The sequence below is a fragment of the Falco rusticolus genome, chromosome 7 (assembly GCF_015220075.1).
Source record: "Falco rusticolus isolate bFalRus1 chromosome 7, bFalRus1.pri, whole genome shotgun sequence".
In the NCBI taxonomy this organism is placed as follows: Eukaryota; Metazoa; Chordata; class Aves; order Falconiformes; family Falconidae; genus Falco; species Falco rusticolus.
Genome location: NC_051193.1, coordinates 28,940,360 through 29,209,494, shown reverse-complemented (window position 1 = coordinate 29,209,494; position 269,135 = coordinate 28,940,360). Strand labels below are relative to the sequence as shown.

The following is a 269,135-nucleotide window of genomic DNA, read 5'->3' as shown; positions in this document are numbered from 1 at the left end:
GAAGGAGGAAGGGTTGAGTGGCTGTTGTCCTATGCTCAGCCCTGGGTAGACATGTGGTTGCTCAAGCCAGGAGGAGAGCAGCCTGGGTGGCTTTCCACACTGTCGTCTGGTGGAGAGAGGCAGCTCCTGTCCATGGCTGGGCTGCCTGTTATTAAAAGCTCACCCATGTTTAAGAATTGCTGCAGACAGCTCGCTGTTTTAGGAGCTGAGGAAATACCCTGGCAGGGCTTTTCTAGGTTTTACTAATGCTGGGAAAAGCAGCAACGTAACTCCAGAAATGGCTCAGATTTGCAGTTCTATATATTTAGGAGCTATAGTTTTATATAAAGTTGTGTTACATAATTTTAAAATAACATATGATAGCTGTTGGGGAAAGGGGAGTTTTCCCTCCATTTATACCCTTGCTGGATGCAGTCCCAGGACCTGACCTCTACAGATTAGAAATACAGGGACAGTTATGTATCTGTTTCTCCTTTTGCCAGTTTATCTAGTTCTTCCCTCTTTGGTGGTCCCTTCATTGATGTATGCCTACATGACTAGGTGACACTCCAAAATCCTCCATGTGTTACTTACAAGGAGGTGTAAAGCGGAGTGAGAAAGGGCCATTGGGCACTGGAACCCCAAGTCAGCCTGCACAGGAGATGGGCAAGCCAGCCCTTGCTCCGGCCAAGATGACATCCCTGACCTGGCCTGCCTTCCACGGGACTGAAAGTCCCCTGGGCAGGGCTGTCCCTTCCACATGGCACCAAAAGTTCCACTGCTGCAGCATTTTCTAACCTCCACTTCCTAGAAGCAACTGGAAATGGCGAGTGCAGCAGCTTCTCAACAGGAGACAAAACAAGGCATTTGCTGGAGCTGGACATTTGGGCGAGTTAAAAGGTGAGTGCAGATCATCAAGCTCTCCTCTCTTAACTCCCTGCTCCCTCCTTTTCTTTTTTTTTTTTTTTTTTTTTTTAATAAAATCACAACCAAAAAAAATTAAAAAATGGGTAGCAAAGAGCTCTGCTGTCCTGTGACACTATTGACCGTGCTCGGGGAAGCACAAGGGCACTGCCTTGGTTGAGGGCTGCTCGGGGTGCCTGGATGCGAATCTCAGCCTGGAGAGGGTCCCCGGCATGGTGGCATGGGGACAACCCTTGCACACAGCCCCGAGGCGGCATGGATGTGATGGGTGGGCAGGGAGGTGTTCTGACAGCCCGCTGACATCACTTTCGGTACAGATAAACCGGTGAGGTTATCTCAAGTGCAGCAATATCCTCTAAAAAAGTGAGGAGGAGAACCTACTTTGCACTGTGTCACCATGGATAAAAGCCTGTTAATGAGCAGCGGTGGTGGGAGCAGAGACCCAGCACCTTCTACGGGCATCATGCAGCAGCAGCTTGGGTGCACGAGACCCACAGCAAAATGCAACGGAGGGACTACATGGCCGACATTTTCCAGCCCGGGTGTTTAAATTTTGCTCTATATTTAGTGCCCTAAATGAGTGCTTTGATTTGCAGTGTTTCCAAGCACCTGCTGCTTCCATTGACTCTGGTGGTCTATATGGGTCCCAGCAATCCTCAGGGTTAAGCTGCTCTATCGACATGCCTAAATTTGGGTACTTGGGTTGGGAGCTGCGGGTGCTATATTCTGCTGGGGTTTGTGTTTCTCCTGCTGTGGTGTATGGTGCTAAACTGGGGGTTGTGGGTAAAGTGTTTTCCAAACAAGGGTGGCTTTGATTTGCCAGTTTCTACTTCAGCTCATCTGGGTGATTAATCATTTCTTGGAGCAGAGAGCAATTAAAACTTCTGGAAATAAAATCTGAGTTAAGGCGGGCTACTTTTTCCTATCAGCAGATGCCCGACGCACACACAGCTTGGCCGCTGCAGCCCACCTCTCTTGCAACAGGAGTGTTTTTCATGGCCTGTCCCCTGCAGACCCAGTGGAAATGCTGAACTCTAACACTGAATGCAACCATTCGGCTGTCAAAACCTCCAGCTGACTGCGACAGCTCAGCAGGGCACCGCTGCCAGCACAGCCAGCGCTGGCCTTTTAAGGAGCCCCGGTCTGGAACCAGGCATAAACAGTTTTCCCTTTCATGCTCATTTCCAGGGCAGGTAATTTATATATCTAGGTAAGCACTGGCAACCATGTCCATGTTTCTGTCCCTTTGTAATATCCTGTTGTTGCTTTCCAGAGAAAAATACCAGCAGACATTCAAGGTTACTTCCTTGGCATGCTCAGTGTGTTTTCAGCCTGATTGTATCTGCACTGCTTAGACATTTCCTGACGTGCTGTATCTCCACTGCTCTTGCATCACAGGCTGAGCATTAACTTCACATGCTTTGCTGTAACAGACCTTTCTTCCCTGACCGCAGCCCCAGCTATCTTTCAGAGCTGCATTCCCTCCTTTCTGCTACTCCCATTTCCCCAGGTCGCTCCTCCAATACTTCTTCATGGTGCTCGATAGATGTTGGATGTCGAGGCAAGTCTTTACCCAGAGCAGGAGATGAAAAGTGAATGTGGCAAGGATCAGATGCCCACATGGGCACTGGAAAGGGCCCTCAACTCTCTTACTTCAAGACAAGTGACATCTCTTAAAGCTGGTTTAAAAAAGTGACTCTCGCTGCAGGTTGACTGCTCCAAGGCTGTCTCCAGATGTTGCTCTGGTTCTTTCCAGCACCTGGATGAGATGGAGCAGCCCTGGGATCCTTGTGTGTGCCTGGTTCACTGCCCTGACGCTGCTCCCTTTGCTCACCCAGACCCTGAGAAGGTGAGTCCAGGTTTGCTGTTCCTCATTGCTCCAGGATGCTCCTGCCCTGAAATCCATCAGGGAGATCAGAACCCATACCTGCCTCCACTCCCAGGCCTGGGCTTCACAGCACAGTCCAACCCCCAGCACAAAGCCTGTATTGCCTGTGATGCTGCAGATGAAAGCTGTTGTTTGTTTACAAGCTTTCCTCAATTAGAACTCATTTGCTGCTCACACACTATATTTAAAAGCTCATGTTTAAAACAGCGCTAGTGATTTAGGAGTGCCTGTTTTGTTTTCTTTCCTAGATACATACGATAATTCCTCCACCTGTTAAAAATCTATTGCTAATATTTGCTGTCAGGTTTCTTTTTCTTTTCTTTTTTCTTTTTCTTTTTTTTTTTGTTTCGTTTTCTTTTCCTTTTCCTTTTTTTCCTTTTCCCTTTTTTTTTTTAAATTTTTTAATTTATTACCAGGATAGCCAGAGGCCTGCAAGTGTTAATCTAACTGTAGTTGTTTATTTCTCATAAATTTCCCCATCTGCAAATCCATTTGGGATCAGGCAGGAGAAACCTTTGCAATCAAGCTGGATTTGATCAAAATAGAAAGTTTCAGTTTGGGCATTTTGGCATCCTGGGGTCTCTTCAGAGCCACTGTCCTGGTGAGGCTTTCCAACATTTGGCCCCAAAAGTACAGAGGGGATAATCTGGCATCCCAGTGCTGCTTTGCAGACCAGTGTCTCGGTCCTGGGTGGTGGGGCAGCAGCAGGAGCTCTGCCCATGGGGCTGCCCTGAGCCCCCTCCAGCCTCAGGGCACCGCTCAGAGCAGGGCCACTGGGCCCTCCCGCAGGGGCTGCGGTTACCTTTTAGCCTGAATTGTTGCAGGTCAGCCAAGTGGGGGAAAGGCTGATTGGATGTTTTTGTTGTTTCTCAAGGTTATTGTATTCACACCTTCCCTGACATTTTCTTTCTATTCTGTTTATGCTCCGTTATGCCTTTTGGTTAATTCATTACAAACTTACCACCTTAAGTCTATGTATACATTTTTCAGAAAATCAAAGAAAGCAGATCAGACTTACCCATGGGAGGATAACTTTGGTCTTTCAAGAAAAGTTTTGTTGAAATTACAAAGCTGTTACTATAAAAATTGTCCTGTCTTTGTGTGTATGTATTTCATTTTCACCTTTCCATGAATGAAATTTGTGGAAGCTTCTTAATCAACTTTCAATGTCAATTCAGGGAACTTGGGGTAAGCCCAGCATGAGAAGACAAATTTTCTTGCCGTACAGGTGAACTGATCCAACAGACTTCCAAGGAAAAGGACTACACCCAAGATTTGACACATATGGCTTTGAGTTTTATCAGTCATTCCTCCCAACTAAACCTGTCTTGCCACAGTCTTTATTTGTAGAATTTTCCATTGTAATATTTTTCTGTCCACCTACTGCATTTTTATGACACTGAATATTTGCAGAGACCAAGATGGGTTTTGCAGTGGGCGATGAATTGGGATGCTGACAGAAATGTTCCCATCTAGGTATCTGAATCGGGTATAGCATTTCTTTCTCCTGTGGCCCTGGACTTCCCTGTATTTCATGCTTTAGCCAAGGGCCAGGTTCCAAACCCCCTTTCCCACTCCCACACCATGGAAGTCAGCAGAATCACTCTGGATTTTCTATAATGTGCATGAAAATTATTTTTTGTTCCTTTCTTAATTTTTAGAACAACTCAAATGACTTTGGGGATGCAGTCAGGAAACATAATCTTGAATAAGATAGAAACAAGAAAGTCAAGTCCTTGTTGTATCTTCCATGCTATTTCCATCTCCAATGTATTTCCTCTCTCAAATTGCTTCTCTCCAGAGTCACACTCTGCCAGAGATAACTAGGTGGCGGTGAGTGAAGAAAGGAACAGTATTGTCTACAGCTTTGAACCATGAATAGCCCTTGGAAAAACAGCAGCAGAGAGAGATACAAGTTCATGTTAATAAAGCGGGTTGCCAAGTGACAGAAGGCTTGATCCTGTTTCACTGAAATTGGCAGTGAACTCCCACGGACGTTGCTTTTATCGCTGCTCCCAGCCCATCGTGGGTACCGTCTACTGCCAGCCTGGACAGAGCATGGCCATGAGGATTTCTGCAGGGATGGGATTGGCTTTGCTGGCTGAGCATCCTTCTGCTGCAGTTGCTGGGCCAGGGTAACATGCACCCACAAGAGGCAAGGTGGGATAGCTGAGGTTGAGCACCCTGCTGTGCACCAGCTTTGTGTTGTGTTTGGCTTTGTGTTGTTGAAGGGGTGAGCCCACGTGCATACACAGATATACAGGGCCTCATTAGCCACCAATTTGTAAGCAAAAACCCCAGCAGACAGCATCTGCTGCCATTAATGAAGACTGAAGCCCTCACTTTCCGTTGGTATTGCAACTCATCCTCAGTTCTGGCTCCATCAGCAAAAGCCACCCCAGACCACAGTATGCTCCTAGGATGGCACAACAGCCTGATCCCATGTGAAGAGGTCACCTCCCCAGCCCTCCACCAGACCCACTGCTGTGCCCTCACCAGGTGATGGAAGGGGATGAAGCAATTTAAGGCTGTTTCACTAGCTGCCTGCTTCCCTACGACCCTTTTCTGCCCGCTCAGCACATATGACACAAACCATCAGGCAGCCAGTTCCTTACCGCTGTCACCAAGACCGTTCGTCAAAGCCCTGCGTAATGTCAGCCGACAAAGGGAAACCATTTTATTTCGGTGCCTCTGAGGGGGCTAGATGAATAGCTGAACTGCAGCAGGCTAATGGATTTTGGAGGGGGGGGGAAGGTGGGACGGGACATGGCAACAATTTGCTGGGAGGCGTGTGGGGAAATGTTGTTGCAGCGATGAGGAGCGGGAGATGGAGTAACAATGGCTCCGGTTTACATTGTGCTGCGCCGGCGCTGTGATCTGCTGCCAAGATCAACCCAGGAGAGAGGAACTTGAAAATAACACGAATAGTGTGGCAAGAGAGATACCCTACAGCATATCCTGCTCCCTCGGACTTTGCCTTTGAGTCAGGAGTGAAATATTGGAGCTATTGTGGTGAAATGAGACTTAAAAATAGAAGGGAAAAATGCTGCTGCTTTTTTTTTTTTTTTTTTAATTTTCTCCAAGGGGACATTGATTGTTTTTAAGTTGTGCTACTTCTAGTCAAGAAGGAAAACACTTCAAGGCATTGAAAGGGCTAGAAAACATGTCACTCGTCAGCTGCAGTGTGAGGGCTGCCCCTTATCTCCATTGCCATAGCGATGCAGCTGCTCTGGTTACTCTCCCCGATGGGTTTCACGCCACTCCCTGTGTTACCCTCCATGCTCAAGATCCTTTCATAGGAGGCCTGGTTAATACCATGAGCCTTACAGCAGACTAGTGCCCAAGCTCAGCTTTGGGCTTGGGGCAGCGTTTCTGGTCACCCATGTGCGTGCCCCATGGGGGAGCAGGGGGCTGGTACCAGGGGGTTCTGCCCAGCAGGTGAAGCTGTCTTCCAGACAAAAGCTGGAAATTGGCCTCTGTCTTACAAGAGTATTGTCCTGGAACCAAAGTGGATTTGGAGAGTTACAAAACTTGTATTTCTTGTAGTGTTTTAACACGTTTGTGGTTTTTTTGTTATTGCAGGGATCAGTGGGATAGGGCTAGTGTGGTTGGCTGGGAAAGCTTAGGGGTCTCTGAGTGTTCAGATAATTGCATTTACATAAATGTGGGATGAAGCTGACTGTCATCAGATCTGCTTACAGCAATGCAGATGCCATTTATCTGCCATCTTCAGAAACAGCACACCTCTATGTGTTAGGCTCCTGTCCTGGCGCTGCAGGATGCTGCCAACATTGGACCTCTTGGAGGTGCCTTTCCGGGTACGCAAAACCCTCCCTCTCTGCCTGCAAGCTTCCTTGGGGGTGGAGAAGCTGGTCTGGGATGCCAGCAGCACCGCTACCCTGGGACAGCTGTGGATGGCTTCCAGACACCCTCCTGGGGGCAAAGGCCTGCTGCTACCTTTTGATGAGTCACTGCTGCCATGCAGTGAGAGGGCTGCTTCCCTACAGAGAATGCTGCACTCTTTTGTATAAATATAACACACGACATTTATGTCTGAGTTTACCAAATTCAGCCCTTTCCCGCCACTAAACTGTGAGAACCAGCAGGGTCATAGCTTTTATGACCAGAAGGAATTGCTAAATCTGGCTTTACCCAGATCACTGAGCTCAATCGCTTGAGTTTCACTAAAGCCCACATTGCTTGGAAGACGCTGGGAGATGGAGTGCCTCTTTCTCTTTGCCCCAGTAACTGGTCACCGTCATTGTTTAGTCATGTACGTTCCTTCTGGTTCAAATATGCTTGTCCTTAACTCTCAAACCACCCATGCCTTTGGTAATGTTAAAGATCCCTGTAACACTGAATGTTTTCACCCCTTCAAAGCATGTATAGCAGGCGGTCTCTCAGTCCCCTTTGCTAAAATGAAGGGGAGACTCAACTTCTTAACAGACTGACTCTAAGGTCTGCCTTCCTCCCCTGTCCCTGTATTGCTGCTGTGCCTCTTACATCCATGATGAATAACGTACATCCCTGGCATGCAGCATTAGAAGCCTGGTGTTCCACAGTTTCCAAAACTGAAGATGTTTCATTTTTCCTCAGGTTCTGGAAAGGGCCCGTGACCAAAACCAGGTGCTTTGGGATGAGTTTAACTGAAGACCCCCCTATGGCCAAGGTTGTCCCAGCAGCAGGTCCTGGGAAAGCATCTCCATGGAAGATGGCCACCACTGAACAAGGAGCTGATGATTTCTGTGGGAGGGCTGCACCTTGCCCAAGTGCACATCTCCTCCAGGAGCTCAGAGGAGCCTCCATGCAATGGCTCATTTCTGCAGCAGATTGAATCAACAGAAGTAAGTGAATAAAGAATAAACAATGGATTTTAAAAGATAGGAAAACATCCTTTAATCAATCTGAAGCCTGACAAAATACCCAAGGGCTGTTCAGAGGTGGCATGACTTGATAAACGTGATGAAAACACAACATGGGGACAGAGAAACCACTCAGGGCCCACGGGGTACTGCATTGGACATGGGTATTAGCATCCCGGAGGGGATCCCTGGCCAGCCAAGACAGGTCTGGTAATAGTGCTGTGGGGAGCAATCAGTGGTGCTTTGAGCCCATCATGTGCTAAAGGAAGGGTATTGACTCAAACACTGAAAGAGGAGCAGGCTCAAGTCATTAGCACAGGGGCTTTTCAAATGCCCTTGAAAAGGAAAAGGAGAAAAACCATCAACAGAACCCAAATGTTGGAGGAAAAATGAGTCACCATCTAAAATCTGAACTATTCATGCCAGGTTATGGCAATGCTTTCAGGCCCCAAAGCTCTGAGAGAAGGATGGGGTGAGGCAGTTCAGGATGTAGGACCTTGACTGCCACAGCTGCTCACTGCAGAAAGCTGTCTCCTTTCCACGGCATGTTTTTTACCCATAGGATGCTTCCTCTGCACCCTTCCCTCTGCACTCAACCTGTGGTGTACAGAGCAAACAGCCATCTTCCTCATTCCCTCCATCCCATGACAAAGCCCAAGAGCTGTGCTTACCTCACTGTGACTTTGGCTTTGCCCTGGGTGGAGAAGAGCCGGGAGTATCTGTGGTTTGCTCTAGAGACAGGGAGAAAAGCCCACTTGCTCCCTGACCAGCTAGTGCCTGGCCTGGTACCTGTTAGCACAGAAAAATTAGAGATCAAAGGGCTCCTTGGTCTTCAGTCTGGGCCCAGGTTTTGGCAACACATGGTCTCACCTCCAGTTTTGGAGGTAAGAAACCAGGCAAAGAGCACATTGGATTTGTACTGTGGGCCACACTTCTGGGATTGTCCTTCTGTCCATAGGAATCACTTCACAGCTGCAGCTGCTTCCTCAAGCTGGGTTTAGTTCATCACAGAACGGAAACATTCCCCAGAGCTTGAATACCCCATTAAGACTCACTTGACATTGGCCTGTTGGGCTTTGCTCACTTCGTGGAACAGTGACAAGTTAATGTCCTAGAGCAATGAAGTGTCAATGTCCCAGAGCAATGACATGCTAGTGTCTTGGCACAAGGACATGCTCAAGTCCTGGAGCTAGCTGTAACCAAATCCTCACTTGAGCCATTATTTTACCAAAGAAACATCAAACCTGTGGCTTGTCAGTTTTGACCCAGCATGACTTCATATAAATATGCAGGACTGCCTGAGAAACAAAGTTCATTGCATTATTAGTTCATTGTATTACTACTACTATTTTATCCTTTCTCTCTTTTTATTCTTTCTCTCTTTTTATTCTTCCTCTCTTTTAATTCTTCTGCATAGGCCCCAGGCAGCTCAGTTTATCCCCATTTTTATCCCTCAGGCACAATTATTGGTCCTCACTGAATTGTCCTTCCTGCTACAGAAAGTCCTCTCTCAATGCAAATCCTTTGCAGAGTTCATCAGGGGATAGAAACGTATGCCACAGCTTACATTTCCCACCAGAATGCACCTGAAATTCTGACAACGAGCAAAAAAACCCCAACAAAACTCCCCGCCTACAACCCGCAACCGCCCCCCCCAAGCCTTGTAGTCAATAATTCCAAGGAATTCACAGGGACCTCACTCACCTTCACCAAACAAATTCCTTGCTGAGAATTATTAGCTTGTTTGGAAGTAAGTGTTTTCTTGCCCTCCGTGCAGTGTTGCATCACAGATGACAATTTAAGAATCATTTGCCCACAGCTGGCTGACTCCAGAGATGTGCAATTTACCATTTCATCCACCAATCCCTGCAATAATGTCACTAAAAGGGGTCATAGCATGGGGTCTGTTTGGTTATCAAATAATTTCTCGTTTAAAATATAGTCTTCACACAGGAATACTCACACCTTTCTACTACCCTGCTGTAAATATACAATCAGAAGAAGGAACATTTAATATTTGTTGCTTTTAATCTGGACAGGAGACCAAGCAGCCTCCTGCTGCAAAGCTAATTGAATGCCACAGAGCAGCCCATGGCTTACAAACATGAGAAGCCTTTCTTCCTTATGACTAATGAATAATAAAAAAGACCCATCTGAGGCAGAGGAGTGCAGTGATTCAGCAAATGCTCCAGCAATCACCTCGGTGGCATTAATCAGCTCTCATGTTGGAGATGACGTGTGCGGTTGTCTCACAAACCAAGTTCATGGCAGCAGCTTCTGCCCACCTCTGAGTCAGCTACAATTTTGACACCTCGAGGTGCCAAATTTGCCAAGTGACCTCAAGGTGGTTTGCCAAATGGGGAGTCAAGTGCGGAGCGTTTGGAGCCCACACATCTGCAATGGGACTGGGACAACATCCAGCTGGGAATCTGCTGTCGAGTAAGGCAACCAAAAGGCTCTTTGTGCAGGAACTCACCCCAGAGGGAGAATGTCCTAGGACATAGGAGAGGAAGACGTGCAAAAAACTTACTGTATGAGGCCAGTTTTTAGTGCACCTTCTTTCTTCTGCCTTCCCCCATGTATCCAGAAGGTGAGTTACTTGATGGAGAGTCAATGGGACCTTCTGAGAGTACCTGCTTGGTTTCTGCCCATACACAGAGACGCTCCCAGGCTTGCTCCTTAGGTCTGGGCTCGTGTTTGGGTCTGGAGCCAACCATGAGGGAGGGTTGCCCAGCCTGCCTTTGACCACAGAGCATGCCCAGCAGCCCAGCTCAGTGCTGCTGGTGTAGGACCAGCCCTTGGCGTGGGCCGCAGCCATGCAGCATTGCTTTCCACAAACATTGTGGTGTGCAGCCACCATGTCCACAGAAGCCCTCAAATTTTGGTGGTGCAGGTGAAAGAACCTGTTTGGCAAGTGCTCCAGCCCAGGAATTTGGGTCACCTCTAATCTGGTCTCCACCGTGTGCCTGCACTGGTCCTGCAGCTGTTACTCCCTGCTTCCTTGCAGCTGTGTCACCGCGCTGGGCAGTCTGCAGTGGGGCTTCCTGATGGCCCTCTCCTATCTCTAGGAGTGGAGTCATGCCAAGAGCAGCTGAAGAAAAGCACCTCTGAATATTATGCTTTTCAGCATTTTTTTTCTCCCCACCACAGTGTGTCATGAAGCTGGGTGTCCCATGGGGTCTGTCTCCAGCCATCCCTGGTTTCCATTTCTGCCTGCAGCTCCCCAGGGACTGCAGCCAGGTTGTCTCCTTTCAAAGGTCAGCAAGCCACAGGGTTAATAAAGTCACAAATCTACAGCACAGCCCTCTTGAGCCAGAGCCCAGGCCACAAACAGCACCGGGTATCATTCGGACTGAACTTGGAAAAGGTCCTTGCTGCGCTGTCTGCAGCACCTCCCTCACCAGGGGATGCTAACAGGGTCACGACACCCCACTGCCTTTCAGGCTTCTCACAGATGTACCCCAAGAAATCTTCCCTGAAATCATTTTGGTGCTCAGTCAAATGAATATCAATATATTCGCACAGGGGCAAGATCCCCTGGGCTCTGTGTTTGGCTGCCTGTGGCTTTTTGATTTAAGAATGTCCACGTTTCGAAGTGGGTGATGTGGGGTTTTTTCTTGGAAGTTTTTCCCATTCCCCACAGCCAATAAGTGGCTTTCTGCCAGCTCTGCAGCTCCTCGCCCCTCAGCCTGGCAGTGGCACTGGTGATGACACATTTCACAGGTCTGCGAGGGAAATGAGTAAAGCTATGCAGCACGAGAATTTCCTTTGGTTTTTATGTGATTTTGAAACTTATCTGAGTTTGAAACATTGCTTCCAAACCAAAATGTAATAAAAAAAAAAAAAAATGTTTGAAATCTTCCAGAGGTACAAGTAGGACTTCAGAAGTCAGAAGAACCTTCTCCATAAATGCAATCAATGCTCCTCATTCCAGGCTCAGTCCTTTCTGAACTGCACTGCTATTTGTGCTGTTTGTAATAGAATATGCATTAAAAATTAATGAAAAGTTGTTTCAAAAAAAAGAGGCTCTTGGAAAAGGCCAAGAGAATATCTTGACCTTGGCAAGAAAGTGCCAGTATAGCTTCTTGCAAAGTCACTTTTGAAAGCTCTGTATTCCCACAAAAAGTTGCCATTTTTTTTTAAGAGATGGCACTTTCTTTTCCTTTCCTTTTCATTTCTTCTTTTTCTTCTGTTTTTTTCTTTCTTTTTTTTTTTTTCTCCCTGGCAGTAGAGAATTCAATCTGAATATTTGCAGGCAGCTGTCTGAATATACTATGTCAAAAATGTATTCTTGTGACACTGAAGAATGAGCAATAGTATTTTTGGTCACTGAAATGGATGTACTTAATATCACCAGTTTTCCTTCTACCCTTTTCCCAGAGTATTCCTCGAGATGCTGGGCAGCGCATGTCTCTGCTCGGGAATTTCATCCTGGGGGAACTGCTCCCCACCTTGTGCCCACCTGAACCTCCCTGCTGCCACTTCCTCCCATTCCCTCTTGTCTGATCCAACCTGAGTCGATTGCTTCTTCCCTCCTTTTTTTTTTTTTTTGGCAGCCTGATAACCTCTTCAGGGACACAGCTATTTGTTCACAAAGCATGTATCAGTGCTCACAGGCAAATTTCAGTCCCTAAATCCCCTCTTAGATGCCTCAGTGGTGCATTGAATCTGGTTCAATTCTTTTAAGCAACAGCCCCTCCATAAAGAGCTAGGGAACAGGCACAGCCCTTTCTTTCTGCTGCAGTTTGCCCTCCAGGATGAATAGGAGCATCCCAGCTTGCAGCTGATTTTTTTTTTAACACTTGGAGACATCTGCCTGGGAGAGTGGCCGCCTCCCCAGGATCCGCACACATTTGTGCATCAGATGTAAGTAAATGGAGGGCAATTTTCCAGAAAAGTTTCTCTGTGTGTGTGTGACAGCTAGAAATTGCAGGGAGGCCCTGATGGAGCAGGGAGAGAGGCTGCGTCCCATAAATGACCTTTCCCAGAGGAGGAGGAGGAGGAGGAGGGGAGGGCAGTGAGGAAGATGGGTGGGGGGAGCCAGTTGCAACCACAGTGCCCTTTCTCCTTCTGCAGAGAGGAAAGGCAAATGCCATTCTCAAACGAAGCCATGAGCACAGGGAAATCCTGCATTCATTTCCAAAGATATGGCAGATCCGGTGGCTGAGTGACCCAAGACCCACAATTTTCTCTGCATCCCTGTGCAAACAGCTTGTCCCTCACTTGCCACATCCCCCCGTGGCTCGGCCGTGATTGCAGGGCTCTGCGGTGGCTTTCCCTGCCTACACGACTTGCACTTGCACACAATGTGACAAAGGAACCTTGTAAAACTGGGAGCGAGAACGGTGTTTGGCCCTCCGACCCCTGACCCTCCAACAATTTAGTTAATGATTCTGGTTATCAGATATACTGGCTCAGCAGTGCATCAATCACCAGGCTGACAGGGATTCAATCCTGTAAGGGGAGGGAATGTGCAAACACATTCAATCCTGGCCCAGCCAGACCCCAGCGTGCCTCTCCCCGTAAATCCAAGAACAAACAGAGAGTTTCCATTGGCGGAAGATCTGCTGTGATATATTGTAAAATAATTTATAAGAATGGCTTGTAGATGATGGCAATGCCTCACATGCAGGACAAACCCATGAGATGCTGCTTAGCTGCTACTGCTCCTTGCAGTATATTGGGAAAAAAGCAAACAAGCAATGGCGCTTTAATTTCCACAACAGCCTTTGCCCATTCTTCTGCAATATTTTAACTGCACTGAGTTCAACCCTGGAGCCTGAAACTGAAGTCAGCAGCTTTCTCTGCTGAACCGAAGGCTTACATCTTGCTTCTGTACTGATTCAATGTCCCAACTCCGCTCTAAAGCCTCTTGTATCATTTGTTTTCAGCGCCTGCCCAGGACACCGTGACCCTCCTGTCTTGACCTGTTCCCCCATTGCCTTTTTGGTAGATTATTCTGCAATAAATCACAGCAGTATTCACATGATAGAAAAATTCTGTTTGTTTTTGGATTTAGAGGAGGTCAGTAAAGATGCTGTCAGCCACAGCAGCCCCAAGGGCAACAAAGTGAGGAAGAGAGAATTGGTGCTGCATCAGCCAACAGCCCAGGGTCAGTTTGTCCACACTTGGACCCAACCCAAAGATTGCAGCCACTGGCTCACCCCTATACTTTTGGGTATCACAGTATTTTCATGGTGAACAAGGTCTAAAACAAAAGGCTGAAATACAGCTGCTAAGCTCACCAGCTTCAGTGCAGAAATGATCCTGAACCCAGCTTCTAAAGACCGGTCCCTCCTTCTCTTCAAATGCTATCAGAAATCCTCACTCCTGTTTCTTTTTCTTGCTTCATCTTGTCATACATGTGTGGGGTGGGCAGCAGGGAGGCACAGGGCATCTCAGGATGTGAATTTTCACCCTCCCAGCTCCTCCTTATGGAAGAAACTCCTCCAGACAAGAGGTCCAGAGGAACTACCATCAAATCCCAGCTGTCCAGGAGCATGAGGAGATGATTGACCATGGAACAGGGGCATGCATTAACCAGTCCTGCATGCATCTGTTTTGCATAGCAATTATTTCAAATAAGGCCAGGGTTAATTAGCTGCTCCTGGTTGCTGCTGCCTGAAACAGGCCACCCTCTGTGCCAAGGGCTGCAGAGCACAGCAGATCTGGCACTCACCTTTGCTCCTGACCAGAAACCAGGCAGGCAGCACCAGCCAGGCTTTGGAGGGGTGGCAAACACCATGCTGAAGTTAATATCTTGTTTTGGATCTGTCAAGCTGTCCAAAACCTTGGCTTAGCCTTCTCAAACCTCACTCATAAGCAGATAACACGAGTGCAGGAAAGCTGGCCGTAGCAGGGATAAGGTGGCACAGGCACCTCCTGACTGATGGGTCCTCTCCCATCTCTGTCACCTGATGCCAAGGCACTCCTCCTGGAGGCCCGGCTGCCCCCTGTGCAGGCTCATGGGTAGCCAAGCCCCCCTTCACTGGGGTTCACCACATGGCCAGGTGCAGCACCAGTACACAGCGCTGCTGGCAAGGGAGAGGCTGGCCCCAGCCTCGTAGCAGTATCCGACTTGGGAGACAGCTGCAATGAATGCACAGGTTCCCCCCTGCCCTCTTTCCCATCCCTCCACGCTTTTACAGGATCCCCAAGGAAGCTGAATGTGGCCGTCAGCGCAAGGAGGACAGCCTGAGTGACTCCTGGGTGGCACTGCTGCCCTGGGGTCTCGGGCCCCGCTGGCCAGGTCTCAGATGGGCTGCTGCAGTAGGGAAGCCGCACTGCAGCCCTGCGTGATAAGAGCGGGTAAGAGAGTTCTGGCTGTGCTTACGGCATGACCAAACAAGTTTCCTGATCCCCTACCTATACCTGCCACTCCTTGAGACAATACTATTATCCCCGGTGGGAATGTGCGGGCAAGCAGGAGCAAACCAGAGCCCTGCTGCCCTGTGGCAAATGAACATCACTAGGTGCCCTCATCCCGTGCAGGGGGCTGGCTCAGGACTCAGGGCAGGGAGATTCCCCAAGGAAATGTGCTGGCAGGGCAGAGCATCCTCGCTGCATCAGGCTTGGAAGGGACAGGCAGAAGGGAGTTCAAAGGTACTGTGAAAAAAGAACAGGATGTGAACCAATGCCGAAAATATGACAAAAAGCCACTAAGAGTACAGGGAAATGGTCTCTCTTTGCCTCGCTGCAGTTTGCAGTTGGATGCTATAGGGGAGCTGGGGCTCACAGCAATGGAAATGTTCTTCACTCCACCAGCTCTTTCCTGCTCCACCATGGATGCCACGACTGCTCTGGTGTGGTGGTCCAGGCCACCCCAAACCAGCCCCAAACCACCATGGCCTGACCACCTTGTCCAGCAGAAATGTGCATGGAGAAGCTCTCTGCAGCTTTGCATGTGTGGTCAGGGCTTTGTTGGCTGGGCCGTAAGAGGAGAGCCTGGCTGGCAGGCTGGCTCAGGCCTCGTCGGTGTAGTCCCTGCTGCCCCAGGACAAGCAAGGCTGAGGAGCTCTCAGTGATATTTTCTTGTGGGACTGTTCACACACATGGGCACTGAGCTGGGAAAATGCTCACCATCAGCGTTAAGCACATCATTGCCAGACTGGTATTTTAGGTTATATATAGATTATTTAGGTTATATATATATATATATATGTAATGGTATTTTAGGGTAGACCATGTGCTGACCGATGGGGGAGACTTTTTTGACTTGAGACCTCAACCACAGCCTGCCTGACTTCCCCAGCCATTTAGGGATAATCGCTTTCCTTCAGAGTGAGCTAAGGGCTTCCTGGTGCTTGGTAGTTTGCTCAGCTGCTGTCTCAGCAGCAGACCGAAGCAGAGAGCTCTGGAGCCACTTGGGCCTGCACCTCTCCGATCTCTTCTATACAGTTGCTTGAAGGAAACACACGGGATTTTAGAAGCAGACGTATTGTACCACTGTTGTATATTCAAGTCCTACTGTAAGCACAGAGATATTTACCATGTGATTCTGACCCTGTTTATATGGCAGTGAAGTCATCAGGGCTATGCCAGTGGAAAACAAGGGCAAACGCGGCCCAAGTAAGGCCCTTAGCTGTGCGGCTTGGTGTACAGCTGAAAGTGGTTTCTGAACCTCTTGTTTTTGCAAGCTCAATGTGTCTGTGCTCATTAATTTTAGTGCCCAGCCTGCAGTCTGGACAAACAGCATAACGTCATGCCAGGGTGTGCATTCAGCATGTACTGTCAGTACAAAGGAGCAAATAACGGCCCGTTAGACCACATATTTAGCAAAGCCCACAAGAAAGAACTTTCCAGCTATCTCAGAGGGCTCATTTGCATCAAGAGAGCCAGTTTGCTTCTCTGAACGCTTCCTGGCCTGCCTGAACAGTGCCACCCCAACGGCTCTCAAGAAATATTTTAATAGGTACCACTGGATAAAACTTTGTAGCTGCAAATCAGAAAGGTGACCAGAAAAAAATCTGAAGTTCTTTTTTTCCCCATTAAGAGTTAATTTGCATAAATGCAGAGGGATCACCAGGAGGTTTTGCTGTTCTTCAAGCTAGTTTCTGCAAAGGCCCCATGAGGCAGAGATGATCTCTTCCCTTCATAAGCAAAGAAAGTTCTCTGGCAAATACCTCTGCGGTTGTCCTGAGGTACTTCAACACAGGCTCTTTCATGGATCTCCATGGGGTGCTCAGTCCTGTGAAGACCTGCTGGGTGAGCCACCTCCTTTCATCCTGAGAGTCAGGTCAATGGTTGTGGTAGACCATGTCCTGGTGTTTTGCCTCTTGGGAACTGCATCTTGGCAGAAGGCTGGGAGGTCAGAAGAAAAGAAAATTGTCTGTGTCATTTGGCCAGCTCAGACCCAGAAGATCAGAAGGTGTGTGGAAATAAAACACATTACACTCAGATGGCAGTAGTGATTTCTACTTTACTTAGGAACCACCTACTAAGTCTCCTTCCTGATCTCTACCATTGCTCAGCAGATAGGCAGCTCTAGTGTCAGAATAGCAACGATAATTTATCACGATTAAATGTGCAATAGGTCTCTGTAGATGTAATTAGGTGCTCTCTAAAAGGAAGAGATGATAGCTAAGCCCTGCAGGCATGTTTACTTGACCACAGAGGGCCCTCATTGGAACATCCAGTACTAATATATTAACATTAATGATGACAACCGACAGTTTCTTCTCCACATGAATTACAATTACACATTCTCACTTGGCTGGAGAGTCCAATTTTTCACAAGGAAATTTTTTTCTCATAAAGGACAAGAAATATTAGCAATACCTACAGGTTGTTCTTTCCTACTTCTTCTTTTTTTTTTTTTTTTGACCCTCTGGTTTCCACTGCTAATTTGTTTCAAATTATTTCCAACATTATTAGATTGGTATGAATGATCACCCACCACTTTTCTCTTTCACCAGCCCCCATGTGTCTTTAGATGCTCCACATTTTTACAGGTAGCCTGAAGGCAATATTTGATCTCTTAAACCAGCCATCACAAGGTTTGCCAATCTTTATTTCGCTACAACTTTTTCAGTATAGCATTTGACATCTGAGCTATGTGTTCTTCTCACCTCAAGTTCACCCTTGCAAATGTTCCTTCTCTAGCAAGCATATTTTAAGGACCACTGCCCTAATGTCTTATGCTACTTCCTACACTTAACATAACAAAGTGCTCCACAAAGATCATAGAAGGCTGAAGCAGCTTTGGAAGAGGGCTGCCTATCTCAATGCAAGCCAGTGGTCTGGAGGTGGCTATTACCCAAGTGTGGTAGCAATACTGTAACAAAGCCTCCAAAACCAGCGTACCTTAGGAGACTCTGTGAAGCAAAGGTAACAGCATCAGCTCTTCTCACAGCTGGAGGTGAAATGTGTTGAGGCACTAGTGTGAAGGGAGCCACAGAAGTATTTCAGCTAGACCCCAAAATAGGTGAAATGACCCAAGAAGCAGGCACTAGGAAAGCCTGAAACTGTCTGACGGAGAAAGTCATGGCAACCTCAGTGGCCTCTGACAGGCATCACCGGTGCCCTGAGCTGCTGTGAGAGGTGGGGAGGTATTGCATTATCTGGGCTGAAACCACTTCCCCAGCGCTGGGGAAGCCCAGTGCGCCTCTGTGAATCATATCCTGCAGTGCACAGACCAGAGCTCAGCAGTGTCTGCTGCCACAGCCCTCTGGCTGGCTGGCCAGAGTGCTTCTGCAGGAGGACAGAGGGCTGGTACCACCTTGGGAAAGCCCCTCAATACCCAGCATGGCAGCCAGCACCTACTCCAACCTCACTGGCCCCGCTAATGAAATTCCTTCTGAAAAAAATTTGTCTCCCTATATCTGCAAGACAGTGTACAGGTATAGCAGGCTTGTTTTGGAGCACTGCTCCATCACTTGTCTGTCCCCTGAGGGATGAAGACGCGAGTGTCTCTCCCTGTGTCAAAGTTGTCTTCTACTGTGAGGCAGAGCCTGCAGCCCAGGTTCACTCTCAGAAGTAAGCTTGCTCTCCAGTTGTGTGAACGCTATTTCTAAGCCTCTTCTAGGAAGCCTCCTCTGTTATTTCCTATTTTACCCACCATCCCCAAATTGTTACTTGGCCAAAAAGCTGCTTAATTAAAATACATTTTTTTTAAAAAAAGAAAGAAATGTGCCAGTGAGCTCAGGAAACACTTTTCTTTCTTTGGAATGTCCTGGCTAATGACAGCTCTCCGGACCCCAAGGTGCACACCAGAGACACCAGGAGGTGCTAGCAGCAGCCAAGGCACTCGGCAGTGGGGTCTGAGACCTTGTTCTGCCCATTGTGTAACGGGTTGGCTCCTGCCCAGGGTGCCCAGAAATGAGCTTCCCATTTGGGGCAGCCCTTTCTCCTCATGGGGCAGGAGGCGTTTGCATTCAGTTGCACTGTCTCGTCAGGCTGAGGGATTGTGCCTTGGGACTGCACACGTATATTCACAACTCAATCAAAGAACAAGTTGCTGCCTAGACTGAGGCCAGGGGTTGCGTCTTTCAGATTCAGGTGTCTGTCCTGCGGAAGAACTGGAGGGGAGCCAGCACTGGACCCACAGCTTGTTTCACCCCACACCTTATTTTGACGTATGGCAGAGAGCTCAGACTTGAGAGCAGAGTGAGGTTTCTGAGTCCCCAACATCCCCAGACACGGCTCCAGTCCTAGCTCCAACCACAACATAGTGTTACACCTCTCTGACGATTTTGCTGCACCCTGCTAAGTACTTGCTTTTCTAACACTTCCTTGGTTAACAAACCTCTGTAGCCACTTCCTACTGTCACTCATAGCCGCTTTACTCCACTGAAACCTGCTGGCAGCTTGCCATCGATTTCAGGCAGGCAGCTGGATCTGACCCTCAGAAACCAGGGCATTGCTATCAGTAGGTTTTGTTGCCTGTAAAATGGAGCTGAACGCCACCCACGTTTTCCTTAGAGTCAGCTTGGCTGGAAGATCCTACTCCAGCCCACCACGGAGCCTGCCCTGTGCAGCGGTCCCCTCCTTCCCGCCTGGATGGGACGCAGCACACTGGAATCTCATTCATGCATCTGCTGTTGCACCACTGCTGCCAATCCAGCCCAGGCTTTAGGAGAGGAGAACATGATCACTTCACAGGGCGCTGGTGGAGTCACTGCAGAAGCGGAGAAGACCATCTAATCCTCACATTCCTGCAGGAAAGAAAGCCCCCAGTGAGCTAAACATAAATGGTCAACGGTGTGTGTTATTTTTAAGTCCAAAAGCCTGAAGACAAAGTTTAAAAGTGAGTCTAATGGCATTTTTTTCATGAGCTGTCTTAAGTCCCCTTGTCTCTTGCCTGGATTGCGTCAGCCCGCAGCAACATATTTTGGTCCAGGAGCTGTCTCTGTCCCTGTTCTCAAGGCGCTTTAAGCCTCTGCATGCGGCTGGATCGGGCAAACTGAGACACAGAGCAAATGCTGGCTTCCATCTACATATCTTGTCATCCAGGATTGACAGTGGCCACAAAGTGGCCTCATGAAGGGATAAAGTCAAACGATACGCCTGCCTGATGTTTCGCATTACGCCCTGCCTCTCCTCTCCGGAGCCAAGGGGAGGCTCGCCATGCCCCGCGGTGATTTCCCAGCTGTCTGTCACTGACCACCAGTGAGAGGCCCAGGGCAGCCCCGCTGCACCCTACCACCTCCTCCCTGCCACCCCAAGCAGGAGCTGAGGATGCAAAAGCCCAGCACGTATCCTTCCCCTGCCTGCCCTGCTGGCCGTGAAGACCTAGGGCTGCACCAGCCCGCCTGCATGCCCGGGAGCATGGTGGCTCCTGCTCCTGCACGCTTTGCTCCTACAGCTGCCAGAGCACCCTGCGTGTCCTGCCTGAGACAAAAACCGATGGCTTCACACTATGGGTATACCTAAGTCCCATATTAGACCGATTTGTCGCTGCGTGGGGCAGCGTTAGGAGGTGAAATGAGGGGTGCAGATGCAGAAGGAGGAGCACAGCGTGCACCCTCTGAGGAGCACTGGGGAGGCAGCCTCTGGCTCAGCACCAGCTGTAGGCACGCACTCAGTGTGCCCAGGCACAGCAACCAGCTCCCATCACGCTTACTCTGCCATAACTGAGCATCCCAGGTACACACCGATACTGTATGGCACTGAATAACGGGTTCCTGTTACTTAATGCCACTGGAAGCAACTATAGAGGAGGTTGAATGATCCCCAAAACTTCACAATATCTGCCACACTGATGTTTTCACATTCCAGCAATCATTTCTGACAGCACTGCCGGTTTTGTGAGACTGCTCCAGCTGGCTCTGCCATAACTGCAAAATATAACCAACTTTGACTTTTGCAATGTTTCATACGCTAAAATTAAGATGAATATTTTTGTTACAGTACAGACGGCTCTTGCTGAAACAAGCAGCCATTCAATCTGGGATGAAATCCGGAAGGTAGGTGGGTGGGTTTTTTTGGAAGGAAAGATGACTCCTGGTGACAAGACCAGGTCTTTCCCCATATAGAAAGGATTGGGGCCAAAGTAAAAAACCATCATGCCACAATGCCAATGAATGTGAGAGGTGATGGGCGGCAGCTGCAGAGCTCAAAGCTGAGTGTAGGTTTCAGCCTGTCTTTCAGGATGTCCTCACCTGTGTACACACCAGCATGGGTGACACTTGATCCTGAAATCCTGAAATCCCTGGCCTGCACCTTGTTGCTTCTGTCCATGCTTCTCAGTGTAAAGAAGATACAGAGACACATGACACAGATCACCACCACTGGCTCTTTGTTTTCTGAACACAAACCTGTTCAAATGAGATGTCTTTTCTTGTTCTTTTTCAGCTTTGGCTGCAACATCTGCTTGGTCACATCTCTCTTCAGTGCACCCTGTGCATTTTGGCTCTTCCTAATCCAGGTTTTTCTGTCCCATCTTCTGTCACCTGAAAACCCTAGTTGTCATAGACAACAGAGATAAGGGAAATAAGATATATAACCTGCTGCCCACAAGACCAGCTTCCAAAATTCCCTGTTCTCCTCTGCTGTCCAAACTGGCACCTATGGGGCACTGGGCACAAATGGGACCAATCTGAAAGCAAAGTCCCCTGCATGAACAGGGATAGGGCTTGATCGTGTGAGCCAGTCCCCACATCTTTAGAAGCAGGTATCTGAAGCAGCAGTAGCCTCGGGACGGCAGTGCAATGTTCATGCAGAAGCACTCAAGCTTGCAACCACGGCCTCAGCCCTGCTGGGTGAGGGAGTCTAGGCAGACCCCAGTGTCTGGACATTTTCTTCAGGCTCATATGGAACAGAGGACATCTCCTGACTCAGTGCAAAGAAAACAAAGGACAGAAAACAGCAGCATCAGTTTGGGGATGGAGGTGAGGGGACCTTGGTTCTGACTTTTTTAATCAGGTGAGTCATGACAGTGAAAACAAAATCAGTTTAAAAATGCAAAACTGATTTTATTAGCAATATGATTATGAATGAACTGCTTTCCCAGGCAGAGGGAAGGGTCTTATCTTCAGCACTTTCATTAAAATAATAACTTCTACCACCTCTGCCTCCCCCCAGCCCTCACCATAGGTCCTCCCTCTCCCATGCCAGCGACTGTGCTGGGATATGCCCCTGATAATCTTCTGCTATCCTGGGGGCCTGGGAGGCAGGAGGGCCATGGAAAGAATCCCAGCGTTTCCATCTGTTGAATTCCCGAGCGGCAGAAACCTGACCCCGCACGGAGTGGGTACATGCTGCATTATTACTGCTGTGGCAGAGCAAGCAGCCTGTGATCCTTGTCATGCATTATTAAGCAAGCTCAGAGAGAGAGAGAAAGGCACCAACGAGAGGGTGAGTGAACCTGAAAAGTGGAAAAGTCAAATCTATCCCTATAATAAAAAAAAATATTAAAAAATAAACCCAACCCTGAGCAGCCTCAGTAGCCAATGCGGCAGCTGCTTTCACGGGCAGAGCTGACCATACGTGAGACAGAGACATGACAGCCATGCTGATGGTTTGCTGTAATAGCATGGGGTTTTTCCATGATTTTCGCAACTTCCTAGAAAGGGAAGGAGCCTGTGTGAAAAATGAGGCAGTAAATGTTAAAGCCTGCAGTGCACTTGTTTCTGTCCTAATTAGCTCAGGGCTGAGGGAGTGGGAATACTTTGCCATTGCATGAGCTGCCCCAGAGCCAAATGTCACAGAAGTGCTACAGTCCCAATCAGCTATGTACAGCCTGTGAGCCTGGCCAAGTGCTCCTGGGGTGGCATTGCTGGCACCTGAGGCTGGGGGACACCACGGCTGGTGCTAATCAGCTCAGCTTTGTCTCCCCAGAGAGTACGCCCCCTTGGTACCTGAGCACATTTGGGAGTGGTGGCAGGGCCATGGTGCCATGGGCACAACACTCCTAAGCCATCAGCCAGGACCTCCCTGGGACCCACATTTAGCTGTGCAGGTGTATCCCTGCAGCCGTGCTCCCAGCCGAACTGCTGTGCCATGAAATGCATGGCATGAGATACAGGGGCAGGGCATGGGTGCGGGTTTTGTCCTCTGAGACTCCACCACCCATAGTGATGGGATGGGAATTGATGTGGGGAGGATGGGAGACCCCAGAAGTCACCTGCCTCTGCCAAACTGATCACCGTCACAGCAACAGCAGGAGGGTTTCACCCAGCAAACAACAATGAGCTCACCTGAGGGGCAAGGCCACCCACCAGTGGAGGTCCTGGACCAGAGACATAAACTTGACCAGGTATGCGATCCCTTCCCAGTCTTTTCCCAAGCCTGTTTAGAGAAGCTTTTATAGATGCTTTTGCCAATTTTCCAGCCCAGTGGCAACTGTTCCTTATTTGGAGAAACAAGAACATAGGGGAACTTACTGTGTTTCTAGCTGCTTTTAATGAAATCTAATAACTTTGGCAAGGAAGAAAAATCAGCCCAACTAATTCTTATACACCCAGAGCCCATAACTTGAAAGTCTGTCTCAAGCAGAGCAAAGATGGCCACTCCTGTTATTTGCAGAAGAGGCAAAATTGCAAAGGGCCAAGTATTGCAAAACCTTGGGCTCTGCAGAAGGTGATTTATAGTTACCTGCAAAGACGTGACTAAGGAGCTCAGGAATCCCAAGCCGAACAACAGTCCATTGATAAGCCGAAAGACACTGTGGGCCAAACTCTTGGCTACCCCCCAGCTGACCCCAGGCAGTGTCCTGGGCTTGCCTGAAGGGTGAATGTGTGCAGGTGAGAGGCAGCTGGGAGCGCAGGAGGGCATGGCTGCGGGCCAGGGGCTCTGCACACCCGGGCTGGTTTGCTTTTGTCAGCAGAGGATGGACCAAATCCATTGCTGGAGGCAAGTGGCTTCAGTGCTATCAAGGGGCTAAGGGTCAGACCTCTGCTAATAGGTTGTTTTTTTTTTTTCAGGGATGTTTTCTTTCCACTTGTGCTCCTGGGAATGCAGAGGCACACAAATAGAAAAGGACAAATCAATAAGCATTTATGAGCCTTGAAAAAAGCTTTCTTCTTGTTCAGGTAGAATCTTAGTTGTGCTCTTTATGCGGCTAGGATGATTCATTATGCTGCCATCTCCCTCACAGGCAAGTAGAAATAAACAAGAATACTTTCCAAATTCAGGAAGGACACCCTCCCTCCTTCCCTCCCTCTTTCCCCCAGTATTATTATGATTTTCTCCGGACAGCTCGAATCTTTCTCTCTGAATATGTATAAACTCCTGATTATGCTTGGTTTGCTGCAGCATGACCTGGCATACAGGTGACCGGTCTTCCTGGCCATGGATACATCCCTGATCAACATCTCACTTCTCTGTGTGCCCACATGCTCCTCCAGTCCCCTGAGCTCCACTTTTGCTGTCACTGGAGTCAGAGGCGAAGCTTCCTCTGGCTCCAGTGGGAGCAGGAGCACGTTTTGTCCAGCAAATCCACATGTACTGCCATATGTTGCTTTCTCTCCTTGTTCTGTTTTACTTTTGGCCCTATCTGCTTCATCAGAGAAAGGGAGCTGATCGTGGCAGCCACGCGGGGTGTTTGCACAAAGGCGGTAATTCAAGCCCCGGCGCGAGCTGTTTTGGCAGTGTAGCCTAGGCACCACTTGTTGTTTCAGCTGACCTCTTCGGCGGCGCCTGCACCGGCATCCTTGCTGGATGCAGGTGGCTCTCATGCCAGCCTTCCCCGCAGTGCATTTTTTAAAAACCATTATCTTGTGACTCACCGGTGGATGAAGCAGCATGTCTGCTACTTAGCAGGACACCTGAAAGTCCTCCCACCAGACAGTTTTCACCCTGCATTATTTTAAGACCCTGTGGGGCCAAGAGGTTCTGGGCAAAGGCAGCAAACGGAAGCTACACTGAGAGCAGGTGCTGCCAGGGATTTGGCTAGTATGGGTCTTTGCTTGGGCAGGAGAGCCACACACTGCTCTCCATCCTGCTGCACATGAGCATGTATCCATCACACTCACTGGTCCTGGCTGTAAGTGCTTCCACCATCTCAGGCTGAGGACAGGCATTGCAATTCAGAGGAAACCATGACTTCCTTTCACGTAACCATCCCCTTTGTAGGTGAGTCCTCGCATAGAAGGAGGCACCAAAGTCCTTCTGCTCATCCTTTGCAAGGGCCAGGGACAGTGCTCTCTGGCCCTTCCTCTGTAGAGACTTTATTCCAAACCTGTTGCTACCATTCAGGGTCTCTGTCGTGAGTTTGCTGGCCCCTGATGGGTTTGGAGAAAGTGCAGGATGAAATTCCCTCTATATGCACACCCCAGTTTGGTTTCTCCCCACTGCAAGAAATTCCAGGATGGAGAACAGTCAGATCAAAGAGAGACAATCCCAGCTGAAACATGCACGATTTGCATATTCCATTAAAAAAAATCAAAGGGGAGGGTGTGTAAAATATTTGCGCCCTGGAGCATATACAATGTATGCCCCAACAAGATGCTCCATGTAAGGCTTATACTTATTTACTCTGATACCTAATAACAAAAAAAAAAAAAAGGAAAAAGAAAAAAGAAAAAAAAAAAAAAGAAAAAGAGGCTGTTGTAATTTTCACATCCCAGAAGATTCTGGCTCATCTGATACGCAGACCATCTCCTTGAAAGAAGCACAGATACCCCTAAAAAGCTTGGGCTGACTTCTGGCAAATTACTTACTTTTTTGAAGGTCAAACTAAATACATTCCTTGTGCAGTGGGAGGTCCCCCATTGATAGAAATCTTTATTGCTCTGGTTCTGCCATTTCATTTAACATTTGATAGGCCCCAAACACAGAGGAGGTGAGTGGAGGACACATGTGCCTTTCTCTGCCAAATATTAGAATGGCGCTGTGGAAAGTCAAAATGGCAAAGCTGAGTGTGTTTTAGGCTGAGAAAAGCATGGGTTGTGAATTCAGCTCTGCTGCTGGCTCTGCTGCCAGCCAGCTGGATGGCAGTGACAAGGTCACTGCTCTGTGCCACTGTTTCTCCATCTATAAAAACAAGTTATTGATCCTTTTTTTTTTGGAGTATTTTGAGATCGACTGGTGGAAAAAGCTGCCTAAACCGTATTGTTAGCATTAATGCTCTAATCGCCTTTTATTACCGCGGTGGTGGCTGTTAACACTGCTAAGCCCATGTTGCACCACCCTGGTGTTTGAGCACAAGCACACCCTTTTGCAAAAGCTGGGTGATGCTATTTGCATGTGGAGATGTTACCTGTGCTGCTTATCCTGAGTCTGATGACTGTGTTCTTCTCTCTACCTACCGTTCCCAGCTTCAAAGCCTGCACTAATCTGCACTGCCTTCCAGCAGAAGTCAAAAAATAAACGACCAGCTGGTCTGTGCCCCCTGTGGAGCGGCAGGTAGCAGGACTGCTCTGCCGACCTCACATCTCTGAAGCTTTTCTTCCAGCGGTGGGTCCGGTTCACACATCAGCAGGCCCCAAGGGATGCATGAAGGCTGCAGGGTGACACATGGAGAGGAGAGGCAGGGGAAGATGATGGGCACACACCCAAATGGGAAAACACCACCAGCAAAAGCAGAGCATCTCCTACCACCTGCCGCTGCCCCAGCCCTTCCCCAGGCAGGGGCACAGCCCGTGGCTGTCCCCTGTAATGCTATAGGCTGCAGGAGACACTCCGCTCCTCTGCCCCATCGGGGTTTTCTCGTGGGTAAAGCCCTTCTGTGCCAGCACCCCACGCTCGCCTGAAAACCAGACCTGCCATATACCTCATTGCACGGCCCCACGGCTGCCGTGCCTCACTCCAGCTGTCATCCCCCTCGAAGGGGCCAGGCGTGGCAGCTGTGCATGGTAATGCCCTAAGAAAGATGCCAGCTTCCTCCCATTGAGTCTTTCCGGCTGCTGGCACACCAAAGCAGTGCTGTATTGATTTGCTTGAAGGCGATGGTTGAGTCCCTCATAATTTATTGAAAACCAGCCGGGTGGTTTTTGCTGACTCCCACGCCTTATGTGGCTCACATTAACAGCAATTGGGTGCCAGCAACAAGCTGTTTTTGAGAATATAATCCCTCTCACAGAGCATCTTCCAAGAAAAAAATAATACGCAGGAAGAATGCACCTCGAGACTTCAAGCGTTTTAGCGTTGGTTTGTTTGCTTTTTCCCAACAGCTTGCCTTTAAGGTACATCATTTCTGGCATCAGGTTTCCTCACGTAGAGACCATTTAAGTACTTAAGGTGCTCTCTATGTACTCAGCCAAATGTTTTGCCAAGAAACCTAGAATTTCTTTGCTTTAAAGGCATAAAGTCTTCCATCTGAGTCTTAATTATAGGGTTGAATACACAATGAAACTACAGCTAAGCCCCTACATGTATGGAATGTAACACCACTTCGCTGCACCTCACCTGAAAGACAACTTGTAAAAAAGCCACAGATGAGTAATAAACTGGAAGGACACTAATAAAAAAAGAGAAAGATTAAAAAAAAAATCCCTCCAGTAAATAATTAGCTTTTTTTCTGATTATGCTCCTCCTGATAAAAGACAAAGAGCTCTGTCAGGAAGTGACTCCATCTAAGAACCTACTTCCAGAAAATGTGGGTTTAGTGGTCTAGACCATCTGCTCATGGTCGGGGGAAGGGTGGTCTGAACCCACCTGCATTCAAACTGCTCTGACATGGGTGCCGAAGATCTCTTGAATTGTGCTCCTGAGCTGTGTGTCCCAGGGGATGCAGCAGGAACCATGGAGTCTCAAACCTCCCCTGGGAGAACGAAGTCCAAAAGCCATCACTGCTGGGACATGTCCTTGGTGCTATTAAAGATCTGCAGTGCTGGAGTCAACAGGAAATTTGCCCGGGTTTCTGTGGGCTTGAGGTCAAGCCCATTTGCAAGGCTCATTTTGCACCTGGGCAGGGGCCGAGGTTGCTCTGGGTGTGTGGCAAACCCAGATGCTCCTTCAGGGCTGCCCTGGGGCTCTCCAGAGCACAGCAAAACTGTGGGCAGTGGTCTTACGGCCATGCCTGAGCCAGCCCGGACCCCAGCGGCACCATGCCCCCCTGACTCTGGCTTCCCACTGCACCATTTGGCATGTCAGGGCTGTGCCGTGGGGTTTCGATGCCGTAAACCAGTGTGGATAAAAGGGACCGCCCAGCTCCAGGGAAGAGGAAGGAACGTATGGGCTTTCCTTCCAAGGAAGGAGAGGGGACAGGACAGGCTGAGCTGGGACAGTGCACAGGGTGGAAAGCCCTGGGGAGGGAGGTTTGCTCTCCACCGCCACAGCAGCTGGCTTTGTCTTTCCCCTCCTTGTGGGTGATGTGCTGCACGGTGCAAAGAGCTGAAGAGTAGAGCGGAACTCCCCAGATAAATCCCTGGCATGGCCAGATCATCTGCTCAAGGACAGGGGCAGGAGGGTAACAAGCAAAGAGATGGAGTTAGTGCTGCCATTACTTCGAAAGAAACATGCACTGCATTTCTTAGCAGGGGAAGAAGCCTCATCAAAGCATACCTGAAAGGAGGGAGCATGCTTCACCCAGAGCACATAATCTTCATTTTTAACCTGTAATTTATTTTTTCCATTGAAAGATCAAATTAGCCGCTTTAACTCCATCCCTAATTAAATGTTTTCCTTTTTTCCTTTTTCCAAATGGCAAATTCCTGCAAATTCAAACAAGTTATATCACCTGGCAGAATTAATTTTTAGTCAGGACATGCCTGTCATTCCAAACAAATTAGATATCTGAAGGGGTTGGTTTAGCTGCATTTCTGCGCACTAACCAAACCAGGCGGTTATGATCCACATGGTGCCAAAAACGATGTTCTTCAGGCGACAGCAACCCCTATGCATACCTGCACCTCACTGAATCAAAGAGTAAACACCCATTGTACCCAGGCATATGCCGCTGTGGGTCTCTGAACCAATGTTTAATGACCTTGTCAGGGAATGTGTGTGCCGTACTCATACATTTTTAAGAAAGCATAATGGTGCTTTTGTCTTCTGTTTTTTCCTGTGTGGCAAGTTGCAGCTAGTCTTCAAACTTAGCTTAAAAACTTCACTTATTACTTCTGGACAGTTCTCTTGCCAGTTCTGTGATTTTTTTTTTTTTTTTTTTTTTTTTACCTCCCCTCTTCAGCTGGGTGTCTCAGCAGATATCGAACTTTCTTTTTTAGTGCTGTAATTGATAGTTTGCAAACCAGTTGTGTGTCTGTGCATGTGCGTATCTGCAGACTCACAGTCTCCAGTTCATTGAACAACCATACGGTAAGAGCATAACTTCTGCCCGAAGACCTAAAATAAATGCTAACGCTCTGTTCAAAGGGCCCTGGTGTTTAGTGCCTCCTTTATTCGGGAGGGAAGTTCACCAGGGAGCTGCCTTTGGCATGTGCCAAAGTCCCACTAAATTAAAGACTCCACAAGCTTTTACACACACTGAGAACAGCAAAAATACAGGATTCACAACCAAAGTGAAACATTCTCTCCTCCCCACCTGGAGGCTTTCAGGAGAACTTGGTGCTCTTTTTGCCTGTGTTTGTCTTGGTGTGGGCATGGGTGTGCAAAGCACATGTACAACTCATCAGCCTGCCCGAAATCCACAGCTACAGGACTGGAAAGTTGCTCTTTCTGGCATCTAAACCTGCAGTTCAACCACAGAAAGGGACACTTCATTACAGATAAAATCACAAATTGCGCGCATACACCCAGAAAGCTGATACAGAAGATTCGTATAAATTTCTTGGAGCCTGTCATTGGCATTGGGAGGTTCAAGAGGATGTTTGGGATTAGGAGGTTCAAGAGGATGTTTGGGATTAGGAGGCAATAGGAGCTATTCATCTGGAGTAATTGGAAAGAAGTCAGGGCTCTTGACAACTTTTTCAGTGCAGCTGTGGATTTTTCATAATTCCTTACATTCTTCTTTTTAACTGACTTTTAATTACCGGAGAGCAGTGTTCATGGCACAAAAGCAGGATTCATCTCACAGTGTTTTACACATTTACAACATTGCTGTTTTATCAGAGCTCCCTTCACAGTCATGCAGCTTCTAGAGAAGGATAGATGTAGTTGATTTTGGGCATCTCTTTTAGCATGAGATAAATCCCACTTGAAGCCACTCTAATGAGACAACAGCAGGCTACATGGAAACCAGCTAGATAGAAGCACCTGGGGCTAGGGAGATGAATTTCACCCTAGGTAAAATTGAAGTGTTGGACAGGTCTACCCACCAACTACTTTTGCTGCAAAATTTGTAGGAAAATTAGTCAGGGAGCTGGAGGAATCTGGCTCTAGGCAAGGAACATTATAATCTCCTGGCAGGAAGAAAAGGCATTGGGAAGTGAACAATTAGGGAAGTGTATGAATATTAAAATCCTAATGGCTCCTGAGATGCCTATTAACTCTGCTAATACCTGAATGGAGTGGAAGACACACAATGAACCTTCCTAAAGAAAATGAATATGAGGAATAAGGGAGCCTTTGATAAGCTCATTTTACTTACTACATGCCCTCTAATGCCTCTTGGGAGCCAGCATCCTTCTGGAGAGCAGCTGAAGCAGGGAGACCCAGAGCTCTTAGTCTCAGCATGGAGCATTGCTCTTCCAAAACCACCTGAGAGCATCCTCAAGCATGCTGAAATGTGGGGGAGCCCTGGGAAATCTCCTTAAGGGTTTTGAGATTTGGTGTAACGAAATCTCAAAGAGCCAAGCTCAGATGATTTGCCAGGAGACGGAATCACTTGCTTATCCTCCCATTGCCTGAAGGACAGCTGTGCTGTAGGCAGGGAGGAACCAGAAAGGTGGGCCAAAGGACCCCATTCTCTCCCCGTTGCTTCACCACATTCCATAAACGTAGGTATGAAACACAACCAGCTCTGCAGGGTAGGCACTGGAAAGAGGTGAGAACAAAGGATGGAAAGACACTACTGGGAGGGTGGGAGCAAGGCCCTGCAAGGGTGATTGAGACATGCTGGGAAGGGGACTGAATTTCATCACTCGTACCTCAGCCTAGTGTTTCACTCCCAAAGACCCTACTCTTCACCCTGGATCAGGAGCTGCTGACTTCATGCATTGCACCCCATACTGCAAACCTCCCAAGAGTCTGCCCAGAGTCACCATACCATGCTCCAGGGATGGATACACAGCTGAGCCCCAAGATAGTCAGGAGATGTTGCTGTGGGCAGGATGAGTCCCTTGCCCCAGTCATGTGGGTGGTTCAGCAGCCCCCATATCCAGCTCCATGCCTGCTGGTCCCACTCCAACACTTCCCATGTGCTCACACACCATCTTCCAGGGATCATGAAATGCCGCATCATGCAACCTGCACACACCTGTGAGCACACACTTTCACACATACCTACAGACAGAGCTTCATAGGTTTATGAATACAGAAAGCTCCTAAGTCTATCCATAGTGCTGTAGGAGACCATTATATACAATGTCAGAGCATTAAGGCCGGCAGTTTGAGCCCCATACACATGCCCCACATGAAGATAACGCTTCCTATCCCAAAGTGCTTAAAACCGAAACACAAGAGCAGGGGCAACAGGTGGACACAGACAGCCAGGCTGGAGGGAAGCACACGGCAAATAAGGAAACCAAGAAATGCATGGAGTGCTGGTGAAGCTGCACGTCCTTTTTATTGAGATTGGTGGCCAGTTCTTGCAAAGTATTGCACAAAAAAAATTCACATGCTCCGTTCTGTGTTGTGCAAGTAATGCTGGAGACAAAAATGTATCAGCCGTAACCATACGTTCTAGTATGGGCAAACATCAGCAACTCATACGGGCTTGTGTCCTGTACAGCAGATCCCAAATTAGGTATTTTTCTTCAAATGACACTTCTGCCCTTACAGCTTTTCTCGCCAGCTGTCCTATGGAGGACTATGTTCTATATCCGTTTGTTTACCTACTCTGCTGTAGGAACCGTTCCTATGACAGCTCTTATTAGAGAGAACACCTGCAAGTCTGAAACCCTGCTCTCCTTGGTTCAGAAATTAATTGTTCATTTCAATGGGCTGAAACCTGAATCATTTATAAAAGGGGGCAAGCAAGAGTTTCCGAAGTGCAGTTAGAACTGCATATGCAGAGCTGCATCTAGAAGATGGCAGCTTCAGATAACGATTTCCAAAATTCCCCTCTGCCAGCATGTTACATGATGGATTTGAAATGAAAGTCTGAAGTCACCTTCCTTTGTTAACTACCTGTGATGGTAAGTCTCCAGGACCCCTGGGCCTGCTGTAGCAGGCACTATGCAAACATATAGAAAAGGCATAGCTAGGAGTTTACAGTAACACCACAGGATGGGGTTTTTATTCTATTCTGCTCGTTACTCTTTTTTTTTTTTTTTTTTTTTTTTTAATTCTGCTTATGAATAAGAGCTGGGAAAAGATTACTTGCAGCTTCACAGAACTCAGAATCAATGGGCAAGGCCAAATCCAGAAAACACAAATCTTCCACTCGGATGCTCCTTCTGCATTGCTGAAATTAAACTGTCCAACACGAAGTTCAAATTCTGGCAATGTTAGATGCCAAGCATCCAGTAGTAGACATCATAAAAGCAATCAAAGATTGCTGCACCAGCAAAGACCCCATTAGTGGCATATCTTATTGGTGTAGCCTCCTCTGGCCAACAGACAAATGCCCGTTGACTGTATCAAGGAGGCCAACCCAGACTACAGCATCTAGACTGAAAACATGCTGTTTAACCCTTTTCGATTTGGCAGAGAACTGTTCTTGGGCAATGCTTGCTAGAAGATTGGGCTTAGTGTCTATTAAGGTTGTTCCTGTCACTTCCCCAAGAGACATTCCCATAATTTCCTAGAGTACAAAACCAGAAAAAGACATTGTAATGGGTTATTTTGCCTTCTCTGTGGGTCTTTCCACAGAGCATGTCTGCTGTGCATGTTAGCACACTGCTAGCGCATCTTTAGCAAGGATGCCATGACATGAGCTTTATCAAGCACAAATAGCAGGAGAACAAACCTGCTGGGGACCTGAGCAAGAGTCAGGTAAAAGCAGGGCTGTGATGTTTCCATCGCCCCATTCCTCCTGCTAGTTAGATGAAGAAAGACTGGGTGTATTACAGTGATGGCCTTGCTCTGAAGGCTTTCATCTCTTGGCTACCGACTCCTCCTTACCGGGGTCTTTCTGTGCTCCCCAATTCGAAAGCTCTCCTCCACCACCTTGCTTGTCGCTTCCCATGGCTCATGAGTCTCATGGTGGGATTAAGTGGCAGAGAAATACCATTCATTTAAAATTCTGATTTCTGCCCTTTGGCTCTACCCTGGTAAGATTCATGACACAGCTTAGGTTTGTTTCTGCAGCTGAGCAATCATGCCCAGGGCTGACCTTTATGCACTTCATGCTGTTGGGTGGGTAGCAGGCTGAAGATGAAGAGCAAATGAAACATCTGCAAACAAACTCTTCTGTCTTAGAAGCACAAATCTAGGCTTGTTATTTAACATTTGGGCTCTTAAAGTGATACAGCTGAGTCTCAAAAGCATGAAATACCTTGACATGGGCTTGTCCCAGGGGACAGATTTCACGAATGACCTGAGAGGTCCCTTCAACTCCTTCTACAAAAACCAACTTGGGAAAATGAGACTCAGGTATCAGAGTCAGAACCACATATCTGGATGCATACGGTGGCCCAGCAAGCTGCTAAAGCAAACACTGGCAGCACTACCTCTTGACTTACCCTGTAACACAATAGAGAGCAGCTCTTAGGGCTGATGCTTTGCAGTGCTGTCACCCAAGGAACCACTGGACTCTGCTGGTAAACTAAACCTTGAGGTGAGGTTGGAGGGCAAAGGGTGTACTGAGAAGGATAATCCCCATCTCCTTTAAAAATTAAAAGGAGTGTTCTGCCGCTCTGATACCAGGTAGCACTTGGCTCTGTGAAACACAAAATCCAGCAAATTATGGGTCTGCAAGCTGCCCAGCTCTCAGCTAGGTGCCACCTGAAGGGGTTGCCTGGATCCCTCTACAGAGGCAGAGAGCTGGCGCCATGGAGTACCATGCACTTTGTGGTGCCAAGTGTCTGGTCTCAATGGGGGCAACCCCCCTGCCAGAGAGCCTCAGAGGTGGAGAGACAGCCAAAATCATATCTCCTGCCCATGGACAGTAAAAGCCTGCTTTACTTAGATAGCTCTGTATTTTCAATTTCCAATATTTTACTGGCACCTGCCCCTTGAGAGACCTGCCCCCATCAGGTTTGGAGCTTTGAAGCCTGTGCAGCAAGCAGCGCTGGCGGTCTCACAGCCCAGGGATAACAGCCAGGGCTCAGATGGGACCAAAGTTGCATGTACAACCAGCGTAGCTGCCCCTTTCCAGCCTTTCACAGGCTGCCACCTCACCGGGGTTATATTTAGAGAGGCGTCTGAAGTGACAGTCATTTTTCCAGTATTTAGGAAATGCTAGTGCTGTCTTCTGGTTCGCTGCCAGGTGTTACTGGGAAACATGTGTTGGAATTATTTTTGGTGCTCCCACCACCAGAGTGCCCATCAATCATGCCTGTGGGGCTGCTTCAAGTCTGTCTGGACCATGGCAGCCTTGCAAAGTCCTCCTGCCTCCCTTGGGCGGGGGGAGCGCAAGCACGAGGAGGCTCAAGGGAGGCATGCAGATCATTTTTGTAAGGAATTCCTGCCATGCCAGGCTTGGCTGAGCCCACCCAAGCCTACTGCAAAGCCTGGGGAAAGGGGTGACGTTTAAAAGGAGTGGGCCTGGGCTGGGGGCATGCTCTGGCTTCGTGATGAAGGCTTCTTCTGCAGTGGTTCCTGGGAGGAGAAGCTGAGAAAAACCCTCTCCTTCCCCAACATGCTGGCTCACAGCAGGGGTTTCAGCAACTGAAGTGTTGCTTCACTTCATGTTGGTTTCTCCCAGGAAGCAGCTCAAAGTTTGCTTTCTGCAGGGGACTTCTTGCTATTTAGAAAACAAAATGCACTAAGTAATTGCTCGTAACTAAGTGAGGCACTGGAGGCCAGCAGAGCATGGAGGGTTTTATAAGTGTTTTTATTGCACAATAGATAAGCTCTGTTAAGTCTTTTATTTTCTTTTAAACTAGATTTTCCCCGCCCCCCCCCCCCCCCCCCAATTTACTTTGGCCACAGCAGCATCAAAGAAGAGTGGCTCAAACAAACACTTGCCAGGTCTTGATCGTCTTTCTCCTGGACTGGGACAGCCTTTCCCTGGTAGCATTTTCAGGATCCAAATATGCCTCTGTACCTCAGTTCAGGAAGGCTTTTCCTTGAGGTTCTTGGTGCTTCTGGATTTCCCTTCTCCGCCTCTCCCCTTCCTCACAGCTACACTTCCCTTCCCTTTCTGCTCCCCACCCACCCCCACCCCACCCCATCTCCTTACTGTGGGCTGACTGCATGCTGAGGTCAGCCCAGGAACGCACCTGGGGGTGGGGGGGCTTTGCTGCACCCTGAGCAAGGTCTGGCTTTCCCATGGGCTTGCTGCTGCCGGTGAGTCCCTGCAGGCTGGAGTGAGGGGTGAGCGCTGGGTCCCACACCGGGACATTAGCTGGGAACCACACCGGGACATTAGCTGGGAAAGGGCTGCAGTGGCGGTAGCTGCCTCACCAGCATCTCTCCATGGGTTCATGCCTTCGATGCAAACTCCTGGGGGAATGGATTGCAGTCATGAAGGCTTGTTTCAGGAAAATCCATGCCCAGTAAAAAGGAAAGGGTTTTCCAACTGACTGAAAACATCAAAGCCCATTCCCCAGTTCTGCATCCCCAGCAGAGACCACAGCCATGCTCCCAAGCCATTGCTTCAAAGCAGCCACCGAGGTTTCTCTCTTTCTCCCACCAAAACTTTCATCTTTCCCTGTTGTACTTCCATAGTCTTAAAACAACATTTTCATCTCCACACTTTGGCCTGCTGCTCCATTACTTTTTTTCACTGGAATACGTACATATATCAAGCTGCTGGTAACTGTAAAAATGTCTTGTAAATAATGTCATTAACAGTTACAAAGTGATGGCCGTGAATTAAAAATTATTTATAGAGGAAATCTGGACACTGTTTAGAACAACTGATAAGACACATAGCTTTGCAATAGGTGTGTGAGACAGAAAAAGGCATGAAATTTCCCAAACGCATTGCTACTGATGGATGGACTTGTCACTATGTTGTATCTCTGGTTTCAGCTCCTGCTGTATGTAAGCTTGGAGAAGCATCTTTTTATGAAATCACTTATAGAAGTATTGAAGTTTCCCTGATGGTGATGATTTGTTGATCTGTATTACATATTATGACAAAAACAGATAGGGGATGGCTGATTTAGTTGCTGGGTGTGGGGAGGTCTTGTTTGTGCCAAGAAAGACATTCGATGCTCATCCCCTGCAGCTGATGATTTTACTATTCAAGTGGGTTTGTGGAGGTCCCCTGTAGCTATGTATGGTGTCTGCCATCGTCACGAGCCAAACACTCCTGGCAGAAATCGCTGAACCACCCAGCTGCTCTCTTTAAAGTATTCATGCAGGTGTTGGAGTGGTGTCCATATCACCTTTCCACACCTAACACTGACTCCCACATCTCCCTTTTACTTTGTTCTTGTGCACCAATGCCACCAGCTACCAGTTCTCCATGAAATACTCCTTCTCTGGCTGGGCAAGCAGAGGCACATTGCACAATCAGGGATGAAAAGATCTGTAAAAGGGTGGATTTTCTGCCTGTCTGCTACATCAGAGCAACACAAATGTCCACCCCTTAGCTTGCAGGTCAAAGAAGGGTTCAAAGTAGAAGATACCACCCAGCACAGGATGGGAAGGCATTAGGGGCCATCCAGTCCAGCCCCCACAAGCATGTGAGCATCGCTCATCTCTCCAGTGCTGCCTCTCTATGCTCCGACCATGCGGTGCAGGATCAGGGCTGTTCTCAACACCCAAAACACGTTTCCAGTGGAAGGCCAGAAACCCCAACGTGCCAGAGGAAGGAAGCAAGAGAAAGCAAGTTGTCACTCCTGTCCTGGGCCCAGGCAATATGAGGGGCTTTAATAGGTGGAAATGTCCCTGCTGAGACATATCCCATTGCCCCACCCCAGACTGCCCAAGCCCCTCCCTAGTTATCATTCCCCCTGGGACTTCTGCTGAACTGGAAAGAAAACAGTTTCTTAACATTCTTTTGTTGCCCTTCCCAAAGTGCAGTTTTGGCAATAGCCAAGTTTCTTCTCAGGGTTTCCAGAAATAGGTAAGGAAGGCTGTGCAGTTTGTGTGCACTCACACACAGGGGCCCACAGCGTGCTGACAGCTCACTCAGGCTGGCCTTGGTCACCCTCAAGCTGTACATGCAGCACATGGTGAACAGAATCATAGAATCATTTAGGTTGGAAAAGACCTTTGAAGATCATCAAGTCCAACCATTAAACCAGGACTTCCAAGTCCATCAATACACCATGTCTCTAAGCACCTTGTCTACGTGTCTTTTAAACAATTCCAGGGATGGTGATTCCACCACCTCCCTGGGCAGCCTGTTCCAATGTTCAACCACCCTTTCACTGAAGAATTTTTTCCTAATATTCAATCTAAACCTCCCCTGGTGCAACTTGAGGTTGTTTCCTCTTGTCCTATTGCTTTTTATCTGGGAGCAGAGACCGACCCCCACCTGCCTACAGCCCCTGTCAGGCAGCTGTAGGGAGCGAGAAGGTCCCCCCTGAGCCTCCTTTTCTCCAGGCTAAACCATCCCAGTTCCCTCAGCTGTTCCCCATAAAACTTGTGCTCCAGACCCTTCCCCAGCCTTGTTTTCCATCTCCGGACATGCTCCAGCACCTCAATGTCCCTCTTGAGGTGAGGGGCCCAAAACTGAACACAGGGTTCCAGGTGCGGCCTCACCAGTGCCGAGCACAGGGGGATGATCAGAAGCCCTGCTCAGCTGAGTTTTCCTTTGCCTTTGGGGAACAGGAGGTTTCTCTGGTATGCCTCCATGGCCCTGGGCACTACCTCCCTGTTCCCACCCAGCCCCGTGCTGCAGTGGCAGCTGCATCTATGCCTGCCCCTAGCACCAGTTGCAGGAGATATCCAGGGAAAAGCAGCTACAAGCAAAAAAAACCCTGTATCTTGAGGATTACTAAAGGGTGACAACCTTTTCTCTTGGAGCAGGAGCTCTCAAGGTTGCATAGCTCACATAAGAGAGGGCTGCCTGCAGTTAGGGTGTATTGCTGGTGTGTAGCTGGTTCACTGGCAAATTCAGTACCTGGAAACACACACAATGTGTTGAGTTTAAGAATGGCATTGCTCCTTCCCAGAGTAGGAATTTTAGGTTTTGGAAATTTCTCCAAGAATTATTTGAAGTTGACATATCATTTAGGAAGTGAGCATGACTGACTTGTTATTGGAGTGATAGAAACTGAAAGATGAAAATTAAACCAAATATTTTGGCTTGGAGGGACTGCAATGTTGTATTTAAAGCAAAGTGTTTCAGAGTGTCTTCAGAAGTCATTTCTCAGCCAGGCATCCAGCTTTCTTGTGCAGTCCTGTGGGAGGAAGGAGGAACACAGGGACGTGGCAGCCCCCAAACCCCCTTCTCTCAGCTGTGGGGAGAGCATTGCCCTCTGCACCATCCCTGCATGACACATATATGGGGCTTGTTAGAGCTCAACTTGCAGCTGAGAAGTTGCATCACAGTTTTTCCCCTAAGCAGATTTTCAAGTCAATGACAAATCCCTCAACATAAAGTCTTTTGTCTAAAATATTCAGCAAAAATATAGAATATCAGGGAGGAATTTCTCTGTCTTCCTGCGTGTGATCTCTTTTGAATCATGGCTACTCAACAAAGGCAAAACTTGAGGAGCTGCAGAAGTTTCCCTACTCAGGGATATCTCCCCATAGACTTCAGTGGGATTTTCACATGGGTAAAAGTCCAGATTTCATCCATGATATGAGGTGATTCTTGTATTTAGTTGTCCAGGTTTCATAAGGAAAAGGAGGAATCAAAAGGTGTTTTTTATGTGAGATCTAATGAGCTAATTTCAAGAAAAACTCTATGTGTGTGTACGTTGTATGTTACCCTGCTGAGTGACTGCTCTGGTGCCTATACATACGAAGACTTCAATCAAGATTAGTTAAAACGTAATAAATCTAAGCAGGCAGACATTGTCTGCCCCAACTATTAATAGTAGGAGTGGGGAACTCAACAACTGCTGGTTGCTCAAAGGGCTTAAATGGATAAAATGAAACAGAAGGTATATGTTTTATTATAGGGTGTCACAGTGTTATCAGATGTGTGGAAATCATCCTTGCAATGCTACTGCACCACTAAATCTTGCATGCAGGCTGAATGAGGAGGATTATTTCCAATATCCTTTTGCTCATGCTGCTGTCACAGCTTTTCCATATTTGACTCTGGGAAAAGAAGAAAAGAGTTTGCAAAATGAAGAGTCACAGCAACACTGCGTGCTAGCACCAAATCAAATCAGTCACGCACTGCTCTCATTGGTACATCAGAAGAAGTTACCAAGCCAGCAGAAATGGCTCAAGATCCTTTGCAGGGGTCCATTGGCATTTGGGTTTATATCCATTTCAAAGGGAAGATGTGGATAAAAGCACTTTATGGCAGACTGGCGTGTAGCCCTTATAAGTGTAAGAGAGCAGGCAACCCAGACCAGTATGCCAGAGGAAAAGTGCATATAAACTTGGATTTTATTTTCATCTCTTTATACTGTCTGACTCCAGTTCAGACACAGCTTCTTAATCCTTGCCCACCTTTGGATTCTTTTGGGCACTGGGGCTGCCAGTTATGTGGCACATGCACTGCTTCTCAGCATATGCTTATACAAGGGCTACCCCAATGTGCCCAGTCTTAGGGTCTGTAGGAGGTATCATAATGCTAATATAACCTGTGGGTTGGTGTCCCACCCTGGAGGGATGGGGAGAAGAATCAGAAAGGAATGTAAAACTCAAGGGTTGAGACAAGAACAATTTAATAATTTAAACATAATTAAAAGGTAAGAACAACAATAACAATAATAGCTACAATGGAAAGGTCGGGAAAAGGATAAAATCCAAAGGAAAAAAAAATGATGCACAGTACAACTGCTCACCACCCACTGACCGATGCCCAGCCAGTCCCTGAGCAACGATCCCCCCTCCTGCCGCAGCTAACCCCCCAAGTTCATATACCAAGCATGATGTCCCATGGTATGGAATACCCCTTTGGCTGGTTCAGGTCAGCTGCCCTGGCTGTGTGTGTCCCCCCCCCAGTCTCTTGTGCCCCTCCAGCCCTCTCAATGTCAGGGCCCAAGAAAGTGAAAACTCCTTGACTTAGTATAAACATCACCCAGCAACAACTAAAAACATCAGTTTGTTATCAACATTGTTCTCACACCAGAGCCAAAATACAGCACTGTGCTAGCTACTGAGAAGAAAGTTAACTCCATTCCAGCTGAAACCAGGACAGCTGGCTTGAAATATTTTTAAATATACTTCCAATATGGCTCTCTGTAGCTGGCATTAGCAGGTTTTCTGCAGATATTACTAGAATTGCTAGAAAAGAACAATGGAAAATAAAACCTAATTTCCATTACTTCCTCTGTCTTCTTCCAGAAAAATAACAAAATATATTAGAACATTTGAAGTAGGACACATTTGACTGCAGCTATACTACTTCCAGTAATAGCTATTAGGGATTTCCAAAGTTCCCTATTTTTCTGTCAGTTTCCAAATTCATTATATTATGAAGGATGGCAACTTAAAATGTTGATGAGGGATTTTCCTTTTTGTTGGTATGATATCATGTCAATCCCGCTCACACTTTCCATATAGGCCTAGGAGTCTGCTTTCTACTTAGTCTTCCAGACTTGAATATAGATCTTCAAGTTGAACCTTTAGTCCAACGACCCTTCCAAATGGTGCAACTTCTTGAAAACCTACTGCAACCTTCAGAAAACCAAGCAATGGGAACCAATGGGACAGTGGAAAACCCATAAAGGTTACCTTGGAAAATGGAGATTGGTCTTGGAAGGCTATTTGTTCACTAGATGGGCTCTATTAGAAGTGTTCACTCACGTGACAGAGAACTCCCTGACTCCTAAGGGACTACTCAAAGGAGATGTAGGTAGGAAACTGAGGCCCAGATGGGCTGTGGAGTACCAACGGTACAGGTGCTTGTCTGCAGTACTATTGCTCATGTGGCACGTTGCAAAGCAGCCCTTACTAGGGCTGCTCCATCCCCATCTATCATGGTCCCTCACCTCTTGGGTCACAGGGCGTTTTCACCTAAAGCTTTTGCTGCCTTCCCTCCAGCTACAACCACTGTCCAGACCTGCCCATTATGCAAGGTCGTGCAAGGATTAGCGATTCTCCCTTGGGTCTCTCATCACACAGGAGGCTTTAAAAATAGTATACTGGGCTATAGATGCATGGGCAGAGACTGCCACGAGGTGCCTCTTCCCAAGGGGAAGCCTGCAGCTAGCCTGAATACACCAATATCTAAACCAAGACAGGGGATCTTCCTGGGACACCAAGTCACACAAACTGACTGTCTCCGTGCTCTACAGCACTTGGGACTGGATCTTCTTTGGGGTTCATGTGATGACCCTCCAATACTAGTAATTTTTCCTTTTTTTTTCAGCTCAAACTTGCCGCAGTAGCACTGGGTTCATGCTGTCATCAGTCAGAATGGTTGAAATGGATGTTATGCTTTGCATGCCCTGGCAAGAAGCTGTGGGAAGATGGAAGCATATGGGGCCATGCTCCATGCTGCAAGGATAGAGGATCACAGGAATAAGCAGTTGGATACATTTATCCATATAATCCCTTGTATAAGGGCTGGTACCAGCTACACAATGCCACTGTGTCCTGCATGGTCAGGAAAAGTAACAGGATGGTCCCAGAAAGGGAAAAATGGATTGTGTCTTCTATAGACTGATGGGGATGTCCTGTAGTGCCGGCACTGTGTTGGCTGGCTGTCTTCTCTCTGGCCATCTGGAACTAGGAAAAGCAGCACATAGCATGTGTGAAGGCAGATGATAACAGCTGAAGCTGGAAAAAAGAAGCAGAGAAAGATGGAGGAAGCTGTCTGTGCTGACAAAATCTGTTCTGCTAGATGCAGGGGTTTTATTTCTTTCGTGATAAATGTCAGAAACTGGAATGAACCAGAAATGAGCTCCCAAATGATAAAGACAGACCCATGAGAAATATCAAGTTTTGTACTAAAAAAAAAAATCAGCCATTTAAAATATTGATATTGATCTATTAAAATGCTTGAAATTACAATTTTCTTCCTTATTTTCCCCATTTTACTTTTCATTCCAAGTACCTTCGTTCCTCACCTGTCACTCAATGTCACATAGATTTTACGGTATTTGAGGCTTCATTTTCTTTTCAGCTTTCTTACAATCATCTGTTTGCCCGTGTCTCGTTTCTCTTCTACTCACTCTGGGTGCAAATCATCTGACACAATTTTAGCCGCTTGAGATTTAGCTACTTACTCGAGCTGGTCTTCTGGGCTCATTTTACATTGGGCAGAGAGAGACCCAGCTGGCAGTTTATCCCGTGCTCTCTAGGAAGGGGCAAAAGGCTTAGCTTAGCTTTCACTAGACAGTCGACTCTAAGACAGTGAAGAAAGAGAGTGATAAGTCCTGTCATCTGTGACTTTCCAATAACTGCATAGTACTGGACTTAACAGGACAAAAGGAAGAATAAAACAAAGACAAGCTAAAATTTGAAAGAAAAAAGAGCAAAATCAAAACTTTTCACTTGTCAGAACACAGATTTTTTTTGAGAAATATTATATCTAGGAAAATGCAAAACATTTCACATAAATTCCAAATTCAGGGAAGAAAAGGCATTCTAAGCAAAAAAAAAAAAAAACCCAAACGATCAGATTTAGTAAAATTATAGACAATGTTTCTCAGAATTCCCCGGTTGGGTATTTTATGGAAGGTAAGAGAATATTTCAAGCAAGAACAACCTCTAAGCAGTTAAGAGTGAATTTGTCGTGGGCCATGGAGCAGGTGTATTCTGTAATGTGGCAGATAACCATCACAGGCTGCACTGCTGCAATGACAGCAGGGGAACCTGCCACATGGATCGGAAACACATTTTAGCCGGAAGCCTAGTGCATTGACTATAAAAAACAGTAAAGCCAAACCAGGTATTAAATTAATCAGAAAATTATCTAAAACCTGAAGAAAATCCCAGTATTTTTAATTTTTGTTCAAAGAAAATTAAGTCTATATAACTTCATGTGGTATTTAAGTATCTCTATCTTCACTTCCCTGTCAGCCTCGCACCACCAGTTGACAGCTCTTCATTTCTCCCTGTTTGTCTCAATTAAAAGATCATATGCAATTTTCCATCTGATTTTCTTTCTTGAAAATTTTAATTTCCTTTTTCCAACATCCTATTAAATGTGTATATCTCCACACATGCATACATTACTTTCTAAAGTGGCAAGGGGAAAAAAAAAGAGCAACAAGGAAATGTTAGGAAAAAACCCAAATAATTCACAAATGATGGTTAATGAATAAATGCTACTAATGCCATGTGCATTTTGATACCATGGGGATGCTCTGCTACCTAAAATCTGTCACTTTTACCTTTCCAAAGGCCTGGATCCACCAACCCTTTGCAGACATATTTGCATATGCCATTGCAGAGAGGTGAAAACCCGACTGTACTTGGTGCATTCTGCTGCAGGGTGCTGCCATGGCCATGAGGTGTGGGCTGGAGGTGGCTTGATAAGGGTCTTCAAGCCTGGGTTTCAGGCAATGCACCTTTCTGCTTTGTCCTGAGCAGATCTGACCTGCAAGAATCCTCCAAATTTGGAGGAGGATCCCCTGGAGTGGTGCTCTATATAAGGCCACCTTGCAGATTCTGGCTCACCAGCTGAGCTCCAGTGCTAATGTGCAATAGCACTGAACTATTAATAGCAACCTTCTCTCTTCCCACTGCAGTAGTGATCTATTCAATTGGAAATTACCCCAGATGGAAAATCAGAATTTATATAGGCGTACAAATCTGCAGCCCATTCTGCAAACAGAGGTTTAATTGACTCCCTGGTTACTGTGAACTGCAGTGATATTAACTGCACCTACTGTCCTGCATAACCATGGCTGAGGTCAGGCTTTAATGTTTGCAAGCTCCTGTCTAACAAACGGGTCTTTTCTCGGTGAATTTGTTGATAAGACTGTCAAAAGGAAGCACTGGTTTCTTCTAAAAGCACTCTCCTTGTGATGCACCCAGGTCACCATTATTCCAGGCTCATCTGGCCTTGTGAGCCTTGACTGAGATGCTCAAAAAGAGCCTGTGAAAAGAGGAATTCTGCAGGTAGGGAAACAGAGGCACAGAGTGGCAGTGTGGCCCAAGCTGAAGCCAGTGGGGATTTTTTCCCCGGTCATGTTGCCCTGACATCAGGGTTTGCCAGAACCGGCAGTCAAATGGTAATTATGACTCTTGAGGTGATGCTTTCATGATCCTTTCTCCCGCAAAGAATTCCCCTCGGCTCTGACGCCAGAGTTCAGGATCACGTGGTGGTGACCAGCAGACCCAGGTGGCAGTTTGGTGAGGCATGTGGGATCCTCCATGATTTCTGTGGTATTTTCAGCTGCCTCCAGCCACTTTCTCCCTCCCTCAAAATCTACCCCCAGGTCTTTTTCCTCACCTCTAAGCTGGTAAATCAATGTCGTTCTGTCTCCAAGTGCCTTTGTGCTAAATTCATTGATGTTCATAAACACGCAAAGGCAGCTATAAAAGTGCAAAAAAATGAATATATGTTAATGTATTCTGTGATCATAAAACCAGAAAAAGGGAGAAAAGAAAAGAGAGATTTTATCTCTGTAGAAAGAATAATTTAAGAAACATTACCAAACATAGCTATAGGACACAGCCAGGGACTCCATTTCAGGTCATAACCTCCATATTGACCTGCTCATAAATGAGGTATTTTTTCAACTTTATGTATTTCCCAAGCTGCAAATAATCTGCAACATCAGTGATTCCAGCCTCATTTATTTGCACCAATGTGACTATTTTTCAAATAAAAAGCACACTGCCACACATTTTGCCTACAGCTGGAATAACATGCAAGTTGTTGGCTGTTAAATTCACCCAAGGGGAGCAGTTTAAGGTAAAGCAGCATTAGCCTGGAGCGCATGTCACAGCATGACAGAACCCCTTGAAAATGAAAATAAAAAATGCAAATCTGACCTCTGTGTCTTCTGTTACACCATGTCTCACCAGTTGAGCCTGGTCTCTAGGCTTTAAACATGAAAAGAACAGCCCTGCTTGAATTTTTACTCCCAGGTTGGTTCTTTAGCTCAGTGCACAGATATTACTCAGTCAAATAACTCCTGTGTAATTTGAACTACACTATGAGTTTAATCCCTTTTTTTTTCTTTTTTTTTTTTTAGAGGACAACCTGATGGAAAGAGCTGCAGTTAGCAGGTGGGCTTGTGGCAAAGAAAAGAGAGCAAGGATCAATTATAGCCTTGAACATGGCTGCTCAACTATGTATCAGATAACCACCAATTCCCTTAAAATCTGTCACTATCCAGCAGTTGCTATGCAAGGGTGAGCGTGAGGCTGCTTGGTTCATGTCCGTGGTCAGGCCAGGTGGGTGATGCTTTTTAAGGAGAAACAGCAGGAGGAACACAGCCAGACACAGGATGAACAGCCCTGTTGGTTTTGCCAGAATAAAATGGACCTCATTTTGTCTGCAAAGAGGTTTTACAGGGGGATCACAGGGAAGCAGGGCCCCATCTGTAAGGCTGTGACAGTGCTAAGTAACATGGGAATGGCCTCCAACAAGGAGTATTTTCTCTTTTAAATTTGGCTTTACACACTGGCCTGGGTCAAAGCTTTGATGACATGGATGTTCAGAGGACAAAAAATGGGTTGGGTCTAGGAAGAGCCTGCTTTCTCCTGGGCTCAGTCCCCTTCTGACTATCCCCAGGTTTTTCACTGTATCATGTTTCCATGCATTTCGAGAAGCAGAGGTGATTTTTCTCCCCCTGCCAGTGCAGCTGCACAGACATCCTATTTCAATGCAGCCCCTGGGGTAGGGCACAAAAGCTACTGGTTAGTTTAATTGGTCAGACAAGACTGTTGCAGGTAAATGCTGAAAATTGCTCCCTTATCTGTAGAGATACATGCAAAGCTCTTTGATGAGAGAAAGAACATGCCGGTTCCTCATCTCACTTCTTCAAATGATGCCCTGAACCTGGTTAAACATCAGGCTGATCCAGGTGCCACACTTATCTCACCAGACCTTCATGTTCACCAAGACAAACCAAACTCACTGCTTTATACCACCTCCTGCTATCTCACCTGACAGCAGCTTTACCTGCACAGCTGAAACAGCCAGTGCAAAAGAGACCTGAAAACATGAGCTAGAGACACACCAGCATCATCAGGTATGGAAATGGCTCTTGGGCACAAATAACTCACAGCTCAGCTGTGCATCCACATTCTTTCCAACACATGCAGGCCTCAACCAACTCCTTATGATGTGCCTTTTCCAAGATTGCCCAAGATTTTTCACCAGGCTATTACAAAGGTTGATCAGCAGTCAAAGCAGTGTAAGGATGGATGGGCTTGGAGGTGAGGAGACACATCCTCAGCAATATAACCTTTCCTCTGCATGGGTCAGGAGCACCAAATCTGGTGTGACTGTACAGCTGGACATCCTCTGTGGTACTGCAGAGCCAGATGATCCTGTAGAAAAATAAAAAGAAAGCAGCAGGTAGTCGAGTGAATAAAAGAATTTGAGCAACAGGTGAAGAAAGGAAGGGGCAATGGGACACAGCCCTTATGAGGTGATCACAGATGAAGCTGTCCCCATAGCCAGGTGCTTTCCAAGTGCACTGCAGACCAAAGCTGATTCATAGCTGTTCTTCAGCAAATCTTTTAAATCATGAAACAAGCCCATAAAGAAGAGAGAGTCCTGTTCAGAGCCTCAATCCTGCCAAGGGACCAGTAAATTCCTAAGTGTCAAAAAATAAAGCTATGTTTTCAGAAGTGACTTAAAAGACTCAGATAATAGGAGCAAAAGGACTTTCAATTGCCACTATATAATGGGACAGCTGAAGTCAGGGACTGCTCCCAGCTGTCCTCTTCATGTTCCCCATCTGAGAGGCTAAGCACGACGTCTGCCTGCTTCAGCCATTGTGTTTTTAACTCCACATGAGTCAAGACCCTTAGGTTCCTCCTTTTGAACATGGGGTGTAGGTCCTTACATCTCTTGGTTGTGTATAAAACTACTTAGAAGAACCAGACATGGAGTTACAGGGCAGTGACTCACAATTGCTTATTATTTACTAAATATTTTTATGGGATGCTAAGCACTTATTATGTTCTTCAGTGCCCTCCAAGGGAATTGTTGCAAACACGTTCTGAGATGGTGTCTGTCCCAAAGCACTGGTGGTCTGGACAGACAAGACAGACAAAGTATGGAAGGATAAATAGTGGGGCAGATAAGTAATTTGCCCAAGATCACAGCATTAAAACTGGGCCTGGCCTGGCTCTCCTGATGCCCTATTCCTTGTCTGATGCTTTGTCCACTCAGTTCTGATGCTCTGTTATTCCTGGCTATGGAAAAAGTTAACTGAAAAGTATGGCAGAACAGAACATTACTGATGAATGATATGGGCTTTTACCTGATGCCTGTTTACAAGAGTAGTTATTACAGAGGAAGTAATCCTCAGGGTTCCCTGTTCCATGAAATCAGGTTGGTTGTCTTTGATCCCATTTTTATTTTGTCTCTTCTGCCACTGAGAAATGCTAGTTCACCTGCATGGGATGGGACACTCATTGCAACAGTGCTTGATGTAGATCTTATTGCTGTCTCATAGGTAGGGGTGATATATCTACAGTATTCCATCTCATCTGCGGCAGAGCAGAGGCCAGTGATGCAAGGATGTCCTCTAACAGCTGAGCACAGGGTGAAGAACAAGTCTCCTGGCTGCTGCCCCCAGCCACCAGCTTTGCAATCCTTCCCTTAGTTCAGCCGGCAGCTGGGTTTGGGGCAACCACTCACGCCATCCTGTGAACAGGATGCTCCGCACACCTGTCGTGTCTCCATCTCTGCTCTCATGTGGCAGCGGTGTCATTCGGATGTTGCCCATTTTACCAAGAGGCAACAGCCGTGTGTGCTCAGAGCACTGTGAGACTCGCAGACAGAAAGGGAAGCGGCAGGGATTACATCTGCCACCTGGAGACCTCAAAAGAGGCACAGGAAAAGCTGAAGCTATAAGCTAAATGTTAACACCAGACTCAGAGCTCTCTGTTTTATCTGTAATTGGAATATTTGTCCTTGAAGCAGCTCAGCTATGTCCCTGAGGACGAAGAGCAGTGAGAATATCTGAGGGCACTGTAAGAGCCAACAAGCTCCAGGAAACAAAAATGTGTGTATCTTAGGCTTTTGTGGTTCCTGTGACATCTTACTAAATGTTGCAAAGGTAGTCCAATTTTAAGAACAGCAAAGGATGCAGATAGAAAATGAGTAAAAATTCAAACCCTTTGCAAACTGTCTGCATTTTAATAACATTTATTTCTATAGACAGGCAGCAAAGACAGGAGGCACTGATGGCTCACAGAGATATTCTAGCCACATGAACATGCTTCCTATGGCATTTACTCCTGATTTCCTAAACCCACAAATGAGTGTGGATGGGGGGAGGGGAATTCTTGTGGGAAAGGTGGAAGAGGAGCACCTTCGCCTGGTGGTGATGTGCAACCAGATCTGTGAAACTCTTCTCATCCTTGGGACTACTTTGTGTGTATTTTGTGTGTACCTAAGTATTTGTGCTTGCAGCAGGCCGTGAATTTAAGCCGGGATGTAGGAAAAACCATCAAAATTCAGAGGAGCTGCTCCTGGCTGTGGAGGCCATGGGCAGGGAAGGGGTCTCTCCTGGGGGACTGGGGACACAATGTGTAAGGGTAGGACTTCTGCATGGGTAGCTGGCAGGTTCGGTTGAAGGGAAGATATGGATCTTGAGGCTTTTCCAAACCAAGGGGAGATGAACTGAATCCCTCCAGTCAGTGCAGCAGTAGGGGTTGGATGGGCATAAAGGCAAATCCCTCAAATGCTTTGCCCTCCACAATGGCCTGAACTGGCAACATCAAAAGTTGGCCATCCCGAAGGTGAAGAGAAAAATGACAACAGTGTTCCTTGGTGCAGATCATGGTGGGTCTCCCAAATAGGTGTACAAGTGTCTGAGCAAAGACACATTTACAGAAACAGGGCTAAAACCATCACAGCTGCTCAGCCAAGCTCCAGGCATGGTTGGGACCTTAGCACCAGGTGAATCCCTCTCTGCTCTGCGTGATGAGCTCCTTCCCAAGACAGCAGAAGCAGGAGCAATGTGAGCAGTGGAGGAGCAGGCACAAGCGGACCTTCCCCACCTTGCACCCCTTGGCGGCAAGAAACCAGCCAAGCCGATCGCCCCACCGCTGTCGCCAGCCACGTGCCAGCAAGCCTGCCCAGCCTTGCAGCTGTTTTATCATTTTAATTAAGCTCTGCAAACCCAGAGCTGTTAGGACAGGATTCATGTCTCTGGTATTCGCTCTTGGCTCTGGTGCGGGCACGCTCTCCATGGCTTTTGGCTGCTGGGGAGAGGCCCTGCACGCTGCAGTGCTGGTGGGGCACTGGTGCATGCCCGGCAGCTCTGCTGACATCCTAGTGCCTGATTCCTGGGGGGTTACTCAGCCGGCTGGAGTGCATGGGGCAGGAGCAATGGGTTTCCTTGGGGCACAGGTTGGGCTGCTCTGAGTGAAGTCCAATCAATGCTGGTAGCAGTCCCACATGCTGGCCAAGGAATGGCCACAGAGTCCCTCAGCAAGGCAGGAATACAGGTTGCCTCTGCCTGGCTCATTGGAATGGCTGCGATGCCCAGACTCTGCCCCAGGTGCACAGTGAAGCAGGCAAAAAATTGGGCTTTTGGAAATGGGCGCAGCACCTCGTGAAGCTGTTAGATGTCCCCCTCCAAGGAGATGTGGGAGCTGAATGTGGCGTTGCTTTGGTCCAGCCTGGTGTGGTGTTGTAGCACTCCCCATGGGGTTTCCCAGCCAGCCCCCTGGCCCCCAGCGAGCCCCAGCCCAGCAGGGACGCGGCATGCCCAGGCCCAGCATGCTGGGGCACTTTTCCAGCCTCTTTCGCGAGGCCATACCTTCCCTCTTGTGCCAACCCATGCCGCCTGCCCACGCTGTCTCGAGTGCTTCCTGCACGCACCAGTGGTGGTGCCAAACAGAGGGTGCAATCCCCTGAGGGCTCCATAAAGGTACACGGTAGGTCCCCGAGGAGGCTCGGGGCTATGCGCTCAAGGGCAGCTTTTGGGGGGGACATCTTGGCTGGCTGCAGCTCAGAGCTGGCTCTCCTTCACCCCAAGTTAACATGGAGTTACCTCATTAGATCCAGAGCAGCCCCTTCAGCATTGCCCCTGGGTTGAAGTGGGAAGGGATCCCGCTCTGTGTTACACCCTCCAGCAGCTCCTCAGGAGCATATTTCTTTCTTACAGGTGAAAGATTTTGCTTTGTTTCTGTTTTCAAAAGCAAAAGATCTCAGTGCAAACATTTAAGATCTAAGAGCCTGACTATACTTTGAATTCATATGGTTACAAAAAGTGATGCCTTATGAACATCCATAAAAGCTTTAGGCATTAATCACATGTGCAATTTTCCCCTGGTTTCTTTAGAGAGGTATTGCAGCAATGCAGTATGTGCTCCTGCGAGGAAGAGCAAAGGCATGCCTGCGGGCTGGGCTGCAGGACAAAAGGACCAAACTCTCACCATCCACATGCACGAGAACATCTGGAGTAGCATTTCTAGCTGAAGTTAGTGGAGCTGCTCCAGCTCAGCACCACTGGAACTGAGATAATGCTTTAGCCTAACGCATTTCCAAGCAGCATCAATAGCAGTGCCACAGTGCACCTTGGCACTGGGAGGTGCAAGCATGCCTTCTTCCCTCCGGTGCCATCTTCATCCCCATCCAGCTGAGGGTCTGTTTAACCTCCCAGGGTTTTCAAGATATTTTGTCTGAGCTTTATTACCGGTGAAGGATTTATATGGTACTTAATGTGGTGATTTGGCTTTTAATTGTTTTCTCTTCTAGGAAATGACTTCAATCTTTTATTGTTGTTTTAAAAGTTAGAACAGTTTATTTCCCATTGTGTTTCCTCCCTTCCTCAAAAGAAATTTATAAGATACCGGTGTCTGCACCTGAAGTTTTAGTTGCTTGTGGAAACTTGTCTGTCTATGTGTGTGTCAGCTGTTTTGCACCAGAATCCGAAGAGTATTTAAATAAAAGAGAGGAAAAAAAAAAAGATAAAAGAAAATGGAGTGTAATAAAAAGTATAGCTGAAGGGTTTTGAGATCTATCTCCATATCAAGAAAAGTTACATCACCTGTGAAAACATCAGATATACTCTTACAGCTCTGCAGTCATTATCCTTATTAGCAGTGTTGTTATCACCATTGGAATAAGTGTGAGCTCAGGGCCATGGAAGCAGGAGGGCTCAGGGCCACATCCTGCAGCACACGCAGTGGGGGGGCCTGGCCTAGACATGCCACAGGAAACAAACTCATACAGAAGAGATGAAGGAGCGTTTTTGGTAGCTGCATTTTTGGAAGAAGTGGGTTTTGGGGAAGAAGCCTTTTAGAAAATCCTTTTGTCGTTTGTCACACTCTGTGCCTGGCCTCTTCTCGCTGCCACCAGTGTCGTGGTGCTGGGGCTCAGCCTGGCACTTCTCTGCCTCTGCCGACATGTGTCAGGAGGGCAAATCCTGCCCGTTCACCTCAGAAATGACCCCAGAGATGGTGGAGTAAGTGACATAAGAAATCAGGCAGGTTCCTAAAAAAGAGGGACATTTGTTCATAAAGCTGTCCCCTAGACCACCAGCTAGGTGCCCGCTAGCCCATGGAGGGCACACGCTGAGCCGACGGTCACCTCCAGCTACCAGCAACCCCTCAAAAGTGCTGCACCATCTTCCCGCATTCCCAGGGACCGTGAAAAACTTCAGTGCTGAGTTTAAAGAAGTTTCTTCGGTCCCATCTGTGGCAGATGAGAGAGACAGACACCTCCGGGAGGTTTTCTCACCCCGGGGGGAATACGGAGAGGAACGAGCTGCTTCTTTTCCTAGGCTGGTAGCTTGCCCCATCAGCAATAAACAAAGACCAGTCTGACTCAACATGTTCCCTTTAAAATGGACTACTCCAGGCAGGTTGGCAGAATTAAATCTGTCCAAAGGTGGATATTTTCATAAACAATTTGGATTTTTAAAAACAGCCAACCCCCTTTCCTAGGAAACCACCCACTTTTTGCATGCCAGCTGCTCTGCTGCCTGGAAGCAGTCCAGACAAAGTGTAAAAAAGTTTCTGGATGGGCTGCAAATTAATTCAGCAGCAGTTCATTTGTTTCCCTTAGCTGCATGTACCAATTGAAAATAAGGTTAACACATGATACTTGCTACTTAGAAGAGTTTATAAAACACTGCAGGAATTATTTATAGCATGCCTTTTCTGCATACATGGAGATTTGATTTGAGGTTCAAGAAATCAAGCTCTCTAGCACAAGCTAAACCCCCTCTTGTGAAAGTTTCATAAACTACCATCAAGGGAGAGTACTGTACAGACTTATATCATGACAGCTGGTATCCTGGAAGACAGGTTTGCCACTTCATCAGGGAGAGGAATACCACCAGTTTTTACAAGGAAACAAAAAATCAGAGGAATTGATGCTCATATTGTTCTGCATGGGTAGGATCCTCTGGTGACCTGTGCTGCTGGAGCTCCACTGCAATTAGTGGTACCACTAAAATCTGCCCCTAGCTGGGGATCCAGATAACAAAAAAAAAAAAAGAACATTTACTTTAAATGCCAGCATTTTACAAATAAACCTGCAGATAAGCTGTGCGCTCCTCAGTATGCACTATATCTCATTTTTAGGTCGTACCAGCATCACATTTACAGGCTAATTAGGAGATTAATATGCATTCATATCCATAAGTGTGTGTACGGATGTGGATACAGTTTTATGGCTAGCATGTTGACAGAAGAGAAGCATCATAGGCCTAGACTGCACTACTGGCTTCATCAACTCATTATTAGAAATGTCTTTTCTCCAGATCAGTCATCTCCTAAAGTATGCTTAACCTCTCAGGCTTTATGGTTATGGAATAGCGTTGGAATGGATCACTCTAACTTAGCAGCAGCTGGTTACATATGGGTCTGGAAAAGTCCTTCTGCACATACAGTTACCTATTTTGAATTTCAAAATGACATGGACCACTTATGTGTAAAAATGGTCTTGAGGTATACATACAGCACCATAAGTGATCAGAAAAATCAGCCTTTCTTCAGCCTCAGAAAGAGGACAGCTGAACAAGCTCTGTGCTGGAGAACCCCTCTGGAAAGAAAACAAAACAGAGGTGCCTGTGCTAGCAAGACTGTGATTTTTTCCATGGGGTCTACAAGCACTTGTGATACTGCTGCCAATTTAGCTCTGCTCATACAAGGAAAACTTGCAAAGGTCTGGAGCTGCTGAAGGTAAACCCAGTTCACCTTTCTCTTCCATCATGCCTGTGAACAATGATGACCCACCTCTCCAGGAAAAGCCTGCACATGACAGGTGAGGTGACCACGGGGCTTTCAGATAATAGCTTGGAGACGGCTGCAGACATTTCCAAAGGCATAAGCATCATCTAACAGTGAGTTCTGTGCAGTGAGCAGTGAGTACAAGGCATCCAGCACATGTAAGTGCCAGGAATCCCCTGGCATTGGAAGAATTTATGTAGTCATTGTTCACATGAACATCGAGTCCCAGGGAGCCTGGAGACCCAGAAACAAGTCAGGCACTGTGAGCATTTGCAGACCAGCCATATCACCACGCTGACTTTGTCAGAGTCAAATACCACTTGGTTTGAACTGAGGGTCTCTTAAACTTTCATGCAGAACCATAGCTTCTCTTTTCCTCAAGTCGTCTCTAGATTTGAACCAAATTGAGTACTTGGAACGATCAAGCAGAAGCTATACATGTGTCTTGACTTCTTTCAAAGTCAGATGAAACAGCGCTTACTTCCTTGCATTCCTTCAGAGAGTCCCTGTCCAACAGGAGGGATCTAATGACCTAGTCCATATGAAGCCCCTGGTTTTGCTTCAGAGACTTAATGCAAATTTTGGGCTTCAACCTTGTGTGGCTGAAGGGCTTGGCCTGAGCACAGAGGTGGGAGGTACAGAGGGTGCCACTGTCTGTCTGCCCGAGGGATCGATAGCAAGTAATGGCAGCAACTTGCCACAAAAAGGCTAGAAGATAAAGGTCTTGCTAGTTGCCATTCAGAATTTATTGTGATGATGCAGGGACTGCCTCAGTTTCTGCAGGTGTCTCAGTGTGGGCCAGAAGTGAGACCCCAAATGATTTTGAAAAATTTTGGTTTCCACCCCAAATTCAAAGACCATCAACTCCTTCCAAGGCATCTTCTGACATCCCAAGCCCTCTGCCTCTTCCAACACTCTGCCACTCAACCACCACCACCTTGGGTGCCGTCCTCACTCCTGGAGTGCACGAAGACTAAGCTCTGAGCCCTGCCCTCCCTGGGAGCAGCTGGCTGTGCCCCATGGCCATCCAGGCATGGGCTGCTACGGTTGCACCACTGAACACTGGCGTGGAGGCATGGAGGCAGAGACGTGACTGGGAGGGCAAAGAATTCCATGGGCTGCATCGTTTGCATTTGAAGTATCATCTCCCCCTTCCCTCTGTCTACTGGCCTGCAGAATGTGTTGAAGACTTGGTCTTAGTGATGGCAAAGATAAGCTAAGGTAAGCCAGGGCATCCAGCTTGTGTCAGCTTCCCCTTCTCAAGGCCATTTTCCTTCTGCTCTTTCTCCCCCATTTGTTGAGGTGTGGACACCTTTTCTCCTCTTTCATCGCATTCATTGGTGTCTGAGGTCACCACAGCTCTTGCAGAATTAAGCCCAGGCCATGGTGCTCAGCCCTGAAAAAGGAATGAAATCAAAGGAGGGCTCTGACGAGATATGGTGATATCTGGCAGTAGGCAGCAGCAGGTTTTGAAAGAAACCTTGCTGGGTGGGGACCAGTGCCAACACCTCCCCTTGAAAAGCCTCTTGGTCAGAGCGGGCAGATGTCACGCAGACTGGATGTGATTTCCAGACAAAGCCTGCACAACACCCAGATATTGCAGACTGTTGATGGCTTCTAGAAGGGGTTGAAAACATCATCAGCATAGCATAATTATTCGTAACATGGGCCAATTTCAACACTCAGCACAATAGTTTTAACAATACTTGATGAAAATCAATTTCCAAGTCTGTGGAGAGGCTGATAACATCCCTGGTTGCATTGCTAGTCCTACTGGTGTGCTCATTCTCAAGTAATATTAGAGACAGATGCCGCACAAGAATGTGACTCCACTAACCATTAAGAGACACTGAGCTCCTTTGTCTTCTGCAGCAAATTTCCAGAGGATCATACTGGGTAGAATAATTTAAGACTGAAAAAACAACAGCAATCCTTAAATCATTTAATGGGACATTTCTTTAATCTTCCTTGTATGGAAGAATCCAAACTAATCAGGGGTAAGGGGACATCTCTCCCCAGGGGTAAACGGCCATGAAGTGTTAGCTCACATCGAATTTCTGTGGTACTAGGACATTCAGTGGTTTTAGTATCTTTGCAAATCTCCCTCCTAGGTGAAATTGCACTCCCGTTCTGCCAAAAAGCAGTAGTCATTTTCGGGTTTGGGGGGGCTTTCTTTTTCTAGATGAGAATATACAGATATTCTCATCACTTTAGAGAGGCTTTCAAAAGCCAGGTGCAGAGCTTTGGCATCAGCAACCTCCCCAGAGCACTTCACAGCACATAAATCTTGCTCCCAGTTAATCAAACAGTGCTGGAGCGAGCCAAGGAACCATGAGAACTCAAAACACTCCCTGCCTTCCCACTTATCAGAGATTGTTGCTGCTTCTTCAGAGGCAAAGTGAGGTTTTTTATTGCTTTAACCATGACTTTAACACTGGTAAGGATGCTGACTTTATTGGACACAGGCATTTTCTGTGCAAAGTTTTTATTTCTTTTGTTTTTTTCCAGAAGTGCCCTTGGTGGGCCAGCTGCTCTTCTGCTTTCACCCTACTCTGGAACAGGTCCTTCGACCCTCAACTTACCTTTAACCCCAGTCCGAGTCCTCAGCAACGCTGGAACTGTTCTGTAGTTGTGGTCAGGATCAATCACACCATTTCTCCCAGCCAAAGACTTAGCTGGGCATGTGGCTGCCTTCCTAACACTGAAGCAGAGCAAAATGTAAAGCGTAAATGGGGTAATGTGATAACCCTTCTGTTGCGCGTGTTTTGGTCCTCTGTGCTCCCAGGGTTGTGTGCTACAGGACGACTCCGGGTGCATTGCCTTTCATTGATGAAGAGCTTTGCAAGGGTGGGAGAGGAGGTAAGACCACCAAGACCATTCCTTTCCCACCAAAGGCATCCTGGGACAACACCCCCTTTTTGCCCAAAGTTAACGCTGCAGGTGCCAGACTGGTTTATAACCAGTGATACACAGACTCAACCTGAGCCATGCAGAGTCGGAGGAAAAGACTGCACCTCTGACCTGTTAGGAAATCAGGATTAGCACAAGGAGCAGGAACTGCATTTAAGGTTTGTTCAACCTCCTGCTTAACTGAAGTCCTTACTCTAATCTATAATGGCATCTTGTTTTGTCTCAATGGAGTTATGCAGAAAGTTCTTCACTGAAAAGGCCAACCCAGGATTTTCTTTCTTCCCTTCAAGCTGAGATGAAAAGGACTCCCTGCAGCCTGAAAATGTGTTTCCTTAAGGAAATGGAGAGCAAAGAACTTATGTTAATGCTTTGCATCAAGCATCTTTGGATTTCAGGGGGTAAAATTAGCCTCAACCTGGCTGCTGTGTCTAGGTTTTCACAACGTTTTTCCCACTCTGCTGGCTCCAAGGTCAGTTTGTTACACTTCTGCTTCGGCCTGTTTTAATTCTGGTCTCTTAGCACTGGTTTCTGTGTGCAAGACATGGAGGCCACACCCCAGTGTATGCTACTCCCAGGCATTAACAACCTTGTGCTAAGTAAACACACAAAGATACTTCTGCATCTGGCTTTATTGGCAGCAGAAAAAGACATTATATGTCTCTGGAAATCTGATAAAGCAATGACATATAAATCCTGGATTGCAAAAATCGCCAGTTTAACTCCATGGACCAAGTTTGCTACAATGCTTAAGGCTGAGAACAAGATTTCTCACTTTTTCTAAGCACTGTAAAGCAGACAATTTAAAAAGTAGTATTTGGCAATATCTACAACTTTCTACCAGCAGATAATAACCTCTCAAATTCAGTTGCTGCAGTCTGACATGCTACAATAGGGTAATGACTTTTCATTTGTTCTGCATTATTTGTGGATCGTTGCATCAGCCTGCCTTTCTGCCATGAATATTTAAAAAAGCTGGATAGTTACTTTGGAAAGGCCTGGGCTGGTGCCTGAGTGTTGTGCAGTCTCTACCATACTCTGCCACAGACTACCTGCGTGACCATGATACGTGCGTGCATTTCTCCCATTTCTCAGTTTCCCATCATTGCAGTGTCATTCCTTTCCTCTATACTTTGTCTCTAAGTTCCTTGAACAAGGAAATATCCCTTTATATACGCATCTTTATACAGGGTTTACCGCAGATCTTGTTTAAGTTTTCATATGTTGGAAGCAATATGATTAAATTAAGAAAAAAAACCCATCAAAAAACTACTGTTAACTTGGTTGCTACAATATTTGAGATTATTTGAGCATGAGATATATTCGTTTAGCCCGTGTTTGCAACAGCCATTCACCTAGCATCAGATACGGAGAAAATAGTTACTGCTGTGAACTAGTGTTTGGATGCAGGCAGAAGACGCAGCCGAGATGAGAGAAGAGCAACACCCTTGAATCACTTGCAAGTGAGATTTAATACTTGGAACGGGAGAACCTTGCTACAGAAAAGGACTGCCAGTCCTTGTCTCTGCTACGAGCTGTGTACCCTTTCCCAGCGGTGGATTGAAATGTCTCCAGTGCTGTATTCAGGAGCCCTGAATCCTGCTGATCTCCCCTGCTCTCTGGCAGCAGGGCAAGCCCACCCCATCTCACTGCCATCAAATCCTGTGGGTGATGTTCTCCTCCTCCCTCATTCCTTCTTAACCCACTGGCTGTCACCCTGTGAAAGAAGGTGGCCAGAAGGGGTGTTAGGGAGGTGGTTCTGGCAGCATTTTTCACTGTAGATGAGGAAAGCAAGCATGGTTTGGGGAAACCTGGAACAGGGATGAGGTTGTAGGATGGATGAGTTTACGGAAAAGCAAGTGGCAGAGATAGGATTGTGTGGCAAAAGTGAAAAGAGGCATGGTCAGTAGACCACTAACAACAGGGCAAATGGAGAGTTTGTCAGGACTGGTGGAAGAAGATGGAAAAAGAGTGGACTGAGGGTGAAAACAGGAGTTTAACTTTGGCCATTGCTGGTAGTGAGTCCTCATAAATAAAAACATGAGCAACCAGGACACGAGAATTTCCCTCAGAACCCAGGACCTTCCTGACCTGGAGAACCCAGAAGGATCTGGCTGTTTTTACAGGGAAACAAAGCCCGCATCTGTTTAAAATTCACTCTCTCCTCCTGTAGTCCCCATCCCTGCCCTTTTTAAGAATTGCAAGTGTGACACTTCCGGCAAGGAGCTCCCCTCCCTGCTACCAAAACAGACCTGCAACCTTCCTCAGCAGACAAGGCCTCCTAGTGCAGCAGTGATGGAGAAAGCCATTGCTGAAGTACTCAGTTCAGCGCTTTCAAAGAAGCTTCATCAAACAAAATCAGAATGAAGAATTCTGCATGGGATATGCTTCTCTTTAAATAACAAAATTGACATTATTAGTGTTATAGCCCTTCACAGTGCATGTATATGGGCTACATTTAAGGAATGTATTATCTATACGTTAAAAAGTCACTCGGAGTGTTATGGAAAAAGACTATCTACAGATAACATTGACAAAAGCAAAGCTGTGAGTACTTAACCGCTTATCTTTGCTTGAGTGTCCTCTTAGAAATACACATTTTCATATGCTACTTAATTTACAGAGCTTAGAAATGAATGAAATCTGCCCCTCAGATCTTCCATTTGATTATTTCAGATACTGGACTAGATTATTTCCTTAGCTCCTTGTTTGAACGCGTCTGTCTGTGAAATCTGGACATCTTCTGAATAAATGTTGCTAGTGCTGTTGCCCATGTTTTGCTATAATTAAGTAGTTTCTATGTTTTGCCTCCATGAAAGTGTAGGATTTGTTCTTTGGGGTCTATGTTGCATTTATAGTTTCTAAATGGGCCTTTGTAGTTAAATCCTAGGGATGTAATTTATTGTGGAGCAACGGTATACAGTTAAGCTTTGTTAAGTAAGAAAATACCTAATATATGGGTGCATAAAAAGCATTTGAGGGCAAAATTCTTCTGTCTGAGCCACACAATGGGCGCAGAATATGTCCTGGAGATGTGCTGTGGCCAGCTGCTTGGGTGCAATTACATGATATGTTCACTTTGATGGTAAAGCTAGTTTCAGATGTTGCAGTGAAATATTCCAAACACTGTGTTTAATAATTTAATTTTCCACTAAAACATGTGTGTCCTTCAAAAATGCATTCTTGTTGAAACAACTTAATCAGTGACAGATATTATGAGAAGGTATAATATACATCTTCTGTGTGCTCTGAGGCTCAGAGGAGAGTTTTGCCAAGCTGGATCATCTGAGGGGCACAGCGTGTTCACAAGAGAAAGATGAAAATAGCTGCAGTGTGTAATTGTCATCCCAGAGTTTGGTGGATTTGACACTTTACACCAGCACCACTTGAGAATCAGGGAGGGTTACTGGAGCTGAGTGTTAAGTACATGAGCCTGAGCAGTGTAAATGTCACAGGAATAAGGCCGTTTTGGGAACCGGTGTTATTTCATAAACAAGCCTCCTGCTTTTGTTTATAGACACGATTAAAGTCCATGTACCGGTATGTTCAAGTGTTATCTTTTTCCCCTCTCTCTTTCCCTTTTCTTCAGATAAGAGCATAGCACAGGTTATTCTAAGCTTACAGGAAATGACAGCGATATTAAATCACTGATTAATCAAGATCTCTAACAAAGGCCCTTCTATTTTGAATATTCATATTGCCATGACATTAGGAATGTCAGAACTGCCATTGTTCTGCTCTCAGTGACACATCCCTGCTCTTCCCGCCCAGCATCTCCGAGATGCAGTTCTGACGAGCGTGAACAGTGCTGCTTCTTCTGAACTGCTGCCCCTGTTCTCCAGATGGGAGGCAGAGGCACAGAGACATGAAATGACTTGGCTGGATCACATGGGATCCCACGGAGAGCCAGGAAAGGAACTCAGGTCTTCTTAACCCTGGCACAGGGAGGGAACTTTGTTTCTCATAAACAAAATAGTTTGCATACCTGACATGAAAGGATGTATCAAGGTGATGAACGTGTGTGTGAGTACCTGTGCACAGAGATAACTCATATAGAATGTGTGTGAGATATGTAATATTAGATGTGTAACTCATTCAGACTTGGCCAGAAAGAGCTATTGTAGTGCTCGCTGAACACATTTATGCAAATCAGTCACTGATGAAATTAATAAGCTTTACAATATTCTTCAGGCAAAGCAAATGCTTGTGGAACTGTTAGTCCCAGAGCCCCAGTCCAGAAAATAGGTTATGGTAGAAAAATGAGTCTTAACAGAGGGTGAAGGTGTATGAAGAGGGAATTATCTGTCATCCATCTTCCTGCCACCACCCCAAGGCCATTCGTGTCTTAGACCACCAGGATTAACCTTTGAGACAGGACTTTTCTTGCACAGCTGGTAGTCAGCTTGGGGAGTTTGTTGCTTTAGGAGGCTGTGGAGGCAAGGAGTGCCAGCAGGGCCAAGGGGGATTAGACAAATTCATAAACAAAAGGAGCAAGCAGGGATGTGCCCTCTAATGTCACAAGTTGGAACATGGAAAATTCCAGTTAGACAGAAGGCCAACAAATTTTTTTACCACGACAATGGTCAAATATAGCCCAAGTCACCCAGAGAAGCTGTGGGATTTCCCATCCTCGGAGGTGTTTGAGGCTGGACTGGACAAGTCCCTGAGCAAGCTGATCTGATTAGCCCTGTTTTGAGTCGGACCGAGTGGTTTCCAGAGGTGTCTCCCAGCCTAAATTATTCCTTGGTTCTCTAAGTTCCCAGATCTTCCTCTTACTCGTCTCTCTCTTTCCTCTCCATCCAGCTTGCTTTCTCCCTAACACAGCTGGTCATGCAGGAGGATGGGCTTGCCCTCCCCTCTTGCCCAGCCACCCTCAGGCTTTGACCTTCAGGATTCCTATAATACTCCCAGGTCTCATGTCTTTTAAGGCTAATTCCTGTGCTCTCCTCCCGAGAAATTTTCCAGTCCCAGCTCCTTGAAATAGAAATGCTGGTTTCCTCGGGCAGCAGGTCCATGGCGCTCTCACTCTGGCAGGAACCCCTGGGATTTAACTGGCCAGGGAAAGAGCTGGCCCAGCCCTGCTGCCGAACGGTGGTTTCCATGGTCATGGTACACCAGTTTCCTAACATTCATCATGCTCTTGCATTTTACCTGGCCTGCGTCCCCACATTGCCAGCCCTAGTATGGGAAGCCTGCAAAGATCTGGTAGGAATTTTGGCTGGGCATCAAGTAAGCATTCACTCAAAAAACCATCAGTCTTGGCCCATCTGGCCCATGGTCTAACACTTTAAAAAGTGGAGGACGTACCCAGCTTAAATTTGTTTTGGTCTCTGTACAGCAAACACCTTGCTCTAGCTCATTTATGTCGATATGAAGAGGCAATGACAACATGAGATGCATTAACGGGAAGGAAGACCCTGAATTTCAAGTGTCCATACCAGAACTGGGAGACTGTTCTAATGTTTTGTGCGTCTTCCTGCCCTGAAGTGTTTCAAACACTCACATCTTGTTTGCTGAACGCTGTGAACAATACACGTGTAGTTACAGACTGATGTCATAAATCACCTGAAGAACAAGGCGATCTTTCAGAACGGAGAGGACAATTTTGAGGAAGTTTATTTTTTAAATGGCAATATTTATCCGCTCAGTACTTTAGAAAGAAAAAAAAAAAAAAAAAAAAAAAGCTGTTGAGCTTGAAAACCACCTGGAAAACATTAGAGAAGGCCTATATTCAGTCTTTGACATTGTATGTTTCTGTGTATGTGTGAATGCACATGTATATATGGATACGTATATATGTATATAAAAATCAAACAAAATAAAAGTGGATAGGACCGAATTTCACAAGCCAAGTGAACTCCAAAGCTCGTATTTTATTTCAGATAAATGCACATTTTTGAGCCAGTGTAGAGAGATGAAGCTAAACAGAAACAGCCTGGATAAGCAACGGCAGAGGGCAAATTTCTCCTTCACAGGCTGTGCTGGAATGGCTGCATTGGCAGAGACCCCAGATGTAGACGTGTATACACTAACGACAGGAGCTCCATGTCTGATACAGCTATGCTGTGTGTCCTGGTAATACAAGCTGGATCAGCAAAAGAAATCTTGGAAGGTCCTACTGAATGTTCATGTTCTGCCTCAGGAAGATTCCAGAGTTTGTCTTCGATCTGAGCAGGGTTGAAAACCTGAAATTTCAAAATTACTGTAAGGAAAAACTTTGGGGAAAAAAAAAAGAACACATGAGTTATAGTCGCTTGATTTTAATTCAATCTATTGATCTGTTTAATTTTGATTTTTCAGTGTTTTCATTTTGCGGTATATTGTATGAAGATTTTCCTGCAGTATGATCCATGCTATAACAGAATACTAAAAGCAGCAGCTGTTCTATGATGAAAAATGCAAATTATTCTCAGAAAGGTGGAGTGGGTTATTTCAACAACTTTTCTGCTTGATTTTACAGATCTTCCAGATTTTAATAGAACCAATTAGTCTTACTTCCATTGGCATTTCTCTGTCTGGCTCAATTTTTAAATATTAAATAATTAGAGAGTAAAAGGCACACCTGATGGCCAGCAGTTCCACGTAGACAAATCCTGCTTGTAAGTTAGGTACAGTTTTTCGCTTCACCAGAGAGGGCAGTTACCATTGTAGGAGGTTGCCAAGGGATGCAAAAGACTCCCTAACACTTGAATTCTGTAAATTAAGATCAGATAATTTTTGAAAGGCATACTTCACATCAGTTAGAAATTATGGGGGCAGCAGCAGGAACTGTGAAGTGAAATTCCATAACCTGCATAAATGGTTAGAAAGATCTTTTTGGCCCTGATCATGGCCATGTCAAGCCGTGATTTTCTGATTCAGTTCTGAGTTCAGTAAAAGGGCAGCAATGTGCCATACCCATCACACTATCTGACAAACAGCTTTCTGTGTTAGAAGTCTCCCAAACAGACAGAGCACAGCGTGCCTGCATGCTGTATTTCTCATTTACTCAGGTGTGTTATTTATATACATTTCTATGGGATCAACTTAATTACCAAAGGAGTGATAACAACAAGTTTTGCAAGTGGAGCTACTAAACACAGCAAGGGTTCAACAGCTGGAATATGAAGTGGCAGCAACTTAAAGAGGTGTGTGACAGCTCATTCTGTTCCCACAGGCCATCCAGGGAAAGGTGGTGTCCTCTCAATTCACATTGACCTCTGCCGCTGTGCAAGTGATAAACTGATGCCGTACATTTGCTCTCTGTCATGAACTGAACAGAAGAAGCAATTATCATCTCCCCTCTCTTCCTAAGAAAAATGAAAGCATCCCTTTCATTTTCATGGACTCTTTAGCATTTGATCACTTGCCCCTCTTGGGTAAAGTATCCTCTTCCCAGGGGCACATCATGGGATCTGCCATCCCTGCCAAGGGTTTGGTTTGGCTCCAGCTCTTCTGTGCACATGAACGAGTCTCTCCTTGGTATGAAGAGGTCGTGACTTGTGATGTCTCTGCTCTAAAAAGGTTTGTTGCAGTTTTTCAGCAATCCTTCAGATACAGAGGAGAAATTATGATGCTCAGTATCCCCCACGCTCCACGGTGGATCACCACAATTCAGATCAAGAGCAAAAAAAAAAACCAAAAAGAAAGAAATAAAACTTCCTGAAGCTGCTTTCTTTCCTAAGAAAGAGGATGAAAGAAGTCAGATAGAAGTCAGATTTCTCTGATTTTAGGCAATCCATCCATCTTCACCTCTTCTCAGCCATTGTTAGTGGTCAACGATGTTCTGAGCTTTTAAACTGGATCCAGCTGTGGTCCTCCTTCAGGCTGCTGGAGTTCAGTACACAAAAACATGCATGGTTTGAACAGGATTTCTGTGCTGATTCTTTATAAGGGTGTCAACTGACGCACTTGGTGTTTTCCTCAGTGCTTTCCATACACATCTTCATGATGCTGATCACAGCAGGGAAAAAAAGCCAGAAACTGAGGATGGGGGACCACAGAGGCGAGTCCACACTCATTCCTCCAAAATAACAGTCACCTGAAAATCAGTCTCCTTCCCATTTTTGTACAGAGGATATACAGCACTCACTTCTGTGAAGAGTTAAAGAAGTTTTGTGTTTGTCTTTGCTGCTAAAAATTAAAAATAAAAAAGACATTGTTTTGTCCTGCCTTTTAGACCTTTTCCAGGCACAGTATGCCATGACCCAGGTGCAGCAATACCCTACCTCACCATGCACTTTGGATGAAGAAATTTCAGGACACTTTGGGAGAAGATGTTTTCCAGCACAAAACCTGTGCTGGTGCTCTGACCTCCATGGCAGGCAGAGCCTGGGCTCCTCAGCTCACCTCACTGCCTGCCACTGGTTCACATCAGGACTGCATCTCCAGTAATCCCCCTGCTTCCCTCCTTGCTCCTTTCACAGTTTACTAGGGACCGATGCCAGGAGCAAATTGCCATCTGTCACCAGCTCAGCCACGCTGCTGAGTGGGTGTTGGATGGGAGAGGAGTGCAGCCCTGCCACCCACTCCCTGCCCTGCTGCATGGGGAGGAGGGTCTCTGCCCTCCCCAAAAGGCCATTTTCTGCTTCTGGGGGTTTCTCCAGCCTTTCCAGGGAGGAAGGGGGTCCCATTACAATCTGGGCCCTGGAAAAAATGAGAGGAGGCAAAGAGCAACTGGGAAGGAGGAGAATGCTCAGAGCCACTGAACAAACAGACTTGTGGCATCCAGGCGTGCTGCCCCTGTGTCATTTCAACCCCATGGCCAAACAGCCTTGGGTCTCCCAGGCCTTGGCCATGGTGGGGTTGGGGGAGAGAGGGAGGGGACAGAGGTAATAGTTTCACAAGGACATACGGTTCTTGAGCAATTTCTGTGCAGGTATAAACATGATTCCCTGCGGCACTGATTGGTACGTAGGTCTCCTCACTCAAACAGGGCTGAATGCATTTGTTTGCTGTGTCTGATGCAAGGAAAACTTCTGACATATGCTTTAATTTATGAGGTGTCCTAATGTAGTGATACTTTTTGTGTTCATGAGGTAGGGAGGGAGTTGGTTACCTCTCCATGGCTCCTAATTTGAATGGCTGAGGACTGGGTTTATAGATGTGTGGAGGCATGACTTAAAAGCTATACAGGTCTTGCTGTGTAAGATGATCAGTAAAAGTGAAGTGTCTACAACTGGGTACATTCACAGACCCTGCAGCTTTCCCCATGGTTTAGCTGCTTCTTTAGAGATGCCTAAAAGAGAGAAAATGTGGTCCCAAAACCAGGAAGAGCGAGTCCAAATGATCTCAATCTTTCTGAGCTGCTGCTGTGGGAAATTGATACAGATGTAAAGACAAGCAGGAGAGAAAATGCCAGAGAACCTCCAAAACCAGGAATGCACAAGGACAGGAACAGCAGCGTGAACAGAACAAGCCCCATGCTCACACTGGTGCTCAGGACAGCACAGCAAGCTCACCAAGGGGCAACTTGGTGTCCAGACCTATGGCAGATCCAACTTTTCCAAGCGGCTGAACTTGCTCAGCCTGTCCCCTCTCTTACCAGTTGGACATGGGTGGCATGAAGAAGGCAGCCAAATGACTTGAGTGCTGGGGCTGGAAAGCTTGCTCTGGAAGGAGAGATGTGGAGGAAAAGTTCATCAAAACATAAGAAAGGATTGTACTAATTCAGTCATCAGATCCATCTTGCCCAGAAACCTCTCTCTGGCAGAAGTGCATGTTGCTGGAATATTCCTAGCCCCTAGGACTATATGGCATTCTTACTTCCTGGGCCAGGACTTGTACCCATGTAGTCCTCAATAATTTCTTCTATTGTGATCTGGCATTGACTTCATGAAAATGTCTGAACTGTCCACTACCCTGCTGCAAGGATTTCCAAGGACTGCCTGAGAAGAGGACTGATGTTGCACTGGCAGAGAGGCAGGGAGCTCTTGGCAGAGGGGGCTGGAGGATCTTTGTCCTGGCTGAGCAAAGATGCTCTTTTCAGAGGCTGAGGAGATGGCAGTTGCTTGGTCAAGGAGGCTGGGACAGGCAGCGATGTGGCAGCAGGAGCTGAAGAGGCAAAGCAGGTCTGAGGAAGAACCCTGGTACAAGGTAGAAGTCAGCAAGACTGACTGTGACCACAAGGTAAGCAAAATATAGAGCTTGGGTGAAGACGCCAACAAGAATGAAACTGAGATTCATTGTGGTCAGGAAATAATGGAAAAGACAAGGAAGAGAGAAACTATTCAGATGGGGAACTGGGAGAAGAGCAGTTGGGACCATTCGGGCCGGAGCGCAGGCAAGAACTGGAGACAGTGGGATGAGCTTTGAAAAAGAGTATGCGCTGAGCAATGTGCTGCTCAAACGTGAGTCATTTAAAGGCAGTTTGGGTGCATCTACCCTGTAGTTACTTCTGTGAATGCGGTGAATGATGACATTTGCTGGCATGGGCCTTTCTGCACAGGGCAGGTTACTATAGCAGTGTTTACTTTAATGGCAAACAAACCTACCCGGTGCGAGTTACCTTGGGTACAAGCCTCCTCACTGAGCAACAGCGATGTTACAGCTCAGCCCGTATCTGAGCCTGCCCTTAGGCTCTACTCCCAGGAGGATTTGATGGAAAGGGGCTTTAATAATCACTTCAGGAAAGAAAAATGTACCTATAGCTTCTGCTGACTTAAGCATTAGAGCTGGATGGGGTTTCTGTGCAAACCAGTCCATTCAACAAACCTACAAACAGGGTTTTGGATGAATGGATGCTGTTCATGAAGGCAGGTGGAATTTGCCAAGAGTTTTGGCCAAGCCAGATACAAACACATGCTATGTAGTGGAAGGATGTAAGGGGTTAAAGATGATGATAACAAGGTCAAATAAGATTTCAAAATTTTGAATTTTCTTTGTTTTAGTGTTTTCTTTGGAAATACCATCTTTTCATTCGATTCTCATCCTCTTTTCATAGTCCCCTCCTTCCAAGTTTTTCTGAAGGGTTTAGGTATCTTGCAAAGAAATTAAAGTCTTTCTTTTCAGAAGGTCTGAGTGGTCTGGGATTTCCAAAGTTATTTTTTCTTCCATCTCAAAAAAAAAAAAAAAAAAAAAAAAAAAAAGTAGTTACAAGAAATATTCTATATAAGGTAAACGCTGGAAATTAAGCCTGGTGCATGGCAGCCAGCCTGGCGCTGTGCCCTTGGGGGTGCTGCCTGGAGTCAGACATGGGCGTCCTCTTTAGGAAGGAGAAGCAGCAATATAAGTCCATGCCAGGACTGAGGCAGGGTGGAAAAGGAAGCGTTTGAGGATCTGCTCCCTCCCTCAGTCACTCACAAGTCCGTTGTATTACAACTTTTGCGTGCTTGACTTTAATATACCCACCCTGACCTGGCCACACACATTAAGCACGAGGCACCAGCTGGTCTATATATATTTGCCTGCAGGAAACACCAAAGTCACTTCCCCTGCCGTGTTTCTTCACCAGCTTAACTGGAGAAATGTCTGCAGTGACGTGATGAGGAGGAGAAGTGTCTGGCTGCCACCGCAGCCTGGTGCAGGCTCCCCAGGCTCCCTAACGGCGAGGGCTAATTGCATCAGCTTCCTTTTTGCAAAGACCTCCTCTCTCCCAGCAAGCACACAGCCTGCTTTCTTTTCCCCCTGAAATATCCCAGTCTCTGAGTCACCCTACCCACAGAAATCAGGGCAAAATTCAGTCTGTCATATCCTGCTTTTTATTTGAAGAAAACAATGAACGACAGGTCTGCCAGCAGGGTCCTAACACACTGGGGACGGCTCTGGGCCCCGAATGAAGTCCAAGGGGATGGGGCCGACATCTGTCCAGAAATCAAGATGGCTTCTTTGGTCCACATATCTGGATGTATCAGAGGACACAGAGGTGCACTTGAGTTTCCAGATAGGCCTCATGCTTGTAACAGGTCTGCTGGTGGGGATGGAGTTTGCAAGGCCATTGAGTCAGCTTAGGGTATGGTGATTCCTCTGGACTGGCTTTTGGCTGTCACCTCTTTTGGCAGGATGCTTTTGCCAGCCACCTCATGCACTTCGGCTTCCAAGCCACTTCTAACTGCAGGGTTCAGTTTATTTGGAAGATGCTCTTTGTTCCCCAGGTTTTGTGCCACAGTTTTTAGGTAGCTCACTGACTTTGATCCCCATGCCTTTCATTATTTTTAGGCTAGTGCTAGTAGGAAGAGTATGGCAGGTGATAGGTACCATGAAGCTGACAGGAGAAAAACTGCTGTGCAAAGTGCTTCTGTCCCTGAATTCATTTGAAGGTTTGGAGACCTTTTAGCATCCAGGTACAAATGTGACATGATCTGTGTTGGATGCAGCACTGTTTGTCCACTTTCGTCCAGCCACAGGGATAAAAAAGAAATTTGCTTTTCATCAGTACCAAAATGTTCTGCAAATTCTATCAACAGCCTATGTCATTCCAAAATAAAAACCGTCTCCTCTAAAGGAACAAGCCACAAGAAAATGTGCTTTCGTGTTATAGTCCAAAGCAATTCTCCTTTGGCAGGCTGACTACTCAAATCACATACAGGAAGTCCAAGGTAAGGCTGGTTTTCTGTGAGTTTGGTTTGGGTTTTTTTTTTTTCCAAAGCCTAGTTTGACTCTCTAGAGGTCATGTAAACCATAGCTAAAATCTCTTTGAGTTGGATAGTGGAGACTGCAGCTCCAGTAGCTGCTCGGGGATTTTGCAGCTGTTCTTCAGCAGAGATGTGCAATAACTGTGTGCAGTAACGTACACGTATTTTCTTTCATGGTGGATGTTAATTTATGAGCTCGCTTAGAACTTTAAACACTCGGTTGGTTTACGCTGCACCTTTTTTTGTTACACATAGACAGCATTTCCTGAACCAGGACAGCAACTGGATACAGGGTTGCCTCAAATTCTCGGTGAGGTCTGCTGCTCAGAAATTCCACCCTAAACCCAGCCAGGTCTTTTGTCACAGAACATTATTAGTTAGCTCTAAAAGGCCCTGAGAGTAGCAAAGTACTTCTGTTTTTTTTAAAACTTACGTCAGGTGGGAGGGAGAAAAGGTGATGGGAGGCTTATTTGTGGTGAGAAGATGCAGGCTGAGTATAGGACACTTTTCTCTGTTGTTCTTGTAATATGTAATACATCTGCAGGTCTAAAAAGAAGCCCTCCTCCCATTACATCTGGCTTCAGCATTACTAACATAAGAAATCACTTATTTACTTCAGGGTGGAGGTCGCATGGCATGGATTTCTGACAACCCCCCTGCAAGCTACAACCTTCTGAGAGGCATCCTAAAATACAGGTTTTGTGCAACCAGCACTCTGCAAAAGAGGTGCTTGGCACACTCACCAAGTGGGAAGGAAGGAAGAGCCGAGGTTTATGTGGCTCTCCCAGTGCAGCGAAAGGGGATTCCCATGCAGTAGGTGGGCATCCTACTCACTGGGCTGTGGCATACAGGCACCATTGAGTCCCTGCTTCCCTATCTTACACACATTTCCAAAAACCTCTGCAACTCTGGTCACTTTCCCTTCAAATTATCCTTTTGCTTTCCTGTAAAAGAAGTCTTCGAGCAGACCCAAGTGAAAAAGATTATTAGGGCTGGGAAAAAAATAATGTTTTATTTGATCTGCTTTTTTAAAGCTTTGTTGGTTTTCTGAAACTCCCAGCAAACCAAAAATATCAGGTTGTTTCAAGCGTGATTTAAGCATGTGGTTAACTTCTGGATTCTAAGATGTGTTCTACAATACCTGGAGGTAAACACAAGCCTGAGTGCTTTATGGAATGAATTCCCTGTTCTTCCAGTGCAGGGAACAGACAGCCATGATAGCACAGTATCGCAGAGACATGCAAAAGGACCTCTTCTTGGGCTTCAGTTTAGAGCAGTCTTTCAGAGCTTCATTTCTAAACCCAGACAAATCTCTGGAAGTTGTTCTGACATGTATTATAACAATAAATAAATAATCACATGGCATTTTATTACACCATCAGAACTCTCTTTGCATGGGATACCAGTGGATCTGGATGAAGCCAGTTCTAATTACAGATAAAAGGTTTGATGCATGAAAAGAAGCTGGTATTTACACCCAATTATCTGAGGGAGGAGAGATAGGGATGCGCTTCCTTTTATCATTTTCATTAAATTTCTTTTGAAATTAAAAGACTCCTTGACTTTCTGAAGATGCAACAGTCTTTTCAACTTGCCGTCAGTGAGATACAGGTTGTTTTCCATGACGTGTTTCATAAGTTCAGACACTGGGATCTCTCCCCCCTCCCCCAGCTCCAGTAGAGCGCTGCATGGTGCTTGTTCGCCCAGTTGATTCCTTTACATCCCTTTGCTGAAGTTTAACCTCCTGGATTTGCATTTCATGTATTTCAGGTCTGAGGCTGGGCACCCTGTCTTTGTGAATTGTCTCTGCCTTCACATCACCTGAAGTAAATCACTTTGAAGGAATGAAACCTCCATGCCTTTGGGGCTCAGTCACAAGGGGTCCAGCAGCCTGGGGTTGTCAGGGAGGCGTAACCCTGGCCCATTGCTAACAGAGGGCAGCTGGACCTACAAATATCATTTTACTCCGGGGAACCCTCTGAGAGAACAGAGAGAAGGGATGGGAAGCAGTCAGGTGCATGTGTCATCCCAAAGAAAGCAGCTCCCAGGGGTGGGGGGAGAGCAGGACCAGATCAGCTCCATGTGCTGCTCGCAGTCCAGATGATCTGGTCTTTGTGACTCTTCTCCTCCCTCCCTCCTTGGTGCTCTGAGCCCAGCATCTCTTCTTGATCTCAGAATAGGTCGTTTACTTCTCTTTTTTCCTCCATCTGCAAATTGGGGATGATGTGTGTAAAGCTCCCTGAAATCCTCTGCAGGGAGGTGCCACAGAAGTGGAAAGTATTAGCTATCAGTATCCTTGTTAATATTCTGCTCGACTCTGAGTGAAGTCACATAATCCTGTGTTTGGGTCATCACTGTTTGTTGCTATGGAAATGTGTGTTATCAGATATTACAAATTCAGTATCTGAGGACATCTGAGGAGGGGAAAATCCTTTGTTTAAAGAGACACTTGTGTCAGTGACAGGAAACTTCTCCAGAAAGAATTCACCTATTTGTTTTTTTCATTCTCTGAAATTTGCTGGAATGAGTCAATACAAGCTTCCCCACTCTCACCCCCTGAAAGCCAGTATCTCTTACTCAATGTGCTATTCCAAAATGACTGCACATGCTGGGTGAATTTCCTGCAGTCATATGTGAATGCATCTGGTAGGATCATTAACACTAGAGCAGAAGACAAATGCAAAGTATGTGCTTGACCATATGGGTGAACGTGAGCTGCTTAAGAGTGTGCACCGTAATGGAGATGGAAAGTCTTACGAGAGAAGATCAGTATCCCTCCATCTCTTTGGTAAGGGATTAAGGCAGTTGGTCTTGCAGGAGTATTCATAGAGCATAAGGCCAAAGGGGACAGTTAGGTCACCTAGACTGACCTCCTGCATGTTACAGGTCACAGTATTTCATCCAGTGACCCCTGAGCTGAGCCCTACAAGTGTGCAGAGGCTACAGCAAAGCTTTCAGCCAGACCAAAGAGGCAGATGCTAACAACTCCCAGGCCAGTTCGTTCCAGTGAATAAGCACTCTCACTGGTGAGGCACAGCTGGTTGGGGTGGATGCAGATTGCACCAAGCTTGCTGCAGTGGGGTCAGTCCCAGAAAGGGATGTGCTGGCCCAGTGCAGCTTCTAGGTCTGAGCTGGTGATGTTACATCATCCTGCACCTCGGTCCCTCCTGGCTCCAGACCTCTGTATGAATGTGTCTTTTCCCTGGGAATATGCTTGCTCACCAAGTGACCACAGTCTTCCTCAAGTGAAACAGAACAGGTTTTTTGGGCAGACTGCTGCTCATTTCTACAATTCTCTATTGCACCTGGGCAAAATCTGATAGTATTTTTTAAATCTGATGATGCCAACAAATGCAGGTGCTCACTGTTGGGTCCTGTGCATTGAGTCTATAGATATGAAAATCGCCTTGTGGTATATATTCAGCATCACTCTGATTTCTAGATCTTACTTTCAGGTTCCCTGAACAAAGACTGCTGTAAGAGAAAACCTCGTTCAGGTTTTGATAATGTCACTGCTTGAGGTATTTCACAACTGCACTCTTATCTCATGCTTAAAGATGAAACACAAGCCACACCTCTATTTCCCTTTGGATCTGTGTATTGAGTGCATTCCTCCTCATTTACCAGTTTCTCATTTAGATTTTCCTCCCTGCTTTATGGAAAACTGTTTTCAGACCAAAAGAAGGAAGAAAGGTGCCTAAGACCAAGATGGCCAGCTCGAGTAGTTTTCTTGATTAAGGTCTCTATTTTCAGCTGTTCAGGCAGGTTGTAAAGCCTGGTAATACTTGGGGGGGATGCAGCCGCTGGCAGGCAGGGCTGATAAGAACTGTTGCCTGAACATCATGCATATACTATTTTTAGCAGGCAAACACCTGCACCCAGCATTAACAGAAGACTGTTGCAGTGAGAAATGGCCAGCTCATGGAAATATGTATGTGTGATTTTATGTATGTATGTATGTATGTGTGCATGTATATATATATACACACACACGCATGTGTACATATACAAATATGCATATATATTTGCCAAGATTTTTGTCTATGACAAATATTTAATCCATTTAAGCCAGATTTTCCATATTTAATGGAAAGTTATAGTGGAAGACTTTACTCTTCCTAAAGGAAGGAATATATGTTGTAGGGTAATTGTATATTATGATCTATAAATTCCCTGTCTGCTAAGAAAGATGGTACAGTTTTTATTTTGTACAAGTTTCAGGTTTACAACTCAGATAGTAACGATCAGGCTGGGAATCTGAACGCAACTTACTATTTCTGCATCTTTACTACCATGCTGATTTTTCCCATCAGAACCAAAACCGCCAATTACGAGGCTGAATCATGACACAAGACAAGATATACTTTGCTTTTCCACCCAAATCAGCAGAACCTGCAAAACTCCTGGTGCTTGTAATTAATCCTAACACTCTCCAAGTCACATTTAAAAATCAAGAAGTCATCCAGAACTGCCCAAGGTGTTGCTCATCAGGAGCAGAAATGGTGAATTTAGATCTTGTTTGTAGGAAGCTATTTATTGGACCCTCCCTGTTGCCAGCTCCGTGCTATTACAAATTACACCAGTGCCTGCGACATTGTCACCGCCTCCCACAGACTGTCGGTGTTCAGAACAGGTATTGCAGACACTCTTAGGAAAAATGCTGGTGTGAAAAACCAGTATCTGTTCTCCTGTGTTTGATGGGAGAATGCAGGTGCTACATGTTTTCCAGCTTGACGAGTTGTTCTTCGCAGACCTCAGCTCTTCTCTCTGCTGAAGCACAGACCGCAGTTCTGACCTTGCAGGATGGTTTAGCAAAAATTATACAGACTTAATTGTTAGGGCCGTTGCAGGTAAAAACCCCAAATAGACACATAATAACACACAACAGAGGGCCATATAATTTTGGAAATATTTAATACATCAAATTCTGTACATGATAGCCACAATACATTCCACTCCTTAGTAAAACTCTACTTAATTAAAAAAAAAAAAAAAGTTACAATTTTGTAGCTTCTTTTCATGCAGTTTCTATAGTCAGGATTTGCGGGCATGTTTGTATCATTGTTTTACCCTCCAGGTCAACTTTTGATCATTTTGGCCACTTGCAACAAACATTTGGCAGAAGGGGAGAGCTCTCAGATCTGCTACACTCCTAATATTTCTGTCAATACTTGTCTCGTCTTTAAGGGGAGAGAAACCTCATTAGCTTGCAGGGAAAAGCTGAAAATGACCTCAACCACAGCAGGCACAAAGGGTGTCTACAAAAGATGTTGTAACGGCCCATCCACAGCCACATCTTATGTTTTATCAGACACCAGCGTCTCCAGTCACAAGACGTGCAGCCCTGGGCAGCTCAGCTCTGCCTCTTTGGCTGTTCTTGGAGTTACTTGTTTTAAAACCTCGCTGGATACGCAGCAGATGCCAACATGAGAACCTCAGCCCACAGTGCACGATTTATGAACCACATCAGCAGGACATGCTTCTTCACTTACACATCTCTTTGCTGAACTCCAACAAGAGCCAAACGCAGCGTTTCTGCAGATCGGTCCTGACGCTTCTCAAGGCTGAGCTTTAGCACCAGTAATATCCCAGCTCGATTTCTGCAAACCCCTTGATGGCAGCAAGTGCTAGGGACCGAGCAGAATAAGCCAAGGGATTGCTATGCACTGGAAAGCAAAGACCTTGAGTGCTGCCAGCTGCACTGTAGGCTGTTGCTAAATGCTCCACTGCCCTTGGGTAAGCAGTTTACTCAATCAGTAGTTGATTAGGACACCCCTGGAGTACGTTCAAAAGGACATAGGTGTTAGGACACAACAACAGACACAGTTATTAGTCCTGGGCTGGGCTGAGCAGTAAACACTTGAATCAGGTTTAGCAGAACTGACTGGTAAAACCCATACCTAGAAAGCACCATTATCCAGCCCCTCTTTGGGGAGCTGTCCTGTGTGGCTGCAACGTACCAGACCTCCGGCCCCCGCTTCCTAGAAATTCTGCCCTAAATTTGCCCCATGGCTAGTTGCCATTGCCCCTGGGGCTGCATACCGCAATATTGGCTGGCTTGACTTCTCTGTGTAGTGGAGATGCCTACAGCACGTGCTGGTGACATGCCCCATGGTACTGCTGGATGTTTCTAGCCTGCTCCTGACTGCATGACTTTGGTCTTTTCTCTGCTTGTGTACAGGCACATGGGGATTTTCCAGCAAAAAGTGTATCCCCCTTCCCTGCTTTTGTGCTCCCTTTCATTGGATTTAAATGGTGCCAGGTAAAGCTTAAGGGTTTTAACTGAGCAAAACAAAAATGATGGTGAAATGAAGCCATGGGTATACAAGGCAAGACCAATTGCGTGCTTTCTACAGATACCTGAGGGTAAAGATTTGTTTTTTATTCACCTTAGCTGCTCCAGTATGCCTCTCAGCTCACACACGTTTCAACCTGGGCCTTTATGGCAGCACTGAATGATGACTCTTGGTCACTAGTGAGATTTTCCTTCTCTCCTAGTGCACTTGGGCTTAACCCTTCAGTTCCAGCCATGATTTCCTGGTTTATTTTCTACTTGGAAGCAGTTCTCCACCTCTCCTAGCTGTGTCTGCCCGACATGTCCCTGCTCTTTCCATTCCCTCCAGCCCGAAACCTCAGCCCTTTCTCTCACATCTCGCAATAGCTACATCCTTCTCTCTGTAAAGACAAGCTGTAGGGACAGGCTCCCTTCCTAGCCCTCTCCTCCAGATCTGCATCAGCAGTGCACTTTCCAAGCCTCTTCCTTCCGTGCTCTTTTCTTAGGCTGGGCTCCCCTCTCCAGCTCCCCACCACCACCTCCCCTCCTCTCCGGGAAAAACCCGTGCTCGCCCTGCCTCCAGCCTCAGGACACCAACTTCCTCCTCCACAAGCAGCCACAGCAGCTTCCTCTGACCGGCTGTCCCAGACACTCTGGCTCCATGGCACACCCTCCATGTGCACAAAAACACTACACCCGGGCTTTGCTTTCTTCTTCAAAAATTCAGCTCAACTTGAGCAGCTGCACTTTGAGGAAACACCTGTAACATGTGTCAACCACTGTACCAACACCAGCACAGACACCCCGACTGGCTCCACTAGCCATCATGACCCACTGCTGTGGGTGCCACTGGGGACCATGGCATTTGCTGATGTCCTTATGCATCCATGTGTCCTGTAGGACCATGCTGATAGAAGATGGTATTTTTGCAAACCAGATATGTTGTTCTGTTACAATGCAGATGCCCTGTAGTCTGCGGAGGGTACCAAAATTTTAAGCGGATCCACAGAAAAACACCCTTCTTGGGTGGGAGTTTGCAGAGAGAGGAAGTATTCAGCTGGAGTTAGTGCCCGCGGACTACCTGGGCCGAAGGAGCCACAGGGAACGGGCAGGGAGAGCCATCTGTCCCAGGGGAGCCCTGTTTGCTCAGCTGCCCTCCCAGGTGCCATGACTCACCCTCCTGCACCATCAGCTTGTGTAAGAGGGCGAATCCCTCCCCGCGAGCGGCTCCTGTTGGAGCTTGCTTGAAGGTAGGCTGCTCTGCGTGCGAGCCACCCTGGGCAAAGCTGTCAGGGATGGAGGCAGGACCTGGCTGTCCCCGTGCAACCCTGCTATGGCCACGCAGCGGCGGGGCTGCTAATGCCAATGAAGTCCGGACCATGCCCAGTGGCCTGTGCCTGGTCTCTGCAGATGCCCATGTGATTTCTGGCAGATGGATAACCAGGCTTTTAGCACAGTTCTTGTTTTTGATGCTGCCAGCTCTCAGACAGCTGTCTGTTTTCAGGTTGTATGAATTCAGCAAGCTTGGAACAAGCTGCAACTTGGCAGAGAGATCCAAAGAAAATCCAGATGTTGCAGGAAGTGCTGTCAGACTGGGTCAACATAGGACTAATTTGGTGCTGGTAGGGGCCATGACGCTGCTGACCTCCAGCCTCCCAAATAGAAAGCTACTTTTAATTTCCTGGTGACTTGTGGCCACTAGAACCACCGTGATCTCCCATTCCCAGGTGCTGGAGTATAAGCGTCATTGGCCAAGCCCAGTTTTAACTTACTTAATTTCCTGCTGAGATTTAAACCAGAGAAGTTTTGTTGATTTCCTCCTTTCTAGGCAATGGTTGTGTAACACTTCTGGCTTGGGATAGCTGCTGTGTTCCAGTCCCAAGCAGCTGTGCTGCAGCGGCAGATTTTGGTGATCCATATTCTTTAGATATAGTGTTTGTCATCTGTCTGGATACCCTTCAATCTGGGGGGAACTCTATGATGATAATGAGTTAAATGCCTTGACCTCGTTTGGGAATATTACTGGGGAACATGTGCAGAACTTGGCTAGCAAGGAGTAGGAATACTCAGCCTGTTCTTTACGTTTATGCTCACTTAAACTGCATATGCTCTGACAAATGCTATCTGGAAAGCCTGGCACAACTGCAGGCTCTCCATCTCAAGCAAACCCCAGGTCTACCTACAGGATGGGAGACTGCTTTGGGAAGTGGTACCAACACTTCAAAAGACACTCTCTGTGCAGTGGGGTGACAAGAAAATTCTAGTTCTTCCACAGAGGGATGGAAGGTGGAGTGACATGCAATCAGGAAAGCAATCTCGTATCTGTGACAAGAATGGTTTAGGCTAGGGCAGCAAGAGGACATAAAGACACTGGAGGGTGTAAAGGACGATCAATGAAGTGAGGCTACAGCTGGAAGTGGAGCTTTGTGGACTGAGGACCAGGATGCTTGCTTGGACCAGAAGCTTGTCAGACATCAGGTTGAGAAGCAAATTAATCACTGCTGTGGGTGGGTGATTCTACCTGGAAGAGATCTGACAGAAGGGAACTAGAGAGGCTTTTTAGTCTTGCTAGTGAAGGGGCAGCACAATCAAACAACAGAAAGCCTGACAAACCCAGCCTTGCAGTAAGGAGTTCACTGACATCTCACCTTCCCATGTGGTAGCAAGAAAGAACACTTTTTTGCATGATGTGTTTGTTCCAGCTACCAGAAATACTTTTCAGTGAAGTGAGTATGTACAATAGTGTGATATTGCATAATGTGGGAGGTACTTTTCCCTCTGAATCCATCTCCTGATCGCCCTCTTCCTGGACAGAGGATGGAGAAGGCAGCCAGCTGGAATTGTCCTCAGTGGTTATCACATGCACGGCTTTGTCTTCAGAGTATCAGTGACACAAGTTCGTGGCTCCTACAGGAGTAGATGCATTCAAGAAGTGTATTTTTTTGTTCATTTACCACCTCCCTCTGAAGAGTCATGATGCTTCCAGTTACCAACATGACAGCAAAATGGAAAGACATGCAAATTGAAGTGTTTCTGAAAACACTCTTCTGTCTGGCTGACATCTGGCTGATTGGCCTTGCTAGCACATGCACTAAAGGGGTGCACACAGTTTGGTTTCTCCAGAGGCAGAAAGAAACAGCAGGAAATGCGCGTATGTCTACAGAGGGTTGGGTGATTCAGCTGGAAGTTCCCAGAAGCAGTCAGTGAAAGGATGCAGTTCTTACTGGAAATGCTCAGGTGTCATTTCCCCACAACAGATCGTTAGCGTAGGTGGGTGAGCTGGCAGGTTGCACTCAGTCACACTCATCAAACCAGGGTGCAGAGAGAGAGGATTGTGTTCTAACAGTTCTCTCTTGTGGACTTGGTTTGGGCAATCTGCCCCCCAAGGGAGCTGGACTTTGTGGTGTGTGTGGAAGGCAAGCAGGGTCCTTCGCTGGCAGCTGAGTGCTAAGGGGAAAGATGTCTAGCAAAGGAACAAATAGAAGAGAAGAGAAGAGAACAGAATAGAACAGAATAGAATAGAACAGAATAGAATAGAACAGAATAGAATAGAATAGAATAGAATAGAATAGAACAGAACAGAACAGAACAGAACAGAACAGAACAGAATAGAATAGAATAGAATAGAATAGAATAGAATAGAATAGGATAGAATAGAATAGAATAGAATAGAATAGAATAGAATAGAATAGAATAGAATAGAATAGAATAGAATAGAATAGAATAGAATAGAATAGAATAGAATAGAATAGAATAGAATAGAGTAGAATAGGAGCAGAGCAGGACAGAATATATCAGTTGGAAGGGACCTACAACGATCATCTAGTCCAACTGCCTGACCAATTCAGGGCTGACCAAACGTCAAAGCATGTTATTAAAGGCATTGTTTAAATGCCTTTTAAACACTGATAGGCTTGGGGCATCTACCACCTCTCAAGGAAGCCTGTTTCAGTGTTTGACCACCCTGTTGGTAAGGAAATGTTTCCTAATGTTAAGTCTGAACCTCCCATGATGCAGCTTTGAACCATTCCCACACATGCTGTCACTGGATACTAGGAAGAGGAGATCAGCACCTCCCTCTCCCTCAGGAAGCTGCAGAGAGCAATGAGTTCACCTGTCAGCCTCCCATTCTCCAAACTGGACTAGCCCAAAGTCCTTAGCCACTCCTCATAGGACATTCCTTCCAGATGCTTCACCAACTTTGTTGCCCTCCTCTGGACACATTCAAGGACCTTCACATCCTTCTTAAATTGTGGGGCCCAGAACTGCACACAGTACTTAAAGTAAGGCTGCACCAATGCTAAATACAGTGAGATAATCACCTCGATTGATTGATGAATTGCTTTGGGAAAGAGGCCAAGGTGCTGCCATTCCCTCACTCTTGTAAGATGGGCACACTACTGAAGGGCATCTCTGAAAGATCTGGTGGGAATGTGTGTTTACAAACATACAAGGCAGCAAATCCCCTCAGAGACTTCAAAGTATGTAACAACAAGAAAAGGACTTACAAATCAGGACCACAAAAGAATTGATTATTGAAGACTGCTAGGTTTACTGGCTGATAACTGATTTTCTAATAAGCTATTTATAGTATTCAAATGGCACGCACAAGCTTTTGTGTGCATCAAGTCTTTCATTAAGAAATTACTTACATTCATTTTGCACATTGTTTGGGACCTATGGACAGTTCCTAATGAGGATGTTATACGCTATCGCTCTGAACTGTTGTTTGGTATAACACTGGAGATTTCTGCCCAGAAGATTGTGGACTGTGCTTGAGCAAGAAGTGGAAGTGCAACAAAAAAAGTGGTGCAACAGTTGTACATGGAAGTTGCCACATCCCCTTTTGACTCCTGACTCTAACTTACTGAGGGTCATAAGTGATTACTGTGTTTGAGCTTCAAAACTGTTTTTAACTCAGATCAGAGAGCAAGGACCTGGATTCTTTTTGCCTTCATCTGCAGTAGTGGGTTGCTAGTTGCCTGCTGGTATCATGGAGGCACAGCTCACCCAAGCCCTCCTCTGCCACTGACATGGCACCAGACACCAGCAGGATCAGTCTATCCTGTTCCCAGACTTTTGGCTGAGATCCTGTAGCCTTGAGACGATCAAGATGTTCTGCCTAATCAAGTCACCAGACCCAGTACTTGGGTGAAATCTGATGGTCTGTGATTGCCAAGCCAGGTAAGACAAACTAATGGCCCCTTCTGACTTCCACCTGCATCATGCATTGGGTTCGTGTTGCTGTGTGTGTGGTGCCCTGCGGGACATGGAGCATGGTCAGTTTTGGGGTGCACAGAGGGGGACCAAGGGCTGGGCCACTCGCAGGTGGCTCACCCAAGGGGACAGGTCCCCACCAGGGAGCCTGTGGGAAGGCTCCTCACGAGGGGAAGGTGCTTGGTGCAGTTGGAGCAAGTGCCCTGATACCTCCAGGAGGGCTTCTGAGAGCCTGGGGATGCTGTGCTTTGAAATTTCACCTGAGGTTTCCCCTGGGTGAGCGTGACTGGCTTGCAGAGCTGTTCTCAAACTGCTCAAGCACTCACACATCTGCAGGGTGTGCAGTGTACTCTTCCCATGTCTAACTCCCATTGACATCTGCGGCATTTTTTACACATTCTTTTCCCTATGCTGCCTCTCCTTTCTGCCTCCCCTCCCCTGATACAGCCACTGACCTGTCCCTACTGCCCAGCTCCTGCAACAGGCTCCAGCTGAGCTGCTCTGGGAGGGGAAGCAACCCCCAAGGGCAGCTCTGGATGTTCAATAGCTCCCACCTCAGACATTATCCTCAGTGCTGATGTGTGTTGCTCACAGAGCACCACTCACAATGGAAACTTCTCACGTGTTCTCCTTGGCTCCTCTTTATTCCCAGTCACAGCAATCATGAGGCTGCTTTTTGGCCTTTGTTTGTCCTGAACTGCTGTGCCTCAAGTGAGCGTTTATTAGCACTTCCTTCTCTGAAAAGGAGTGACTGCAAAATAAGCCAAGGGTCATTTCCCTTCCCTTGAGACCAGGAGATGTCCTGGCTTTTAAATCAGGCTCCATAAATTTTAAGCCATAGCATCTCATGTGTTTCGCCTAGAGAGGGGTGGAGGTTCCCCCAGAGAGAGTGAGGAAAAGAAACTCCTTCTGATGTGACAGCATGTTGCTTGGGCAAGTGTTTTCAAGGTATCTGAGACAAATGACAGCACAGACCAGTGAAAAAAAGCAATCATTAATATACCAACTGTGTGAAATCTATCAGAAGAAGAAGTGGAAGAAGGAAGTGACTGTTTTCTGTTTCTTGCACCATCTTTACTTGCATATCATCCTGCAGGGTTGGGCATCAGCAAGTGGAGTTGTTGAACATCAGCCAGCAAAAAATAATGCCAGTAAATAAAATGCTGTTGTTGAAAATTGACACAAATAGACTGTGCTATGTGTGATGAATGTAAATTTTTGGACTGAAAACACTCCTGATATCTGCAATGCTCACTTGAAGCTCGGAAACAAGGATTCAGTCTAATGTCAGAAGCTTGAATCTTCTATAGGTCCATAAAAATCTCAAATTTCCCAGCACATAAACTGCCTTCTCCACACTACCCATGGGTTTCTCTAATCCATGCTGATTCTTTCTGAAAGAGATTCCAGTGGGAAAAGCCATCGGAGAACAAGGTGGCTCCTAACAAGTGGTGTCAGGAGTACATGTTAGTGGGGCAATGTGGCAGGGAGATCAAGAGCCGCAATGGCTGGCCAGTTCCAGTGGTGAGCATGATATTTGTACCTCAGCATGTTCTGGTCCTTTGATGGAGTATCCCTCTAATGCCTGTTTACATCCTGAAAGCAGACACAAGGGCTGCATCAAGGAGTTCCTCTCTGCCCCTTCCTTTTCAGGGTGAGAGTCAGTTCTGGTAGCTGGGGGGATGTGCCCCCAGGGCAAACACCCTCACTGAAGCAGCACACCTGACCCAGAAACAACGGGAGGTCTGGTCCCAGGCTCAGCACTGTTCCTTGGTTAAAGTCAATAGGTTCCCCATGTCCCCTCACTAACAAGTCCCACAGATCCTAGTACTAGCATTGCTTTTTCCCATCAAGCCCATACCTTCTCTTCGACCTCAGTTTTAATTTCTTTTCTACAGACACAATAGTGAAGTTGCATACTCAGGAGGGCTCACGGCCCCAAAGAAGTCCAGCTTTTCTAAGTCTGTGAGCTGCTTAGTGACATTTTCCCACAGCGCAGAGCTGCAATACAACCCACATTCCCCCAGAGAAGCAGCTCACGGGTAGGAGACAAATGTGTGCCTAGCGCTCTTTCCCTCCATCCCAGGAGTGGCTGTCCTACATGACCATGGCAGGACAGTCGCCTGACAGCTTCGTCCTCAGGTAGGGATTAAACCACCAACACCCAATTCACCAGTGTAACCCACAATATGAGTACGTGGGATGGTTCTAGCATAGGAGCCACACCTGAACACAAGCTGTGTGTGGCATACAAGCCCACTTCTGCCTGAAAATCTAAGCATTGCTCAGGGTATGGAGCAACCTACGTATGGAAGAAACTTGTTGTCATCTTCTCTGGCAACTGACAGGACTATGGATGAGGGTGTGCCATAAAGAGAGGGAGAAGTCAGGGAATCAGAAGAATATTTTTTCTTGACTTCTGTGCTGCAATTAAGAAAAGGTTTTTGTTTTTCGTTTTCACGTGCCTCAACTCCCACCAGCTGCATGCACCCACCCACAGCATGTGTGCCATGTTTTTATTACGGCTGTAGCCCCAGGTAGCATGGAACTGAGGCCAAGCATACATTAGTAAAATTAGAAGAAATATCATCTGACGGGTCTGGACAGTGCTGTGGGCAGAGCATATTTGGCAAGACTGCTTCCTTCGCAATCCAGCCCAGAGACATTCCCTGATCCTATCTGAACAGGGACTGAACTTGCAAAACAAGCCCCAGCTTGCGAGCTGTAAGTCAGGGATGTCTTAAACACTGCCTCAGCATCCAACACTAACAAGCTCCTTTTATCTTGTTCGTCCTGCTTAAATAAATGCAGCAAGCCCCCATGATAATACAGCAGCCTTGAGGGCTGCAAGGGATAGGTCTGTGTTTTTCACACCCTCCAGCGTTTGCCCTTTTGTATTTGGCCATTTTTGACCCATTACCCTCCTTTTCTCAGGCCCAGCTAAGGAGGATCAACTGTAGTGCTCACAGGCAGTGGTTTGAAACCTGCATCTGCTCCATATGTTCCTGTTCATGTTCCTCACTGATGAGCCATAAGGATCTACTCACTTCAGTGGGTTTCTCTATGTAGCAGCCTTTGAAGGATATGTGTGCTTAAAATCAAGTATACGTTCCAACTTCTTTTGAGTACCATCCTGTTAAACAAAGCCTCCTTCACAACCCAAGAGATTTCGTAAATGGTCTGTCAAGATGGGCAGGAGCTTGCGGAATACCCTGTGCCCCCCGCCATTGTATCTGAGAAAGACTAATTAGAAATGTTGTGTTTAGGAACCATTTGCTGAAAAATGGTGATGAAAAACATCAGATCAGAGGAAGACAGGATTTACACTGATCTCTTCCAGAAAATCCCACGTGGTAATGTTATTGCAGTAGCTTGAGCTATCCTTGCCCAGGCTTCAGTGGGAAAGTGCAGATGTAAAGGCATGATGACTGCAAAGTGCATTTACCTTGCTACTAGAAGATGGAAAGAGAAAACTTTACTTGTGAAGCAAAAGAATTTCAGGCAGAAGTTTGTAGTGACAGAGAGTAGAAAGCACAGTGTTTTGTTCAAATGCAGAGCAATGAAGACAAAAGGCTGATACAAAGGGACTACATGGGATGTGGCTGATGCTTTTATAGCCTTGATTTATCTACTTTAGAAATAGGCAAGCCACAGAGAATAAATGAGTCCTGTATGGTAATAAACAAATAGCATTACTATATGGGAGAGAAAGGGTCATGCTCCTGTGTACCACGGATGTACCAATGTTTACTGTACTCTTGTGCACCAAGAGAGACATGTTCAAACCTAAATTTCTAAGGAGGGAAGAGAAGGATCAGATTGGAAGAGAAAATAAAGGCAGCTCAGAACCGGCTTTTATCTTAAATATATTTTGCTCCTCATCCACAATACAGTGCAATGCAGTCTTCATGCCCCTTTTCTCACCTTCCTTTCATTTTGCAGTATCACTCATTGCTCTTCACATGTCAGTACTGCCCACTATCAGCACAACGCACATTCCTTTAACAAACAACATCATTCCCCTCTCATGGGCTTAGGATGAATTATTACAGAGATATCATTCAAGGGCCTTAAATATATTGGCTTTAGAGCTATTTTTACTTGCAAATGCTTGAGCCAGACCTTTGAAGTTTCATTTGGGTTCAGGGCAAAATAGAGAACACATTAAAATAAGCAAGAGCTGGTGGTTTTGTTCTAAGTGTTACCAGAAGCCAGGGTGAGACTCAGAAGAGGAAGGGAAGGGGATTGCCAAAGATTTCCATTGGATGCTTACTTTCTCCAGGGTTTGTAAATCTGTCCTGTAACACCCTTAATCCCTCTTCCTGCAGGGCAGTATGGTATCACTGAAATCTTCACAATCTCCTGCAAACAGAGGTTTTAATGCAGCCCTTTGTTTATTGTCTCTGAAATTCTTTCATTTTTCAGGAGAAAAAAGGGGTCATTTTTTCTCTGGAGCCTGAAGGCTCAGGGAAGTTATCCAGTGTCTTATCCTGCTCTGCCTCCCATCCAGCATTTTGACAGGCATGGACTAGTCCATACCTAGATACCACCTCACTGGACGTGCCAAAGAAATGGAGTGCTGGAGACCATGGCATGACAATTTTCCAGATTCAGGGTGAAGGTAAGGCAACCACAACTACCAGGCTTGAAGCTGATGTATGTATTGCACTGAAAGCAGCCTCTGGAAAGGCCTGAAGGCCATTCAGGCTGTCTGCTACCCAAAAGTCTTCTCCCTAATGTTGTGCACAGGGCCCGGGGGCTCCCCACATCTCTACCAGGGCGCTGTGTGTGGGGGCTGAAGAGGTGCGCAGGGCTCGTGTGCCCCTCCATGGCACTCCATGGCTGTGCTCAGGGTGTGTGCCATGCAGGAGGCAGGCAAGCCTGGTCCTGACAGCAGCCTTGGGAATGCCCTCAGCCAACAGTATCAATGTCATCAAAGGTGGCAGGGATCAGGAGGCTGAACTGATTTGCTCCTGTCTCCCCACCCACGCAGGAGCTGAGGAAAGTCAGAAGTGCAGAGCAGCTCCGGTGTAGTCCGTTTGGTGAGCATGACCTGAGATAAGACAGGAGCTTTCCCATCTGGCACCACCCGAAAGCAAGAGATAAGGAGACTGTCCCCCTCCATCCTTGGCGAATTGTACAGGCAATTATTCACATCCAAATCATCCTGGGAGCACGCCACTTAAGGAAAGGCTAGAAGAGTTACAGGAGGACAATCTACATGTAGCTTTTGGCAGCCAGCTTGCATTGCGAAAGACCCATGCCATTCTCAGTGGGCATCATAATAATTGGCCTGGCTTACATACAGCTGGAACATTGCTGTTGATTTCTTGCATCTCAATGCCAAACACTGTAAAATCAGAGGCCTCAAAGAAGAGTAGAGACATGATCAGATCATTTGGTGTGGGTTTGATTTATGAAGATTAAGTGATGCTTAGATATAAGCTGGTGAAGAGATAAGAAAATAGCATGCATGAGTCTACAAGTATCAGATGGATCTAGGCAGGGTCACATATATGTGCTTGGTGAGAAAGAAAATGGGAAGAAGGGAAAATTCCTTACCAGTATGGAATAGACAAGACTTGGATAGGGTCTTAGACTAAGAGAAAATTCTCTTGCATAATATCATAGAATCATTTAGATTGGAAAAGACCTTTACAATCATCAAGTCCAACCTTTAAACCAGGACTGCCAAGTCTACCACTAAACCATTTCCCTAAGCACCACATCTACATGTTTTTAAACAGCTCCAGGGTTGGTGATTCCACCACCTCCCTGGGCAGCCTGTTATAATGTTTGACCACCCTTCTACTGAAATCTTTTTTCCTAATATCTAATCTAAACCTCCCCTGGCCCAACTCGAGGCCATTTCCTCTTGTCCTGTTGCTTGTTATCTGGGAGAAGAGATGGACCCCCACCTGCCTACAGCCTCCTTTCAGGCAGCTGTAGAGAGTGAGAAGGTCCCTCCTGAGCCTCCTTTTCTCCAGGCTAAACCACCCCACTCCCCTCAGCCACTCCTCATAAGGTTTATGTTCCAGACCCTTCACCAGCTTTGTTGCCCGTCTCTGGACATGTTCCAGCACCTCAATGTCTTTCTTGTAGTGAGGGGCCCAAAACTGAACCCAGTATTTGAGGTGTGGCCCCACCAGTGCCAAGAATAGCAGGACAATCACCACAGTCCTGCTGCTCACACTGTTGTGAATACAAGCCAGGATGCTACTGGCCTCCTTGGCCACCTGGGCAGACCACTGGCTCATATTCAGCCAACTGTCAATCAGAACCCCCAGGTCCTTTTCCACCAGGCAGCTTTCCAGCCACTATTCCCCAAGCCTGTAGCATTGCATGGGGTGGTTGTGACCCAAGCACGGGGCCAGGCACTGAGCTTTGTTGAACCTAGTACAATTGGCCTTGGCCCATCGGGCCAGCCTGCCCAGATCCCCCTGCAGAGCCCCCTGCCCTCAAGCAGATCAACACTGCCTTCCAACTTGCTGTCCTCTCCAAACTTACTGAGGGTGCACTTGATGGCCTTATCCAGATGATCGATAAGACATTAAACAGGACTGGCCCCAGCACTGAGCCCTGGGGAACACCACTTGTGACCGGCCACCAGCTGGATGTAACTCCATTCACCACCACTCCTGGGGCTTGGCCATCCAACAGCTTCTACCCACTGAAGACTACACCTGTCCAAGCCATGACAGTCAGTTTCTCCAGGAGAATGCTGTGGGAGACAGTGTCAAAGGCTTTACTAAGGTCCAGGGAGACAAAATCCACATCCTTTCCCTCATCCACTAGTTGGGTCATCATATCATAGAAGGAGATCAGGTTCATCAAGCAGGACCTGCCTTCCATAAAACCGTGCTGTCAGGGGACCTTTTAAATAGCAGAAAATGTTCTGTAGATGCAGCCTTGCTTGGATGGGGTAAAAGATAACAGTTGCAGCTCAGACTTGTAAGACCCAATGCTTCTTGATGAAAGGTGAATTTTAAAAGTGAGTTCATTTCTGCTATGGATACAGTTAACTGAAAAAATCATCATTTATTTCAGTTTTCTAGATTTCCTTTAAAAACATTATGTGCAATGAGCAATCAAAGGAAAGCCAAGAAGCTGAGAGCTAAAAGTTAGCAAAATCATTAAAGAAACAGCAAAGAAATATTAAGAGCACAATGCATTCAAATCGGCACAGAAGGCCAGATGGTACATACCCAAGGGTATTAAAGGAATTAGCTGAAAAACTCTTAGGCCCATTATCCATTATATTCAAGTGCTCCTGAAGAGCTGAGGAAGCCCTGATGACTGGCAGAGGGAAAATATCATGCTTCTTTTCCAAAAGGGGAATTACAGTTCAATTAACTTCACATCCTTTCCAGGTGAAACTTGGTCTCTAATAATCAGAAACTACTAGTAGTTGTTCTGCAGGAAGAACAAAACAAATACGTGTTACACACAAAGACAAGTCACATTAAGAGAAGCAGTTGCATCCAAGTGGTAGACTCTACAGCCACATTATGTTCACAATGTTTATGGGAGGAGAAAAACACCGGGGGGGGGGGGGGGGGGGGGGGGGGGCGTGTTGGGTGGGGAGAATGAAAAATAAGCAGCTGCTTATCCGTCATGTGGGATGGAGTATACACCATAGTGGGACGTGCTGGCAGGAGGAGGAAGGGGATACAGTCCCTTGAGTTGCTCAGTAAATTTGCCCTGAAGGGTTTCACTCATTGACAAGACAACTGGTTGTACAGAGAGCTTTCCTGCAGAGAGCTCCTTGATTTCAGTAATTCTATTCAGTTTCTTCAGACAGAATATTCCCGTAGATCCTGATGCATCCCTAAAGGATTCCATGCAGATGCACTCGACTTTAACAGTGGTTGGACTGGGCCCAAAGCAGAATAAGAAAGATGTAGGGTGGATACAATGTAGGGGGAATAACAATGAAAGAAATTAAAATCAGCCCCTACAACAGAAAGTGGATAATGCTTGTAAATATTGTCGTGGTGGGATCCTCAGGGACTCCTGCTGTGTTGGACATTATACTCATCTGCAGTAGCATCAAGGAAGGAGAAGAAAAATACATCAATCAAATTCAAAGATAACACCCAGCTGGAGCGTGAATTGCAAATAATTTATTAGAAGCATCATCCTAAAGGGATTTCAATAAATGAAGAGTGGGACATAGTGGGAACAGCAAGAAATTGAACAAATCTAAGTGCAGAAACATCCACAGGGTAACAACACTCACTGAGGAGAGGTCAAAACAGTAAGTCAGAGCCTGTGGAGAGAAGTAATCCAGAAAAGACCCTTGGATGCAAATGTTGATAGAAAACTACAACTGATAATTCATTAAAAAAACCCAGATCAATCCACTTTTGAAATGCTAATAGGAATACCACATGGGGCAGAGCCTACTGAAAAGAGTGCAGGCAAACAGGTGATGTTATAGATTAACTGGTATAGACAAGAGGGTGGAAGGAATGACCTATTTACTAGGAAGATCAAAGGAAATAAACACATACATAGCCTGGAAAAAAATGGGAGGCAGCAAGTATAGTCTGATACAGAGACAAACCCTACCATGAAAGAATGCTGCTGAGTGGGAGGGAGACCCAGGGCTCATCAGTTAGCAGTGGTGGGGCTGCACGCACAGGGCCACACTCAGACTGGGAAAGGGGGTAATCTGATGACTTGACAAGATCTCCAACAGGATTGTCTTGGAAAGGGCTCCACTGTCCAGAAGATTAGGATTTAAAACCACCATACACGCTAGTCCTGTGTTTGGTCCTCCACCTACATGAAGTCACCAGTTGGCTGCCTCTGGGTTCATGCCATGTTGATAGACAAATTTGCAGCAGAGTTCCTTGGGCCAGTAGATGTGAAAATGGAAGCAAAATCATCAGAGCTTGAATACGGGGGGAAAAGTGTTATGGCAGGTGGAAGGAAAGTCACTGCAGAAGAGGTGGAAAATCCCAGGTGCATGGGGTTAGATCCCTCCAGGTGTGTACAGCCAGGGGTGGGCAAAGCAAACGTATGGATGGTAGGTAAAGGAAAGGACATGAATTATCATGTGGAGTAGCCCCGTCCCAGCATGAGGACTGCAATGTCGTTTGCCAACGGGCTATTTGTTCTCCTTTCTTGGAGACTAATCGATGTGGGCCAGAGTAGAGAGAAATCTCACCTCTTTCTCAATATCCCTGTGGTAGATACCATGGTTCTTCCATGTGGGAACTGGGAGAAAGCTATGCTATACCTCAGGGACTTAACTCCTGTTAGCTCACAACCTCAACTAGACTGTCACCATAGACATATTAATGCCACACTTGAATCCAAGTTTTGTCCATCATCCCTTAGTGTCTCTGCTTCCTCTGTGGACAGCACTGGCCAATATGGGAAAAGATGAGAGGACCTACTGGGAATTTCATGGTCAGCCTTACAAAACTGCTGGATCACTCGTTCTACCAGTGCCCCCATTTCTCTGTGTTGGCTGCCCACTGACCCCTGGCTGGGATTCACAGTGCAAGTTATGATCCAGAAACCTCAAAGAGTGCATGGCCAGTTAGAAAATTCATTTTCACACGTCATCTCCAAGCCTTTATTAACACGAGGCTTTCGGGAGCCTGCAGCAGGGTGTATCTGCAGCAGGCCCTCTGCTCTTGAATCTGCACCCAGTAGAGACACTCCTCATTTTTATCGGATCTTCCATCAGAAGTGGCAGCTCTTCACCTCTCCGCTGAGGCAGTGCTGCTCACAGTAGGCTAAGGAATTCCTGGCAGTTCTTCTCAGTGGAAAGGCTTTTGCTATATGTAAGCAATATGAAATCCGCCTACATGTTTGGGAGGGTGACAGCACATTATAATCATACGGCATCACTCGAGTGCCCGTAACAGCGACTGCAGCCACACTAACGGAAGCTCTGAAGGAAGGGAATGAGAAATTCACTCCCACCACTTGACTCATGTGGGTTGCTGCTTAGATACAGGTAGAAGCAGCCGCTGAAGTCATGGGTGTCTGTGGGCTGCTGAGTTTCTAACTTGATGTTTTATGGGGTTCTGCCTATCAAAATATTTGGGATCTGCTCATCTCTGGTTACCGTGCTGGTTTGAGAAGTGTGTTTTGGCTGCATATAAGCCGTAGTAAGGCACCATCTTGCTCAATGCTGGCTGAGTTTGCTGCATTTTGAGCATGGTTATCAGGGAAAAGCCATGCATGTACAGTAACTCTGAGCTGTCAACAATAGTTTGTCAGGGGCATCCCAAGGCTCCAGGGCTGCCATTCTGAGTGGGCAACGTGGCATTTACATAAGTATTGTTTCAGAGAAACAATCACAAAAGGAATACACAGATATGTGAACAATTGATGGATTTGGGACTAGTAATCAAGGACCCAAAATTAATATTATACTTTCAAAGGAAATGTTATATTGTCTAATCTTTAAATTGCACACCACTTCAGTGTTACTAAACGAGAGGAAGTGCAGACTCATCGCTGAGATGGTGAGACAAGTTAGTCTGAGGTCAGTTTCTAGTTCCAGCCCAGACTTCCTGAACCCAAGTCACTAATTACTCCTACCCTTGTGTCCAGCAGTTCCCTATCAGGAGATAACGATAATACTACCTTTCTCCACACTTTTTCTATCTTATCTATTAAATAATGGAGGGAGATGGAGAAAGATTTCCTATAAAGATGTACAACCCCCTGCATAGTGGAACACCTCATCTTGATTGAGGACACATACAGTATTGTTATTTATATTAATATCAGCTGTCCCACCATATTCTTTTATACAAAGGAAGACTATTACAGAAAACAACTGTTGTAGAGCACCGCTAACTAGATATTACATGGGTCTGTCTCTCTGGTTTAAAGAAACATATACATCTGTCTAGACGTGGGCAATGTGTTAGAGGCTGGGTGGTTTATGAAGGCACATATCTTGTAATGGAGAGTGTATCGTGACTGAAAGGCTGACGACTAACTCTTCATTTTCATAGAATGGCTCCCAGAACTAGCTATTATTTACTATGAATCTATGCCGTGAAAGGATAATATATGTAATTAAAACTAACATAGGTATTTGATTGGTTTGGGTACAGATTACCACGCAAGCCTGTTTTAATTCGTAGTATAATACCTATTTTATGTTTTACAAGCAAGAGTAAAAGCTTAAGGGATACTGTTTTCCAGATCATGGTGAGTCAATGAAAGACTATTTAAAGCTTCCTATTTAGGTGAGTGGTTATCCCCTTGTCTTCTTTCAAATTTATGATCTTCCTTCCTGCCTTTAATTGTCTTAGTTTTCCTGAGGAAATCAAAACATAATGGTATAAACCAGTCATTTTGTTGTACATAATACATATGATTTACCTTTTAACTTTAATGGTTTTTACCAGTCTAAGGCTAAGAGTGCAGCATTTGTATGCTGTGGGACTGAGTCAGTGCTGTGATGGTGGTGAACAGGTTCTGCTTCCAGGCTGGGTTTGTTTGGCTTGTTCTCCAAATCGTCTGAGGATGCTCCAGGCCCCAGGTCATCTCATACAATCTCAGATGCTTGAAAGTCAGGAGCTTAATCTGTGATAGGCATCCTAGTCATTGGAGAAATAACTCTGCAGACCAATTCTTCATGTGGTTCTTCTGTGTGGTCATTATAAGAGCATGAAGAATCACCAGTGTTGCCAACCAGGCAGAGTAATTAAACCTTCTTGTCAGAGATCTTATCACAGTGTGACAATCTGGTAAGAAAAAAAAGCTGTGCCAGGGTGCAAAGGGGTTCACACATAACTGCCCCTGCACCCATTTGCTTCAGGGTGATCAACTGCCCTGGAATTTATGCAGTTACAAGGAGACAGCCTGATAGTGATCAAGGTCCTTCCACCCAAACCATCCCCACAAGGTCATAGATAGCTTTCGAGTCCATAAACAGAAGCCTAAAGTACCTGCTTAGGTATCTGCTGTGTTCCCTTGTATCCAACCGTCTGCAGGGGTTGAGTTGTAGATGTCTCTGAGATTGATTCTCCCCTGTCCCCTCTTGCCAGCTAACAGGGAAGGAAAGTTTAAAATTTCAGGTTCCATGTTTCCTACCCATGCCTGTATGAATTTATTTTAATAAATGGGATGGAAGGCGAGCTGTCAGTGTTTGCAAACCAGGAGTTCGTGGCAGTATTGATATGCCACTTTCAATCTGTGTTCAATACATGTCACTTTGCGTTTCTGTTCTTAACAGTCGTAAGTGACCTGGCACAAAGCACACTGTGATCTGTGGGGTTTGGAGCAGCTCCGTGATGGGCTCAGTGTGTAGAAGTGCTGAGTATATTGGTAAAGCATGAGATTTTCAGTCAAGCTGGGGAAGGTGTGCTGAATTTTGGACTGCCTCAGTGTTACTTCTCTTGATGAAACACCCTTTAACATTATGCCCCATCTGAATTTTTCAGAGTCTAAGTTAGGACTCCTTCATAAACTCTGTCGCAAGAGCAGGCTCATGTTTTATAACAAAAATCACAGTTTTACTTTGCATTTATAGGTGAGATTGATCTTTACAATAAGGCTTTCCTCACTGCAGCTTCTTTAAAGAAGTAAAAGGATGTAAGGGAAAGAGAGTTGGAAATATTGATTTATGGGTTTTTAGGTAGTCAAATGCTGAATCAATACAAAATATGCACTGTGCTCTTAAATCTGCTGCCAAGGAAGAGTGAGAAAACAGACGCTTTTCCCATGTTTGTCTGTGTCATCCTCTCATAGTGTCTGTTCCGCAAACAGCACTGTGTGCGTTTGAGCACCGGCAAGCCTGCAGATTGAACACTCACGTAAACCGAAGGCGAGACAGACCCTGGCTGAGTGAAGTTGTCCAGGTTATTTTGAAGTCCTTTTGAGGATACTTTGCTGAATAGGAGTGTGCTGAGCATGTTCATTACTTCATTCCCACAGACAGATGGGACAACTCACAGGGAACAGTCTATTTGCCAAGTGTAACCTCTGTGGCCACTGAATACTAGTTTCTTCAGATTTGGTAGCCATTTGAATCTCTACATCTTATTCACACATATTCTTTATGACCAGTAGCATGAGTTGCAAAAGCAAGTCCTACCAGGGTGAGCATTTCTGTTAGTTCATTTAAAATTTGTTTTCCTTAAACACACATCTGGCAATGCAACATTCACTTGCTACTCATTTGCCCCAAAAGGCCATGACAGCGAGTGTTGAGTAAGATGGGAAGTGATACTAATAAAATTGAAATTATGATTACTGCCCATAGGAAAAAGATACAAGTTAATACACCTCCTTCCACACTACAGTAGGATATATTTTGTTTTCAAAATATCCTAAACGGAGTGTCTTCCTGGAGTCTCTGCTGCTCCCATATGTTGCTTTTAAATATCAGATGAGTTTTTCCAATTGGTTTCAACATCTTATGCTGTGGCCAGCTGATGTAAATTGGCATAGGTCCATTATACCATTGGAAATACGTCAGTCTATACCAGCTGAGATTATAGCACACTTCTAGTTTAAAAATATGCTTAACATCTTTTTAATGCTTTCTTGAACAATGTTAGTAAAGTCACCTGTTTTATCAGTAAGTCACACTGGTAGAAGTTAACATCTTGGGGAAGAGGAAAGAGAACAGGACCTGTCTCCACTCAATTTTTAGGGCAAATATCCTTTCCAAAGTCACGATAGGAGGGACTATGTTTCTGTAAGACCGGTGGGATAGAACATAATTTACCATTTTAAGTGGTTCTGAAAACCGAGCTAAATTGAAAGCATTAAAGCAAATCTTTTTGGCTTCAACCCTGGCGCTGCTTAAATTATTCACTGTAAATATACGACCATACTGATTTAATACTTCTGCTGTTCTTTGTGATTTTGTTGAATGAGATTACCTTGATTTGCTGCCTGCTCAAAGCACAGTTTTGCCTATTAAATGACTTTCAAATGGCCACCTTGGGCTGCATAAAAATATTACTGATACACTCAAATAATTTCTCCCCTTGAAGTGCCCATCTAGTTATATCAAAAAGAAGTACACACACATTACCCTCGTGCCCCCAGGTAAAGTGGTGCTTTGGCAGGGCTTTGTACTTGCCTGGAGTCACCACGTGCTGGTGGTCCCTTGTGCAGTCTCTTATCTCCGCACCCTGATGTTCCCCATGGGATGTTGGGGGTGGGGGTGTTCCTGTCCAAGACTAACGGAGTTTTGGGATGGAGCAGCTAACTCCTATGTGTTCTCCCCCACCCTCGGTTCATTTTGCCCAGTTGTCTTTGGGATGGCTGCTGGTACCATGAGTACTGAGCATTGTGAGCAGAGCTCTTGATGGGGGCTGTAAGCTGATCTAAGCAGAGACCATGTGCCAGCTGCAGAAGTGGTGTTCCAGTACGGCAAAAGCCACTTTCCCAGCTGAGCTCACCCCAGCACCAGGCAATGCAGTACAAACCCGCGCTGGGGTATAGCTGGAGATGCCACAGAGCTTGGCGATGTTTCTCATCGCTTTGTGGGGGGAGCCCAGCTCAGCTGTACAGGAGCTGTTCCCATGTGCTCTGGGAGCCCACAGATACCCCTCAGTGCTCTTTGGCCCCACAGCCAGCCACAGCCTGTACTACAAGGAATATGCTCAGCCGAGCTGTTCCTTGATGGATTTATTGAGTTAACTAGAAACACGGATAGTATCTGGCTACCCCAATAAAACCAGAAGGACTGAACAAGAACATAAAGTGAACGTCAGGTGATGAAGCTGAAGCATGGATAAAGATGGGTGCTGTCAAAGTGGAAGGTGAATTAGTTGACTAAATGTACCTCCTCCTGAAAGTTCGGTTGTTGTGGGAAGACTGTCATTTAGGTTGACAGTAATGGATGTTCCTGGGTGGTGAGGTCCCTGAGGTATAGAGCTTCAGGTGTCCAAAAAAGGGGGTTTATCACAGCTGTTGCCCTCCCAGGGTCAACACTGGCTCCTTGCCTGAGGAACAAGTGCCCCTTTTGGATGCTTTCAGAGACCTTCAGGAAACTGTGTCTGTGATAGACCCCTCCTCACACACCCAGGCATCACCCCAGCCTTTCCTGGAGCATCTTACCTCTTCCTTCTCCCATCTGGAGAAGTGTCTGCAACTCTGAGGCTTTCCCTGCCTTCAAAAGGGAAAATCTGGAAAAAATTTTTAAAGCATTTTTCTCAAGTCAGAAACAATTAAATCTCTGTCCCATTCTTGATACCTTTAAAAGCCTGGTTTGGACCATTCAACTCAAGTTTGGGGTTTGTGAGAGGTAGGTGTATGAGTGAAACAGAGCTGATACACAATTCTGTCTCCATCTTTCTACACCCTCAGCTTGTCTGCCAGGCAGTGCACTTGCTGCTTTTCAGATTGGTGATATCTGAAATCCACTGAAGTGGGAAAGCAGAAAGGATGCCATTTGGGAACTAGTGATTTCAACATAAGCATGTTACTGTGCTGCTTTTTTGCAGCAACAAAATAAAGCTTAAAGGTCTCCTCTGCGTATGCCATTATCGGTATGTTGGGGAAAATACATTTTTACATATATAAAGCAAAATAAGCTCTGGGAGGCTGGCAGCTCCCTCCAGATGACATAAAAATGGTAGTACCTGGAAAGAATAAGTTAAAACCCTAGGGCTGTGTGAAATAGTAAAATGCAGGGCACAGACATCAGTAGTAAAACTCTTCTCCAAAGCAGTTTGAGGATGCCTAAGTGCAAGGTCATGCTGCTTTTAGTTGTACCATTAAAAGTTCCTCTTGTCAGAGTCTACAACATAAAAAGCTTTTGGTAAGTTTGGGGCTGATTGTCATGTCCAGAGGGTATTTAAATATGCTTGTTTTGACCTGAAGGAAGCATTGCTTGCCAAAGGAAGGTAAATGTCAATCTAAACCCAAATGTGAGTGGTAGCATTGGTATTCATAACCTTGAACACCCATGAAACTTCCAGTACTCACTGCACAAAATGCTCCTCCTCAAGGTCCAAGTCAAGTCCATGAGAGGTTTGAACTTGATCTTGTTTCTGGTTTAAGACAGTTTGGTTGTGTTGCAGCCCTAGGCAATTCTGCCAGTCTGTGCCAGCTGGACACATCTCCCTGGCCATCGATCTTCACAGTGTGTTGCACCCAGCAACTGGCAAATATTCAGTGGTTTTTCTGTTGCTTGTGTTTCTCCTAATGGAACTCCTAAGTAACCTAATTGGTAATTCACATTTTAATGAGCTTCTTATTATGGGGTTAACAACCTGCATTATTTTGTGTGGCTCTAACCATTAGCAGCTTGATCTTAAATGGTTTTAATTTGTTTTGATGCATGTCTGTTGACTTAGTGCCTCAAAAAGTAAATAGTTCAGTGCAGATTTGATCAGGAACAAATTTGGGATATGCCCTTGAGGTCCTAAATGCAGGCAGCAACTCTCCCACTATCTGCTCTCTTTCAATTTGCCTTATTAAGACTTTCCCAAGACCCAGCAGGATGCGTTTTTCCAATATGATGCTCCACAAAGTTGTCCCGCTACTGCAGTAATTGGTGGCATGCTATTGTAACCCAAAGGGCTGCTTTCAAAGCATCTCCCTAGGTGTTCAGCTCAAGGAACAAATTTATACCGGCACCTTGGTGAAAAAAAAAAAAAAAAAAAAAAAAAGAGAAATCTGAAAAGGGACCTGAATGGGTGGGGGAGGAGGAGAAGGACTGGTTCCCAGGGATTTCACACATAACTTTTGTTGCTATGGCAATCACTCTGTCTGTCTGTACTTGCTCAGAGCAACAGCTTCATCCGGAGCCACACAGTCAGGCAATTTCAATACTTCTCATTTGGGAGTGTGGGGAGCAAGCAATGGGGACGTTGTCTCCACAAAAAGTGGTGTGTAGGGGAGGTGATAGAGAGAGAAGAACAGTTTGCAAATATGCCTTAGCCTGGTCCCTGCTCTCGACAGGGTGTCATCTGGGGCACGTTTGTGTACGGCACCCAGCACAACCACCACCTGAATTTCAGCTGGAGCTTTGAGGCAGAGCCACGGTACAGACAAGCAAAAAAGTTTCGGTCAGGGAAGTGAGAATTCAGCAATTACACCCTCCAGCATGTGGAGGAACTACGAAATGTGTCTTGTATCCAAACGTCTCATTTGCGTGCTCTCAAACTAGCAGGATGGGAGAAAGTGTTGAATCACAGATATTGTCCTTGGTAAAACACCGTCTGGCCCACAAATTGCTTATAACACTAATAGAAACATGGCACAGACAAGAATCTGTGGGAAGAGTGAATCACTGGAAATGACATATTTATATAGCACCTCTCGGCATCGTATTATGGCAGCTCTGCTTCTGTGGGATCTGATCCTAGAGGTCCTGCTGTGCTCTAGACCTTGAGAATGTACTCAGCCTTCAAGCTCTGCTTAATCATCACCTTTCCAAACATAGGAACTGGTCAAAGCGTTCCCTCCATCAGAATACCAGGTGGCTCACTTGCACTGACCTTAAGACAGGCCAGATTTCAGCTGAACTTCATGATGCTCTGTGCCCACAGAACAAGAGGGGTGCAGCATAAGTCTACCTGCAAACAAGGTAATCATGCTTCTGAAGAAGGTATTTTCACCAGGCTAGAATCGAAGAAAAATCTGTAACTTCCCACACCCTTTTCACCGTGTGATTTCAGGAAACTGCTCCCTCGTGATAAAAAGTTCCTGCAATAATGCACCCTGAGGTGTTGGTTTTTAAGCTTTTCCAGAGAACAAGACGTGTCCTGCTTAAAGAATTGTACTCGCCAGGGCACAGCTTGCCAAGCACTAGGATTCAGGCTCAGAGAATTGAATTTTTTTTTCTCTCTCTAAATTGAGCTGGATCAAGTCTTAGTAAGAAAAGAGTACCTTGGCACAGCCTGGATAGAAAACAGAAATAATGCCAGTTGCGTGTTAACTTTTCAACTGGCATGTATTTTGTTGTTTAGAGCTGGTATTAGCGGGATGTGATCTTCTCTCCAGTGCCAGAGAGGTTAATGTAACTGTCACTACAATAATTTGGGTTAGTCAACACATATCTCAGTTTAAATCATGCTTCACATGTGGACTTAGCCTATTGAAAACATTTAGGATTTCAGTCCACACTTCCTCTTTCAAGTCAAGGCTTCTTTCAGCTTCTCTGAATGCTTTTAATTGACTTTTTAAAGAAACTGAAGTAAGTGGATAGAGTCCTTGATACAATTTCCAGCATGCAGAGGAGTGCAAACTCTGTGCCATGAGCATCATGCCCAGCGAGACTTGCTCTGAGCATGGACCACTTGGCAACACCTGCCATCCTCCCCTGAATGCTCATTGCCACCAGCGATAGTCCAGGGGAGTTTCTGTGCCATTTTCCTGCATCTTCTAGGAATGTTTCCTGGACCCATGTGCCCTGGAGTCTACTTTTATCTGGAAAAAATGAGAGGTGTCCTCTGTTGGTTTTGGTGTATGTAGCACCATCAGGAAGGGAGCATCTGATCAGGGAAAGCTGCTATCAGAAAGCCCTGCTCAGAATAAACATTGGGCAACGTAGAGAAGGGTCCGTTTTGTCCCGCCACATGGCTTCCCTGGTTTCTGCTGTCTGGAGTTATGTGAATCTCCCACACTTCGAGCAGCAGGAAGGGTTATTTTTTTTTTTTCCCAGCTGTTGAAGTGTTCCACTTAAATAAATGGGCTCCGGATGGGGTCGCCTCCCCATTACAAGAGTGAAAAGTAGTAGGGCCTGTCTGAAGTGAACTGCCTGCAATCATGTTTCTCTTTGAGAAAAATCTCACTTTTTCCAGAGGGCTCCCTCAGCCTGGAAGCCTGGAGATAAGGAGGCAAAGATAAAGGCTGCACTGTGGAGCTGTTTGCATTGGAAGAGACAATAAAGTTGATGATAGTAAATGCTGAGTGTATGAGACTGAATGGTTGGATGGAAAATTACTGAGATATTATATGCTGCTTTATCTTGGGAACTCAGCAAGCAATGTGATTTCTAGCCCAGGGTGATACGATACTAGCTGAGCTGCATCCTAAGATACATGGGAGGACGACTGGCCTCTCCCTCATGCCAACCCACTGCTCTTCTCAGGGGTCTTTTCTGAGCGCTTCACGCCATGGACAGCCCGTGGCCTGGGGACTGGCCCATCCACTAGTGACCACCTGCCTGTCGGGAACCGTGTCCTGCCTGTGCCACTCCTGGGAAAGTCACACAGCTATGTTCCTCACCTCCACTTGATTTTTATCTCAGTCCTTTTGGGGTTCTGAGCCTTCACCTGCCTGTCAGTCACTCTATGTTAATTTATTTCTTTAACGGCCACCAGCACTTCCCTCGCCACAGCCGTATTGTGCAGATAAATAGGTGGTGCCTGAGGGTGTACGCTCCAAACCTTTCTGACGGAGCAAACCCGAGGCCAGCACTGGGGCAGCAGAGCAATGGACTGCACTGCTCTTAAAACAACATCCAAACCAACGAGCGAGGGAGACATCTCCCTGCCATCTGAAGCCTTCCTGTCCTCCTGGCTGCCAGAGAAAGCCTTCATGGAGCATTAAGCAGATTGAATGGAGGCACAAGGCAACTTCCTTTCCTCCAGCCCATGTGTTGCTGTGTTACACCAGAAACCTCCATTACAGTGAGAGGAATTCTTAAATCCAAGATCCATAAAAGCTGATGTAGGTAAGCTGGAATTAGGGTGGAGCCTTTGTCATTCCTTTATATTTTTCCCTTCTTCCTCCTCCTCTTCCCCCCTATCGTTTCAGTGAGCCCAAGCAGGGACTGGAGGGCAGGAGTGGGACCAGGCTGCATGTGGGGAAGCACATGCAAAGTCCAAATGACATACCTGGGACCTTTCCAGGGCACTGACTGCAGCCTGCGTGTCAACTCTATCCAACAGCCAGGTCTGCTCCTGGTTAGGCCCCATGCAGGGTTCAGCGTCCGGATCCAAAGTGGAGGAATGGTCTGTGACCAGCTCAACAGCAACTTGCACTCTTCTCCTTTCCAAAGTTCCTACAGAAACACACCAGGGACTACAGATTTGTTTTGCTTTACACATGATGTTTCCAAAGGAAAGATATTAGCCCTTGAAGCACAGGGAGAATGGGAAGGGTGGAAATAAACACACAGGCTACATTACTCTTAGGTACAAAGTGACTGGGGCCACCAGGAATTAACTTGCCCTGTTGCCTTCAAGTTTGAATCACAATCTTTTTTTTGGTATTATTTTCACAGAAAGGCACATCCTTTCTAGAGCCAGGCACAGGGTTTTTCAGATGCAATCTTCAGAGCTTCAGATGGGGTTCCCTGTTTAACCTCTGGGGTCTAAGAAAAGAGCCCATTTCCAGTCTGCACTGAAAAATTGAGACAATTTAGCATCTCCCAGCAGCATGCTGATCTCTCTTTGCTTTGGTCAATGGTGCAGTTTTCCTGCCCAGCATGCTGTTTCTTCACAAGCCTGGAATCTGACAGGGCTTAAAAGAGGACAAAAATTATACAGGTGTGTATCACAGACATCATTCCCCCATGAACCGACAGAGCCCAAATTAGCCTGGATTTACACCAGCTCAGTAGGTCAGCCCAGATGTGAGAGTGGAGCTCAGCGTACACCCGGGAGCCCAGCCCCACTGCCCACAGTGTCTCTGCATCTCTTGGACCAACTCAGCATGAAAGGGATGGGGAAGGGTCTTTGGCAGACTGTGTTGCCACAGTCTTCTCTGCAGCTGCTGCCTCAGTTTCCCTATTCCTGGGGCAGTCTTGGAAGGAGGCTTTGGCAGGGGTTGGTTAGTCCTGTGGTGTGTCATGGGGAGGATGTTACTCTGTGTTTCCACATCTCACAGGTAACTGGAAGGCTAGGAGAGGGTCCCAAAGCCTCAGCTAGTATCCAAGGGGCAGCACTTGTACTCTAACATCTCACACCGCAGTTCCATAACCCACACAAGGGTGCTTCTCCCTACAGGGTGCCCTTTATACTGTCCCTGCAAACTGGAGATCTTCCTAGAAGCTTTGTGATTGATAATCGTATATACATACACACACACACATATATACCTTACAGAGATCACTGGGCCAGAGCCTTAGCTGGCAGAAATATGTGCAGATTTAATAGAGCCAGATGGTATATGCCAGAAAATACGGCCGAGGCTGAAAATTTTACTGGGAGGGAATTGTTTGTGACATTTTGTCTCATGTCATGTTGTTAGCAAAGCTGAGCAAATAACTCACTCTAAATCATCCAGTCAATGGATGCGGCCGCATCGTTGCTCACAAAGTCAGCATGGAACTGACCAGCGCTCTCTTCCTCAGCCCCAAATCTCTGGCCGGACAAGGGCTGGCCATGCATGATTCCTCCTCCATCTCCCCAGTTCACTGGGGAAGGACCCCCTCCACTGGGCAAGAGAAGACACAAGCTCTGCCTTGGAGTTCACGTGCCCCCTAGTCTGGGCATGGCCACATTACCCTGGAGCAATGTCCAGTACTCACAGATTAATTTCCCGTGACTCACAATATAATAATTCCTGCTGTAATTCATGGTATGACTCCTTGCATTGTGCTTCTAGGATTCACCATCTGAAATTTGAGGAGAAGTGCAAGGGCTTGATTGGATGTGCGAATTACAGGGCGTCTCCCAGGGATCTCACTGCCCGAGCGTAGAAAGCACCCAGTTCTCAGCTACAAATGCTTCCAGCCTCAAAGTGTGGTGGATATCCTGTTTGCAGAAATCCCAGATGTTTGCTTTAAAATTCACTCCAGCCCGAATGTTCATGCTGGTGAACTTGTTCATTGAACTGCTTCCAGAAAATGAATGCAAAAATGGGGCTGGGACACAGGGAGGGAGTGACAGGCGATGGTTTACTAGTTTGCCATGGGTGAATCAAATGCACACAGACACTATCTGGGATTTGACCAGCCATGATTGGAAAAATTGTAGGAATCAAGTAATGGAGATGGTAGAGGAAATCCTGTCATTCATTGTTTTAGTCTTACTGATGTCACTTTTATGTCCCTTTTATCCCTTCTCTCATCCGAGGCTTCCAGAGGGAATGTTGTGACTGACAGTTTTGGTCAGACAACCAGACATGACGTGCAAGAGGTCAATTCATTCTCTGTTTGTCAGAGAGGAAGAGATTTATTTGCTGTAGGTACATCCGGCTTTGGCTTCTTTGCGATGCTCTTTTGTTTATGCAAACCAGTCAGCTGAGGGCACGGAGGTCAAGATCTACATCCCAAGTAGGAAATCAGTGCTCAGAAATAGCAGCCCTGGGAGTTCACCAGATGAAGGTCCCTCCAGGCTCTCTCTCAAAGGAGTCCCATGGAAGAGAAAACAAAAGTCCTGTATTTCTACAGGAGGGCACATTTATGGTTTTAAATTGCAAAGCCCCGCTTTATCACAATGCAACCAAATGATTTCAGGGTGGATACACAGAGGAGGTGATGGGGAACTACTAGCTACTCACATTTTTCACATGGAAATTCCAAGTGCTTTAGAACATGTGTTTTGATAAATTTTGCCATACCAGCCCCTTTTGCGAAAACATTTGGGGATCAAGACAATGAGTCCTTATTTGCTACATAAACACAGAATAAAGGTCAGGTTTGTGCCCAAAAGAACACAAACTCTTAATAAGCCTATTCAGGTGGCTTTCTACTCTTGATCTGCAGTTATGTGGTAATCATTGGAGGCTTTTATGAACTGAAGGCTATCTCTACATGACATTGGGCCTCTCTCCTTGCAAGTTGCTTTTACTGCTTGTTTGCAGCTGTGGCTTCTGTCTTGTTTTCCTAACCCATTGCTGTTAAAAATTGAAAGTGGTTCAAGTCTCAGGTGAAATAACTCTCTCCGCTGACCCTGTTAATGACAGACCTATGTACTTGCCTTGCACTGAGATCACGAAGTTGGTTGGTTTCCTTGTGCTGCCATCTACAGAGCAAGCAACAGGTAGTGCCTGGGGATTATTTAACAGCCAGTAAATTCCAAATCCTCCTCTCTAAATCTTCATGATCAGTACCTTCTCTAGCTCTGATAAGCACGGGTGGCAGCTGAGACTGCTGGTTTTCTCTCCCAAGACTGTCCTTGAAGTCATCACCATATGACTGTCAATCCAGATCACTTTGCTGCATCACGGGCTGCTTCAATACCAGGGAGAATTCAAGTCTTCCACCCTCTGACCAGAGATCAAGAGCCAGGTCTCAGCTCCCAGAGTTTCTGGGCTATCCAACAAGTGATCTCTTCCTGCCTCATTCTCACTTCATGCTTTGATTCTTCATCCTCATCTCCACAAGACCTCTGTCTCTCCTTCAGACACCTGAAGCTCTGAAATACCCTTGTGGCATCAGCAATGACCTGTCCGGGGACATTTTTCTGCACATCAGTTCTCCCCGTGTGGTGCAAGGGAACTGGAGCCTCTGCCACTGAGTTGCTGCATGCCCTTAGTCTCATCACCCCAGTGGCTCTCTGAGACAGGACAGCGCTGTGATGTTCTCCTGTAATGGAGGAAAACGCCTGGGGTGATCCTAAATCTTTCTGTTTATTTCAGTAAGTTCAGGGTCAGATGTCAGGGTCAGAGCTGAGTATTGTTCATGCCAGCGCCCAAGAAATGGACAAGAAACCCCTTAAGACAATCAGGCTGGTGGGAATCAGTTTAATCCTGGTGATTTAGACATTGAAAAAACAGCCCTTTAACAAATCCTGATAGTGTTTAACCTGCATCTGGAACCAAAAGGTGCTGGATGGACCCTCTATTTCAACAGAAATGAAGAAAGCAGACAGTGAATGTGTTGAAATATAATGTGCTAACGTTTAAAAATCAGATCCAGTCTGAATGCTCTAAGGGTCTCTGTATGAAACCCTACCCTGGGTGACTCCCTTTAGGTTAAAAATAAGTGTTGCTTTCTGTATGTGGTGCAAGTGACTGCAGTCGGAAAGACTCGGATGCAAAGCACATGGACCGGCCTGCAGAGGGGATTGCAGTGCAAGGATGTTTGTCGCTGGGATGGGGCTGATGCCGGGTGTTCCCGGAGAAGGAAGCACTCCAGCATGATGGCCTTCTCCTTCCTGTTGTATTTGCTCCCCGGGATGGCAGCAGGCAGGAAAGGTCTGGTGCAAGGTTATAGGTTCAGCCTGCAGATCAGTGGCAGGGCATGCGGTAAAGACATTTGCAGACATGGAAAAGCCAGGCTCCTGGGAGGCTACAGCAAGTATGGCCCGTGGGTTTTCCAGCCCCATGGGAAACCGGGGTGGTTAACAAGTGCCAGCCTTCTGGGGGTCTGCCTGGCTCTGGAGAGCAACCAGACACCACAGAGGCAAGGGAAACATGCTGCTCCTGCCGACTTGCTCCATGCTGGAGGTTCTTATCCTCCTTCACGACTCTTTCTCCTGCACAAAGCGGCAGCCCACAGCTTCCCTGCGCTGTGGCCTTGCAGGAACCAAGGAGGGGTAGGGGCGAGCTGCGGCTGGTGGAGCTCCATGGGGAAAGCAGCCTACGCGCCGGCACAGGCAGAGCAGGCGCTAGCGAGGCCCGCTGAGCTCCTGGGACCCGCTGTCAAGCAGAGCTTGCGCTCAGTTAATGGCTGAGCTGAGCTTGCCAAAGCAAGTAAAGATATAACCTGCAGCTCCCTCAACGTGTTTGTGCAGCTCTTTGACTGTGTCTCGGAGAGGAAGGAGGGCACTAGGCAATAACTCACATACTTGCGCTGGATTGTGTAAAATGTGGCGGTGAGCACCCGCCTGCCATGTTGCTGCATGTGCATTGGGTTTATTAGTCTCTGCCCCAACAGCATATACACTGGTATTTTCAGGGTGGGGTTCATCACAGGTTTCCACGATTTATTTCCCTTCTCTTTGCTGGGGTTTCTGAAGCCTCTGAAGAGGCTTTTGAGGCTGTTGGAGGGAATCATATTTTTGTGCCTGTGTGCTAAATGTCTTTGGCTTCAGGGTCACTCTGTAGTATCCACAAGGAAGAGGACTGCAAATAAGGGGCTAGGGGGGTGGGGGTGGGGTGCGGGGACAGGTATGCTACTGAGGCAAGGTCTGGGTGCTCTGTGCTAGATCAGAAACCACTCTTGAATAGATTAGGGAAGACTGACATCCAGGACTCTGCAGAAGCCAGCACTGGCCAAGGACTTACAGCCACCAAGTAGGTTTTGCTGCCAGACTTACTTGCACTGTACAGGCAGCCTGCTGGCCTCTTGTGCAGGATCCAAATCCGTTGCAGAGGAGAGCCTAATAAGCAACAACAGCCAGTCTGGCTCTTCCATCTCAGTTCCCAGGATGCTTGCTCCACCCTACGCATCCCACGCGGTGCCTTAATTCCCCCGTGCCACCTCCACCTCCCTGGCTGATGGCGAGGCACCAAGTCACCTGTGGCAGTGAGTCAGCTGCAGGCACTCATCGCTGCCTGCCGGTGCCTTGCAAGAGGCTGGGGGTACAGTCAAGCACTCCTCCTTTCCCGAAGAGGACATTCAGATTTATTTAAAAAGGCATGATTGACTTTAATAGCATGCACATCTACCTGGAGGCTGCAAACTCCTGTAGGAAAAGATGCGTGAGATGAAAAGAAGTCTCCTGCAGTGGAGGAAGCATCACGTTGAGCTACTGCCCTCTGCTGCTGCACACCCCGACCCAGGCAGAGAGTCAGGGGGGGTGTGCATCCATTTCCAGCAAAACTTCTCACTGGAGGCTCCCAGGGGCTCCAGTCTGCCATCCTGCCTTCTCTGTAAGGACTGGGAAGCTTCTCCGAAGTTTTTATTCAGGACGAAAGTAAACAGATTTGTTCAGCTTATCCTGAGCACTCATTGTCAACGTAGGTAGCCTACAAGGAAGTAACTGTCATTTACCAAGATAAAAGGTTGCTATTTAATCACCAATTATCTCTTATCATGCTTTGCTGACCTGACACGAGCCAAACTGAATGCAGCGCTGCCAGTAGGTGCTGTGTCGGTGCCCAGGGAGAGGGAGCCTCCGGGCTCCTCTGCAGAGCGTGGACAGACAGGATCTGGGGTTTCAGTGTCTCCAGAGCCTTGTCATACGTCTTGTACCCCCTGCTCACTACACAGCATCCCCATCAGTAACACTACTTTTTAAACAAATTTTTGATCTATTCTGATGTACTGCTCAGTGTCTAAATGCTGCTTAAAAGCCAGAAGCAGGAGGTAGCTGGGAGAGGTAATAGCACAAATAATGAACTGCTTGGTGGACACCCAGAGCAGGCACATGAGCTCCCACTGGTGTGCCTTCAGGTCAAATTATGGACAAATGCACAGGGACAGACGACACAGGGACGCCATTTCAGGGAGGGCTGTAGGCAGTCCTGAATAACAGCAGGGTCAAGAAAGCAGTATTAAAAGCAAAAATCTGGGAGGTACCTGAAGCACAACCTGGCTCCTGATTTTGTCCCCAGTGATGGTAGGAAGTTGCATTTGCTGAATCTGGATGCAGGTTATACCCAATTCCAGCTGAGCTGATGGGCACACAGAAAGCAACATCATAAAGTAGGTGGCAACTGATGTCCCTTCCCTGCTGCCACAGCTTGCCTCTACTGCTGCCCATACCAAAAGGTGTGATGACACTTGACATCCCTCCCTCCCCGAGTAAGCAAACAACATAGGCCATGAGACCAGCTCAAGAAAATAAAGTTAATGCAATCTCTCATATTTGCCAATGTGCGCTGAGAAATGGTCTCTGCTCTATCCTGTTGTAACCCCACATCCACCTCTATACACAAAAATATTTTTCACTAAGGCTTTCAGCACACTATAACCCTAGATTCACCTTTTCTTCTCTTTCTTGAAAGAAATACTTAGGAATTTTAAAAGCCATCTTGAAAAATATTCTATGAGAATAACCCATAGAATTAGCAAATCGTTGTAGAATAGAATAGTTCTGCTGGAAGCAACCCACAATGACCATCTAGTCCAACTGCACGTTAGATAGACAAACAAGTATTTTTAGAGAGTTGTGTACAAATTCTTAAAATTAGACAAAGACTTATACAATGGCATGGCTCTCTAGCAATGCTGGGTGAAATGTCTGTCACTTCATCTTAAGCAGAGTGTACGATTATGATCAGCACCCAAAACAAAGATCACAGACTACATCCCTGATGCTGGTTTTTTCACTCCAGAAACACTATGTCCTAGAGATAACATAATATTTTTTCAGCAAATTAGCGGAAAAAAAAGTCTGGTTTAGTTAGCATATGAAATGCACTCTGTGCACTGCTACTGTCAAAAGTGTAACTGACTGCATAATGAAATATAATTTGGGATGTAAAAATGGCATTTTAATATGCTTTACTCAGGGAGCAGAATTTGATATGTCATACTGGCTTACTGGTAATATACATTTCCCACTGGGTAAACTAAGAGACAAGTAGTCATGCTATCCAGGAAGGTGTCAAGTCATACCCAGCCAAGAATATGCTTTTCTAGGCCATACAGAAAAATGTTAATTTGCAATACATGTCTTAATTCAAAGAAGATAACTGGAGTCACATGCTTTAGACCAAAATTACAGTAGTCAGGTGACTGCTAGGGAAGGCAGTCACAATCAGCAAACTGGAAGCAAGCAGAAATGAGCTAGCATTACACAGCCTAAATCTTGCTCTGCTCTGCTGCTTGGGATGCTGCAATTCAGGGGTTAAGGCTTGACCAAGCACTGATGTTGGGGCTGGGTATGATAACTGGAGTTGCCCAGGGAGCAAGGCATTTGGAGCTGCAGTTCTTGATGGATAGCTTCAATCAGCGTTCCTTCTTGGTTAAAGCTGGGGAAATGGTTCCTCAGATACGTGACTTAAAATCAGAATTTCTGTTGACCACCACACAGAGGAACCCACCAGTTACATCTCAGAGTAACTGCCAGAAAAGACCAAGAGAGCTGAACTGGTGACTAAACACCCATTTCCACTAAAAAAAGCCTAGTTTCTGAATCAGGATGCTACTGCTTTAGAAAAGAGATGCTGTGCGTGGTGGACATGCAGAGGAGGCTACAGACCCAGGCACTGCCACCACCATCTACAACAGCCTGCAGGGAAGGGACAGCAGAAATCTCTGAAATGCGGGCTATTCGCAACCAAAAGTGCCCCTCCACCTCCTGCAGTGACCTGAAGCCCAGCAGCACCCCTGAGCCACACATCCAACACCCGGGAAAGTCGAGGTGTGTGTCAGAACTCATCCACCCCAACAGCAGATGCTACAGACCCCGCGCCCTGGGCAGGGGAGATGCCCCTCACTCGCATTGGCAGCCACCTTCACTGATGGCATTCCCAATGCCAAAATCAACTCACAGTGCTTCATCCTGATCGATCCTCAACCAATTAGTGAGCTTCCTAACAGGATGTCCTGTCGTGTCACTGTTATCTTTATTTGCACAGTGCTTCAAATGCCAGAGAGCTGGCTGGGCAGCTGGGCAAAGCCAGACATTGACTTAAAGGAACATTGGCCAGTTTAGCATCTGCTGCCTTAATTCCCAATTGCTTCTCAGGGAATCCTCTGACCTCCCTCCTCGGACTCAGAGCCTGAACTCACCAGCAACCCCTCCACACCTCCATTTTTTTTTTTTTTTGTTTTGCCTTATTTCTATTTTATTTTTGGGTGAGGAGCAAGAAAAGTCTGGTCCCTCCTACAGCTCTAACTGTATCAGGCCAGGCTCATCCTGAGGGTCTGAGCAGAAGCGCATCCCAGGCTCTGGGACCTACCCTTCTGGGAGCTGCAGTCGTGGAGGAGACTGCCTGGGCAAAGGAGTTTTCAAATCCCACCAGAACATCTTGCCTGCGAAAAGGGAGTCTCTGAGTCACCACAGCTCCTGCTTCCCTTTTCCACAAAATCATACTGAAAACGCTGGTTCTTGCTGCTGGCACCAGGCAGGGTTGGAGCAGGGGGTGGTGAAGGTGTAGGAGAACAAGTGCTGCAGGGACTGGCTCCTACCACCCACCAGTATAAAGCTCCTGTCTAGCAGGTGGTGTTTCTCCACTGACTGCTCACAGAGCCCAGTACCCGGTGCTGTACAGCCAGCAGACCAGGACACCTGCCCCCGGACGAGCCCACCTTGCCTCTGACTTACCCCAGCCACAAACAGATGCTCACAACAGCTTGTGCAGTGGTGTACAACCCCCCTTTCGGAAATGGCGTGTTAACAGTCAACCGCTTATTATCCTGATTGGTTTAGCATTGCGTTTTGGCTGATGCACAAAAGCCTTGCAGTCACACAAAGGAGCCAGTGTCACACTAGCTGCAGCTGAGCAGTAACATTATATAAGGCTAATGAAGGTAGAAGAGAGTGTGGATCCCCGTGAAGGCTGGAGCTGTCACGCCAGGGAGTCTGTTAATGCTGCAGCTTCACTTCAGCATTGTGAAGGATTTGGAATCACTTTTTTGGCCAATCAGTCTCCGCAGACTAGAGGGTCTGCTGCAGGATGGTCCATGTAACTGACAGGCAGGGGGTGACAAGCATGGGGAAGTGGCACGCACACGAAATATGTAATGAAATGTGTGTGCGCACACTCGTTGAACATGCAGAAATGGAGGCTAGCCCCAGAAGGGAGACCAAAATGAAGGAGAGACTCTTGGAACCAGTGACCCTTGGCCACCTATGTCTGCGCTGCAGTAGGGTAAAAATACTGCAACAGCCGCCACCAGCCCCATGAGCATCTGAATTACCTGGGATCCCCTGGTGTACCACCTCCACCGAAGCCTTTCCTGATCTTTCCTCTTCCAACTGGCTGTACCTTTCCAAGTCTAATTTAACTGACCATTTGTTGAACTTTATCTTCTCTGACTGGACCAAAAACATTGTGTGTAAGTGCAGGAAACATGGAGAAGCAGTTTAAATCATGTTCTTTAACTTTGCTGGAGAAAGGGACCTGGCTGCTGATTACATGGGGCCAAACCACGCAGCTGAGGCTTTCTAATATTGCCTCAAGGAGTGTAATTTCAGGGAAACTAAGCCTGGCCTTGAGTTGGTGCCCAGAGGTAGGGGAAGCAGAGAAGCAGCGTGCAGGCAGCCTGCACTGCTCTTCCAGGCTCTCTGCAGAGCAGGAGGCTCAGGGTTTCTGTGCCGTCTTCCTTGGGACCAGGTCTGAGCCAACACATCGGTGCTCAGTGGAATGGTCCCTTCATGAGCATGTGTCTTTGTCCACACTGCAGTTCCTGGGACCTGACAGCAAATTGCAAAATGACTGCATATAAAACAGGTCACCTCTGGGAAGAGGAGGGGAAATGAATTGTCACAAAATACATGTGAGAAAAAGAAATGTTTGCTCTTAGAAAATAGGGTAAGTTGTCCCTCTGCAAGCCTAAATGCGCCCTTCCCAGTTAAGGCACTTTAATAGCAATGGGGAATTGTCCTGTCCCATCTGCAGAGCAGCACCTTTGGACTTCTCCTTTGTTAATGGAGCTGAGATTTCCCCATCCCCCAGTGATGACTGGAGTAGGTGGCCTGAGGAAAAATTCTTTATTCATGTGAAGACAACCCATCAGGTTCATTAAGCTGCAGATTACATAGGTTGATGACAGAAAGAAATTAAATAAGGTTTTGTCTCTTTACTTCCTTATTTTTAATTGAATAATAGACAATTAATTTGATTGAAGCTAGTAATGTTAAACAGTTTTCTAGGACATCACATTGAGAAATGTCTCATCCTGCAGGTTGACCTGTTACTTCTTTGGCAGTGATTTTGTAGCAGTGATTTTAAGATGCCCACTGAGATGTAGCTCCTAGATTGTTATGCCTTTTCTTTTTTTGGAGAGGTTGGTGGAAAGTAGGGTTGATATCATTATTCCATATTTAAGCCTGACCCAGGGGTGATGGAAAAGCAAGCTAGTGTGAAAATAGGACAACTCCAGTGAGAGCTAGGAAGGAAGAGGGCACAAGACCCAGGCTGCTGAAATGGAGAAGGTCCAGAATGAATGTCGGGTGGACAGATGCTGCTCTCCTGTTCCTTGCGCTCATGCCCATGTCAATACTGGTGCATCCAGTGGGAAGTTTGCCTGGACACATGAAAGACTGCTTGAAGGAAAACAGGCTGAGTGCTTTCCAGCCCGCATCTGCAAAGCCCACGGGGGTGGGCAGATGCTCAAGGAGGGCTGCCTGATAAGTTATGGACGGGCAAGCCACTTCCTCACCTCAGTGCCTCTGCCAGCAGCCATGCCAATGCCCAGGCTGATCAAATCTGGTGTGGAAAACAAGCACGAGCTCAGTGGAGCAGGAGTGTGGTGAGGTAGCTGCCCCTCAACAAGGCTGGCTCTCTCCCTGCCACAGAATGTGGAATACTGTTTGCTCCGAGCACACATAGTTTGTGTGGGTGTAGATTTACATTTCGTTAAGGAAAATGAAATAAGGGGGCTGGTTTCAACTAGCCTGCAGTTTTATTATTTGCAAGAGCCCTTGCCTTCATGTGATGCTTTACGTAACAGCCTTACACATCTGCAAAGTATGTAAAGCATTTCCACTGTTGGGAAAAAGAAAAAAGGGAAGGAGATTTCTGAAAGGTACTGTATCCCCTGGGAGGACTTCACAAGGAAGTTTTAGCTCCCACCAGACAAGAAAACAGCAAGGATCAAGAGTCTGTTCTCTAGGGCCAACTTTCCCTAGGTTTATGAGATAGTAGACCACACTTCCAGGCATGACCACAAACCATGCTTGAGAACATACCTGATTATGTCTTCAGTTCAGAAATAAAATGCTAAAATGGGATGGGCTGAGTGGGAAAAGTGGCAAGAAACTGGGACATGCATCCTGATCTCAGGGAGAAACAATGGTACCAGGAAAAACATGAAATTAAGAAATGGATAGAGCTCAGGAAGCAGGAGAGATGTTACTGGGGGCAATCTATGAGCGGCTGCAGAGCTGCAGAGAGCTGAGCTGAGGGCTATGTTTCTGTCTTACATCACCTAGAAGACGTGAACAAGCACACTCCTTCTTTAATGCTTATTATTACCCTATCTGATAGTGCAATGTATATACATGTAAGGCTGCAGAAAAAAATAGCAAAAATGTTATGAATGCCTCCAAGGAGGATTGGAATGAATGAGAAATGTCTGAAGCTGTTCAAGTGCAAAGTCTAGTGAATCAGCCCATCCACTTTTCTTTGGCTTCTGAGTCTGGGTGGACCCAAACCACAAAGAAAAGAGGAAACAAAGGTGGAGTAGACATCGAGAAAGATCTTTCTGAAACTTGGCAGTAAAATGTAACAGCTCCCAATCACTGCTCAGCCCACGCAATGTGAAGCAATTGGAAAGGACTGGAAAATCACTGCATGGTGCCCTGAGGTGCAGGGGGTGTTAAGTGTGTTTCTTTGCCCCAAGAGCCACTTAAGAGCTATATGACTTCTGAGGAATTGTCACCAAGTTCCTCTCCCACTGGGGTTTCCCTTAAAATGACCTGTAAAACCACAGGAAATGTGAATGTTCAGTTCAATTCAGTAGTTCTGCTTCGCACTCAGTTGTCCTCATTTGGAGGTTTGTCACCAATTCTAACAGTCTTCCCCATTTTTATAGTCAGGAATAAGTCTCAGGCTGCGAGACTCCTTCAAAACAGAAATTTGTAACTTGTCATAGTTTCTAAGTGCCCATCTTTTGGACATAATCCTGCAGGTACCTCCTATAAGCAGCATGGCTTACCCCTGGAAGAAGATCTCCAGCAGAACGTACCACACAGTCAGAATTGGTTCATCAGGGTCTCAGGAGCATAAGACTGTCCAGCTCTTTTCTGCCAGTTCCCATCCTAAAATTGTAATATAAATACTAAAAAAACAGTGTTTCTCCTTCCATGTATCACCTGCACCCACAATCCCACATGGAACTTGGCCTAGAAAAGTTAGATTAATATGAAGTCCTAGAGTAGCTTAGACAGATTTGTGCCTTCAGGAAAGGGTTGGATCCAGTATTGTCCTAGCTCCTTTACCAAATCAGCAGAAAGGTAAGAAAAATTAGTACACTGTTTCGTGCGGGCCCTTTGCCATGGCTCTGCTCCTGTCCCACCAGCCTGCTGGGCACAAGCCAACAGAGGGGCTGAGGAACCCTGCTCCAGGAGAGAGGGGACAGCCACCAGCCTCCAAAACCCCTGCTGGGGTGTCCATGAACCTCTCACACATGGTGCAGATAGGAGAGTTAATTCCCCTGCCAGGGCTGTAGCCATCTGAGGAAGACAGACGTTGCATTTTCCAGCAAATGAAGAGGGTGATATTTCCTCTGTGGATTTATTTAGATCCCCAATTCTGCCATATAAAATGCACGTCGAAACACCTTGCACTGCTGCCCCCGTGACTGGACATCACTCCCTTTCTTTGCCTGAACATCTTGGCTGGGAGCCATTTAGCAGGAGCCGTTCCTTCTCTCAGTTGTTTGCTTGATGCGCTCTCCTGTTTGATCCTCTCCTCCTTCCTCCTGAAAGGTTCACCACTCGGCAGATATATTTGCATTACTAATCTGTCTCAGGTCTTTTTACTGCTGCCCAACTCAACATCTGATCTGCATCTGATCCTCTTCCTTATCACTTTTCTTTACTTATTCATATTTCTATACAATATAGGACTGAGAGATCACAACCAGAAACGTTGCCCTGATTGTGCCAGGCCCACAGGGAGAAATGGTTCATCATCTGACGACTTTAAAATTGAAATGGCCAAGACAGATGGACACGTGGGGTGCAGAGGAACTGATCACCATGCTTGCACCCTTCATCTGGACCACACGCGTGTCCTCCTTGCCCCTGAATGTGGTTTCCCCCTGCCTGCAGTTTCCCCTGCCTGCCACATCATACTCTTGCTTCACAAGCAAGCATCAGGAAGCTGGAGGAGTCCTCTCCCTCCCCTGACCCACCCTGCAGGACTGTCCTCCTGGACTGGAGTTGGGTTAGGTCCTTCTCCATGGGAGCTCCATCCCAGCATGAGCATGGTGCAACTTATTCAGCTTTCAAAAATTATTTGCAGGGCAGAGTTTTACTGTTTGACCCCTGAGTCGCAGCCTTTCCCCATTGTGCACATATACTATTCTTTTGCCAAGAAAATAGTACCTTTTCTTCACTGAAGGGATAAAGGTAAAAATTTGCTCCCAGAGAGGAAGGGAAACTTTTCTTGTCTGGTTTTTGCCCTTTTTGTAATGCTGGCACCAAGCCAGCTTGCTGTGTTTTACTTTCTTTCCTCTGTATGTGTGAATTTTTTTCTTTTTTTTCTTTCTTTTTTCTTTTTTTTTTTTTTTGCACAGTTCCAGAGGAAAAGGCTTTCTCAGTCTTAACATCCTGTTCACTTCTGCATACTTTTGAATGCTCGTTATTAAAAGCTAGCTATTTATACACAGGAACAAAGTACATTCCACTAACCCCTTGTGGCATAACTCTGCATGCTGACTGCTAAGCTCTAGAAAGGTGAATCGAATGTATGACAGAAATCTTTTTATAGGGATTGAATATCCACTGTACATCAACACAGTAATACCCTTTTAAAATTCTCTTTGCTATCATGTCTTTGGAAATATGAAAGGAAAACCTTTCAACAACCTCATTCTCTCTGACTCTAATCTTGATTGTGTTGAGAGGGATAGGTGCCAGATAACTGTATCGGTGGAAACAAAGATAAGACGGCTGTGCATACTATAAACTGTTACATTGCTGGAATTATGTTCTTGGACAGATGCAGTGACAATAACAGGACAGCATTAATAGGGTGAGTGGTTAATTTATCAATGTATCTTTCAAAGAGATCACGTTGCATTTCATTGCTGGAAAACTCCTAAGAACTTAAAATGAATCAAGAACAAGTTCATTATCTCAAAATCACCCGTCTGACAATACAGCACAGTGACATCTCACAAGGAGAGGTTCATTTAAAAGATGCCTCTGTGCAGCTCACAAAAGGGACTGGGGTTGAAAACAAGATGTCAAAGCAACCTCTGGGCTGAGGAACAGAAGGATCCTTCAGAGAGGATTTGGATGTTTTGGGTCTATCTACTCTTGGAATATCTTTAAGACAAAAGATTGGTGCCCAAGGTGCAATTTAGCATTTTTGCTTTGATTTTCACCTTTTTTATACTCCCATCAAAGGATACCTGATGCCCCCTCCAATTCACAGCTGGTACATTGGTTTCAAAACCCACTGAATTACACTTTTCATCTTGATGGAAGCTTCTTCCACCTGCCTGCCCCAAAAGTGCTTTACTGTATGCACAGCTGTGACTGCAGTTCCACCTGGCATTCACCCACCTGAGTGTTTGCTCTGGGCCTTCAGGAAAAAAAAATAATCTACCCACACAACTGTGTCTCCACAGAGCATCATGCCCCAGGTCTCCAGGAGGGAATTCTGGTGAGACCACATCATGACTTCCACCAGTATATCACAGGAACGGCGCAGGTACAGAACTTCAAAGTCCCAGCCTCTCAAGAGGACAGAGGCTGTAATGCCGTCCCACCTCATTTGTAGAGACTCTCTGATTGATGCATCACCCAGGTTTTGTAGGTCCTCCTTGTACTGTGCTGGTACAAACTGTTTCAGAAAGCCTTGGCAAAAGAGAGCAGAAAAAGTAGCCCTCCTTAACCCAGTTTACTTGACGGTTTCCATAACAACTTGACACAGCTATTTATATAGTGAGAGAATACCATTTGTGCTTCATCATTTTTAGAACCTTTGTTGCCATATCAACCCCAGCACCATGTAGCACAGCCCCATCCAGTTCTCTCTTGTTTGCTCAGAAAGAAATTTCCCTCTCAATGAATTGAAATTCAGTTGGTCTTAGAAGGACCCTTGAGAGGCCTACATGTCACTTAAAATATCGTTTGAGCCCTATTTTAAATGGGCTTGTGCCTATGTGGCCTACCTGCGCCAGACAGGTGGGATCATCTGGAGTGGGAAGCAAAGATGACAACAGGGTGGACAAGCAGACCAGCAGTGCCAGCAGATTGTTTATCTTTCTTGGGAAGCAAGCAATCAGAGGAAGGGAAAACTAATTTTGAAATGCCAGCGTTTCAAAGGCTTGGTGTTAGCGTTCCTGAGTCTGCATTTTGGGAGGGAGGTTGAGAGTCAAGGAGTTCCGGCAAAGAACAAGGTTAGGGTGCAGTGAAAATCAGGATGGGTAGAAACGTGGCAGAAGACAAGTGTCAGAGGAGAGAAACCATGTTCCCAGAGGAGGAGAGGAACCTTCCTCGTGAGGTCTTAGGTGCTACTCAGTCCTGGATTCCTTCCCTACAATGCCAGGCACCAAAAGACAACCCAGAAGGTGAAAGACTTCCCCAAAGCACAGCTCAGGTGGGGCTTAGCTGTCTCCCAGTACCTCTCACTGGAGGAAGCCGTGGTGTTTGGGCACTTAGTTATGTCCTTACAGCCAGTGAAATTAATCTGGGCCTCAGATTCTCACAAAGGCCTTTTTTCTGGTTCCTCCTGACTGCTCCAGCAAGCGCACATCACTTGCACAGGTATGGTCTGTCTGGGGAAGTTCAGCCTTAAAGACCCATGGCACCAACTCTTCCCTCCCAGGCCAGAATATAATTAATTTTAAAATACTCATACAATGTGCAATCACAGGTACCTATAATCCACCTAACACATTCGGCCGACTAAACAGCATTCAAATGACCCTTTGACTGCGCTGCATTTTGTCACTCACACATCCTCCTCCTGTTGGGAGATGCCAGGTCTGTTGTCCGTGCCCTGACACCCCACTGTCACAACCTGCTGTGGCTGCTACTTTCCCAAGACGCTCCTGTTCAAAATAGGTGTCCCTCATCTCCCTTCCTTCCGGGATCTGAAGGTGTCTATGTATTCCCTGGAGCAAGCATCCATTTTGGCATAGCAAATTTCATACAAATAAGGCAACCAGTTGACACGGTGCCAGTGATTTAGCCTGCCTTCCACCAGCAGAAATGCATACAACAGCGTTTCCAAGCAGTGTCAGTTCCTGGTTTGCATTAGTCGTATTGTTCTGTCTTGTCTTAATCATCTCAGTATTTCTACAGGGTCTCCAGTGAGACTGAGGAGCATGTTAGCAGCTCCGGCATGGCTGTGTTTGGCTGCCTGTGTCAGCAGATGAGAACCTCTGCCTCACGGATGTGTTTTGTCATGTAGCAGTGCTGAATACAGACTCTGCCGGCTTTATTAATAGCAGCCGTATTATTTTAACAAGATGTTCCACCAAGCCCTTGGACTGGGGACAATAGGAAATGGCACTTACATGTTTAAATCTGCGGCACACTGAACTGTTTGAATCGGTATGATTCATTGTCAGACAGGACTATGTCAGGCACTGCAGGCAAAATAAAACAGGCTGCATATGCACGACCTATATGTGTCCTACACGTAAGCTGTATGAAATGCATCCTGCCCAGCTTCTGCTTGCAGAAGCTGTAAATGAACTCCATATATCCTTTAAAGCATTCTTAGTAGGATCTTAGTAGGAACTTGGGAAGTGCCAACCTGGTGCCTTTAACCGTAATCTCAGACGGTGCTAGGAGCTCTCTCTTGTCTTTTCTGCAGGCGCTTGGAGGATATCTGGCTGGCTACTGGAAGGAAATAGATTTAGATATGTTCTGGAAAAGGTCATTTGATTCTTAAACCCGGTAGTTACCACCCACACTTCATCAAAACCCAGAAAGTTTCAGAGTTTTGTCATGGTTGTTCTTTTCATACTGACAGGTATTAGTTTAGCCCTGAGAAATCTAGGAAGCCCTGTAAGTCTGAAACTTACACTGCTCACATTCCCTCAGCACCTGCCTTGACTGATTGGTATGCCTGGATTTCTTTCCTCTCCCCTCTCCCCCAACCCCTGCTAGATTTGCAACATAATTGGTACTATTTAAAGTCACTGATTTCAAGGGGAAATTTCACATTGGAAAAACTGTTTCCTGAAAATACTAGTCCTCCCATCAAAATCGTAATTCTGAAAGCTGTGATATACCCTGAAAGCTTGTGTCTTACCATACAAATGGACCAGTGAGAGACTTTTCTAGAATTATTTGCTTTAATTGCACTGCATCTCCAGTCCTGGAACAGAAATGGTCATAAGCAACATGTATGTGATTCTTCTTCAGGATCCTCAGCCGAAAACACAAATGCCTTTCTTGAGAGCAACCTGTCCTGGGAGACTGAGGCAGAGACAAACTATGCCACTGCCAACACCCCTTTGAAAGGCTGAAATTCTCATATCCAAATTAGGATTTCTTCAAAAACTGAAAAATGCCTGCAAGCTGAACAAAACAGATCTGATAAAATCTGTAAGAGTGTTCCCTGGTAATTCCCAGCCCAGCAACATGGTCCATCTCTATTGCTATTAAAATAGTGTCTTGTTCTCTGCTAGTTGCTTTCAGTATGAAATCAGGCCTTACACATCGTACTTCTCTTTGTAATTGTCTGCAGAAAATAGTTCTGAGTTTACATTCATATGACAGTGATAGTCACCATTTTAGAGAGAAGTCCATTTGTCTGAAAGCTGCTGCAAAATCACTGCCTTTCCTCACAGACGGAAAGGTTGCTGACAGACAGATGCTCTGAGCATCTCACATGGTCACCATTTAATCCAACTTTTCCCTTCTCCTAGCCCTGCTCCTGAAATTTTGTCCAACCTAGCCTGCCTGGCCCTGCTAGGAACTAAAAGCCATCCCATAGATGCTTTTCTTTGGAAAGCAGCAGGGAAATCTGGCAGGACTGTAGCCCCTGTAGCACCACAGCCATACACAGCATGTGGTGTGCCTTCCCTGCTATGCCAGGCCGCCACACAGGACCTTCCAGAGACGTCAAACCCTCCATCTGTTGCTGATCAAAAATCTTGTGCATAAACCTCCCAGATTTTGGGACAACCAAGACAATTTCCTCACTGTCCCACTTGGCCCTTGGGTGTCTGCCCTCCAGCTGCAGCAACGATTTCAGATACGGGCAGAGGTCTGTGGGCATCATCTCCCAGCGAGAGCTGCACAGCTTCCACCTGCCAAAAGCACAACCTGCTCCTTGCCCTTCGGACGTCAGGTGGACTCTGTACCTTTGGTTTTTCTATACCTAAAACAAAGAAAGGGAAAAAAATATCCACGCTCCAAATGCCAAGCCAGGATCTGGTACACTATAATGTGATCCATCCCATTTATTTTATAGCACTTTAGTGCCTCTCTCAGTTGTCTCACTACACAGACTTCAGGCAGAGCGGAGCCATGTTACTTAGCAACTCGCAGTACACATGACAAAATTAACCCAAACAGTTTTGTTTATTAACTCTTAATAAGGAGCAAACAAAACCGCAACCTGAGCGTTTGACAAGAAGAATGTTTTCCATTTTGGGTGCGTTACTAATATTGCAGATGACAATGTTATCTTGGGTTTCTGTGGGATTTTTTTTAGCTCTTTTGTGAAGACCTATTTGAAGCACAAAAGTCTTCCCCACCCTCCCCAGTGCCTGCCATTTCTATAATGGAAAAAGTATATGTAATAATAGAAAAATTAAAAGACTACTGGAGCTAACGAGCTGTAGCTGATGCATGCTTGGCCCTGTGAAATCCAGGTTTGGAGGCTGGAGATGTGAATGCTACCCCCAGAGTCTGGACAAATTGCAGGGGTGGGGTTTTCAAACTGCTGTGATTTACTCCAGGCTCTTCAGAAAACATGACCATATGTTACTCTGTCCCTGTACCCCAACCCTTGAAATACAGCTCTGCTTCACAGAGATTTTATGAGGATGCATGTATTAACACATGCAAGGTACCACAGGCTTGATTTGAAAAGGTATTTAAGTGGCTAACTAAATCACTGATTTCAGAGGCAATTAGGTGTCTAAAGATCTGGTCTTCAGACGCTGTGGAGATACGAGACAGAGCTGTTCCTGAGACGAATATCGAGGGTGTCACTTGTGGAATATGTTGGGTTATGTCCATCATAAAAAGGGACTAGATGCATTTTTTTTTATGGTTTCTGCCATATGGACTTTAAAAAAGAATATTGTAGTTGCTCTTTGAAAATATATAAAACTTGCCAGGCTTTACCAAAGGACAAGAGCCCGTTGCCTTGCTGTCCCAAGGGATTCGGATGAAAGGCTCCTGCCAAGAATTTCAGCCCTAGGAGAGACTTCTGCAAGATTATTTCCAGATATGAAACCCTTTTCCTGCTGTGCTGCTGAGCCCTCCCCGTCCAACGCTTCGTGGCGACTGCTGATAATGAAAGCGCAGAGTGCTCCCTCCCAGGCATTAACCACAACAGCTGATCCAGGCGGCCTTTTCCGGCTTTTATGGAGACAAATGAGTGACTTGCGCATTCTTCTGAGAAACTACTTGGACACCAGATACAGCATCTATAGGTTTTTATGGAAGCAGAATGCAGATTCTTATCAGACTCTATTTATTTAGCAAGTAATGACAAATGAATGCCTTGGAAACTTACTCCCTGTAATCCCAGAGCACAGAGAGCTCAGCACTGGAACAGCTTGGAGGCAGGGTGGTCAGAGGCACGTAGTCCAAGGGTCACGCTCTGCCTGGTGCCAGCTGATGGAAGGGGTGGCAGGGAGGTGACAGAAGGAAAGGGGATGGAAAGGGAGCAGTAGATGAGGGAGAAAATCCACTTGCACTCTGAGCTCTGCAGCTAGACTCAGTATCTTTGAAGGGTTTCTGCCCAGATGCAAGTGAGGAGGTACAGGCTGGAAGGATGCCAACACATCCTCGCTCGACGCAGCGTCGTGTAAGCAAATGGACAGGTTCTGAGAGTCTGACAAGATCGCTTATCTTATCAAGGCCATCCTCTGTCCTACACACAAATTTTTCCTTTTTGTACATTTTCCAGTAGGCTAAACCTCAGTGGATGTAAGCATTTCCCTTAGGAAGTCTTTCACAAGTGACTTGCTTTCCCTGCCAGGAGGTCTTGCACAGACTGCAGCTAGAGCCCCATCGCCAGGTGTTCTCAACATAAAAAGGAGTAGGTTCAAATATATAGGGTATTCTTGCTAAAACTAGCCTGCAGCCTTGCTCACCTCCCCACCCAAGATTTTGGCTAGCATCTTCCAAGGCTCCCTGAGCATAAAGCATTTTCCCTTTCATGAGCACTCAGTGCAGAGGGGAAGCGGTCAGCCTGGGAAGGCACAGAGGCAGCAGGTCAGCCTGTCTGTGCACACCCAGGGGTAAGGCAAACTCCCCTCCTACAGTGCTTGCTCAGCTTCATTTGCTACACAGCCCATGGGCTTTTCACCCTCTGCCCCAGCCTTTTCTGTGCATCCCCTTAAAATCTTATTACTGGTAGCTGTGAGGTCCCAGAGTACATCAGGAAAAAGTGATCCTATCCTGCCGCATGGAGTAGGCAAGGGCCTCCCTGTTTCCCCCCCAAAAATTTCCATCTCTGTACCATTATGGCCTTCGCACAGTCTGGTGCTGTGTTTTTTCCTCCATGGAAAGACAGGCCAGCTTTGTTCCTACATCTCAGGTAAGAACCAAACCCTCCTTTCCCATTGTCTTCTCCTACCTGATTTCCACAACCCCTGTGGTCTTTGACGTTTGAATGAAGACATTAAGGTAAGGCCAGCATCCTTTCAGTAATAAAAAGCTGACAAAATTGAGTGAACCTCAAAACTGAAGAGACTTTCAGCTTCTTTAGGGCTGACATGACTATGTTGGTACCATGTAGCACTGGCCAGAGCTGAAGGGTACACATTGACTTGGCACATCAATAAGTGCAGTGTCAAGAAGGTTGAGGTTTTCACTCTTTGCTGAGGACAGCAAGAAATATGATTGGCCATCCCTGACCCAAGCTGGGCTGCAGCTTTCTCAGCTCAACTGGATGTTTATCTCAACTGGTAGCTACTTGATGTTGAGTGTTGATGCTATACGACATAGCAGGAGCATCAAATCCTAGAACACATGAAACAAACTTTGGATTGATTTTCAGCAGCTCCTGGCCTCCAAAAATGTAAATGAGACCAACTAAGCCTTGTGGACCCTGCTGTTAAGTGTGGCTCTGGGAACAAGGAAGGGGTAGGCATGTGGTTCAGGACCTCAGCCCTGAGATCTGCTTCTGCTAGCTAAAGTGTGGACCGGCTCCAAGAAGAAAGAGCTGAGCTGATGATTCATACCTGGTCCCCCTTAAGATGCCTGGTCTGTTTTCTTGCTCAGCTCCCTCACCAGCCCCAACAGAGAGGAGGAGGAGCGAAATACCCAGCTGCTGCTCTGCTCCCAAATCAACATCTCTGAAATGCAGAGGCAAGTTTTACCTAAAGCGTTGCAGAAGAAAAGGACAGTATACTTTGGGGAAAGGAAAGCACCTTGTCCCCGACCACTCACCAAGGTTTCTTTTCCTTCTGTTTTTAATCTTTTCCCCTTTCTCTGTGCACTTTCTCCAAGAGGAAATCTGAAAGCTGGCATTGCCTAAAAACCTCTTTTTAAGCCTTCCTGATTCCTCACATCTACATTTTTTTTACCCACAGCTCCCTCAGTCACACCCATCTAACTCGATGCCTTACAGCAAGAAGACTTGGATACACATGAAGGTAGATTTGAACTACTGCCTCTGGTAGTCACAGGGTATGCTTGTGCAAACTAGGCTGAATACAAAGGTTTCTAATGAAAGTTTACACCATTCAGGTCCCTCCTGGCAGCTACAGATGTCCCTCTCAGCCCAGCTCAGAGGGACATTTGTAAGTTTGGTTCACATTCTCCTGTCAAACCCATCTTGTAGAGTTTGGGGGTGCCCAGATGTTCAAGCCACCCTGGGCCCCGTTATGCTCCGTTCATCACAAGAATTGTTCTGGTGCAAATGCCCTAGACCAGTGAAAAATGTTCCCTGGGAGACTGGGTAGATTATTCTCCTCCACCCCTTTCCCTTCTTTTCCTTTCTTTGTTCCAGGGCACTGGTCAGCCCCTGGCTCACCACCCACAGACACGTGCGCACACAGCCGGGCCAAGAGGGGAAATGAATCATTTGCAGTGGGAGATCATGACTGCAGGTTTCTTATCTTGAAAATGAACGTGCACATCTTCAGGAGCCTGGTGGAGCAAAAAAATCTTGGCCAACTCAAGAACTTCCAAACAAGATTTGCTGGGGGTCAGGAACAAGTCTATTTTCTTATTCATCAAGATCTTCTTCACCAAAAAAAAACCCAACCCAAACAAGCTATACACCAACATTTTCAACTGTAAAATATGCACACTGGGAATAGGGAGATGGGAAAATCCCTACAAGATCAGTAGCTCCAGGCAGGATATCCTCTGTGTTGTGAGTTTCAAGGGTCTTTCAGATTCCTGAAAGCTGGCAGGCTGCAGCCATTGTATCAAATTGGATTACATGGGTAAGAATTCCTGATCTGAATGTCATTTGGCTGCAGCTGCTGCGTACAAGCCAACGCTATGTAGACAATGCTCTGAAAATCCAGCAGGTCCTCTGAGAACTTAGAGCTTCTCAAGGCAAAATTAATTAAGGAGTAATGAACTGAGCTTTTGATACCACAGTGGAAGCGTTGCTGCAGGCACAAACACTAAGAGAAGGGTGCTTTTGACTGATTTTTAATTAGAATTTAATAGTGCCCTGAAGTTACATCTCTCATTTAAAAAAAAAAAAAGCTTACCTAGTTCTATGTGATGAACAACTCAAATTAGATTTTAACATATGCAAATAACTGATCTGGAAGATCTGTGTGGGAGTAATAGAGATAGGACAGGTTAGATCCTTGACCCTTTACGGTTAATTTTTCTTTAACTGATCCATCAGTCAGTTTGTTTGCAATTAAACGTTAGAATTAATAGAGTTTAAAGAAGCACTGAAAAGCCATGTGAAATGCAGACACTGAGGGCTTCAGCTGAGATAAATTAGCACAGCCCATTGATTTTAACCACATTAACTGTATTAACTATCTCACTGGAGTGTACAGATCTTAACTATATGCAGTATTTCCAAGTCACGGTCAGTCCTGAGTCCCTACTTACACCAAATAGCCTCTTACTCTCCAAGATGTTCCATTAGTTAAATACAGCTCAGCATGTATAAGCCTGAGGAAATCTGCCCGTGGAGTCATCCAGATTGCTCAAAAAGCTCTAGCTGGAAAACAGTGTGTGTTAGGTACTCCAAGAGCTCCTGGGGTGGCTTAGCCAAGGAGGTTTGTATCTCTAAGACCTTTGCAGGTATGTTGTTACTGATAGCATCAAGAAACCCTGCTGAGCAAGAGCCCACAGAGTCTGGACGGAGATGAGTTACCATGACAGGAGGCCAGCAAAATGCATTAGTTCATCCTGAGCAAATAGCTCCTTTCGCTGCCACTGTATGCAAGAGAATATTTGTATCACATAAATATAACTGGCCCTCTCTGGAATACTGTGTTTTTGCTGCACTTCTCTCAATAAATGTCCACCTCAAGATGAACAATATCATGCAATGTTAAACAGTAAAATTAAATAATAAATGTGATTGCCCTCAAGTGATCCTGCCTAGCAGAGATTACCACTTAGCTGCTTTTCAGATGCATCTTAAACTCATCTCATTCAGAGACATGATACAGCTGCTTAGCTATCTGAAAACAAAACTCCATCGTCATCTTACAACATCTGGAGGGATGGAGCTTTTACACAGTTAAGCAGATCAGAGAGGAGCTGACAAGACACATAAAATCACACCTCCTGCTCAAGACAAAGGGCATTTGGGTACCTAACGTAAGTGCCACAGTTCTTTTCCTCCATTCACTGTACTAAAGCCTTGCAGTCCTGGATAATAAGTGACCTGAATTGCTTACAGATCTCTCACAGTCATGCGCTGTAGCAGTTGGCTGTGTGAAGTGTCAGCAGCAGGCTGGACACAGCCCATAAGTTCTGGTCTGCAGTGCTCAGGAGTCTTGTCTGTACAGTTCCCTATTTTTTAGGACTTCATTAAGCATAAGGGGAGCAATAAAAAGTGGTGCTTGTTGTGGTTTGGAGTTTTTTCCTTGCTTCTTTTTAATTACACAAGAATTTAAAAGAAGTGTAGAAAGGTCATGCCAAGAAACTGTATCTTTCCTCACTAGTTCCATGTCAGTTAAGCACTGATTCTACAACTACTGAAAAGCAAGTCTATACCTTCTCTTTGACAGGTCCATGATCTACTGGCAGGGTTTCTGTTTAGACATGGGGCGAAACATCCTATCGTTGTTCTACCTGTCTATCAGACACAGCACAGGGACAGTTGATGTAGCTTAAACATCTAGGCTACAATAATCTTTTCATGTGACCCATAGCAGGTCACATTCCCGAAGACAGAAGCTATCAGGGGGTGATGGAATGGGCAGGGTGAGAGTTTCAGATGATGGGCAGGTTATCCATGCAGCACCGGGCAAGGGTCTGAAGGTTCGCTATGTTTGATAAGATGTTGTGTATTTGGTTTGCTTCTGTAGCAGTGTGGCGACAGGGGATCATGCTTCAGCTGGCCATGTGATATATGGAGCCTTTCCCCACTTTGAATCCTGTTATATTAGTATCAGTCACCATCTGTGGTGATAGATCCCTACAAATGCACTTCTAGACGCGTTTTGCTTTCGCAGCCGTGGGTCTTTCCCACTCTGCAATCAGATTTGGTGCCGAAATAGAGGCGCTGACGTTCCTTCAGACTGCCTCTGTCATCTCAGCACTTAAATCAACTCAGACATCACAAAACTTTGTTTTGTTGGCTGTTTCTTTAAATCTTCAAGATCCCAGATCACTCCTCTGACACTTGTCCCAGCAGTCCTCGACTGTTTTGTTCCTTATTTATGCCAGCCTCACAAACCCCGCTATTTACCAAGGAAATATAGGGCATCACAGCAATAAGTGTTGAAAGCAGCAGCATCTAAATGCCCAGAGTAGTTGAACTATCAAGGTGAGTCCTTTGGGCATGAAGAAGGACACAGGTATAAATTTGGGCTTGGGATGCTTTGGTGCGGCAAGAACAGCTGGGAAAGCTCATGGGTAAATTGTTCTCTCTTGGTGTTTATGGGACCTCTCATCACTGGTTTGTACTTTCTTAGCTCAGACATGAGCCTGGGGAGGATGTATGGGGGCTTGACAGGTAGCGAATGATAACGGCTCCTTGGCAGTTCCTCTGCATCACCCCCAGTGTGATGTGCTTAAAGAGCGTCTAAAGTGGGTGTTGTTTCAAGGGGATAAAGCAGCTCTTCAAGCAGTTTTATGGCTTTGTAATTTATTTACCAAGGCAAGCTCAGGTCAGTCACACTATCTGTTTCTTTTTTAATGAGGTGCTGTTTATTTTTCACTCTCATGTTCTGGATGGATTGAGACACAAGGAGGTCAAACGACTTCTCCCTGAATTCTCCAGGGCTTCCAAAGTTAAGTTACACCACCTTTTAATGTCAGAAGAACTGCAACTTTCAAAGGTGTTCAGAAACTTCTCCTAATGAGAGGCCTGCACAAGAGCCTTGGTCTTCTGTGTACTGTTGAGCCTTAACAGCCACACAGCTCCACTCACTTCAGCTGAGCCTCACCGACAGCTGAGGTGATCCAAGGATACCCTTTGGGAAAGGTCTGCAAAGAAGGATTTTTCATTAGCTTAACTACTGATCTGGACAAATTCAGATACCCCCACTGTTTTTCAGGTCTGAAATAGAAGCTTCTAAACTTAGCCTGGAGTTTTCTGTTTCAGACCAGTCAAGGACTGCACACTTGCCTTTCTGTTCAAATATACCAGAGGGACTTATAAAAGATACTGACCCTCTTTCCACACCTTGCCTCCACTTTAAAACTGGTGGAACAGACAGGGGAATTGAGAGATCCTTTGATGGTGCATGGAAGTTAACTATTAAACATTCAGAGACTTTTTTTCAAAAAGAATCCCTTTTTCCCCTTTCCTTTCGCAAAATAAGCAACCAAATCTGAGACTAAATAAAATCATCCCAGATGTTCTTGCACAACCAGGTCATTAAAGAAAAGCATCAGGTGAAACACAATAGAGGCTGGTGTCACTTTTGGTGGTAAAACACAGAACCAGCGCTCAGGTCTGAGCTACGGTGGTGCCTGTGGGTTTCAGACACACACGATGTTTGGTGCTGCACAACAGTAAACCTGCAGACAAGCTGCTGAGCTCACCTCTGAGGCATACCACCACCCCAGGGACCTCCCAGCTCAGATCTGGGGGTCCAGCCCTCTGCCACAGGGTATAAGAATAATGAGGTCACAAGAAACGAGCTACCTGGGTAAGGCACAAGGATAACCCATGGGGAACTCAGGAGAGCTGAGCAGGTGTTTACATCCACTTGGGAAAGTCATCATTTCTGGTGGCTCAGGGTGTGTCCTGGAGAGGCATCATTAAGGATTTACACTGTGATTTTGCTTTTTCACCAGCACCTGCCTTCAGCCAAGGCTAGAGACAGCCATGGAGCTGGATGGACCCTTCTGACCCAGCTCATGCTTCAGACTTTATGTGGAGTAGCTCAGGTTCTTCCCACAGAGACGTCTCGGTTCCTGTACCAGCAGTTAAGGTGCTTGCAAATTCCTTTCTCTTCTGTTTCAGGGAAATGCCCAAATAAGCAGGCCCTGGATGGTCTTGGGAAGGGGGGTCTCATCCTCTCCCATTGGAGCTGGTCCAGTTTGCGCTGCTGGTTAGCTGCTCACTGGAGCAGGAACCCCCTAACTTGACTTTCTCACATCACACACGAGTGTCCTTACTGTGGGGCTGGAGAGTCCATCTTCCACTTCTGTCTGGTTCAGTGAATGGTTAATTATTTATACACCATGGAACAGCTTCAGCAGGAGACTTTGAGACCAAACCCCAGAGGATCTATCAGCTGGATGCTCACAGCACTTTTTCAGGACGTGGGAGACTCTGCATGGGCCGTAGGAAATAGAGGTTCAGTGTGGGCTTCCAACAGCCCAGAAGGGGGCTTAAATCAGCGGCATCTGTTTCCAGTGCAGATTACTGGTGCACTGAGAAAGCTTATGGGATACAGCCATTTACAGAGCTTCTCGTGCCTTGTAAATTTAGAGGATGAACTCTTAAGTCAAATCGGGAGAGAGGATAGACTTCCCATTTGTTTCTGTGGGCTAGGAAGTCATCCGGTAGGATTTAGGCACGATCGTTTCAGCCAAGCCAAGATTTAGGCAGGTCTGCATATATCACTGTGTCAGAAATGTAAACACTAGAGCTAAGTGGGGCAGATGCCCCTGCGCTAAGGTTAGGCTCAAAGCGGCAATTAGACACCTAGCTACCTACCTTTATGGGGTTAATCTGCAATAACTCCACAGCAAAAAGCTGAGGAAAAGCTATTAAGTGATTATATAAGAATATATAGCTAAAACAGAGAGGAGAGAAAGCTATAAAGGCATACACGAGTGCAAGCTTCCTGCAGCATAGCCTTTGCTTCGGTTGTATATCATAGGGAGAGATTTTATTAGAGCTCATTAAATTTTAGAGCTTTAATGGTACCTTCCGCGATTGGTACAAAAAAAGGAGAGCTTGACAAAGCATTAGTGCAGCAGGACGAGAGGCACCCTCCACTGCAGTGCTGGTGGCTGGGGGACCAGCTCCCGGCTGGAGAGCATCCGCGGGGTTAGTGTGACATCGTCTGGCGAGAGGCGGTACGGGTCCTCAGCTCCGGGCTGGAGCATCCCTGGGCTGGCAGGAGCCCATCAGGGGAGCAGAAAAGATTTGGGAGGTGAAGGAACTGGTCCTGATGCCTTTCAGAGCGTGGGAGCGCAAGCAGGACTGCAGCAAATCAAGCAGCACAGTACAGCAGGCTCGGTGCAACAACGCTGTAAGCAACTCAGAAGTCCAGATTCTCACTTTGTATGAATTGGTTCTGCTGTAGCTAAACCTGCTTACTGGGGCTGTCAGGTTTTAGTTTCTGTTCCCTCATTTTCCCCACTCTTGGCTTTTCTTAAGCTTCAAAACTGTAGCAACTAGTTGACACATTTCCTCTTTCCACTCGTCTGCCACCTCCAGCCACACTTTGCGGATCAGGTGAGACACAGAGTCGTGGGACAGTGCTGCGGCCTCGTAGCAGGAATGTCTGGGAGCAGGAGTGAGTCCCTGCAGAGCAATAAGGTTACTCGCAGGTGGATGCTCTGTGCATGGTTTGAACCTTTGTATTTAGAAACTAAAAATCCATCTGCAAGACTGCTGTACTTCAGGGGCAGCAGGGCTGAAATTTTCAAAAAAATCCCTAAGGGTGTTACAGATGCGAAAGTCAGTCTCCTCGGGTGTTGAAGGCCCACACGCACTTGGGTCTCTCCCTCCCCGAGCTGTACACCCACAGCAGTAACCTGAAACTCTCTCCATTTGGATCCAGGTCAGGGAGACACCATAAGACCTCATTTGCCTGACTCACCAACCTCCTTGCCAAGTGAGCATGAAATTTTCATGACACTGCAAACGAGCTGATCTACAGCCTCCTAAATGTCACCGCTCCGGAGATTTTATACCCAGGAAGCACCCTGAATAACTGATTTGCTTTTGGGATGCAGGATTATTTATGTATTTATTCCTTCATTTGAGGTGATAGTAGTGCTGGTGGTTTAGGACAAATGTATCGACTGATCTGGGGAAAACAAAGTGTCTATAAAATCTTGGGTGGGACAAGACCACCTACCAGCTCTGTATAGGAAAACCTAGGAAAATGGGAAGATGATGCAGGGTTGTGACACTGGGCCAGGGAAACAGTCTCCAGTCTTGGAGGTGGAGTCCCCATCAGTTCACATTTTTAATACAACCAGCGTCAATCACTCAGACGAAGCTACTGTTGTTCTCCATGGATGCTGAACATCCATCCAAATACCTTTTAAAGGGCAGCTGAAAGTGGCCTCCTAGAATCATTCACAGCTTTGTGCGTGTTTTTTTTTAAGTTTGTGTCTAGTATGTTTTGGTCTTCTCCAAAATGCTAATGAAAAAAAGTGAGTGGCCCAAGCAGTGAATCTGAATGTTATCCATCGTTTTCAAAGCACCTGGGTAGAACAACAAATGTCCTCAAAGCCTAAATGCTGGCACAGCTCTCCCCAACATTTTCTCATCGTTGGCTCAAGTGACAGCCACAGAGGCACGTGAAACTTTTCTCTGTATCCCATTTTTGCAGTCTCATGCTCACAAGGGCTTCCCTGGCTTTGCCCATTGTACCCACAGTGCCTCAGATATTTTCCCTGCCAAGACTGAGCTGTTTCCAAGACCAGGGTCATACAGCCAGGCACAGCCAAGAGGAGCTACAGCTGCGGGGACTGGAGCAGGGGGACAGACTGATGGCTCAGTGAGAACAGAGCGTCGTACCCCATGCCCCGAGGATGTCATCCATTCTGCAGAACCAGCGCTTGTAGAGTCAGCCTGGGCCATTCCTGAATTCCTCTGGTTTGAGAGGTTCAGACAAAACTTACCTGTCAGTTAGAGGTACAAGATCCTTCGAAGCCACATCTTACAAGCTGAGTCTTGCTTTAACACTCAGTGGGGCCCAGGCTGCGTTGCTTTATTATTCAAACACACTACATCTTAGTCATGTTATTTTTTCAACATGGAAACAGCTACATTCCTTCTTCAGGCAAAGAGGTTGGATGTGCAGCCTGCACAGCCGAGGCATGTCTGAATTTGCCTCTTTTAAACCCTTTGATAATTTTCTCTATCCCTGAGTAACTCAAATAGTTTTACAATGAGTGACCCGGGGGGGGTGGGGGGTGGGGGGAACCACAACCAAAAAACAACTTATACCTGACTGCATAAGCTTTGAGAAGTTCCCTTCAGATCCCTAAATTGTGATGACTTTTCCGTGCCACCTCTGAGTCCTCTGCATAAAAGTGTGTGAGCTCCCTTCAGTCACGCAAGAGCAAGATCTCTGCACAGGCAACAGGCACGTGAGGGTATTTATTGAGGCAGCCAGCCTACCCAACGCAGTGTAAATGTGCTCACACACCAAGAGCATGCAGGAGCTCCTCACTGCCGCTGCAGGGTCTCTGATAAATGGCCAAGCTGAAAACGAAAAGCAGCTTGCGATCAGCAGCAGGTAGCTCTGTCGAGCTGCTCTTGGCCCAGCGTGAGGTTTCCTTCCCTGTGGCTCCCCGGGAAGAGCTGTGCCTCTCGCCTGTGGAGGTCCAGGCTCTGTCCTTCAGACACATGGAACCAGATACACATCCATGAGGAAAGAATGCACCTACATCTGAGAGGGATGCAGTGGTTATCCACAAGCAGCCAAGTAGCAAAGCAGTAAAGAAGTAACTTTTTTTACTTTTAAGAAGTAAATCTCTAAATTTTTACTTTGAAGAATTAAAAGTTATCTTTCCTGTCAAAAAAAGGGCTGCCTTCAGACCATCTCTCATGTAGCCTTTCTGACCTGGCGCTGTGACCCTGGCGAGGTGGTGATGGTCCTGGCTGCAGCAGTTACAACTCTGCACCCCCAGCCAGCGGTCCAGCCCTCCCGCAGGTCCTGCCTGGGGACAGACAGACAGACGGACAACCCAGTTCCCCTCTGACATGTACTTTCCCAGTAACTTCCTCTATTTCCTAGTCAGAGGAGCTAGAAAGCTTCACGTGCATTTTGACACTCCCCAAAATCCAACCACAGAACAGCTTTGATGCATGCAGCAGAGGACTGTCATTTTTTGAGTCGGGGGAAGGCACACGGTGCCACCAGCCCCAGGGACGGAGGGGACACCCCGCAATGCTCCCGTCCATCACTAGATGCCCTCCTCGCTTGCTCCGGGGACAGCTCCTGGGTTCTCTTCCTTAAAGCCCTGGAGCAGCTCTCCAGTCCCTTTGCCCATCCTGAGTGGTTGTTCTCTGCTCCTCCTGCAGAAAACTGGTGGCTTTGTGCTTCACCTCTCAGGACAACTGAGACTGCCTGCTCAGCTGCTCGTGAGCCCCTCCTCACCACTTCCATCCCTGAGGAGAAACTGCCAACCTGGTGGTGAGTGCAACTGACCCCATCCAGACCCTCCCTGATGAACCTTCAGTGCCATCTCCTCCTGGAGCTGGACTCTCACCCCTTGGTGCCTGTCCCACAAGTCACCTCTGCAGGCCTTGCCAGTGAGGGCTTCAGTACCATTTGCCAGTCCCTCCCCTGGCAAACTTGTCCCTATTCCTTATCACAGTAACCATTTTTTCTGAGAAGGATATTTCCATCTATATTGTTAGTCTGACCTCTCTGTAACTGTGAACTCTTACATGTCCCACCACCAGCTCAGAGACCACTCTTCCTACAATAACCTTTATTTTAGACCCACTCCCGTTCCTGCTGACTCCCTCCTCCACCTCCATGCTAGGTTCACTCTCCTTTTCTTCTCCCGTCTTCTTATTCTCTCCCTGCAGTCAGATTCGGTAACTTCTGTCTTTGCTTACAGCATCACCAAACTCTGGGGCTTTTCTCACCTTGCTTACAGTAAAATCTTCTGCCTACACCTTCTTCACTGTCCCCACTTTCAGTAGCACAATATCTTCCCCCCTGACTTCTCACCCAAAATGCCACCACTATAGAAACCCCCTTGCACTCCCTGCATCAGACCACTCTTCCTGTCTTGGTTTTGTGTGTGACTGCTCTGACTGTAATGCCTTCAAGTCCTGTCCTGGCTTTCCTGACTTGACAAAATGACAACTCTTTTCCATCCTTGCGTCCCTTACTTCTCTCAGGAGGCTCCCTCTGACCCTCTCCGTACTACCTGGTGCAGCATCCATGCTGTGAGCCATGGGATCATAGCATCCGTCTGCCCTGGTAGCTCTCTGCCTTTATGCAGAAGATGCCTTCATCTGGCTTCAGATTTCACTTTGGTCCCTCCAGCCCATTCTAGGCTCTGTTACCAGGAGTGAGGCCATCCCCTCCACCTGGGCAAGCCCTGGGTGGACTTGGCCACCCTGCTATGGGGTGGGAGCTGGGAGACAGGAGCTGGAGCTCTGCTGCTAGGCGCTGTGCTGCCCTGCCACGTACCGCAGCAGGTCCCACAGTGGGAGGCTGGCTGGCTCATGATGTTTCTCACTTTCTCAAATACATACACACTCACTTGCTGTTACTGTCTCACACTCTTTTTCCTTCCTCCTTCTGGAAATACACTCCCACCACAACAGCCTGTCTCTGTCTCAAAAGCACCTTTCCATGACCCAGATATTATAGCGACATTTGTTTTTTATTACTGTAACAGTGATGCAACCCGCAAGCAGTTCAGAGTCAACCTCACTTCTCAATCTTCATGTGCATATCAACAGATCAGCAAAACCGTTCTTGAAGCCTCCTAAACCTAAATATTTTCTCACTAAGTATTCAGGTCTTTCTTGTTTTCGTGCAGCTAGAGCTGACATGAAATATCAGCCTGAACTCAAAAAAAGAAGACTTGTATTTGACTGATATTCTGAAATACCAAGGCAAAGCAGAAGAAATTGGGAATAAGCTGTGCATGGCCAGCACAATGGGCATGAGGCAGCCAGGCTTACTTTCACTTGTCTCCTGCTCTTGAGAAAGACAGGTAACATCAGAAACAAAAATTGCTGCCACATGTAGGCTCCACATATTTTTAGAGGGGGCCATACAGGGCTGGTTAGACCAGCAACACTAAAGATAGTGCTGAGGAAGTGTGCACCACAACTCAGCATGCAGCCAGCAACCTGGCAAGCCTGAATGAGAAATAATGAGAACTTGTAGTCATCTATATCAGTGCTAGAAAGATTAGTAACACACGAGCAGGACGTAATGTTAGTTGTGAAGGAATTTGGTGTAACTAATGCCACAGAAGCCTGGTGAGATGACTTTCCCGATCACTGTAATAAAACTGTTGATGAGGAAGGGCAGACTGGGGACAGTGCTCTCTATCACCACTACAAGCTTGCGAATTGTTAAGTCAGATTTACAAGATGCTGAGCAGAAGAGGAAAAATATCTGCAGAACGATCTGCTACAGACCATCAAAGAAAGTCAGAAAGTAAAAAAGCAGGATGAGTTGTTCCTTAAACCCATTATTCATTCAACCCTCATCCAATTAGACTTCAAAGTGGGAGACATGCTAGAGATGTGAGAGTCAATAGAAAAATAGCATTTAGTGATAGAGGTGAATTCTCTCACCCATCAGGTACTGCATCTAAGGTGAGATCATTCACTATGACATACCATGATGAACTAATTGCTGAGTAGAAAGTTTGTTGCTCTCTAAAGACCAGCTGTCATGACTGTGACCTGAGTATTTGTAGCTGCCCCAAAAACAAAAGACTGCCCCAAACACTCAACATTAAAAAGGTAAGTTCTCTAACTTGACAAAAGTTACTATCTAGATACATTGGCAGAAAAACTGTGGGTAGAAAAATCTGAACAAAAGTTCAGTCCTTTGATGAATTGTTTATCAGATGGTCAAAAAATTGGGATTTCCAAGTCAAGAGTGCAAACAGATAAAAATCTCATCCTAGTTCGGTGACAAAGTAAAGGAATCAATGTAAAGTAGAAACGCAATCTATTACAGATGTGAAAGGGGGAAATGGCTGCTAACTAATACAAAATAGAAGTAATTAAGTGTGAAAAATGAGTAAGTCAAATTTGAACCATCTGGAAACACCTCAGAACAGAGCAGAGAAAGTATTTTAACATCTACTAAGAACAGAAGTAGCTTAACAATAGTGCAGGAACATCACTAAAGAGAGGCAGCAAAATTAACAGTAATATATAAAAAAAGAGTACTTAATAAATATTTGTCTGTATTCAGAAAGAAGTCAGATCATGTACATGTACAGCATGGAGCTGTCGAGGGACTTTTTTGCTCAGTAATATCAAGAGGATGATAAACAAGGTCTACCAGGAAAAAATATTTAAAATGAGCACTCTAGCTAATTAGTATTCCTGAAAGAGATGACATGGTCTCTCTCCTGCTTTCATTTGAAGAAGTGCTCATAGCGTATCAATATTCCAGAAGGCTAAAGAGGATGAATTGGGTAAGTACAGTAAAACAGAAGCGACAGATGCAAACAACTGTGAGCTAAGGGTGGGAGTGTAGCAAATGCTAATAAGCATCTTTCAAAGAGAAACAAGATTTATTTGCCAAACTGAGTTCCAGCTTTTATGAGTCTGGCTCAGACATGATAGATTCGGAGTTTTCTAAAGCATTGGATACTGTACCAGGGAACAAAACCATGTCCTGCAGAACACTAAAAGTTATCCCATAACTAATCTGAGAGCTGGAGAAGTGAAAGATTTCAAATACAAATGAATGACCACAACATGGGCTCCCAGTACAGCACTATAACATAATAAAATAAAGCAACTGTGACTGTGTATGTGGTGTTACCTGTAGGCAGAGATGTAGGGGAGTAATTTTACCTTAGCACATTCATGCATAGCAGTAGAAAGACCAGTGCTGAAATAGCCCCTGACCTGCAGAGTCATGGAGAGGCTTTGGGGAGAGGATACCAGGTGCTGCCTTCATTACACTGCTTTTCCCCAAGGACTGCTTTTAGCCACCACTGAAGACCAGATCTTGAGCTAGACAGACATTTGGTCCCCCAGTAAAGCCACTCTTACTGTCTTGTGTCATTCCCACACATCCATTCTTCAAAGCAATCTAGAAAATAAATAAATAAAAAACCACACAAACACCCCCCCCAAAAAACAACAACAAAAAATATTAACTAACAGCAACCAGCAAAGACAAGAGTAAACACTATCTTGTGTGAGGTTCAGGACTCACCCTGCTCCCTGGTCTTTTATTGGCTTTAGCCAATTCATCACATTAAATCACTTCTCAGTCTCTTGTGACCATGTGCAGTTAATTACACAAATACTTGCATAAAAAACACCTGTTTCTTGAGTTCCTAGCTATCACCAAAACCTTTCAGCCTTGCCAGCACAGGTCTGGCCTTGAGCATGACCTTTGGCAGGGTACATGGGCAGCAGTTGTGTTTTGGGCCCAGCTGTCAGGACTATTTCTCCATTTGATCCACTACAGCTGTCTGCTAAAAGACAAAAATAACCCTGGCACCAGAGGCTGGGACTTCTGAGAGCAGAGTTCCCCAGACTCCAGGCCACTTCCCCAATCACTTTCCTTCTGAAACATACATGTGTTTTCCATATATTTGGCCTGCTTTCGGTGGGAGAGGTATAGACCTCACCCTCTTCCACCCCTACACTCCTTATCACATCTTTTCTCCAGAGCAACCAAGATTCTCATAGGAATGGATAGACATAGACTGGTACCTGCCACTAGCTGGGGAATAAGGACTACAGCTGCTGGATTGCTGTGTACTAAAGCGAAAGATAACAACAGGATTAAAAAAGTAAATCCTGGGTGTGGCAGCGTTTCCTAGAAGGACCTGTTGATGTGAGGTGGTCATCTCTAGTGCAGATCTGCTACACTGAGACTCTTGGGGAGAGGGACTGTGATTTCAGCATGCTTTTGAATCCACACCAGGATTACGTGTTTTGCTGCTCAGCACTGGCCACATGGGAGGACTCAGCCACAGGTATCTAGGGACCGCAGATGATCAAGAGTGTGATTTCTAAGGAGAGGAAACAGACTGTGGGTTAGATGTGGGATAAACTGAAAGGAGGGCTTGTTAAGTGTCTGTTGTTCTACCAAGAATGGTTTCCGGCAGTTATGCCTCTTTTTGTACCTTGAATTTACATGGAAAAAAATTCCAGGAACTAAAGACAGCTTTACTTTAGGTGAGAAAGTTGCAATAGGTGTGCTCCTTATGTATTAAACAGGTGCATTCCTTGTATATAAACGATGCGCTGGCTTCTGCTGAGTCCAGACACACTGAGCCTGGAAGAAAGGAGACGGTTTTCAGCAGCGCTCTTTGATAACTGGACAAAATACCATGGGAAGGAGCCAAACACAGTGGGGGACTGGTGGGCTCTCCATTCTCTGCATCTCCAGAGCAAGGCTGTGCATCTCTCCAGGAGATGCTTTAACCCAACAGGACCTCTTCAGGCTGGGTGCAAAGCAACAGGGTGCAACGGGGGTGAGGTGCAGAGCCCAGACGCAGTGACCGTACAGCAATGCTGGCAGAAACCTCCCCAGCCAGGGACACGGCCCACTTTTAGGCATACTGGAAATCTAGGGGAGGTTCTGGGAGGAGATTGTTTGGCCTGGTTTTTCTTTTGAACCCTGTAATACCGCTACTCACGTCTATTTGCGCATGCCCTTTAAAGAGCTGGGATTCCCCCTTCTGACAGAAGTTACATAGCAGTCACACTGCCTTTAATCTCCATCAAACTACTACTTCAGCGTACCACCTACACAGCCAGATGAAAAAGCACCAGTAAAAAGGAACTGTTGTTGTTTTGTTTTCCCCTTCTCAGAAAAAAACCAAAGCTTAGGAGAAAAGCTCAGAGTCCGGCTTTGTATGTACTAACTCCTCCTTTCCATCTGGAAATTCCCCTCAGTTATACCATAAACAACTCCCCTCAAATTTTCTAAAATAAAGTGAACCGAAATTCAGTAGCAGACATGGAAGTAGGGAATATTTGTAATCTGGTGATTTCCAAAAAAAGACCAAGAGCAGACAGAAACTGATTTATCATTTCAGACTATTTTGAATTTCTTATTCAACGAAGTAATAATTAATCTTATAAAGTATGTTGCATTTGAATGTGGCTTTTCTTTTGATTTTGTGATTGAGCTTGACAAGGTTTTTAACTACTAGATGTTGCTTCTCTTCATACCCAAATAATGGATTAGACTTTGAACAGTAAATACCACCAAGCTGCTAGCATCTTTCACAAGGATTTTGGCTTCATAAGATAATTATTTATGGTTTTGTTGTCCTACCACTGATGCTTCTAGTAAGACCCCTCTAACAGGGAGGTAAAAGGTGGTGTCCTAGCAGAAAACATTGCTGCTAGGAATAGGTGCACAAATTTTAGATTACTATCACAGACTCATAATTTGTTACAACAAACCATTATATGGGCATGACAGAACAACCACAGAGGACACCAGAAGATGTCCTTTCTATAAATAATATGCCAGCCTCCATTCTCTCCTCCTGTCTTTTAGCCTTTGGAATACTAAGAAGCTTTCTAGGGGAATAGTCCTGGTATACACTGTGTCCATTTTATTAAATATTTTTTTAAAATCATACTTCAAAGCAAAAAAAAAATAAAAATAGCTGACACATCCCTGGCTGTCATTCTGCCCAGTCAGCACGAAGAAGCAAAGCATTTTTCAAATTGTGCTGCCATGTGCTAATAGGAGCAGCCACTGGGAGCCTGACACTGTTCCGAGATCCACTAAAGCTGCCCAGATCTAACTCCATTGCTCCAGCCCAGTAATCAGACCTCAACTCATAAAGCATTTTAAGCGCATGCTTCAGACTGATGCAAGCTGCAGTCCCACAGGCAGCTGAGCCAACACAACAATTTGCTGCCAACCACCTTTGTACCATATCTGGTGTTTGTCGGAGCCTTGGTTGAGCCAATTCTCCTCCCTAAAACGGCAGAAAACTATCATATCGTTTATTTTCCAAAGGGCACTGGACCTTCCCTTTTGGACAGAAGCAGCCTATGATGTTGGCTAGCCCTGCCTCCTGAAGCTGTGCCCTCGAGCAGTTATTTAGATGCTATGTTAAACTGCAGCTTACAGAACTCTGCTTTCCCTTCACGTTGCTTTTGCATGGTGCCTGTGAGAAACAGGGTCTGCCCCATACGGCAGGGTGTCCACTGCAACAGAACAAATAAAAAGTATTGCAAAGTGGGCCCAACCGCAGCTGCAGGCCTAGGTGGCTGTTTCAGGGGGTCTGCTGGCGAGCAGACAGACACAAGTGGCTGGTTTTGTACAAAGCAAAATGTATGAAACATGAACTGCCTGAGATGGGTAACAGGAGGATGATGACCAACGCTTCTGCTGTGGCTGCTGCCTTCCTGGTCTTTAAAGAAGTCCTGAGCAAAGGGACTGCCTGGCTCAGTAATACAATGTCAGTTTCTCCAGGGTGCCCAAAAACATACGTAGGATATCCAGGGCTGCTCCTACAGCTGCCTGCAGATACTCATGTTCTTCTGCCTACAGAAGAAATTAACTCGTTTACCACTGCCCAGAGCCCTCACCAGTATCTAGGCATCTCAAACACCTTGAAATCAAGCAGAGCAAAGACACTACATCCTTTCTGGACCAACTTCTTTCTTCTTTTGTCCTCAAAGCACTTTACTCCTGTTCCCAAAAGTGCTGGGATGTCACCCCAGGTGATGAGACAAGGGCCTTTGCAGAGAAATGGAAGTCGGATTTTATGGCTGTGCTTGCATTACTGTTTTCTTGGGTATCTGGTACTTACTTGGAAGCCTAACAAGACACGCTTTATTTTCACCCACGTATCTGCTGTATGTATTTGATAAACCGCAGCTCCAGGATGCAGCTGGACTGCAGCCTGCCTTTCTCCTGCCAGAGGTTCTGCTTGCCTGAGACCCGAGCAGTGATGTGGGCACAGCACACCATGACACTCACCCAGTCAAGTCAGCAGGAGTCTTGGCATTTAGTTCTGTAGAATTCTGAGAATTTCATGCATGTTCATTACATATAGTAATCTATACATTTTTTTTAAAATTTGTAGTAATACCTGGGTCTCATACAGCATCTTTTTGCCACTTCATCACAAAGTATCTTCAAAGGAAGTAGATGTGACAGCTGTCTTTTTAAATAGAGAAAAAGAAGAAGACTCAGAGATGCGATTAATGAAAAGAGCCCACAAGATCAGTCCAGAACTGAGTAGTATCTGTTTCCCTCCCATTATTTGGCCACATACTCTAGCAAAGCCGGTGGAGAATTACCAAATGTTTGCATTTCTTAAAATGGTGAAGCCTGCAGATTTGCCTGCACTGAAGTTTCATGCAAAAACACCCCACATCTGGGTAACCCAGAGTACACAGAGCTTTATGGTGTTAAGGTCCACCTGCTTCCACTCTAGAAAAGCTAACTCAGGTATCACTCCCATGCACCAGAGACTGCAGGGCAGACAGAGTTCACATGTCCAGTCTCATGTGTTCAAATACACCTGTACTACACCAGCACCAGGTGAAGCTACATCATTTATCTCTCTGTGGGTAGCTCTGTTTACAAAATGATTCAAGCTGCTAGTGTCAGGAGAAAAGACAATGGAAGGGACATCTTTTAATCTTGAAGAGTCTTTCCAATTAGTATTGTTGCTTCACAAATGCATCTTCAAAAAATACATTCCTGGCACCAAGTAGGGCATGGAAATAGTGTTTGGAAAATGAGGCTGTAAATCTGTTGTTTAAGTGAATGGAAACTGCTGAACACAAGCCAAAATCCCAGGTGTCTATAGGAAGACCAATTTATAGGGATATCTATTTATATGGAGAGAAATGTGCCAGAGCTCAAAAGTCAGCATTTTCAAGGGTGATTTCCAGTAGATTTTTCTGTTGTCTTTTTCATCTTTATGACGGAGTAAGAGGATATGAAAAACTGGTGGGAAAGGAGGGGAAAAAACTTGGATTTTTCCCCTCAGTGTGTACGCATACCTAGAAATCTCAAGGAAGACCATACTTACTTTTTCAGACTGTATCAGGGTATTTATTTGAGAAACGGAGAAGCACACGTCTCAAGACATGTGCCCCACTAAATCTTTCGCTGCAATTGAAGGCTGAATGTCCTACCTTCATCAGGCACTTTCTTTTCTCCAGAAGATTAAATTGCTTGTGACAATACAACAGCAGAGACTGGAAGGGGCCTTTCACACCTACCAGCATCCCTGAAGACTCTGAGAAGATGCCTTAAGAAAGTCATCTGAGGTAACCGTCTAACTCTGCAGGAGGTGGCTCCATGGCCTGGCCACTGCAGAGTGGGATCATCACCCACATGTGAGACTCAGTTTCCCCAGTGGAGGCCGGTGACACAAAGCAAGTGGAGATAAATGAAGCAACAAGTAATTGTAAAATAGGGCCTGTGCAGCCCTGTGAGTTCCCCCACTGAGGTGCAGTCAGGTAGATCACAAAATGTCTGGCAAAGCTCGAAAAAATCAGTTGTGCAGAGAGGCTCTCCCTGATGCTCTTATGGAGACACATGCTGCTGGCAGGAGGTGTCTCCCATTGCTTGCTGAAGTTCATAGTGGGGGGGGCGGGGGGGTGTTCACCTCACATGGAGTCACACAGACCTCTGAGGTCATCTTGCAAAAGGGGATTTTGAGAAAAGCTGAGAAATGGAGCATAGAGGTGACAACTCTACCATCACATGCCTGCTCTGCAACAACTCCATCACACAGAGGTGTAGAAGTTCAGATCAGTGGCTCAGAGACCTGTTTGCTCTAGGTAAGGGCTAGCATGCCCGGGGGATTCCAGCTGTATACAAGAGGCAATTTCCAGTAGAGAATCCCAAGGTGATGCAAGTTGCCCATCTGTTTTCAATAAATACAGACCTTTCCTTTTGAATCAAAGGACTGACATCCTCAGTGTCCATGTGTGATTGCAGATCACAACACATCGTGCTCAGAAGAAAAACCAGGACATGACGTCCTGTCCCCAGTGAAATCTGCCAGCCTGTTTTGTTGTCCTGCTACCTTTTTCCTCGCACTCCTCCTCCATCCCATTTCCTTTTCCTGTGATGCTTACATGGCAGCTACTGTACATGCGAATCAGTAAATCAAACCATTTATGGAGTATTTTTTTCAATGTTATCTCTGCTCTGCAAAACGTTTCCTGCTTTCCTGTCTGCGGTATTTCTCTAAGGTGCCCCTCGGCAGCGAAGTCCCCGTGCAGACATGCCGGAGGTAACCCATGGGCGCCTGCCCCTTCAGTGGCAGTTTCCCCTGACAGGGTACAAGCTCCCTAAAGCCACTCACCGTCCAAAGGCTGTGTGCAGCCCTCCAAAGGGCACTGCCCAAGGCTTTGCCCGAAGAGCTGGCAGTGAGGCTCCCTGAGGATGGGAGGAGGAGCTGATGCAGTGTAAACACCAAAGCCCTTTGAATCTCTGCTGCATCAGCTTGGTCTAGCCTAGCAGAGCAAACTCTTGGAGGCTAAAAGGGAAACAACAGGAGCAAAAAACCACATTTGAATATATGGCAGAGGTGTTTGAGTGGGATTTGGTGGATCCGAAGCCCATGTTTGGCCAAGGCACTTGCTCTGTCTATGCTAATTCCCTGTCCTTCAGCCATTCACTTCACCAGGGATTTCAAATGAGAGGACAAATCTTACTTGTTTCCATGGTTGACATATTTTTTATATTAATATGAGATACAACCAAAACCAAACGAGCCATGCAGTGGCACGGAGCTCTGGGTAGCCACATTAAAAAGTCATACCTGCTCACTAAATCATCCCCTGAATATATACTGAAATACTGCAATTTCAACAGCTTTTGCCTCTTTCTTGGAAGCCTTCCAAGTTTAAAACAAAGTGAGGCTTGAAATTACAGCACTATCTGTAGAAGGTGCAAAACCAGCTTGAATTTCTGTCTTTGCACCACAGAATAAATGTGGTTGCTCAGGGGTGCAGGCCATGCTATAGATGTGCAATTGATTCTTCCCTCTGAAGTTTGCTAAGATTAAGCTAACTTCAGGTGTTGGCTCACCACTTCTGTTACTTCGATTCTGTAAAAAAAGTCAGAAACACGTTTTCTTTGAACCGCACCCTTTTCCTTCCCATGCACTAACAACTGTAACCTTTTTAACCCTGTGGGTGTTATAGTTTCCTAGTATAAGGAGGGGGTTTCATAAAAAAAAAAAAAAACCAACCAAAAAAACCAACAGACATATGGGTCGAAAGGCTGTGACCCAGGCTGCAAGAGCTGAGCCGGCAGCGCAGGGCGGCACTTGGCACAGCCAGGCAGTGGTCGGTGTTTGCCATCTGATTCTATAGGTTTGGGGTTTGGTTGCCTTTTATTCCAGCAGTTTGAGCTGAACCAAAGCACAATGTGGATGGGCTGGTTGTCTGGGGACGTGCATGTTCAGAGCTGGAGTTCGAAGCGTGGAGCCAAATCCGTTGCTGCTGCAGCACACCCACTCACCTCAGCTCCCGCAGCACGCTCTCCCAAAGAGGCTGTTAGACAAACACAGCCGTGTACCCCACCTCATCCCAAGGACCCCAGCATATGGACCAGCACCTCTTTACTCTTACCATACAGAAGACAAATCTGTTGTTGCCCCAGAGGAGTCAGAAGACCCAAAGGTCTCTGAGATGCACTGTGTGACAACCAGCTGCACTCTGCCAGGGGGCTCTTGCCTGGGTACAAACTAACCCCAGTGGATCTGTACACCTATAGAGGCAGGGCTGTCAACCATGGTAGGGCTTTTCTCTTCGGGGTGAGAGACCTTGCCTTGACAAGGGCATGATCAGTGACATTTTTGACATAATGGATTTCCATTCCTGAGGCACACGGTACATCACTGCGTCAATGAAAACCGGGCATGATCAAATTTCTACAAGCCGCTCACAAAAACAGGCAAATCAAAAGCAGGAGGACTTTCAAGCGCAGATGCGAGACGCGGGCATTTATGCAGCCTGACAACCCGGTAGGAATCTGTGTCACCCCTCCCTCCAAAAGCACAGCATACATCATGTGTAGAAAAGCCAGGGCATCAAAAATCTCAGCAACTGACACATCTGTGTTTCATTTCCAGCAGCAGCATGGGAAGGTCTCTGCATTCTCTGCATTCTGCCTGCTAGGAACCGGGCGTCCATGGGAAGCCAGGAAGGCAGGTGAGCTCTGTGCTGGGCTCAGCACAATGCTTCTGCCACTCAGCCGGCCTGATTGCCAGGGCAGAGCAGAGCTACACCCCGTGTGAGGGGAAGACTCCGCAGGTAGGCAGTTGCTGGGAGGAAACTGAGCTTTGGTTTAAGCGCAGAGCTCATCCCATGCTATCTGGCTTCAGCAATCCAATCTGTGGTTGATCCTGCTATAAACTGCAAAAAAAACACCACCGAGGCTGATTTTTGTCCCTGTCCCAGATCAACAGCATCACAGCCACTGTCACAGATGATAAACCAAGTTTGATCCATAAGCTATGGAGACTATTAGTCATGGTTGTATATCATAACAGTGCAGGGGGACTTGTATAGTGCTTGGCCAGAGGAGCACGGAGCTGAGCAGACTTCAGTCCTCAATGCTTCTTAGCCTCTGGCCACTGCTGTCCTAAAGAGACTCCCGAGCACTTTTCTGCTTTGCTTTTATCATCAATAGTCCTTTTTGCAATCCTGCACATGCTGCATTCCCCAGACAGGTCTGCTGTCTGGGAACAAGAAAAGAGCCAGACACTTAGCTTTTTCCTACCAAGACCCATGCTTCAAGGAGCTATTTTCATTTCCTTGTTTTCCACACTGTGAAATCTAAAGCCAACAACTTTTTCCAAGAAAAATGAGCCTCAGTTGCTTACAAAAAAGATGCACAAGTGTACAAATATTGTCTTCTTGGGTAATCTTTTGTAGAGCTGTTACGTGCATGTGACTCCGTGTTCATTTCTGTGTTGAGGCAGGAGAGGCAGGTGATCGGAGGTTTCTTTCCTCCATTCATAGGTTCTTGTTGGACTGGAGCAGGGGAAGATAATGATAACACAGACCATTTTCATGTGTGGTGGAACAAAGAAATGCCAAATATCCAACCAGCTTTTCTCCTGATAGTTCCTAAACAAGAAAGGGGAGTGAAAAACTCAGTCTGAAAGTCTTTCAAAGACATTGGACACCATCAGTCTTCCACAGTTATTTCTGTTTACTGGTCCATGGTGCACATGCATTTTCTCTATCATAGTGCTGTGAAAACCCCCCAAAAAAGTCTGGGTTATGCAGCAGTGAGCTAAAACAAAGCTGGACTCTTTTATCCCTTACCCTTTGGACAGTCACTATACTGCAGTAGGAAAATTATGAAGAGTGCAGAGAAGACATCTCATATGCATCTTAACTTCCTTAAACATGCTATCTTAAAGGCAAGTGTCTAAATAGCCAGCAATTAGAAGGTAGAAAGAAATAGGCTCAAAATGCCCAATCTAAACTCATTGAGGCTCAAAGAAACATTTCCATTTACTTCAGCTGGCTTTAGACAGAGGCCAGAGGGTTTCTGCCTTCTGCTATAAATGGTTCTTTATCTGATCTTTTTTCTGCCTGGATATGACATCAGTACAATACAACTCAGGCCAAAATTTATATTGCTGTACTGCTTGTATTATCTCTACTGAATACAGACTAAACTTACTTGAAATGTTTGGTTTGATTTTGCCACCCATGGAAGCACCAGCTCTGTTTTCATTTCCAGTCACAGAAGATCATGTCGAAAGTCTTTTAAAGCACCTTCCAATGTGAAATCTTGGCTTCAGTCTTGAGCTTGCTAGGGCAATGACTGCGACGGGGTGATGCTGATTGGGGCCATATTACTGAGAGAAGCGTGAAGGAGCCGTGACTCTAAATAGTAATGTTTTTCAGGCCGGTCTGGAAGGTCCAAGGCCATGTGTTGTCTTCCATTTCTCTACAGAGGACCACACAATTTTCAATGTTTCACCATAAAATCTGGTCGGCAAATGCCTGTGTGTCTCTGAATATCCTAAACCCTGTGTCAGTGTGTGTAAGCATCACAGAAAGCATAATCAGGCAGGGAGCTGGCTGCACAGTTGACTGCACCCAAACGGGAACTGTGATCTGGTAAATGAAAAATGCCACGGAGACCCCACTGGTGCCTACGAAAACTCCAGTTCTTCAGGACAGAGAGCACTCTCCTCTTTTCTGTCCCACATCTCTGAATGAAGAATGGTCACCTACACAGATAAATCAGTTCTAGCTATCTCAGAAACATTATTCCCATCCTTATTCATGGTTTCCTTTGGGTTTGATATCTATGCAGAGGACAAAGATGAAATCATGGGTTTGCAGCAGTGCACAGACTGGGTCCAGCACTATGTCCAGCCAGGATGAGCTGGTTCAGACAGAAATTTCAACTGCTTTTCTCCACCGATGGAGGCTACTGAGCTGGCTTCAGCCTCTTCTTCCCCAGTTCCTTCTGGCCACTGAGAATGAATTGCTCTTCACAGAAAGACCCTTCCCCAGGAACCAGTTCAGCAGAACTGAACCGAAGTAACTTTTTCACCCCAGAATGAAAGTACATGCCAAGCATTTCTTTAATTTTCCAGAAGAAACATTTAACTTCCAACACAGCTACCAAAAAGAAAATTAGTTATCTGCTTGCCTTAGGTTGACACCCAGTTCCTCCCCATTCTACCTTAGCCCCAAGCAGTCTGCAAGCACTGACAGACCCTCATGGGGTGCTGTAAGCACCTCATCAGAGGTGGAATGGGTAGGAGTTGATCAGGAAGTTGCCTGAAAACTTAATCAATCTGGTCATAACTGGCTTTTGCAAAGTCATACACAGCATCTGCAATGACACATGGAACAGTTCTCACAAGGAAGGTCTAGCCTGGCAACGTAGCATTAGGATCTTCTTCCTCCTTCCTTTAAAGCCTGAGTGAGGGCACTTGGTAAAGCTCATACGCTCCTTTGTATCAGGGCTCTTTGCCATTAAGGAACTCCTGTAAATGAACTCTTCTTAAAGCTGCTCAAACCACCATTTCATCTTCTTTAGCATTCTCAGCCCTTTCTAGCACAACTGGCACCAGGATGGTCTTTCTCTTATATCACCACCCCCTTCCCCATTGGGCTCTAATACTGTTTCTCATTCATTTAAATACCCAGCAATTTCATACGTATTTGAGTGACTATGTGGGTATTACCTCCACTGTACAAACAAGGATTAGGCATCCTGCTCCTGACAGAACCTGGCAGCCCAGGCCAGCAGGGTCTGGGGTGGTTCATCGGTCTCTTCTCCTTCCAGGGCATGTCAGCACAATGCCTAAGGTGCACACTCAGAACAGGAGTCCAAGAGCTGAAACTTGGCGTCACAAATGGAGTCTGGAGGTTACAGAAGCTGCACCGCCGTCTTCTCAACCCTGTGCAAGTGACAGGATTTGAAAGCAATCACTTCCCTTGTTAAGGCTTTCTTTTGTCTTAGCTGCTTTCCTAACTGCATCGTTTTCTCTGCTCCCTCCACCAGCCAGCTGCAGCGGTTCATCCTGCCACAGCTGCACGTGCTGAGCAAAGAGCCCAGGCATATCTGTGGATGTCCTACCACCCCGCTGGCACAGCAAGGATAGATTACATGGAGGCTGAAGTCAAACAGCAACAGCCAAAACTCCTGCAGACCAGGCCGTGCGGTCTGGTTTGGCACAGGGGAGGCAGAAAGCACAGCCCTTCTCATAGGGCCCCTCCTGAAATGCAGCCATGGCTGCAGAGCCACTGACTTGTGAAAGGCAGCAGCCATGCAGGGCTGATCTCAAGCCCACCGTGCAAGAGCGTGGGCACTGCTTCATATCTGAAAACAACACAGGGGACAGCGATGAGAACAGGCTGTTTCAGAAGGCTTTGCAACGACTCAGCAGAAATGCTGATATCCTGCGTGCTCTGCTCAGTAGAAACATCACAGCCCTCAGTCCCCAGCCAGCACTTACACACAGACCCACCAGCACAATGCTCTTTATTCCTTCTATCATCCTGTTAATTCCACATTTTCCTATACTGACCATTTGGGTTTTTCACCTTTCTGATTATCCCCTACTTACAGTAGCTAGTAAATTGTTTCTTCTGCTTCTTCTCACTCTTTCAGTGTATTTTCAGAGGTGGATCTTCCCCAAAGGTTGTCCTTGCCATAGATGTCTTTTCACAATGACTTTCTCAAGTGATGACATGACTAAGATTTTCAAGGTTGAGGTATTCCAGTCACCCCTCTATATATAAGTGTACACCTAACTACAAGTGACACACTTTGGGAGCTTGATGAAGTCTCATAAGCAAAACTCTTTTAGCTCACACCACTTATGACTGTTGTCGTTAGCAACTTCCTGAAGTTTTTACAGAGCAGCCTGTGAGCACAGAAGTAGTGTGAGCGCTTCACCGTCTCCTCTGCAAAAGCCAGAGAAAAAAGAAGTAAGTGATTTCTGTCCCTGAGGCAAGGTATTACTTCCACTTAGCAGTATTTTGCTTTGTTCTGCTTGGATTACTGCTTCTCCATGCTGTGCATTTGTATTTCAGAAATGCAGACTCTGTTGATGTTTCACTGTAGTCTAAATCTCCTTGTGACTGATACACCAGACATAAAGTGTTGTTGGGTCTGTATTAGAGTTCATTGCAGTCGATGGAGTCTTTGCTACCTGTCTTCCTTATGAATACCCTTTCCTGTTAAAAACCTATTTCTCTCTTACAAAATAATTTTGTTTCCAGTTGAAGGATTGTGGCAGGATACAGGTTGCTGTGAAGTTAGATTTAACTATCACTGCAGACCACGAGGCATGAATATAGAATTGTATTAGAAACACGAATGCTGGGCTTCCTTTCGTAGACTGTAAGGAGAATCCACATCCAGCCTTTCCTCTCATATTTACTCTGCTGGAAAAGCAAAACAACAGGCATTTGACTGTGTAGTTTACCTGCTGGTCTGTAGTCACTAATTGGATTGGATACACTACATTTCTTCTTTTTTTACATCTTTTATTCACACAGTACTGCTGATCTCTGGTGCTCAGAAATGTGAAGACTGAGTTAAGATTTTTTTATATTATTATTTTTATTTTTTGGTCAAATATTTTGGGAGTTGACTTGTTTCTTTGAGACTTCAAAAATACTGGGACCATGCTTAATGCTCTTCCCAGCAAACGACCTCGCTTTTACATGAAAGCTGATACTCCTTTGCATTTAGCTTAGCCGTTATTTTCATAGCTGGAGATTTAAGAAGACCACAAGTCTTGTGATAAAGTCACAGACCGGCAAGAGCGATCGCACCACACTGGTAGGTGGGCAGAACAGATCTCTTTGGGTTTCTTTCTTAGAGACTTTAAAGGATTCTGCCTTTGCTTTGACAGATTCTGAGATCGGAGAGGATCTTTCCTACGCCAAGTAAGATTTAGCAAAGAGTAAACAAAAAATCCTACCACAGCTGGGCTGACCTGCTGATTTCATTGAACTGAATTGTTTTCCTGAATTCAGCATCTCATAGGGTGTTCTTGGTTGGTTTTTTCTCTGTGTTACCTCCCCCGTACAGTTGTGTTTATGTTGCAACAGAAATCACTACAGATTATAGCTACTGGCTTCTCTTTAAATGTTAACATGAAGTTTGGTACTCTGCCAAAGACCAAGAAGCATGTGGGCTTAGCTTTAACCTGCCCTTCCTGTAATCCCATTTAGATCTGCTACTGCCTCTAAACCAGCAGTTCTTTAACTTCCAGTAACACCTTTTGAGGGGCTGGGGGGAGAAGGCAAAAAAACCCATGTATTCTGCTCTTTAGCACTCCATGGGCAAGGATGATTTTCTTCTGAGAACTTTTCCTCAGTTCTGTACACAGGACACTACATTGAAACAAGTACTCACAGTTTGAATTCAGCACCCTCTCTGTACAGATTGCTGCTTGAGACTGCAGACGGCTCTGTCAGATTCAGCATTTCCCATCCCTCTCGGGAGACACTGATCTTACAGCCCCATCACGGCCACACAAACAGCATTGTTGTCAAAATAGAAGTGCCTGAAGGCAGCATTTCAACTATCTCAGGCTGCCCTGACAAAGCTCAGTCCCACTTCAGAGCTGAAATGGAAATCTGCACAGCTTTGTGCAGAACGATTTTGCCCTCTCAGCCAGGTTCCTTTATTTTTGTATACAAGAGGCTGCAAAAAGTGCATGTAAGCCAGTGGTTCCCAAACCAGAAAGGGCTGGGAGAGGGGAAGTGGAAAGTGGTATCGCTGCAGTCACAGAGGGTCATGCCACTGCTAACATTAGCAGTCACAGTCCCAGTACAACAGGAACGTGGCTGGAGGGGCAGCTGCAGTAACTGCTGTGCCAGATGACAAGAACAGGTTTCTGTGGTTGCTCTCCGTGACTGTACCTCTGGCCTGAGCTCAGCACAAGCTCAGTTTTTGCTTGCCTTTTCTTGATACTCAGTTCAAACCTATTGTGTTCTCAGTGTGCCATGGGGTGTAATTAGCAACAAGCAGTTCAGTGCAGTTCCACCTGGAGCTGGCTTTATCTCCTTTGACCCCTTTTCCCTCCCTGCACAGACCCAGCTGCCCGTCCAAAAGCATCTGGATATCTCCCCACTGCTCCAGGCTCCAGAGTTGCTGTGCATGTCTCATGCACGGAACCAGGACAGGTCTGGTAGGGTTTAGCAGACCTATATAGGTATCCTAACACCTTCTCACATCCCTCTGCCACACATTATTGCCTCCTGAGTGGGGTGTATCTCGCTGAGTGAAAATCACTGCTTTAAACTGAACCCTTTGGTAGCCAGCATGTAGGGGAGAATACTACTTTCACTTAGCATGGCCTCCTATGCTGGAGCTATAACAGAGCAGTGGAGGAGGAGGTAGTCAAGGATCCCACCATACTGGCAGAAGTACGATCATCTTTACAGCTGCTTTCTGTAGAGCACATCAGACTTGACAGAATCTGTCTCTTAGACCACTGTTGCTACTTCGATCTTACCTGCCTTCATGAATCAAGGCTATTTTTAAAGCAGGGTATTTCATGCAGACAGATACTACCAAACACAGCTAAGGTTCAGACCTGGCTGCTGCTGTTGGTGGAGCAGAGCATGGACAAAAAATATCTCCAAGAACAGCCTGTTGTGGACTTAAAGTCCATAAACACCAAAGGTTCCGTATAGAAATTGAAGTGGAAGGTGAAGTGGGTTGTATCACTGCACAAGTGAGCAGGGCCTGACTGGGGCAGAAAAGTCTGAGAAAATTAGGAAATTCAGAACAGGGTCTAACAGAAACAATGTATGCTTTTGATATCCCTAAAGAAGGACACTTCAGGGAATATCTGGTAGCTGGGATTTTTACATTAATATCTTTCAGGATAGATCTAAGAGTCCTACTGAAGAATAAGATGCTCATTGTGGTAGATGTACAAACAGCTAGAAGAGATCGCAGCCTGAGTATTTGGACAAGACACTACAGGAGATTTAGCAGACATTAGTGGGGTTGCAGAGATGACAGAGACGTGTTAGGTGCAAAGAGGAATCTTTGAGTGTCACAGTTTCTGCTGGTATAACTAAGGTCTTAAGGGGAAAACCCTGCCACTGGTATGGGAGCTAGCTAGCTGCAGGAGGTGACCCACATGGCAAAAAAGGAAAACGGTAGTTCTCCAATTAGTTGAGAGTGAATCATACAACAATAAGGAACAAAGAAATTTATTTCAATAGTAAATGGAAAATGAGGAAATACTAGTGCCTGAGGTCAGAGCACTTGTAAATACCATCTTTAACTGTTAAAAATAGGGTTGTTTCAAGTACAGAAGGCACTGTGGTTTTCATGAGGCTTTGCAGATTGCACATGTATTCCCAACCCTACATTCATTTTACACAAAAGTAAAATGATTTTGAGGGGAAACTAGTTGGACTTCTCAGTGACAAGCAATATGTCAGTGAGCCCAAGCTTGGCAGGTCACAAAATTATTTTGGGCACCTTTTTGCTCTGTTTTTCCCCAGCAACCTCTTTAGCATTGATGATGCTGCCAACAGCAGTGCAGTTCCCACATCTCAGTGGCTCCCACACAGACACACAAGCAGTGCCAAGACCAGTAGGTCCCCCATGGTAAAGAGTTAATCTACTGTCACAAGGTCAAAGCTCGATGCTGTCTTTGCATTCTCCTACTGCTGGGAGGGAGCGGCCATCCTGTCTGCGCTCCCTCTTTTCAGGACAGCTAAGCTACACCCTGGCCAGGGGATTTCAGAGGGATGAAAGGGACAACCATATTTTAGGGATGTAGGAAAAGCCTGTGATCCCAGAGGTGTCAGTGCAGGAAGAGAGGAAGCTTGTGACTTTGGGAATCTGATCAGATGTGTTTGGTTATGAATAAACATTCTCTGCAAGTGTCATTGCCTGTGGCACTGGACACTTGTCCCCTGAGACAGCATCCTCTGGCTCCCATGGGAACTTGAGCGACAGAAGAGGTATGAGTTGTAATTTGTGGGTCTCCTGGGAAAACAGTGGTTTGAACGCCACAGGCTGACTTGGGCCAGAGGGAGGGAAAGCAGCAACAGGATGGTGAAAGGCAGGAACAAGCCATGGCAATGCAGAGACCACGTATTGGGAACGATAGACCCAGGCGATGACAGGCTGGTAGAATGTGACCAGATCAGAGATGGAGGACAGAGCCTGAGCAGAGAACAGCAGCGACAGGCCAACAGCATGCAGGGCCAAGCTTCAGTCAGATACAACTCTTGGCCATTAATAAAATCAAACCAATAGAGGGAAGCAAATAGAGCCATTGCCCAGCCACAATCCACAGCCAGCACACAAAGAGCAAAGAAGCTTACCACAAGGTAGGAGAGCTGCATGGTCACTAAAAAACCTCTACCTGGACCTGCTACAACATGGCTCTCTTCACGTGCAGCAGCAATAGAGCCTAAGGGTCCCGTAGCCTCTGCAAGTCCAGGAGCACGGAGGTGCTGGGTGCCAGCTGAGGGCTACCACAAGCCATAGGCATGGCTACGCCACGGCCATCCATAGCTGATCGCCTTGCCTGCCTGACAGGCAATGCAGCTGAGCGTTCACACCTCTGGACATGACGCTCCTAGCAGGGACAAGCTTCTCTCTTGGCCACAGGGTGGCTGTGGGTGTCCCTTGCATGCGCATGCACAGACTTGAATGTCTTTACTCAGGCTGTGCGTGTGCCCAGGTGTCACACATGTTCTCCTGCTGGCATTCCCTGAAGGGTGAGAAGATGTATGGCCTCAGTCTGCAATCTCCCGCAACTCCAGGTGAACAGTTGCTGCCACAGAGGTGATTTTGAGTGGTGATATTTTGGGGTGAAGATGGCTCTAGTACAGGCCTTCTGTGGCTCTTGGTCTGTTTCTAACTGCAGGTGCCAGAGGTTTGGCAGGAGCATCCCATTTGGAGGCCTGGATGACTGAGGCCAAGAAGGAGGAACATGTCCATAAGTAGCTGCTGGTGAGATCCTAAAGCCTAAAGGATGACAGAGCACCCCTTTTTAAGGGGTACCCTTGTGGGTTTGAACAGAGATCTTGGTCCTTCTTTATTAAGCTGCTTGAAGCTGGATTTTCCTTAAATCTGGCAATTAGACACACTCAGCTCTAGCAGTGTGCCAGCATGGCCAGATATCCTTGCCTTGTTAAAACAGCCTGCTCCCCACCACCCCAGCCTGCTCGTTCGGGAGTCCAGAGACGTACTCATCCACGTGTAAGCCCTCAGCTTACAAATCTGCTAGCACTCGGCTGTGCTTTGACATCCAGGAGCACCCCTGGGGTGGGTCAGACATTCTTCCAAGACCATAGTTCCTACACCAGCCAGCAAGAAAGCCTGGCCAGTTAGGTTTCCAAGTGAGCCACCTGAGTAACAGAAACCTTATTCAAATAGCCCCGCTGCCAAGGCCATCAGTCAAGCTGCGATAGCTTTAGGGAGGCATTGAGCACAAGCGCCTGCTGGTTTTGTGTGTGAAAGTGTGTGAAGAAGAGGGTGTCAATCAGCAGCACAAGTCGCCAGCCTTGGGGCTGCTCTTAGCTGGTCCCTTTCACTGCTGCTGCTCCAAAACCTATGTTTTCCTCAGCCTTTTGACTTGATGGGCTTTATAGTTTAGCCTCAAATTTATGATGGCATTTCTGGGGCTCCTGATGGCTCTCCTCACCATAAAGTCAGTCCTCTGGCTCCAGGACCTTTCTAGACAAGCTGCTAGGTAAATCTGCCCTGTAACAGCCGCTCTCTGATGCTCTCAGGGAGCACTGAGAAACTTTGCTATGTCCAAAAGTCCCAAAATCATAAATCATGGCCTCCAAATCATGAGACTGAGGAAAAAAGTCCACTGATACAGGGGGATTTTGCATTCTATTTTTCACACGTGAACTTCCCCTATCTACTCTGTATGACACTTGCATTGTTTTACCTACTTTTAGACGTGTTGAATAAGATGGTTTTAAACTTTGTAGCAGGAGCTTCCATTTACACATTTCTTTCTTACTCACCCAGCATTCTTCTTGCCCATGCAGTCCCTCACTGGGTAGTGTAACATGGCACTAGGACACCCAGTTCATGGAAGGATCACTATTTTAAGCCAGGTTCTTTGTCAACCCTGAATTATGATAGTTCACCTCGATGATACCACAGCTTCTCATTTTACCAAAATAGTATATTTAGTTGTAGATTGTGGGAAGGGGGATGTGGATGTGTGAATCTACATAAACACCCACAAACAGGTATCTAAAATCTCTAGGTGCTGAGAGTTCACATCTACAAATGTTGTATCATAAGGTATATCAAACACCTCGGAAATGATTGCTGAGTTCCCCTCCTGAAAGGCAGATGGTTAGTATCTTCTTTCTTCTAACAGGTATCTTCCTTTTTTTTTTAGTAAGACTGTTTATATCTGCAGTATAGAGTTAAATATTAAGGCTGTATAACTAATCCCAAGGTCTTGCTGCTTCCTTACAGCAGCTCTTTTCAGCCTACAATTGCTTCATAGCTTGTTTTAACAGGCACTAGTCAACAGAGGGATTACTTTCTTCACCGCAGTGCTCTCTCTTAGGTGCCTTGCAATTGGCAATCAGCGTAACCACTGACACCGAAGCAGTTGTTTCTAGCAAAAACTTACCTGACCTTCAGATGGCTACACTCGGTAACCAAAACAAAGCGTATGTCATGCCTTGGTTCAACCCAAGTCTGCTTAGAGGTCTGTCTTGTTTCTTAAGAGTCTTCTCCATGGCTGCAGCAGCCAAGGAGCCTTCCAAAGAGGGTAAAACTCAAATAGAAACCTAGCAAACACAAGAAACTTAACACTTTCATCTTTCAGGAATCAAACGGAGACCTTTTTTCCTGACAAGGCATTAAAGCTGCTTTGCACAGTGTTTATTTGTCTCTGCATTCAAAACCTATCAGTGGTTTCCTTCTGACCAAGCTAGGGTGGAGGCAGATATTTTAAGACGGAGTTGTGCTCAGACTGGATTCCCAGTACAGTCCTGTAGCTTTAAAAAACCTTTTTTTCTCTACAGAGTTTTGAAACTAAATAGTTTCAAAATTATATATTCATATATTTGAAACCACATAGTTTCAAATTCCACTATCTTGTGTATATCAGTAAAAATGATTGGTCTGCTGAGTAACTAACTGGAGCCATTGCTGCTTTTCCTTTGTACAAGGAGACTTGCTTATAGGAGTGACTTCATCTACTCATTTGTTTATTACTAACGGAAAAAAAATAAACTTCACTGACTTGCTGGGGTAATGGGACATAATCTACTTTTACCCACAAAGATACCACAAACAGTTTTTTCCTACTTTCAAGAAAAGCAGAGCAAATAATCCATGGCAATGTCTTACTTTCTATTAAAGTGAACAGACACAAAAGCTAGTGGTCGGAAAAAATTAACAGCTCATAAAGTTTACGGGCACATAATGTAAGTTCTGCATGAGAAAGAGAAGCCCAGGTTCAGAAAAGGAGTGATTTTGCTGGCAATGAGTATTGTAGGTGACCTATCTGCTGTATCTGGGAATTGATGTCTTACGATACTAGGTCACGTTAGTACTCTTGTGTCAAACACTTGCAGTACCACATGCTGCTGAGGAAAGTATACAAAACCTGTCAGAAGAAACTCAGGTCCTGTTTCATTGAGAGTTGATCTATGCTTTGAAGCATGCAGGTTGCTATCCTCTCAAAATATTGGGGGCAGGAAGGAAGGTGGTAAGGGATGGCTTGTTTTTATCTTAACTATTATAAGCAAAGTGCTTTTTAAAAGATATTCTTAATATCCACGTAAACCCCTCAAATTTTCATCTCTCACAATAATCCTTGGCCTTGAAGGATGATCATAAAATTATTTTAAAAGGAAAAAATATATGAAATAATCCACTCTGCTGATCTAATTGTACTAATGTTATGGATTTCACTGTGTCTTTTTTCTCTTCTGTCCCTCTGTATCTCAGGTGAGTTAATCCAGACACATTCAAGGAGTGCTCTGTTCAGATACCATGCTGGGTTTGACTCCTCCCTCTCTCCCCTGTATCTGCAATCTTCTTTTTTAACCTTTCCTAACAGGTGTTATTTGTATCACTCCAACTTCTCTGTTGCAAATTAAAAGTTTTACATGAGTAGCTCATAGCAAAAGAAAGAAAGAAAGAAAAAAAAAGAGGCAAAATAAAGCCTTTTGCTTTCCCCCTTGTTTTCACTTCCCTCTTTACGCCTCAGTGTTTGCAAAAACACCTCAGTCTCTTGAGGGAAGATCAGATATTCATGCAACTGGCCTGAATGAGCAGCAGGAGTCACCAGTCAAGTTTCTGCATCTCCTAGAACATTTTCCTGCTTCGTTCAGGGACCAGTTTCCAGTGAAAATCTTTACATTCCCCCGAAAGTGAGAAGCTCTAGGCTAACAGGCTCACTAAAGCCCACATGCTTTTCAGGGCTTAGCAGTGGCATTTTCAAGGCAAAAGAACTGCAGAGAGTGATGCGGTTAGAGCAGCCGTCCACCTGCACGTGACCCAGATGGCCAGGTGCACTGCCTACCCAAAGCTCAGGGCTTGCAGCATCCACAGAGAAGGTGCCTGGTTGGGTAACTCCGTTGCAAACACCCCTAAATAGTCAGCAGTGATCCGCAGTGCCTCTGGAGACTGATGAAGCTCACACTACGGTCAAGCTGTTCTCAGTACAACCCCTCCCTCCACCTGCCCCTGGCTACTCCACTCTTGGCCATGGGCTACTTACTCCTAATCACCTTGTGCCAGCCCTACTGATGCTTTGAGCCTGGTGAGCCACTTCAGAAAGGTCAGCTGGTGGGCAGCTCACCCAGATAGGAAAAGGGGACAAGTTTCTGCTAGTTTACCAATCTGTGTGTGTTCACAGTGTTCAGGTGACCCACCAGTCACGGACAAGGCAGAGAGGAAAAAGGATGACAGGCTGTTATTCTGGCGTGGCTGTGATGTGAAACCACATCCTCATAGCACCTCAGGTTCATGATTTCATCTCCCATGAAATGAGGAGGGCACCTCTGTAGGACAGTTCAATGCTCTCTGGTACTGGGTAGGGGATGACAGATGACCATCACACAGGCTCTTGGCACAACAAAGCAGTACTTTGGCCCCTGTCCACATGATGGGAGATCTGTTTCTGGACCAAACACCAGTTTGGTGTTTGAAATCTGCCACTTTCTAGGAAAGCCTGAGAAAGAGCACTTTTTCATTCCCCTTGGTAAACCCAGGCCACCTGCCACGAGGAATGCGCTGGATCAAAGAGAAGGTGAGGAAAGGGCCATTAATCTCAGGCTGGTTTCACAGCCCTGCTTGGTGGCTCTGCAGAAGGACACTTCTGCTGCTTTCTCACCACCCCCCAAGAAAATGGGCTTTCATGTCTGTCATGCTTCTTCCATCCACAACCCCTTTTACTTGGGCATCTCCAGGTGCCCTGCCCTCTTCCAGAGTTTTCTCTCCAAAAGGTCTCAACACATTAAAGCATGTAGGCGCTCCATTTTAGGAGTAAGAGATGTAATTATCTGTTCATCGAACAATGTGAACGTAACACAACAACATTCGAAATTCTAGGCCTACCTACCCCAATACTGTGGCTACAACCTAGGCCAAGAGCAGATGTCTGGGGAAGAGTGTAGATACAGAGCAGGCACACAGTAGATCTTCCTTAGCGGATTACTCCATCTTCCAGTGCTTAGTGCTTCCTGAGCCGGGAGTGGTGGCTCTGTCCTGGAAGATGAGATGTTTTGCACATCTTGATTGTGAGAAATATGCACGTGTTGACTGCGGTTTGCTGTGCGCAGTGAGTCTCACAGAGCAAGAAGCCTCAGAGAGCTGCTAAATATACTTGGAGCAGTTGATGCAAAACACAGCCAGGACCTCGTTTAACACCTGGTTATCTTGTCAATGTTTGGTGAGCCCTAGCAGAACAGAACAGGTCATAGAAAGGTGAGAACAGCTACTTTGGACAGGCTTTGCTCAACTGAAAGCTACAGAGCAGCTAAGACACCTAATTCATTGAAAGAGCTTGTCTCTCTCAAAGGTGTTCTCAGATATCACTTGTACTTGGCATCATGGCTTCGTTTGACCCTTTATAAATGCTTTAAAATTGCTCGATGTGATCAGTCTCTTAAGTTCTGCTGTTCCAACCAATGCTTCTAGCACTAAAATTGCTCATCACAAATATTAGCAGAAAATGAACCCTGAAATGGTGTATGTTTCTGTCAGCTGTGTAATTATTATTATTATTGATTTGAATGAACATCTGAGATGCAGGTTAGCCTGCTCCAGTCCTGCACCAGTGTGGGACAATAACAAAGTGCTGACAGGTAACCAGCTGCCTCTTTAAATAAAGCAGTACAGTTATGAATGCTATATTTCAGAGATGTGGGGATACATCCGTCACAGCCCAGCCACCACAGAGGAAGGCAGAACTGGGAATCTTCTGGGCTGAGCCAAGTGTCAAACCAGCAAACTCCAAAGGCCTGAGAAGACAAAAGTGTACATTCAGTTGCAGAAGGGCAATGTCATAAATTGTCTTCAGAGTGCTGCTTTCTGATCTTCAGTTAGAGGAGGAAACCCCGCTGCAGGCCTGGAGAGCTCAGCAGAGGCACGTGATGCTCAGAACTGGGGCTGGATGCAGTGGCCAGGGCCAGAAGACTCTTCCTTGGACAGGGCAGAAAGGCAGGAGAAGGTGAGGGGGGGAAGCAAATGGATTCCCTCCCCTCCTCCTTCCTGATACAGGGCTGAGACATAAAGCATTACTGCTGGGAAGGATCCAAGCTCCTGAGCTGACAGGCCAGACCTTCAGGAGAGTCATTCAGCCTACGTGTTTTCTCTGCAAGTGCAAATTCATGCCTCTGGCTGCGTTTTGTTGTTGAAGCTTTGCGCTTGGCAGCTGACAGTCATTTAAGAGTGAAGATCTTTTCAGCCCAGCCTCAGCCCTGTAGAAAAAAACCCCATGCACCATGCAAGCAGCCTAAAAAAGTCACAGGCATCTCCTTCCTGAGGCTCACTCACAGGCGCAGAGCATGGGAAGGAGATTTGGAGCAAAGCAGGAAGGGAGGAGGCGAAGGAAGGAGGTGGGAGAAAGAAACGCTGGGAACCATGTGTCTGCAGAATAATGCCGCTACTGCTTCCCCCCTGCCCTGCACCATCACTGCCTGCTCGCAGGCGAGACAGGTACCTCCAGGGGAAGCATGCCTTTGTGCAACAAGTGGTGAACAGCAACAGCCGGTGGAGGCATTGCAGAAAGGAGAACATCCAGACAGGGTCAAGAGAAGTATGCAAAGCCCAGGAGGATGGGAGGAGAGCACACCTCCAACCACTCTTGAAGATTTTTTTGTTAAGGCACACAGGGTAGACAGCCGCTGAATCACCGAGATGGCGTGCGACTGCGCTGCATCCCCACCCTGGCTGTCACCATCTGTGCTTTACCTTAGAGGGGGAAGTCTCCAAGACCACTCTGTGGTGTGGAGGTGTACAGCAGCTCTTACACCAGTCAGACATGTCTGAATGGAGGACAAACTCTTGTATGCCATGTCCCAGGTGAGGTCTGGGCAGAGAACCACTGCTGACCCTGAAATCAAGCACCCTTTTTAGCCTCTCTACACAGCAGTTCAGTAGGTGGCCCAGAGCAGACCCCACTTCATTCACCAAGGGTGAAAGATACCCAGAAGCAGCAAAAAACCTCAAGTCGACACCAGCCCTTATCACAACCATTGTTTTTCTAAGTTGACACCAGCTATCAGTACTTTCACTGCTAGGAAGGAAGGGAAGTAATTTTACTTCCTTTCATGCAGAAACCCTGCGGCAGCCCTGCCGAGTACCATGCTGTCTTCCCCACACAACGGTGAGGATCCTCTTCTCCAGTCATTCTTAAGATGGGACGTTTGAAGCTAAAGGAAACTTCAGATCCCCCTTTAGAGGGCTTCAACATACTCAGCAGACTCCAGCCCAATTCTTAGACATGGGAGGATGTGGTCCTCTAGCAAGACACTTCAATTGAACCAGCACATCAACCACTACCTGCTAACCCTCATCAACGTGTCGGTACATGAGCACCGTTTGCCGCAGGGGGAAGTGGAAGGCAGTCACAGAGCACGTTCTCAGTTCCTCTGTCGGAAGAGGCCCCTTCCAACTGTCCTCACCCCAGGAAACAGCTTACTCCACTCCTGGGGCTGGGGACAGCAGGTACCACTTGCTTCTGCCCTATCTGCTCACTTGGCAGGACATCTTCATTCAGAAGCAGCTGTCATTGAGCAGGCTCCGATTGCATTGGGGTATTTGATGGAAGTGAACACCTCTAAACGTGAACCAGGAGATCCTCTCTTGGTGTTTACAGCTATGGCTAGCACTGTGGTGCTGTGGGGGTCTTGCAGCCTAGGGCAACCTGCATCCTTTTTCTCATACCATTCTCATCATCATGTAACTAAACTAAGCCAGGGGACCTGATGGGCCTTCAGGCTTTAGGGATCTTGCATGGCAGGTGCTCTGTTAAGCATTCAGGGTGGAGTTGCTTGTGCTACCCCAGGGACCGCTCTTGCCCACACGAAAGGGAAGGAATGGCCCCACCAGCTTGTCCAACCCTCCCAGAGATGCAGGAGACAATCCCACTGTGCTGGCCGCAGACTGCTTCCCCTTGGTCTGCTTGAGATGGGCCCAAACAAATAACAAATAAATGTTCCGAGGCTGCTAAAAGCTACCTTCTCCCCTGCATGAACTCAGGGTTAAAGAACTTGCTTTTGCATAGTGTGAACCAGGAAAGCTTATGTCCCTCATCTGTCTGAAGAGACTCGATCTCTTGTCAACACATCTGCTTGTGGAGTTAGCTGGCTGTTCCCTGGAGCAGGCATCGACCCCATAAGAGAATTCCCAAAAGATTAGGCCAGATGAGACCTCTTTTCATCAAGGATGTTATACAATGGACACCTTCAACTCATAAACATGGCGAAGTACAACTTTTAAGGGCACACAACACGATTCTGGCACACTCACCTCCATATTCCTCTGTTCACTTGGAGAAGACATCTGCATGGAAATCATCACGTGGCTTTGCAAGAAAGGCTTCTCCAGGCACTACTTAATGTTAACCAAATGCCAGAACTGCTTTTGTGTGTCATCTTGGAAAGGTGGAGTTTTTTATAACCACTCTTGTTCAAAGAGCATTAGATTTCTTTGCCTCCATTTCTTAAACGTGTATATTGTTCTCTTTGATCTTGTTTACTTCATCTTGCTGCCCTTATTTCCTGTTGTTTCACAGAGGCATCAAACAGATGCAGTAGGCAGCTTCACCGCCTTACTATGGTGGGTGTTACATCACACTACAAGTTTATGTTCTTCAGCTGCAGTTCTTCATTAAGAGGAGAGAGAAGTATGAATTAACTAGATCTGAACCAGTATGTTGTAATACAGTGTGGAAGTACACGCTAGTGGCTGGATTATGGTTCCTGTATGCTGGGTAGTCTCTGACACAACTACCACCGGCCACTTCACATGGTTCCTCCATCTGACTGATGATAAATGATAGCTTCTTTTGGAAGTCTGCCTCTGAAATCTCTACAGTTTACATTTTGTGTTACTCAGTTTCAAAAAAAATTAATTGAAAACTAATGCCTTCAATTTCCTTGTGGAAGTGACTTTAGTAATTGATCAGCGTCTCACTCTTATTTAGGAGGCAGCCTGCTTTAGACACAGTCCCCAATACCCTGTTTTAGCGAATAGGCATGCTGTAGTCAAGAAATTCCTTATGAAGAAAGGCACTTTTTACTGGAAGTAAATCCAACCTGACTCCCAGGGGACACTACAGGAGACCAGCAGGTCTTGGGAAATTTGCCTGTCTTAGCTGCTTCCCCAAGACAAGTATCCCCTTTATTCCGCCGACACATGCTGTTGGCACCTGTGGTACCATAACCTTTACTGACACATTTTTAAGTGATATAAATGCTAACTTTCCACCTTGTCTTCTGATTCTCAGGGAACACCAGCTGGAAAAAGAATAATGGAAAATTGTACAGACGCAAATAATAACTCTGCTTGCGAAGGAATTCCCTACAAAGACAGCAAGACACTTCTGGTTGCAGTTTACAGCATCGTTTTTGCCATAGGCCTTCCAGCAAATTGCTTAACTTCCCTGCTTACATTTGTACAAATCCAAAGGAATAAAGTAATTGCCATCTACATTTTCAGTTTATCATTGTGTGAGCTGATGTATTTAAGTACCTTGCCTCTCTGGATTATCTACGTGCAAGATGAGCACCAGTGGAATATGGGTGTAAAGGCTTGCAGAATAACAGGATTCATCTTCTTCTGCAACATATACATCAGCATTCTGCTTTTGTGCTGCATTTCTGTGGATCGTTACGTGGCACTGGTGTATGCTCTGGAATCAAGGGGGAGAAGAGGACAGAAGAAGGCAACCATAATAGTGTGTATTCTCTTCGCTGTGGTTGCAATAATCCACACTCCAGTATTTTACATGGAAGATTACTCACAATACAGTAATAAGAAAACCTGCTTTGAGACTTTGCCCCTTGACATAAAATTGGCTTCTTTCAGCTTTGCTAGATTCCTATTTGGATTTGCCATACCTTTCACAATCCTCATTTTCACAAACTACAAAATTTTCCAAAGTACAAAAACGAGCAGCAGCTTGACTTGTCGCCAAAAAGCCAAAGTGAAGTACCTGGCTATCGCCATTATTGTCATTTTCCTGATCTGTTTTGCTCCCTACCATGTGGTACTCTTAATAAGATCCATATACTTTATGTTTCATCAAAATTGCTCATGTCCATTTGAAAAAGATGTATATTCAATTTTTACAGTGTTTCTGTGTTTAGCCACTGCAAACAGCATTGCCGATCCAATCATCTATGTGCTGGTTAGTGAAAATGTCAGAAAAGATTTTTATAGGAGTCTGAGAAGATGGAGACTGAACTCATCCAGGCTGAATTCATCCATTAATTACAAGAGTGACAGTATAAAATGTAGAATGTCAAAAGAATCACCAGAAGGAGGGTTAAGAGAAGAAAATAAAGAAAGGCCAGCTTCATCTGACATTCAAAAGACCTGTAATAGTGGCAAAGACCAAGAAGATGGCAGGTAGCAATTGGCTGCTGACACAAGTAAGGAGTTCCCAACATCAGCTGTGGGCTGCAGACTGCAACACACAAGTACTTACATGCTGACGTCCATGGGGGGGTGGGTGCATGGGCCAGCAACTCCCTGAGGATGCTACAGGAGCGATACTTCTTATTTCTGTTTGTCTCCTACGATAAAGTTTGCCCACCAGTATCATTGGTGAAAATATTGCTTTGCTAAGGACATGTGGAATAAACTAAGTTATTTATATTGATTCAAATTGAAATCTTAAAAGCTTATTTTTTGGACTGGCTCTTTTCCTCATATGAATTCAGAATCAGCTTTATAATCAGTGTTATCTTCTGAGCTGGACCAAAAAAATCCCTGCTGAAGAGAACAATGCACATTCTTATGGTTGAAAATTTTTGTTCTTGAGGAGGTACGTGTTCAGATTCTCATACACGTACCCTGTTGTTAACATTTGTGGTTAACCAGTGGAAAATATTAAAAATTAGTGACTCTTTCAACAAGAACCTTGAAAATGTTCCAAATACTTCAATATGCAGCTTTGTCTACCTTGCACATTATGGGGAGAATTAGAAGGCAAAAGAGTGACCTGGTAACAGAACAACAGTATTTCTACCATATTACTCAAGATCCTGCACTGCCCTGAAATTCTTCAAATGTACAATTCTAATGCTTGACATTTTACAGCTAGTAAATTTTATTTGTTTTGCAGTTAAACCTAGAATGCACTAAAGCATATAGAAAACTTACACATTTCCAGGTGGAGTCAGGAGATCTTTTCATGCCGTCTCCAAATGTTTGTTGCTTGTGTTTCAGATCTGACTAAACTAACAGTTTCCTTGTGGTATTGATACAACTTTTACTGTGTAGGAGTCTGCACAAGAGCGAGGTGCCTTTCTGGCAAGGAAGGGCTGGTGGCACGGAGAACACAGCCCTTTCTCCCCATAGATGGGAACTCCCTCCGACACGCTGGTGGTGCACACAGGAGACGATGCTGGGGCAGATTTCCTTGTTGCCGCTGCTGAATAAACTATTGATAGTAGTTTCCTGTGCCTTCAAACCAGAATTTAAAAAATAAGAATGATAGAAATCTGGCAAGATTTAGCCAAACAGCTTCTTCATTTCTTTTTATGCGATCAAAGTAAAATGGACGAAGACCATGAATCAATTGGATGTTTATTTGAATACAAATGTGTAAAGTGCTTCACAGCATCATGCTCCTTAATCTGTAATGTTGGATTTCTGTAATATTTTTAAATTGTTATTAATGCTCACATTTCTGAATTGAAGTAACATTAACTAATGTTAATGTCAACACAGTACTAGTATCAAAATGGCATTTCATCAAGTTATTATATCTATGACATATTTAATTTTTGCATTATTTAATGACTCGTCTGGCATCTACCTATGAAATGCTTGTGTCCTCCAAAGTAGTTCATATTAATACTGAACTGAATAGGAGATTGTTTCTTGGTGGAAAAATGTGAAATTCTGTTGTGATGCTAGTTAACAAATTGTGGTTTTCTATTTCCATACGCATCCTAGAGATCAAACTCTCTGAGGTATTTGTGGCGCACTGAAGCACGGACTCCGAGAGTGGATCGAAGACACTTTGAAGACACTATATTAAAATCAAGAAAGCCTTTTATACCTTTACAGCATGCTGACCTATCAGCCTGCAACTATGCTCAGTAATTTTCCACTCTTAACTCTTTTTTCTATTGCAGACACAGCAACTTAGCAACTCCTTTATCTACAAGGCCACAAGCTCTGCAGACTACTCCGTATCTTAAAGTTTCTTTTCTTGCTCCCATGGCTTCCTTCCAACAAGTGTAACTGTGTCTCTCTCCCAAGGTCGGTTTTCACTTACTGACACTGTCAAGCTAGCTCAAGAAATACCCACATCTCCCCCTTCTTTATATATAAAAAAGGCTTCTTTCAATGCTCTATTAGAGTTTGCACACATTTTAACATACACGGAATACAGATCAGAATACATATAAAAATGAGTAAGCATCCTACACCTATTTGTAATAAGCTTTTTACCCATGCAGTTAAACCTAATCTACTAAAAAGATTTCCAAAAATGTTAAAATCATCTCTTCGTTGTAGTTTCTGTACTCCTTCTTGCAAGTTTCCAAGACTTTTGTGAATATATTCAAAATGATCAGAGAGATCCATACAACAAAGTCCATTAAAATTCTGACAACCATGACCTTGCGCTAACTATTGCAGCTCTATTTTGTAGCGTAGCATGTCTTATTGAATCCACATCTAGCAATAGTCCACTCAGGGCTAACAGCATTGCATTAGTTTGTTTTGCAAGCCAACAGCCAAGCTTATTCAAGGTGGTTAACACTTGTGCTGTTCCTACTCCTGGAGCAAACATAGATGCTGCTATAACGTCACCAGGGCTCCAAAATTCCATATTATCTTTACAATCAGTTTTAAAGGCAGGTGTAGCACATTTGTGGCGGCATAACTTATGAGTTATAATCATGGATGTATTGGGTGTTAACAAAGTTAACCTTCCAATGCTACATGGTCCTCCTTTCACATGGGAGGGAATGCCAGGCCACGCACGATCTCCACAAATTAGAAATAATCCTGTGGGCAGTTTAAGTGGACGTTTGCTAGACATTGATATATTAGGAGAAGTATAATTACACCAAGCGCTAGCATTTCTATATGCAGGTATGGTAGCATTTAACCATTGAATTGTTTTTATATCATCTTTGCCGGTGTAGTAGAAGTATATACCATAATCCATTTTTACAGATCCTAATAAATCCAGGTCCTGTGGTTCAATCCCACCATATGCTAAATATGGAACCGAACCATCCCAATTGTTAACCACATCACCAAATCCCTGAATTATGATCCGTTTATCTGAGGGGATGGGCCAATCATCAACAGGTCGTCCAACCAGACAGGTTGTAAAAGAATTTTCTGGAGAAGCAGTTGATAGACATAATGTGTCCTGTCCCGTGCAATTGACCAAGGTTACCTAGATGTTGGTTTTGGGTTGAGGTGGGATCCATATTGATGCAGCTGACATCATGGCACAGACGATGGCAATGACTGAGATAACGATGGCTTGATCCATCGAGCTGGTACCCATCTTGGGCCAGAACCTGTGGAAACACAAGCATACCCTCTACCCCAAGGTATTAACGGAAAAGGACCTTCCCATTTATTTCTCTGTAAATTTTTTACTATAAGTTGTGCTTTCTCATTAGATTTTGAAGCACTGTATAAGCCAAAATGGTGTTGTTTAGGAGGTCCATTCTCCATCCAATGGTTTTAAAAATTCAAAGCATAAGAAGCTTTGGCTATATGCTCTTGTGGGGTTAACCCTAGACTCTCCCTTTTTTGTTTTTGCAACGTAGTTTTAAGAGTGCTACGTGTGCGTTCGATAACGGCTTGGCCTGTGGAGAATGTGGAATGGCTGTAATATGCTGAATTCCCCATTGCTGAAAAAGTGCCTGTGTCTTAGGCGCTTTATAGCCAGGGCTATTCCCTGTTTTTATAGTTTTTGAACTCCCAGGGTGGCAAAGGCCATAGTAAAGTGTCTGCAAACATCTTTTGCTTTTTCACCTGAGTGTACTGATGCATAAATACAAGATGAAAAAGTGTCAATAGAGACATGTACATATTTGTACTTGCCAAACTCTGGTATATGAGTAACGTCTGTCTGCCAAATTTCAAGCGACAGAAGACCTCAAGGATTAGTTCCGATCGACAGTGCAGGCAAAACTTGTGGACAATTGGGACACAATTGTGTAATTTGCCTCGCTTGGTCCTGAGTCAGTTGAAACGTGTGTTGCAGTGCTTTTGCGTTTTGATGATAAAATTCTCGAGATAAACGAGCCTGTGCAAAACTGTCAGGTAAGAGCTCCCTGGCACCTACCAGCCTGTCTGCTTGTGCGTTCCCCTCACTTATGGGACCGGGTAGGGAGGTATGTGAGCGTATGTGTTACATAAAATATGGATATGCCCATCGATCCAGGAGCCACTTGAGCTCCCAGAGAAGAGCAAATAAGGCTTCATGTGAGACTTCCTTCAACAAGGAGCATTCTAGCCTAGAAACAAGGCCGGCCACGTAGGCAGAATTTGTGATAACACTTATTGGGGTAGTCCATAATTTGAAAACACAGACTACTGCAGAGAGTTCTACTACCTGAGGCAATCCTGTGACAATATGTATGTTGCTTTTCCAGTTTCCTTCATCATCTCTCCAAATTATCACTGCTCGGCCTGTTTTGCCAGACCCATCAGTGAATACTGTAGGGGCATCAACTATTGGTGTGATAGCTAATTGTGAAGTAGGTAAAAGAGGAAGAGAGTGCAGGGATTGTATAATTTTGTGTCCTGGGAAATTAATACTTACCTGTCCTGTAAAATCCACTAGAGCACAATGAAAAACAAAAGAATGGTGACTTTAAAAAGTGAGCTGTTTTGAATCAAGAGGCAAATAGATATTAGGTTCAACACCATCTAAAGTTAATAAATGCTCTCCTCCTTTCTTAATTACCATAGCTATCATTTCAAAAGCTGTGGTAACTGTTTTTCCAAAATTATGTGGTAAAAATATCCATTCCAGAATAATCAAAGGATATATGTCTTGTGGAACCCACTGTGCTAAGAGACCATAGGGTTGAAAAGCTGAATAAAAAAATGAAAAGGCTAATAGAGTGGTCTGTTTTTCACCTATGAGTGACTTGACCTGCTAATTTTACAACCACTTTATCAAGAACAGTTTTTGCAGAGAGGGTAAGTGTTTGAGGAGACATCAAGTCTGGATGTCCTTCCAATAGTTTAAAGAGGGGATGGAGTTCTTCAGTAGATATCCCTGAGAGAGGATGAACCCAATTTATGGTTCCTAACAGTTTTTGTAAGTCTTATTGCAAGGCGATACATTGAGGTTGGATGTTTTGTTCTGATATTTTCCATCCTAAATATCACCAAGGTGGTATTTCTTGTATTTTTAATTCTGCAGTTTTGAGCCCTGCTGTCGAGACTGCTTGGACTACTTGCAGTTTCACTTCTTGGGCTGTCTGTTTTGATTCTGCAGCGATTAAGATGTCATCCATCTACCAGTGCTGCCACTTGTGCTGGCGCACAGACTGCTGCAGCTCGGGGGGGTGGGGCATTCGGAGGGGTAATTTGTCATCACAGCACCACCCCTCATGGCGCTCTGCTTGGGGGTTCCTGGTAAGGCCAAAGACTGGCCGTCCTGGTCAAATTTTGTTTGACATTATTGGCATAATGATGTCCTTTATGACATCATCTTCCAGGTGGACCCCCTTTATTATTTACTTTTGCTTTCGGACAGTTCTTTCGTAGACGGCCATACTGACCACAGCACTGCTGTGACTTAACTGACAGCACTGCAAATGCTTCTGCAATCCGAGACAAATCATGCTGTCTAGACCCAATACTCATACAAGCATTCAACATACCATCAATCCCAGGATTCTTTAAAGGTTATAATACTTTCTGACAGTCAGGGTTGGAATTTTCAATAGCAAGTTGTTTAAAGATATATTCAAGTGCTTTCTCATTATCAATCTGCTTTTCCAAAGCCTCATGAAGTCTGTCCAAAAATTTCATAAATGGTTCATTTGCTTCTTGCTTAATTCTGACAAAAGGCTGCCTCTGTTTACCTGCTTCAGGAACAGTTTTCAAAGCATGGAGTGCCAATTGTTTTACTTGCTGCAAACCCGCCTGGCAAATCCTAGCTTGCGCAGCGTTGGTGCTATGATCGGCTTGCCCTAGTAATACATCTACGTTAACTGTTCGCAATGGAGCACGCGCCCCCAACACTGAGTTCTCAGTAGCTTGGACACCTGCAAGCTGCCTCATTTTTGACTCCCCTACAGTGCATTGCATGTCCGCCATTATCAAGCGAAACAACGTTTTAAAATCATTAAGGGTAAACACATGAGTATCACAGAGAGACTCTTATTAAATGAGTTGTAAGGAGCCCCAGTTCCATGGTCCATCACTGTTCTCCTGATATCTTTCATAAGAGCATACAAGGGAGCTTCCCATCAAGGATCTTGATCTGGCCCATACACCACAGGGAAGGCACGCAGCACATCTCTATCCCCTGCTTGCCTTGCTTCCCCTTTTACAGCTGCCTATTTATCATGAGGGTCTGGAGGGTATACATCAGCCTCTTTTTCCAGATCAGTAAACTCTGGGTCAAAAGGATTATCTGTGTCATCATCAAGCATATCAGGTGGCAGAGCCACAAGAGCAGTAGCAGCAGGTTTAGTTTTTGGTCTTACAGCAGGGTCTGCTAAAGAGGTGGCGGTGAAGGAGCTGAAGAAGCTGTTTCTGCTTCCTTTCATTGTCAGCCAACATGAGCTTTTAGTTTCAAAAATAATTCGCCAAGGGCTCAACATAATACCCACCGGCATCTGCAAAGTGCTGAATATCTGTAACTGTGCTGAAAATCAAACTTTCCATTGCTAAAAATTCAGCGGCAGGCGTTGCTCAGAACAGCCCCAGTCAGCCAGAGCGCTGGTGATTAATCTCTGAAGACGTGTATGTAAACTGTCCCAACCTCAGGATTTTCATAGTCTAAATGTAAATTCTGATTAATAATAGCAGTGAATTTAGAAGAAAACAAAGGTACAGACTTCTGAACTGATTGAAATGGATGCAAATTGGATATTCACCCCAATGAATTCAGAAATCTCCCTGATGTTTTTCCTCTGATAAAAGTGAGTGTTTTTAGAGCAACCACTACTGGAGCCCCGTGCCAGAGCTGCAGGAGCCAGGGATTAGCAGGGTCTGATGCAATGTAAATTTTTTGCCTTGCCTAATTTACATGCTGTTCTAAATTACTACATCATTATGCATCTTCTCTTAATGAAAATCCTTGGAGCTTCACTGTTCTGAAAGACTCTGAAAAAAAAGCCTTAGAAGCGACAAAGCCCTGTGCAGCCTGCTCTAACTTGGAAGATGACCTAGATGGTCTCCAGACATGCTTTCCAAATTCAAATATTCTGTGGCAGATTACTGAAGGGATTAGGGGCTGGGTACCAAGCAATGTATCCACATGGGAAAACTGCACATCCTGACTTCTTTGGATAAACAGAAAAGCAGCTTTACACCTGAGGGAGGACATTGAGAAATGCTATTTCCACATTGTTAAAATATCGCATCAGATAAGCTGTTTCTCATCTGACAAACTGAAGCACCCGATCTCTTTTGCAACACGGTATTTGACTGTGCCATACAGGCAAAGGAAGCGTCTCAGCACTGGGACACTTGCTAGAGACACAGCAAAGGACATTACTCAGGTCAGAGCAGATCTGAAAGGTGGGTTGGTTGTGTGGGCCTTTCCATCCTTTCCAGCTGCAGGGACACTACCAGCGAGCCCTCAGGGACTGCTTCATGCTGTGAAAAAAGATTCACCTGCTACGTAAGATCTGCTGTTCTCAACCCAGCAATATGGATCTGTCCCCCTACCTCCTCAACTGAGCTTAAGCTATAAGATGACCAGGAAAGAACCAAACCTAGGCCATGCTTCCCAGTTTGCTCTTTAGATGGCCAGGTCTCCAGACATAAGGCTCAGAGCAGGTAATTTGCTCACCAGTGTAAGTGGGTGAGATTCGAAAATTTCACTCTCTTTTACATTCAGCATTTACTCAGGTCTAACTTCCATAATTTGATTTAAAGAAGAGTGGGCTACTGAATAAATAAAACATGATTTTATTTTTACATGTGTCTCAGACATTCATAATGTACCCGGGAGATAAGTGGATTGCTGATTATTTTAAATATGATTGTAAAGCATGAAGTGAATAATTTCTGGCGATGAACTAGAGCTGGCCAAACTAGTTTTTGCAGACAACATATCTGATTTGTTTTTTTATTCATCAATTTTAAGTTATTTCTAAAGACTGCACTTTTCAAGTAATCATTTGGGGTAACTCACTTATAAAACTCTACTGCTGTTTAAGAAATGCTTTCATGTTCAGTATTAAATTTTGCTTCAAGAGAATAGTTATACAAAACAGGCAAAACCAGATACGAATGAACTGACTTTCTATGCATGACAAAGTTTCATCTGCAGTTGGTGACCCTGCAGCTGGTCTGATTTAGTCCCTGCTACCATGTACAACCCAATGTCGAATTTCTGTTGTAGTGAGTGATGAAACCTAACTCAGAACCAGGCTTTCAAAAATGTCCACAATGTAATAGCTTTTCTTCACAAGCATATTGTCATACGACAGGTCACGTTGCGGGATAGGTCTTTTAGGAAGCATCTACATAGTGAAACGACACCAGAGCTGCCTCACAGGTCTTATACCTGTCTTATTTTCAAACTAATGGTAGCAAACAAGGGCAGGGGTGGGGTGGGGGGTTGCATCAGCAAGATGCAATCCTTTTTTTAACCTCTTTGGTGTGCAGGGAAGCATACAGGTAGCAGCATCCCCAAAGCTGGATCTCCCAAGCATGTCTTCTGCAACTAGTGTCTAGAGGATGTGATACCTACCAGCCTTCTCCATCTCTTTCAGTACCTCTTGGGGTGGTTTGCATCCCACTGCACTCCCTCCTTCTCCTGCACAATTAACCCTTGCACAGGAGAGGATGCTTCTCATACTCTACTTGCACCAGGGATGCAGCATGGCCTCATGATGCAATCTTCAAGTGACAGGAATGTGAACCATAAAAAGCCAAATCTATCGTCCAAAATTAGACTAATACTGATATCCTGGTAATAGATGTTAGTTGCTGTTATCATGAGCTATTGGTAAGAAAGAGTAGGATTCTCAACTCATTACGTCTCATCACTGTAATTCAGATCACTGATAACTTCTAGGGTTTTACTTTCTTACTCCATCCTTCAAAAAATGCTTAGAGATAACAAAGCAAAAACCGGCCTTGGAGACAAATAGAAAATCTGCTGAGGAGACATGATAAGCTATGTGATAAGAATTTCACAGAACACCACACGAACGTATATCATCTATGCAAGCAACCTCAAAATAAGCCTTTCTCAGTACACCATAGAATCATAGAAACATGCCATGAAATGATCCATCCTGTTTGGCAGCCTCAGTCTGCAACAGGACCCATACACTGCAGCCCACGATCACAGAACATCCCTGTATGTTCAAAGGTCTGTCTTGAAATATTTTCTTGAGGGTGGTAAAGAATCAAAGAGAAGAGAGTTACTGTGGGAAAAGGGTGTTGTACGATATACAAAGTCCTGGAAAGCCATGTAAGCCTAAAGTTGCAGATGTTCTGAACAAGTATGCAAATACTCAAGTGTTCAGAAAGCTACTTCAGAAACGCATCAGCCTGTATCATAGTTCCCCATCTGTAAAATGGGACACTTCCCTTGAGCATTGCCTGCCTTCTTCGTTTAAAATACAAGCCCTTGCAAGAGATACTAGAAAGAGTAAGCAGGTGTGTCGTATGCATGTTCAGAACGTACTCCAATGGAGTAGTGAATGGCATGGAGGCAAATAGAAGCACAAATTCTAATGAGTCAGCACTTTTAGGGTCAGATTCAAAGCACTTTATTTGCTTCTAATTATGCTGGGGCATCAGAAAAAAAAATAGGCAGACTTTCATTTTAACTTCACTTGGATTTTTCCTCACTGGGATATTTTGGTGCTCAGAGGTGTTTTGCTACTTCCAAAAGGTAGGAGTAATACCGATCCACAGAGTTGACTTCCAGATTGGAAATACGCAGACCCAAGCACTCAAAAGGCTCACAAGACTCAAAACAATCAGCAATGCTAATAGCATTTGTTGTTGCAACTTCCTTACACAGTAGGCCACCAAAAATAATCTCTAAAATCCTTAATGCTTTGAGATCTATCCATGTGGACTGCCTCTCAAGCTCTTCCCTCCCTGCTACTATATTCGTGAGTTGGGAATCACTTTCTTAGCACCAGCTTTCTGGAATGGGTCTCTGACAGTGTGAGCCTAATATGTTTGAGGCAACAGCACTATTGCTTACCTATCTGATTAATTTGGGGGGTGGGGGTGGGAGGTGTTACCTTTCTTAAATATAGTCAAGAAGACTAGGCTCACACTACCCACTACGGGTAATTTTTATTATTGTATGTTTTACATTTATAGGTGACTTTACATTATGTTCAATAATGGGCATTTGATAAGGTATTAAAATAAACCTTGTGTTTTCCATTTAGCTGTAGGTATGGCTCCTGTCTAATTCTTTTGTCTAAATCTTTCCTAAGATAAGGTTTATAAAAATGGACAGTCCACAGCTCTCAATGGAATGGTGCACTGAACTGCACCACTTCCAGTAATAGCTGTGTCCCAAAAATAAAAAATGCACAAGCCTCAAACTAAATTCAGGGCTGGAGGCAGCAATATGCAGAAGGGAAGAAAAAATGTACGTTAAATAACAAGGGAACTCAGGAGCATGCCTTCTTGATTGTTACTGTGGGAATGGCCCATCAACAAAAGGCAGGAGATTCCAGCCAGACCAAGTACAAATCATAAGTTTCTATCACAAACAAAAAAAAAAGGGGTGAATGGGGACCTTTCTTCATACAGAGGGGTGTGAAGCAGATATAGACAGACTGTAACGTCATAACAGAAAAGATTTGATGGGAAACAAAAAGTCAGCGGGCAACTTCAGTATCCACAAAAGCAGAATTCGAAGGCGTGTGTGATTTTGTAACTCAGCAAGGGGCTTTCCCTAATAAGAAGCTGAGTGGACCCTGCTTGCCTTATTCAAGGATGAGTCACTCCCTTTTCTGACCAGAAATGTTCCCCTCTCATGAGAGGGAAGAAGCTGGAAATTATACTAAATATTTGTCTTTTTGTTTTCTTAGCATTCGGTTTCAGATACTAGAACCATTTCTTAATCAAATTCCAAGATGAGAAATAACACTGCATAAGGAAAAATCCCTGGAAAAAAATCTTCTTTTCTCTGGAGATACTGAAAACCATTACAAATAAATCAACATAAAGTTAAACCAAAGCTGTGAAACCAGCCTTCTTCCCTGAAGGCTGTGGAAAGTTAAAATGTGAATCTGAAGTTTTTTTGCTGGCCCATAGTTTCAGATCACAATGACTTCAAACATTCAGAATTTGGGGAAAAATACCTTTTTTTCATTTATGTAGAAATGTAGCTTGGACATATTCTTCCATGATGTAAAGCAATAATGTATAATCCAGGCTTGTCTATGCTTCAGTATCATGCCTGATTGACTAGCATGAAGAAAAGCTTTTATGAAAGCAGCAAACATTTGAAATATTGAACACATCAGTCAACTATGAGTTGTGAGTCTACTGCCTCTATTCTGAATGACGAGCAGAAGCTTCATTTCAGAAATGCCACTGAGAGGTTAATTCCCCTTTTTATACTTCCAGCTTTTGTTCAAGCCCTGATGGCTTTTAAATCAGAGGATGATGTTTTTTCACGAGTTTAAGGCAGTCACAAGAGGGCACCAGACTCTAGCCTATTTCTCCTGCTGGCTAGGGTGGACTTCACAGTGGAAAAAAAATACATTTGTCTCTCTTACACCTGTTAAGTTTGCAGGCAGTAATCATCAATTTGTAAGAATTCGTGCTGCCAGGTAAAACAGCCCGTACAGATGACAGGGTGTGTGTAGGGATGCTCGTGCTTACCAAACAGGTAGCTGTTGGGGCAGACACGAGATCGGCTTATAAGGTTTATCCAACTACGCCAGAAACATGCAACCTTTTTCAAATGGTGGCTACAAACAGGCAGAAAAACAAGAAGAAAACAAAAACAAACCCAAAACAAAACAAAACTGAAAACAATCAAGAAAAATCATGGGGAGAAAAAGAGAGAGACAATTCCCTTGCATCACACACTAAAATATGGAGGATTATGGAACTTGCCAGGATCTGTCCACGATTCCCTGGAGAGAATGTAAGTGGCAGGAGGCAAACACACCATCTAAGGCATTCAGCTCAGCCAGCCCTCGCAGTATCTAAACACACATCAAAATCTAAAAACTCTTTCAGGAGCCCCACTTTGCCTCCCTGTCTCAACAAACCACTCCCCACATCATTCTGCACCACTGCTCACTGCAGCTCCAGTGACTTTATCCCATTCTGTTGGCATTTGGTGCTGTTTGTTACTCAGCTTATATAAGGAAAATTAAAGGTTTATTATTCCGTTAACATTAGACATGTTGAAATCATTGCAGGGAAACCACTGGCTACTGACAGAACAGCAGGAGACGTGAGTTAACACTCCTTTATTGCTACAAAAGTCAAAGCTGTCATTCCCATCAAGGTGCAGGACTGGAGCAGAGAACAAGACCAGCAGACAGCCTGTTATCTGTGTTCATCCTCATGCTTCTAACCAGGTTAACCCTTTAACCAGATAAGGCAGAGTCTCATTAGCAATCATTCTCTTAGAACAAAGTAGGGCAAAAAAAAAATCACATTTTTAACATGCCTTTTCACACCTTAGTTTACCTACTTCTTATGTTCATTTCTGGATACCCTCATTAAGCTATAATTGCTATGTTACTACTATAATTTATGATATATTTTTTTCTTATAGACTGTAATTCAGATAGGTCAGCATCAAATCAAAATCAGCAGTAATGTGTGGATACAGTAGGTTTTCCAGTTTAACCTATCAATTCACCAGACTCTAAAACAAAATTTGGAAACAATCTAAACACTCCAACAAGCCATCAGCACCTTCGTCTGTGCTTCCAAGGAGCACAGAGGGTCATTTTAACTTGCAGATAAAGCGTTAACTTCTATAACCAGCATATTTCTTTTATTGATGCTCTTATTGATAACTAATTTTATTCTCCTCATTACTTATGATGGGTCTAAGGAAAATCACATTTCTGTTTTGGAAAATGTAAAACAACTAATGCCATCAACAGCTTGTTACTGACATCTCAACCACCAGAATTAAGCTACTGCATAAGAAACTCAATGTTCTTATTTTTCTACTTTCCCCCCCTAGTTTTTGTGGTCCAAATGCTTAAGAACTTCAAGACAAGCTTGAAAATAAACAAATGACCTACATATTTTCAAGTTTTGTTAGCATTAACCGTGCTTTTGAATTATAATTCTCCTGTTTGCCACTACTGCAGAAATTATTTTCCCACTGGTGGTGCAATTTTCAGGGACACAGCTTCTAGAAACAGCACAGTGCCTTCCAAAAGGCTGGTTTCAAAAGCAAAACACTGTAATATCAAAAGATGCAGAACCGCAAAGGTGTAGAGCCTCAAATCTGGCCTAAAAGATCTGAAAGCCACATTCTAATGTATGTTCAAGGATATATAAAAAAGGAATTATTCATTAACTTCTTCAGCTTGCAACTGCTTCAGGCTATTTTGTTCTTACAGTGTCTGCAGTTTTCAAAGGAAGGTAGAGCTGGTGGGGGGAAAAAAGGATCTTCACATGCACAGCACAAACACATTCATCAGAAACAGACTAACTCCTGAGATGAAAATATGGTGCTTAGCTTGCTGCAAAGAAAGGAATACCTTGTGTAGTGACAGGCTGCACACGTTTTTTGAGCTTGTGGGTGCTATTTAATAGTAGATACTTAGTTGCTATAGCAACTGTCATACCCTATGGTATTTATGCTTAGATATGGAACACATATTTTAAGCAGCACCAGACAACATGGCATTCAAGTGTCCAAAATGTATGTTTAAAAGAAAATCCCTGTTATGAAGGAAGTAGGTGTGTTCCTCTAGTTATTAGAAAACCTTTATAAAGCAATACTTTTGCAACAACAAAACAATTTTGTCCCTCACAAACATAAAACAAAACTACCATGTTGATCCAGAAGAGGGCTTAGAAACCTTAAAACCCCAAACAACATTCAGCACTTTAAAATCCATCTTTGACTGCCTCCGCATGATCTAGAGACTTCTGCTGTTCAGTACAGTGAGAGCACAGTGTTTTGCCACTAGAGGTTTCTATTGTAGTTTTAGTATCTCACTAGGCACTACTTTGATAGTCTTAACTTGGTATCATCCGGGCTTTGCTCCTACCACAGATATCCACTATCAACACAAAGCCACATATACTTGCTGCTGGCCCCTGCCTGCCAGTGCACATACACAGTACTCGCGGCTTCGTGGCTGGAATTTCTCAAGCGTGCTTTGTAGCCCCTTTGGTGTTTGTAGTTTTGCATATCACCTGCCATGGAGAACACTTCCTCTGAATTGGCTGGCAACAGTAAATTTTGCTGCAAACACTCCTTTATTTTTATTTTGTCACATCCTGGTGTCTGAGGAGCATAAACAAATAATGTAGTATGAGGGCACTCTTTCTTTCAGGTCCTTTCTACCCTATGAGGAAACCACTGGTCAGTAACTTCTACAGCTGCCTGTGAAGCATACTTAACCCCAACATGACCACTTTAGCCAGGCAGGCTAAAACTTTGAGGGCTGGAACAAGCCTAGTAGCTTTCCTGTGTCCTGTTCCCACTGTATTTCCTGCAGTCAAAACATATCAATACCTCTTCTTAGCAATTTATTATCAGTTCCATAAAGTTACTAGCTAACTAGGATAAACACGGTTTTAGCTCACAGTTTCTTAGTCTGTACAAGTTCTTAAAAAGAACTCATTTCTTAGCTCATGTCATCCCTAACACCCCTGGCCTCCTAGTAGATAGATCAGTTACCCACAGCCGTAAAACCTAAGGCCTGAGGCAGACATATTTCTGCCGAAGAACAGATTTGCTTTGCCACTGTTGTACTGACAGCCACATACCCTCCCTCCCGTCACTTCTCTACTACTGCTCTTCAGTATTTTGCCAGCACAAACACCCAGCTGAGCCAATCCAGCCAGCCAACTGTTGCCATATTCAGACATGTATTAGGTGGTGCATGGAGTAGTTGATGACTGCTCTGACTACACCATTCTTGTTTTGTAAGCCACTAGCATTTGATGCCAGCATCATTATCATCCAACATCAACTACAGTTAGCCCACAAATGCTCACTCACTTACTATGAATTCTTTGGTAAACCAAATTACAGGCACCAGATGCCTGCCGTTCTTTGTCCAGCCCCCTCCTACAGGTAGAGCAACAGCCTCACCAGGCTCAGAGCAGGGAAGGAGAAGCTCACCCTCACTGAAGGCTGAACAGAACTCTCAGCCACCTTCGGTGTGGTCCACACATTAAGGCGTTGTAACAACACAAAAACACTTCATCTTAAATTCAGTGCCCTGTGACTGCAGAATACATGCAATAAAGTTGTATCCTGTACCTGGCTTACGGGGCCCAGCTGAGCTGCTACAACAGGCTTACTTCTTGGGGAACAGCCACATTTAATTACTCTCCTTAGCCTTTCTCCCATCTGCTCTTGGATTTTTTAGGCTAGCTCTGCTGCAGGAATGTGCTTGTCTGCAGAAGCACTCCGAACTGTTTCATAATGCTGCCTATCTCAAAGGTAATCAGAATTTGGCAGGTTGGGCTTAAAGAAAAATGGTACAAGTGGGCCTCCTGCCCTACTCTGGAGCCAAATTAAAAAGACAAACATATCTTAAACACTTTAATCAAACAGTAATTATGAGCGAAACAATACAGACTCAGAGCAAGTCCACGTTGTCTTTAGCAGGCAGAGGCAGGCAAGATCTGTCCCCATTCTGAACCAGCAGGATCACAGCCAAAACTCTTCCAAACCTCACACATTCGTGCTGGTACAACACAGAGCCTGAGCTAACACACCTTGTCTCTCAGTAAGACTCACTAGCCAGAGCACAGCACCGCGCTGACGACAGCTTGCGGCTTCCAGTTCAAGGCTGAGTCATGTCTGGTTGGCTCCAAGCACCGGCAGTGCAAGCACACGTTTTCCTGCCTCCCGACTGCACAGCCGTACTCTGAACCATGCGCCCAGCTACGTTAACCCAGGGCCCTCAGACCAGTGACAGAAAACACTGCAGCCATGCAGTGGTGCAGAGTGGAAAACACTTCACTGTCAGCACACGATTGGTATTGAGACAGGACTCAGTCCTATCTCACCGCAACCATTTGTTTCAAAGCTTAAGCAACTTCCTGACTAATTTTCCTACCCTCTATCTGAGGGCTTGTAAGCCACTGGTTACGAAACGCTGTGCTAAGCCTCATACAAACACTGAGTAAGAGACAGTGGCTGTCACAGCCCAAGAAACACTCCCTTGGAGAGACTTTTCCACAAGCTAGAAATAACATCCATGCAGGGATCCAGTGGAAAGCGACAAACTTAAATCTGCATGTATTTCTGTCTCTTATTCACCTACATAAAGATTATCTGCATTAGCCCTTTAAAACTATTAAAACCCACTATTATTGTAATAATTTGTTATGTGGAAATCTCATGGACTAAGATCCTTTGTGCAGCTTGAAATTGCACAAATAAATCACAAATTCCGTCAGGTTTTTTTTTTTTTTCCTTTTAAAAGCACAGTTTCAGCCCTGCTCCCTGCCATTGAGCTTCTATTAATTTCTGTGGTTTTACAAACAGTGTCCAACTCTAAACCAGCCTTCCCATCACCACCGATGTGTGAAAGTCTGGCCAGCTCAGCAGGGGCTGAGCAGCTCTGAAAAAGAAGCAGCAAAGCTCCTGAGGCATCAAGCACAGCCCAGCACAGGCTCGCTCCAGAAGGGAAGGAAGGGGGCTGGGAGGGAGGGAGTTAGTGGCTGCTTTCCAACGAGCATGGCACACAGGTCACACCACCCGGTACCAGCCACCGCCAGAGGAAGAAGCAGGCCAGGGCTCCCGGGAGAGCAGGCAGGCTGTGGGATGGGGAGAGTGGAGTTGGCTGCCAACACAGCTCCCACAGCCGCTGCTGCTCAGTCACAGGGGAGGCAGTGTGCACATGCCGCCCTCGCAGACTAAAGCTGGGCCTGTCCTTCATCCACGCTGAGCACAAGCTAACCACTGCCAGCCAAGAGAAGGGGCTCTGGGTAGCAGCTCCCCTTGTCTCAGCCCTCCTGCTGAGGCAGGAGCTCCGGCTCAAATAAGCCCCACTGTGTGCTGTGGGATGTGATGGATCTGCACCTTGGACCCACTCAGAGAGGTCAAGGATGCCTGCTTCTGTTAAACCAGCCCTGTACCTCCTGTTTTCAGCCAAAAAAGATCATCCCACTCAACCCTCTTTGGCAATCACACTTTCATAAAGGCTGCCAGTGCTTTTAAATCCCCTCAGGACTGCCACTCGCTCTGAAGATTTTGCTGGATAGCAGTGGTGACCCATCTTCCTAGGAGAGGTCTGCTGAGCTGGTTTGCATCATTTTCTTTCCTGTCACCTGTATTATTCATTTCATCAGCAAGCAGGCTGTCCTGCAGTCTCTCACTAGGTGCCATGCCTCTCAATTGTCAGGAAGCTTTGAGTACATATACTGAATCACCTTTCAATTCAAAAGTCTCCTGCCATTTCTGACCTGGAATTCCCCCCCCCCCCCTCTTTTTTTCTTTTTTTAATAGACTTATTGTCTTAATTTCAGTTACCCCTATCAGGTTGCTTTGCAGACCTTTCTTTCCAGTTCTGCTCTATGCTTTGTCTCTAGAACTCCAAATTTGGCATCATTCCCACTTTCGCTTGCAGATTATCTTAGCTGTGAAAGTTTCATGGGCTGAGATAGCTTTCTCAATATATAAAAATCTGTTTAGGAAATTACCAGGCTTTCACCTATTCTGTTGAACTCTGGCGCTAAAATGTCATTTACTGAAACCAGTAGGAGGATGAAAAACTTTAGCACGCAGCTAAAATGCAACTGTTCTTTTTATCACATCATCATTACGATTCAGTTAAATTCTTTATAACACTATTTTAGTCCCATCACAGATTGTTTACTTTCTAATAAATACTTTGGGCTGTATTGTTTTGCATAGGTCTGTCCAGATTTTTCCATTTTGACTTTTAAAGTTTTCTCACATACGCGAGATGTGAGAGTTGCTTTCTCCTGAGAATAATCAAATCTTGTCATACCTCGATGAGACATAGTTTCTCAGCTTTTCAAAGATGATGGAGCGCTGAGAACCTTTCACAATTTTTCTTTCAGTGGCTTAATCAGAAATGTATATGATGTAGTTTTTAAGACATCAGACATCCTCTCGTTTCACTGGAGGATGTATCGGGAAAAAAAACTCATAAACAAAAATGTCAAGACCCTCTCATTGTTTTTAAAAGGAGAAAAAAAAAAAATAAGGGGACTTCTGTCCCTTACTATATAGATGATGCTGTCACTAGAAAGAGCAATACCAACGAACTCTTCTAGCAGCAATCCTCCAGGGAAGAGCACCTACACTGCCTCAAAAAGGAAGTCCAGAGAGGCTCAAAGGTTCTTGCAGGATTTGTTATGGGATTACCTATTTGAATTCTTTGCAGCAAAACTAGAAGCCAACGTCAAGCTGAACAGAACATAAGAACACATCTCTTTGTGGTACCATTCTTTCAAAGTTTTGACTCATATTTTTTGCACCATTGATGCCACTGAGTGGTGCAAAAACCTGTAAAAAACCCAAGGGGAAATACTATACTTTGTAACCAGTCTTGTCCCCAAACCAGATCTTGCTTTGCTATGTAAATATTACGTCCTCCTGCTTTCTCGCACCGAGCCACAACTCCGCTGTTCCACAGCCCTTCCTACCAACCCCCAGCCCCCCCGCTGCCCAGCCCCCCCCTTTCTCCATTCTCTCTCCCCGCCCCCGCGGGCCGGCAGCCCCCCACCCGCCCGCGCTGGCCGCAGCAGCTGCCGTGCCCCCCAGGGTCCCTGTCGGCAGCCGCCGCCAGGCCGAGCGCGCTGCCTGCCGCGGAGCCAGGCGGCACGTAGCTGCCAGACCGGGAAGGCGACCGAGAAACGCCCGGTCGGCTTAAGCACTTGCAGATGTGCGGCAGCACCAAGCTAGAAGGCACGGCGGCGTTAAAAGCTTTCGGGATTTCCCCGCTCGCCAGGGCGGCTGGAGCTTTGGGGACAGCGCAGTCTCAGCCCGGCCCCGCGCCCCCCGGGAGCGGCTTCCCCGTCCCCTGCCGCCGCGGCCGGCGCTGGAGGCCCGGCCCAAACAGGAAATGCCACAGGCCTTGCTAATGGAGTCATGAGGCCTGGCACCCCCGCGGGGCGGCAGCGCCGGGCGGGAAGGAGCGGCTGCGAGGGCGGGCGGGCGGGACGGCCCCGGTGGGCGCAGAGGTTCCCTAGCCCGGCGGGACGCGGCGCCTGACGGCGGAGAGCGGCCGGGCCCGGCGGGGAAGGCGGCGCGGCCTCGCGGGGGGTGGCCGGCCGCTCCCCCGTCCTTGCGGCTCCCTGGGCGCCCCGCGGGCTACAGCGGGGGGCTGCAGAGGGGCCAGGTCGGAACCTGTTCCCGCCGGAGCCCGTGGCCGGGAGCCCAGACACGCCGCAGGGCCTTGGCTGCCGTTTGAAATCGGGGCGGCTCCGCCTCGCCTCCCGCCAGCCTCTCGCGGCCGAGGGGAAGGGCCGGGGCGCCATGGCAACGCCACAGCCTCCCGTGGGCGGTACCTGGAGGCGGGAGAGGCCGGGCGCCATGGCAACAGAGCCACCAATCGCAGTGGCGAGCGGCGCCCGCGTGGTTTGGCGGCAGCCAATAGTAGCTGCCGCCCGCTCGTAGGCGTGGCTGCCGAGGAAGGCCCAGCCCTCAGCGGGAAGACGTGGGCGGGGGTAGGAAGCGAGCTCCTTTGTGGGCCTTGACAATAAGATGGCGGGCGGGGGGGCGGGGTTAACCGTAGGGACCGGCCCCGCCCCCTCCCTCAAGCGCGGAGCGGTCGGTGAGGCGGGAGAGGGGGCTCCTGAGCTGGCAGGCGGCGGCGACAGCAGCGGCGAGGCGGTGAGTAGGGAAGGCCGGCTCGGTCGGGCGCGGCGCGGGGACCCCAGGGCCGCCCGCCCCCCCCGGGACTCGGTGTGGGAACGGCGCGGGCGGGGAGCCGGTGCCGGCGGAGCCCGCGGAGGAGGGAGCCGATTCAAAATGGCGGCGGGCCGTTTGCCGGGAGCGCGGGACGGTGAGTAACTGCCGCTCGGGGCCGTTGGCGGCCGCTCGCGCGCCCCTGGAGCGGCCAGCTGGGCCGGGGCGGGTGGTCCAGAGGAGCCGCTTCCCCGCCGCCGTCGGGCGCCCCGCTCCGCCGCTGGGTGCCCTCGCCAGCCGCGCACCCTCCGCGCCCGCGCCGCCACCCGCCGGGCACCCTCCCGGCAGCGCCACACGCCGTGCCGCCCTGCCCTCCCACTGCCGGCGTGCCGCGGCTGGGGACCTCCCCCCGCTCGCCCGGCGCACGCATCGCGGCTCGGCCCGCCTCGGCCCCCGCCGCGCTCCCTCCCCGGCCTCCGTGCGCCGGGGCTCACTCCCCGCCCCGGCCGCCCCCGCCGGTCACGCCTCTCCCCGCCGGCCCTGGCGAGCCGGCCCCGGCGAGCCGCTCCCAGCTTCTGCCGTCTGCGCTTCCAGGAGCTTTCTGCTCCTCACAGCGCCTGCCCTGGGCGTGCAGCTGTTCCCTCTTCCCCGCCTGCCTTTCCTCGGGAGCTGGTGCCCTTTCCCCCTGTCCTGGGGAGGTGGCTGCCAGCCCCCTACGCCCGGAGCGTGGAGCAGACCCCGGTGCTTTATAGGTGCCTTTGTCCCGGTCCAAACAGGGCTGTTCCTGGCCCTGCCAGTCTTCTGCTGTGTCTTCTGCCCAGCTCACAACTCAGCATCACCACAGGCACACATAGGCATGCCTAAGAGGAGTGCCTGGCTTTCCATCTTTTCACCATTGCACATAGCTCTGCTTTCTTCCAAAGGACAATTTTGGAGTGGGGAGGATTAGAGTGGTAGATACAATACTTTCTTACATTCCCATGCTAACCATCATTATGCTTAGGGCTGTACAAAAAGCACTCTGCTTAAGTGAACCTGCAGCACTGGCCTAGGTAGGTCTTGTCTGCTTTCTCCTCAAGATGAACAGTGTTAAAATTTCCTCTCTCTTGAAGTGACTTTTCCCCTTACGTACTTAAGTGTGTCTGTGGCAGCACATTTCTACAGGGATCTGAATTGAGTGTGAATCCTGGAACGTTTTAAGTTGATGCTTTAGTAAGAATTAGATGAGTTTTCAAGTACAGTATTTGTAAGGCAGACTGGGAATTTGTCCATCCCCAAAGCAAAACTTTTAATGAATTATATAATACCATGCTCCCTGTGTGACTATAAAAAAAAAACCCACACCAGAAAAAGAACCCACACCAAACCCCACAAAACTCCTGTTTTCCTGCTCTATTATGCTGCAGATAGCTGTTGTCTCCTTGACAGCTTTTTTTGCACAGCTATTTCAAACAGCACTTAAGTTTAACACATGAAATTTGGGCTCTTGACGTGCAGATAGTAGTGGAAGAAGGGAGATAATATAGCTAGTCTAGATACTGCCTCCTGGACAGAGACAGATGCTGCTTGAAATTATCGGGGGTGGGGGTGGGGGGGGTGAACACTTCGACTCTAAAGCAGCAGCAATCTTGCTTTCGTGTACCAAGAAGTTTTACACAAGGTCCAGGGCCTTTTTTAGTATGTTAATATGTAAATCAGTAGAGAAACATATCTTGATTAATTAGGGGTTTAATTTCGCATTCTCTTGAGATGAATGCTTGTTGGAGATAGTGCAGAGAAGTCTGAGGGAGGTAATTTATTTGCAAGGTTTTAACTGAATCTGATAATGGCTATGAAATTAATATTTTTTTTACTGAGAACTTCGGTTCTGAGGCACACTCATATGCCAGTTAATAGAATCTGATGAAATAATTGCTGTGATGGGTGTATTCTTTAAGTTTATACTAATAGAGTCCTCACGGTTGGTTTATTGCTCTAGGGAAGAACCTGGAATCACATGTAGCAGGTCTTCCGCATTATTATGTTGCACGGGAGAACTGTTTACTTCTTTAGTATTAGATTACAGACTGGACTGGTCCCCCAACATCCCTTATGCCTTTTAGTTTGTGGATATGATGATGGCTCTTCTACCAAGAATTCATGCATTCCCGTAACGGTCCCCTCCTGTATTAGTCTGCTGGTTTGGGAGACAAATGGGCAATGCCTCTTCCTTTGAAATCGTTAGATATACAAAATAGCACCAGAAAATATTTTAATTTATTTTTCTGCCGATTGCATCATCTTTACCTGTAGTAGTTGTGGGCTTTTGTTTGGTTGTTTTTTTTTTAAACAAAGTTTATGCCCTTGTCACCTACTCTAAACTAAAGTAGGAATTCAAATTGTTGCCATATACAGGCTCGCAAAGAGATGGCTCTTCATTTATAAAATGTTTTGAGAGTATACCTGGGGAGCAAAAACTTTTTTTTGGTGTCTTTTTGAGGGATATTATGATGTCTTACTGGAATTGTAGTTAGGTGCCTTATGACCCTGTCTTGAATGCTGATGTAAGCGTAGTCTGGAAAAGAGAATGAGACTATGAGTTGATTGAAATACAGTTTCCATGACATAACAGCATTTTAGTCTGAATATTTTGGGATCAAGTCAAAAGAGTTTGGCTTGAGAGTGTTAAGGTGGGGTTTTTTGTTGTGAAGTATGCAGCTTCTTGAGATAAACATGTTTTCTCCCCCACCGTGGTCCCCAACTCCTTTGTCAACCATCTCCCCACCCCCCAATTCTGAGAGCAAACACTTAAAAAATAGTTTATTACTAGCCACAATAGAAGACAAAAATAGATGACCATATGTATCCTCTTTACTTGTGTCTTTTCTAGGTATGTACTTCAGTTGCAGACACTGAACTGTCTTGTATTATACAGACATGTCTAGAAAAGTATCTGAATTTTTGTCATATTTTATCATATAAATTTATGTAGCTTGTTGAAATGGAACATTCTTTTTGGTTTCAGTAATTAAAGGAATTGTTACATGTGTTTGGTGGTTGTATTTGGTATGTCAGATCTTACTTCACCTTAAAAGTGTTTTAAAAACTTCGCCTATATAGTTAAAACAATTTCATTACTGTCATTACTTTCATTATTGTCATCTTGCGAAGTAATTCTTAGTCATAAAGTTTCTGTGCTGGTAAAGGAAAATTCTCCCTGGTTTTGCTGTGTTTCAGTTTTATATTTGTGTGTGCTTGCTGTTTTTCTCTAGATGCTACAGAGATAATGCGGTTTTGTACCACAAAGGTGAAAACTGTATAGTTTTGTGATAAAAGTAATGAAGACTTGCTTTCAGTGTGCTTTTGTGCATGTTTAAGTTTATCAGATGATTGTTAAAGATTTGGTTTGCTCTTCAAATGGCAAAGGCATAAGGATAAGGGAGAGGCTGGTCCAAAGGTCAGGCTAATAGCCTAAGACTTGGACTTAAACTGGCAGTTTCCTTTTCCTGCCACTGATTTTGGGTGTATTGTTGGCCAGATCACCTTCGTGCTCTAGCTTTAAATTGGGTTTAATAGTACTGTTCAAGTTTGTAGGAGCACTGTGAGGGTAGAGATACTGAAGCAATTGAAAAGGGAGGTGTGTAAGGTTTCTGAAATGGGGAACTGTTTTGTTCTGCATCTCCTGTACTTGCCTGACATCTTGCTTCCCGGTGCTTGGTAGGTAGTGCTCCAACTTTTACTGTATGGACTCTTGCTCAGTAGCATGGGAGAAGAGGAAGGACTACGTCAAACACAGTTACTGGTATGTAATTTTTTGCTTCTTAAATGAACTGTCATCTAGTATTTTTTCAAGTCTCAAGAACAGGGTGACAAAGAACTGTTTTTGTGATGTAAGATACTAACTGGAAGTAAGTGTTACAGAAAAAAATCCAGTGAATGCTATGAAAGGTTTACCTTTAAGTATCCATAAACATTTTTTCCTCTGCTTCACCACACCCAACTGTGTGTCATGTATTGAGTTTTTCAGGTTTTCTGCTGTGTTCTGTTCTTCTGTTGGTGTGCCTTAGAAGGCATTTAAATGCCAGATAGCAGGTGTATGAAAACAAGATTAACATTCAATTGAAGTTTTAATTATTCTTCACAGGAATATAATAAGTTGAAATAAAAGAAGCTTTAAACTCTGCAGTGTGTTTAATGTTTGATGACATAATCATACATGGTTTGTTAGTAGTCCCAAAAGATGTCTCTACAGGTCAGGTTTCAGGTGGTGTTGGTGTTAGAAATTATTGTACATACAGCTTTGTAGGAAAAATTAAATGGGATAGCCTCTGATATAGGAAGTTTGCAGAAATATCTCAAAATCTAGAAAAGGCACTATAAAGCAAAAACTTCGGCGGTGTTTAATGGGAATAATGTGGATATGTTAGGCTACAGGAGAAAATGTAATAAAAAGACTTTCTAAGCATTTAATATATTGGTAATCCATGGATAGCTTTTATGAAGTCTATGAAAAATGACCATAAGAAAAAGTTCATATATTCTATATTGTAGGCTTTGCATATTAGGATTTCTCCGTATAATGATTTCTATAAAGAGTTTTGTACATTCAGTGGAAATAAATCTTTTAAGAGTCAGCAAATCCAAAAAAAAATAAAGGTTACTTCATGGATATATACAGCAACTTAAGAACTGTTGTACTGTCAGACCAAATGTTTATCTAGCCACTGTGCTATCCCCAGGTTTTCAGAGTAGATAAGTATGTAATGTATTTTGAAAGGAACAGTGTTGCACTTCAGTGGATTTTTAGTGACTGAAAAAGCTTGCGGAGAGCTCCCTGAACATAGGTGGAACATACCATAGCAACCAGAAAAGCAAGGCAGAGGTTAGGGCTTACCAAGGGCAAGGGAAAAGTCTATAGAAAGACACTGCAATAGTATTTTGGTTTTATCAGCTTTTAGTTGAAAGCCTTTGTTTGGGTCACTACATTTAAAAAAAAAAAAAAAAAAGTCCGCAAATACTGGGCAAACAGGAATATTAAGCACAGAAGACTTAGAAGGAACATGTCAAAAGTGCATAAATTTAAAGATCGGGTATTAGCTTTCATTTACAGCCTAATTTTTATAAGAAATGTTACTTTGTATTTCAAGAGATAGCTGCAATATTTGCATGGGGGACTGTTCTCAAAATTAGTGCAGTTCAGAAGGTCTGGAGGCTAGTGCTTGAAAGCCGTACCTTGGAAAATTCAGCAAGTGTTTTTTAGATGTAAAACATGAGAAGCCTGCATGCACCCCTCTTGTTTTTAGCGGGTGAACCTAAACTTAGGCATACAGGAATTTTACTTTCTTGGAGTCAACTGGGAAAGAAGTACAGAAGCGCATATGGAGGATGACTATGCCTATCCTTATTGGACTTGCTCAATTCATATTGGAATTACACAGTTCATTTACTCATCTGAGTAAGGGAACCAGAAGGACTGCTTCAGGCACCTCAGTTGAATGTCCCAAGTTTTAAGGAACAAATCTAGATTTTATTCTCTCTGTAGCCAAAATAAGCTAATATTTTCAAGTGTGCTGCCAATGGTATTTTTTTCATGTTGCTCTGGTAGGCATGTTGATGTACCGGAGAGGGTCAAGTCTTGAAAAGATGGTGTGCCAGGTTGTATTTTTATTTCCAAAATTAGAGGTTAAGCATGCCAGTAGAAACTCTGGAGGAGCGAGGAGAAACTGCCTCTCCAATAGGTGAAATACGGCTGTTGAGATGTTTGCTTCTGTGCGAAGCAGTGGCTCCTGACTTCCATCAAGCGTGCAGCTTAATTGGAGCCAGGAGCTGGGAGCCCCTGCCTCTCTCCGATGCCATGACTTGTGGACCTGCTCACCCCTGGTTCCCGAGTGCCGTCTTTGGGACCCAGTCCATATGTTCCTGACCCCTGTTGTACCACACTGGCCATTCTATAACCTGGTATGACAATTCTGATGTTTCTATCTTAAAAGAATTTGCTGTTTAAATTTAAGATTAAAGTTTTTCTGTTTTGGTTTTTTTTTGTCTTTTTTTTCCCACTCCCTCTTGAGCTGTTTACATTGTACAAGACTTTTTTTATTTTTTTTTAACAGGACACAATGTTTGTGCGAGGATTAAAGAGAAAATGTTTTGATGGTGAAGAAGATATTGAAGGAACTCTGGCTGGTATTAAGGCTATTCCTTCTTATAACCTTCAGCGGCAGTCACTTTTAGATATGTCCTTGGTTAAACTTCAGCTGTGTCATATGCTGGTTGAACCTAACCTTTGTCGTTCAGTACTTATAGCCAACACGGTGCGGCAGATCCAGGAGGAAATGACTCAAGATGGGACTTGGCAGATGATACATACACAGAGTACAGGGCAGGCATCCCTGGATCGTCTTGTTTCAACAGATATCCTCTGTCGTTCATCTAGGGAACAAGCTGAGGGAAAGCATGTTTCAGGCTATAGTGCTTTCAACAAAGACTTTGAGGGTGACCAGGCACAAGATAGTTCAGAAACCATGTCAACAGCTTCTTCAGTGCAAGCTCCGAGAAATCTGCAGAGCAATGTGTGGGAAATGGAGAATCCACAAGAAAATAAAGGAAACTTTCAAAAGTCATTAGATCAAATATTTGAGACACTGGAGAATAAAAGTCCTAATTCTGTTGAAGATCTGTTTTCAGAAGTTGACAATTCTTACTATGATCTTGATACTATGTTAACAGGCATGATGAGCAACACAAAAATGGGACACTGTGATGGGCTTGAAACATTTTCTTCTCCAACAGCTACAGCTTCTAACTCTAATTTTAAATCTGATCTTAATGAGCTTGATCATATTGTGGAGATCCTTGTTGAATCCTGAAGCTCGTTCTGTAGGAGATAAAGATCTGTTAATGGGAAGAAAAGACTGGAGAAAGCTATTTCCACAGTTTGTTCTCTCAAATCTGCACGTGTATTTTACAAATATCTATATATTATATAGATACATATATTAAAAAGCACTTCATATTGCAAAATAGTGTTAACTCTTAAAGTTAACCTGCAACTTGTAGTGTAATAATCTGATTTGTTGCCCGTTGAACTGTAAGTACATACGGTAAATGTTTTTAAGTTTGGGGTCCAAGGCTCTTGAAATTGGTTCCTTTTACCAATTTGTTTTAGCCTTTGATGGAGGATATGCTCAGTGAGAGGGATTCTCTCATCTTTTTCTTATACTTCTCCCAGTAAAAATGGTAACAAACATAGAGAGAAGTTGGGTAACTGGTTTCCTATTTTCCTCTGGTTTCCACTCTGCTCCACCACAAAACTCCTACCCTGTCTGCTGCTTCTGTTCTAAGTCGCTACATGGCTCTTAAAGAGCAGTATGCAATAGTTTCTTTTATTCTAGCTAGCTTGTTCTGGGGTTTGCTACAATTTTTACTTCAAAAATAGTTTTAAAGTGTTTATTGGTGTTTAGATTTTTCCAGGTATTTTCCTAAAATATATTTTTTACTACAGATGTTATGTCAGCTGCTGACTTAGTAACTTTTGATCGTATCTGCAGTTGATGTATTTTTTGAAAGATTTTCAAAAAGGGATGGTTTTTTTTAATGTGAGCTACCCAATGTAGTTCAGTAAAGTGTATGTAAATGTAATATACATTTTTATACTTTACATTAAAATGTAAGAGCTGTTTTCATGATTCTGTTTTAGAGAGTAGTACTTTACTAAATTGAGAATTGTACGGTTATGCTTTTCATACCCTGTATACTTGAGTATCATTAGAGGAAGAGCTTTGATCCAGCTAGATACAATTACATTTAATTCATTTCAGACCATACTTTTTGTTAACTACAAACCTTAATTACATAGGTTTTTATTTATGTGTATTTATATGTAAATGTCATCAAGTGAATTGTTTATCACTGAAGTCTACCATCAAATATTTGTTTATATGGGATAACGACCTTGCACTAATTACTACAAAAAGTGTTATTAGCGGCCTTTAAATCTCAACTGGTATGTCATGATGTCTTGTCGTAATTAATATGCTCTGCTCTTACCAAGCGTTTCCTCTTGGCCTTTTTTTAATAACAGAAGATAATACAACATGGGATGGTGTTCCTGTCTTCAAGTACTCACGCTCATTTTAGAGTGTGTATAATTAGACTTATTCCTGTGAGGCTTTTTCAGAGGAAAGGGATAGATCAAGTAGAGTGTATGATTTTGTTATAAAATGACAAACATTTACCTTCACAAGCTGGTATTGGGGAAGAGCCCCAAACTAGCAGGGAGGTAGAGAAGGGCAGAAAGGATTGATTGGTTTCTGGAATGTGTTAGCATTGGTTGTGCCAGGGGAAGATAACCACCAGTAACTGTTGTTTTTTGTAGACTTGAGCCAAATGAGTCACTGAATGTGAAGAGTACCATTCTGTGCCCGACAGACTCAGCCTTCCCACAAGTGACCTTACCTGCTACACACTACCCTTTTCAGATTCTCAAACACCTAAAAAGGGGAGGGTGGGGGTGGTGGGGTGTTATGGATGTTCTAGTGTCACCTGCATAAAAAGAGACCAACTGAGCTCATGGTTTCAACAAGTGCTTTAGAAGCATCTGGTTTGGGCAAAACTGGTATAATTTTGCTAATTTTTTCAAACTTGGTAGTTGAATGCATACTAGCTCAGTCGCATGAAACCATGCAGTTAGTATGAGTCTAGTGAATTTGAAAATGTTTCTTGTATCAAACTTGGCATGAGATGATCTGTAGTTACTGTAGTAATTAAACATTGCTTCCTCAATTGAAGTTTGATTAATAACTTCATATTAAAGGATGAAATACCATACAGATACTTGCAATTTTAGTCCATATGATGTAGCTGGATGAAAGAAACAAGCCAATACTACATGTCTTAATCAATAGAGATACCACTTGTAACTGAAAAGCGTAGCAGTAGTATGTACTGCTTCAGGAGGGTACAAATATTGATGTGAATTGTCATATCACAGAGAAATAACAGGCTGTTTTATTTGGCAGTGTTTGTTGTCATATCAGAGATTCCTTCAAAATTATAAATCTGCAGGAAATTTTCCTTGATGCTTTTCTGTGTGTGAATAGGTCCCCTGAATTGGACACCAGATGCCTTAGGGTAAAGCAGAAAGCCAGGCAGTTTCAAAGTTTTCTAAAGGGAATGTCAGCATTGAGTTGAATAACTAAGTATCTTCTTGTCCCTCTGGGAAGGTCCCCCAAAACTGCTCTGAGCTGTGGTTGAAAACCTAGGGGTTTGAACAACTGTGGGTGTTCCCCTTTGCGCCCCCATCCCCATTGTCATTAAACGAGCAATTGCATGTTAAGATATTTAAAAAGATGCTCTCCTCCCCCTGCTTAGTGTGCATCAGTCTCCGTGTTACAGGTAGGAATTAGTATAATTTTTCATAATTCTTAAACTGTATATGTCAAATGCACGTGTGTGTGTATATATATATATAAAAAACTGAATATCTTGCTGTACAAAGCATGATGCTGGGTGCCTTCCTTTACTGGGAAAGCTATGCCTGGTTAGAGCAATTTGTAAAGACTACTTGACTTAACGGGACAGGTATTAGGTAAGTATGCATTTATGTAGTTAAGCATTTAAACAAATATATATCCCGTTCTATTATGTTCTTAAAACTTATGCCAAATCTTACATGCTTTTACATGCCTGATACCTTGGCTCAAGTCTTCAGCTGAGATAAGAATTTGTGTTGCTGAAACTTGCACAGTCACCATACAGAACTGATGTGTGCCCAGACCTGGTCTGATTTTGCAAGGACCAGTCGGAGTAAAATCAGCTTGTCTCTCTGCTGCTTTATTGGCGTGCCTCCGTCTGCTGCAGCTGTTACTGCTGTGTGCCTTCACCTCTCCGGGGGGGGGGGGGGGGGGGCCGGGGGGGGGGGGAGCTTTGGTTTCTAACTTGCATTGTCATTTCTTGGCTAGTCCAAGGAGGTCTTAGCTAAATATGCATCACTTAAAGGTTAATGCACTGTATTTCCCCTCTGAGTACTCCTCTAATATACTTGGAGGCATCAGAAATGACGGAGTGTCTGTGAGATGGCGAATTTTAAAATTACCTGGTTTATGAACTGTTACTACAAATGGCATGGGATGATACTTCCTGGTGGTGATTTTCTTAATTTCTGCATATAAATGGGAAATAATTTAACCTCTGTTAAATTAGGGGAGGCTTCTACCAGGTTTTGCTGCCACTTCTACCAGCCTTTTTTCTTTTATGTGCTCCTAGGGAAAAGAGTCATGAAACTTGCATGGCAGTCAGCGCCGTGTCTGAAACAAGGTTGTTCGGTCTGAATGACATAACTCAGCTGTAGACTTGCACAAAAGAAAGTACTTTCAAGCAAATAGCTAACACCAAATCTGCTTCCTTCTCAGGTAACCATGAATATCTGTCCCCTTCTGTCTCTGTGCCTGTGGTTTTATTTCTCCTCCCTTGTCTGCTTATCGCTTCCCTGTTTGGTGTTTGTTGGGCTTTTTAAATCTCCTCTCTGTTCCACAGCACTCTGAGTTATCTAGCAAAAGATGTTGCCTGTGAATGTAGCCAATTTGCCTAAAGAACAAATTTGGTAAATGAAGAGGGAATCATTACTTTGGATGAAAAGCACCTTTCCAGACTGCCTCCGAGGTGCAGCTGTGAGGGGTTTCAGCCCTGAGCAGGTTAGGGATTCACACGGGAGTCTTCACACTCACCAGGAATTACCTGTTTTCAAAGCTGTCCTTAGGCTGTTTTTGAAGTCTCAGGTATGTCTGGACTGCTGTAGTAGGCATTTTAAAAAGCATTGTAAATTGACTGATAGTATAGTTGTATATTGTAATTATCAGACTATTATGGATGTCTTGTGCTTCAGAATATTGATTTGAGTGTATGACTGCTTTACAGTTCTGCGACTTATTCCATATTGCCATATAACTAAACAAACCGTCAAAAGCTAGGATGAAAATAATACCCATTTATTTGCTGACATCTAGGATAAGACAAATAAAAATGCTTTCAAAAGTGACTTCTGTTCAAAGTGAAAGTATTTTTTTGTCTCAGGCCTAGGATGTGTATAGTCCCTCATGCACAAAAAAACCATGACTGATCATGAGAAATTTTGATTGCTCATCAAGTCTTAAATGAATGTGATTTCACACTATGTGACTAATAATAAAAGTACAAACCCACCAAGTTCCAAAGAAATTAAATGTACCTCTTAGAAACATACGTATTTTTGTCAGTTTGGTTTGTTCAAATATAAGCTTGCACAAAGATTGTCTAAACTCCTTTTGGTGTCTCTTGCAAGCTGATAGTTAAGATAAATTTTCCTATTTTTTTTCAAGGAAATTCCACAAAGAGATGAAATCCTGCTGAGTCATTGAAGGTGTCAGGAAAAAGATTTACTTCAGATGACCGTAGTGACTTTTTTTTGTAAAACTAGTGAAAAATACTAAAATGTTATTATCTGACATTATTTTTATAAGTTTATATGGTAGCTTTTTTTTAAAAAAAAACACAATTACTCATTTGCTCAGCCAGGATTCCCCCAAAATGAGTGTTTTATGACCTGAAGAATTATTGTGGCAAATGTTGATGCACAACCAATGTGTCAACAGAAAAATATAAAGCTAGAGACAACTTTCCATTGCAGGGAAAACATTCAGTAATTTTAGCTGTCATCATTTTAGGGAAGAATAATTGAAGATACAGGTGATTACATGACTACTTGCAAAAACAGAATTAAAAAGAAATTGTATCCACACATCTGCTGTATTTGGAAGTCCCCTGGGAGCATGTGGGATGTGGCAAGTACATACTGCAATAGTAAAATACTTCAACAAAGGAACAATATATTGTGGTTTTCATGTGCCAATTACAGACAAGTCTTGGAGATCAAGAAAACGTAATGTAACTTCAACCATGGTTGCACAAGCTTCCTAAACAGGACTTCTAAAGGGAAGAGCAGGTATGTTGCTAAAAAAAACCCCACCAAAATAATTTAATAATCAACAGGATAAAGCCAGTACTTCTTAACAAATTCACTTTTCTGTGTTTGAGATCATTACTGAGAGAAACACTAGCTATGGAAAGTACTTGGTGTTGGGATTTTTTGTCCAGTGAGATGACTGACGTTTAAGATAAAACTGTTGAAAGGTTATTTGTTTTAATTGAAGCCCAGTAACATGATTTGGTTATGTGCCTCTGCTTTGTTTGAAAGGTATACAGAGAAAGTGTTTTTCCCTGTAAATTGTGATTCTTTTGACAAAATAGAATAATGGCTTATTTAGTACTCTTGACAAATACTAAGTAATATGATTGGTTTTTGTGGTTTTTTTGTAATTTACCATCTTCGGTCACGGCTTTTTTTTTTAACCTGAATAAGTGTAAGATTAGTTTGTAGTTCACAGAGGCTTTACCACCAAAAAGAGGTGGTAAAACTAACCAGACTTTAGTGCAGCAGGCACTACTCTTTCTCACCTTCCTATGGAAGTACAGCATACACGATTGTTCTGTCATTCAGCTTTGGAACAGCTAATTAATGTCAACCAAATCTGGCAGGTCTCACAGTCACTGTATTTTTAGAATTTTTTTTTTTAAGTGGGGAGGTGAAGGAGATCAGAAGAAAACTGTTTTCTGTACTGATATCCAGTAATCCAGATAAGGGAGAGACATTTATAAGTTTCCAGGCATAAGACCAGCTTCAATTAGAGCTTGTACCTTAGACACAGAGGCAATTAATCACAGGCATAAATCCATAGGAAAGCAGTCTTCATTAGTTCCTGTGTTCCTGGAACTGTGTTTTTGAGTAGACGCCTAGTACGAAGGTAAGTAGAAGTAGCTGACCTCCAGTAATACTTTCAGATGAGTGATATATAGAGACCCAGATTGGTTTTGGGGTTGGTTTTTTTTTCTGGTTAATGCAAAATTTGCTGCAAAAGCAAAAATGCTGCTCATGAGAATGGTATTCTGGCCTGCTGAGGTGAGTATAGTAAGTCATACTGAAAGACCCATGTTTAAATCATAAAAACATATTGTTAAGTCCTGTGTTTGCCTCAAGGATTGAGTATTAAAGACTCCTAGAATGTGACCTCATTTGAGAAAGTAAGAGCCCTTTAAAGAAAACCTTTGTCAAGAAAGACCTTATATGCCAGCTCATACCTCTGAATTCTTAAGCCTGTGAGACAAGCACAGCTTCTCTAGCTTGAGTTGCGTGGGGCATAAACATCGCTAAGGTGAACTGGGTTCCAGTTCTTTTCTGTGAGTCCCACTGCTGACGTGAGTGAAAAAGTGACAAAACCGTTTGCAAATAATCACTGTATTTTGTGTAATTTCTGTTAATCACCTCCAAATGTTAGGCTATAAGTCTAAAGTTCTGATGTGTGTAGTTGAACAACTCCATGTTAATTTTTTTTTTCGATCTTGTTAGAGCATGTATGAAGTGGAACTGACCTTCCTAGAAATGCCGACTGTAGGAGGCACAGGCACCCTTTTCTGTTAAAAATTAGTTGCAAAACAGCTGATCACATGAGGTTAATCACTTACGGAGTGGGGGAAGCAGGGTGATGGGTGTTGATATCTTTCTGAGAGGTCCGCCTAATGGGAGGAGGATAGCAGTGTGGCTCAGGTATTGCATCCACTCGCTGCAGCTGAGAGGTGTGAATTGTCCGCTGTGCTGCTGTGGTGGGGCCGCCCGGAGGTCATTCAGTTTTGGTCAGCGGCAGCCAAGTCTAGAAAACAGCATTTTTGCTCAAGTTATTGCTAGTTAAATTATGTGTTGCATTAGACATAATCACTAATGATGTGATCTGACCCTTCGACACTGGCTCCCCTCATGCGCCTATCCTGTATCTATTCCTCGGAGATAATCCCTATCATATGGCAGGGGTCGGTCCTGGTGCAATACTTCTGGTTGTCCCTGGTTGACTTGAGCAGATGGAAGAATCCTGAACATCTTGGTGTTACTCTTCCACTTAAGCCACAGTGTGTGGTGGGAAGGGAAAGGGTATGGGGGGATATTTGGTCCCTTCCTCCCCTTCAGCACTGCCACCAGTCCCCTGCTTATACTTGGTGCAGCAGATGGACCATGGGGGCAGGGGCGTCACCCCTCAGCCATTTGAGGAGGCATCCTCCTCTCTGACACATCTTGTCAGAAAGGATTCATTAATGCTTCTGGCGGCAGCACTAGCTCCCCTTCTGTGCTCCGTGACCCCCGGCGGGGAGGTCAGAGCACAGCTGTGGCCCAGAAAGTGGTGGCAGTACGCTGTGGGGGTCCCCTCGCCTCCAGCCGCGGGTCCTGCAGGGCTCAGCCACGGCTCTCCGTGCCCTTTGCCCCCTCTGCCAGGCCGCAGGCCCGCTGCGCTCCCACCCCTGCGCAAGTGCCACCGGTGGGCAGAAGGGTTTGCGTCTGTTGGACCTGAGGGGTTTCAAACAGCCATCGGTTTTCTTCAGCTGAATAATCAGAAAAAGTAGCTGATCTTTCATCAAAGTTGTAGATCATCTCTGACAGTTTCTGTAGTATTTATTAGACCAGTGCGTAACCTCTGTGTGAGGGTGGGCAGCGCTGATGTTCCACGCGTGGCTCTGCCTGCCCTGCAGGTAAACCCACCCCGCTGCAGAGCGGGGCGCGGCAGGGGCTTCCTCGTGTACTGGAGGCTCCAAATCAACCTTTGCAAACGCTCCAACCTCCGATTTTGAAATCTGGTTTGTACAGCCCATTGTGCCAACAGAACTTGATTACGCAAACGCCAGTGGAAAGCAAAGATGAGGGGGGGCTTGAGTGTGGCCAAAGCTACCTCATCTTTAAACGGGAGGGGGGAAAAAATGAAGTGAGTATTTATGGAGGGATTGCGCAATGCCTGAGGTGGTGTTATTGCCGGTGGAGGGACGTGCGTGCCTGCTTTCCCAACTGCCCTGGAGACGGGAGTTGCAGGAGCGGGGCTTTGCGGAGGCCCCGCCGGTGCCTCCCCCCGAAGCGTGGCCCTCTCGGCCAGCGGCTGGCTGCCAGTTTAAGCCGAAAAATAACGGGGGTGTGGAGCGCGGGGCCAGCCGGTGTCGCCGCGGGTGGGTTCGAACCCCGACGTGCGGGTAGTAGCGCCTACAGCGGGGCGGGGGGGGGGGGGGGGGGCGCCCACCGCGGCTGCGGACCCCGCCGGCGGCGGGTGGGGCCGGACCTGCCCGCGGGCAGCGGCGCGTGCGGCCGCGCCTCGCGCCGCCTCGTGCCTGCCCGCACGCTCCGCCTTTCCCCCCCCGCCCCTCGTCAGCGGCACCCGCTCCGCGCGGGCGGGGCCGTCTCCCGGAGCGCCGCGCCGGGGGGACGGGGGACTCGGCGGCGCCCGTCTTCTGATTGGGTGAAACCGGCGCGCGGCACCGCCTACCTTGGCTCGCCCAGATTTCTCATTGGACGCTGCCGCGGGGCCAGTCGGAGTCCAACCCCCCCGGCTCGCCGGCCAGTGAGAAAATGGTTGCTGGGCAGGTTGAAAGGGCCACTGGCCAATGGGAAAGCGGCCAGCTGGCGGGCGCGGTGCACGCAGCGCCCCCCTCCTCCCCACCCCCGCCGCCGCTGTGGGCGCCGCGGGCGGAGGGAAGGGCGGAGCGGAGGCTGCCGGGGCCCGGCGGGGGTGGTACTCGCCTCCACCTCCTCCTCCCGGTCGGAGTCCCAGCCCCGCCGAAGGGAGCCCGGCCGGCTGGCTAGGGACGGCACGGCAGGCTGCGAAGGAGCGGCGGGGGTTCTTCCGCTCCCAGGTGGGGAGCCGGGCAGGGTCAGGCCGGGCTGGGGCCGGGCGGTGTCTGAGGGAGGCACCGCGAGGGGGCAGGGGGCGGGAGGGCAGCCTCCCTCCTCCGCGGGCGTGGGGCCGGCGAGCCTGGGGGCAGGGAGACGGCACGGTGCCGGGGGCGGTGTGGGGGGGGCGGTAACGGCCGCGGAGAAACGGCTGGTCAGGGCGGGGGGACAGAGGGAAGTCCGGGGGGGGGGGGGCGCCTTGGGGGCAGGGCGCGGAGGCCGGGCGAGGTGAGGGCGGGGGGCCGGCGGGAGCGGGGACAGGTGGGGGGGCCGGCGGGAGCGGGGGGGTGGACGCGGCGGGCCCTGTGGAGTTGGGGCTGGGTGCGGGGGGGGGGCGCGGCCGCGGGCGGGGAGGCCGGCGGGCGCGGGGACCGCGGTGGAAGTTGTTCGCGCAGTTATAATTAGCTCGGCCGGGGTCTCGGCGAGCCGGGCGGCGGGAGGGGGCGGAGTGCGAACTTTTCGCGGCTCGGAAGCCCGGGGTTGTCTCCGGTTACCGCTGCCCGCGGCGGGGGGGCGCGGGCGGCCGCTGCAGGAAGTACCAGCCCGGCGCCTGCCACAAAGGCCAAATGGTGGCAGCTCCCGGGGCTGCGGCGGGGCCGGTGCGCTCGCAGGGGCGGCTGCGGGCAGGGAAGCGGCTCTCCCTCCGTCGCCAGCCTTTTCATTCCGGCCCTCCTGATCGCTGCCTCCTGGTAGTTGCGACTTGTGTGTTTGTTGCAGTTACGTTTTTAATACCAGGTTTTGTTTCACTCGAGAAACGTGTGTGTGAGTCCGAATTACAAGTCGGTGGGTGAGAGTGGAGGAGCGTAAGCTTGGTCTCTTTTATGCATGTCGGAAATTCATCTCGCTAATAGACGCGGTTAATAATCCTCCCCTAGATAGGCCTGGAATTTTCCAAACTGTGTTGGAACGGTTAATTTCCAAAAACATAGGTAGGAGCCCCTGTGCAGGAGTTTTGTGCTTTGTTTCTGATTCATCTGAGGTTTTTTGATTAACGCAGTTAACTGTGATATGGAAAATACCGTTGATGTTTAAATGAATGCTATAATCTCAAATTTCTAAAGTGACCCGTGAACAGGTACTAGGAGACTGCAAGGGAAAACAGTGAAAGCAAAAATAATCTACTGGACGTGTAATTCATGGTGATTTACAGCTACTGTGTGTCTTCTATGGTTTCGGGGTTTTTAACACATTGTAAAAACCTAAGCCTAGTAACCTTTACCTCTGCTTCTTCTTGACACTTGTCCCAGCGTGTGAAATCATTTAGGGCAAAAATCGTAACTTCAGCAGTTAATTTTGCAGGAGTCCTTTAAATTGTATAATAAAGGAATTAAATCTGGTAACTTCCTGGACTTAAGCACCTTCTAGGAAAAGGTTGGACTTCTAAAATACAATTAACAGTATTAATTTTTTAGCAGAGGTTTTTAGCTACTTTTTTTTTTAAACAAAGGTGCTGAAGTCTGAAACTTTTCAACTTTTAGCATGCTTGTTAGATTTTAGGATACTTTAATGCTAAAAAGACTTCACATTGTAAAACATCTGTTTGTTTCTTTTAATTGTATAGAAAATGCAATGAATGTGCACTTCTGCAGTGACCTAACAGGTACACTTTATTAAACCTCAGTAGTGACCTTCTGAAGTGCCACTGTTTCAAAGCAAATAAGTTATGAATTTTCATTTGTCTGTTTGTTCTGGTGTTTTTATTTACAAATAGCCTGGATCTCTTTAGGATGGGAAAGAAGTCAGCTTCTAGAATGAGGAGGGAGATAATAATGTGTTCGTTGCTGTGGGTTAGATTTGGTGTTCTTAGGTCACAGATGCTGCTGTTTTACTGCATCTTTACAGTTCCAAGGCTCTGTAAACAGAGTAGCCCTTTGCTAGCATCAGGCTATTAGTTGCTATGTAAGATGAACTTTATTCCTGTACTTGTCTGTCTGTCTAAATGTAAGACTGCCTTGCACCATGTATTAAGATTTGTAAAGTGCCATATGAACCCTTGATCGTGAAGGACTGTGTAGTATCTGGATAAGTACTGATTCATGTTCTCATGGTAAATTTGTGAAGCAGTTGGTTTGCTGTAGTTGGGGGACAGGTGTCTGTGTGTGCACACATATACTGTGCACAAACAAACATGTTAAATATAATCTGTATGGGAGACTGTTGGCATGTATAAGGGCTTTTAATTCTTGGAATTAAGAAACTGATTCTTCAGGTGGTGTTGAGACCTTAAGAGCATGGATCGAGCAGTTCCCTCCTTATCATCTAGCTTAGTCCATAGTTTATTGTCACTTCAGCCTTTTCACATTTCCCACAAGTTTCCAGTGCCTTGATCTAATCCATGATTTAATCCATGTGTTCTCTAGCCAAACTGCAGGTGTTGCTTTATCACAGTTTTGATGAAAATGATGCTACGTTACATGCAATCACAGGACATCCTGCCATCTGTCTTCTCATACTGGTTTTGTGTATGCTGAAAATGAGGAAAGTTGGGGAATTTAATAAAAATCCTAACTCCTTTTGCAGCCTGTAAATGTTGGGATAATTCTGAAATTTACTTCTGTACAGTTCATGGTTTTGTCTTTTCTGAAACTATTAAGACTGTAAACTGGTGTTCAGTAACCTGGAGAAGTATCAATGCAAGTTCTCCTCCTAAAGCCTAACACTTAAAGGATCAGTGTTCTATTCTGTAGCGTTCATTTGTAGAAGATGATTTCCATGTTTTATGTGTTCATAGCTGAAGTTCTCAGGTCCTCCTCTTATTTCAGTGTATTCATGAACTTCAGTTTTTCTTACTCAGTTTTCCTGTTTCAATAGGGTTTAGCGCAATCAGTTTAAAAAATTGTATTGAATTGTGTGCTTAATACTTAAAAAAATGACATGGTAATGAAATACTCTGGTTTTGTTTTTGTTTTGTTTTTCCCCTCAAGTGTCACATCGTCCTGCCTCGGTGGATGGCTTGGCCTCTTGCATAGTTCAAGACTCTTGGATGACCACACTTTATGCAAAATCTGGAATCTTCCTGCCTGAACTCCTTTCTGTTTTCTAAGGGTAACTAATTGTATGTTTTTATGAAATCATATCTTATGTGCATAGCATGTCTTCTGATAATCAGTTGTAGATGTTATTTTTCAGGCTAGAATTGTAAAGTAAAAAACAATTTTTAAAAACAGGTGTGATATATAATATAAAGTGCTTTAGGCTCATGGGATAGTATAAGGTCTTTGGTTTGACTAGTCTGAATTTGCATTACTTTTTTTTTCTTTTATAATGAGGAAGTTGTATAATGTAACAAAAGAATTTAATACTTCCATATGATCATATTTCTTGGAAATTTGTTAAATACAGCCTCAATTCTATAGTGAGAGCCCCTGCTCAGCTGCTGAAATTGAGTATTACAGTCCTGTCTTGTGAGGAGAAGGTACTTCGGATACTGAAGAACTGTTGTGTGCCACTCTGTTAGAGAAAATTTAAAGCAATTTCTGATTTGGTTATTGGAGTTTATTTACCTAAATATCCCATACAGAGACCTAGAGTATATTCACGGTCCTCTATCAGGAGAAAAGCTGCTCTTTTTTTTTTTTTTTTTTTCCTTTTTCCCCTTCATTGCTTTTACTGTTAATGGTCTGATTTTTTTCTGTTAAAAGTATGGGCATGCTGATTTGATATAATTAATAGGCTATAACTGTTGTTATTAATGGATCTTTACTTAAATCACTATAACTTTAAAATACATGTCAGTGTTACGTAGGTGAATACATCCAGTATCTATATTTGAAGTACATAGATACGTAAAGAAAACCAATTGAGAACTGTTCAGCTGATTAGAACAAGCTGTGAAGAGGTATGTCATCGCATTTGCAGTTCTAATGATCATTTATCTCTCCAGTGAGATATTTTTGTGGAACTGTGGTGGTTTGGTTCTTGTTGTTTGGAGTCCTTTATAATCTCATTTAATTACAGTTTAGTTTTACTATGGGAGTTTCTAGATTTAGTAACTCTGTTACTAAGCTAACTTAGTTAGCTTTTGCCGAGCTACTGTTGACCCTTAGTTTAAATGATTCTGAGCCCTTCTTGGGCTAAAAAAAAAATATCCACCCAAAATTCCTGAGAAAAAAATCTGTTAAACACACTCTTATTAAAAATACATACCTGTGAGCTTTATTTATAAATGCAGAACTAAATACACAAGTGTAGAGGGGGAGAGGAAGGAGAAGAGTGGCAGTGGTTTAGTTTGCTCTCTTTTAAGGATGGAAGTTTTTCTCTACTTAAAACTGGTACTGCCTCAGCAGCTATATATATTAGCCTGTAGTGATAAATAGCAGCTGCTGACAATATGGTCCATTTACTGGTTTAAACAGCCCAGATCCACTTGATGTAGCTTGTGGAAGCTACGCATCCTAAAGAGAGTTTCTTCTTCAGTGTGAAATGTGCCCTGAAACTTAGCTGTGGTAGTCTGTAAAGCAAAGCTCTTAACAGTGCTTTTTGAAGTAAAATGGGAGTAAGGAACTTAGGAAGATGTCCTTGAAGTGCAGGAATTTACTAGGTAACATTAGATGTAACATAAGTAGGTTGTGTTTGTGGGATTCAAACTAACTTTTAAATCAAGTTAAAACTTACTCCCAAGTGCTTTGTAAACATCGTTTCAGCTCCTAAAATACTAGTCTATGGTACATATTTATTCTCTACTTCCACAAATAGTGAAGTGACAGCGGGAAGGTTATGAATTCCAGACTAATTGTGTACTATACTCAGTCTTCCTCTCGTTCCTTTCCTCTACTTAATGAATACTATTCAGCCTACTCTTTATTTTCAAAATATGGGAAAGGATGTTAGGCACATCCATAGGTGTGGGGTTTTTTTCTCTGTGGTTTTGGGGTGTGGGGTTGGTTTGGTTTGTTTTTTAAGTCTGAACAGTAGCATATGTTGTTTCTGTGTTCCAGTTGCTTTAGTAGAAACAGACTTAGGTGTATAATAAGTCAGGATTTGGTGACCAGAAAGTCGACATTACTTATGCTTTTTTTGAGCAGCTATTTTCTGGCCATTTCTAATTCCTGTAAAGAAGTTGTTACATAGGACTTTAGGTATGGGAGTAAGCTGGTAGGACTGCACTCCTCCCCGTATGCACACTTTTAGTCACTTCTGCCTTCTCCAGCAGTTACTCATCTTGGCTAAACTGGGGCAGGGCTGGTGGGGGGTGGGGAGGCAATGGACTTAAATACAATTTTGTGTATTTTACAGTGTCTTCAGGTCTGAATTAGTTTTTACTTCAGTGTTTTCTAAGGTGTTTAATCCTCCTTCCTTCACTTCCTCTTAACTTTTGCTAACAGCCAAGATGCTACGGGGATCTCCAACACTTGCTAAAGACACCAGATACACTGTTCTGTGTAGTCTGACAGCTTACTGTGTTACGTAAGTCACGTTTACGTGCTCAGTGTTAAGTCCGGATAGGAGGAAAGGATTTATACTGTGTTACCCATACCTTCAGCGTTACCTTTTCCTTGTGCAGCTTCCTATACATGGAATACTAGTCAAGAGCCTAGTCCACCACTTAGGCAACACAACTTCGTTAATAGCTTTAAGCTAAAATGTGTGTTGGGTAGGAGAAGGATTTATCATTAAAAATTGTGTGGCTTACATAAAATTCTGGGAAGTAGCCATAATTATAGGGATGTTTGTCTTCCTTTGCACTTCCTGCAGGTAGATGCGTGCTTGTGAAATGTGTGCCCAGGGAAGAGGGGTGAGCAAGAAATCAGGTTATCAGCCAGCTTTGGTCAGTCACTAACACAAGTTTACAATCCGAAGAGACTTCAGTCTGGTTTTACTATTACGTGGTTTCTACAGTTATGAGCCAAAGGAGACTTTGAAAGGGAATTACCCAAATTACAATAGCAACTAGTCTCTAATTCTGATTTTAATATGTAAGTTGCATTACTGAATGAATACTGGATGGGCAGCTTTCACCTATTCAAATATGATTTTTCTGGCCTACAAGAGAAAGTAATTTTTCGCATTTAGACAGTGTTAGGCTGAAAAATGCAACAGTATGGCTGTATGGAAAGGATCAAGCCAGTCTGAATTTAATAATATCCTAAGAAGAAAAACCAAAAGGGACCACTATCAATTAAATGATTTTGACCTGCATAGTGCAGGCCAAGTACTTTATTGATAATTTTGCTATTTAATCATATTGTTTCGTGGTAAATTAATAACTCTCATGTGGTTGACTGTAGTGCTTGGTTTATGTGTGAAAACTCCGTGTTCAGACAATACTAACTCTGGCATTCATGTTTTATATACACATTATTTTTGAAGCTTTTCTCTACTGAAAGTTAAAGCTCTGTTCTGTTCTAAGTTTTAAACATTGTTTAACTTGCTGCTAAAACTTTTCTTGGAAGGTGTGGAAGAGGAAATCAAGTGGTTTGCCCAGATAGAAGTAATCAAAGGTTTTCACATGCTGCATTCTTGTTTGTGACTGTTTCCAGCTGTACTTCCTAACCATGCGGCAGTGGCAGCTGCACTGCACTATCAGACCCTGTGACAGATGGAGCTGTGTTTTCCCTCTGAAATGGTGGCACCAGTCCTGTATTGTCCACAACGCATTGCGATGCGGACTTTTCTTGGTAGCCTGGAATGTTTCTTCTGAGTAGCTGCACACTGTGACTAGGCCTGTTTGGTATTCTGTGTGAATTTGCCAACCAGGGATGTGCCTCTTCCCTCCCAAGTTTTTTCAGACCCTGGTATGGTGTAGAATTGCAGTCCATGGATGCTTCTTCCCGTCTTAGCCCAGAGGAGTTTCTATGAAATGTCCTCCTTGGAACTGGAAGGAGCTGAGGAACATGCTGTTGGGAGCAGAATTTCTGTGCACAGACTCCTTTGTAGTTCAGTCACATGGATGGAGAGTTTGGCACTTGTAAACATGGAGTTCGCTTTGCTTCCTTTTCTTTATATCTGCAAAATAATTTTAGTTTAAAAAGCCTGCCATAAATGGCCTGCAGCTCAGTTTGCATTACTGTAATGAGAGAGGATGAGAAAATGCCGGAAAAAAAATTGAGATGTGATGTTCCTCATTGTTCTTGGATTTTTCATGGCAAAAGATTCTAAAATAGAGCATCTGCAATAAAAAGAAAAATTTTGTTGTTGGACTTCTTGGAGTTCAAGAGAAGGGTGACTTACAGCTTGCTTCTTTTATTATTGAATAGCTATGTGTAGACCTCACATTTGAATTTGGCATAAACTTAATTTTTGTTCAGTTTATTTACTTACAAATTACAGAATTATCAGATTGGCACGTTCCAAAATCCTGTTACTTGATCCAATTTTTTGAGATCTGAGTAGGTTCCTGGAATTAAGCTGGAGTAAGGAGAGTGCAGTTTCTAGGCCCCCTGTTTTAGCATGCCCAACTTGCACCTCTTTGAACTGTCTCTGCTGTACCGTCAGCTGATGGAAAGGACTGACAGCTGTGCAGCAATCACTTGGTAATACAGGATTGTCGGGGCCTGGTAGCTTGGATTTTTGTGTAAACTTTGGTTTCTTTTCCTTAGTACCAAAAATTGAAGTGGGGCAAACACTGCATAATTATGTAAGATGTTGATGACATTATTTTACAAAGCAGTGCTATCAAAAGAGAGCATTTGGTATATGAATTTGGGGATTTAGAATGCGTGTGTTAATACACAATGGACAAGTTACTTAGAAAATATGGAATAGTTTGTTAAGGATATGACCCTGCCAGAAATTCTTGTGTTAGAAAGTAAAGCAAAAGGCCTGATAAAATGTAGATTAGCTGGTAACAAAGGGGCTTTGTATCTTTTGTAGGTCAGCAGCTGAGTGTGTTTGACAAGAACTGAAATTTAATGTCTCCTGTAGCAACCATGACACTAGTCATTTTTAAATCCACTGTACCCGTGGTACTCTGGTTTTCATAAGCCTTTTCCAAATTTTTATGTAACCTCTGAAGTCATCTAGTTCCTGGAGGGAGTCTTGGGGATCCTTGCAGTTAGGCAAAAATCGTGCTAAACAGCCACAATTTATAAAGCATAAGATAGGACTACGTTTGTGTATTTAAACAAATGAAAATAATCTTTGACATCAAGAGGGTGTGGAGTTTAAATAGAAACATTTGAAGTTGGAGCAAATAATGTTTCTTGCACTTCATTTTTAATAGTTCAGAGTGCTGTCATGCTCAAGCTTTGTTATATATTTTTAGAATGCTCTGGGACAAATTTTAGGAAGGAAATTTGAGGAATGAAAAGGAGGGTGCATGTATGAGCATGAAATATTTAGTCTAATTAGTCTACTGTATGAATTTAAAAATGAAACATTTCATTTTAAGTTGTTTTTGTGAAACCCTGTATCACATATGATAGTTGGCTTGCTCTTTAAGCTTGCTTACAGAATTTAAATAGTAGCACATGATTTTGAGGTGTTGGAAATAAATATTGTTTGTATAATACAAATAGATGTCTAGTGTTTCCTGTGTGTCTAACGAAGTGTAAATATGTATTTTAAAATATATTAAAAGCAGTAAATTGCCAAAACTCCAAGCATTCTGAATGTATAAAATGTCAGAATTACTGTCCCCTGTATGGCCTTAATTTTGTTCCCTTGTGAGTGTGAATTTTGGTCTGCTTTAATTACTGGAGAGAAAAAAACCAAGCAAACTAGTTTGCAGTGCGTGGGAACAGTGTTGCTTCGTGAACAAATAGCCATTTGGATGTGTATTTTTATTCTTATAGTAATGGCATGGGGTAATGCCTTAGGTAGTACACAACATTTAAACGCTATTTAAAATGGAGCGTTAATAATTTTATTGTGAGTTTTCTATGATTTGCAGGCACTAATTGTCTTCATGATATGAGTTAGTATACTTAGCAACAGTTCTGCTGAAAAGTCCTGCATAATTGTGATTTTTTTTTCCACAGATTGTGTCTGAAATTACTGGTTGCTGACAGTTGATAGTTTGACTGAGGATGCCATGCAGGCATGCATGTGTGCACACTCGCACATTGCCCCCCACCAAATATATTCTGTTATTATATTTGGTGCCTGCATTTTGTATCCAGATTTCTTCTGGTTTTGTTTGTAACTGAGTGCTTGGTGCTGTCTGGGTCTATTTGCTGGTGCTGGAATGGAGGAGTAATACGTGGTAAGTGTGGGAAGTTCACCTAGGTGAACAGGCGCACCTCATCCAGACACCTTATGTTTTTTAAAGAGAATCAGCTGGTGCTGTGGCAGTTTAACAGAAAACTTTGGAGTAAACCAGACTTCCCGAGTTAAAAAATGCAGCACTGGTAAAATTCAAAGTGGTAAAAGTTTTTTGTTTTAATAGTGAACGTGTTAGTAAACTGAAGTATAGACCAAACTACTACCTGTACGTAAAAATACATTCTTGTGATAAATTTAACTTCATCCACATACATCCCTAAAAATAAAGTGGGCATGATCAAGAAGTCTTAAACTCCTCTAGCAACTGTCTCTTTTTTCTTGTGTGTCTTTTCTGAGAAGCATGCACTGCTTGCTTACTTTCTGTTCCTCCAGAGGAGCTGAGTTCTCCAACAGTCTTGTCTAAGCAAATGGATGTAGCCATGGAGCCCTGTAGTGTTTCCTGCAAATCTGGAGAAATCCCAAAAGTAAAAGAGGCTTTATCCTGCTGCCTTCTCCTTGTCCCCAAAAGTCTAGCAACAGGCGGCTAGCAGCTGGCAGCTGCGGCAATCAGCTGAGGTATTGCTGGCAGTATCCCATGCTCACATGAAAGGAAGTTGGGAGGCCCTCTGCAGCGTGCAGGGTCTGGATCATTGTGTATGAAGGTTCTGCCCGTAATCTGCCACTGGGTGTCTAATTTATGATTGCTTAATTTTTTTAAATTATTTGGGAGTGAGGTGCCTGTATTCCATGGACACATCAAGAAGTGTGTAATCGAGACTTTGTCAGGGTTTCCTGTGCATGGTATACTCCTTTTCTGTGTTTATACAAGTGGTTGCCTAGTGCTTGTTGTCCGTAATAAAATACTTTGAATGGTAATTGCAAAATATCCAAGCATGTGTTTGTTTGGATCGCCTGTGTTTTAGGAGTGTGTGCATACAGTTTTTGTACCACAGTGTTCTAGCTCTACCATTATAGTGCAAAAGCATGGAAAGCAGACTGAAAGCAACTAAATTCTATGTCTTTTCTTTTAGCTATGTACCAGAATTGGTCACTTCTAAAATGCTGTTTGCTAGCCCTCTGATGCATCCATTTAGCGTTAAGTCAGTAGGAGCCTGTGAACCAGCAGCCATGAGCACCAATCATCATTCTGTGAGCTCTGTGGCACAGCCAAATTTCCTCCCACTCTTTAGCTAAACGACTAAGCTGTGGAATGGATATAAGGATCCTGTGCGAGGGGGCATGGTGTTGGTCTTGCCTGGATGGTTCAGCTGTAGTAAATTAACTTTTAAGTCACCAAAGAGGAAGAGAAATTAATTCGGTAGAGGGTTCTCAGAGACACTGAGCAAGACACTAAAAATACCTTAATGAGATAAAAATGGGTGTTGAAACTAGCTTTACAATCTTATTTACTGTACCTAGAAACAAATGCTAAAATGAAAATGTTGAAATAATCTATAGTTACTGTAATCCTTGGTATGAGCATCTAGTTTATTTCATGTGGACATTCAGATATTTCTCATTAATTATTTGTTTGTATGCTATATAATTTAAATGGATAAGCATCTAAAAATCTTACCTGTTACAGATTTTAAATAATTAAGTTCGTATTCTTATAGTAGAATTAAAGGAAAACCTTAAAACCTAACCTTAGAAGTATATAGCTTTTTAAAAAAAACTATATTTCTTTTGTGTTTTCTGTTTAAAAGAAATAAAATCATATACTTGTAGGATGGTTTGGGTTGGAAGTGACCTTAGAGGTCATCTAGTTGCAGCTCCCATGCCATGGGCAGGGAGGGACATCTTTCGCTAGACCAGGTTGCTCACAACCTCAACCAACCTGACCTTGACTAAATTGTTGTGAAACAATAGAGCTGGAAAGTGCATCTTCTCAATGCAAGTTGTATCTTGTCTAAGATTTTACTCTGTCTTTCAGTGTTCTGTGGCATTAAGAGTCTAAGTTAACCAATACATTGTACGCTACAGGCTTTTCAAAAAGTGTCTGTTGAGATCTTGCAGAAGAAGTGATAGGCTTGTCCAAGGTTAATTCCTAACATCTCTCTTTCAGGTTCATGTTGGGGAGAGGTCTAAAACGCAAGCTGAGTGACTATGAGGAGAACATGGCTGGTCTCTCGAGTGCCTTTGATTCCAGTCGAAATCTGCCATACCCACTTAAGAGGCAGCTGGTGCTTAATATGTGCCTCACCAAGTTACAGACATACAAAATGCTGGTGGAACCGAACTTGCACCGTTCTGTCCTCATAGCCAACACAGTACGGCAAATTCAAGAGGAAATGAGACAAGAGAGTAACCAGCAGCCAATTAATGTCTGCCCTGGCATTGCTCCTAGTTCTCACAGCTACACAGGGGTGGAGTCATCTGGGATTTCTCTTCAGTTGCCTTCAGGTGTTAGTCAGCAGGAGTCTAACTGTTGCGACTTGCGGTCTGTAGAAGACCCAATTGAAAATAGCCTGCTGATAGTTTCAGATGATGATATGTCATCTGCTATTTCATCCATTCTGAAGGATTTAGACTTTGTAGAAGATATAAGCCCGCCTACTTGTCTGGTTCCTACTGGAGACGACCAGCCAAAGTTTTCAGAAAATACTGGTCTAAAACTAGAAGATGATAGACAGGATTTGAAGGGAGCTGAATGTGTGTTTGGTTCCTTTGAGATTTCAAATTCAACTAGTTACTTGAAGGATTTGGCAATAGATGACATTTTTGAAGATATTGACACTTCAATGTATGATTCAGACTTTTGTTGCCCGCCACTAATGCCGCCCAGACCACCATCTCTTGCTACAGAAGAACCATTGAAAACCTTTCCATCTTGTAATTCATCTTCAGCAAGCAACATTCAGATATGTAGAACAGATCTGAGTGAGTTGGACCACATCATGGAAATTCTTGTTGGATCCTGATACTTGTTTTACCCAAAGATACTTTCTAACTGCCACTTCCATTTGGTTTCAGGATACAAGCCACTGGAAAAGCTGTAAAGAATTCCTTAAAACACAAACTAAAAGTAATTTGTCCATAGTGGGATTTTCTAAATAATTCCAAAACTTAAAAACCAAAATAGTGGCAGATTATTTTTTTTTAAAGAAATATTTATTTATCAGAACTGTGCAATCATCATTTTCCTTCCAGGGTGTATGTGGAACAACAAGCACATACCCTTATCACCCCTCACGCCTCTTTCAATAAACTTTTTTTATGTGCAATTTTTAATTTGTCAGAAGAACTTACATGCAAAACAAATTTCATATGAGATGGTCTTTTACAAAGCCTCCACTTTATTTTTAATATCAGAGTTAAGCCAAGTTGGCGTATGTCAAGTTGCATAGTTGGATTGCGTGGATTGCAGACACATTACTAGAGATGGGTATATTTTAAAAATGAGACACTTTGCTTTCTTTTGGTCAGAAAAGCAGATCAAGACACTTAATCAATGAAGTCTCTTGCATTTTCTAAAGCATTCAGAACTATTTATTTTTGTAAATTTTATAGTCTTTCTACATTTTACTACGTTATTTCATCATAGTCCAAATATAATGGACTTCTAGTTGGATGTGTTTAGCACTACCTCTGAGCTGAAATGCTTTAACTCTTTTTCCAGTGCTTCGTCTAAGACTGCAGGTCTTTTTGTTTCTGGTTTGTTTTTTTTTTTTTCTGGGGGAAAATACTTCTAACTCATTAAGCTGATCCTTTGACAGTGACCTAGCTGATTTGTGAAATCAAGGGTATTCAATGTTTAAAAAGTTTTAAGTATTTACAAATGTAATTTATATGTAGATTGTGCAATTTAACATTTTTCTGTCAGTATTATGTGCTTAGATTTTGAATAATCTTGGCGTTCTTTAAATTAAAAATTACTGTGTACAGGTAGCTTTTTAATCTGTTTTGGAAAACACTGTCCTTCAACCCTGCTTTCACTACAAAGTTTTAAGATTATTTTTATGTGCAATATTATTTAAAAAGATACACATTTGTATACCTGGCATTGTGGAAAGAAACGCTTCAAACTTAAAACTTCTAGCACCTTTGGAGGAGGATACTCCCAGGAGTCAACATTTCTGTATCCTTTTAAGAAACGAAGCTGAGAACACTTCTTGTGACACCAGCGCTGACTGCTCTGAAGGCTCCTGGGATCCTCAGGGGTGTGCGGTGAGTCGGTGCGGATGACTCAGAACCGTGGCGCAGCTGTGGCTGTGGGAGCTCAGGGCTTCTGGCTGCTGGGACGCAGCGGGGCTGGGGCCCGTGTGGGCTTTTGGAAGCGTCGCGGTGGCTGCTGCTGCTGCTGCAGATCGTGCTGGGGAAGCAGGGGGTGCGCGCGTATGGCAGGTGTGTATATAAGTATATATAAGCGCACTCATTAACTGAAGATGAGATTTGCAGTGAGAACTATTTTTCCAGAAGACGGTTTGGATACTGTGTTTCAGCTTGAACTGAGGTTTATATTGATCCTTGCTCTTGTCTTCTGAATTACACACTTGCACATTAAATGTTTGGGGTTTTTTTTGTTTTTTAATTATAAGACTTTTACTTTGCTCTTGAAAGCTGCAGCACCTGTCTTGTAAGAAAACTGGCAGTTGTAAAAGCTTTGCTTTGGTTTGTTGTTTGAGGGTGGGGGGGACTTTTTTTTTTTCTTCTTTTTTTTGTTGTTGTTGTTGTTGTTGTTCTGCTGAGACTTCATGAGCAGGGCATCGGCAGAGGAAAAAAATGTTGCCTGTGTGTTGCATCTCACTGAAGTTGAAATCCTCGCCCTATTGAAGGGGCCAGGGTTCACCTAGTATTTCTAGTCTTAACTGATGCTGTGGCACACCTGCCTTGTGCAAAGATCTCCATTTTTTTTACTGTGACTGTTTTGGTTAACAGTTAGCTGCCGATACGATTTGGTATCCCAAACCAATGGAGAACCAGTTCAGGTCACATCCTTGCAGCCATCTGGGTTGTTTAGCAACCGAAGGGTATAAATGTATTTATATGCATATAATGTATTGATTCTAATATAAAACTTCTGATCTAAAGTATTTTGAATTGCTGGATAAAGGGATTTGTTTGAAGAGTGTATAAATAGTTCTTGAAGAGGTACAGCTTCAGAATGTACACAGATTGTGCATTGTGTATAGACTACTCTGGCTTTTCCTCAGCCTCTACTTTTGTATTAAAGATATGACTGAATAAATCCTTGAAATATTAAGGGCCTTCTGCACTGTGACGAAACAGAGTTGTGGTTAAAAATGTCTTTAAATTCAGTGAGAGGGATAAAATAAGACCGCATCTGATGTCTTTTTGCATTTGAAAATGTGGAATGTTACTATGCAGTAAAGATATTTTAGTATGAAAATTGTATCATGTAGCAAATAGTGACCACTTAACAAATCCACTTAGTCACCTTGCAGCCCCTACAGGAACATAAGAGAAGACAACTTGCTTTTCAGCATTTACATGCTAAAGTTTTTTTGTATACTACAGAAAAAGATTAAATCATTAGTACATGTTTTATCAACAACTGAAAATGCAGGTTTTGTTCAAGTGCTTGCCACAAAGCTCTGTTTCTAATTGGTTGCTTGCATCACAGTGCCAAGACCATAAGCTGGTATGTAATGCAGTTTGGTTATGTATGGAATTATGTGCAAAGGGAAGCTTAATTTTTAAATATGCACAAACTAATTTTAAAATCCTTCCATGTAAAATGAAGTTAGAGGCTAGTTGTGGTGGACCTATTTATTGTATGTTTGGAAATAAAAGCCACAGTTTTGCAGTTTAACCATTTATATTTTGAAGCCTTCAATATTTGACTCTTTTAAAAACAGAAAGCCATGGTACCTCGTCACCCTTCATTTGGTCTTTTACTCATGAAGATATAACATTTTCCCTATGTGGTTGCTTTTGTGCTTTTTTCCTCTTTTACTTACTTTTCCTCCCTTTCTCCCCAGAAATGCTAAATACCGTACATAGATTTGCTGTTAAGGAAATTATACATGCCAGCCACCAGAACAGGGTTCCGCTCTAGGTTTCCGCATTAAGATTCCTTTATGAAAGTACTTTCTATTAATAGTGCTACAGCTTGAGCTGGCTGCCTCCAAAGAGGGACCCCGAACAAAGAAACCCCCGGACAATTACACATTTATAACCTGGGTTCCCCACACCTCATGTGGTAATTCCTCCCAATAGTAATAATAAGGTCTGGGGTCTTGCGTTTTATTGGATTGGTTTGTTTGCTTTTTCATTACTATGTGGTTGCTAGGAGGTCATCTTGCATGATGCCACATCCTCCCAGGTTGTTTTCGGCCGATTCTGTAATTAGCTATTCAGCATGTTGTAATACAGTTGTTAAGAGCTCATATACCATGCTCTATAGGCTTTGTCCTCTTTAGCTATTAATATTTAAGATGCTGGGTTTGTCTGTTCTAGCTGTTACTAATGTTTAAGCTTTTGGCTCTAAGTTTCAACTAACTTTTTCTACAGCGTCACATCCCCTTTGTGTGTCCTGTCCCCACGGAACAAAGGATGGCCCGGTGGGATGGGGGGGATTCCTGTTGTGAGCAGGTGACATCCATTTGTTAGCACTTCGCTGTCCTCTGCTTTTTGTCTCGACTGCCCTATGTACTCTTCCCAGCCCATGCAGTCCTTGGTGTTGCTTGGGGGGTTGCCATGCTTGCAAGCGTTGGATACAAGTGTCCTTGATGCACATACTGTTGGTGCTTCAGACTTGTTTACTTGCCACTTTGGAACAAAAATATTGCCACTTGGTGCTAGTGGAAGGTGTTTGCTAGTCTGGGCTAATGCAAATGCAACTTCAGGTTTAAATGTTTCCATCCTCCTTACTGCGGATCTCTAAAATGAGCTTTATTTTATTGATGAGACTGCATGGGCTGCTACAGCTTACAGACCAGAAATTCTTCTTGCCTTTTCTCCTAGAGCCTCCTGACCACAGTGTAAAAAACTTAAGTCTAGAAGTATCTTCTTCACAGAAATTTGGGTTCGGCTGTGAGGTGGTTCCCACTGCAACGTTAGCCCTGGGACTGTGTTCCTGAGCAGGACACGACTGGTGCTGCAGCACAGACCTCCTCTTGGACTGATGGGTCTTGAAGTTTGGCAATAGAAAACGCTGCCTTATGAAGGCACGCTGCGGTTCAGTTGTCTTAAGAACACATTTTTTGAAGGATTGCTTCCAGGTTATGTTGAGACTTTAAAGGTGGTGTAGGGTTTTGTGTATTTTCAGCCATTTCAGCCGCAGTGAAAGATCTGAACTGAGAAGTGCGCTGAGCAGTGCCGCCGAGCGCAGTGCTGGTGAGACATGGCTAGCTGGGAGGTGCGGGGACTACCTGGAGTGCTCTGTCTAGCTCAGAATTCTGTACACCATGAAGTGAGACTTAAAAAGACTTAACTTTCCAGCTCAAGCAAGAGTAAAATAGGCAAAAGAAAATAACCTGTCCGTTAGTTCCATGAGGAAGATGAGTTTTAATTAGTTGCAAAACCAATTTTGAGCTATTCAAAATCAATGTTAGAAGCGATAAGGTGATGAAGGTGCAGAAGTGCGTTATACAAGTATGTGTCAATTCAGGCAAGCTGGAAGGCTTTGGCATTGAAGTGCTTGCCCAGCATTCACAGGTGTCTTGCCGTGACTTAAAGAGAGAGAAAAAAAAAAAAAGCCATCCATTTTTCCCTAATTAGGACCCATTTATCCCAGCAGAGCACTACGCTAGACTGGCTGTGCTGCAGCATCCAGGATGTGCTGTGGGATGATGGTTCCAGAGGTTCTCAGCAGAAGGAAGGGAGAGCTGCTGCCAGATGTCACTGAAGGGAGCCTGTTGCATCTGCTGGCCGTGTGTGTTTGTTTCTTTTCTTTGAATCCTCCCGAGTGGATCTGGCAAGTGAAACTTGGATCAAACAATTCAAATGCAGCTCATTTGTAGCCGAATTCCCTCTGCCGTCCTAAGTGGAGTAGGAGTACTCTGGGAAGTCCTCCCATTTTTTTAATGGGAGGATTATTAAAACTGATCTTCAGTATTAAAAAGATCAGAGTGCTTTTAAATCAATGACCCTGTGCTTTGAAAAGAGCTTTTTAAGCTTTTACAAGAATATCTTTTTTTGTTTGCTTTTTACTCCACAAGTCTTCTGCACATGTCCAACCAATGGTGGGCTTATGGTACACTTAGAAATCATCCTAAGGTCTGCAGCCCCCCTCCTCCTTTTTTTTTATGTATTTAAGGAAATTTACATATTACTTGGATTTCTAAAAATAGCAAATGCTAGCAATGTGCTGTTTCTGAAACAAAACTTCCCAGTACTTTGCCTTCTTCCTCTGCTTAATTTTAAGGATTGTTTCTTGACATAAGTTCCCTGAAATTCTACTTACATTATACCTTAGAACAGGGTACGCATTGAAATACTTTTGTCTTTCATAATGTAGTTCTGTATTTTTGCAAAGCTGTTTACAGTGTTCCTTCTGCAAAGGAAACAGTTCGGTAATTCCATTACTGAGCTGAACTTCTTAAAACTTTGTTCTATGGGTATATTTTCCCGCTAATCTCAGTGGAAGAAAAAGGCATTTCTGCCTAGCTCTGTCGTCTCAAACTCTCACCTTGCTTTTGTTTTCACCTTTTCATAATCCTGAGCAAATGTCAGAAGTCTGTGGTATTTGCTTTCTGCAAACACAGAGTACAGTAACATGTTTAGTTCATCAAAACTCGCTGTTTCACAGCTGAGAGCTCACAACTAAGATGAGAAATGATGAAATTTGTAGCTTAAAAAGGAAGACACAAAGTTTTATTTCCTCCGTGCACCATTTTCACAGAATGAACACCTGGTGGGTGCCAGCGCGGTGGGAGTGCGGGTGCGTGGGCATGCGTGGCTGGGTGCTGGGGAAGGCGACAACGAGGAAATGACTAAAGGAAATGAACAGCCAGTATTTGTGTAAAACACACTGGAGGGGTTTCCGGCACCCCTCCTTTCTGATGGTGACAACAGAAGGCAAGGCTCCTTCATGCTATGCAATACGCCTGAAAACATTTGACTACAATTTGGTTTCTCCTGTTAAGAGAAACAGGGTGCACTTTTCTCTGCCATTTTTCTCTGCATTAAGGGCTGAAGCCTTTGGGGTTTTTTCAAATCTGTACCTTGGACAGGGCTGTAAAACCTGCTAAGAGGGAAAGATGATGTAGTCACCCTTCTCTTGGGGTAACGGTGCAAAACATTCTTTGACACATTAATCTGATGTTAGCAAAGGCAAATTTGAAAAGCCAGAAGAAAAGAGGGTCTCTGGGCTCTGGTGCATCAGCTAGTGCTGTATGTGCCACAAACTGTGCCCTCAAGCCCCTCTGCAGGGCTGTGCTTGTCTGAAAGCATAAAAATGGGATTTTATTTTTATAATTGATTTCAATAACGTTTATGACCAACTTCAACTATCCATCATATATTGCAAATTTATTATTTCGTCAGCTCATGACTACAACATATTTAATGCGTGTTTAAGTGCTCTGAAATACCTACAAGGGAAATCAAAAATGTATTCAAATCCAGTATTAAGCTTGAGAAAATCACCCCTGCTTTTACATAGACGTGGAGTTTTGAGTCTGGCACTGCAGAACTCCCTGGAGGGCTGGGGAAGCACTTTCCGCACAGCCTGTTACCATTTACAAAGTAACCAACACAGTTCATCCCATGCCGATAGCACTGAGGTATCATAAACATTACTGAAGTTACGAGTTGTTACAGCAATTGTAATTTCACTGCTGAACAGTTTACTAGATTAAGGGTTGGAGTCTGCCAGTGCTTTATAGTATTTTTTATTCTAAGAATAGAAACATCATTAAATTATTAGAACTGACTTAGTTTTGGAATATCCAAGTTGTTCCCTGCTTTTAACACATCAAATACCAGTTGCAGTCCTTAGCAGCTCTCTAAAATAAAAAGCCGTATAAAATTCTCATATTCAGAATGCCCAGAGCAGTAAATGGATTAGTAACTTGCATAAGTTATGACTAACAAATAAATAAAGCCAGTGCAGTTGGCAAGGAAGCCCCATGGATTATAGGAATGATAGTGAAGTGCATCCTTCTGGCACTCAAGCATGCAGGAAGATGGGCGATGTAGTCGATAGTTACTATAAAATTTTAAAAGGGCAGCAATTTACAGCATTGCACAGTGCAAGTCCTGAGCCACGCAGCTGTTCAGCTTTAACAAGCATGGTTATACGTGGTGTAAGTGTTTGGTAGCTGAATGAATCCAAGAAGTCCTGTTAAAATCGGCTTCAGAGAGGTAATTTATTTCAGTTAAAAAACCAATGCCCGAACAAAACGTTTCACGGACTCGACCCCTGTCACCACAGCAGGCTTTAACAGACAGAAGTTAAACCGGTTTTGTTTTCCTCAACCCCAGTGAAAGCCACCAGATGTAGAAGGTTTCTCTCATGATATCCAGGAGTGGCAAAGTAAAAGATTTCAGCTGATCCAAACTGGATCAAACAGGAGAGCTGGTGACAAGGCACACTTTACAACACACTCGAGGTGTGTTTAGATTTCAGCAGGGAAACAAGTCTTTCCATCAGAGGTATTAAGGCCTGAAAGGTCAAGAGTTCAGGAGAGTAGTCCAGAGTATCTTTAAAGTGGGACTGCAGCTGGATTTACTGTAAGAGACACGACTGGAGCAAAACTTAGGACAAAATTACACCTTTGACTTCATAACTAAATAGGATAAATATCTTCTAATAACGTTGCTTTAGGTACTTCATGTACAGTAGTATCTCACTTTCCTAAAGAACATACATAGTCTATAGTATCAAGCTAGTAACAAAGTGAAGGTAAATTGCATTTGGTTCAAAAAGAAAAAAAAAAGGTGCATTTGGTTCAAGAAACATCTTAACTGAAAAATTTCATTTTTAGGTTGTGTGTAGGGAAAATGTGCTTCTTCCTTGGGATTGTTATACATTGCATGTCTCCATTTGACGATGTTGTTTTCAAAAAGAGGTTACAGGTGAAAAGATTACCGTGTCTGGAATCTGGTGATACAGAAAGCTGAGTGAAAAAGAAAACCTAAGTTATTTTTTTCCATCCTACAGTAAGTTAACCACTGTGCACATTTCAATCTAACTTCTACACAGTTTTCATAAAAATAAAATAGCGTAAGAAAAAAAAAGGACATAACTAAGAAGATAAATGGAAAGCATCCCACTGTATGATTTAACTTACTTAAAATTGGAAATAGCAACATACATTTCCCAATGAGCTTTTCCTGGAGACACCAAGATGCAGGGCTCATTCTTTCCCTTCAGAAGCTACTCCAGAAAAATACTGTCTACTTACCTTAACTTTGTATCATGATTCTTTTTACTTTCACCCCTTCTTTATCTACCTTCAAACATTTCTCTTTTGCCTAAGCCCTGTCTTTGTATTTTACACATTCCCAAGTATGCATCAGTTCCTGTGATCCCACCCTTGGGTACTCACTAAAGAAAGCAGAACTGAATTATGAAGGAATAAGCTGGACAGTCTTTTTGGTTTTCCTTCTGAATTCTCCAGCCTAACGTCCCTTACGTTCAGGTTCCCAGAACGGTTATCCATCTTCCTTGTCCAATGCAGTAAACCCAACAAAACAGAGCAAAGGAAGTGTGCCTCAAACTGTGCCTCTCCACGGCAACAACAGTTGCTCAAGTTTATTCTCCAGTGAGGAAGGGACCTTGTGTTAGGAACATTCTTCCAAAATACTTTCAGAAAAACAGAAAGCAAATGAAACTTTTTTGCAGCAATGGAGAATGACAGAATATTCCTTCCAACTTGCAGTGTTTTAGCAAGAAACTGAGCTTATTAAGGCCTGTTTGACCAAAGAGAAATGCTCTAACAACAAAATATTTCTCTGGTAATTATAACATCAGTTCTGCTCTGCTCCTTAAGTAGCTCCTGTTTTCCCTTCAAGTGGACAAACCAAATCTGAATCATTCTGAATATCTGAAATGCAAGTCTGAATGCAATTTCTTCTCTACCAGATTTGCTTCTAATGTCTCCCTTACAATATATTTTAGAAGTGAGTTACAATCGTCATTCTCAGTGATTGACATGTTGGCCCTTCTACAGACAACGCTAATCTTCCTTTGTCATCAGACCATCCTGCCTACATTTTACATGTCGCTGCTCTCTCAACCACTAACTAATTTGGCCTAAAGTCCAACTTACATAATGAATAATCTTATATCTCGGTATCCCCCATAATATGTCACTTTGCATTTGGTACGTTATCTTGTACCTTTTCTAAAGATGTCAGATAGGTTTCAAAGAGCAGAAAACAACTCCACATCCAAAGAGTTACATCAGGACATACGCTAGAACAGCTGGCTACAGCACAGAGGAACATGTAAAATACACTCTGTGGTCCTATGAAGTGCTTTCTTCCAGAGCAATTCTTACCTTGGTCTGGATCAGTGCTTTGCAGTCGTTAATACTGAAGCCATCACATCTGAAGTCCTCATTATCTTTAACATTCGATTCCTCAAAAATGTCATCCTGGCTCTCCAAGAAGTCCTAATAAAACATAATTTACGTTTTCTTTACGAATTTGTCTGATCTCAAAGCATATAACCTAAAGAGAAGTTTCCCTCAAATAACAATAACCACTAAATTTTACTTTCTGAAGCTGTATTTTGATTTATCATGTGCCCCCCTTGCATCATAACATTTTTATGCCAATACAACTTCTACACACATGAATCTAATTGTTAGTTAAATTAATAAAAAAGCCATTTCCGATTAAAATTAGTCTTAACCTACAACAGAAAATAGCTGAGAAATACATCTTCATCAGTATTGTTAAAAGTAATGCAATTTTCCAGTAACAGAAAAGAAGTAATGACAGAAGTTTAAGGTGCCTGGGCACTAATTGAATGCCAGTGTGTCCATGGGCAAGAAAAGAACAGAAGGGGAGTTAAGCTGCGTGGAAGAAATGTCTGCCACTCTCTGCCATTCAGTGACAGTTCTATAAAAGTGACTTTCAAGTGTAGAATAGGTCCTATACCTTCAGCACTGTCGTTCCATTTGTATATAACTTGCATGAAAGGTTAAAGATGTCTATAAATTCAAAATTGAACCCGGTACCCTCGCCCCATGCTTCAGCAATCAAATTATCAATTTTGAAACAGTTATTTCTGAAAAGCACATGAGACTAACTCATTCCAACTAAATAACTAGGTTGAATACTAAACCATCTCTGACACCTTTATCATCTCAAAGCAAGAGGTTAAACAGAGACATTTCTTTCTGAGATCTTTCAATACTGTTGGTTTGGTCTCAGTTCAATTTAAAACATACTCTCCCGCAAGCCTTGCAAAACCAGACTGATCTGAGGAAAAGGGAAGTGGAACACACTTTCAGTTCGTATACAGTAAAAACATCCAGTAGTTACTTTAACAGCCTCCGATTCAAATCTGATTTTCACTTAATGGAAATATATTAGAGGCTAACCATTTTCTCATACTCAGAGCAAAAAAGAAAACCATCTTACCGCACACACATCTGAAAGCTCGTTCTGTATCTCTGCTCAAGCTGAACATACCACCTAACAAGCAGGTGCTACATAGTGGAGACTTCCAACGTAAAGGTGATCACAATTTGATCCTGCACAATTTGATAGTTACTTACACATAATGGTGAGAAAAGACCAGATTATAATTTTAAAAGGCTCTCTGTAAAAAACCTTATGACTCACTCAGATCTAGTTCCTCACGCATCTGCATGTATGCCTTACAGAAAATCAGATTCATAACCAAGTGTTTATGCTGGCATACAGCAAAGCATTGTTCAATTACCTTTTGATTTGCATCTATTCCAAGAACACTCAAGAGGTTTTCTTGGCAATGAGTTTTACTCCAGGGCTGTCTTAAGCTGGGGGTATTACCAAAGTGTCTAAGCGTTCTCCATATGTTTTCAGAATCAATGCTAGGAGAGAAAACATAATTTGAGGTTACAAGGTGTACAAAGTTTCCAGTGAACATACAGAACTTAGTTATTTTCACTATATACAGTCATAAACTAACCTACCTTAATCTGAAAAGCAACTTATTTCGAAACTCCTTCTACATTCATTCAAACTATCAACCCAATGTACTAATAAGCCGGCATGACGGTTAACAGAAACAGTAAGTCAATATAACTGTATGTTTGGACTTCTCTGATAAGAAATGCATTAGAAGCATATTTCAGAGATTGTTATGTGCCAACAACTTGCATTATTCAATTGTTTCTGTGAAATGTGGGTAGAGCTCAGCCATATTAATTCTGCACTTTGCATTTTGTATCTCTCAAACCTTTCTCCTTCCTATGAGTCGTGCTTCTCCACTGCAGCACCCTGCTGCTCAGGGGGGTAGCCTGCATCTGCTCTTGACACTCGTGTACTACCGAACAAGCCCGAGGCACACACTGCTCAAAGAGTGAGAATCAAAGAGTTCCCTCCGCGTAGTAATTTGGGTTCTTACATTGCATTCACCCTATATAAATCTAGTTGCTTTTTGCTAAGTGCAGGATGCAACTATCATTGGTCTTAGTTATTCACCACAGCGGACCAAGGCTTTTTCATCTGTAGTCGGTACTCTGCTTAATATTGCAGCCCCTTTTACACACATAGCATGTTTCTCTGCAAGTTTAAGGCTGATTAAAATATAATGCATATACAAGGAACTTGCCAAAAGGATGAATACTTTAAATGTTGTAACGACATTTCTTGCGATTCTTACGACATTTCCAAAGTATGGTCTGCCCCAGCTTTCTATATACAAACCTCAGATGAATGCAAAAACCCCTACAGTACTGTTCAGTAACTACAATACTGCTCAGAAGCTGCTGATCTTTCAAAAACATGTAACAAAAGCATTCCAGCTGTCTGAAGAGAAAACTGAGTTAATGATACTAATTGCTATTAACATAACCCCAGGAAAGATGCCAGATGCAGCACAGATTCTGAAGCACATCTGGTTAAACATAAGTTACCACCTGGGAAAACTGGGGTGGGAGGGGGAAGAAAAAAAAAAACCACCACAAAAACAAGGCAAATGGATTGTCCGTAGAAGCAGCAGCAATGCCTCTGCCTCAGATGATGGAGAAATAAATCAGATGTGTTGTAAAGAAAGGGCAAGAGAACAGGAAGAACAGGCTGCCTGTTGGGTGTTCTGGCATTCCAGAGGCTTAGTCATAAGAGGGCACACCAACAGCAGGAAAAACCCTAAGCAGGAATTTGTAATTCGGATATATTCCCTTCCTTGTTCTCCAATGGCTAAAACACAATCCATTTCCTTCAACAAGACACTACAAAATTGTTAAGATCTATATGCTGAAGAGCATAGCGATTAAAAAGATTAAGTTCACCTGCACGTACCACTGATTTTTAAATTATGAAATAAACAGTGTAAATGCTGAGGAACTTATTTTTTAAAAACTGTTGGTCTAAACTCATTACCAAAGTTGATTCTTCATAAGTTCAGGAATCCAAACATCTTCATTTTTTGTATCAAGTACTTGATCTAAGCTTCTTACGCTCTCTCTGGACTGTGATACAAAGACTTCTGGAAAACTCAACTTAAATATATCCTCACAGCTGTGGTTTGCCTAGAAAAAACAGAGTTTTATTACATAGGTTATACAGGCCATCCCCACAGTTCATGAAGGACCTAGTCCAAAGACTACAATGTTTTTAGAGATTGTATTATTGTTTTTAATATTTGTATTAATGGCACAGAGGGACTGAGCCCATAGTTCAGTGTTTTGAGTATTTACCTAGAATTGGAGGAGGAGAAGTAAAAGCCCAAGAGTCCAGGATGAAGCTTAGTCTCTAGCTTCCTAGCTACTAAGTTATAGACTGGTTTGCACTCAAGACTCCTGCTCAGCTAATTCAGTCCAGGTCAAAAGCTTGTTTTGCTAACTTAGTATTCAAAACACACCTAATTCAGCCAAATGTAACACAACTGCTAAATGCTATAGTTACCAGTAAATATTTCCACTGTGTAAGTTTGCACAAAAGTTGGGGGTGTATTTCTCTATATCCTTACATTTGCACCAAACTTTTTCCAACCTATGTTAAAAATCAGAGCTGGATTTACATACTTGTTCCTCCTCCAGCTCTGGAGGACTAAGCATAGCCACATAAATGATCCAAACAGGCGTAGAGAAAGTAACAGGGTTACCTGAGGACTAAGAAATACATATACAAGAAAATATATGCGTAATTTACATCCTATCCTAAAGGGACGTTATCATGCCATCTGGTCCAGAAGCTTTGTCCTTTTATTCCTTCAAAGAAGGAATTACTGCAATTTTCTCTATCAAAGCAATTAATTGACTTCAACACCCTGCAGAGGGAATGTAATCCAGGAGCAGCAATGTTGTGTGAAAACCGGAGAATGAAACCAGCCAGTTTGTTTTCTTTGACTAGCAAACAATTTAATCTGAAAAACATAAGTAGGGATAGTCCATATGTTGACAGTTTCATTTAATTGTAATTCTAACAGCTGAAATAAACCGAAAAATTTCCACAGTTCCATTATACTGAACTCAGACAAGTGCACTGCATACTGAGAGAGTACGGATGTAATCTAACAATGAATGGCAAAATCAACAGAGCTGGTAGAATGCTTCTGTACTTCTGAGCATGCTTCTAGAAATAGAATTTGTGCCCCACGCTGCTCCCTCCTGAATTAAAGCCTTGCTAAACTGCCTATCACTCAAAGGGCGACTGCTGGGAATTCGGAGACTCCTGGGTAAAATCCTTAGACTCTTGCCCAAAGTGTCATAATACTTTAAATCAATTCGTAAATTATTTTGGTAGACTTAACTTACGACAGGGATACTATATGGAGGAGACAGATGTCTGAGAAGCAGAATTTGGTGATAGCACGCTTGCTAAAGCATACATGGAGAGTCACGGTCAAGTTTAAAAAAAACCAACTTCCAAATAAGTACCAAAACCTAAATGGGCTGGGAGCTAAGGAACAGTCAGGCAGCTGCTCTTGGCTTTGGGGGGGGTGGGGGGTGGAAACTACAGCCACAGAAGTGTGAATTGAGGGAAGCACAGGGCTGCCTGGTCTGTGACGTTACTCTGACACACATACAAGTCACTGGCTTACAGTTTATCCAAGCCAGATTAAAAAAACAAGATATTTTAGTCAATACCTTTATTACTGTCTACTTCAGTGGATGTTTCTAAAACAAAACTTGGTTATATTTTCATTTACCTTGTAGCTTTGTACTAATTATAAAAACATGAGAGCACAAATTTCACACCCATGCTTTTTGACTAAATCCTCTCCATCCTATTGCATCAGAATACTTCAGTGCTTAAGCAAGTGCACTAGTCCCTCTCACAAAGGCCAGTATTTAAAGAACACGTGAAAAAATCCTTAATGTTATTCAATTATGTAGGCAAAATATCCAGTTACTGCAAGGAAATTAGTGATTGCTTTCATCTTATAATACACAATTCTGCTCCAGACTGATACAGTTTAATTAACAGAAGCATTAGATATTGAAGGTCAGAACTCTGGTCTCAAGTGATCTCTAGAGGTCCCTTCCAACTTACCTGGACTTTTTTTTTTCTACTGACAATACAGAAGATGGAGCCCCAGCCTGAAGAATTTATGATCTCAAAACAAACAATACATAAAGCACAGGGATGAAGGACAAGCTACATGTTTATTCTACACCCAAAGAAATCGCCAACAGCTCTGCAGCTGTTTCTCTACCCTGAGACAAGAAAAGACAACTTGAAACTCTAGGCATAGTTAACTTATTTAGCTCATACTGGGCATTCCCTTTTGCCTTTAATAAATGCAAAAATAAAGCAAAGGCTTCAGTAAGATTAAAATCCTCTGGCTTTGGAAAGAAACCACAGTCCACTATATTCTGCTTCAGCTCCAGTCATTACATACTCCTCTTGTTCAGCGTAAGACTTCTCGTCCCTAATTGCAAGCATTATGAATGATTTAAATTCTCTGTTTATGCATACCAGTAACCAGGCATCTTGTGATCTCCGCTCCGTCAGGGCTGGACAGCTTACCCCATGTGCATCTTTGTGCTTCCCCTTTGCAACAGGTGGAGTTCCCAGGCAGGGCAGGAAAGCCTGTCTCCAGAAACCCCTCAGCTCCCTACACATGCTAAAACTCACCTAGCAGGCTACAAGCAGTAAACTGTTACTGCTACCAATTAACCCCGCGAAAGTCTTAAGTCGATTGCTCTCATTTTTCAAATGTTTTAATTTAGGACAAAAGTAGTAGAATGAGGGTGTTTTGTTTTGTATCTGAAAATTCTTATTTTCCTTTTGTTAATTTGTTTCGCTTCGGTGATGCGGGTCTGGTAAACATGGAAATGCATTAATTACAACAGGGTATAACCCTTAACCTGAACCTTTTTTTGTGCTGATAAGAACACATATTATTTATTCAGATTATTAGTGCTAACATTGTATGAGAGAATGTACGATCCTATGCTAGAAAATAATTATATTTCTATTCATTTTTGTGTGTCATTAACTTCCACCCTCAATCGGTCTAAAATTCCAGAAAGACTGTTGGATTATTGATGCAGTACATTAAATAACACGTTATTATTTTTGCCAATTTCTAACTCAATGCTATGTTGGTTTACTTCAGTAAGCTTGCAGGCCACTCACAATTTTTGTCCACCACCTTCCCAGTTCTGTTTCACACACTCATTCCTGTCTAGCTTTTAAACCCGGTGTGCTTCAGGGCAAGGTTCGTTGTTTCTAGGTGCTTACTTATTCCTAGAGTCTAGAAGCAAAGTAGCCATTGCATTCTTAAAAGCTCTCCAGCAGGATAAGTATTTGTCAAACACTGTAAAGAAGTTGCTTTTGTTCCACTTGAGTCAGCTGCGAAGTAGCTTGACAGTTTCGCTCCCTTTACAGCATTATCCTCAGTAGAGGAGACATTCAGATACAAATCTTGAGATGTAGGAAGCAGTAACACAAACATTTCTGGTCTTTGGTTTACTATTAACACATACCTCCTTTAGAGAGCTCGAAGCCTCCTGTATCGCACTGTGTGGAGATGGCTCAGAATGAGAGTGATGGGCCGAAGTGCTACAACGTCCGCTGCTTAAGTCTGTATCAACTCTAGAAGTTTTTATTGATTTCACCAAAACTTCAAGATTGTGACTGGATCTCTTTGTTTTCTCTAAGGACTCCTTGAAGCCTTCAAAATCACCCCAGGAACCGCTGGGTTCTGAGGTACTGTAAGCGCTCACAGAAAACCCCTCACAACCCCCTTTGCTGCTCATTACAGGGAGGCTTTGCTGCGTTACTTCAAGATTAATGATTTCATTGTTACTTGTCCTTTCGTTCAAGTTACAGTCCCTTTCCTTGGGAGACGTACCACCTGCTCCAGCTGCTAGGTCTTTCGGAGACATCTGGTGCGATGTGTCGGTATCAGTAAGATTTTCTACTGGTGCCAGGTTCTGCATCTTTGTCTAAGAAAAATTCATTTGTTGAAACCTGTGCTGCAAAAGAAAAAAAAAAAAAAAGCTATGGAAGTTCAGCTGCATTAGAAATCTGAATATCTCCAAAATAGAACGAAATCCTTCATGTCACCCCAACTAACAACACCGCTGCTAAATGAGAACAGGATGTCCTTCAGCCTCTCCTCCAGCACCTGCACGTTATTGTTATTGAGTCTTGCTTTCTGCGTAGGGTATTCGCCTGCAAAGAAAGAATGATAAATAAATACCTCTGTGATAAGGGCTGTGTAGGAATAGAGAAGGAGAGCTGATAAGGCCGGAGAAGGAACGCTCAGGTTAAAATAAACACATTCCAGTGTTATACAGCTGGAAAGCGCTGGAGGCAGCGCTACTACAATCCACGCTTTCTGCCCACGCCCGCAAGCCGCTGCACTGCCGAGCACCGTCGGATGTGGACCGAGCACCGACGGAGTACGGGGACAACGGGGATAAGCACAGGCGACATCCAGCACTTACCGGTGCCCGTGTCCCCCGCCCGCGCTCCGGCCGTGCCCGCTGTGCCGGCGCGGGCTGTCCCCGGGGGGCGGGGGGCACCGGCCGCCTCGTCCCGTCACACACAGGCCCCGGCAGCCCGCACGGTCCGCGCCCCCCGCCCAGCGCCGGGAACGGGGCGGGCTCCCTGCCTGGGCCCGCTGGGCCGCGCACACCGCTCCCGCACGGCCGGGCGAGGCGCTCCCTCAGCCGCTCCGCAACGACGGGCCGCGGCCAGGCGGGGGCTGCGCTCCACGGGCACAGGGGTCCTGGGGGCCCCCGCACGTTCGCCCCGAGCTACGCGGGGCCGCCGGCGCTTCGCCCGCGGGACGAGGCTCCCCCAGCACCGCCACCTGCCGCCGTGGGGAGCCGCGCTCCCGGGGAGGGGGAGGCAGCCGGCGGGGGGTGGCGAAGCCACTGGCCCCACAGCCCCCGGGAAGCACAGGGCCGCGGCCGTGCGCCGGGTGTCCCTGCAGCGGGGGAGCGGCGGCCGCGGGGCCCCGCCAGCCGCGGGGAAAGCGCCTTACCGCCGGTGGGCCGGGCCGCGCCGCAGGTCGCTATGGGCGGGGCCGGGGCGGGCCGGGCCCCACCGAGCGGCGCTGCCGGGGACGCGGCTGAGCCCTCAGCCCGGGCGCTGCCTCCCGGGGCGGGCGGGACAGGCCGCCCCGCGCCCGGGGTGACCGGCGCCCCGCGGGCCTGCCCGGCCTCCGCCTGCTCCTGCGGCCCGGCCCGCGCCTGCCGGGCCTCCGCCCGGGGCGGCAGCGAGGGGCAGGGGGCCCGCAGCCCTTCCCCGGCCTCCCGGCAGCCCGGCCCGGCCGCGGCCCGGACGGAGCGCTCGTTCCCTCCCCTTCCCCGGGTCCCCAGCCCTGCTCCCGGCCCTCGGTCACCGCGGGTGCCAGCCCCTGCGCCTCCCGCCGCCCCCCAGCCAGAGCTCAGCGCCCGCCCGCCGGGCACGGGTGGGTTTTAGAGCCGCGACGGGCCGAGCAGAGCAGCCGCGTTTGCCCAGCTGCGACCTGGCGGGTTAAGGCCACACGGTTTGATGGCGGTGGTTCCCGTTTACTTCGAATTTGAGAACAGCCAAGATCCTCGCATAATTACACAATTTCAGCACTTAAAGTCACCATCTGCCCACCCTGTAACATCACCTCAAGATAAACCAGCAGGAAGCGGCCGGTGTTGGTCTCCCAGGGCCTCCTGCTCCCCCCTTTTGTGCCGGTGTACAGGCAGGTGCTGGGGGTAACCCACAAGGCCAGCGCCACCCCCCCGCCCCGGTAAAACCTTTTATACGCTTTGTTAGATGCACTTGTTCACAGTTCGGTTCAGTCACACCTAATGCTCGTTGCTTCTGGCGAGCCTTGCCTCCATTTCAAGGGACAGCATCATTCCCCTCCATGGTCTGTGGGGAGGAGGGTTGGTTAGCAGGGGGCTTTCTTTGCTCCAGGGTGGTTCAAGTAATTTTCTGTTTGGTCTCATTAACCATTTGGTTCTCCTTGACCTTATCTTGTTATGCTCCAACGTGACATATTTATGATGCCTGTTCCTTCTCCCAAGGCCCTGTTTTGCTAATGATTTGTAACATCCTCTGTTTTTCAAAAAATTTCTTGATTTTCATTACAGATATTTTTATATTTTGTCTAACTTTCAACAGGCTGACCTTCTACTGACCATGGATAGGCACATGTCTGATCTAATACTGAGCCAGTCAACTACAATTTGACCCACTTGTAGCTGGTAAAGCCAGGAGCTGTGGGCATATCACCTCCAGCCCGAGGTGACCACCTCTTCTCGCCCACCTCCTGAGGGTGGCTGGAGGCACCGTGCCTAGGGCTGGTGCTCCCATGTCTGAGTGACAGAAGGAAGAGTGTGAAGAAAACTCCCTAACCTTCCTGCCCTCGGCTCTGGATTAAACATCCGGGCAGTCCCAAGCAATGGGGAACAGTTGTAAAACCAAGGAAAGAGGTTTTTCTGGAGCAAGACCCAAAATAAGCCGTTTTTTCTAGGCTTTACAGTACATAAGTTTTCCATCCCAGGCACAGATATGTGCACTCCCCTCCCACGCATCTGACTCTCATTCCAGGCTGTACTGCTTTATCTGAGGATGAGAGGCTGAATTTGGGAACGATGCCTAGACACAGAGCCAAAGAAACTTTATTGGCAAGTCTCTGAAAGTTTTTTTAATTTTTTTTCTTTCTGCTTTGGAGCAGTTCTTACTCTCCATGGCCACCCCGTGGCAGCTGTGGCTCCGAGGAGACAGTAATATTGTGAGTCAGCCCCAAAGCATCTGACACTTGGGATAGCATTCTCGTCTATGCTGCACTAAGTTTGTGTCGCAGGGACCTCGGGGGTTCACACTCTCTTTTCAGTTTTGAGGAGAACTCAGCATTTTTTCTGGCTACCGAGATTGTTTTGCACAGCTTTACATTTTCACCTTTGCCTTCTCAAAGGAAGAGGCCAGAAACAGGCGACGCAAAAGCTGAGATGCTTCTCTCTAAACCACACTTTGCATGCGGAGGGGAAGGGGTGCGTGGGTTTTGAGAACCTGCAGCTGCCCTGCTAAGTTCAAGCTGCCTTTGCAGTGGCGCGAGCAGGGCTGCCACAGACCTTGGCACCTCAGGGCAGGAACAGAAGAAAGCGGAGTGCCTTCTTCCCGGAATAACATCAGTAACTTCATCAAGGACTCGCCACGTAACGGTAGCGTGTATTTCTCTGGCCAGTACACCTTATAACCTCCTTCCCAAAAACCTGTTGCTAACCCTGAGTCCCTGCGGTGGAAGCCATCAGCTGCACCATCTGCTGGATGTACCCACTGCTGCCTCCTCTCTCAGGCAAACACAGCTGAAAACTCACAGAATCACAAGAAAAATCTACACTGGTGTAGATACACAGGGCAGGTTCTTACATCAGGAAAAAGGCAGCATGAGATACAGCCTCCCTACAAAGTGGATTTCACCTGCCCTGGTATGAACTCACTTCTCTTGATTCAGACCAGCTGAGTACAAGTGTGACAGCTGCTCCTGAGTTCCCTGATGTGTGTTTTGCATGACACCTTCTCATCGATTGACTAGTTTAAGTTAAAAGCATTATCCCAGCTGGATTAACAGTTTTCCCCTCTGAAGTATATTGGGGACAAAATTCATGTTACCTGTTTGGGCAATAAGTCTTAAAATTTTGTCTGACATATACCAGGGCTTGGGATTTACCCTGTAATTACTGCATGAAATCAATAATTTCCTTTTGAACTATCACTTTTCTTAAAAAAAAAACCAAAAAAAACCCCACCAAAAAACCAACAATGAACAAAACAAACCCAGTCTTTATTTAAAAGGAAAATATGCCAAAACTTTCAAATATGGACTATAAGCTTATACTTAGGCACTTCAATGCATGCATCTACTAGAGCAGAACCTCGCTACTCAAAAATTCACCAACACAAACAATGGGATTGACTGAACACTCACCTGTAGCTGCGCTTACTGCTCCTGCCACCATTCCTACTGGAAAATGATTTGAGTTTAGTACGCATGGTCTAGAATTATTCTTTTTTTTTCATTTTATCCTTTTTTGAAAAATACCAATTTGCAATGAAAAAAATCAACAGAATAACTGAAAAGTGTTTACTTTCAGAGTAAATCATCACCACACTGCTGTAGTATGAAGCTTTATTTGTTTGTGAAAGATCTGGTCCTGAACTGTTGCATTGTGTGGTTCCCCTGTAAATGACTAGGGTGATACGGATGGCTTTTTTCTTCATTCATTTTCTCCCTTGGAAAAAAATACAAACAAGCAGTACCTTTGTATGCAGAATTTTCAGTGCTTTTTTTCTTTAATTGAAGCATTAACAAGATTAACTTGCTGTTTAAATGACTGAAATATTTTCTTTAATTCGTATTAAATATTTGAATGTCTTTTCTTGTAAAAAAATAAGTTATATTTAGGTAAACTGGCTTAAAATGTCATTTAGAAAGTAAGAGTAAACATGTTTTCAGAAGTCAATAAATAATTTTGACTCAAAGTGACTTTTCATTGAATGAGGTGTCTTTTCAGTAGATGATTAGTAGTTTTTTCTCACCCTAAGTATCCAGATTTTAGAAGTGTAGGACGTCAGCAATTCTTTTATTTCCATAGTAATAGAGAGTGCTCAGCTTCTTGAAAAAAGATTGCAGATATCAGGTCTAAACACTGATTTAATTGACTAGCTATGGCTTAAGTTTGAAAATGGGGTTGATTATTCCATTAAACTCCCTCCTGCAGGCACAGTGGTTTTGCCATACCTGCCGGCCTCGCTGTGCTGTTGGTACGGATGCTTCATAAGGTCAATACAATCCATTGTCTTTTCCGAAGTCAGAAATGAGAACAGCAGCACTCCGAGGAAAACTTTACTTCTCCCCAGCACACGACGGGTGCGGATTTCCTGGACCCCTTGCAAAATACTGCTCCGTGTGCTAAACCAGTGTGATGGGAGCCACTGGCCTAAGTCACCTGCAGCAGTTAGCAGTGCCTGGGCTAAGGGATGACTCAGAGACCTTTCCAACAGCAGATGGCAGCTCTTCCATGTCTCTCTTTCGTGCACACAACGATCCTGTTCGTTCTCGAGCAGAGGAAGTAATTCAGCCCCCCTGCACACTGCACTGGAAAGGTATTGGGCCACCCGCTTTATCTGCTGCCCACAGAAAAGCCATTTCAGAGGACCCCTGCAATGATGGGCGGTCAGCGTAGAGAGATCTACCCTTAAAAAAAGGCAACGTACATCTTTTCCCAGGAGACATAAGATAATACTTTATGTCCCTTCCTTCTCCTCTCAGGTGTAGACGATAAGGGAGCTGTAATCCACCTCTCAAGAAACGTAGACATGCAGCAGACATTACGTGCCCTGGGTTCAGTGGCTGCCTTTAGCACTTTTGTCTAGCCCAGTGGTGTGGTTTCAAAGCAAAGCTCACATTTGCTTCTGTGGCTAGCCTGATTCTTAGAGTGATTTTAAGGAACACAAACCAGGTGTCTTCTCAGGAAAGGCAGAGAAATGCCATTCCACTCTGGTACTTCATGGAAACATCATCTTCCAAATCCGTATGTGGGCTGCACTGCTTTAAGATCCTTCTTACATAGCACATGTGCCAGGAGAAGATTCTCAAACGATTCAGAGCTTCCACTGGATCCTGGAGTGCTTCTTGTGCTACATGTAAAGGGCCAAGTGCCGTAGGCACCTTCCTATTTGCCAGCATTTGCCAGCCTTCAGCAATTTGCCACCACGCCATCATCCACTGACACCTCTAGTTTGAATTCCTTTCCCGTCTTCAGCTGCTTTCCCTTCTGTTGTCAATCCCACTTGCCGAACCCCTCATTTCTTTTATCAGATCTTTTTCTTACTATCCATTTTCCAACTGTTCTCTCTTCTGCCTTTAGCCTCCTGCAAACACAGACTTGTGCCTTGGGCCTTTATGGAAGTGGTAGTGCTTGTTATTCCATGAGAGGGACGTGAGGGGGGCAAGGGTTTCCTGGGTGGCAAAAGCAGGAGGCTGCTGACATCACAACTGCTCTGCAAGCAATAGTCCACAGATTTCAGGAGAATGAAGGTGATCCTCTTGAAGTCCAATTACACTTAATCGAGAGTGTGGCAGCCATGCACCGACAGTGTGAGTGCAACATGGCAGCAGCTGCTCACATGGACTCCATCACCATGGTGGAGAACCTGGAGAAATGACAGTACTTTGACATGGCTCCAGGGTTCCTATTCTTGGATTCCACAGAAAATCCCTGCGAGCTCACACTTCTAAGACTTTTTTTTTAATCTCCTCGCCACCATCGCTGGCATCAGCACTCCCTTATGCACACTCCTGTTTCCAGCACAGTAACTATACTGCTTTTCTATGCATGTTGCTTGGCAGGGGGGACAAAGCTTCTGTGGAATTACAGCTTTGGGTTCAGATCTGTAGGGCAGTGATAAATATCACCAGACTGCCCAGGAGAGCTGGCATGCCTCTAAAAGCAATTCCACAGGAGCTATGAGTTGCAGGAGAAATCATTCACACAGCAGCTATGTGAAACTATCAACAACGATTGGAAACTGCCTGTCAGCCCTGGCCTGGTACGGATGACTTTACCTCAAAGCCGTGCAACAAACATTGCAATATATGTGTAAAACAAATGGTAGAATGGCTCCTTCATTCATACAGCAGGGCTGACATCTGTTCCAGATGCCAGACTGGCTACTCAGAAACAAAAGCTCCGGAGAAGTGCCATGGCCCCGCAACAGCGTCTCCTTCCAGAGCCACCAAGTTGCTGCACACAGATCCTGCAGGCAGGCCTGTGGCAGGAGCCAGAGGAGGAGTTCAGCACCTTCCAGTGATTAAGGTACCAGTCCGGTCCTCAGAAAGACAGTCTTGTTGCACTGTGTTATTTGCTACTGTAGGCATAGCCAATGGCCTTCTTCTAAAGGTCTTCTCATGATCGTAGAATCACAGAATGGTTTGGGTTGGAAGGGACCTTAAAGATCATCTATCCAACCCCCCTGCTGTGGGCAGGGACACCTTCCACCAGACCGGGTTGCTCCAAGCCCCATCCAACCTGGCCCTGAACACTTCCAGGGATGGGGCATCCACAGCTTCTCTGGGCAACCTGTGCCAGTGCCTCACCACCTTCACAGTAAAGAATTTCTTCCTAATATCTAACCTAAATCTACCATCTTCCGGTTTAAGGCCATTCCCCCCTGTCCTATTGCTACAGGCCCTTGTAAAAAGTCCGTCTCCAGCTTTCTTGCAGGCACCCTTTGGGTACTGGAAGGCTGCTGTGAGGTCTCCCTGGAGCCTTGTCTTCTCCAGATGATCCAGCCAGCCAAGGAAAGGATCCTCAAGGCAAAAATTTACACATTTCTGGAGCTCTGAAACTTCCAACTCCTGCTTCTCTTACTGCTGTTTTCTTCTACCTCCTCTCCTTGCCCTGACTGTAGTCAAAGCAGAAAAACTAGGAGATTATCTTCTCCTTACAGTACCTCCTTCTGAACACAGGTGAAAGTGGGCCTACACTCTCTGGACCTGCTAATGCTCGCAGAAGGATGCTACATATCCCACATCTTCAAAAAGCTGGTTGTTTAAATGTGTGGCAGTAGTGGGTGGTACCACAGCCGAATTGTAGTCGGTGCTTCACAGGCACCTACCTACACTTGCTCCTTGCTCTAATATCATTTCCCACTAAGCGACTGTTCTGTGTGGCTTTTTTTGCTGATCATTCAAAACCATCATGTGCACGTATTGAGTTTAAGTCCAACAGTCTTTGCTGCCCAGCTGGACGTTCCAGATACATAAACATTAATTTACTGAAAGCATGCCTTGTAATTTTTGCCCGACCCCTGCATGCACTGTAAACTGAGTCGCGACTGCTGCAGTTTGCAGCTCACTAATCCTCTCTTTTAATGCCTGATTAGGTCCCAAATCCATTATTGTTAGTGAGATGTGGGAGTGGGGAGGGTAGGAGGATTTCATCCTCGTGGCTGAGCGTTAAGCTGCTGGAGGTACACCCGGCTGGTGCTATACCAGTGTATTAATTAGCTTGCCTGGAAATTTCGTCAGTACTGTTCAGTGAGGTTGTTGAAAGGTCAGACACTCCATTAGAAGTGTTGTGCTTCAACTTTAAGTCATAGCACTTGACACTTAACAAATCTCTAGGAAAAAAAATTCAAATAAAACATTAGCATAAAAATATTTTTAAAAACTTGAGTGCCCACTTAAAGCAGCATTTGAAAGAATGCTGAATCATAATAATTAGCATATTTGCAGTGCCTTCATTACACGGATCTCACTTCCTTACAAGTGAGCTTCACAAGGGCTCCAAGGTAGGTGGAGCAGTGGTCACCGCTGCACTTAGCACAGGGGGAAGCATCACTCCTCGACCTTGCACGGTGGGTAACAGAATTAAAGACATGTAAGTTATCTGCCCTCTAAAGAAGACCGCAAGTCCCCTGTGGGTGTCTCCATGTGCCAAACCCTTAATTATCAGTTAAGATGTCATCTTATTGCTTAAAGTGCAGCACTGCAGTAAGAATGCAAAATACTTGCCATCCTTGCAAGAAAATAAAAACATGTAATTCAACGGCAGAAAGGCAGAGTTTGTGTGAGTTTTGCATATGTGTGTAGGGCAGCCATCTGCTTTCCCTGCCAGATGGTGCCACCACGCCGGTAAAGCAGTACGGCTGTGGTACAGACAACAGGCAAGGGCTTAGCTGTCAAATGAAGTAGGTGACAATTTCTGAAGCTGAAGTAAAGTACCCGCTGAACTTTCAAGCCCTTGCTTTGCCTGCTCTTGCTCCTGGGAGGTGGGAATGTGCTATCTCGGACCTCCCACTTGGCTTTAAGATGGGGCAAGTGTGTCTCACAGCCGGCTGAACTGAGAAGACATGCCCAAGGTGGTGTGGCAGCACAGGGGCCAGGTGGCAGCTGGTGAAGCTGCCGTGACTCAGTGGCACTGGGCTGTGGGTGAGCCCCAAGCGGCAGGGCAGGCTGGAGCTGGAGCGTCTGTGGGAGCAGACCCTCCTCTCCCACCTTCCCTGTGAACACCCTACACGTGCTCACAGCTTGTCTCTCCCTTCCCATCACAGCTAAAAATACGGTGCGTACCACACTGACAAACATTGTAGAAGCATGCACATGGCATGTGGACTGCATTTAAGCCCATCTCCTTGAGCCATATTTGCAGATGTTCTCTGTGGCGTGTAGTCAGTAAGAAGTAAGTAAAAAGTAAGGCTTTGACCTCCTTGTGTCTGTATTGCAAGTGGTTAAACCAAATACACATTAAATCCATAAATAAATGGATCACATTGTGATCCATAAATAAATGGATCAAATGTAGCTGGTTTTGAAAAGGAGAACCCACCAGGTTGGAGCAGTCAGGAGCTGGATGGGGAAGGAGGCTGCTCTCCAGCGCCGGGTGTGCAACACCATAAACATAAGGCCAGACAATTTACAGAAAAGATCAAAAGAGGGCAGGCAAGTGTACATGACCAATTCCTCCTGTGCTAACGACGCTATCACATCTGATGCTGGAAGAGGGCAGCATGTGTTTTATTCAGTGGTTTATATTGCTCCATTGCTGAGGTCACATTTCTGAGAGCAAAACAAATCAGTTGTAAAAGCAGGGAATCTCTGCTGTGGCAACTGGTCTAGCCTAGAAATTTAAAGTTTGGGTCTAGATCCAAACTCTCCCCAAATGCCCAACGACTTGCATTTTAAGATTTAGATTATGTTAATTTTTATTTATGGTAAAAAAAAAACCAAACCCAAAAAAACCCCAACAAAAAAAACCAGAAAGAGCTTAGCACGCATCTAATAGCAGCTGGCCTAGGCTTCTTGTGCTATTGTAAATTAGGTTAGCAGGACTCTGCAGAATACTATCATAAGGTTGCAATTAGCGATGAGAATTATGCCACACACATTTTACATAAAAGGAAACAGTTGCAGTAAAAAGCTGTTCGATTCAGGCAACACGAAAGCACACAGTTCATGTAAATTAATAGTACAGGAAAATATAAACTTTGGATGCACAGACATGCCAATAGTTTATTTTTTTAAAAAGGCCCTTGTTGAGAGGTTTGGTCACACTTTATATTAATTTTCAATTTTTGAAATATTTTATAAAAGGGCACTAATTTACTATTAGCTTAAATACGGACATGATTCATATGGGTATGAACGTGTCAGGGAAAAACATGAGTTATATGGATATGAACGTGTCAAGGAAAGACATCTGGTTAACTGAAACACTCTTTAAAAGTAAATTTACTGAGCTACTAAATTTTGGAAAATATTTAACCATATACTAAACTGTCTGTCTATTCACCAGTTGGTCTCTACTTATAAGCTGTTTAGGAATAGAACCTTGCAGAATAAGGTAACTTGAAAACTTTAGATTTTTGAGTTTATAGCTAACACCTGGATATTGTTCTCCCTAGAGCAGCTGAGATCAGTTCATTGGTTATAACTGGAAAAAAATATTGGGTCCTCTCTTTTGAAATGATGACACCAAGGTTTCTGTATTTAAATCGATTTATACGGAAAGGCTGTTTGGCAAAAATATTCCAAATATAGGAAGGACTGAACTGAATATAGCGGGGTAACTTTAGTATTTTAGATCTTTGCCTTGTTTAATTTCTAATGCATTTATTTTATGCTTCTATACAGCGTCTTTCAACATAGAAGAACTGGGCTAAATTTAGTCCCAGTTAATGCAAGCTCTGCTAAGTAAGTAAGGGCTATGAATGCACTTGACAACATCTTCATGAAGGGCTGTAACAGCACACCAAAGCACCTTCCTGCAGGGTCCCAAATGGAGGCTTGGGAGCCAGTGACATCAGATGGCAAATGCATGTGGTCAGCACATCTGGACCAGCACATCACAGCAACATTTGCTGCAAGGGCTTCTTCCAAGGCACAGGCAGGTTCTAGCTGCTGTTTTCCAGGCAGAAGCCTCATGGAGGATGGCAATGCAATTTTCCTGGGCATGTGTGTTACCGTACCCTGTTTTCTATACTCCCCCAATGGGGCAAATTATGTCATGAAAATCTTACTGCAGGACTGCTGAGTATTTGAAAGGTCATTAGTGAAGTGGAAAGAGAAAAGCAGCAAAGCACGGCCTTTAATATAGGAAAACACAGCTGAGGCAGTTCCAAAGGTTGAAAATGATCTTCAGACACAGTGCTGGCAAGGGAAACGCCAGCTTAGCCAGAGAGCTGTTGCAGTGGGAGCTCTGACCAGCAGTGGCTGTGGCTCGGTCATTGCTGTGCTCCAGCAGCTCCTGGGCTGCACTGGGGCTTTGCTGGGAACACTTTGTGCCACGGCCGTGGAAGCGGGTGGCAAGGCTGACTGCTTCTCCTCTTGCAGCAGGGGTGAGGACCAGGCTTTGGACGCCACCCTCTGCACCCAAATGGTTGGTTGGACTCCTGCTGTCCACCCTGTAAGTCTCAGGATGACATTCATGTTGTCCACTCTTGGTAGTGGTCAGGCATGATGAAAAGCGCCAGCTCAGATCTGTTTTCAGTGGGCAGGACAGGTGACAGAGGCTAACCCTCTTGTCCTGTGAGCCACATGCCAAAACTTGCCAGTTTTACGTCACAGGCTTCCAAAGAGCTGGGGGAACTCCAGCAGCCATCCCTCCCTCCTACCGATGACCTGAACAAGGCTCGGGCTGGCACTGGGCAGCTTGGTTAGTTGAATTTGAGCATGCACATTGGATTTGCCCCCTCAAGCTGAGGATTTTGCTAACCCAGCAGAACACGAGGATAGGTCTGGAGAGGATCTGCACTTCATCTGCTTGGAAGCAGCATGTGGCAGCTGGTTGATCATCACTTGTGCAGAGAGCTGCAATCTGCTGCCTGGTTTTCATATAGCTCTGGGTGAGGGCACCACGTGCTTCAGCTATGCCCTGTGTCCCTCACATGGTGGTATACACTGCGGGTGGGCTGCTAGAGCTTCTTTCTTTTCTCACCCATGGGCATGAGGATAAGAAAGCATTATTTTACCCTGTCACTTGCTCTCCTTCTCAAGCTTAACTGCCCATGAGATGGTGGTTCAGCCAAGGGACTAAATGGATAACTTGCACCTTACTCCCCAGACAGCCATGCCAGCAGTCTGCAATCCAGAGCACTCTATGTAAGCCAGGTGTCTGTTCTACCATGGCTTTGCCGTTACTTTTACTCTTTTCTTTTGCTACATCTCCAAAACATATGTAGTCTTCACTAATTTGGCTTCATTTACTGCAAGGATCTCAACATTCAATGAACCAGACCAAATTACTGATTTAAAATGTCTGATCTATAGCATAGATAGAGTTTTGAATCCATAACAACTATCAGAAATGATGTGTGCACAGAAGTGCAGAGTGGTTCTAGCACCAGACTCCTTTCCATCTCTATGTTTTCCTCAGGAAATTTTTCAACAAGATGCAGAGCCTATGATTTTACAACAGTGCTTTCTAGAGATCGGTTTGCTGGCTACGCCCTGAAGTCCCTGACACTCTAAGAAACAAGGCTTAGCAAGAAACTTGAGAACAGCGTGTCCGACTGGAGCATACATATTGTATGAGGAGACACCTGGGGATACAATTTTCCTAAATTTTCTTCATGAACGGGCAGTTACCTTCCCAGCTGTTGTATACTCTAGAACTGCTATGAATAAACCCACACAAAGCGTAACTGGCCACTGTTATTGTAGTTTACAGCAGTTTCAGCCATCAGTGGGTCATACTGCAAAGCATGGGGTTTTCTTAGAGCTCTTCCATGAGCAAGGGGACTGTCGTGACCGAAGGAGCTACCTCCCTTCAGCTGAGCCCTGGGAGCTGACCCTCTGTGTAGTTCCTCGGGTTAGTAAGTGTGTTTGTTCCTTGGGTGAAGCAGATGGGAAGCATGCAAGAGGCTGTTACCAAGGTTGTGGCACCTTTATGGTTTTTGGTGTTTGTCCGCACCTTTCCTATGACTCTGAGTGGCCAAGGTTGACCCGCTCATCCCAGTCACAAGTGTTTTGTGGCTGCAGAGCTCTTCCCTGAGGTCTCATCTGCTGCTGCAGAGAAATAAGCCCGTCTACGTGTCCCACTAACAACTCTTCCTTCATTTGCTTAGGTTTTCTACCAACTCCATCACAATTTTGTCATAACTAACCCCAGGAAACAGATTTGCAAAGTCCATCCTAAGAGATTCTTCCCTTTTCTTAAACAGCAATTTACCCTAACATCATATAAAAAATAATTCTATGATATGACAAATTCACACCAAGCTTTGGTTGATCCAACAGTTTTCCCCAAATAGTGACAACATTTTTTCTGTACTATAGAAATGAATCAGGTCATTTTATAGGCTTGCAGGCTGAGCTTTTGAATGAATTAATCCGGAATTTTACATTTCTGAGGTGGATTCGTAGTGCTAAAAGAGTAGGTGTATATGCAGCAGTTTAAATAATCAGACTAAATGATTCACAGTGTGTATATAAAATAGCAAAATAGTAATCTTAAGGAAAACACGTTTGAAGAACACTTAATGTTTATTTTCCTATTATTGGAGTAATTTTGAAAGGCATTTTTCATGGATACAGAGTGTAAAGTAATAAATACGACAACGTTTTGCCTCAGGGGGCTTATGTTCTTATCTTCTGACTTGGGAGAGGCATGGGGTGAAATGTCCAAGCTGTTCTAGCTGTCATAGCTACATCATACCACTCTGAAGTATGTTAATATTCTTCCTGAGCTGTTCTACTGCTCTCCACTGAAACCCTCCCATTTACAAGTTGTCTTCAAGTAACAGAAACAGCTCAAAGAACCCTTAATCTGCAGGGCTGCGTGATGCTGCTTTAGACATGTTGCAAAAGGGGACAACAAAGGACAAGAAATTAAAACTAACTGATGAGGTTAAACTGTGGAAATTCATGTATCTTGAATTCCATGGACTTCTTTAATCAGTCCTGCAATCTGTTTAGTTAAGCTGTTGTAAATCCTAGTGTAAGCAACATGAGGGATATTTAGTAAGGCTAAGACAAGGAAGACTCGTTTCCCTAGGCTTTTTCCACAGTCGCGGGAGAGAGAACAAGGCTCTTCCAGGAGAACAGCTGGGGCTGCAGATCCACTGAACTGATCTCCTGAGAAGATGCTGAAAGAGTGATGTCCCTTCCTCCAGTCAGTCTGCTCCCTCCAGCTAGCTCTTGTACTCCCTGAGCTTTCCCACCAGCAGATCAGCTTTCCAACACAGAAGAAAACGATGCCATGCATTTCTGCGGGATTAGCCTGCTGCCAGGCTGGTGGCTGAACGGGCTCATGGGGTGATCTGGCCTTCTCTAGGTAGAGATTCCCCTCACAGGGTGATAAGCCATACTTGGAACCACTGAGCATCTTCACAGAACTTTGTGCCTTATAGGGCATCACCATTAGTCAGCGTTACATGTATATATATGTGTACACACACACACACACACACACATATACATACACAGGTATCTATCGACATGTATGTATGCCTGTTTAAATACTAACTATAGAGACCTACATACCCCTACATTTGCCCAAGAAGGGGTTACATAAATTTATAAAAACTATGTTGAGCAGCAGTTTGTTTAAAAAAGGGTTGCTATAGCTGCAGTGGCTTTTGTGTATGGTTATTTAAAAGTGGGCTTGTGCAGAATGAAGTGACAGATAGATGTGTATCTTTGTTTGGTCAGATTGCCACTGGCTGTTGGTTTGGCTCTGCTTGCTAGTTATGACAAAGGACAGCATCTCTCTGGTGTCCTGGGTGAACAAGTCTGGAGCTCACTACTCAGCCATCTTCAGGCAGCTGTGACTCCACCAGCCAGCCTGAAACTGTTTGCTTGCCTGAGAAAGGAGGTGGATGTGTGTCATTTCCTTGCATAGACACATAAACAATTTTCCTTTCTAGTTTTCTTTTTTTTTCCTGTTTTGTTTTCTTTGTTTGTTTTATGAGATGGCAAATCACTTGGGATCTACAATGCAGTGCAAGCTGCACAGAAAGGCCAAGGCTTCTGAGCATGAAAAGACTGAAGGATCTGAATTTTTTTAATGGGTCTTCATCTGAACTCCTAAAAAATCCAAGAGGCACCTGAAATGACAAGGCACTTAAAAATGTGCTTGGATTACACAGCAGGAAAGCAGTCAGTGAGCCCATCAAACGAGTCATGAAACTTAACTTGAGAGGCATGAAAAGGCGATGTGGCATGGAGTCTGGGGCTGAAGGGGCCACAGGAGAAGTGTTTTTAAGGAAGAGCAAATGAGCAGACATGAAAGGAATACTTGTTCATCCCTATGGAATAGTCCAGCTTCCCAGAAAGAAATATTTTGATGGTCTGATACTGGGGATTATTTTTGTCCTTCTTGTTTGTTGTCTTCCAGGGAATTAAATCAGTTAGTGGCATAATCATAGATTTGAACAGTATGATCCATATCCAATTTGCCATAAGAGTATTTCCATTGCTTTGTTGCTTTCCATTTTAATTTACCTTCTTAAAAAAGCACATGCAAGTAAAAAACAAAAATACAATGAGAAAAAAGACGGAGAGCAGCCATTCAGACTTCAAAGATCTTAACATAACTGATAAAGCCCCAAGTGTAAATACCAAAATGAGTATCATTCCTTTCTTCCCCCAGTCTTGAAAATGGTTATGAGAAATATGACGTTTTTCACTTGCTTGGAAAGCCCAAGTCCAAGGGCTGTGCCATTAGTGAGATGCGCGCAGTGCAGATCCCCTTACCATGTTAGCAGACATTAAAGGTGAAGTTTTGAGGCTCATGCCCTACATAGAATGCCAAAAGTTTTAATCTGTTTGGAGAATGAAGACTAAATAACAGGTCAGTCCCAAGCCACCCATCTTTGTGGGTCAGTAGTGATCTGATGCTCTGTACAGACCCTTGGCTTCCCCAGGAGTCAATGGGCAAACATTATGTGCAGCCAAAAGATCCTGTGAGATCCTCTCTGCTATTTCAAAGAAACTGCCAAAAGTTTGCAATTGTTTCCATAGTTGTGTCTTTATAATGGGGTTGTTAATCATCCTCCATGTTATTTATGAAACAATTCTAGTGATTTTCAGACTTGTCCTTTCTGTGCTGACATCTGTGCTCCAGATTGACCAGGGCCCTGATGCCTCATGAGCTCCACCTGGTCAGACTCCTGCTCAGGTGACCTCTCTGGAGATGCAGACCCTCCACTGAGCAATCACAATGGATCAGGGTCCAAGGGTTTTGCTTCCAGGAATTTCAGAGGTGAAACAGGCTAGAGCTGAACGGAGAGAATGCGAGGAGAGCTGCTCTTTGCTTGTGAAGTTAGGAGAAAATGAGTGGTCTTGATTTTATGGATGAAATCCTTGGAAGTAACTTGTATGGTGCATCCCTAGTGTGTATTATGTAAATACATATGCCACCATATGCATGGAATATATCATGCTATGATATGTTTAAGTGCTGACATTGAAATACTTGCACTAGCTTGAGGTGTTACATGTTTTTTTAGAGTTGCTTATCTTTATAATTACAACCAATAGTTGTATTTCCCATTCAAAACTTTGGAATAATGTTGATTCTTTTCACTTCCAGCCATGACATTATCTGTTGGACTCACCTGGGTTTTCCTCTCTGAGATGTGCCTCATCAGGATTTCAAGGAGCAAGGACTAGATGGAAGCACAAGTATGAATACATTGCTTAGCAACTCCTAACTTCAGAGGCAAGGACGGAGACATCAGAAAGATAGTACTTAGTTGGTGAGGGCTCAGACTGGTTTGGCTAGAAGGTACCTTTTTATCTGCAAGAACAATGCTGTCTGTCATCAAAGACTTTATAACCTGATATACCAATTATATTTGTGTGGGTGATACGCTGTGCTCATAGCTGTGCCAGCATTGGTATACCTGTTATTCACCATCAGATCTAAATACTAAAAAAATAATAATAAAAAACCCCTGTCAATCCTTATTTGGGAGGAAGTGCAGCAACAGAATATCTCCCACGGGATGCTGTTACACTGCGAAGTAAGCCCAGCACTTCTGTAAATAGATGTATGGGCCTCTGTAGTATAAGTTAAATGTTCATTTTCTGTGAGTAAATACGGCAGGACCTGGGTCTGAGCACTGCACATGATCATCCTCATCGCTGAGCTGCTGGTGGGTGCCATGGCATGGTTGTCTCCCTGTGTTCAGAGTTAGCGGGGTCAACGCTGCTCCTGCAGGCCTTTTGGTTAGTAGCCACCACAGCCAGGGCAATAAGAGAGGTGAGACGTATCAACACCAACTGTGGCATGCCACGACCAGGGAACAGCCTGTGCACCATTTCATCTTCTAGCCTGGATGCAGCCAAAAAAATCTAGTGCTCGAGCTGAGTAGTGTGGCCAGTGTTGGGTACCACCTGTATGACTGTGAAGGTAATCTCTGGAGGGTGAGGAATCCTGTAGTATAAACTTTATTACTGGATCTACTCATGCAGCCTATTTTCACATGAAGTACATGGATAGTACCAGGAACAGAGGTTGAAAGTCAGGCTGAAAGTCTGTGTGATTGTCCCAGCTACTAGTTGGAGACTGATACCAGGTGCCCCATGTCTGAAATGCTCTGAATGCTCCTCATGGAAGAGTATGCATACAACACCTTCCTCGGAATGATACTGTCTCCCACATTCTGAAGGAAAAGAGTGGATTTTATTCCTATGACAGAAAGTGCTGAGGTCCCTCTTTCGGTGGGGTGCAGAACATGGATCTCAAGTGGATGGGGGTCTAGGAAGGATCCTCATCACTGCATGTGGGTAGGGTTTATATAATCCTTTCTGCTATTTCCCCAGCAAACTGATGATCCTGGATTACACACTGAGGCCCTACTCCTTTTGTCCTGGCTTTCACCTAATCCAACTCCTCACTCAAAGCAGGGCCAACTACAGGCATCGCTCTGGGCCTCACCTAGGTTTTTACTGTCTTCTGGGATAGACATTGCCCATAGTCTGGGCAGCCTGCTGGTCCAGTGCTTGCCTGTCCTCACAGTGAATTTTCTTTTCTTTAGCAGGAGAGTTTCTCAGTCTTCTACTTGTGCCCATTGTTTTTTTGTCCTATTGCTGTGCATCTCCAGGAAGGGTCTGGCTGTATCTTCCAATACCCTCCCATAAAGTAGTTGAAGAGAGCAGTAAAATTTCCCTCAGCCTTCTCTTTTTAAGGCTGGACAAGCCCAGTTCTCAGTCCCTCCTTGTACACCATGTGCTCCAGACCCCCACCTATCCTATCTGTTAAATCCTCTCTTCTCTCAGACCTTTTTGAATCAAGGCTGGATCGGTGCGACTGAGAGGGACAGTGACCCACTGTCCGAGCTGTGCCCTAGTAGAGTGAGGAGCAACTGCATTGAGGTTACTGGGGCATTGCTGGAGCTATCTGGGCTCCAAAACATTCCCAAACCAGCAAGTTTTAAAATGCAGCAGTCTCTGGATCAAAAGTGCTCAGGAGGATTGCTGCCAAGGTAGTTCTAAATTTCTGTTCATTGCAGTTATTGCGACGAGAACATTGCTGGCTTAACATTTTCTCCTGGAGTCTTTTCTAGAGCACCTGCTTCGTTCACCATGTGTCAGGAGCCAGGACAGATGCTCAGGGAAAGAGCTGAAATCCCAAAGCTCACAGGGCTGACGCCTTTTATCAGAAAAGAGGCCACCCAAGTTCTTGATTTAAGGAGGGAGGCAGGAAAAAGTCTTTGGAAAAGTAGCAGCTTCCTCAAAGTGTTTAAGGAAACCCTTTCCAGAGACAATATTAAAAATGCATGGGTGGGGTGAGAGAGAAAGAATTCTTATTTATGTATAAAGTTACACATGGAGAAAATGTCCAAAAGCACTGAAAAAAAGAGTCTATGTGTCTCTGTTTTTCTGTGTTATGATAGCATGTGTTTAGTATTACGGCTAATCTGGTTTAGGAGCCAAAGTTAACATCTTCCAAAGCATAAGGGTGATTATTTTTTTTATTTTTTTTTAAAGCTCAGTGAGATTCTAGTTCTTCAAACCCACTTAAACATAGCAAAAAAATCTTTGGCAACTTTTTATTTAGTTTTCTGTCTTGAAACAATTATGTAATTGGATAAGCAATCAGGCCAGTTCAAATTGGTGCAATTTTGCATTACGGAGCAGAACAAATTATATTTGAACCTGGATAAAAAAGTCATATAAGAAATGTGTTGGATTTTTTTCCATTACAAAAGGACAGCTACATAGATCTAGTCTAAAAGGGTCTTATTGTAGCTTAAGGAATCAAATCTAAAGATTTCATGGGATGACATATCGTGCACATCCCACCGTGCAGAGCTGTCACAGGACAGTTGGATGCAATGAAAGGCAGCCAGACAGGGCATCTTTGGAGGCTTTGCACAGTTCTCACATCCCACCGTATGACATTGCAGTCGCTGAGGTAGTTGTCTGTGGTTTTTACGTGCTCAGCACGTTGAAATGAGCAGGCTCTGGGTGCAGTGAACTGCAAGGGGGAGGCAGCAGCAGTTTGTGCCTCTGTTTTCCGTCTTTTCAAGTGAGGCAGCCAACAGACTGACAAGATGGTAAGGCATGTGTGTGTTTCCCAAATGGCTTAAAGTCATTCGTCTTTAACTCAAACCTCTTTTTGTTTGTGGAATAAGGGATTTCACTTTGAACAATATCATTTCAAACAAAACTGCTGGGAGCTGGGAACGTGTATGTTTTGTTAGGGGCTTTCTGTGGAGTTGCGGGTAGCAACAGCATAAAAAGGACGGTTGTAGAACTGGTATGTCAGGAGGATTTCTTATGTAGGAGAGATCATAAAGCTCAAAGGCATGTTACTTTCCCCCAAAATCAGTTCTCCCACATCCTCTCCCCTCCAATGGCCTTCAGCTCTGAGCTGGCTGCAGTGACAGTGTCCTTGCTGTGGTGCCATGTCACCAAGAGCTGTGTGTGAAACACTGGGAGCAGCAGCACATGGGCAGGACAGGCTCGGTCTTCCTGGTGGATTCAGCCAGCACCAGGTCTTCTGCCATGGTCTTCAGCTCAGGACTAACAGAGCAGGATTCTTTTTTTCAGATATGAATTGCATAAGAAAATATAGTACTTGTATTTAGTGTTGACACTGGTGTTTTCTTTAATGATTTTCTTGTCTTAGGGACTTGAAGATGAGGGCTCAATGCAGCACTTCATAATGCATGGAGAAGGGGACCGCTGACAGCAAGAGCCACGGGCCCTTTCAGAAGTCAGCTCTGGCAGGACAAGGAAAACACAAAGCTGGTGGAGTTTCTGCACCTCACCCCTAGCTTGTCCAAGGACAGTTAATTCCATATGGTTTAAAGCAGGGAAATTAAACAAGGAGCAAATTATTTATTTTTTCAAAAATTTAATTTAATTATTTTAAGAAATTAATTGAAACCCGAGGGATTTGTATGGACTCAGTGCCACCCAGTGTCAGCCAGAGTTCCCATCCATCCAAGCTCAATTTCCTGCAATTTGTTTCATCTCACCAAAATAGTGTGTAACAAATCACCTTCTCAAGTAGCACGGGGAGATAAGCCATAATTCCACAACACAACACTTGCAAACAAAACATTATTGAGGTCTCCTTGGGCAAAAAGCAACCCAGGCAGTGAGACAATGACTTCTGGTGGTTTTCCTCATGAGCAGAGCAATTAGTTTATTTTCATTAATCTAGCGGAATGAGCAAAACACCGAACTGTGAACTTGATTGAGACTAGCACTGTCCAGGCTGCCAAACCTTTAGCAGCTGATAGCTGATTTGTACAGCTGCTTTCATCTGACTGATTCAGTAACTTTTCCAGAGTTTTAGGAGGGAACATGACCAGATCCAGTTTCTCTAATATCTTCAGAGAACTGACAGGAGAAACAAGCCAGATCAAACACGGGCATATCCTTTTTCTACACATAAGGTCAGGAGAGAGTGAAACACAGCAAACCCCATGAATTTCCAGTGTTTTTAGAACCGGATGGTTCATCTAATCTTCATCCAATGTGCCAAGGCAAAGAGAGGGGAGAAAATGTTTTGCTACAGATCACCACTACAACGGTGAAGACTTAATTCTGTGGGAGAAGAGCCACATTGCTGTGGTATTTTCTTGTCAAGCTTGGCCCCTGGGTTTTACCTGTTTACACCTTTCTTGCCATTCAGGTCTCTCAACCTCATTCTCTATCTGAAAATCAGAATTAAAAATTTTTCCACAGCTGAAGACTCATCTGCTCTGCAGGATTGTTTGTGTTCTGTACAATGTTAGAGGCTTGCTTGCTTCTGTGGTGATAATATTATTTACCCTGCACTTACCTGGCCACCATTCCCTGCTGTTATGTACTCATACTTTGCACTGGGGACTTGGATACACTTAGATGAAATTGCTTTAGGAAAATAAAAGCAGTGTTTTGTAATTCTTGCTGTTTCTCAAGCCCAGTTGTGAATCTCACCATTCCTCCCATGCAGGCAGAGATATTTTCAGACATAAAAGCTTTACAAGGAGTTATGGATTTGATTAGGTAGATTGAATAGATGCAAAGATGAAATTTGCAGTGATCTTCCTGAGAGGCTGGGTAGCGGACCCAAACAAGGACCTCCTTGCCAATTTGAGATTCAATCACCTTAACCCCTCTGTGGTTTAGAGGCCCAGCCAGCAGAGAGAGATGAGAGAAAACCTAAACTGTTCAAAACTGTTACAAGGGTTAGTGAGCACTCTGTCCAGTCTTCAGACGTTTCTGAGATCAATGGTGGGACATAGACTGCTAAAAGTCACAGCAAGGATTAGCCATGGTGTGAGGGACCCATATGAACTGCTAACAAGCTGGAGAGCAGAAACTTTGAAGGTCTTATCCAGGCTGCTTGTTGCCCTGCAAGGGACCAGTGCAGGCGTGGGAGCTGTTTACACCATCTACTGCTGGGTCTGTCAGACCATGGCTCTCCACCACCGAGATATCAACCCTGTATTTAGGTAGCCTATTATGAATAACTTCAGTGCCAAAATAGCATTTCTTTCCTTTACTCACCTCTTAGAAGAACACCAAACAGCAAAAATAGCTGGACCTACCTGGACGCTGGTCCTTGGCTGAGCGCTACCCTTCACCTTACAGTAAAACCACGAGTATGTGAAAAAAGGCAGTACCTGTGATTTTGCTCACAACCACCTATCACACAGCCTGCAAGCAAAGAAAATGAGTAATAGCATTCCCACACTCAGATGTGTAATTGGCCATCGATTTATTTCATCCAAGAGGCATGCACACACATCCTACACATGCAGCAGAACCCCTCAATGCAATCTTCCCCATAAGCATGTCATCAATACAACCACCGTTTGTTTCACAAATAAGCGTGTGTGGCAAAATATAAATGCCTGCTAAGTCAGAAACTCCATCTAGCGTGGTCTTCTCTCTGACAGTGACATGCAGCAGATTCCTGATGGAAGAGGTAGGAAGCACGGCAAGCATCAAGCTACTTATTCCCTGTTTATGCCATCCCAGCCTAGCTCCTTGCAACCAGGGCTTTAGGAACTGTGAGCTATAGGTGGCATCTGAACTATGTTATTTAATAGCTCTCAATGGACTTCTTTTCCCTGAGTCTAAACCTGTGTAGACTTTTGGCCCCCGCTACATCCTGCAGCAATGAGTCACCGTTCAGTTATGCATTGTGTGAACAAGTACTTCCCCTTGTTTATTTTGAAATAAATCTGGTACTTGCTTTTTTCGCTGGGCACCCTTCAGTTCTCATGTATAACAGATAGTGGCCTGTTGTTCCTCAGCCACCTTCTCCACACCATTTGTGACTGTAAACCCCTCTTTATTACCCTCCTTTAATCATTCCTCACATCCTTCCCATTTGCTGCTCTTCAGTCCCCCCAGTAGCAGGAATCCAACAAGATGAGTGTCCTCAAATGCAATCCATTATTTTCTGCAGTACCACAGGTCTGGTGTCACCTATAAATGCCAATGAGCTTGGACCTGGACAGTGGCAGATCAGGCAGTTACACCATGAGATACAAGCTTGCTTTCAGCGCTCATTGGGTATGGGCAGAACCGAGTTGAACGGAGGATTTGTTTGGCTCTTGACAGTGCCCTTGTTTGAACACAGCACCTCACATTTTTCTGCCCAGAAGGCTAAGACCTTGCCTGCTTTGTGAGCTTTCTGAGTGGACCCCAAGTGAGACCTGTAAGCTGTTCTTCCAGTTTTGTGCTTTCCAAGGAGCAGGTACAGATGCTTGAAACCAATAATGACCCTTATGATGCGATCGATTACTTTATGACCCAAAAGTAAAATTATTGTGAAAAGATGAAAAAAAAAGTCCCAAGCATGTCACCTCAGGATGGTGAAACACGCAGGAAGACATGCCTCATCTAGTACTAGATGCACCAGCTCTTGCACTCCGTTTTGCTACAGTAAGTTTAACCACAGCAAAACCGAGCCCAACAGGGCTAATCATCTGAACACCGTGGACAGAACTGTGTCCCCTGGCTAAAACAACCCACCTTGACTTTGTTTTGTTCAGTAATGAATCCTTGGACAAATCAGTCCAAAGCACAGCTCACAAAATCCAAAGGAGATGATTGATGCTCAGTTATCACCAACATGGTTCTGCTTTTCTTTGAGTCACATCAATGTAAGATTTTGGAAGTTTAAGGTGTGGAAATGCTATTGAAACTACTCATCCCTTTGGGTTGTAACTGGACCATCCTTTGGCTCAAGGGTTTGCTAAAAGAACAGAATGAACCTCAAACAACACCAGAAATTGTTTAGTTATAGAAAATTAGCTCATTATCCAACATGGGGCAAGATTTTGTTCATTAGAACAAGCAAATTCTTGTCATGTTTGTTGGCATCTTGTGACCAGCTAACAAGCTGTAAGGCTCCTCTTTCAAAACAGTTGGACAATGCAATTTGAGATGAGTATGAGTCATGGGGCTGACCCCATCAGACTGGTGTAAGAAAAGGTTATACCAAAGGAATCTGACAGAAGAGCAGAAAAACTGTCTGCCCACTGTGCCCACCGTGTGTGTGACCCTGTGAGGCAGCCACTTGAACACAGCTGGCATTTTTTTCTCACTTCCTGGGATCATATCTAGGCAGAGGAACGCACAAGTACAAAAATATGAAAATATTAAAAAGTTATAAATGCTGGTAGCTGTGGACAAGCCCTTAAAAGAGTGTCAGAGGTCAGACAGCATAAAGTAATCTCTTAACCCCAATGGCCATGAACTGACAGACTCCAGGCCTGAAGTTTGGTAAAGGAATTTATTCTCCAGAAGTGATGGATTGAGGTTACATTTCAGCAGCAAGGTCACAGCAGTGAGATAAGGAAATTCAAGAGAATCTGTTACTTATCATAGGTTTATCTCACTGGACCACAGTGTTGCTACTCCTAATTTGCACCAGTGCAAAGTTGAGCTGAAGGGGTTCACCACTGCGTGAGTTGTTGTGTCAGTACGATGTGGTGTGTTTCACCAGCCATGCTGACACTGGGCTCCTCTTCTGTCAGCCTGGGGAATCCCCATGGGGGAAGGTTGGGCACAAGGTTGGAAGGGATCTGTGGTGCCCAGACAGGTCTCCTGCTCCAAACAACGTGGTCTCTACGGTGACAATCTATGGCACAGCCCCTGTCCCAGAGTTCTGTCCTGGTCTCTGAGGAACCATCATCAAACCACCACTACAACCTGCTGGTGGTTTTTACCCGGGCTGGCAAGCCACTGATGAAATCTTCACTGGAGAGCTGTTCCTGGCTCCTGCAGCCAGTGGCATCTAATGACCCCATTCATGCCAGACTGGGTGCTTGGGCAAAGGTGGGATTTCCCCTGTGGCTTCCTGGAAGGGACTAAGTGAGTTCAGATGCTGTAGTGATGGGACAGCTAGAGATTCTCGGCAAAAAACACATGAAAACATCTCGCCTGGCTTCACTCAGAGGGAAGCAGAGTGACTTGGGGCAGAAAGGGGACCTAGAAGCAGAGTTCAGATGGTTTCTTCTGTAAGATGGTGAGACTGTCCCCAGAAGTGCATTGATTTCTGGACTTCTTCCTCTCCAGCCTTCTCAGTTTTTCTGAGCCTCTCTACACCTGTGGCTCTGCATGGGGGCAGGGAACTTTGATTTTCCAGAAAGCAAGCAGACCCTGCCCAGTGCTGAGAACTGAGGATACTGACCAGGATCCTGTTCCTGGTGAAGCTGGAGCGGAGTTAAGGCCCACAAGGTAAGGCATATCCAACAAAAGCAGGATAACTGAAATAGTCTCTGCTCTGGAACAAACTAGAAGTGGCAGAGACAAAAATTGTGGCTCCACAGCTTGAGCTGTGAAGCTGCCCGTGAGAAATCTGTGATGGACTTACAACTCCTGCTCTTCAGCAGTGGAGGAAGATGCCATGTTAACACTGTGCTTGCCAGAGAGAGATCCCTTATTTCCCTGCTTTGGCAAGCTGCTGCCAAACCACAAAACTACTGGGTTTTGTTGGGTTTGTGTGTTGCTTTCCCCCCCCCCTCTACTTTCTTTGGTGGAGAAAATAATTTTTCTCCTGGGTTTGGAAGTTTCTGGCCTTTGACCCCCATCTGCGCAGGGAACAGTTCAGGGCCAGCTCCTGGGTGAAGAAGGGGTCCAAAGCAGGGGATATCAGAAGGATGGCTCTGGAGAGCATCATTGCAAGCATTTTTGAAGGACACTGAAAAACTGTTCCCGCTGTGTCAGGTGTGGAGTCATTGCAGCCACTGAAGATAAGCTCTCCTGCTAGAGCAGAGGGCATGGCAGATAACTGCTCTATGGCTGTGAGCCCTTGGACTCTCAGGGAAGAAAAAAGAGCCTTTCCTTTTATTCCTGCTTTCTGCTCTCCTTGGCTGTCTCTCCTCATTTGCCAAGAGTACGTGCTAGAGAGAGGAGAGGGAGGGTGTAATGGGTTCGGCTGAGGTAGAGTTAATTTTCTTCATAGTAGCTTGTGTGCTTGCTGCCTGCCAGGTTGAACCACGACAGAGGGGAAAGCAGCAGTTCCTCTCGCCTCCCCCTGCGCTCCCACACCCCTTCCAGCTCCTCCGGGAGGTTCCGACATCTCTGTCTCACCTCCCCCTGGCAGCCCTGTGAGGTGGGATGAAGCACCCCATGCCTGCAGCCTGCTGGGGCTGAGGGCAGTCATGCGTGGGGAAGGCTTGGAGAGGCTTATTTTTAAGTCTCCTCTGGGACCCTCACTGCTCTCACCCAAATAAAGCAAACGCTGGCTGAAAGCCCTGTTCCACCTGGGAGTTGACACCCCGTGCTAGATGGGATGGAAAAGCCTCCATCAGCCTATACTAAGAGCATTTTCTTTGTGAAAAGTCAATGACCTGCGCAATCGTGATGATGGTGCTAGGGGAAGAAAAGCTCTCCAGGATGGGGGGAGAAACATTTGACAAACTGTCCCTGAGCAGTCAGCACAGGCTGCTGCTCAGCTGAAGAGTAGCCCAATAGGGGTTTTGGACACAGACACTCCCCACCCCACCCCTCACCCACCCCCAAGTACACAGACCCATCTGTAGTGTGGACAGTGGCATGGAGGGTGGTGACCAAGCAGCAGCAGTCCAGGAGGGATGTTTGGCTTTGTGGTCAGGCTTGGGTAGCATCTCCCAGGGGAGCATGGTTCTCCTTGTTCTCCCTCCCAGCGGCAGCTATACCCAAACCACCACGGGGCTGCACTGGCCAGGACTTAGATGCATCCTGGCTGCTCCGGGTATTACCAATAGTGCTGCCTGAATATTTTCTGCAGTTGCCAGGTGTGACTGAGAGCTTCACAGGGGGCTTCCTCAGACCACATGTGGTGAGGAGCTCTCTAGATGCATCAGCAGCAGAAGGACCAAGCATTAGGATTTTGCACACCTCTGTAACTGGCAATGTCAGGGGGATGGAGGGTTGCAGAGCTCGCCGCTGGGGCTGAGGTCTGTGGGGGACACCAGGGCGTGTATGCCCAGAGGACTTGGTACACATCCCCAGAGAGCACCTGCATCCAGGCTAGGCCAGGGAGAAGTAGGATCTGCCACACCTCCAGCCAGGTCTGTGCAGACAAGCTGGCCCCAGCAAGGAGCCCCACCACTACCCACACAAGTTGTGGTGCCTTCCCACAAGATCAGAATCAATCCCTTCAACCTTACTCTGTCATCTTGTTTGCTTGCTTAGCCTTTCCCGACAGGTCCCATAAACAGTGCAGGGAAACATGTTTTTTTTCTGGTATGGCCCTGCCCATGTGCATCTGAGTAAGCTGACATTCCCCCAGCCTGAGCTTTCGCCATTCTAATGGCTTCGGGTTTAATCATAAAGCTCTGTTATAAATAATGAATTGTGAGAGACGACGTCTTCCCGTAACTCCCGCTGTGTCTGCTTATGCCTGGATCACTGCATTATGCTAAAGTCAGCTGCTCAGAAGCTATTAATGTGGGGAGGCACAGAGTGGGTGAGGAGGGAGAAAGGGAGAGAGGCATTAATCCGCTTTGTTGGTGGATGATTAAGGGGCAGTGCTGGGGTGACTAGTTTGATGCTCACTGGCCTGACTCTGATCCATGACAAACCATGGGCAAAACCAAGGCTAAGTTCGGTAGGAGCTGGATCAGACAGTTGTGTGCTTGATTCACAGTGTAAGGGGGATTTAAATCATTCATGGACTCACTTGGGAACTCTGGCAAAGGGATCATTTGACTACCAGGTGAGGGACAGAATAACAACCAGGGAAGCAGGGAAATGGCAAGGAACTTCAGGGATAAAAGGATATCCCCTTCCACTTTTGCAATGAATCCACAGGGATTTCAGGTGGCATCTCCTAACCCCACAGTCAAAATGTTCATATTTTTTGTACAGCTGGAACACATCAGTCTTCAGGACTGGGGTACACAGGATCAGCAGTAGGAGCTTGTTCTTGCTAGGAGCTGTCTTATATTACAGTGACTTTTCTCTGAAAACTATGTCAAGGTTAGACAAGACCTGGATCAAATTAAACACCATTCAGAAAATATAGATGGGACTTAACATGGCCTCCTTTGAGCAGTAGCCTGAGTTTTGATGGATTTAACCTCAAAACTCCCCTGCAAAGTACATGCCCTACAGTTCCCAGTTTATTACTGAAGAGCTGAAACACAAGGAGCTCAGGCACTGCCCAGCTCAGCTTTGCATGACCTGCATGCTGCTGGTGACCAAGAGCAGACCCACCTGTGTGCCAGACCCTGTGCAGACACGCTGAATGAGCACAGGCTTTGCAGGCTATAGGATCAGAAGCCCTATAACCGGGCTGTAGCACTGCTGCACCCGAGGGGAGCACCTCTCAGCGTGGGTGGGCTGTGCAGCCCCGGCCAAACGCAGCGCGTGGCTCGGGGCTCCCTGCTCTGCTCTGCCCAGTGTGCGCTGTGCCGGATCATCCTACCAGCCCACCAGGCTCATTCGCATCTCACTGCACACAAATGCCCTTAATATCCTCTTCAAAAGTGGCTTGATGCAGATCCCCACCTCCAAAGGTTTGCTTTTATCACACCCCCGCACAGCTGGCCATGGATAATTAATGTCGATGCAAATAAAGGACTTCACAAGCCTACCCAGAAATGGACTGATTGGAAACTCCTGCTGCTCACCAACCTGCTTTAATGCAAGTAAACCACTCTCATGAAATATCGTGCTGTGAACAATCACACGCTGGCTCTGGACTGATCCAGCACAATTCCCAGGGTGCTCTCTGCCCTGTGTGGCCAAAGGCAGTAGCATCCCCGCCAGCCACACAGCCTTGCCTCTGGCTTGAGGTCCAGTTCATAGATGTTTTGTTTCTGGTGTGTGTACCCTTGGCCAGGGCATCCTGCCGCTCGGCCACTGCCACCAAGGGTCACTGTCCAGACTGGGGCTGGAGCCATGGGTAATGCTCCAGCCGTGCAAAGCAAGGAGCATCTTGTGTTTCCAGATATCCCATATCCCTTCTCCCTGACTTAGCCCACCCTCAACGATCTTACGTGTTACAGGAATCTGGATGGCAAATTTTGGCAAGAACCTGAAACATTGTCAGTGAACAGTGCTTTTGGAATAAGAGATGACTTTTTAAATAGCATGAGAGCTCTGGCTATTTATTTACTTGTTCAGCACTCTCAATTTTTAAGCAAACCTTTATTTAGTTTTGATGCAGAATGAAACATTTCCTGATGTTTCAAGATCATTCACATTTTTCATTCAGTTAGGGTTTGTGTGGCTGGTTCTCCTTCTCTGTTTTTCCACCCTGAATCCTTCCATCTGGCAATCATGGAACTTGGAGAAAAGGAGGAACAAACTGAAGAAAACCATTCCCTTTTTTGTGTTTTAAATCACATTAAGCTGAAATGAGAAACACGGGTTTTATTGCAGATTGAAAAAATTCCATTGGGGGGTGGGAAGAGAAACAAATTGTTCTTATCATCTTCTGACTAGGACTGCTCCCATTTCCACCAGCTCCCAGTTCCCAAAGCCCTCGCCAAGCAGGCAGTCCTGGTGCCTGCCCAGGGCTGCTGCAGAGGGCTTGGGTGCTTGTCTTACACTCCTGCCTGCATTTCAGCCTCCAGCCAAGACAGAGGGTACTGCAGACCCCAGCGTTTAACCTTTCAAAGGGCTCCTCTGTCTCGGAGACACACTGTGCAAATCTGCTCTGCTTAATGTGAGTGCCTGGCCCTGAAATATTGAGTGGTTATGGCAGAGAAAGAGTCTGTGATGGGTGATCAATTTAAGATGGTAAACAGGCTGTCAAGGACTGTTCCAGGAAATACTTTTTTTTTTTTTTTTGAGTCATTCTTATGTGAGAACATGAGGAGGATAAGTAAAGAAGGCTAACAAGTGTATTCGCTTGGAATTAATAACATCTGAGTGAGATACACAGGCTTCCCATTAGCTAGCAGTAGCACAGAGAGATCCTGGAACCTAGATTTTAGGAATGGAGGAAGAATAACAAATGCAAATGACGTAACTACTGCAGAAAGTCAGATTTTTCAAGGCAGTGTTCACCTGTTAGGTGGGTCATCTCCTTCCCGTTCACCAAGGCACACTCCTGCTTGAGATGGCATTTTACTCCCGGGTCAAACCATGGTGGGCTCAGAGAAGCTGGAGCCTCAGCTGGTTCAAATCAGAAATATCCCTGTCAGCACCCAAAGCCAGGGGAGTTATGTCATTTACCCCTGTGGGGTCTTCCTCAGGAGATTTGCTGAATGGTCTTAGGGCAGGCAGAGAGCTGAGAAGGGGCTGGGCAACAGCAAAGAGTTTCTGACCTCCTGTCCTGACTCGGAAAGTTGCACCTAATTTAGGGAAAAACTGTGTTAATTTTGTTTTTATTTTTCTTTCTTTTTTCCAGACCTATGCAAACAGGGGCCCACAATGGGCCTCTGAGCCTCCCCCCACATCCCAGGGATATCTGTAGCTTTCCTCATCCAGTTTAATGGGACTAGCCCTTTCCTTAAGGCGCAGCCCATCTCCTTGGGTGCACCTCCTGTCCAGCCAGGGTCTCTCCGTTGCTTTTAAAAGTGCTTTCTGGTTTATCCTGGATGAAGGTTTAGTTCTTTAACTTCCATGGGAGTTGTGTGGCCCCTGGGTTATGTCTTAGAGCTCCTGGGCCTCTCTGGTCTTGCTGTGGATTTGCTCAGTGTGGGCAAGCTGGCAACACTACTCCTGTCACAGGCTTTAGCAAAATCCTGAAGAAGACCTAAACCAGATCCTAATGCCCCTCCCAGACTTGTTATCTTTGTTTCCCATGTTACTGCTCTTTCTTTTTGCTGTGGCTCAGTCTGGTGAGCCTGGGGTGAGAGCAGCATCTAACAGCAGTGATGAGTGGGACGGCACTGCTACCACTTCACCTGGTCCCAGGGGTGACGATAAAATTGTGCTTGGACCAAAGGCTGCCCAGAGCCCACTAACCCAGGGATGACTGCAAGTGAGAGTTGCCCCAGGTCTGCAAGCTGACATGGTCTTTATGGGCTACTTGTGTATCTGCCTGTGTTTAATAAGTTGAGGAGTTTGTTCAGTAATTGCTACCGTGAACGCAAGCCAGCAATAATGCAATGCAATGTTCAGACTTATTTAATTGTTTAATACTATCACAGGGAGATTTTCCCTTCTGTTTACCCCTGAACACTCTTGTTCTTATCCTGTCATGGTTCTTTGGTACCTGTCCCTGGATTCTTCTCTTGTCTTTAGATGATGTTCTCCCTTTAGTCCCACAATCCCTCGTATGTGCCCAAGCATACTGCTTATCTCCTTCACCCTCACCTTGTTTTGTGCCATCTTCCACACCCTTCCCTCTGCCAGGAACATCATCTCTGAGGTGTGCTGGTAGCTCTTCCATGCAACATCATCACAACAGACCCGCATACCATTCCTCGCTCCTCTTGCTGGTTTGTGCTGTGTTTCTCCTGTACCTTTCCCTCTCCGTTTCCTTTCCTGTACCCTTGGATGAGGTGAGTGCATAAGATGTCTTTGAACATTTCCCCACAATTAAGCAGTGACAGAGCTCCAGGGAGAAGGAAGCTCTGGACCTCTTTGGTGAGAACCAGGGTGCCCAAGGGTAGGAGCACAGGAAAAGCTGAGGGAGGTGCAGAGCAGTTCCTGGTTGGAGTGGGGCAGTGAGTGTGTAACGGGGAGCTTACTGCATAGGGTCTTGACTGCATAGTGTGCTTTACTCATCCTCCCACTTCCAGGCACTGGTCTTTGGCTGTAAAGTAGTTGTAATAATAGTCTGTTCTATTGCTATTCTGTGCTGTGCTATCCCTATCCTATCCTATCCCATCCTATCCACATCATGCTGCCACAGTTATAATGTAAAAGTACTCCTCTTGGATCAAAGCTTGCTGTCTGCTGGACATGACCCACCCATTGTACATACTCAGAAGTGCTAAAGAAAGGTAGTAAGAACATACATGTCTTTGTCCTCAGTGGATCTTGGAGTGGTCCATGAAGGATGCCTGGACAGTCTCCTCTGCATAAGGAGGAAGCTGAGGCTGTTAAGGGTCTTGTCCAAAGTCACCCAGCAAGCCAGGATTCAAATCTAGGGATCCTACACTTCAGTCCAATGCTCTGTGCCATAGGTCTTCAAACAAAATGTCAAAAAACACCTCTTCCCTCAATTCTCACCTTCCTGGAATAATGAAAATTACTTTGAAGTCCCAGGTCCTGCTTCGTACTTTGCTGGCTATGTCTGTATGCACCCTCCCCTCTGGACTGGGGCCAGGGGGATCGTTCCTGCAGCAGAAGGGGCTATTGCATGGACAAAAGCCCCTGGCATGGGCACACGATGGTTACTGCAGTTTCAAAAGCCACATGTGAGTTCTACTGGCACAATCTGGGCAGAAAATTTTACATACATGCCAAATTCCCTGTGTGACATCACCTCGCTCAGCAGTATATGCATGATTCATTCAGACATCTCTTTACACCATACTTTCCCAATTCCTTTTCAATCTATTTGAACTGTCCTCTTCTCTCTTCCAGAGCATGCACTGTCATTTCACCAGTGCAGAGAAAAAAAAGTGCATTTTTTAAAAAGTAAAGAAAGAAAAATCATGTTTCAATCTCTTTTGTGAGTATTTTGATGACAGAAATCATCACCAGCAACCCACAAGTCAGGAACATCAGTTACTGCCACAGTCAAACCCTTCACCTCTTATTTTTCTGTTTCTTTTTATATTGTCATTTATTCTTATAAATCCTTCTTTTTATAGCCTTCTTTTCTTTAGAAACACACCTTTTTTTATACCTTTTGGATCACATGGTGATTTAGGTACATATTTCTGCCTTCTTAAGGTCTGAAACTGTGTACAGTCTAACACTTGGTACGGAGTTCTGTCAGAGCTAGGGGGTTATTAGCAGCAAATTAAGCAAGGATTAATTCTTCACCCACACATTTCTTGCAGCAACCCAGATCTGCTTATCTGTTTGATATGATGATTTGGCAAAAAATCCTGTGAGCTCTTGGTGTGTCTGTCTGTATGGCTGAGCAGCAGCTGCAGCAAAACAGTGAGGAAAGATCACGGGAGGTGGTGGCTCAACAGCAAAAGGCTGGCAAGTGGGATGTTGGTTTGGACAAGTGAAGCCTCAAGAGGTCTAAAGAGGGTTAGTCACCTCAAAAGTGTTTTTTTAACAGCTAGAGAGGTGACTACAGGTGTATAAGCCTTCCATGACAACATCTTGTTTGACTGATTACTAACGATAGAAAGTTTTGGCACAATAATAATTAGCATGTACTGCCTAATGTGGTTTTTTTTGGAGGTGGGTAATGTCTAGGACATTGCAGGGGAGAAGCAGGGAGAAAAGGGTTTGGAATAAAATACAGCTCCCAAATACACAGCTTAGTTTATGCTGTCAGAGAGATGCCAGAGCATCCAGCCAGCGCTGGGGCCTGTGCGTGGAGCTGCATTCAGAGGGCTGAGGTGCAGTACCCGGTGCCAACCTTTGGCTGCCCTCTGTCCAGGCCAGCTCCTGACTCAGTTTCCCCATTTTCAAAACAGTGCTAATTATATATTTACTCCCTTTGTGAAATGCTTTGAAGCCTACTCATAGCAAATGTTACCTCCACGGCTGGTAATGGCTATTATAATTAAATTATAATCAAACTGTATACATACAATTTTGTATATAAATCCTAATTAAATTATAATTAACATTTGCTATTAAAATTTAATTTTTTAATGACCTGAGACAACATACACAACAGTTCCAGATCACAAGCTCTTTCAGTATGGGCCAAAACTGCCATTAATTTCAAGCTGGAGCTTTAGAGTAAGCAAACCAGCAAAGGGAAGTCCAAATTTAAGAAAAATATCAAGGGATGCCAGGATTGTTAGTATCAGTATTCTACTGAGCATTTAAGTTATTTAAGCAGAGGATTTTTTCAGCTTTGATTTGAAAAACACATAGTAGGAATAACAGAGTTCAGTCCTCTGCATCGAAAGTGAAGATCCCAGATCTGGTTTTGTCTGTATTTTTGGTCTAAGCTCAGAATCCCTGATTCATAATTCAGACAGATGTGTTGACCTTTTTGAAACTGGCAAAAGTTTTGATTGTTCCTTAATTTAAGTGGCTGTTGGCTGCCAGTCAGAAGGAACTTTACTCCTTCCCACTGGTTTGCAATGTAACAATAATTCAAGCTTTGCATTAATTTGAAAGCTCTCCTCTAAAACTCTTAACTTCCAGTAGTTGTTCAATTTAATAAAAAAAATTGAAATGTAAGCCACGTTGATTTATATATGACTCAAACTCCCTGGGAGCATGATCTCCAAAAAAGAAAGAGGAAAATATTGATATAATGCAACCAATGTCAGATGCAGGACAGAGTTCTCTAACCGAAGATGGAGTGACTTGCATTTCCAGTTTACCGACACATCAGTCACCATTGTTTCAGAAACTTTGTGACATTTAATGAGTTTTTCTTCTTAATGAGGCACTGGACACAGTACAGAGTTAGGGTTAAGCCAGAAATGCATTTAGCTGCCTAATGCCTAATTCCCATTAATTTCAGTAAGAGTGAGGTGCAAAAATACCGCTGTGGGGTCTCTTTGCATTTAGCTGTGATGCCATTCTGTGTTAGAGGAACAAGGAACAAAGTACAAGATTTTGCTTAAAGTGTTCAATTCCCCTTCTGTTGCATTGCTCTGGCAAATTCACCACACGCCAGCCCAAGCAGCCTCCTCGAGTGAGCGGCTTCCTTCCAGACCCCCTGTTACCCAGCTTCCCACCAAGCCTGTGAAGGGCAGGGATGAGGACCGTGGTCAGTACATAACAGATCATGGGACTCCCTTTCCAAGATCACTATCTAAACACCCCCCAGCAGTGGGCCTTGTTTACCCTCCCTAGCCAGACCGTACCAAGATGTTCCTCCAGCTTGCAAGCCTGGGATTCGTGCAGAAACTGGGCACAATGGGCAGGAGGAGGATGACCATTCTTTGGTCTCACCTTGATGTGAGAAGTCTGTAGTTTGTACCATGCACCACCCAGACCCCAGGGCTGAGCCCTTGCCCTCTGTTGGGTGTTACCTAAAGAATCTGGGCAGCAGGCATAGTGAACATGAAGCCTTCTCCAACAGCAGGCAGCTGAGAGAGCTCAGCTGGACTTGGCTGCAGCTCTCAGGAGCTATTTGCAACACACTTGGCATGTTTAGAAAGATGTCCTTGGCTTTCCTGCTTTCAAAAGCCTCTCGTTTCATGTACAAGTGGTGCTGTGAAATCACGCCAGTTCTCCTGGATTCTCAGTGATGTCAACATGGTTCCTACCATTGCAGCCCAAATGTTGCTCCTACTTCAGGAGAAACTCTTGACACGTTTATCTCTTTGTGCCGAGACATCTATCAACATGGCTGTGCTCTATGGCTACGTGATTAGATAAATTACTGCTTTGTGGAAACTACACCTGGCGCACACTTCTGGCTCAGTATCTAGAGGAAAACTAAGGCTTCATTTAGGTTATCTGCTGCAAGGAGATAAAGTGCTCCATGCACTTCTTGCTCAGACATGAAAGCTTTGCCACCATCTGTAGTTTATGGCTACTGTGTTGTGGTTGAAGATGTGTTAGAGCCCCAAACCCAAACTGGAACTCTCCTTTGGTGGATGCTGCAGAGGAGACAGGCTCTGCCATCCAGTCCCAACATACTGAAATCAGCAAGAAAGTCATCAGGAGACAGGGAGGGCTGTACAGGCTGGGCTCTGAGGCAGAGCTTGCCTGCTGCAGAGGTCCTCAGTGCATATGGACCTAACCTGTGGGGACTAGGGACCTGGGTGTTCGAGAGAAAGTTTAGTCTAAGGGACTTGTTGAAGGTCACACGGGGAACATGGGATACAGTTAAGAACTCAGTGAAAATGCCAAATTGTTGGTCAGTGCCTGGGCCACAAGGAAATTATCTGATAATGTTCTTTATTGTGCTTTTACTATAATTGCACAGCTGCCCAAGACAGGCAGAGGGCTCGGTCTGGCATAACTCAGCTCCTGCCAGTGAGAATTTACCCTTTTCTTTTTTTTTTTTTTCCTCTGTGAGAATTTACCCTATAGGACCTATAGGCCTCCTTCTTTCTCTTATCTCTGTGGGTATCTTGGCAGCCACTAAGCCTGAGTAAGTGCTTCGAAGCTGTAATTTCTAGAAATACAGGTAATTATTTTTGCCTTGAGTTGCTTTCCTCAGCAACAGGTGCTGTTGGAGAGCTTTATAATGGCTCAGGTGGGAGAGGTTTCAATGGGGCAGAAGGCAAGGGGAGTCCTGGGAGATCCGAAGGGCCTCTGAGTTGAGCTAGGAGTTTTTGAAGAAGCAGACAAGACTTTTCCATAGGAAAAGAAGGAATAGTGTGAGCAGGGAGGCACCGTACTGCAGCAAGAGGTTGTGGGTAACAGCTGATAAATGTGCTCCCTTCTCTTGAAACCTGGTTTACTTTGCTGAAATCCAGCCAGTAGGAAACATCAGTTTGATTCTGAGTTTCTTGTCCTCCTGTACAACTCCAAGTGAGCCCTCCACAGTGCCACCAGCTCATTCAAGATGAATGCTTTCAAGGCTCTTGAATAGATCAGGTGTACCTTTAAAATGGAGAGAGGTTTTGTAAGAACTACATGAAATCAAGATTTCGCATGTGAGATAGAGGTGGAAGCTGCTTTAATTATAGATTCAGTGCACATTGCATTAAGGATTACTCAAGAATGAGATGACCACTCAGTCCCCATATAACCTCATTAAAGACTGATAAGCTTGTCTTTTAAACATTTGCTATTCACTGTGCCAGATCTTAAATGGTTCTCTCCCGGTAATGCAGCTGTACCTATTCAGCAGACAAAGCTTTTTTTAGGTTATTGAAGATGCATAAAAAAATGAATCTGCAATGCTTCAAATCTGGGATCTTAAATGCTGACTGCTTAGCCTCTCAGAGGGCCTGTGGAGCAGCTGCTGGACTTTTAAAGGTTAAATTCTGCAACCAAATTCCATTATGATTTTAGCAACATCATCTGAGTCTGGCTGGCTGAGTTGCTGGCCTGATGAGTGCTGCATTGGCAGCCCTGCATGGGCAAAGATTTGGATCACACCTCATGTCTATGTTCCCGTTTGCTCCCCTGCATCCACAAAGATCTACAGAATCTTTCTTGGTTGTTGTGAAAGGACCATGGGGGACGCAAATCCACCAGGACACTCCATGTCCACCAGGACACTCCACATAAAAACTCCAAGGGGTTGGAGGAAAAGTGTTGGAGACTCACCACCAAATAATACCGGAGTGTTTCTGGCTAACTCATCTTTAAATGAGCTTAGCTGGTTTCTTACAGGAGGAAAAAAGGCTTATGCATCTAAGACACTGTATCTGGAATCAATGCCAACTTTTGCTTAGATTATTCCTGTGACTTCAGAAAAGTAACTTACCTTTTCCTTGCACCATTGTCAGATAAAATAAAAATAACAGATTTTTGCCTTGATTTGTCCCCATTCAAAGCTGAGGTAAGTCAAGTGCATCTCAGCTGGAGTCAATGGATTTGCAAGGGTGTAAAACCAGGTGAAATAAACAGTGATTGGTTTCAAGTCTATTTAAAGTTAAGGTGTCCCTGGCTGTGTTTACACCTCACTGCGTGATGTGTATATAATACTTGGCACACTATGTCATGATCTCAGCTAGAGCCATTCGATGATGCTATCCTATAATTAATAAACATGGCTGCATTCACTGTTGTCTAAATATGACATGCAAAACTTCTAACAGCAAAGGAGTTTTCACTTGATAGTCTCAAAACACTCTCGGGACAATACTCCAATTTCTACTTCAAAAATCTGTGCTTTTCACTGGTTTTGTGGAAAGAAAACAGCCCTCCCCCTTGTGTCTCAGTCTAGAGAACAAAAGGGGGGAAAGCATTTATATGTCTTTGCATTCCTGCCAAAGTGATTATCAAAATCTTTAACATTTACAGCATTTTGAAGTGAATCAACAGCCTACGTTTCATCTGAGCATCTATTTTTTTCCCCATAATCTGCTTTTAGAGGGGCTTTTAACTGCACTACACTTTTCTTTCCCATTAAAATGCTGTCTGGATGATTGGAAAATAGAATAGCCAGTCCTCATTGCTTAGTTTCCATAGTGAATGTCTGGAGCAAAGGTCTGTGGGATTATTCAATTACTGCAATAATGGCCTTTGACCTGGTAAAAACAATCCAAAAGACAGAATTCATCTATTGGATTATTTTTAACATTAATCATATTCTATTTAGAAATCAGAGGAGAACAGCTAGGGTCCAAGACAGACTGCAAACTATTTGTATGTACTTTATTGAAGTGGCTTAAATTTTTATGTATGTAGCTACACAAATGACATCTTCAGGGATTTTTTCTCCCTCTCACATTTATATACTTTGCTAAATGTGCTTCAAACTGCAAAGCCTCCTCTCTCAGCAGCATATTACCAGCACCAAATACAATGAGCGGTGTGATCTGAGCACCCTGTGTCGATATTAAATTGCAGATAAACAAATGTTCTTGATCCTGAAACTGCAGAAGTGAGGGAAAGCAACAACACCTTGTGCTTGAGGCTGAACTGTTTGTTTCCACGGATTAAATGAAGAATGAACAGACTCACATAACTGTCCCCCGTTAACTTTGCCCCATGTCTACATGTCATAACCTTCTCCATGACTCCACTTTTGCAAGACATGACTTCAGAAAACAGTGAATCTCTGCTCAGAAAGGACTTGTCCCTGGACAGACTCCAGAGAAAGATTCCTGGGATCACCAACACATGCATCATCTAGACGTGCTGCCCTGGTGTTCTCTGAGCCACTGACTGCTGCTGCAGCAGAGCCACTCCCAACACACAGCGCTTGCCAACTTAGAGCCCAGGTCCTCCCAAGAAAGGAGGAAAGATCCAGGGCTAGCAAAGGAGGTCTGTGGGGCTGTAAATCATGATTAGATTTTAAGTTCAAGTAACAGTTGAAAAACACTTGCTGGTCTTGCAAATTAATATAGGACCAGATGCCTTTGCTGCAGTTTCTGGAGGGTTTTGCTGGCAATATGCTACACCCATAGCAAGGATGCATTAAGGACACTGGCAAAACAAATAAACGCTGAAAAAGGAATCCACACAGCAGTAATGCTGGCAACAAGCAGCTTCCCACCCAGCTGTTTTAGAAATTGCAAAACCCATCTGCTTGGAAACCTGGTGACTGTAAAGAAGATGCACCCCTGATCAGTGGCCCGCTTTAAACACCTTGATCCTATTGTGGAAAGAAGTAGATTTATGTTTTGGCATTGGAAGCAGTGGTACCATGGGCACCAAACTCTCTGTAAAGGCTCCCGTGGGGGGAAACCACCACCCGGCAGCCCACAGCAGGTTTGCTGGATGCCTGGTGGACTTGCTTGGTACCTCTCGCTGGTGGTATAACCATGCGGCAGCTGAAAAGACAGTGGTCCCACCGGGCTGACTGAGACGAAGGGATGAGAGCATCCATCCCTCTGGTGAGACCTCCCGCTTGCCCACCCACTCATCCAGCAACCTCCACTGGCCAAACGCTGCTGCGCCTGCTGCTCCCGCACCCCTGTGACCATCAGGAATCTGCATGTGCAGATGTGGGTGTTTCTGTTGTGTTGTCTTATGCCATTGTACTCATTTCCAGAGAAAACCTTCCCATCAGGAGGGAGACATGTTTACTGTCAGACAGACAGTAAAATGAACCTTTTTCTGGTACAAAGGGATAGAGGTCTGCCCTGGAGCTCCCGAAATACTCTGCGAGACAGATCCTGCAAATTACTTACTACAGTGCAGTTGTTACACTGTGATGTTGCGACTGCATGGCTGTGCTCTTACACAGGAGCCAGGTAGAGTCTAAATGGATTTAGATGCTTAGTCTGTCCCGGATCTGCTCCAGGGTTGGATGACTTTCAGAAGTCCCTTTCAGCCCTTATTGTCAATGATACTGTGATAAAATTTGACAGAATGAGGAAAAAAGTGTAACTTTTTCCCCCCGAATGAAAATGAGTGATTTCTTAACAGAGGCATACCCAATAAATCATTGGTGCTCACTCCAGCAGCAGGATATATGGCACCCTGTGACAGGTCAGTTATAAATGGCCTAGCAGAAGAATTTGTCTTATGCTGGATGAAATCAGAAATAATTCCGTCAGAGCAGTTGACATGGCTTTGCTGAGGGGAAAATCTGATGCTAGAAACATGCTACCTGGAGGAAGAGGCTAAACACAAAGGGGTTCCTAAAAGCCCAGTTCTTCTCTGAGAGCCCTCCTGGCCCCTTCCAGCTTGCTGGCAGCTTCACTGCTGCTTCTTGCTTAGTAGGAATGTGTGTGTGTGCCCACACACGTGTTTCTGTGTGTGTGGCCAGGATGCACATAACACAGCCCCCAGCAGCTTTGCCCTGGTTTATCAGTTAGCCTCACCGCTGAGGCAGGGAGTGAGCAGGGGCTCACAACACAGATGGCCAGCATTGCCAGGAGTACCACAGGCATACCTGCCGCCCCAAGAGCCCACAGTGCACAGGAGGTGCCCAGTGAGTGGCAGTCTCAAGGAGGCAGCGGATTTGTGTTGTCTAAGGGGATGCATGCATATAGCACAGCTTTGCAAAAGGTGTCTGTGTTTTACCCCCTTAAAACATAACAGGATGGAAAAAGCAAAGCAAATAAATCTGAAGCACACTGCCAAGCGCTGCAGGGACAAACTCCAGGGCAGAAAGGGTGAAAGTGAGCCTGCAACATCATGTCCCTACCTGAGGAAATGCCTAAGTGGTGTAAAAAGTGAGAAAAACAGCTGATACACAGCACCAGCAGAGTTGATACAAATGGAGTGCTGCTAGATCCTAGGCTGAGCATCCCCAGGATGAGCCCCTTGCTCATCTGGGGATGATCTTCAAATCCTGCCCCTGTACATGGGTTGTGTTGGTTGGTGCAAACCAGGGCTGTTCCCCAGCCCATGAGGTGCAGGCAACTCTCGCAAACTGGAGTCTTCCCGTCCCCCTAAAAAACTCTGGTCCCACTACAGCAGCCACATGCCCTCACTCCAGCCATAGGCTGCTTTCCAAACCCAGCACTGACAATGAAACTTCTGTCGCCGGATTGACACAAGCAGGGTCTGAGCTGCTGAGCACTGTCGGTTTCTGTTGGGTTCGGGGCTAACTGGATCTTTCCATTTAAAGTGATGGTAAGCCCAGTGGTCATGGGTAAAAACTCTTTATCTTGGGACTGGGAATTTCCAATGCCCTGTCTTGGAGCAATGACTGTGCAGCACCTCTGCCCAGTTACTCAGCATCACACCCAGCGCTTTTGGCCATCCAACTGTTCGAAGCAGTGTACAGGTAGCTGGAAAGAAGTCAACAGCTTCAAGACAGGGTATGTACAGACAGATTATAAAAAAACCAAGCAAGCACGCACTAGCACAGCCTCCTATAAAAGTGGTGAGAGCTAATACACCTCACTGTGTAAGCACTGCTTTTGATAGGGCTCTAATTGGGACTTTTTATTCAGTGTTGACTCTTTTTTATCAAGTCTGTGTCTGCACAAGGTTATTCTAGGCATGGTAAAATGAGATTCATATTACCACATTTCTGCTCCTCCAGGCATTTTCCCACTGCTTTCCCCCTCTGCAGATGAAAAGCAACATAGTAATAAGCGGCATTTCTGTAGAATATACTGCCTCCAGACACAAACTGCATTCACAATTACTTCTCCCTATGGGGAAAATAAGGCAACTGAAGATGCAATGATAACAGTGCCTT

The 269,135-nt window shown here is 45.2% G+C and overlaps 4 protein-coding genes across 20 annotated transcripts; 3 read left to right on the top strand and 1 right to left on the bottom strand.

Moving 5' to 3' along the window:
• Window positions 1–80,152: 80,152 nt before the first annotated feature.
• Window positions 80,153–164,673, top strand: GPR132 (G protein-coupled receptor 132). Of its 5 annotated transcripts, XM_037394442.1 has the most exons (3): window positions 80,153–80,463; window positions 132,091–132,202; window positions 162,171–164,673. In XM_037394442.1, exon 3 carries the CDS (start codon window positions 162,195–162,197, stop codon window positions 163,296–163,298), a length of 1,104 nt encoding a protein of 367 aa, XP_037250339.1. In that variant the 5' UTR covers window positions 80,153–80,463; window positions 132,091–132,202; window positions 162,171–162,194; the 3' UTR covers window positions 163,299–164,673. The 5 variants fall into 5 exon arrangements, 3 of the variants coding, with proteins under 3 accessions (XP_037250339.1, XP_037250340.1, XP_037250341.1); XR_005105292.1 differs by lacking the exons at window positions 132,091–132,202; window positions 162,171–164,673 and adding an exon at window positions 85,490–85,596; XR_005105293.1 differs by lacking the exons at window positions 132,091–132,202; window positions 162,171–164,673 and adding an exon at window positions 81,593–81,858.
• Window positions 164,674–182,953: 18,280 nt separating this feature from the next.
• CDCA4 (cell division cycle associated 4) lies at window positions 182,954–191,169 on the top strand. 5 transcript variants are annotated; one of them, XM_037393554.1, is made up of 5 exons: window positions 183,012–183,083; window positions 184,102–184,150; window positions 186,799–186,879; window positions 188,816–189,035; window positions 189,188–191,169. In XM_037393554.1, exons 4-5 carry the CDS (start codon window positions 188,991–188,993, stop codon window positions 189,941–189,943), a joined length of 801 nt encoding a protein of 266 aa, XP_037249451.1. In that variant the 5' UTR covers window positions 183,012–183,083; window positions 184,102–184,150; window positions 186,799–186,879; window positions 188,816–188,990; the 3' UTR covers window positions 189,944–191,169. The 5 variants fall into 5 exon arrangements, with proteins under 5 accessions (XP_037249449.1, XP_037249453.1, XP_037249451.1 ...); XM_037393552.1 differs by lacking the exons at window positions 184,102–184,150; window positions 188,816–189,035 and having other exon boundaries at window positions 182,954–183,083; XM_037393556.1 differs by lacking the exons at window positions 184,102–184,150; window positions 188,816–189,035 and having other exon boundaries at window positions 182,979–183,087; window positions 186,795–186,879.
• A 7,498-nt stretch (window positions 191,170–198,667) lies between these two features.
• On the top strand, window positions 198,668–213,788 carry LOC119150762 (SERTA domain-containing protein 2-like). Of its 7 annotated transcripts, none has more exons than XM_037393565.1 (4): window positions 198,668–198,830; window positions 201,792–201,912; window positions 202,603–202,705; window positions 210,074–213,788. In XM_037393565.1, exon 4 carries the CDS (start codon window positions 210,078–210,080, stop codon window positions 210,927–210,929), a length of 852 nt encoding a protein of 283 aa, XP_037249462.1. In that variant the 5' UTR covers window positions 198,668–198,830; window positions 201,792–201,912; window positions 202,603–202,705; window positions 210,074–210,077; the 3' UTR covers window positions 210,930–213,788. The 7 variants fall into 7 exon arrangements, with proteins under 7 accessions (XP_037249462.1, XP_037249461.1, XP_037249458.1 ...); XM_037393561.1 differs by lacking the exon at window positions 202,603–202,705 and adding an exon at window positions 200,429–200,467 and having other exon boundaries at window positions 198,669–198,830; XM_037393564.1 differs by lacking the exon at window positions 202,603–202,705 and having other exon boundaries at window positions 201,792–201,922.
• A 4,475-nt stretch (window positions 213,789–218,263) lies between these two features.
• Window positions 218,264–227,966, bottom strand: CLBA1 (clathrin binding box of aftiphilin containing 1). Of its 3 annotated transcripts, none has more exons than XR_005105495.1 (5): window positions 227,378–227,964; window positions 223,456–223,604; window positions 221,813–221,942; window positions 220,419–220,532; window positions 218,264–219,032 (listed from the first exon to the last, which is right to left on the bottom strand). XR_005105495.1 is itself a non-coding variant. In XM_037395832.1 (5 exons), the coding sequence occupies exons 1-5, from the start codon at window positions 227,463–227,465 to the stop codon at window positions 218,975–218,977; spliced, it is 891 nt and encodes a 296-aa protein (XP_037251729.1). In that variant the 5' UTR covers window positions 227,466–227,966; the 3' UTR covers window positions 218,264–218,974. The 3 variants fall into 3 exon arrangements, 2 of the variants coding, with proteins under 2 accessions (XP_037251729.1, XP_037251728.1); XM_037395832.1 differs by having other exon boundaries at window positions 218,264–219,016; window positions 227,010–227,966; XM_037395831.1 differs by having other exon boundaries at window positions 227,010–227,965.
• Between the last annotated feature and the right edge of the window lie 41,169 nt (window positions 227,967–269,135).

Excerpts from the sequence above, each read along its gene's own strand:
- GPR132 (XM_037394444.1), top strand. The coding sequence starts at position 158,832 with ATGCAGTGGCCAGGGCCAGAAGACTCTTCCTTGGACAGGGCAGAAAGG. Across the intron at positions 158,889-162,170 it reads GGGCAGAAAGGCAGGAGAAG|GGAACACCAGCTGGAAAAAG; the intron begins GTGAGGGGGGGA and ends TCTGATTCTCAG.
- CDCA4 (XM_037393552.1), top strand. The coding sequence starts at position 182,955 with ATGGCGGGCGGGGGGGCGGGGTTAACCGTAGGGACCGGCCCCGCCCCC. Across the intron at positions 183,084-186,798 it reads GCGACAGCAGCGGCGAGGCG|GTAGTGCTCCAACTTTTACT; the intron begins GTGAGTAGGGAA and ends GGTGCTTGGTAG. Across the intron at positions 186,880-189,187 it reads TACGTCAAACACAGTTACTG|GACACAATGTTTGTGCGAGG; the intron begins GTATGTAATTTT and ends TTTTTTTAACAG.
- LOC119150762 (XM_037393565.1), top strand. The coding sequence starts at position 210,078 with ATGTTGGGGAGAGGTCTAAAACGCAAGCTGAGTGACTATGAGGAGAAC.
- CLBA1 (XM_037395831.1), bottom strand. The coding sequence starts at position 227,465 with ATGCAGAACCTGGCACCAGTAGAAAATCTTACTGATACCGACACATCG. Across the intron at positions 221,943-223,455 it reads CTTATGAAGAATCAACTTTG|CATTGATTCTGAAAACATAT; the intron begins GTAATGAGTTTA and ends TTTCTCTCCTAG. Across the intron at positions 219,033-220,418 it reads AAGCACTGATCCAGACCAAG|CTTTCTGTATCACCAGATTC; the intron begins GTAAGAATTGCT and ends TTTTTCACTCAG.